Source organism: Amblyomma americanum, chromosome 1, assembly GCF_052857255.1.
Source record: "Amblyomma americanum isolate KBUSLIRL-KWMA chromosome 1, ASM5285725v1, whole genome shotgun sequence".
Taxonomy (NCBI): domain Eukaryota; kingdom Metazoa; phylum Arthropoda; class Arachnida; order Ixodida; family Ixodidae; genus Amblyomma; species Amblyomma americanum.
Window position 1 is genome coordinate 156,216,432 of NC_135497.1, and position 256,275 is coordinate 156,472,706.

Sequence of the window (256,275 nt, forward strand, 5' to 3'; positions counted from 1 at the left end):
ACCCCCTCCCAATCTGATATTGTAGCCCTGAAAAACTTTCTGGCAGTGTTCTTAAAGACACACATTCCATAACATGCTCCAAACTATCCCACTTCAAGAAATGAATGCGAAAACAAGTGAGTATATATTTACAGTTTCTGAAAACATCAAATGCCTTGCACACAATTCTTTCAGTTTATATTTGTATTCCTCCCACCGATAGCATGCTCACTTAGTTCTTCTGCATCCTCCTTCTGTTTCATGCGCCCAGGATTTCTCTAACATACAGAAAAATCTTTCAGATCAAACCAGGCATACAGAACAAGCCGTGTTAAAAAAAGGGGCTTGCATTGTACGTCAACATCCATTTCAGGGATGGAAAATGGGCTACTATTATTGGTGGTTAAATTTATAAATATTCATCGCAAAATTCAATTAGGTCATTATTCAAATTTCTTTGGAATTCACTTTTTTGCTCTGCTGTTTAATATACATCTTTCACTTGAATAGCTCTTTCCTATTCACGGCGAGGTGTATCTACAACTTGTAAGCACATGCACATGGGAAAGTTTTTTTTTTGTATAATGGTCACCAGTGGTCTTGCCAATTTGACCACAACAGTGGCTTTAGTGGCTAAGGTGTTTGGCTAGTGAGCTCAAGGTCGTGAGGTCAAATCCTGGGTGCAATGGCCGCATTTGGATGGAAGCAAAATGCTAAAGTGCCTGAGTGCAGTGCAACGTCGGTGCACACTAAAGAATGCCATGTTGTCGAAATTAATCCAGAGTCCTCCACTACTGTGTCTCTCGTAGCCCATGTGCAGCTTTGGACATTAAACATCAAATGGCTTGCCGTGCCGTGCCGTACCATACCATACTATACCAATTAAACGTTCCCGTTTGCAACTATGAAGGCTCACTCAGTGCGGAAGCAACAAAATGAAAGCAATGTCTGTACCAAAGAGGCACATCTTACTAATACTAAGGTAGGACCAAGAAAAAGAACAAAGAAAAAAGTGTCCCGACCCATGCCATTACGTATAATGAGCTGGTACATTCTGCTGATAGAAACTATACTCCATTTCACACATAGGAGTAAACGCTGTGAAGGCTGTGGAAGTAGTTCGCCTGCAAAACCATATACTAGTTTTGGATCACACATTTTTCCGGAAAATAAGTCTTCCCGTTGCATTTAAAAAAAGACTTACCAACAAGGTTCTACTGAACCACATGGTAATCCATGTTTTAAAGTAAAGTCTCACATCATTAAAACGAGAAGAAAACATGATACTAAAAATTTGGTGTCTGCAGTCCTCTCATTTCACACTGACATACCCAGATCTTGAGGATCCTGCAGATGGCAGTCACATTGGGGCAGTAGGTACGGACTGCAGCATAGCAGAAAACGGTGCCGTAGGTACAGCGCTGCGAGAGCCGCCCAACCACCCACCACGCCAGGGAGTGGTTCCGGATGACCAGCTTGAGGATGAGGCCGCCATAGAGCGAGGAACCATGAACGCAGCCAGCGGAGTGGGGCAGCTGCCGCAGCACTACCGTGCTTCGCGTGATAGTCGTTCATCACCTCGTCCATTAGAATGGCAGGTATCTTCTTCACGTTGATCCGCACCTGGTGGGTTGGTTCAAACTAACAAGATTCCACTGCATTTACCAACAGGAATTTAGATAGATTTTTTAAGCATCGAGAGTATTAAAGCACTTCCTGTTGCTTATTCGGCAAGAATTTTCATCGCGAATAATGCAGAGTGGTTGTCTTGTATGTAGTGCTGCTAGGCACTGTTAAATGTCCGTGGTTCCAATGGTGTTTCCATGACATGATCCAACTGCTTGCTCAGGACATCGCCAATGGAGTTCCCACTCCTATCTTTTTTCGATCCATGACTGGCAGCTTAGCAGTTAACTTGCTCTCTTCCTACGTTTTCAGTCTTCCAACTAAATTCCATCACACACAGCATAAAATTCTTAGCACTTACAGGGCTAACCCTTAATACTTTACTAAAGAAAGCATCTACCCCCTCCCCCCACCACACACACACACACACTATAAGAGGTCCTAATATTGTTCACTGACCATCCTGCTGCTTTTTTATACACCCTTCCCATCATAAGTTTGTCTTCCAGTGTAATGTGCAGTGAATGAGTTTTCTGGTGGTACACATTCTATTATTTTATCGTTACTGATTACTACTGCTGCATCATTCACTCAAGTCCACGTAGTATATATTACTCCGCCACGTAACATTCATTCTTCTCAAAGCCTCGGTGAGCGTTTGGATGAAACCAAAGAGTTGTATAAAGCGAAATGTTAGCATTGGGAATCGCGGTCGAAGCTGTGAGTTGCTTGGTGTTTGGGCCCTCTCGCTATAATTTTCACCGAGTGTGAACTACTTTTTACACACGGATGGAGCCGGAGGAATTCGCCATACCAGCCACATATCTTACTGTCACGTGTCATTCTTGCTTCTTGAAGTCTCAATGAGTCGCAGGATGAAAGTTTGGCAAGAGGTAAAACAAAGTGCAGAAGGTTGCCAGTCACAGTACACGGTACAGCAGCATGGGAAAGCATTGCATATAAAAAACACGAACAGTTTCAGAAAACTTTGTGGTTTGACATCACTCAGTACACGGGCCTCTAGAATTTCGTGTCCATCGAAATTCGACCACCGTGGCCGGGATCGAACCCGCGTCTTTAGGATCAGCAGCCGAACACCATAACCACTGAGCCATTGTGGCGGCTGTTTCAGGAAGGAACCGAGCGCACAAATAATGAGCTTGGAATATTCACAAGCTCATTGCGCCCGTCCTTGTGCCCTTCTCGCCCATGTTTGTATTATTTTGCGCAGTACCTTTACTCAACGATTCACAGGTTGCTTTCCCCCAAAAAATAGCAGACACAGTGAAAAGACACTCAAAGCAGACAAATTGATTGAAATTTTACGAAATAATGCTGAAGTATAGGACCATAAAAAAGACTAATTCATATTGTGGAATGTCTATATTATTTAGAGAACTTAATAATCCTGCTAAATTATTTTGAAGCTTTTAATTACTATAATTATTCCTATGTCTGATGATGTTCCACATTTCTGTGGGGTGTACTGTAGGTGGGTATACTTTGACAAAAATTAGCAATTTTTGCGAGTGTAAAATTGTTTCTTTATACCAAAGTAGAACTCCTATAGGTATGCATGTGTAAAGTTCTTGAATTTTTCTTATGTCATATTTTTCAAATAAAGGGTCTGTGTGTTCAGTGTAAGATAAATTGGCAATAATACGTAGTGCCTTTTTCTGCATCGCTAATATATTGTTAAGATTCTACTGCATTGTTGTACCTTATGCTAAATGAGCATAATTAATTTGAGAAGGAAATAATGCTTTAAACATCAATATTTTAACTGAAGTTGGAAAGGTGTGTGTGTTCCGACTGAGTGTGCCAACTGTAATGCTGAGCTTCTTAAGGACTGAATCTTGAGTGGTCATTGCACTGGAAATTACTGGAAGGTTACACCAAGAATTTTGGTTCTGTTGATCTTCAGTATCCAAAAATTCAAACATTAATTTATGATTAGGTGGGATTTCTGTACCTTTGGTTTGAAAATTACAGCTTGGTTTGATTGGAACTGACCTTTTGATATTTTGCCTAAACGAATGGACAGCTTAACAAGAAGTTCACTTGCCATTCTCATGAATTTTTTGGAATTGGAGAATGATAAGAAAATTGCTTGTGTCGTCCACATACATTACATAATTTGCTGGTTGATAGATAGACACCACATCATTAACATACTAGTTAAAAACTTGATGGCATGTTCCTCACTAGTCACTGTGTATATACTCTGTTCAACAGCTAGCTGACTAAGCATGAACACAACTTCTACCTAAACCATTCAGTGTTCACTATAATATCATTTATCACCTAGGTCATATAGTTAGTGATCTACTGACTAGAGAGATATGAGATTAGAAATTTTTCTTTACCATTTACTCATTGACAACTGCCACTTCTTTTTGCTGTCTTCTTCGCGTGGGTCACTGTATTGAAGAGCTCTGCTAACATTATACACTGCCCTATTAGGTCAATTTTTGCTGTCTTGCGGATGAGAATGCATGAGCCTATGGCTACATCCAACACAACGTCCCACTTTTGGCAGTTATTATTTGCTATAAAAATGGTTAAATTCAGTTACTTTAACGAATGTTGGGAGACAGGTACTTCCCTGTTTCGTGGCAGTATGTAAAAATCATCTTCATTCCAAAACCCCACAAGCCTATCACTCTAGAAAACATCCGCCCCATTTCTCTTACATCCTGTCTAGGCAAGGTCGTCGAGCACATAATTCTTGCTCGCCTAACAACGTACATAGAAGACAACCACCTTCCCCCCACAGTATGCTTGGCTTTCGTGCGCATCTATCTGTGCAGGATGCCCTACTTCAGATTACCCAGCAAGCAACGTACCTCCCCATGTGCGTCCAAAAAGGATGGAATGTCCCAGTCCCAGTACAACATTTATCAAACGTTTCCAGGCCGTAGAGGCAGGACATAGAAACACAAGCAAAGGGGCAGTGCTCCCATAAGGGTCTAGGAACGAAAAAGAATCGTAGCATTTTGGTCCCAGAAAGGTAACTGGGGAGAATGTTTCGGGACCAATGCTTTTCAGGAAGAAATAAAAATCGATTCCTCGATCTCTTCTCTCTCTCCGTCGTGCCACAAGCTGCGGGGAGAGAACGTTTTGCTCTTGCACGCGCCGTTATGGGAGATCAAACAGTTTCGCTCGAACAGCCGAAGGAAGCAGTTAACCCCGCGTCTCTCTCGGCGCATGTGTTTCTCGTGCACGTGGGCCGTCGGCTCCATGCTGCAGGCAGGCGACGGCGGTCTGCCTTTTCATCGCTCCGCCGGAAGTGGCGGTCACCAACGTGCTCGTCTTGACGTGCTTGATGATACCATCCCCTACCACACTAAAGCTATCCTGGCAGTTGACCTCACCAAGGCATTTGACAGGATTCGACACGGTGCCATCTTACGGAAACTGCAAGCTCTACAGGTAGGCCCTAAAACCTACAACTATGTTCGCGACTTTCTCTCGGGACGCACTGCCTCCCTGCACATAGATCAGATTACCACATCCCCTTATACACTCGGAGAGCTCGGAACCCCTCAAGGGGCGGTTCTTTCTCCCCTTTCTTTAACGTTGCTCTCATCCCCTAGCTCACAAACTGGCCCTAATCCCACACCTAAAGCATACCCTGTACGCTGATGATATTACCACATGGACCACTCATGGCTCTGACGGGGAAATTGAGGAAACTCTTCAGTTAGCAGCAGACACCATCTCCTCTCACGCGTCATCCATCGACCGGGCTCAAACGTTCCCTTTCTAAGCCCGCGCTGTTCCTAATTAGACCAAAATCTGGCGCTAACTCGCCCATCCAAATCGCTTTAAAAGGATCCCATCTCCATCACACCCTCCCTCCGCATCTTTTGCCTCCAGGGGTTTAGACGAAGCGGACAACATGAAAGTAGTCCATGCATTTACGCTTAGCCGCATTCTATACGCAACCCCATATCTCAAATTGAACCGCACGGAAACCGAACGCGTGAACGCCATGACCCGCCTTGCGACTAAGGCAGCGCTAAACCTGCCTCGTAGCACTTGGCATATGCATAATACCATTCAGGAGCTATAGTTGACGCGCACCTTCAGGCACAGTACCCTACACTTGCCGCGAGCGCCACTGGCCGCCATATACTCTCCTCCCTTCGCATCAACATACCCGCAAACCAGTCAATTGATCCTTATAGCCATCCCTCGACACATCCATACACCTCTCGTTGCAAAACCCCCTTCCTCGAAACGTCCATCCCCATATCATACCCCTCGCCGCGTAGCTCGCGCTAATGCCCTCCATAAGTATTACGGGCAAGCCCACGATACCGTTTGGGCAGACGCCGCATGTACAGCACTTGAAGCGGTAGCAGTTGCCTACAATCAAACCCTACCCCACCCCCTAACTCACCGTCTTCCCTCGGGCTCTACGCCCGAGGAGGCAGAGGAGACCACCATCGCCGTAGCCCTTGCACATTCGGACGCCCAATACATCTTCAGCGACTCCAAAACGGCTTTGTCCAACTTTGCCAGGGGCAGGATTCACACCCCTGTCCATGGCAATTGTTGAACACCCCTACCCAAAATTTACCGCGCAGGCCTGGTAGAGATCCAGTGAGTGCCGGCTCACTCTGGGAACCCTGGTAACGAGACTGCCGATAAATTGGCCCGAAGTTTGATTTGCTGGGCTCAGGACAGTCTCGATCCGGGATTCTCGAGGGAGCGGGTGCACACCTTTGCAGAGCTCACGCAAATACTCCATTTGGACCGTAGAACTTGCCCCCCCCCCCCCCCCTCACCCCTCTCTTATGCACTCCTAACAGATCATCTTCGGACGCCTCCAGACCCGCTCCCTGTCATCCCCTCAGCTGTTATCCCACTACTGTGGCACATCCCCTGCATGCTCCCTATGCGGTGACCCTCACGCCACACTCTCCCACATCCTTTTCGGCTGCCATGCTGACCCTCCCCCGCAGGGACAGCACGCCATCTCGAGCTGGGAGGACTGGGAGGTCCTGCTCACATCTGCAGAGCCGACATCGCAGCTTGCTGCGGTACGTGACTCGGGCTGCCGACGTCATGTCCGCGCAGTGGCACAGGGACCCAGCAAAGTCTAGCTCACTTGCAACAATAAAGTTTTTCTCCGTCCGTCCGTTCGTCTGTCCGTCTGTCTGTCTGTCTGTCTGTCTGTCTGTCTGTCTGTCTGTCTGTCTGTCTGGCTGGCTGGCTGGCTGGCTGGCTGGCTGGCTGGCTGTCTGTCTGTCTGTCTGTCTGTCTGTCTGTCTGTCTGTCTGTCTGTCTGTCTGTCTGTCCAGCCCGTTGTGACGTAGGCGTTTCGGGCAGGGTAACGTTATATTTTTTATTTATAATTGTCAACCACCGAAACGAACTTCTATTTCTGAGAAAGCGACTACCGTGACATGCCGTGATTGCCGCGTTCGGACCCATTCTCTACGCCGCCATCGCGTTGAAGTTCGCAACGTACTATTTTATCAATACTAGCGCAAACAGTGCACGGGGATTACAGCCGTGATTAAAGTAGTATGTTACAATTCAAAATTATTAACTTATTTTTTGTGCCGCATGCAAGCAAAGTACTAAGCATAAAAAGGTGAGGATACAAAACAAGTGTGTTTCGCATACTCAGCATGAGCTAGGGTATCCATGGCGGCCATGGTCGCGTGGACGGCATGTGCGGTTTCTCATCGCGTTCCAAGGGAACGTTGTGTTTGAAGAACCTCTACATAGAATTAATTTTTCGCTTACTATTGTTGTCGAAATTTTTCAACAGTTCTTTCCGTGATGGGGCTGAAGGAAGACAGTTTGCTTGCTTTTACAGCAAGTGTACACGTCAGTACGAATTAGAACAAGTCTTTTTCACCGACTGGAATCGTGCCCGTTCTAGGTGCGTACTCAGTTCGCTCATTGAAGTGCTTTTATGCTATTTTTCGTTCGTAATGAAAAAAATTATAACGCATTTAGCAGCACGTTATATTCTACGCCAAACTCGCTGTGCATTGAAACAAAGGCTGGTGATGTATGCAACTGACCTCTACAACCGAAAAGTGGGCATGCGTTTGGATGGTGTGCCGAAGTGCACGTGGAAGTAAACTCCGCTCAGCACGACTGCTTTTTAGTGCCGCAAAAGCATCCGTTGACGCCTCATAGACTTGCGTGGGTAAAGTAAATTACTGGACTTGTTTGTAGTGGTTGCTGTGTGCTATTCTCTGGTTTGTCACCTATAAAAATGAACAATGATGTTCTGTTTTGCAGCAACCCTGACCTATTGGGCTCGGCAGAAGAGTATTGGTGCCCCCGCAGCTGTTTTACGAACATGACGAACGGGCTTAGCGAGAAGATTCAAGATTCAGTGAAGGCGCAAAGGGCAATAAACACTGACGCACTCGAAAGTCATCTGCAGTGTTTTGGGCTCCCGCGATGGCCATGTACTAGCTTACTTAAATGTATTTGAGCTAGCTAGAGTGCTTGAACGTCCCGACGCCTCCGCCAATTGGGACGTCTGTGACTGGGACGCAGAAGGTCCCTGTTGAATCCGGGATTGCAACGGGTCCCAGCTGAATCTGCAGGATTGCAACTGTTTCCAGTTGCAACTGGCATTGCAACTGGATCCAGTCGCAACTTGTCCCAGTTTCAAGTGGAAATGTTTCCTTAAATCAGTTGGAATGGAACCACTTGGAAACCAGTTAGAAATTTTCACCGCGCGCTGCGGTGCGGCTGTTATTTCTTTCCATTCAAATTATATATCATGGTTATCTCCATGGCTATTTAGCTGCATGGTGCTGACTCGTTTCCGCTCGTGTGTTGATGTGCCTCGGGGGCATGGATCCTCAGGAAGGAAAAATGATGTTCAGGTCTCATGCTCGGAGAAAGGTGTGTATGCGATGCTACCGCCAGAGCCAAGAAAGATTTTTTTTTTGCCTTTTGATTCGGCCCAATCAAGAACTGTTAAGAGGGTCATTGCGACCCTTTCTCTGGAATATGTGCTCGTCAAGTCGTGTCCTCACATGATGCAAGAGAGTTATCGGGGCAAGGTAGCCAAACTGCGGAAAGCGGGGTTCCCTGACCACGTGTGGACAGCCGTGACCGAGGCTCTACAGAAATTCAAGGGAAGGCCAAAGAAGACAAGGAGACCAGAAAGACTCGGAAACGCCAAACCAGGGATTATGCCGTACATCCACTCTAAAGTGTCCCGCAACCTGAGGCGGGCAACAAGTACGGCGTCCCGATGGTTGCGCCGTGTAAATTGGCCAAGATGTGCCCTAAGGTCAGCAGTATAGTGGCCCTTCAACTTCCGGCTGTGGGAAAAGCACGCTAAGCTCTTCGTACGGTGTGCCGCGGGTGTGGTCTACATGAGATCCCCTAGCTTCCTAGTTGAAAAGTGTATGTTGGCCAAAACAGGGAACATGAAAGAACGAAAACGCATCAGACTCGTGTATTAATCTACCCGCCCATTTCCATTCTTGCAAGGATGAAAACGATCAGAACTGTGAGCCACGGCTTCACAAAATCAAAATTATGACGAGGAGCAAAGATAGATTAGCTCGGGAAATTTCGGAAGCCTTCTTTATTATGGCGGGAGGCAACATGTATGTCAGCATCCACTTCGGTCTCCGTGCCTGCCAGCGAATTCACATTGCTTGAAACTAGACGACGAAATGCAGTCTGCTAGCCTTAATTTATAATGCTGTTTTTGCTGTCATCTCGAATAGAATTTTTTTGCGACCCCCCCCCCCCCCTCCCCCGTTTTCTTGACCTTCTACTTCTGTGGTCATAGATGCGCCCGTCCAGCCATGTCTTTCTGTGTATTCGTCAAAATATAGCGCTGTTTAATTTCAAGAAAAGACAATTCATCACCAACCTAGCCCCGCAACGTGTCAGCATACAAACACTTTGTACTGTAATTTTTCTGCTTTCACTTCCTTTTTCTTTAGGTGAGTTTCTGTGTGGCGATTACGTCTCTAAGGGCCGCACTTTTTTTTCGCAATATTGGTCGTTTTCAGAGCTTACCCGAAAGCGGAATTCTACACTCTGGTTTTTAAGCTAGTGTTTGAAGAAACTGCATTAATGACCCAGGCAGTCTGACGCTATATTTCGTGCCTACGCGAGTGCGGCCCTTACCGTCAGAAATACCGTATGTGTATTTATTGCGTGCTGATCTTATAAAGAACGTTTTTTTTAATAAACCCGGCTATAAATTAGAGGTGCGAAAATGACGCGTGTGCATACGATAATTAATGTACTGACATCGTCATTTAAATATTATTGAAAGATACAATGAGCATCAAAAATGGAATGCACATAGTCACATAGTTTTTTCACGTATGTATCGCTTAGTAAAATTAAAATTAAACGGTCAGTCAAAGGTATCCGAGTTCTTCACCAGAGCCCAAACAGTACACGTACCTATTTAAGATAGTGGAATATTTAATTTCAGCAGTCATCATCATCAGTAACTTTATTTCCACCCTGTGGGGCTAACACACCTGCTTTAGACGGCAGCCAGGATCTCGTAGGCGCTGGCAGAGTCTTCGGCCAGTTGGATGATCTTTGATTGATCATCAAAGCAAATAACCCCTGAAGGTGGCTCACTGTACAGTCAGATCAATTACCGAAGCCCTTTAATAGAAAGCAGTCGTCAAGTGCAAACATATCCTTTCTGAATTCGTGCAGTACACCATTTAGGCGCCATCTCCATTATTAATTTGTATTGTCATTAAAAACCTTGTTTCATGCAAAGAGGAGAGGTGAGTAAAGGATGGTGTGTATGCAGCCAATGAAGATTTGATAGGCGGATGCTACCTTCGTGCTCCATGTTCACGAAAGAGTTTCACATGTCACAGTCCACCGTTTTGAGCAGTAGTCCCAATGTACAAATAAAAACAAATTTCACTACAAGCAGTAAAACGTACTACTGTCATACTTCTGTTCATAGGCAAAAAGCTCCCTTCCTTTGCTCAGTGGTTAAGGCGCTGGGCTACTGGGCCGGAGTTCCCGGGTTCGAACCCGGCCGCAGCGGCCGCGTTTCGATGGAGACGAAACTCAAAAGGCGCCCGTGTGCTGTGCGATGTGAGTGCACGTTTAAGACCCCCATGCAGGTAGTCGAAATTATTGTGATGCACCCCACTACGGCACCTCTTTCTCTCTTTTTTGCTTTCACTCCCATCTTCTTCCCTTCCCTTACGGCGGGGTTCGGGCGTTCGTGTGTCCACCGATTGATATTGATTGTAAAACATTTATTGCGTCGAGAGCAGGTTGCAGGCGACATATACTTGATGGCCGCTAGCCCATGGATGGCGGCGACCTCATCGGCCCGCTCGATCGCCCGTACTTGAATGTTAGGGTCCGAGCTGACCAGCACTGCCTCCCACCGCTCGGGAGAAGGGAGCTCTATCAACTGCGCCGGAGGCGGATCATTTGCGCAGTTCCACAGAATGTGGTCGTATGTGGCCCTTTCACCACATTTATGGCAGTTTGGGTCGCACTGGCCAGGGTACATGAGGGCAAGCACTGCCGGATTCAGAAGGGAACGTGTTTGCAGTCGGCGCCAGGTAATTTCTTGCGCTTTTGTTAACGATTTGTGGGGAGGGGGATATGCGCGCCTCTCCAGCCTAAAGTGATGGGTGATGTCATGAAATGAGATCAACCCATCCCTCGTGAAATTCGGGTCAGAGGGCGCGCTCACTGCCCGGTCGACGAAACCTCGGGTTTGCGCGTGAGCCGCCTCGTTCCCCGGATTAGACGAGTGGGCCGGGACCCAAATCAATTCAACTTCTCTAATTGGAAGGGGGGGGGGGGGGGCGTTTCGAAGGATGCGGAGTGAGGTAGGTGTCATACGGCCCCTCACGAAATTGCGAATGGCTGTTTTGGAGTCGCTGAATATAATATCAGCACGCGTGTTCACTATAGCTAAGGCTATTGCAGCTTCCTCCGCCGTCTCGGAGGAGGTGGTTTCTATCGACGCGGCCGCACACGGAGCGCCGGGGGGCCGTTCCCGTTCACCGCAACCAATGCAAACGCTTTTCTCTGGGTTTGCCGGTATTCCGCTGCGTCCACGTACGCCACATTGTCGTTCCGGCCGTATTTGGTGTGTAGGGCACGAGCCCTCGCTGTGCGTCGGCCTTCGTGGTGCGCGGGGTGCATGTTCTTGGGTAGGGGTTTAATCAAAAGAGCTTTCCTAATGTGCGTGGGTAATTGCGTTTTCGAGTCCCTCTCTGGGAGCTGTTCGCACATTTTTAGTCTGTATAGGATGGCCCTTCCCGCGCTCGTACGAGTGAGTCGTCCGAGCTGGGAAACGAGATGCGCCTTGCACAGCTCCGAGAGTGTGTTGTGTACCCCAAGGGCCAGAAACCTTTCTGTGGACGTACTGTGCGGGAGCCCAACGGCCGCCTTGTAGGCCTGCCGGACTGCAGCGTCTACCTTGTTCCTTTCCGCGAGCTGCAGTTGCAGGTAAGGGAGGGAGTAGACGATCCTGCTCAGCACTAAAGCCTGCACAGGTCGACATAGATCTTTCTCTTTCATGCATCTTCTTTTGTTGGAAATCCGTCTGATTAGCCGCACAGTCTGATTGACCGTGGCCGTAAGGGTGTTGATTGTTTCGGTGTTTTTGCGATTGCTCTTTATGTACATGCCCAGTATGCGTATGGTTTGGACCTCCTTGACCGGAAGTCCTTGCACATATATATTCAGAGGGGTCGGCGGGGTCAGGTTTGCGTTTCTACCGCATGGCTTCGCCCTAAGAACCAGCAGTTCCGATTTCGAGTGCGAGCATTCAAGGCCCGCTCCCGACACGTAAGTTTCAATTATGTCAACCGCCTGCTGCAGTGTATCTTCTATTTGGACGTCATTCCAATGGTCATCCACAGGGTGATGTCGTCCGCGTATATGGTGTGCTTCAGCCCCGGAAAGGCGGCGAGTTTGGGGTGTAGTGTAATGAGTGCAAGGTTAAAGAGGAAAGGCGAGAGCACCGAGCCTTGTGGCGTGCCTCGGCTTCCCAGAGGAATGGGCTCCGATTTGAGGCCACCTAATGCAAGCTCTGCAGTCCGCTCGGATAGGAATGATCGGACGTAATTGAATATCCGTTCTCCCGGGTCTATTTTAGAGAGGTTCGTGAGGATGGCCTCATGCGAGACGTTGCCGAAGGCCTTGTTCAGGTCTAGCCTGAGTACTGCCTTCGCTCCGGTCCCGCGTGGAGGGTCCAGCACGTCCTTCTTAAGCTGGAGCATCACGTCTTGCGTAGACAAGCTAGCTCTAAAGCCAATCATTGTGGGGGGAAGTAGGTCGCGGTCTTCCGCGTAAATTTGCAATCGGTTAAGGATGGCATGCTCCATGAGTTTTCCGATGCAAGACGTGAGGGAGATGGGCCGCAGATTCACGATCGAGAGTTTCTTTCCCGGTTTGTGGATGAATTAAGGTCTCCCGTGCATGCCTCCATTCCTGGGGGATATCGCCTTCCCTCCAGTAGGTGTTCATTACGTCTGTCAGAGCCGCGACAGACTTGGGATCTAGGTTTCTGAGCGTCTTGTTCGACACTCCGTCCGGTCCCGCCGCGGAGGTGGTCCGGAGCTGACCCAGAGCAAACCAGACTTCGGCATCTACTATGTCCGCCTCCAGGGTCTCATTGGGGAGGCCCTCGTATGCGGGTAGGGGGTCTGTATGCGACGTGTTGATGTAGCGTTTTTGCAGTTCGGCGAGTAGCTCTGCGTCTGTACCCTGATACTGGTGCATTAGTCTCGTGAGTTGGTCGCGTTGTCTGGGTTTTGTGTGTGTTGGGTCGAGCAGGTGGCGGAGCAAGAGCCATATCTTTTTGCATCCCATTTTCCCATTCATATTATCACAAATCTGGCCCCATTGTTTTTCTTGCAGTTCTAGCGTGTATGTTTCGATTTGGCGCTCGAGTTGCGCCATACGCATGCGTAAGTTTCTGTTGTGTCTGTTTCTTCCAGCGATTTAGCAGGCCGGCGTGCGCTTCCCACATGTAGAGGAGTTTAGAGTCTGTCGTTTGATGCGGCTCCTCAGTAGGCGTCTCGACCGTGGTGGTCGTGACATCGTCTTTGATTGCAGCGATCCACTCCGTTAGGTTGTTGATCTGACCGGGAAAGTCTGCTCTCGTAAGCGTCTGAACCTATCCCAGTCGGTAATGCGAGTGCGCATGTGGTGCAGTTTGTGAAATTTCGTGTCAGATGTTGTGGCTAGTATGTAATGGTCGCTTCCCAGTGTGTGTTTCGTGTTGGATCAACGGGCGTCGCGAATGTTTTTTGAGAGTGAGATCTGGTGAGGTATCTATGCTAACGCTATTTCCGACCCGCGTGTTTTCTTGGGGATCGTTAAGAATTGTGAGGCCCAGGTTTTGGGTCGTTTGCCACAGCTTGGTGCCCTTGGGGCTGCTTCTGCGATAACCCCAAGCTGAAAGTTGGGCGTTAAGGTCGCCTACCACCAGGAGTTGGGCCCAGGTGGCCAGGTGCGTGGCTTTAAGCAGTGGGTCGGGAATGCCTGAACCTCTGTCTTTCGGGGAACAGTATAAGTTCAGAATAAAGAGATTTGCGTCTCCCTTTTTCCTCGGCACAATTTCTAGTAACGTGTATTGTTCGTTAGAACTGTCTATAGTGTGTTGTATCGCCGTAATGTTGCGTTGCACAAAGGTAGCGGTGAACGGGGTCGTCGCCGTCGTCACTGCGTTCGAGGGGGGAATGTATGCTTTATAGCCTGGTAGTTTCGCCGGGCCGCTAGCTTCTTGAAGGGCTATCACGTCCGGTTGTCTACCTAGGTTTTGGATGTGAAATTGCAGGCTTCCCCGTTTGTTGCGCAACCCCCTGCAGTTCCATTGCCATACCTCAATTTGTTGGTGAGGGACCGTGGTGGGATATGGCAGGGATGATCACGGGCAAGGTCGCGACTGGTGGCATTACGTTACGGCTTGCCTCCAAGGCCGCGAGGCGCTCCACTACTTGATTGAAATATGTAGCGATGTTTGTATCCAGCTGGGTTACTTCCTTCGTAAGAGTGTTAACTCTTTCCTCGAGACCGCTAAATTTGTTCTCTAGGGCGTTCATTTCAGTTCTAATCTTGTCTGTAGCCTTAGGTTTGATTGTCGGTTGCGGGGTGTCCTCTTGCGACGCTGCCGCAGCGCGTTTAGTTCTGGAGCTCTCGTCGGAAGGAGCCGGCCTTTGGAGGTTAATGCGGCTATCCGTTTCCATCGCATTACTGGTGGAGGGTATAGCGCTTAGCGCGGGAGAGGGGGGGCGTGCGAGATACGTGGGACATGGCTGTTGCGGGGGGTTGTTGCGATTTAAACAGCCTTTTCATTTCGGCCATCTCCCTCCGCATTTGCGCAATGGTTTCGTCTCTGGACTGTATTTTAGCTAGGAGGTCCTCCTCGCGAGCCGTATAGTTTTGGGAGGCCGCATCCGGCTAGTTCACCTGCTTCTTCGAGCAGCTTCCACTCCTGCTCCTGCTCGCACTCCTCCGTCTGTCCTTGCTTCCATGCCTCGAACTGGCACCGTGGCTCGACGACAGCGGTGGGAAGGAGGTGGGTGGCTCGACGATCGATTGCCGGCCTTGTCTCTGGAACGCGACTTGTGGCCGGACTGCTGGTCGCTTTCCTCATTTTGCCTCTGTTGTTGTCGGTTGTGTCTGGGGCGGTGGTCTACAAAGCGATGCTTGCAGTTCCTGCTGCTGGTGTTGTGGGTGCCTTTGCACACAATGCACTTTGGCGTGCACGTGTGCTCTTCCCCCTCGGCTGGGGGAGGGTGTTCTTCGCCGCATCTTCTGCACAGTGGCGTCCTGGGTTTGTAGCAGACGTCCTCCCGATGACCGACTCTTCTGCAGTTGAAACAGGTTTCGACCTGCTCCCTGTACGGATGCACGCGGAAAGGACTCTCCCAATAGTAGATGGTGTCTGGAGCCTTCTTGGCGGCGAAAGTCACCAGGATGGACATTGACTGTCCGAGGCGGCGAGCATCCACCACAGGAATCCCGTGGTTGCGCTTCAGAAATCCCTGTCGGACCTCATCGGCTGTCCCGCCATAGTATGCATAATAAATGACGCCTCTCGTGGAGTCGTCCGGCGCTGACACGTACGATGTCGCTTCGTACGTTTTGTCGCCCATCTTGAGCAGTGTCAGGTTGCTGTACACCGAAGCCCTGAGCTTATTCGGTGTACTAATGGTGAATGTATTGTTAACTGTGTTAACACGAAGACTGTCTTCATTCACCACTTCTTCAAGTGGTAGCTCGGGGAATGTTGCGCGGCGCGACGGTGCGCAAGTCCATGCCTCGCGGCCTGACGACGACTTTATAGTCGTTTGCTGGTAGACGTGGGAGAGGTGCCCGCCTACGTCGGGCAGGTGTATTTTTACGAAGAGCGCATTTGGACTTGCCTTAGTTGCGAGGAACGCCGCGGTAGCGGTGCCGTGCTCCTTCCCCGGCGTCGCCGGCGCGTTCGTTAGGTCTGCGTTCCCATGAATGGCGTTCTTCGCTCCGGGGCGCCGGTGGCGTTCTTGCAGTTTGAGAACGGTCTTCAATCCTCCTTCGGCAAGCTGCGCCGGAGTTATGTTTTGGCCCTCTACGGCGTATTCTATGATACGATCGTTCTGGGCGGTCCACGTGGTTAGCGGGTCCCAGCGGCGCGGCACCGGCGTTCGGTTTAGCGCAATTCACAGGAACAGTAGTCAACTAGAAGGGAGATAGAGAAAGCAATGACGCGTCCAGGACTGAACCTGTCCACCGAAGATGGGCCTCCGACTATCCCACTCTCCCCACACCACTCGTGGCGGTGGTGGTGGCGGCAGCTGCCGCGGTCGCGCAGTCAGGATCGCGAAACGCTTCTCCGCGTTTATGACTTCGAGTAACTGGGTTTTCTGTACACATTTTCAACGTGATTTCGCCTACATTTACCTATTTATTTTGTTTTCCGTTCTGCATTGTCTTTTCGAGTCTTCTCGCGAAAACTCCACGCAACGAAAACCTGGATGCAACGAAAAATCCTGGACTTTTTCAATTTTGTTATACCCAGGTTTAACTTACACAATTTCCCTTCTCGCTAACTCAATCGCATGTTGGTAGTCCGTAGGATGAAAAATTGCATTCACGGCTTTTAAATTTTAAAACATTTCTGTTAAAATATTCAAATAATGCGTGGGAAGTTAATGGTCACATGTAATTGCTATGTGGCAACACTATTTCATGCGGACAGCAAGATCACAAGGCGGCGGGGGCTATAGCAAGAGACACTATCAATGAGAAAGACGATATATAGCCTTGCTTTGATGAGGGTCCCTCCAGACCGTGGGCGTGGGCATTTTTTTCCTGGCGGCCCCTACCAGGCCCAAGGCGATGCTTTGCTGCGTGGGCCTCTTTCATGTTGCCGTCGTGTTCTGCAGCACTCATGGAGGGATCTTCCCTGTGCTGACGCGTGGAGTTTCTGTGCTGCGTTTGCCGATAATCGGGAGCAGTAGTACTTACCTCAATTCTTTTCCTTCAGTTGCCGTTGCTGTGGGTCTGCCATTACTATGGCACTCTTCCATGCATAAACTGCTGGCCAAGGCGACCGCAGCGCTGCGTTGGTAATCGCTTGGAACCCGCGCTTGTGTGTGAGCAGAGAAGCAGTGTGGCGGAAATGCGCTTGACTCCATCACGGCACGCGTTCCGTAATGAGTCTCTCTCGAATATGCGGTACCACAGGTGAAGGGCATCGAAGACAGTGAGTTGCACAGCAACCGTAAGACACTACAGCGCTAGGACAAAACAATGTCAAACCAAACAGGCAGGCAAAAATGTTCAATGGAACTACAGTTAACACTCTTTGCTTTCGCAACCCCTCGTACCTAACCTACTATACTTTATTGCTCAATTTTGCACATTTACTAAACGCATCCCAAATATAAGCACTACGTCGCTCGCTACATCATGCATAGGCGCTGCACTTTATAAAGTTCCTAAAACTGTTATGGAAGTTCACTACTCAATTCAGTAAATGAGCACACTACGAATAGTTCTTCTGTTTTTTTCGTTAAACCCGAGTGGGGAATCTGCAGCAACCTGAAAAAAAAAGGCACCGCCTGGCCTAGTTACGGGCAGTGTCAAGCGAGGGCACAGAGGGTTAAAACGGAGTAGTCACTCGATAAGCCAATGGAGTACTTTAAAACGGAGTAGAATCATTGCATAACGGAGGAGTAAATTCCTAATTGTGAGGCAAGCGGGTGAGATCAAATTACGATCGCTTTAATAAGTGTAACCCTGAGGACAAACTTGAGTTTGCTGGTATATTTAGACCGCCGCATTCGATTCCTCAAGAGGCTTGTTTCAAATAGAATGATCCTTTTGTTACTAATAAGGAAAAAAGTAAACTTGAGACATAGCCACTAAGGCTGTTTTCACAAACAAATAGTGGTGACGTCAACAAATTTGTTCGAACGCGAATCCTTGTGGATAGGGTACATCACCATTGCGTTCTAAATGGTGATATCGAACACACCATCGGTATTAATGTTACGAGTTTGAATCGAGTGGCGAAAAAGGCATCGCCACTCGTTTACACACCGCGTCCTTTGCCAAGGCACGACTAGAGTCACTAAATAAAGTGACTCTAGGCACGACGTTGGTCCTCTGTTCCTCGATGCGAACTTACCCGCGCATGGTTGCTCCGAGAATGGACGCGAAAGATAACAGCTTCCTGTAACGAGGTTTCCCAAGTTGACGGCAGCACCGCAACATAGTCTGGCGACCGAAAACAGCAACTGTGAGGCGACGCTTTAAAAAGAAGGCGTGAACTGTTGTGATATGAAGCCTGTCGAGGGATGTTTGCAGTTTCAGATTAGAAACAAGAGTTACAATTTTTTTCCTGGCTGAGATATTGAATTCGAGGTTTTCCTGATGATGATGAATTTTTATGGCACAAGGGCAGCTTTACCCAAAGAGTGCCATGGCACAAGGTGTTTCGCTGTACTCAAGATGGGGTCAAAGACTCATTTCTCAAGCGCTTCACCTCAAAAAAGCCGAACATCAGGCCAGGGGAAAGTTTGTGCCCATTGTATTACTGGTGGGTACCCGGTGGCATTGGAGATCGAGCCCCGCACCTGCCGCATGTGAGGCGGGTGAAAAACCACTAGGCTACCGCTGTGGTGTATTTGAGGTCTTTATTTGCATACACATGATCATTAATAGCAATAAACACAAGGATAAAAATTCGAGGATTACTCACCCTACCCGCAAATGAATGTACTGGCAGCGGGCATTAGATGTATGGTAGAATAATGTGCTTATCATGGGTTTCATGTATGAAGCACAGAGAAGGAACGCAATTGTCAGGACGCAATGTGAAGTTTATTTCCATTCTTCTTGCAAACTAAGTTGATCCGTGGTGGCACTCAAATATGCAAAGTAATCCATGGTGGTCAGAAGAGTATAATGCAAAGCCACCCTTGATGGTACTCCATATGGTTCATGCAGGACCTTTTTCTTGTCGTAGAAGAACGAGGACTGTAAAGTAGCTGAAGTTGAAATTACACGGCAACGAATTCCGAGGACCAAGTTTTACAAAGAACACTGATGAAGATGAGAGTAATATCAGAATGACTTGAGTGCAAAATGGTGGAGCACGAATTGCTACATATTCTTCTGAGATGCACTGTTGTGCTTTCTAGGATGCAAGACCAGAGGCCAAAGCCAACAGCTCTGTTAGCCTGTGGCTTGAGTCGTTTGTGCAGGTGGATACCGGACTCGTTCATGACGCGATTGTTGGCTGACATGGAACGCTTACACCACTTTTTGCATGCCCTGTTGACTTTTCTTCTCACTAATACTTGGTGATAGTATTGGAATGAAACAACCACACCGTCTATCTTTGCACACACCTCCATAAATAGGCGTTTACAATGGTGCCAACTTGAAGCAGTCTCAGTGCGGGTGCTCCATTAGAATCTGCATGTGTCATCTACGTCTCATATATATGGTCAATGGTCTCTATCATTAGCAAGAAGCGTCCGCCACCTGTGTGCTGATCTTGAGAACCACCTCCCCACCCTATCGCGAAGAAGAGATGCGACCGGCTCGGAGGACGTTTGGTGGACTGATTTATTCGGCTTGAGGTCCAACGTGAGGCTTGCGGCCCAAGCCCCACGTTGTCTTCCTCGTCGGAATCACGACGGCTGCAGGTAAAACACACGTCCAAGCCAACCTAACATGCAGCGCAAAACGCGCATACATATACAGCACCGGGGCATGCACCATAGCGGACGCAAAGCATACGAAGACAACTTTCAAAAGCTCATATGTTTGGTGCCATTTCCTTATGAACTTCGCAAAGCGTGTCAGAAGAGCTCGAAACGTGGTTTTGTTGGTAAGCTGCATCTCTGATCGATAGTAAAAAAACAAACTGCGGGACCTATGCGGCGAACCTTTGCAATTGCCAGGCGTGCAAATCGACACGCCACGCTTTCCGAAGAAGCAGCGTACCAACTAACGTAAGCACGCCAGGAGCGGCCGAAGGGAGTAATGCTGCGTCGACTGTCGAGTCGTTTTATCGTCTATGCGGACCATGTGCTGGAGACGAACGCCAAAGTTTCCGTGGACGGGTTAGCTTCAGCACCTTGTCGCCACTGTCAGTAGAGCCGTACCATACTGCTGTTCTTGCTTAGGCCACGGTTAAGATAGACAGGTGGTCTGGCGACGTCATCCAACGCGGCCAATTAATGTTTGTAACCATCGGGTGACCGCAGCAACAGGAGGCCTTTGTGTCATTGTCGAGTAGTTGTTCTAATTCGTAGAACGATCTCCGCGGTGTCTCTGTGGCATCATTCGTCATCAGGTAGCAGTTACAATGAGTAATAGCAGAAATAATTAAAAGTCATTTTTATTTATCATATACGTATCTCTGTGTTGATTGTAAAACATTCGTCGGAAAGCGCTCGGTGTTAAGAGATCGTGTTAAGTGGTCGAGAGTACATAGCCCTCGATGACTTTGTCAGCCGACTCCACCGTCACAACTTGGGTTCTGGGGTCAGAGATATAGCCAGCACGGTCTCCCACCGCTGAATAAATGCGGCCTGGCCATTCAAAGTTGGCGCGTGTGGGCACATGAATGAGTGCTGCCGCGTGGCGGCAGCGAACATTAGGTGGTCGCGACCTCCCTACTTCAAGGCATAGAATGGATATTTATTATATTCATAGGAAAATGCCTGTCGAATGAATGAGGTACAGAAAAAAACTGATGATTTGGTCCGTGTTGCTGATTTGGTCCGTGGTCCGTGCTGTCAGCTACCAGATTCAGGAGTGCAGACGTGCAGACTTGGTGCGGCAGGCCTGGTCGGGCCTGATGGTGGATGCATGTGGAGTCTGCTTCGATGTTGTGGTAAATGGCATACAGGGCATCAAAAGCGGGTAAATGAGCCGCAGAAGTGGGACTTGTTCTAGTTAGCTCTCTGGCGCACATGAATATTTTACTTCTTATCAACATGAAAGGGGCGCCGCCGGGCACAGAGAAATAAAAGTAATGTAAAGCGCGCCGTACGTCATCCGAACTGAAAAGACAACGAAGACGTCGTCCATATTCACCGTCTGTCAGTCTAAAAACGTTTGTGCCATCGTTTTTGAGGCAACAACAACAAAAACGTTACTGTCTGTTCTCGTTGTGTTAACGACGTCTGTGAAAACAAAAACTGGTCGTTCTATTCTATGAGAGAACACGTACTCTTCATGTACTGATCCTGTCTGGTTAGCAGCGCTCTGTGCATGAATCTGCCCTGTGTTGCGTCGTCTCTTCGTGTGTCCCGCGTCAACTCCATGTTTTCTCATGTTCTGAAATCTGCAATAAAATTCACTTTATCTGCACGAACTCGCTGTCAGGAGCTGTACCGCTGTAGCAGAGTTAAATGAACAGAAGAGATCGTTGTATGAGAGCTTTCATTTGCAAACCTAAAATGAATACACTAATATATATTAGTGCTTTATCCCAGGTAATGATATAAAGATTAAACCGGTTTAGAGCTTTAGAGCACGGTCGACGGAAACCGTTGTTTAGAGAAACAGTTTAGAGCATGGTTTCAGAACTGAAAACACTAATACATCACAGAGCTGAAAAAGATTATTAATTCATTCAGTTCGCTTTAAAAATGAGTATATTTTTGTGTAAAGGAGATAATGCAGTTTTTCATCAATATAAGTATGTACCGTGCGGCATGGCTTCACTTTTTAATGCGTCCCTGCGGCTGGTCGGAACTGGCTGGTTGGTTCCGCTAATGTTTGTTGCGTTCGGGTTTCTTATCTGGGCTGCCAATTCCCGCAAGGTTGATGGAGTTCTGACAAGCGCGGCTTGGTCGGCCGCGCGTCACAAAGGTGCAGAAGGGAAATCAGTAGTATGAAAGCGAGTACAACCATACTGCAGGTGCCTTGGCAGCAGTTCTTCGACAGCAGGTCATTCCTCTCTCGCCGTTCCGCCATGTCTCCAACTGACGTATTGCTTTTCATGCTGTGACCGGCTTTAGTGCAACTCTCATTTGGATGTTTGCTTTTTGAACGATCGCAAGCTAATTAGCCAACAAATCAACGCTTTCAGCATTCCCACTTCACGAACCAGCCTTATGAGCAAGCCATTTCGGCATGAACCGAACCACTCAGAGTCACAAACCGAAAGTCCTCTTGGATCGGGATATCCAGAACCCGCGGTTTGACGCCGGGACATTGTTTGAGGTATTGGCGGACGATCCTTACGAGTCGAAGGTGAAGGTGCAGTCTCTTGACCCCGGCGACTCAGGAGTGATATTGTGCAACAGGGAAATTTTGCGCGAAGTGACGTCCCTCGAAGCTCTTGTGCTGCTGCCAGTCAAACCAGTGCGCAACCGCCTCAAGATCTATCGCGACCAAGAATGGCTGAAGGAGATACCCATAATAAGCGAGAATAAACGCGTCGTGGTCAAGGACAAGTTCGAAGGGATCGTCAAGTTTAAAGGAGTCGTTCGTGAATACGGACCTGGAATTCGATTCATCGTGGAAATTCAGGTAGTATATTATGCGTTATCTTAACGGTGTGGCGCACGAGTGTTCTTAGATCTATTAACAAAATATAAATTACCATCAATAATTCCTCTCTGTAATAATAGGTCAGACCACTGTGGTGCGCAAATTTATACCGTGTCTACAATTGCCCAACAGTGTTGCCTTTACCAGCTAAAAGAGTTTTAGTGTAATGCACAGTGAGTGGTGTGTATTTGAGCCCAAGTTCATTTTGTATTGCCTGTTTTTTTTGTTTTTGTCTTTGTCTGGCAGGATGGTACCAATGACCCCATCAAGAGGAAGCAGTGTTTCTCAATTCAAGACCTTCGGCTGCTTGACGGCCGGGAAATATATCATGGTCAGTTTTGTTCTAAATCTTCATGTGCTGCTCTTTATCGTTATTCAGTGGACTGCCTGGGCATGCTGTGTGAAATTTTTTTCTTATACAGTGAATCGTGTTTTCTTTGCTTTTTCTTGGTTTTATGAGCAGCTGATTGTTTCACTGTGAACTGCAACCACACCAAAGTAAACATGCGCACATCTTGTAACAGTTATTTTTACTCCCCAAATTTTTTGTTCTCTTATTCTTCTGGTGGCAGTCTGCACCTGTCCTGTTACTTTTCTTGTCCATGCTTGTTATTCACAGTTCCTTTATAAACTATTTTTACACAGCTGTGTCGTGACAAGGGCGCTAAGATGTGCCTGTCATTGTGAAGTTTTTGTTGTTTTCCAGTGGCACCTATCAGTGAGATGTAATCCTGGCATGGGATCATAGCTGCTTGTGTACAAAAGCTTAGTGTAGGCCCTTATGTGCTTTAGTAGTGAAAAAAATAAGAATCAGCACTGATGTTCTAACATTTTTATCAGCATTAGATCATTGTACAGGCATTCGTGAAAACAAGAACATGTTGTAGATTGAGGCAGTAGCACATTTTTTAGTGCTAGGTGACTCATGTTACATGAGCCAAGGCCTTTGCAGGAATGAAATCGAACTACCATTATTGATGGTTGCCAAAAGCCAGTGTAGTATTTTTTACATCATTGTTAACTGCAAAATTGTCAACTTGTGAACCAATGGAGGTGCATGTAAAGTGTAAAAAGACAACATAAATCATATAATTTTTGTAGTTGTAGTATCACTGTGTACATGTTTTTCACACTCTGAACAAAGCGCATGAAATCTATAATTATTGTGTGTTTTGAACATCCTGTGCCTAGTACCACTGGCCAATTAATTGGCTGTTGCTGTGGTGAACCTAAGTTGGCCCAGTTGCAGGTGCTATCAGCGCACATGAGTGCTTGCAATCTTGTACTCATGCAAGGTTTCATGCACTTTAGAGCATGGGAAAAAGGCTCCAGATGAACTCATACTTATAGCAGCTGCAATACGTGGGGCTCCTTTCAGTATTCAAAAACTTTGTAAATAAAACTTTTTGTTTATCTTTGCTGGTTTGAAAGTAGTCACTTAGTGTTAGCAAATTATTTCTTGGTGATGGCAAGCTCAGGCAGAAGTAAAATGTACTCCTGTTTGGGTTTGGATCAGCAAGAACACAGGTTTGTTTTAACTGCTGAGACATCTACCATTCATTTTAGAGACCTTTTCTCACATTATGTGGCCCACCTTTATTTAGACAGCAGCAACATTCTCCTTGATAGCAAGAGTTTTACTTTGTGAACTTTTATTTATGCCTTAAACTGTGTTGGATATATTTGTCAGATATTGTATAATTTTTTCTAGGTGTCATTTTTGTCAGCTTCATCTGCTGAAAAAAAGACAGTTAAACTGAACAAAATCATTATTATCTTTCTTTGCCATGTTGTGTGGCCTAGCTGAGAAATCATATATGGCCCTGGGTACTGAAAATTCATAAAAAAACCAGGACTACAAAACTTCTTTATTACTTTCAATATTAGCACTCTAAACGACTGCACTGAAGAAAGGTTTAAGGACAGGCATGCAGCTGTAACATGGCTGACCTCCATGGTGCAATTGCTAGCCTGCTGGGTTGTATGTTGAATACCTTAAGCAAATCCTCCTCTTGCTTCTGTAGTTCAGGGGGTTAGGTGGATGTTGTATGAAGGCTCCTGTCACTACTTCAAGCATTCTTTGAGGGAACTGCCTTCCCTTCTTTTTTATTTCACACTAAGCAAAATTTCTTTAGTTCACATCACTTTAAAGGCAACAACAGTGGATACTGCATTGTGGAGAATATAACCGTTCCTTGAAATCGCTGAGTGGGGACAAGGATGAAAAGAGACGACTTGCGTCACGTCCAGTCGTCTCGTTTCAACCTTGTCACCACTCAGCGCTTTCGAGCAGCGGATTACCAACCAGCCTCTTTTGTCGCCTTGCTAAAGAAAAATATAAATTGCCCAGTATATAATAAAAATTGATTGCACTATTTGTACTTAGCTGTACATCATTGCACTCTCCTTGATGGCCACAAAAATCATTTAGGTGCAAATGATCTGTTGTTTGGGAACTTTCTAATACCCCTGTCACACGGACACTGTAAAGGTACTTTGAACTAATGCTCCATTACTCTAAGGACGAACGCGCACTGCCACACGGACGTGCCAAAGGAAATCTAGCTCAAAGGAGCTTCGAAACAAGGCAGCTTGAGTTCGTCCGTTGAGGCTTCAAGCGAGTACTCTCTCTCCCAGCGAGTTAACAGCATAAATAAATTGAGAAAAGAAACGTTTAATTTTCGTATTATAAATTCACTTCATAATATTAGTGGTGTTTTAAAATATAAGATCATTTGTTTTGTGGCAGTCTCACCACGCCATACTCTCGTTCCAGATATACGAGCGAGTTGGGCTCAGTGTGGCGAGCACTGTGATGTTATGCTCTGTACTTGAAAAATCATGTCATTATTGCAGTTAAAATTGCGTTGCTTTAACATAATACGGTTATAAAACTAATTTACTAAAATAAATGACATTTATGTATTTACATGTGCAGTGAGGTTTGCAATTTAAATAACGCTTTTCGCCGATGAGGGCGCTAAAAAGTTCTTGCGAAGGTCGTTCCGCGACCGTGTAGCACGGACAAACTCCCTTGAAGTAGTGCTCCTTTGGGAGCGTAAAGGAGCATTAGTTCAAAGTGCCTTTAGAGTGCCCGTGTGACAGGGGTATTAGTCTTGAACATCAGTTGTAACGTCTTGAAAGATGTCAATGTGATTTGTCCAACTTACACGTGACATTGGGCACTATTTTGACCTGGGCTCATACTAGTTACTGAGTGCTGGTGAATTTGCTGTGAACTAAATTGTTTTGAGATTTGCAACACCTTAGACAGTAGTAAGCAAAAATATGAGGCCCACTTTATTTATAGACTGAAGCTTAAAAGCAAAAAAGCCAACAGTGAAATTCTCTGACAGATTTTGTCCCATGCAACATATGGCATTTCTATGACTAGTACCATTAAACTACAACAGTTATACAATGCAGCCTTGCTGACAAAAACTTCATAGCAGTAAAAGTGGTGCTGAGCTGTGAAGAGGTTTCTTTGGTAAGGCTACATTATTGCTTCTGTAATGTGATGCTAAAATAAACATTCTTTTTTGTTTTTGCAGTGTACGTGAATTTGAAATGCATATTTTTATTCCCCTTTGTTCATCTGTTTTAGTGTAGAATATATCTGTTGAGCTTTTAATACTTTCTACAGCAAGTAAAATGCTTGTGTCACCTGTATGTTGTAAGCATAACTAGAGGACATGTGTACCTCTTGTTATTAACTTTGAAAAACAAAAAAGCTGTATTTGTTTACTCTGCTACTGCCCAAAAGTCTGTTGCCAAGACTATCTTGCGATAAATTTGTAAGTAAAAGGCTGTAGATTCTTAGTACTTAAAGGTGCTGTAAACAAAATTTTATGCATCAAGCATTCGCTTCATAAAGTTCAACATCTAGGCTCTTTTCAGGGATTTTTGTGAAAATGTTGATGCAATCTGCTTCTTTAGGAAAGCATTTTCAAATAGGCCATTTGTGTTTTCTCTGCCTCCTTATCTGTGATATCACTTTATCACTCTGCTACTGAAGCTGATACCGAACCTACTTGAGAAAGGCTTTTCAATTTGAAGCTGATACCAAACCAACTTGAGAACTGTGCTGCAATTTGTTTCTGAATGATAGCGACATTTTCAAGTATTGACACCTACTGTAGGGTACAACTTGTAACACTGGGCCACGGTCCGCGGCGTCCTGTATTACTCCGCTAGCAGCTCAGAACAGGAAACGAAATCAGCTTTTAAATGTTTGACTTTATTAAACAAGCCAGGAATCAAAATTCTAAGGCTTATAATTTTTTTCTTGTGATTAGCTTCTTGTTTAGGAAACAAGAAAAGTTTCAACAATGAGTGGACTAGTTTTTTTTTTCCTGGAGGAATTTTGTGCAGTGGTCCTGAATGTGAGTGGCGCTTCACTGCAGACTTAAGTTGTATCCGACTATAGTGGTTTTGTGATAATAGTTTTTTTTTATAATATACTACACTACTCAAGTAATAGTGATGTTGCGTTTATATTGCTAGGTCTACATTTAGACGTGCATTATATGTGATCGGTGTGCACTAATAGGTAATGTGTATGCATGGTTTTTATTTACCTGGCTTACACAAGGAAAGCACAAACATTTAAAGCTATCACCTCAAAGTGTGTCAAATACTTCCCAGCCATGATTTGCTGAAGAGAGCCATCTTCTGATATTAGTGAAAGAAGTTGCATGCTGGTGATGAAGCGCAAATGCACACCATTGGCAAGTGACTGCTACAGCTTATATCAGAGCCAGTCAGGCCTCTTTTAATCAGATCATTGTTGGGAGCACTGTAATCATGGCACAGTTGAGGGCAGTGACAGGTTGCATTTTTTAATTATGCATTCAACTATTTATCAATTCTTTGTAAAAAGTATTGCTATTGACAGGTAATGTTTTTCACTATCACTGCTTGATATTGCCTGTTCTCATGTTTTAAGAAACTTTCTGTGAAATCCATAAAAAATAATTATCAACATGTGCTAATGAGCTTTTGAAGAATTCATTGTGGGCCTGTAACATTATACTGCTTAGCTTTATTTAACATCTATTTTAGATTATAAGTCTTTAGTTATTTTAGTCATGTGCTAAAATAAACATATAGTGAAAGAAATGGTTACTTGTAACACAGGGGCTTTTCTGTGTGCAAAAAGTACTTTTTTGTTGATCTTTTGTTATGATATAGACAAGAGAAGTGCTATCAAAGTTTATTTGGCCGCAGCCAGAAAATGAATTCTCATTTCCACTTTTAGGTGGGGGCACCGCGCCAGTAGCGGTTGTCAGCCGTTTTTGAGTATGTTTGAGTGATCGCTGTGGCCCCTTCGCTTGCGCTAGAAAAAATTATGTTTGGCTTATTATAAAGACAATTTTATATACTTTTAAATGGTATGCATTGTTAATAACAATTAATGCTGGTACGAATGGAGAGAGTAATAAAAACAAAGGGCATAAAATGATATTTTTGTTCGACTTGCCTGTCTTCAGGAAATTTTTGGGGAAAACTTATGCAATGGAAAGAAAACTGCTTGTGGAGCTTTGAGATAAAATGTTAATCTAGGTACGCTGTGTGTGGTCTTTAGCTCCAGTGGGTAGTTATTTAAAACTAGTGCTCTAAAAGTTCAAAAATGACAAAAATTACCCATGTTCTGGGCCCCAGTAGCCGCTATCACATTGGTAAAACTGAAAGAAGTTTGGCAGGTTTGTAGATAGTGCATTAGTGCATATTTTGTCAAATATTGAAATTTTGTTGAGCTGCACATATTTTTTTTTGTGCAACAGCATATGCAGCTCGTACGGTTGAAAAGCCGTCCGTGTAAATCAGCACCGCATGTCGGAAATAATTGAGTGCTGCATAAAAAAAATCATATCATGGTAATTTGTGGTTCTAGTGACTGATGATTGATTGATGTGTTATAGGCTATGATGGGTTAATGAAATCATTGTAATTAACTCATTTATTAAAGAAATTAAAAAATGAAAAATTGGAAAAAGATGGGTTCAGTGGTATCAGAATGCTCAGAATGAAGAAGCCAATCCTTGATAATGGTAAATAAAAATTAGTGTCTAATTGATAAATTAATCAATTGAAACAATTGAAAAAAAAAAGAAAATGCATTCAATGGTGTTTCCAACGGCAAGGCGTCGCGCCGAACGGGTGGTGGCATTCCGTGGACTCCCTGGCAGTACTGCAACACGCTGTTGAGTTCCACTCCTAAAGGCAAAGCTTAAGCGTCCTCTAGCTTTTTACTTTTGATTGTTCATATTTGACTGTGGCGTAGAAAGAGTGCTTTCTGTCGGGAAGTAAACCTCGTATAGAAAAAAAATTCTGCACACACAATCCACAGAAAATGTTGTAGATTTCCACCGTACGGCATTTCGCTGTGACTAACAAAATCGTAGTATGGCACTATTCAAATCCGTGTTTGTTTTTTTTGTGCCATAGTATCCACACAATGAAAATAGCGCAAACTTCATGAAGGACGCAGAAAGGGAAGACGAGACACAGGCGCTGACATACAAACGAGACACAGGTACGTCCTTCGTGAAGTTTGCGCTGTTTTCATTGTGATGAACAACCAACTAGCCAATGATGTGTTCTTTGGGTCCATAATATCCGCAAAATACATTCAACGCGAAAGATTACTGTACACATTTCTGGCTACTCTCTCAAAGACTGAAGTCTCTGCTCCTAATGATATAAGTAATATTAGTTACTTACGGTAAACAAGTCATTTTAATTCAGTAATCGCTCTTTTGTTTTTTGGCGGATTTGTTGCATTTGAATCTCGCGGGCGGCTCAGCTCAACAATGGAGTTTCGACGGTCAACGACAGAGGTGCATCAAACATTTTGAAGCAAGATTCACGAGTTTGCCACGGTAACTATTGTTTATTAGAACATGTGCGTCACTTCCGCGTCTGGCCGTCTGGCACGACCACTGATCTCCACTTGGTGACTGGATGCCGAATTCTGGCTTTCCGAAGCTGGCCTAGTAGGGTAATTTTTTTTTACCTATAATGGGTCCATTTTTTTGTAACCAGTGTAGAAAAAGTGTAGCTCCGCCCACCTACACAAACGTATTTCTTTTACGCGTAGTGTAGCACAATAACTACACTTTCTACACCGCTTTCTTTGTAGGTGTAGGCTAGCAGACGAAAAAGAAGGCGCGCGTTTCAAATGCACAGCGCCATTTTGTGGCTGTAAATGTTGCGAGCGGTTGCAGCGCAGCCTCGCAAGTCTGTGAAGTTTCTCCGCCTGGACGATGGCAGCGTTATGGCGGTGCACCCACGAGACGGACAGCGGCAACCTTACCTTCTACGAAGATAAAAACTGCTTACACGTCTGAATGTACGTATTTTAGTCTGCCGAACGCTACTTCGCGTTTAGGTAAGCCGCGTTCGTTCCGTTGGTATCTGCGCTGAGCGACCCACATGAAAAAATGTATTCTGCGTACATGGTCATCTACGTATCTGGATGAGAGATGAGGAACAGCCATCGAAAGTCGCCCCCATATGCCGCGGAACGCCTGTTTCAACGCGGCGCAGAACACTGTTCCCTTAGTCACGACAGAAGCATGGATGCTTTGTATTTCGCACGAGGAACTCATTTCTGACCCTTCTTCCGACGATGAACTTGATGTGCAAGAAATTTAGCGGCAATTGCGTTCTGTGCTCCATGCGTCCGCTGAGCAGACGATACAACTTGGTGTGTTGCGCTCCATTTGAGGAGAAACAAAAATGCCCATTGCATTTATTTACTTAGTAAACGCCATGCAAAAACGTTTTGCAGTATATATTTCTTTATTTCATCTTGCAGTATATTACGACGACCCAAACATTCACAACTTGTCGTCTGCTGCCGAAGACGGCGACGCTCCGTATCACGCTATTGGCTGACGCTCGTGCAGACGAGTGCAGCGCCCTTACTTCGTAGCTTTAGCCCCGCCCTCCACTCGCCTACACGAGCTTGCACGAAGAGTAGCTCAGTGTAGGTTAACAAAATAGCCCTAGTGAAGCCACTGGATGTTGGATGGAATGTCTGAAACACTAGGGCCATTTTTTTAACCTACACAGGCTACACACTAGTGTGTAGCCAATGTCGGTAAAAAAAAAACAAGGCCTTACTATGGCCACATTACTAAATGACCACACTAGTGTAGCATGGCTCCATTTTTTTTTCCAGTGTAGAAAAAGCGCAACTCCGCCCGCCTGCACGAGGGTATTTCTTTTACGCGTAGTGTAGCACGAGAACTACACTTTTTACACCGCTTCGGAGGTGTAAGCTAGCAGACGAAAAAAGAAGGCGCGCGTTCCAAACGCACAACGCCATTTTCTGACGGTAAATGCGGTGTTGAGAGCCGACTGGGAGGCCCTATGACGGGAATAGAATTCATTCATTCATTCATTCATTCATTCATTCATTCATTCATTCATTCATTCATTCATTCATTCATTCATTGTAAATGCCGCGAACGGTTGCAGCGCAGCCTTGCAAGTCTGTGAAGTTCGTCCGCCTGGACGACGGCAGCATTACGGCGGTGCACCCACGCGTCGAAGACAGTGGCAACCTTACCTTCTACGAAGATGAAATCTCTTGCACCACTGAAAGTGCGTATTTTAGTCTGCTGAACGCTACTTGCGTTTAGGTAAGCCGCGTTCGTTTGGTTGGTATCGGTGCCGGGCGACTTACGTGAAAAATTATTACGTGAAAAGTATATTTGCATACATGATCATCTACGTATATATGTATGTTAGTGCGAAGCTCTCTACGCTTACAGTATCGTCCTTCACGTCTGTGTATTAATACGGCGGCGTCTCAAAGCGGTCGGTCAGGCCGCTGGCTGAAGGCCGAGGAACAGCCATTGAAAGTCGCACCCCATATGCCGCGGAACTCCGGTTTCAACGCGGCGCAGAACGCTGTTCCCTTAGTCACGACAGAAGCATGGATGCTTTGTATTTCGCACGAGGAACTCGTCGTCGACCCTTCATCCGACGATGAACTTGCTGTGCAAGAAATTTAGCGACAACTGCGTGATTTGCTCCATGCATATCCTCTGAGCAAACGGTACAAGTTGGTGTGTTGCGCTCCATTTGAGGGGAAACAAAAATGTCCTTTGAATTTCTCTACTGTAATAAACGCCACGCAAAAACCTTTTGCAGTATATAGTTAATTTCATCTGATAACACCATAGAGTTCCTTAGTGTACCCTAGGGGGAAAGCTGGCGGCTTTTCGCTTCTTCCACCATGGACGCCCGAGGCATGCCGGGAAGACAGCACATCGGATTGACGTCTAGTGGCTTGTTGACTGTGCTACGGATTGGATGTTTTTGGTTGTCCGGTTTCGTTTTTATCACTGTAGTTTTACTGATGTTTTGTGAGCTTTGTGGTTGTGTAGTCCAACTACGCACGAACTTCATTTGAGATCCGAAGCATCCGAAGGCGCTTGACTCGAAGTGAGCCGAGCACAGTGTCTGGTGCCTGCTAGGCCTAAGGTCTCTTTGTTGCCTCGCTGGGAGCCATTTACACAGCAAGCTGTTTTTTTTTTCTCTGCGGGAACCTGTGTATTGAAATGTGAAAGAAGGGAACAGAGTTTCTTGTGAACTGGGAACTAGGCAGTCTGCTGCCGTGACCACTCTGTATATTTCTCGTGGGAGTCTCGGAGACACACCTATCTTTTAAAAGTGCAAAGGACTTCGACAAGCGCAACTTATGTTAACCGTGCTCACCGAGGACTGCGTTTGGTTCAGTTCGAAGACTGGCGGTCGCCGCGCATTGCATGCAGGAACGACTTCTACTGCATGAATTAATTCATACAAATACCCGCATGTTGCACCTGTCAGCATGAACACTTACCTGTGGTGGGACAGGTTTGCGCTTCCTAATTCTTGTTTTTCTTGGCAAAATCTGTGAGCGCAGCGACAGGACATGCCTATAAGCCGGCACTTGCTGCGCACAAACTAGTTTCTCATAGCAAATCGGGGGATCGGGCAAGTTTCTCACGGCACAAACGTAGCTAGTATGCACGGACGTAGGGCGCGTCCAGCAATAGCAGACTGCACCAATGGAAGGTTTTTGTTTTTCACAGTGCGAAAACGGAAGCTTCCAAAGTGTATTTTAAGCGCTAACAATTTTTTGAAAGAATATTCGCTCTCGAAAGTGTCTCTGTTAAACGCAAAAAGTTATTATGAATTATTATTAAAATTATTACTATGCAGACGCCGACCCACCGTGATGGCGACTTAGGTATAGACCGCTTTGCTGGCTCAACATTATCCCCACGTTATCCCTCTAGTACCGCCTCCGTGAAACTGGAGCGAATACTCCAGCGCGTAACTTGAATTTGCAGCGCACGATAGCGAAAAATTAAAAAAGAAATGGCTTTGAGGAAAGTAAATGACGCAGTAACTGTCTCACATATTTCGGTAAACACTCGAACCGCGCCGTGAGCAAAGGAAAATAATAATTGGTTTTTGGGGAAAGGAAATAGCGCAGTATCTGCCTCATTTATCGTTGGACACCTGAACCGCGCCGTAAGGTAAGGGATAAAGGAGGGAGTGAAAGAAGAAAGGAAGAGAGAGGTGCCGTAGTGGAGGGCTCCGGAATAATTTCGACCACCTGGGGATCTTTAACGTGCACTGACATCGCACAGCACACGGGCGCCGTAGCGTTTTGCCCCCATAAAAACGCAGCCGCCGCGGTCGGGTTCGAACCCGGGAACTCTGGCTCAGTAGCCGAGCGCCCTAACCTCTGAGCCACCGCTGCAGGTCATGCAAGCTCATCCTATACAATATTCTTCACTTCCTTTTCCCTGTGTTTCTCAGTAAACCGTATTTACTCGCATAATGAACGCCCTCTTTTTATCCGAAAACCTTTAAAAATTTGAGTGGTGCGTTTATCGCGCGCGGTAAAATATTCAGGAAAATTTCAAGCAGTAAAAAAAAAAAGGTCAGCAAGCAGGCTGGTGGAATGTATCCTCCTTTCGATACGACTCACCTTCCAAATAAACAAATGCACTCTCCATCTTGGTTTCCGTCCTCTAAAGCGTAGTCAACATCTTTTGTCTTTATTTATCTTGAACCCGCACGTATGACTCGTGTACACGACCACACTGCTTGCTGTTCAGAGAGCGTTAGGGCGGCCGAATTCATCTTCAAACTTTACCCAGCCTTAGTTTCTTACTGTACACTATAGAGGGAAATATCGCGGCTTTTCACTTCATCCACCATGGATGCCCGAGGCATGCCGGGAAGACAGCACATCGGATTGACGTCTAGTGGCTTGTTGACTGTGCTACGGATTGGATGTTTTTGGTTGTCCGGTTTCGTTTTTATCACTGTAGTTTTACTGATGTTTTGTGAGCTTTGTGGTTGTGTAGTCCAACTACGCACGAACTTCATTTGAGATCCGAAGCATCCGAAGGCGCTTGACTCGAAGTGAGCCGAGCACAGTGTCTGGTGCCTGCTAGGCCTAAGGTCTCTTTGTTGCCTCGCTGGGAGCCATTTACACAGCAAGCTGTTTTTTTTTTCTCTGCGGGAACCTGTGTATTGAAATGTGAAAGAAGGGAACAGAGTTTCTTGTGAACTGGGAACTCGGCAGTCTGCTGCCGTGACCAATCTGTATATTTCTCGTGGGAGTCTCGGAGACACACCTATCTTTTAAAAGTGCAAAGGACTTCGACAAGCGCAACTTATGTTAACCGTGCTCACCGAGGATTGCGTTTGGTTCAGTTCGAAGACTGGCGGTCGCCGCACATTGCATGCAGGAACGACTTCTACTGCATGAATTAATTCATACAAATACCCGCATGTTGCACCTGTCAGCATGAACACGGCCTCCACTTACTTGTCGTGGGACAGGTTTGCGCTTCCTAATTCTTGTTTTTCTTGGCAAAATCTGTGAGCGCAGCGACAGGACATGCCTATAAGCCGGCACTTGCTGCGCACAAACTAGTTTCTCATAGCAAAGCGGGGGATCGGGCAAGTTTCTCATGGCACAAACATAGCTAGTATGCACGGACATAGGGCGCGTCCAGCAATAGCAGACTGCACCAATGGAAGGTTTTTGTTTTTCACAGTGCGAAAACGGAAGCTTCCAAAGTGTATTTTAAGCGCTAACAATTTTTTTTGAAAGATTATTGGCTGTGATAAGTGTGTCTCTTAAACGTAAAAATTATTTTCCACGGTTCGCTACATTTGGCGGCATGAAGAGAAAGCCTGCTCTAGCCATGATCAAAATCGGTTATCGTTTGCTTTTCTGCTCATTTATTGCAATGTACAGTAAGCATATTTTATTACACGACATACTGATTGCAAAACAACGCTTCCTTGCAACATGCAGTTTGCGAAAATTTGTATTTTTGCAGTCGTAGTCCCGTTTTAGGGCGAAGCCAAGTGCGCCTTGCTGTCTTCCCGGCATTCCCACTGTGGATGAAGTGCTCTTTCGTGGCTCCTTCAGAAACTCGCATGGACGGTGGCGCCAGCTTTCCCTCTACGTATAACATAGTACGACGACTCAAAAGTTTTGAGGTTGTCGTCTGCTCCCGAGGACGATGACGCTCGGTGTCAACGTATCACGCTATTGGCTGACGCTCGTGCAGACGAGTGCAGCGCCCTTACTTCGTAGCTTTAGCCCCGCCCTCCACTGGCCTACACGAGCTTTCACGAAGTGTAGCTCAGTGTAGGTTAAAAAATAGCCCTTCACTAGGGGGCTGGATGGCGCATCGGGCGCCCGAAAGTGAAGCCACCGGAATTAGGCGGCCTCGACCCAGAAGTCAGCCTTTGGGCTGCTTTGGCAGTGCACGAAATCGAACCTCGCACGGTTTTTCACTTTCAGTTTTCGTTTTCCCCTTGGCATTCGTCTTTTCGTTGTTCCTGTCCTTTTCCACGACAGTGCCTACCAATTGCGCCGTCAACTGCATGAGAAGACGAGCAAAGTCTTCGGAAAACACGTTACAAAAATAAGGGTCCATTGCATTGCAATGGGACGACACTAGCAGACGACAGGGCGTCGCTACACACAGCACGTACGGAGCCTTTTCTGCTCAGCTCTGTGTCGTCCCGTTGCGCCTAGCGTTGCAAACTCCGCTCTTTATTGTGAAGAACGTTGTCACGCTCTAAGCCCAAGTTATATCATCAATGTTGGGTAAATTTAAGAATAGGTGGAAACCTTCACCAGGCAGCCGACTTTGCAGCCACCACTTGACCGAATTGTTTCGATCGAAACGGAGCGAGGGCGCGGCTACTATCTGGTGAGGTGTCGACGGTGTTCTCCTGGTTCACATTAGTGCCTTCAAAAGGTATGGCACTGCTTTTCTGTCGGAGTGTATCAAGTGCTGTTTCGTACTGTGCCAAATTATGCCAGAATGGGCTTTTATTCGTGATGCTTTGGTGCAGTTGACTTCTAGCAGCGCTTGTACTCCGTTCCTCTTTCTCGTCCACAATTTCTGTCGCGTTGTGCGCATCGAAAAAGGCACGCGCTAGCTGCAGCATTCCCCCTTCTCGTCATTCGTTTCTCTCGTGCTGTCATACGTGGCTCTGCTATAATAATAATAATAATTGTTTTTTTGGGGAAAGGAAATGGCGCAGTATCTGTCTCATATATCGTTGAACACCTGAACCGCGCCGTAAGGGAAGGGATAAAGGAGGGAGTGAAAGAAGAAAGGAAGAAGGGGTGCCGTAGTGGAGGGCTCCGGAATAATTTTGACCATTTGGGGATCTTTAACGTGCACTGACATCGCACAGCACACGGGCGCCTTAGCGTTTTTCCTGCATAAAAACGCAGCCGCCGCGGTCGGGTTCGAGCCCGGGAACTCCGGATCAGTAGTCGAGCGCCCTAACCACTGAGCCACCGCGGCGTTAGGTTAAGGTGGCGGTCCCACTCTGACGGTGAACGGAAAACATTTTTGGTGATATTTGTACGCCGACTGTACCTCGCGCGTTAGCTTCATAAATATGGTTAAGATATTTCCAAAAAGCTCATTTCCTCTGCTTTGAAAAGATGCATGTTATTTAACGATAGCTGCAAATTTGTTTCAACTTTAAAAGAAAACGCAAAGATTAAAAGTGGCAGTTGAGCTCAGCTTGTCTCAGGAGATGCAAAGTTGTGAAAAACCTATTGCACCTAGAGAAAAATATTTCGAGATACTTTGAGATCTGATGCTAATGAGTATGGCTAATCATTGAGAAATAGATGCATAGGTTAGTTTATTAGCCACGCATGTTTGAAAAACGTAGAAAACAGAACAATGCAATCTGCAATAACTTTTGGGATATGCATTCTCTTGCGGCGACTTTTTGCACAGTTTGAGATCGTGTAATCGTCCCTCCTTTCTGAAAATATCATTCATCTGCCTCATTTAGTTTAAAAGTTATTCCTGATCAAAGTTAGCGTTTTTTCGAAATAGTTGAAAACAAAATGCAATACTGTTCAGGTAACAAGCGCTTGGCAATTCTGAGATTTTGCGTGAAGAAACTTGGTACTTCGCTCTATATGGCTAAGCATCGCCTTTACTCTACGACTTTTGGGGAATGTGTGCTGTCTAGTTGATTTTAGCTACCTTTATCGTTGTGCTTATGTAGGGCACAAGCTCTTGAAACGTTCCGCGGGTTCTTTCTTTCTGGTAAATATACTCTTAAAATATCGGACTCTCATTGTTTTATCAACTTGTTACAATTGCCATCTACAAGGTCACAAAATACAAACAATAATAGCAATAACGCAGCCACGTGCGATAAATGTAGTGAATAGCGCCATCTACATTAGTGCATGTGTACTAAATGGTCACAGTTCAGAAAAATGACGAGTGTGGCGCTGCCAAAGAGCTAAAGCAAATATCTGGACAGCAGTAAGGGGGCAAATCATCAATTATCGGTTAAGAAAAAGGTTAAAGAAACAGAGAGCTCTGTGGAAAACAGGGATGCTGACGAAATCGGCACTGGGAACATACCGGACCTTTAAACAGGAAATTGTCAAAGAAAATATCTATGATAATTGTAGGGGAAGCTGTTGTTTGAGGCCAGGACTGGAGTTTTGCGGACTAAGACGTATAGAGTCAGGTACCACGAGATAGACACTTTGTGCATTGCGTGCGGAGAGGAGGAGGAGGAAACGGCTGAACACTTGATACTTTTCTGTAAAGGGCTTCACCCTACGGTGGAAAGCAGCGGGGCTGACTTACCCAAGGCATTGGGGTTTAGGGATAGTGAAGGGAAAGTGGATTTTAAGAGGTTAGAAGTAACCAAGCGAAGGTTATCTGATTGGTGGCTAAAAGCAAGACAGGAGTAAAATTTCACAAGACATGGCTAGGTGGCATCCATCCATCCATCCATCCATTCATCCATCCATCCATCCGTCCATCCATCCATCCATCCATCCATCCATCCATCCATCCATCCATCCATCCATCCATCCATCCATCCATCCATCCATCCATCCATCCACCCACCCACCCATCCATCCATCCATCCATCCATCCATCCATCCATCCATCCATCCATCCATCCATCCATCTATTCCATCCATTCCATCCATCCATCCATCCATCCATCCATCCATCCATCCATCCATCCATCCATCCATCCATCCATCCATCCATTCCATCCATCCATCCATCCATCCATCCATCCAATTAGGGTGCCTCGATGTGCGCCCGCTCTCCACAGAGAGTGGTCCACTCTTGGAATGGGTCGTCGCCGCCAAAAACGGTCCTCGGGAGGTGCTGCCGCCATTCAAGGATGCTCTCATCGGAACAGCAAAGAAATGAATATACCTCTTTGACAGTTGTCAAGGAGTATATGAATGATGGACGGAACTTGATTTATCCGAGCAGTGAAGTGGTCCGCGCTCTCAAGAACTACGAGGAGTACTTCACGGGCGCTGTCGTGTGGTGTACAAACAATATACACACGATGAAGTCCCTGCTGAAATCGCTCACAGAATACTTTGCGAAGGTAGACCGGACAAGGAATCAATAGGCAAAATGCTGATAGCCTCCTACACAAGACTGCTGCTACGCATCCATCTACACCAGTAGCCAGCCACACGTGCTGGTGGTCGCGGAAGCAAAACTTGTGCTAGTGTTAGGCTCTTGTAATCGTTTTGTAGATATTGTATTTGTGCATCAAAGTATTAAGTCACTGTTCTTGCATGCGTCTTAGTCTTTATGTTTTGATTGCATTGTGTATCCATGACAGAGTTTACCCCATTTCATAATAGTGTAAGTGGACGTAAGCATGCCATGCGTTCGTATTTGAATATGCAGCTGTTCATTTGGCGTGCCTTACCTTCTTTCCGCTACATCACACGTAAGCACAATGATAGCAAGTTCACTGCGCCGGTGTGACAACGACGGCGAGCAGTTGCCCGCCGTGATCGTCTGTCGCAAAACAAAAAAAGATATCCGCCATACTTTCGCTAATCGTCTCGAAATATCTATTGCATCACCGAATCTTTACTCTTACTCTTCATCTAAACTAGAAAAGGAATGATTATCAAAAGGTAAAGTCGAATTCAAGCTCTCACTAAAAGCGGGGTCACCTCTATCTAGGCGCGTCACGCAGCAAACGCGCGCCTCGCGACCAGCGGATGCAAGAAAATGGCGGTCGCTCTAGCAGACGACGCGGTTGTCCTCACCCTAAGTGGAGAGCGGGCGCGCATCGAGGCACCCTAGCTAAAATTCGCTAAAATCAGGAGGTGTTCACGAGAGGGAACGGTGTCTCTACAATGTTTGCACGTTGCCCACTATTTTGCCCTCTGTCGTGTGTGTCGAACATGTGTTGGAACTTCCAAGCAGAATTCCGCCATATTGCTTTCCTGGAGTGCTTTTTCTCCTGACACTACGAAACGCATTCTGGGCGTGGTCTTATTTTTCGAGGACATCTTTGGCATTGCTAAAAAGACAGGAAAGGGAAGGAGACAGGCTTTTGCTTCGCGCCGTCGGTTGTTCGTTGTTCCGGCTAGCGGTGTGGAGGGGAAGTTGGCGTGTGCTCGATTCGCCTGTACTCGCTGCACCAGTTCGGCAACGTTCTGCGGTGGTGCCGCGAGTGCGTAGCGCCAGTAGCGCTAGTTCCGGCAGTTTGAGCGCAGTTGGCACTGTCTGCTTCCAAAACGGATGGTCGAGTGCAGGCCTGGTCGTCTGCAGCCTTGGCGACGCCAGTGAATTGCAGCCAGCTGTTTACAGCCCACTACAGCGGCTGTCAACGTCTCGTACCTCGTGAAGATGTTCAAACAGCACATCACAATAAAATGTTTCCATGAACCAGCCTTGATGCGTGCATGAGCACCTCGTGACGTCTTCGCTTCTTACAGTGGTGTCAATTACGCGTAGCCGTTTCTTCGGAGAACTCGAGCAGCGTTCTAGCTTGTCGACGAGTGGAATTAATTGAGTCTCCGCCGTTTATCACAACGAGCAAACCATCATCTGCCTCAATGGCGGCTGCAGCTGCACTATTTCAGCACTAATTTTCTGAACTAGACTCGCACTTCTTTCAAACGAATGCCGCGGTTCAGAGGGCGCCCTGTTCCACCGCTGAAATGAATCCATGTGAGGTGCAGCGCCGCGAGAACCAGTTCATGCGGCGCCGGTGAATCGAACGGACCTATAAGTCGGGTACGGCTCAAGAACGAAGCAGCACATGCCCAGCAAAGGAGGCTGCCCAGCCAAGTGCGTAGACCGAGCAGTTTTCTGTTCAGTCTCCACCGGTGCGCCGCGACAGCACCGGTGGAGACTGAAGCCGCCACGACAGACTGATGCCGAACACGACCCCACCGAGAACATTCAGCGCTTTTGTGCAAAAGACGCTCTCGCGCGGACATGCGCGAAAGGTGAGCGCCCCCCCCCCCCCCCCCCCCCCGCCCCCCCTCCTGCAGCGGCCAGTGCAGCTGAGACAATAGACGGGGGCGCCACACCTACTACTACCCTCTCCTTCCTCCCTGTCTTTTTCACATTTTTATTTCCCTCCTACCTGTTAGCTCGCTATCCCTTTCCTTTCTGCTGCCCCAGCTTAGGTGCTCCTAGAGACGATGGCAGATGCCGGAGCAGCAAAAATCTTTTCCTTTCTTTTTGTGTTATTATTCTTTCAGTAAACTACTACTGGCTGTGCAGCTAAGGCTACGCGCAGACTTATCCCGAACAAAGAACATTCTACTCTCGACGACTCGGGGCCAAAGCGCCGTCTCCTTCCCTCTCTTTCGCAGACTTGACTGCATGCATAGCCACAGAAATCAACGTGATTGGCTGGAGTATAAAGTATTCTAGTTCACTATAGGCTGGAGGGCTCCCTCCGAGCTGCATGCGCCGCTTCGTTCTTCAGTTGTAATCACGTGGTTGTAACCGACTACAGTGCTGAGAAGTCCCCTCCCCCGGAAGTGGCACAAAGGACCGCCTCCTTCCCTTTCCAGCTTAGCCAATAGCTGTGCGCCCCTCCGGCAGGCGGGGTAGACTGGTGACGCCAGGTACAAAAGGCACAGGTTGGAAACGTCTTGCTTCTTGACGCCTGTTTCATCTCTATCGTGTAGCGACCGAGGAGGTCGTCAGGCGGTGCGTTTCGAGAATGAATCGGGCTCGTGTCTCAACCAAGAACGGTTTCGTGCCATCCGGGTGCCAGACCCATCCGTCGTGTCAGCGCCAATTTTGTTCCGCTTTCATTTGAAGCTTGCTCTAGCGTGTCGTCTAACCATGCTAGCAAGGCTTGACATTAGAGAGCTTAGGTGGATGTTTGTTTGTCTGTTCGTCCGCATACGGCATGCATAGCCGCTGTACTGCATTTGTGTGGACAAATTCAGTGAAAAATTGGCACACTCCAGATCCAACAAAATGCGATCTGGTCGATGCGTCTAATCATTTAGTATTTACAGAAAAAAACTGCTTCGCAAGCCATGGACGGTGTTGTATGGAATAAAAATCAGAAGCCAATTATTTTGCTGCGAATGTGTGAATGCATGGCAACTGCCTCATCTCAAAATTATTTGCTACCAACCCATGAAACCAAAGGGCGGGCTGAACACGAAAGTACACACGTTTCTTGCGTGTTCCCTGAGCAATAAATACGACAATACACTCTGGTTACATTCAAATAATGAACAGTAGTCCAGCCAATATATCGGTTCGAAAACAACCAAGGCATGCACTCTGCTTCTAGCGCGTGCATTATCACGGGAAGCTGAACCAAGACAGGGGAGCAGCTGCCAAAGTTCTTCCATAGCGTGCCACTCTTGACATCGCGTTTCAGTGTCGAATAAAATACCGCGGGGAAAAAAAAATATCGGAACATGATTACAAGCATGTTATAGTTGCCTGACAACAGACGGTGTGAAAATAACAGCTGTTCCTTCAATTTCCAGGTACACGGGCCCGAACACGCACACACAAGCGCGCGCGCTTTTTCGATCTTTGGTCCAACCCAAATCGGGGCAAATAGACGCAAGGCGAGTAAGATATACATTTCAGCACGCGACGGAAAATTCTAGAGGCAATGAGCAACCTAATGGTGTAAACTGGATGCAAGAAAGACGTACGTCTAACATAAATAAGAGCACGCAGCTGAGGGTCCAAGCGGGAGAGGGGAGGGGGACGCCCTAAGTGCCTACAGAACTATCCCTTTGTAGCCGACCTCTTTAGTGGCAACGTTCCTGCACACTGCCACCCCCCCGCCCCCCCCCCCCCCCCCCACACACACACTTTCTCCGTATAATGTGTAGTCTGAGTCGGCCTCGTAAACGATATTCATCTATACTGCATTTTTGTGAACCTTGGCAAAATTCTGTCTAGATTGATCGGAATTGGTTGCAAATGCCGCCGCATGTACGACGATATTTTTTTCTGATGTGAACACATTTCGACACCCTGCGGTGCTAACCCTCTCGGCAGCACTTTCACGTCTCTTGCGCAATGTCGATTCATCTCAAGGGTAAACAGAAATTGACAATTGCCCACTGTACCTTGTTCTTTACCATCCCTAGTTTCTAAGGTTGGACAGGCATCCGTCGAGCGTTGACTGTAGTTTTCAAGCGGTATTTGTTGTAGTTGTATTATCATAGATGTGATATCACTTGATAAAAAAAATAATTTTTAACGCTAGAGTTGGCAGGTTACACTCTAGACCAGGATTGTTCCGACTACTGCTAATATTGCTATGCATCAACAGTGACGAAGTGATTGCACGCTCAAAAGACGAGGGCAGAAGGAAGGACACAAGAAAGGCACCAACTTCAACTATAAGGTTCATTGAAAGAAAAACCGCCAGAAATATACACATGGGACATAAACAAAACAAATAATTTTCATGGTCTCACACCTGTTCCTATTTTTTGTTGCCGTCCGCTTTCCCTTTGCACTTCGTAATTTGCGCTGTGCAATGATGTCGAGAATGTATCACTAACTCTCCCAAGTTTCCACTGTGTCGACGTTGTGCCTTAGGCGATGCGGGCTGGGCAGCATTATTTTTCTTTGTATCTTTGCCCACACTAATATATGTACAACTCAAGAACGAAGTGGCACATACCCTCATAGGAGGCCCTCCAGACAGTGACGTCGACCGTACAGCTTTCTGTGGCTATGCAGCCAAGGCTAAACAAGAGAGGGAAGGAAACGGTCCTTTGTTTCCATGCCGCGCATCCTTATCCCGAACAAAGATCACCCTAGAGTCACTAAATACTTATTTAGTGACTCTAGATCACCCCACTTGTGATGCCGTTTGGACAAAGACGGTATTCTCTTTGTCCCGGCTCTCTGACTTTTTCCCTTCACCCTTCCACAGCCATTGCCCGAATAAAGGAAGCCCCAGTCGCGACAAGGACAAAAGGGCCTTCTTCCCTCTATAGCTCATACCCCTGTCACACGGGCACCTGTAAGGCCTTAGGAATTAAGGCCCTTTGCCCCAAAGGCGCGTGACGCGCATCTACACGGCAAAGCGTCGAGACCTTTGCGAAAAAGGTCCGTAGCCGCAAAGGCGGCCGTCAGCGGCCTTAAAGTTGCTTAAAGGAGCAACCCAGACGGCAGCACCAGCTAGCGAGCTCAAAGAATAAAAAAATACGGTAGCATTTCGAGCCTTCAGGGTGGCGGCGCCGCCACCTTGTGGCTGCGCCGCCTCGTGGTCACGTTGTGCGGAGCAGCTGCCGGCGGCGCGGCGCCGTGGCTGGTCACGTGTTCGTCACGTGACCAGCCACGTGGTTTTTCACGTGGTGCGGAGCAGCTGCTGCTGCCGGCGACGCGTCGGCGAAACCGAGCGGCAACAGTTGTGCGCACGCGCCGTGTCAAGTGGGACGAAGATGAAGATGGAACGCCCAGCGAAACGGAGCGGCGAGAGGGGATTGACTTTGCAATTCAACTGAGCAAGTTCCACTCGGGCAGCTGTAGCTATCGCGCTATTTCAGGTTTAACAGAGCTAAATCACCTCAATTTTTTTTTTCGTGGGGTATTCGTGGGGTCAAACGGCCTGTCGAAATTGCCGCTACTGTGGTTATCCCGGTGGATCGAATCTTCGCCTTAATCATCTTCGGCTGGTGTTCATCCCGTTGATAACACGGTGTACTGCATAGCTTTAAATGGATATCGGAGCAGCCTTTCACTGCGGTCCCGGTAGGCAGTTCAAGGACGGACGGACGGACGGGAGCGTCCCCTTTGAAACGGGGTGATGTCATTTGCCACCATGCTCGGATTTTTTCTTCTTTACATTTCTTTAGCGGTGCTATCGGTGTGATAAATCGGTCTATAAGTTCGCCATTTTTTTTCAAATACAATTTTTAATCCAGCACTTACAACCTTACGTCACGTCCCCGATTTTGGGACATCAAGCTTCCAGTCGTTTTTGTAATACCGCAGATTTATTCGCATGACCATTGTTATCTCTAAACCCTAGGGCCTCAGAGAGAGTGACTGTGCCTGCATCTACATCTGTATAGATTCCGCCACATTCTAGTATAAGACGTTCAGTTGTTTCTTCGGGTTTACCACACATTGTACATGCGTCTCCTTCTTTGGTTAAACTTCTTTTTGTAGGTTCGCGTTTTAACTCCTTACCGCGAAAAGCTGACCGATTTTGAGCGTTTTACAAATCCAAATGGTTTCTTCAAGATGTGCTAAATGCACTGCGCATTGTAATGCATCAAACGGTAGCTTATTGATTATACTTCCGAAGTTGTGTGTTGAAAACTTTTTGAAAATTTATTGCTTAATAATGGTTGTAACAAAAAAATTGGCGGTGGTTTAGCTCTGGAATGACACGATAGCTACAGCTGCCCGAGTGGAATTTGCTCAGTTGAGTTGCAAAGTCAATCTTTCGCCGCTCCGATTCTCTGGGCGTCCCTTCAACTTCGTCCCACTTGACACGGCGCATGCGCACAGCTGTGGCAGCTCGGTTTCGCCGGCGCGCCGCGCCGCTGGCAGCAGCAGCTGCTCCGCACCACGTGACCAACCACGTGGCGGCACAGCCACAGGCAGGGTGGCGGCGCCGCCACGCTGAAGGCTTGAAATGCTACCGTAATGTAGCTATCGCTACAAAATACAAGCAAAAGAAAAATAAGCCGCTGCACTGAGCAAGAACTTGATTGCCAAAAAATTGAAAATATACACAACGTTGCACATCTTCTGGCTACGATCCTTGTCATTTTTAGCTGCTTAGATAATACACTGCGCTTTCCGTGGCCTTTCTTCCTGGCTGTCAGCTAATAGTACAATATCGTCCGCCTACATTAAACCAGGGAGCTGCTGCCCTACGACCTTTCTGTCTAATCTGTGCGATTTATTTATAACCTAGATTGCTTTCTCGTCGCCTTCTTTGCATGTTTACCTTATTAGCCCCCTATCTTTTGCGAGCCCTTACTTCACCTTGTAGGCCGGCGTCGATCAACTGCTGCTGGGCCCGGTTTTTGCTTTGGCGAGTCCTCCGTGTTTTCGCCGATTCGCCGCAATTGTTACAGGAAGAAGCTGTTGTTCGGCCGCTGGTGTTTGCAGGAAGTATACGCGGTCGTGAAAGCGGTTGCGAAAAACGAAGGAAGACCGGCTAAGGGTGCTGCGCAATTTATTTTGTGCGCCCACAGGCTGCTCTCGGTGGCGGCGTCACCGCACGGTGTGGGCGAAATTCGCCCCTTGGTCGCGTCTTGCGTCAGCGTGCGGCTTATAAATAACGCCGTCGGCCCCCAGCGACTTCGCCCTCGGGGCGTGACGCGATGGCAACCCGATGCATGGGATGCTTCTGCGAAGTCGCATCACGTCGTCGCGGCCGCTTGGCTGGGGCCGTCAGCGTCCGCGCCACAAACCGTTCTCGCGCGCGCATTGATGGATTACTCGTTAGGCGCACAGTGGGCCCCGAGTCTTGCATTCACGTAGCGTTGAATAATAATAATAATTGGTTTTTGGGGAAAGGAAATGGCGCAGTATCTGTCTCATATATCGTTGGACACCTGAACCGCGCCGTAAGGAAAGGGATAAAGGAGGGAGTGAAAGAAGAAAGGAAGAATAGGTACCGTAGTGGAGGGCTCCGGAATAATTTCGACCACCTGGGGATCTTTAACGTGCACTGACATCGCACAGCACACGGGCGCCTTAGCGTTTTTCCTCCATAAAAACGCAGCCGCCGCGTTCGGGTTGCTCAGAATGCAGTTTCGGGGTAAATTTTTTCCTTGTTTTTTTTTACTGCCGGCAGTGTTTATTTAAAAAATGAACAAAAATGGTGCTGATGACTTATGGTGGATTTGGGGGGGGGGGGGGGGCGGGGCGCAGTGGCATCTGCGGCCGAAGAGCGACCGTCCTTATGACCCATTCCTCACTCGAAAGACAACTATATAGGCACATGTATGTACACGTAGCTCCAACATAAAAGGGAACAACCAGTTTGCACAAAAGGGATTCTATGATTGTCACTGTACTAAAGTTCAAAATGGCTTTTGGATATTATACGCCGACAGGTAAACTGCAACGAAACCAGGCAACAGCGTGCTTGTCGCTCATACCCAAGGAATAATCTTTGGCTGAATGCTCGTAATGTGTTCCCGTTCATATTGGAGCTGCCGGCTTGGGCACGGCCACACTATATATACTGCCGTGACTCAACTCTCCGGCGAAAGCTAAAGCAACTGCGTTCGAACCGGAAGGCCTAACCCGTCTCCTAACCGTTCTTGCTATCACTCCCCTCTCTCTTACCCCTTTACTGTCTTCTCCCTGTCCTTTTACTCACGCTAGCCGCAGATCAGGTGCTTCAGGTTATGATGGCAGATTCCGCGGCTAGCAACATCTTTTCCTTCCATTGTTATTTTATTAGTAGGTGACCACTAATGATAATAACCCATAGCGAGTGTTGTTGACACGTGCTTCGAGAAAGGGGAAGATGGGGGAGTAGGGGCCGGCCTTCGCGTGCTATCGGCTTTTGTTATTAAATATGCCCCCCCCCCCCCCCCCCCCCCCCCCCGTAATGGAAGCTAGTTGTAAGTTCAGCGCAGTGTTTACTACCGCTTCCTATGTAGCTCGTCTGTTGCGCGCTAGTAGAAATAATAGAACAGTACCAGCTCGGCCAGGAGTCGGTCGTTTCACTTCAATTCATGTTAGCAACTGCTGCTTGGTTGTGCACCGACCCGGGGACCATGCCGTGGCGATTTGGTGTGTTCGCTGAATCGAAGAGCGCGAGGCTATCCTGTAGGGTTGAAAAATGCATGAGGGCGAACTGATTCGATAATAATAATAATAATAATAATAATAATAATAATAATAATAATAATAATAATAATAATAATAATAATAATAATAATAATAATAATAATAATAATAGTTCAGGGGGCTGTCTTTCGCCCCGTTCATCCTTTGCCTTCATTTCCTCACGACGTCTTCTCTCTCTCTCTCTCCTTCCTCAGCTTCCCATACGGGCACAGCGCGTGGGGGCCCAATAAGCGCTAAGCGTTCACTCTAGAATGCCTTTGGGAGGGAGCAAAGAAACGGACGTCTTTACTCAAGAAAGAGCTTGGCTCCTCGGGTGCCGTTCAGCGCATCTTCCACGGTAGCTGATCGCGAGGCCGCTAAAAAGACCCCCGAGGGATTTTTCGCAGCCGATGAGAGACTTGCTAGTCCTTTGTGCCCGAGCTTGGATTCCTGTCAACGGGCTGTGCCTGCCGACGTAGCAACACTGGGCCACGAGGCACGCCGTAGTCGAGGGCTCCGTACCAATTTCGATCACGTGGGGTTCTTTTAGATACGCCACTGAGATCTAGGTGAAAAGCCCCGCCGCGGTGGCTCAGTGGTTAGGGCGCTCGGCTACTGATCCGGAGTACCCGGGCTCGAACCCGACCGCGGCGGCTGCGTTTTTGTGGAGGAAAAACGCTAAGGCGCCCGTGTGCTGTGCGATGTCAGTGCACGTTAAAGATCCCCAGGTGGTCGAAATTATTCCGGAGCCCTCCACTACGGCACCTCTTCTTCCTTTCTTTCACTCCCTCCCTTATCCCTTCCCTTACGGCGCGGTTCAGGTGTCCAACGATATACGAGAGTGATACTGCGCCATTTCCTTTCCCCAAAAATCAATTATCATCTAGGTGAAAATCTACTGCTTCACTGTCGAGCCCCCGTTTTCGGTCGGGGGGGCCGTCTCTGCTCGGGCGCGTGCTGACCAGCGTCGGCCGACCGCGCGAGCGGCTGTCGACAGCTGCTGCAGTGGGAGCGTTGCGGCGCGAGGTCGCCAGTCGCGTCGTTTCTTGAGCGTGGCTATTTTTAAAAGGGTGGACCGCGGCTGGCGCCGCCATCGGACCCGGGGCGGTGGCCGCGCAGCGACTGATCAAATCAGGCGCAGCTTTCGAGTGTGACACAATGGGGTGGCGTACAATCGCCGTCGTCGGAAGCGGCGAGGAACACGCGCCCGTGCGGCGGCGGCGGCGAGCGTTTTGTTTTTCGGGCGCTCGTGTCGAGGGAAGTCCGAGCGACGCGCACACCTCGCGAAGGGGGCGACTCTTGGCAGCGCGCTCGTCGCGGCGAGCGGGGGCGCGCAGTTGCGGCCGCCGCGGCCACCCATGAGCGGCCCACTTTCATGAACTGCATGTGCTCTAAGAAGAGGAGACCGCGCGGGGATGGCGACATGTACCTGCCCCGCGACCCGCACGGTAGGTGCCGCCTTCTCCGGCGCCGACTCGGTGGCCGCTTTTTGCTGCCTCGCTGCGGAGCTGCCGATTGTTGGGGCCGGCGCGGCTATTTATTCGCCTCCGGCCTGGATTAGCGCTGACCGAATTCCGAAAGGAGGCGTCGGAAACGTTACCGTTCTTCAGTGTGTTGCGGAGCCCCTGCCGGCGAAGCAGTTCTTTTTTTGTTGTTCTTTACATTCTTGAACCGAAAGCTCTGCGCAGCATTCCCGTGGAACGATCTTGCAGTCGCTTAGCCAGCGATATGTGCCGTCCAGCGTACGACGCGTGCAAGCTGTAGGAGTTGAACGTTACAGACTAATTAGCGACGCCGTTCTTTGGTTGCCCGTAACTGGACGAGAGGAAGATAAGATACGAAACGTTAACGGTTACGGATTGGATCTTCAGTACCGCTGTCAGTTGACCATTTGTGAGAGTGACTCGTTGTTTTGCGAGTAATGAGTTGCAGAACTAGTTGCGAAATGGGCCGAAATCTTGCAACGCATGTTCATACTAACACGCAAAACCCGCTCGTTTTCGGAACCTGCTACTATAACGACCCACCGCGATTGAAAATTGCGCCGGAAGCCATGTCGTACGCAACGCATTGAACATCCCGGCCTGGGCGTCCTCTTCTGTCGCGGGCTGCTTAAAACGGAACGGGTCGCAGTCGCAACCGACTGGCCACTCGCGAAGTGACTTTCGTGTTTTCGCTGGACGTCAGTTGACGCCCAGCGCGTCTGCGTAGCGGCTTTGGGTGCTGCGCTGGCCTCGTTTGGCGCGGCGTCGCGAGTTGTTGCCGGGGGTCGCTGGCGCCAGGCCTTCAAATGAATCATTGTTCCGATGCGACGTTCCGTTTCTGATCGGCCACGCTACGCTGGCGTGGGAAAACGCGCGTGCGCCGCGCTGCCATGGCGACCTGTGGCTGCCGGCCGGCTCAGTTGCGCTCTCTGCAGCACGTGCTTTTTTTTCCCCGCATTGCCGATTAGACTCATCTAGAACGTAACTGTTGGCTGCAGTGAGGCATACCACACAGCGCTGTGTGGCCCGGGACGGAGCCGAATAGAGACGTGTTTCCATTACATTTGCTACACCAGGATCTCTATATATAGGCGATGGCGATTTGAAGTGAGAGAGCTGAGCGTCTGTAGGAGCTCGTCGCCGGACGTTTATAAGCTGGCGAAGACATATTGTGAAATTAACATGAAATTTACGGATGCGCACGGCCTCTACTTCCTCGTTTCATCCTGGCTGCCGCCATCTTAACCAAGGGGCTTTAATCTTATCTAGTAACTATAGCGCCGCCTCCCGCCGTCATGCAAGCCTGCGCGGCCGGTACCGCTCAGGATGCTAGCGCTCGCGAGTGGAACTTGTGTCAGCAACATTTTATTGAAGTCTTCGCATCGGACATACGCACAAGCTTACAGATAAATTCGTACCCATTAAGTGAGGAAAGCCTCTTTGCTGTAACTGTGAACCATAAACGACATTTAAATTTATTTTAAGGCAGAAGACTCGAGATAGTAAAGATACTAAAGAAAAAAGCATTTCATAGTATTTCACAGCAAACACATTTGTTTCCACTCCAACTTAGTCGTAGGAGAGAATTCAATAGTAGACATCGCGAGTTGTCAGGTTCCTGAAAGGAGGAAATATTATAAACAAACTCTAACACTTAAAAGAAATAGTTCATCAGCAAAAAAGTAATTTTGTCAACCCAGTGTTTGGTGCATGATATGCTTTGTTTCTTATGTGCCATAAAACCGAAAACACACATTTTCTGTCGAATTTCGTTGGTGCCGGAGAAATGTTGAGCCGCCGCTGCGCATATCGTTAGGAATTTTTCGACTAAGCACACGCGGGTCCCCGCAAAATGCTGTGGACTGTGTAATTAGCATCGTCGGTTGTTTATGGAGTACAAAAACTGCTGCTGCGGACACGGGTCTTTTTGTGTTGTGCTCTTTACAAGCTCTTTGCTCATGCGTTGAGGGAAAAACCGTGTTTGCTAAAATCCGTTGCACTCCTCACTGGTTTGCACCGTGTATTTTTGCTATGTAGTATTCAGAATGTAAGCTAGTCCGCACTTGAACTGTCAAAGAACGAAACAATGAATACGGTTTCAACTCGCTTCAGCTGGCAAAGTGGACCCCTGCCTCACTGAAGGTGATTTTCTGATTTGCATTGGAGCACTCTTACAGCGTTGAGTGACATTTTAGACCATTTAGCCGAATCCCTTTGTGTCATTATTTGTTCCCATATGTGACACTGCCTGCATACGATGGAGCTAGCTGCCGTGGCAAGAATGCGGGGCTCCCGAGAAGAGCTGTTATTGAGTCGAAGCATTGCAAACACTTTCGAGACCTTCGAGGAATGACGCGCATCAAAAGTGTACCAAGAATGATTTAAATGCTCGATTATCGAGCCGGGCGTAAACAATGATGCTGAGGGCTGTTGTGCGAGTTACCACCTTGCTTGTTAGAAAGGTGCAACCCTGCTTATAGCGAACTCGGCTATAGCGAATAATTCGGTGGAATTTTTTGGTGTTTACTTCACCATACAAATTTCGATTCCCCCTCCCCCGATAAAGATCGGGCGATATTTACTAAGCTCAGATTTGCGTAAAAATTGGGTTATTCGGTAAAAGGTTCTTCAATTCGAGTTTTAAATTGGCCGATATTTTTTAGCTCAAATTCGGGCACAAATTGTGTTTCAGCAAAAATTTCCATAATTGGGTTCTTTGAGGTCCCCCCCCCCCCCCCCTCTTTTAGTGCAGCAAAAGACAATTTACTATAAGCGCTCGTTTTTGTGCGGGACACAGAATGCCCTATTTTTTTGCTGGGTATTTCACAAGCAACGTGAAAATTATAGGTTGCGCAGAAAAAAAAAAACGGGTCACCAAATTAAATTTTTCTTCTCGATCATCTATTACAATTGTTTTGTTGCATTATCTGTCATCTTCTAAGCAGCACTTCGTGTGAAAGCGAGACCTGCCTACCTTGCATGTTGCGGAAACAGTCATTGAACATCGGAGGCTATTTTAAACGGGTACGGGCCCTGGAGCAGGACGTCATTAGCGTAGATAACGCTTGATACATGATACCGAATAAATGCCTTGACAGTAGCCATGTTTTGGCGTCTCGCTTTAAAAGTTACTTTTCAAGCATATCTTCAAATTAAGTCACGTCATGAATGACGCATTAAGAGAGATCACTAGTTGAACGAACACTAACCTGGAATAAGATCTGCCGGGCTAGTTGGTTCATACTGATTGGTTTATGGTCTATGAATGTTTCACGTCCCTTAGCGACTCAGGCTACGAGGGACGCCGCAGTGGAGGGCTCTGGAAATTTTGACCACCTGAGGCTCTTAAAGACCATGCACTGACATCGCACAGCACATGGGCCTCTGGAATTTCCCCTCCATCGAAATTCCCGGGGTCGAACCCACGTCTTTCAGGTCAGCAGCCGAGCGCCATATATCCACTGAGTCGCCGCGGTGGCCAGTTCATACTGATGAAGGGTGTAACAGCGCAAAAGGGTTCGGACAACTTGAAGGAACACACACGGCACTTAGAAGCGCGGACTTAACTGGGGCAACTTCAAGTACTTCAGTAACTTAACCACTGTTCACTTTTGTTTCTTGGGATCGTAATTGATGGGCTTGAAGTTCTTCGCCACTGCTTCAAATGCTTTTTCTTTCAAACATTCCTTTTGGCATGATGACGCAGCCGCCTTCTTTGTCTGATTAAAGTATGGTGAGGTTGTTATTTTTCAAAAAAGGACGCAACGTAGCGGCATGTGGTTGTTTTTCTTTCTGCTTTCTAATCAGTTGTCATTAAAATAATTATTCTATTAATGGCCCATTGATGAACACCACAAATTTAAAAAAATCCCATATTCTCCTTGGTTTCGGTGACTGTTGGCTATGTCCTGTGGGTCCAATCCCTAATGTAGGATACAAGTCAAGAACACCCGCCGCGGTGGCTCAGTGGTTATGGCGCTTGGCTACTGACTCGAAAGACGCGGGTTCGATTCCGGCCGCGGCGGCTGAATTTCGATGGAGGCGAAATTATAGAGGCCCGTGTACTGTGGTAGAAATTTCCGGAGGCCTTCACTACGGTGTTCCTCATAGCCTGAGTCGCTTTGGGACGTTAAACCCTCATAAACCAAACAAGTCAAGAACAAAGCAGCAAACAACCGTCAAAGGAGCCTCTCCAGCCAATGGTGTCGACCGATTGTCATGAGCTTGCGATTTATCCCATTTCATGAAGACACCTGCTAACCACATGTGATGTCATGCTAGGGGATTAACCGTTACATCATGACTGTGGCCATGACAAACAGTGAACGCAGTGGCTTGAGGGTCTCCTTTGAGGTGTGGGCCGCCACGGTGGCTCAGTGATTTTGATGCTCGGCTGCTGACCTGAAAGACTCGGGTTCGATCCCAGCTGCGGCGGTCGAATTTCAATGAAGCCGAAATTCTAGAGGCCCGTGTACTGTGCAATGTCAGTGCACGTTAAAGAACCCCAGATGGTCGAAATTTCCGGAGCCCTCCACTACGGCATCCCTCATAGCCTGAGTCGCTTTGGGACATTAAACCGCCATAAACCAAACCAAAGCTTTGAGATGTGTTTGCCGCTTCCTGCAGCTTCAAAACCGCAACTTTTGTTCTGGTGCCTTGTTTCTTCACAATATTTGTTGAATGCGGCCTGAACGACGTCCACTGCTGTTTGGGCGAGGGTAAGCTCACGGCCTTTATCGTGGCCTCACTGCCATCGCAGCTGCAGCCGCGTGCTGTTTTTTTTGTAAGTGCAAGCCACTTAACTGTGCACGCAGGTGGGCTAAAGCAGCCTGCCTGCTTTCAAGTAATGCGCACAAATTATTTTGTTGCACTTCTGAACACATGGATGAAAGTATTTCCTCTTTATTTGTTATTAACTGAAAAGTAATCGCTTGCATAATTTTACGTGAAAAAGTCAACTGCACCTATTTTTAGTGCCATGTTTTTTTTCTATGTAAATGTGAAGCATGGGGGATGGGTGCTAGCCCGGAGACGAGAACGCACATCGGTTTTCCCATGTCTTGGTTTCATGTACTTCTGCTCTGCCGCCTGGTTTTATTCGTGGTCAAGGTTACAAGAAACTCGCGTATAAAAGCTATGAATGAGAATTCGCTATGCGTGGCATCGTCTACTGTGAGTGAGTGACTTAATTCTTGTGAAGACCTGTTTATCGTAATTTTTGCAATTAGCCCATAATTCAGGACAAATGGTGCTGCAACAGTCAGTTCACTTTACCTCCCAAATGACGTTTGATTATCCAAAGGTTGTGCTTTCCTTGACGTAGTCTTAAAAGCAGCTCAAACAAACGGCACTGAAGCTGAGACAGACAAAGACAACACTGAACTGGAAATTCAGATGCTTAGTTGAAGAAAACGGGGATATATAGAGGGAAACAGCACATGTCAAGTTAGGTTTATCAAAGTATGAACACGTAATCTGTAGTTATATATAAAAGCAAACTCTTCTCATGTAGACAGAGAACATATGTTGGCTCACGCACTGTGGGCACATTTGCCCATCTAAAAGGCCTCATCTAGCTCACGTGCCACTTGATCATGGTGTCTGAACAACACTGTCGCACTGTTTACGTTATTTATTTATTTATTTATTTCATAATACTGCAGGCCACTGCTTGGCCCAAGCAGGAGTGAACATATAATGTTACATAACCAAAAGAATAAAGTTAATCAATATTAGCAGCACACGGAAACCAAAAGAATAAAACCAAAAATAAACTTATACAATGTTAGCAGCGCACGGATACCAAAAGAATAAACCAAATGAATAAACTTATACAATATCAGCAGCACAAGTATACAAAACATACATATAATCAATATTAGTAGGTAAATAGACGATTTAACGCATCAGAAAAATTTTGCGAGGAAAAAACAGATTCCGGTAACGAATTCCAATCTTGCACTGTTCTAGGGAAAAAACTGTATTTAAAACTGTTAGTTTTGGCGAAAAGGGGAGTAAGTGAATGTTCAAGAACGTTCAGAGTCCTTCTCACTAGAGGACGCTTCTCACTAGAGGACGCTCACTAGAGGACGTGCAAGTACAATTGCTGCAGGAAGCTCAGTGGGCAGCTAAGTGAAGTGAGTTCATGGGTGTTTTGAGAGTGACAAAAAATGCCCCGGCAGCGTCGCCCCCTCTGCCCAATGTACATGGTCTTTCATTTCGAGCTTTAACACAGTTTCATGCGGCCGAACGATAAACAGCTAGCACCCGTGGTGCATGGAATATAGGTTGACAATGAATTGCACATTTTGCATTGGGGGCATTGGGCTTTTTTTTCTGCTTTTTAATCAACCCAGAATCAGATCTGGCTCAGCGATCTGGGGGAACTACGCACGCACGCATGCACAAAACCAACCTAATATTAATCAACTCGTGCGCCATTTCGTGGACATACGATACCACTGCATAGTCGCGTTTCTGCTTGGGCCATGAGAGAGCGAAACCTTTATTTCATGATTAATAATGGGTGGTGCCCCGGGGCCCCTTAAGTGGTGGCCACCACCTCCACCCTCTCCACCAACCATTGCTGGCTGGCGCCGGTTAAGTCGATCAGCCGCTCATCCCAGGAGATCAGAGTCCAGTTCATGATAAGAGGGATAGTTTTGGGTTTTCACTACATTGCCACACCATGTGGAAGATGCCGGTGTGTACCCCGCAGTGGGGGCATGAGGGTGGTTCAGGGCTATTTCGGAAGCGGTCAAGAGGAAAGAGCCTGACTGAAGCTGGCGAAAGATGCTAGCCTCATGGTGAGAGAGTGAGGTGGGGGATAGTGTTGGCATCCAAGGTGTAGAGATGCGACATAGGCAAAGGAGGGGAACGGTGGCTTATACAGCAGTGGCAGCTGTTCCCTGGTGGTCTATAGCTCTGCGGCAAGCATATTAGCACGATTATTACTGGTTATACCCGCCTTACCAGGTAGGGGGAAAAAAACTAGCTCGAAAGCTGAGGTGTCCGAGGACTGAAAACGGTTGAGCAAAAAATTTCGGCATGCAGACTGGGAGTCAGTGCAGATGGTAACTGGTGTGTGACAGAAATTATAGTCAGTGAGTGCGCGCGCTTCAAGTTCCGTTGATGTTTGGGGCATAAGCTGAGTGGCCGCGTGACAGAGTTGAAGCTCTAGTGTCTACCGAGGCCCCTTGTCCCAGCTGAAAGCTTGCATCAGTATAGTGTGCAGGTTCAGGCGTTGAAGAGATGTTTAAAGGGCGGCGACAGTGTAGCTGCATGGCATCCAGTAGCAGGTGTTGCATGGCTGAGTGTTTGCAGGATGTAGATGCCCTGGGGTATGGAGCGCAAGCGTTCAATCTGGGCCATTCCGTGAGCTGAGATCAATTCGTCATGAGCGGCGGCGACGACTGCCTGACGTGCTTGAGCGCGGTTCACTCACCGAGACCAGAACGGAGAGCGGGGATCCAGCACTCTTGAACTTCGCAGGCTGGTTTAGGAAACTGTGCTCTACGCAGTGAAAGCAAGACTTTGAAAGCGCCGCCCCGAAACACGTTACGATGATGCCTCTTTTTTACAAGTTTCAAATAACCTGACCTGTGGTCGACTACTTCGGGTTTAGCGGATGTTGGACTGTACCTTGGATTCCTTGTCACACTCAAAACGCCCGTACAAGTATTTGGCTGCACATTACGCTTCGTGCATCGACTGTACTACTCTGGACCTAAACAGAACGACGATGTTATTCAGGCACCGCGATCAGGTGACGTGTGAGCTAGCTGAGGCCTTTTACATCGGAAAATGTGCGGACACGTGTGTGAGCCAACCTATACTCTCTGGCTGCATGAGAGAGGAGTTTGCTTATCATTTATTTATCCATTGGGTACTAGGGGCCAAGGGCCCAAGCGGGAGGGGCATACGAAACATACATGACAATAAAAATGCAGAAAAGGATAGGAAACGAAGGGAGGTGAATATGCACTTATGAAATTCTAAAATGAAAAAATGTGAACATGCTCATGATGCAATTCAAGCGGTGATACAAAAAACAACTTCCACAATAACTCATAGAGATCTCAACATCCATGAAGCAATTACAGAGGACTTTCTGAGGAGTCGAGCGATTCAAAACACCTAAAGTAATTTATTCCATTCTGCTCTAGTCCAGAGAAAGAGAGAAAATTTGAATAAGTTCGCCTCAGCAAAATGTAACGTTAGCAAGAGGTAATGGGCATGGCAGATCTGGCACGTTGTTAGAGGAGCTAGGTGCGGGTTAACGAAGTTTGCGGTTGAGTAATGAATATAAAATTTCAGATGCAGAACTTAGGTATGGACTGCCAGGGTTTGGCACCATTTGCTTGCATCAATTCTGGGAGAATCAGTGCGACCATACTTAGAATAGATGAAGCGAACTCCCCTTCATTTAAAATTTTTTTTCAAGAGCATCTATATCAGTCTTAGTATACGGGTCCCAAATGTCGCATGGATATTATAGTTTAGATCTAATTAAGAATGTACAGGGTGCGTCCTGAAAATAAAAAGGCTGAGTGTGAAAAAACACTTCATTTGACAAAATCTGTCGGTGCACCTAGTGTGTTTCAAAACAAAAACCTTGGTCACAGCGAGCCCGGCGAGTTTCCTACTGTTTGTAGGCTTCTTGAAAGTTCTTTTATGGAATCTCATTGAGCACCTTCGTTGCGACGCCTTTCACCGTGTCATATCGGTGCCCTTTCAACGCACGTTTCATGCTCGGAAACAGGGAGACGTCACAAGGGGAGAGGTCGGGGCTGTAGGGTGGATGGGGGAGCCTCGTTGTGCCTTGTACATTCTACTCTTCAACATTGAACGGCCTATGCGACGGAGTGTTGTCGTGGTGCAAAACTCATGAGGTCGCAATCTCTCAATGCACGCGCAGTCTGTGTCTCTAGAGGACGTCCACGTCGAAACTTGAATTCACCGTCATCCCGGAGAGGGAAAAAATTCATATGGGCGATTCCCATGCAGTCATTGAACACGATTTATACATCCATTCCTTCCTCGGACGGTAGATTCACTGGCCTGCCACTCTAAGCTTTGTCTTTTTGCTTCTGGGTCATATTGAAACATCCAAGCTTCATCTCCAGTTATAAATTGCATTAAACTGCTTTGATCATTGTTGAATTGTTGCAGCAATTCCGCAGAAACAGTCATTCAGGCCTCCATTTGCACACCTAGCGCATTTGCAAACTTTCAGTGACAGTCTCATGAACTTTCATTTTTAGAATAGTGTACCTAAATCTTCTGCAATCAAACTGACATTCAAATGTCGATCAATGCCCACTAAATCACGCACACAATCAATATTAGCGTCCTTAAGCGTCGTCTACATGCGCCCGGACTGCTGCTTGTCGTGGATGTCTTCTGGGCCGTCTGTAAAGGTTTTGTGTCATCTGGACACTCGCGGACTGCACATTGAATCATTTCCGTTTACTGTCTTGATGATGTCGAACTTCTCGGTAGGAGACTTTGCCAGTTTAATGCAAACCTTCACTGCCGTAGCGCTGTTCCAATGTTCGCTTCATTGTTCTTGAACGCAGCGACGAAATCTCTCAAGCACGTTCACTCCCTTCGCCAGTTCGAAGCCATCTGAGCTCGTCGCATTGTGAAGCTGAAGGTTCCCCCACTTTCACCCGAAACCGGTTTCTCAATAAAGCGCACATGTGCTCAACACCACGACTCGTCTACTTACTCTCAGGGTGGTGGTATAAATGAACAGGCGGGATTAGCCTTACAGTGGCCTGTCGGCAATTGCTCCGCTTGAGTCACTGATTTAAGTGATTGCGTCTCTGCCACTGTTCCATAAGGGCAGTGTCCTCTAAACACTTCAATGGGGATTGTTACAATAATCGCCGCTCAGTTCGGGACCCTTCTGGGCACACAATGCGCGAGGCGTCGTCCAAGGGAACGTTCAGTCTCTTCAGATTTTTCAGGAGTGTCTCATGCTTGGCACAAAAATGCAGGCACACTAAAACGAATGGTTCGCATCACCCACATCACAGTGTATGTACGCATAGGTTGGCTGGCGCGGTGAATCTTGCGATACAAGAGAGTAGCTCTGTCGCGTGACAAGCGTTGCATAACACAAGGGAGGTGCGTAGGTCGCCGAAGCGCAGAAAAGTGTTGCACCACTAGCTGCCTAGCGAAGTTCTCATCCCTTGGGACAGATGGATAAGACTGGGCTTCTTGAGCAAGAAGGTCTGCCGCCGTGTTACCAGCGACTCCAGTGTTTGATGGTAGCCACTGGAAGAAAACTGTAAATCCTTTCATCTGTAGCATCCTCAGCCAGGTGAGCGCTTAGAGGCAAAATTTATCATCGGGAGTCCCTCATCACAGGCGCTGTAGTGCAGACTTGGAGTCAGAGAGAATGTCGGCTCTCTGAGGTCTGCAGAAAGACAGACATATAAGTGACCTTGCAGTGGCCAATGATTCATCGGAAGTGGATGACACTACTCTTTGCAGCTCCCAGGTCAGGCACTACAAGTGCGGCTGCGCAATTCTCTTCATGCCTGCCCACAGAGCCATCAGTGTAAACTTATAGGTGGCCATCGTAGACGCTGTGCAGCTGTTCAAGAGCCAAGGATCTTACTTCCGCCAGAAGTAGCGATTGTTTTGTGCATAAGCTTGGGATGTTGAGGCGGTGATGAGTGTCAACATAGAACCATGGCGGGTTTGCTGACACCTTTGTCCTGTGGGTGACCAATCCATTGCGCTTAGGGTGTGAAAGGCTGCAGAAAAGTGATTTTGGGGCCTAGATTGTAGTCGACGAAACAAGACCTGACCTGTCCTGGTCTCCCCAAGACGAACGAATTGTAGAAGCAGTTTTTTGGAGGCTTGCAGGCGTAATAGAAGGCAACGAGCTTCATCTAAGACCTTGCTAGAAGAAGCCTGGCTTGGAACTACCAGCTCATTCTTTAGGCCTTTCCTGTTGGTGATCTCGAGGCGCTTATACTGGCTGTGTGATGGCGACAGAAAAGGCAGAGTGTAAAGAATTGTGCTCTTGCCAATAGCTGAGTGAAGCTATTGTTGAAGGACCACTGCCCCGCATCGCTCCTGCCAAACTTTTCTGTATGTTTAGGCTTGGCAGCGAGGAGGAAACAGTGCTGTCCACCGCTCTATTCCACGCCAGACTTAAGTCAGGGATGACGCCCAGGAACCTCGCGTGGCATGCCTGACGAATCTGGGTTCCTTGCATTCGTAGGCCTAAGCGCGTGTAGTGACGTCTTTCGCTAGGTAACAGCACAAATCAGGACTTCTCTGCTGATAGGGAGAGACCTAACGAGGCCAAATGGGTCTGTATTGCAAAAAGAGCCCGCTGCACTATCACCGCTAGGCACTTATTCTGGTAACCGGATACACACATGCAGATGTCGTCAGTGTAAATCGACATTCGCAGCGATGTTCGGTCACATGGTAAGGCGTCCGGCAGAGCTGCTATAGCAATGTTAAACGACAGCAATGAGAGCACATTTCCTCGCCCGAAAGACACGGGTTCGATCCCGGCCGCGGCGGTCGAATTTCGATGGAGGCGAAATTCTAGAGGCCCGTGTACTGTGCGATGTCGGTGCACGTGAAAGAACCCCAGGTGGTCGAAATTTCCGGAGCCCTTCACTATGGCGTCCCTCATAGCCTGAGTCGCTTTGGGACGTTAAACCCTCATAAACTAAACCAAACCAAACATTTCCTTGCAACATTCCTCAGGACAGTGTCCTTATGCTGCTAATTGTCTTTCCAAGATGGACTTGCATCCCACGGTCGCAGAGAAATTTTTGAACTAAGCGTAAAATGCGCCCTGCCGCCTTGATGCGATGTAGCTGAGTGAGAATGGCTTCTGGTAAGACAGTCATAAGCCTTTGACACGTACAGGGATAAGGTAAGAATTGAGAGGCCGTTGCCCTTGTGCTCAGTGTGGCTTACTAAATCCAAAATGCTGTCCTGCGCATTGAGACGGGAACGGAACCCAGTCGTACATGTTGGTAAGAAATGTCTGGTTTTAGCCCACCAGGACAGCTGGTTGTAAATTACTCTCGCCATTAACGTTGAGACGCACAAGTTGAGCGACATCGATCTGTACGAAGAGAGATCCGCTGGGCCTTTCTGGGGTTTCAAAACAGGCACCATACAAGCTGTCAACCAGGCTGTTGGAATGTCTGCTGTTTCCTAAATTTCTCTAAATCTTAGCAGATCATGCAGTCTTTCCTTCGGAAGATTTCAAAGCATTTGATTGGACACGCCACCAGGACCCATTGCGCATCGTCTCCGCAATCCCACAAGGGCAGTCCGTAACTCTTTCATTGTGGTGACAGTCGGGGTCAAGTCCACACAAACAGAACATGATCGTCCTTGAGTGTAAGCATCGGAAAATTCTTCGGCAGTACACGTAAGCCTTCGTTTTAAATGTAACTCCAGGGTATGAAAAGCGTTAGCCTAACGAGATTTTCCCAAGAAGTGGTTCACAGCTGACCAGATTCATGAAATTGGAGTGAATACGCTTAGTTTAGCGCAAAAAAATCCATTGTTCTCTTCTAAGATAGTCGAATTTACCCGATTTAACGTTGTTTTACAAGCCGAATTGCCCTTGCGCTGCATGAGTCGCACTTTGCCCTCCATATCGCAGTGCAGAGGTTTTTCAACTTGAGGGGTGGCACTGGGAAAGATGCAGGCAGGTTAAGCGACACAGTGTCAGCGTCGTGACTCCTTTTCATGTCAGCGAAGATGTCCTCAGCGATTTAAGCTCATGGCTGTATTGATCCCAGTCAGTCATTTGGCCTTCTGTGACCCCTAATGTCCAGCAAACTGCTTAACCCGCACAGTCAAGTCACAAAGTAAGCTTGTGTCGCAGTAAACGGAGTCTGCACAATGTGGAGGAATAGATGTCATTAATATACGAATTCCTCTTTAAGTTGCTTCTTAGCGTCACTCGCAGATCTTTATATTTATTAAAATTAACAAGGAAGTCATGTGCCGGTTTGATTTGAATCCTGCAAATGGCCACTATCCGCCAGCAGATGATTTGTTCGTCGTTTTACCATATATGTATCAGCGGAAAAAGCATTAGGTAACAGCTGCCGCTGTAGTTCAGTGGTTGTGGTGCTCGGCTGCTGACGCGAAAGACGCGAGTTTGATCCCGACTGCAGTGGTCGCGTTTCGAAATGCTAGAGGCCTGTGTACTGTGCGATGTCAGGGCACGTTAAAAGCCCCCAGGTAGTCGAAATTATGGGGAGCCCTCCACTACGGCGTCCCTCATAACCTGAGTCGCCTTGGGGCATTAAACCTCATAAATAATAAACCATAAGGTAACAAAAATGCAATCTATGTACAGAACCGTGAGACTAACGACTAAGTGTTTAACTTAAAAATATGAGGTGCAAGAACAGAGAAATCATCTTCTTCACATGTATTATTATTGCTGATTTGTATCCAGTGCGCTGCACACAATGCTGCCAAAGTACGACCGTGCTGACATCTTATGACGCAATTTCTTTTTCATCACTTCGCGAACATGTTGCTTTCTCCCCGTGCCGTTTATTTACAGTAAGCGCTTGTTTCTTTACTGATGCAAGGTTAGCGTGTATACAGGCACGCCGTGCCGCGACTGTAGTGCCATACAAAAGGGTCCCAGTAACGGCGAAAACCACATGAAATCAACATTCTTCTGAACACAAGCAGCCCACGCAATAAAGCTCATAACAATGCGATTACACAGCGCATCCTACGGCTGCTCTCCCTCAGCCAAACCAGACTGACCAAACGCAGCTGCGGCTGCGCCCGGCCGCTTGAATCTGCGTGGTGTTCGTGGTGGTTGCATTTAGGATGCATATAGTGAAAACGACGCTGCGTTGCTTCACATATATGCACTTATATTATTCAGTGACTAAATCTACCGCCAAGACAAACAGCGGGATAAAAAGTTTATAAGTACTTGGTAATCTGCATCTGGCTGTATTTGGTGCAAATTGGCATTTTTATAATGGTGTGCGTAAGATTTTGGCGAATATGGAAAGCGGTTGGAAGATATATTGTTAGTTGCAAACTCCCCACAATTTTCGCGGACTGCGAGATTGTTGACCGCAAGATACACTTCTCGAACATCAGTATGCTTATTATAGTAAACCTCTTCAAATTGACGGTGCATTTCCATAAAACAATCTTTCTTCACTAATGCCCTTACTTTCTAAAGCCTAAAAAAAAATGTTTTCACGTACACCATGCGTACAGTTCAGATGATGACGCAGCTCATGTCGAGACAAGGAAAAAAAAATTCAGGGGGCACTTTGTTGACCTAAAGTGCGGTGAGGCAAAAGCCTTTAGCGCGGTGTTGCTGCTTGTATCACTGATGTTTTGTTAAGATGGTAATTAAGTACACAGTTGTTTGTGAATCTTAAATGCTGGAGACACTGGAGGGCATTTGGGAGGCATCCGTCTGATTCGACGCCTTTCTGCAAACACTCTCCAGCGTCCTAGACAAGGGGAACTACATATGCGTTGGCAGGAAGCAACGTAGTCGTTAGCACGCTGAGCTGTGGGACAGAAGGATGGTGGTTCGAATCCCATCGTGCACAAAGATTTTTTTTCTTATCGAGTTGAGTGTCACGGACGGATGGACACCGCGAGTATGAGCCATTAAAGGCTATCGCCTTAGGATGCCACATGCCGGGGCAATCTTGGGAAGGATCATGCTTCCACGTGGCTTGAGTTACCTCTATAGTGTAGCACATGGGACAGCACAAGAAGGCAGGTGGGACGAGCGTTATATACCTTTGCTCCTTAGCACGCGTTGCGTGTACCTTTTTGTACTCTCGCGTATGTTGTGCTAAGATTTACGTAATCAGTCTTTAACTATGAGCCAAATAGCTCCAAAGGAAACGGTTCTAAAATACTGTCTCGTGATGTCCAAAACTTTATTGCTCTTGGTGGCTTCTTTTTATTCCTCCTGCACATTGGCAGTATATTCAGAAGACACTCCAGCACTCTGCGTTGTATCAAGTGCACGCATACATTCTTGCTTTGTTGTTTTATTTAATATAATTTTTCTTAGGATTTCATATCTTCCCACATTCTCGAAAGTTTTCTTTGTGGCCGTGTCCAGCGTACTAAACATGTAGCAGGAGCAAGTAAAGCTCAAAAATGCATGCAGCGCTGTTTAGATGCATGTGTGTACGGAGATCGGTGACACAGACGAACTTCGTCTGCTTCCTGTGACTTTAGCGAAAGCTTCGCATCAGCATCTGTAGCATTGGCGTCTGTTCGAATAGCGTGATTTGTGTGGCAAGCATCTGTGTTCTACATCTGTGTTCTTGCTCAAATAGGCGGAAAGTTAGGTAGAAGTATTGGAAACGTGCCTGTGTGAAGCATTTGTGAGGTGCGCATATAATCCTTTAAGAATCATACGTGCATCAAAGTGCAGAAATGCACACGCAGCACAGGCGGAGCCTAGGACAAGTGAAATCTATGAAACGTTATTTGCCAAACAAGCCGTCACTCTTTGCTTTTCGGGCCTTGAAGAGAGATAATTTGCACCTTTGGCCTGTTTTTGCATACCCACTTGTCCATCCTAGTGCATAGGAATGGTATTAACGCCACTTGGTAAACATCAGAAACGGAGAAGCAGGGAAAGACACAAAAGAAGGAGCATTTCGCGGCGAGAAGCAGTACGAATTAAGAAGCGGAGGGCAGGCTGCCTTGCTTCAGACTTCAGGCAGGAGGAGGAAAGCGCGAGCTACTTTCACCCCGACTAATTGAAAAGCCTCCGCTGAACCATCCGTTGTGAACGTAACTGAAGGAGGCATTGGCGCTAGTGTTTGCAGTAAAGAACAATAGTCTAACCGCAAGAAGGTTCTGAAACGGGAAACGGTCTCTCACTCTCTTTTTCACTCTCTATCCCTTTTGAATTTCTGACCCATGTGGCCGTTGAAACCGTTACGGATTCTTTGCGTGTGTTTCGCGAACTCCGTCAGCCGCGTGTTATCTTGGGGGCTGTCGCCTGCTTTGCGGCGCCGGTCACACTTTGGCATCGAGTTTCTTCATGTGGTAGTGATGTTGGTGCTGCGACAACTACGGTGGTTTTTTGTTTTGTGCTCGTGACCTTCGAAATTGCGAACAGTGCAGCGAGACCCGCACGGATACGATGGGAACCGCTACCTGCGTTCGCTTTCTCGGGAGCCACCGCTCATTTCGGTGCTGTAGATCATGAACAGTGATTTAGTAACTGCTGTCAACGAATCAGTCATTGGGCTCGATTTGCGGTGGTCTGCACATCATGGCAACCGATTATGTAACTGTATTCGTTTTATTGGTGTCGCATATATCAACATGGAGAGTGAAGGCCATTGCGTGACGGTGGTTTGCTTTCACACGTTTACGTAATTACTAAACAGTCTTTTTTTAATTGTCTATTATTGTAAGGTACATATCATGCATGCATTAAATTGTGCACACTCACTGTGCACAGACTGATCCTTTTATATTGCGTGAAAGTTATGCAGGAATGATCTCATATGTATTGCGTGAGTGATGCACGAAATGATTTACTGAAAATCTCAGTTGCGCTGTTTGAGATAAACTTAACACCTCTGGTGCGTCGACACACATTATCTGTATTGTACAGAATGCTGTAACGTAGACATATAGTGTATTTTGAGAAATATCTCCTTTTGACTGAAAGTAACGGGAAGGATATGTGTCAATAAAGGCATGAAAAATGTTCTCTGTTCTCCATACATTGGCCCATCGCTGTGGTTACCATTTTTGACCAGCAGCGCAATCAATTTCAACCTGCCACAACAGCAAAGAGAGGGTGTAGAAAACACAAGTAAAGTGCGGTGCGCCGCCGCATGCGGCAGGCGGACAATGATAACATCCACCAATCTGCCCTAGCGGTGCCGTGTGAACACCCCCCGCGCCCCGCTTGTTTCAGTTGTCCGTTGTCATGGAGATAACTCATATACCAAATGCAATGAACGTAACTGAAGGACGAGTTGGCGCTACCGTCAACACGGGAGCATGGGCGCCGCCATATTTGGTCACGTGACCATTCCGCCATCACCGGCCTTCGGGCCTTCTCGTTTCGACGGCTGCCGACGCGCTGGTGCCCGGCTATAAGGCACTTTTCTGGCTCTTGCTATGGATAACGAGCTGTCGGATGGCGCGAGAACTTCGTGTGAGTGCGCATAGAACGTGTTGGTACCGGAAAATGTTTGGCTCAACCAGCTCATTTACTCCTCCCCTTCAGACTGCCCGCATTGGCTCAAATTTGTGAACAAACCGCGGTTAGCTACCCGCGCATTCATATTCATTCAGTCAATTAATCGTCTAACGCTATTTGTGGATTGCATAACTTGTTTAACTGCAGATTAAAAGCAGGACAAAATCTAAAAGCTTGCTTTTTAGAGCTCCATATTTTTGCCGAATGGGGTAATGTGTGTTCACAGCTATTAAGAACGTTCATTGCTCAGCATTGTACACGCGACTTACAACCAAACATACGTGTGTATCTGATCGCCGGCTGATTACCCAGATATTTACTTTATCATCTGTTAGTATTCCAGCTTCCAAAGGAAGAATGTGGATACTTTTCAAGGGCCTCTTCAGAAGCTCGGCGACATTCGGCTGTGCTCTTTCTAAGTAAAACAAAACTCCTCGGAGTTCAGCACCGGCAGATGTAACCAGCCGGAATAGCTGAAATGTACGAAGTCCTGTCGTGATAAATTTCACCGCTGTCCCGTGCATTAGCTTACTTCTGCAGACCTTTGCATCAGGTGAGAGAATTGTAGACGACGCGTGTCCTGCAAGTTTGATAACGCATCCCAGCAAGCAAAGCATTCCGCGGAGTGTTTAATAAGGTGCCATTGCAGGTGACGCGCCATCTTTCTATGCTTCTCTTTTCCCCCGGTGTTGCTGCTTGTGCGGAAAATGCACCCGTCCAAATGCTTCAAACAAGAAGTGTTCTGGGGCTAAATCGCAGTGTTGCCAGAACAAAAAAAAAGTTAGCCGAAACCGTTTATAGCAGTGACAAAGCTTCCACGCCCATGCGACCTATAACCTTTCCTTAACGTCACAGTCGCCGTTCAGCTGTTGAAACCGAAACAGCGTGAGAAAGAAATTCGATTATAAATTATTTAGCGGTCGTAGGAGAATACCCTATGGTAATACTTGTATAATAATACCTTACGCTTCATTACAAAGAAGAAGAGACGCACCCAAAAGTTAGGTGTCTATACTCCTTTAATTGTAAAATATTACATCCAGTTTATATCAACTAGGTTCCTATTAATCTACGACTGTTAGCAGTTTTTAAAAATTGCCTTTTTGAGTTAGAAGAGCGCTAGAGCGAAGACGTGTGTAACTAGCAGGCTGGTTAACTAATATTAAACAGTAAAATTTTTAACTTGTGGTTAGCTACCTCATATATTGAGAGATTTGTAGCCCACCACAAGTAATACCCGTATCAGTTTTTATATTTTTGAAATTATCGTCCTCGTTGCCACTGCAGCGCAAGGAATTTTCTCTTCGATGAAATCGAAACCACGGAGCTGGAGAGAGCGCTAGCTGTGCCCTACGAATGCCTGTCACGCAACGGCGTGCCTGTCACGTGATCTCTGCCCGCTCGCCATGGAGGAAGGTTTGGCTTGATTTATGGGGGTTTAACGTCCCAAAGCCGTGGAGGAAGGAAAGAACTCGGGAGAGGCGGTTACGTCACATTTTTTGAAGCCGCTCACCCCTGCCCCCCCTACTTGGCCACCATCTCAGTGCACTTGCGCATGCACAGCAGACAATGTAGCAGACGCCGCCGCTACGCCTAGCGTTGCCATTGGTTGCACCATCGGCCAAAGACTCTTAGTAGTCCTTGCGAAGGTTCGTGACTTCCAGCATACTTTTTGGCGTCCAGCTCGGATAGCGAGGGCACCATGAGAAGGGGCCTCTCCTGAGGTTTCCTTCCTCCATGCCGCTCGCCATTCTGCCCTGGCCGTTGCGAAAAGAGCACGTGACATCTGCGCCGCTGTCTGATGCACCGCCGCCCAGCTTAGGGTAGTGTCAGCCTTTGTTGCACCATTTTCCACTGCACTCTGCAAAGTACATTGTGCCAGTGCAGAATTGCCATGGTAACCGCGCCAGGTGGTTTCTAAACCTCAGTTGCACACTCAGGCTGAGTCGCGTTTAGTGGAAGAGATCAAATGTTATGGAAAAAGGAGAGGCACAGTAAATGTCATGCGAAGCGCAAACTGAGCTCTCGGGCACTCAAGCTCGGCCGCGCTTAGGGAGCACTCCTTGTTTCCACAGTGGTTCGCGAAGCAATTGCTAAGGGCATGCCACTGAAAATCTAGTATGGCTGCCCAAGAAATTATCAAGCATCCGCGCTAGCCATGTGTCGTGCTGCGCTTGCTATTCACTTGCTCTCTACTTAGCACTGGGATACTACATTATGTCCCACATTTGTGAAACTGAGATGTGAGAGTGCCGCCTTGCTAAAGGGATGAAACTCTCAGTACGGGCCAGTTTGTGTATTGTGGCATGACAACATGCATGAAATTGTCTCTCACTGTGTGAGCTTTCTGTGTGCAGACATTGCAGATGCAATATAAAATACACAACTTGGGTATATATGACTGCTCTCATAGGTAAAGCATGCGTCTGCCGACAGCATGAAGCAGCAAGTGCAACTCATATAAAGGTGGCTCTAATTGTGCTCTAATCTCAGTCTCTTTAATCACATCATGAAAGATGGCAGGGATATGCTCGACACATGCGCAGAGAGCAAATAGGGGTTGAGAGAAAATATGCAACTCTTGAAAAAATTCTCTGCTATTCGCAGACTTTGGCATTGCTAAATGTTGTAAATTGCGCCTTCATGCATGTAGTGTATATATATACGCTGTGCTCGCAGCCAGTGGCCCTGTTTTCCACCTGTGTTGTGCCTGGACAAGCACAACACATATCATGGTCTGGGCACAACAACAATGCACAAGTAACAAGTAGAAGTGGAGGTTTGCAATGTGAATTTCAGCCCCTCAGATTTCTTTTGGAGCACTACCAGTACGCAGTGATTCTGATTGACTTAAATTGTGAAAAAGCCATGCATAAATATTTTTCAGCTGTGATCTCTTGACAAGCAAAGTAGCTACAGCTTGAAAGAAAAAGTGTAACTACCTTCGTAAATCTCTAATTTGTGTGCATCTGGAAACTACTGGTTACAAGCATTGCATACATAGAATTTTGCAGGAAAGAGATATTTTTCATTTCTTACAATTTACCTGTACAGTCAAGTGGTTGTTGCTGAAAAAACGTTTCCTTCAAGACTAGGTGGTTCACAATTTACATCAGTCAAAATCATTACTTGCCGTTTGTGCGCCAGAAGAGATAGCTGAAATGCGCTCAGCAAACCATCATAGCTTTGTTCACAGGCTTTTCATTTGGAGCAGCATGCAAAAAATGAGGATGACGAATCAACACTGAAATGATAGGGCACCTACAGCGCTAGCCCTGTCACGTGTGTGTTTCTGCATTACACTTGTTTTTTCGCGTTGCTTTCAATTTTTATGATTAGGAAGTGACTAGCCCATACCAAGGTTTTAATTAAATTGATTATACATTCCTCTCTGAGATTAGAATCTAGAGGGATTGTCTGCACATGGGGTTTATATTAACCTGTTGCTGTTGCTATGCGCAAAAACCAACTCGAAACACAATAATACGCTGAACACGCTGCATCACTGGATTGACAGAACAGAAATTGGGCGGGAGACACCGAATGCCATTCGCCGGTACAATCTCTCGGGTGGTACCGGAGGTGGTCGCGTGGCACACCAGCCGTGAAAGTTGTGAATAGCTATGATATATTGATTTTGGTCACCTTATGTAGCGTTCCACTGTGTTTCCTCCTTATCCCTGTATAAGCAACCCTGGTATGTGTCGCACCTTCTGTACCACACTGTTAAGAGCCAAATGAATGTTTTATCTACCACAGGCTATCAGGTCTGTCACACCTGCACCGATTATGTAGGCCAGGGAAGGACTACTGGTTTTACATTGAGTGGACGACTTGGAGCCATCCACAAACAGTTTATATACAATGTTGCGGCTTTTGAATCTATCAGCCATGACCGAACCTATATATGTGCGCTCTGTCAGTGAAAGCACAAGAGCTTAGAAATTGGCTGCAGTTGGTTTTATGCTGATTGGATGAAATATGGACATACGTGAACAGTAGTGCACAGTACATGTGGCAGAGGAAGTTATGAACAAAGAAGGGTGCAGCAGCTACAGTTGCTGTGGCAGTGATGGCAGCTGGCAGGAGGCCAGCTTTGACCTTGGCGTAATAAAATGGCGTCAAAGGATGGCTTTGCCTTGCCAGCTGCGGGACGTGGCACCGTGTATATATATACTGGGTGTTTCAGTGAGCACTTTCAAAATTTCTAAAAGTAGGTTGGTCGAAACAGAAAGTAAACCTTGTTAGGAATAAACTGTCAGCTGCGACGGATGTCAGTGATATTGAAAACCATGCTAATTAGTTTGCTACTTAACCAAAACTTACTAATTAACATTTCATATCTGCAGTCTGGTGGCTAGTGCCAGTGGTGAGTTTGTATTCATGAACAAAACAATGCCATATCAGTTTAAAAGCATTAGCATTAGAAGACCGAGCATAAAGAAAAAGTGCCTGGCATTGTCCGTCTTTGTGTTGTGCACACTTGTCATCTGCTACCTGCCCCAGTTGGTACACAGAAGAGCCACCTGCCACCTGCCATGGTTGGCAGAAACCTGTAAAGTGTCTGGTGTCCGTCAGGATAGTGTTTTGTACACTTTCCACCTGCCACTTGTCATGGTTGGTACGCAGAAGAGCCATCTGCCATGGTTGGCAGGCGGTAAAGGGGAGAGAGGGAAATTCCCCAACATGACTGAAAAATTGATAATGATAATAACAAAATATGAAAAGAAGATAAGGAGCAGAACGGAATCAATATCACGGAGAAGACCTTATGCAAAGGCATTGGCGTTGCATAATAATAAGCACCCCTGTAATTTGTTTTAAATAAATAAAAATCCATTCTCCAAATCGGTGAAACGCAAGGAAATGTTTTTTTTTTTTTCACAATATTGAAAGTGAGTGGACGTGGCTCGTGGCAATTTCAATGCAAATGCAATGTCCGCTGGTGACGGGCCAGTTTCTGCCGCACCTAACTCAAACTGCCTGCATTATTGCACAGCGGTGTGCACTTTTCTTTGCTTCATAGCACCAAAAAATGGCGGCAGAGTAGTTGGTGATGACTATTTTCATTCTTGCACCATGTGACATAGCAAAAGGAAGTGCATGGGATGGTAAAATAATGCAGGCAATTCGAATTGGGTGCAGTATACCCTACCATATGTCACCAGCGGACAATGCGTTTACATTGAAATTCCTGTGCGCATCATACACTCAGTTTCGGTTTTGCGCAGAAAAAAACAAAAACAAAAAACTGCATGTCCCTGCGCTGCAGGGCTTTAGAGAATTACTTTTTCACCTCAAAAACTGATATGGCGTCATCTTGTCCACAGCTACAAACTCACCACTAGAGCTAACCACCAGAACCTACTAATTAAATGGTAATTAGGAATTTCTGTTGATTAGCTACCTAATTAGCATGACCTTTAAAATGACTGACATCCGTCGCAGCTGGAAGTTTGTTCCTGAAAAGATTTTTTTTCTATTTCAACCACCCTATCACTAGGAATTTTAGAAAGTGGTTGCTGAGACACCCGATATGTTGTTTCATGGCATCCGATTCACTGAAAGTGGCATGATCATAGAAGATAAAGGCTGATGGAGCTAACCCTGGAAGGGTAGTGACCAAAGAGGCCAAGCAGATAAGGGTGTGGCTTGGTTGGCTTAGTGGGCAGGTTGCAGTAACGTGCATTGTAAAGGCTGTTGAACAGTCATGTCATTTTGGAGGCATCTGGCTATATTTTCATTTTATTCATTTTATACATTTTCATTTTCAAACATGAGCCGCCACGGTGGCTCAGTGGTTATGGCGCTCGGCTGCTGACCCGAAAGACACGGGTTCGATCCCGGCTGCGGCGGTTGAATTTCGATGGAGGTGAAATTCTAAAGGCCCATGTACTGTGCGATGTCATTGCACATTAAAGAACCCCAGGTGGTCGAAATTTCTGAAGCCCTTCAGTACGGCGTCCCTCATAGCCTGAGTCGCTTTGGGACGTTAAACCCCCATAAACCAAACCAATCATTTTCAAACAAGCTTCAAGTGTGTGGTTTTCTGTGCATAAATAACAAAATGTTAGGTGTGTTTGTTATTCCTGATTTGCTGAGGTAATTTTTTATATTCCTTTTACCACTCTGTTTTTTATGCAAGGAGTGTACACATGTGCTCATTTTTGCTTTAACCAGCATGCGGAAACACCCACATGATGTGTTCTTATTGGCAATTGGCCTTGCAGGACAAGCTTTCTTTTTGTCTGTGAGGTGTAGAAATCACCCTTGTCAGTTCGCGTGACAGCATCAAAATATATACACTAGTTCTTGTATTCCCTCCACTCGATTAAAAAAATTTTTGTGATTGTGCGAGGAAGTGAGCAGAAGTAAAAGTTATGGTGGCACATACTGCACGTGCATTAAAACTTTGTAATCACAGTTGTTGAGTATCTGGCAGTAATTACTACCTTGAAGAAAAGCATTGCAGTATTTTCTCAATTTTGCATGCATTCAGAATCAAAAAGTGACGTCTACTGGGCGTGGTGAAAATTTTTAAAATCCCTTGCTGTGTTTTTTTTTTTTTTAAGATGTGAAAGAGACCTTGTACTCACGGATCGGGGTTGTTCAAAGCAATCACATCGTATGCTGCATCCTGGACATGCCATCCGAAGGTTGAATGGCGCACTGGCTCGTAAAAGAGAAGCAATAAACTGATCAAGAAAAGCACATGTACATGTATTTATGGGATGGAATTTTCACTTGCATTGAGGGAAAGGGAAGACGCATACAAGTCAGCTCAACATGCTTGCATTATGTAGCTGTTGCCAGTTGTTCAGACAAAGGAAGCATTAATGGGAAATTGAAGACAACTCCTTCCAACTTCCGTTCTTTGTAAAAATTGATTCTATGATTCTTTCTGGCTGTGTCGGCGTTTATCCGACAGCAAAAGACGCGTTTATTGCTGAGAAAATTGCATTTAAAAAGTTTTTCTCGCCACTCAATTCTAACTTTTGACATTTATACCGAAAAGGACTCTGTGTTTACCATTTGGAATTTACGTTGATGTGGCGTAGCCTTGGGAATCTACACGAAAAATTCTGTCTTTACACACCACAGTTTGTTTTCAAAAACGGGTGGTGTTGGTGACATGTATATTTAATTTTTTTACCTTTTTAAGCTTTAAAAGTTATGTTTTCCATAAAAGTAGTGTCTTTGTCGTTAGAATGCAGTAATCTATCAATATAGGTCAACTTCAATTACTCCTCTGTTTCCCTTTAAAAAGATGGCGACCTGCTACCTGGACATTGTAATATGATGTAAAAAAGACTGCATTGTCTGGCCAAGCGGTGGCCATGTCGCAGAGCATCCGCCTCGCATTCAGGAGGTGCTGGGTTCGATCCCCAGTGCCGACGGGTACGCACCAGTTTTATAATGGGTACAAGATTTCCCCCGGCCAGGTGCGCGGCTGTTTTGGGTGAGATGCTTGGGAAAAGGGTCTTGCACCAAAACGTTGCATTGATGGGTCAGTGATCCGTTCCACGGTCAAGCAACCCTAAATCCGCCTCGTGCGATAGAAGCCCACTGGTGGCCCTTTTTTCCTGCAGTAAAATTTACAGTGGAAGAAAAAGAAATGAACAGAAATTACAAGCATGTAACCTGAATTCAGGTAATAATGATCACAGCAAGGGGGCTATGATGGCTGGTTACTTTGCCACAATTTTATGCTGCTTGTAGGCATTATATTGCAAGTGACAATTTTATCTGTGTAAATTAACAGTTCTGCTTTTGTACTGTATTAAGCCATTTAGTTGTTGAAATAAGGTATTTATTTTTAACAAAATCAGTTCATTGATTGTCTGGGTATTATGTTACCTTCAAGAAAAAATAACTCTTAAGAAGAGCAATTACTGCAGTACACACTTCAGAGGCACATGTGAAGGTTAATTTTAGCATGTTGTAATAGATGCAAAGGACTTTAATCATTGTTGCATAGCTTAGAAACACTGATGTGAGCTTCTCTATCAATGTTTGGGTCTTCTTACTAGTAGCATGGTGTGGCAGGGAAGATATAGAACTGTGACAAAGAACTGTGACAAAGAACAGTGAAAAGAGAATGTACATTTTCAGTCAGAAATGTATGGAACATAGCCATTGTAAGTGAAAAAAACTCAATTTCAGTGCCATCTTGGTATGCAGGCTTGAATATTTTCGGCCTAATTGTGAGCATGCAAATTACTTAGTGCATCATTAAATCTCAAGCACTGCACCGTGAATGCAAAGAAATTAGATTTTGTTCACTGAAGTTAAATTCCATAAACTTTTTATGGTGGGTGTACAATGTTGTTGCCTTTATTCATCATTTGTTATTAGTGCTATGAGCCTGCCATGCCACACTAAAGTGTCCGAGCTTCCATGTTTATGGCCCCGGTAGTTCGCTAGGAATGGCATAGGAGAGTTTCTGCCATTGCTTTAGTGCTACAGCAGGTGTTGAAATGGCAGTATGCTCTTTTTTACACCTGCAGGACACAACTCCGTGGTGCCGCGTCTTCCTTCCAAGAAAAAATCACTGTCATCGGGTATAACCCGATGTGACCCCGCCCCTTGGCATCAAGAGAGGCTCAGAGACTTTTGTGATTCTGAATCCTCCCCATTGCGAATCAACGACCGTGTGGTGTGGGTGAGCGACCATGGCCCAGAGTATGGCACAGTGCGGTGGCTGGGCCACCTTCATGATACCAGTGAAGACCTGATGGTTGGCGTGGAGTTTGTGAGTGCCTGCATTTCTGCCTCCTGTGTAGTTTGGCGCTTGGAGCTTGTTTTTCACTGTGTGTTATTTTGAAGCGTTTGGCTTATTTTGGTTTGTTTGCTTGCAGGACAACCAGGTCGGCACAGGTACAGGCAAGTACCGTGACCGGCAGCTCTTTGAAGCACAACTTGGCCATGCTTCACTCATCCCTCTACTGGGCCTTTTAAGGGCAGATGACTATCTTGGAGAACAGGCACCAGGTAATATGCTACAATGGTGGCCTAGTGATGAGTATATCTGATTAAAGTACCATAGACACCAAATTTTTGCTTGCATGTTTTCTTCTTTCAAGTGATATGATAAACATTAAAATACATGGTGCACTATGCGGAATTTGCCTTTGACTGCTAAGTAATTTATAACTGACTTTCTTTTTGCTGTTCTGGTTTTGGTTTCATCAACTGAATGATGGCTGTGAGGCGTTTGTAGTGTTTAGGTCACATGAGGCATGAAAAAAAATCTACAAAAGAACTGCTGATACATCATTTGTTGTCATTCCAACTCTTGAGTAGGATGGCCTAAACATTGTAGTGAATTAAAACTACGCATCAGCAATTATAGTGCAGTTTTTTTTGTGCGTGCATTGTATACTGCAGTAGTCTGGGGAGAAACTTAGTGTGTACTATAGCATCCAGTAAGTTTTTAGTCACATACAGGTGTATATGGATGAGACGGATAACTGACGTGACTTTTAATGCAGAGCACTTTGATATTACCTATTGCAAGACTTCCCATAGGTGCATGTATCAAAAAGTGGTGATCTGAGATGGCCAAAACTTAAGGTGTTTACTGATTGCCACGATGCTCGTGATCAATATCGTAAACAGTGATCACGTTGCAAACTTTAAGATTATCAATAAGCGCATACCACCTGGTAACATATCAATGAAACAGATCTATTAACAAAAATCTATAGATATAACAGTCCGAGAAATAAATTAGGGGGTAAAAAAAAAAGGAGGCATTTCAGAAGATAATGGAGACATATGGCAACAGCTTTTATTGGCCACTTCCAGTTGGCGCTGCCATTAGTAGGCACCCAAAAAGTGGCCCCAGAAACTAGTCACTTTTTGAAGCAGAGTTTCCCAACTGGTACGATCTGCGAGCTCTGATTTAAAAAGACTCCTTTATCACCATTTTGAAGTTAGCAGCACAGTAAAGCCGCTGAGATCATACACAAAAAAAAAAACCACTGATGCATACAGTTCACTTGCAAAATCAGCCGGTGATGGCTGATTTCTTCTTTTTGCCATTTCTGGCTTATAAAAGCTTTATTCTCAGTGATAGTAGTGTTTTTCCCTTTAGAATGTGGTAATCTATTGATACAGTCCAGCTTAGATTCCATGACACTAATGTATTGCGAAGAATTGGACTGAAACCATCGTGAGCTATAGCTAAATTCTATACATGTTTGGCTAGCTAGTACTATCTGTTGCCACATATAAATCGTCGACCCCCCCCACCCCATGTTGCCATGTACACGATCACAGCCTTCACTGGCCAAAAAAGAAAATGAATAAGTCGCCTTGGCTAGCCAAAGGAGAAAGATATGTTTCTTCAGTGCAGTCTTTGTTATGTAGTTTCCTTTGAGATGGTATCACAGCACACGTCCAGCTCAAAACAACAGATGTGTAACGAGGAAGTTGCAAGGCCAGCATTCAGAAAGAAATGGAGATTAAAGGCGAAAAAAATGGCACAAATTCCTGCCATACACACACCTGTGCTACCTAGCTGACTAGCTTGCTGAGCACTGAACCGAAACTGCCAATGGCACAGAGCAAAAGCTGCAGCCACACTCCCATGCACACCCTTTCCACATTATTACTATCTGCGGTAGCAGCCATTTTGGTAATGCCTTCTGATAGCTAACTAATATTCTCCGGACAAATTGCATACCATGGTGTATATGGGGCATACTAATCTGACGACACCAATTTCTTCGAACACAATTTTACTGGCATCATGATGGCCACTATAAACATCATTTCTGCAGTGTCTTTAAGGTCAGCATGCTCAAAAGTATGAAAATATTCTCTTGAAACAAATTTCAGTGCACATTGAAGCAGTGCGTCGTTGAATTTCTATGCAAGCATTCTTGGCAGTATCATGATGGCGCTTAGGTTACCCCTAACTATTATTTATTTGTTCCATACAAATTTGGTACTATCGATATTATAAGGGATGAGTTTTTTTACCTTATGCAGTGAGCTCAGTAAAAAATATTTCTCAAAAGTGTCAACTTGGCAGCGTGAGCTTCCAAATAGCCGAGAAGGGTATTCACACACACGCTATGCTTCATCCCCTAGCTGTTCGTGCGTCCTGCTGGGAACAGGCATCGGAACAGGGTGTGTACTGCTCACAGCTTGTCCGAAACTACCTTAGACCCCGCAAATAGGTCAGCTCTGTGTATAGACCCTGTTCGTGTGAAGTCAGTTGTGCGGCATGCCTATGCAGGCAACCTTGGCAGGGCAACAACATGGCAGTTCGGAACAATGCATTTAAGAGGCCCGGCACCTGGGTGTACAGGAAAGGGTTAGGTTTATGCTAGTTACTCCCTTGTTCATTTTTTCTACTAACCAGAATAGTGCATTGAACAAAACTTGCACCCCCTCGCCAATGCCTATTAGAGAGGCGATGTGCACTGTATCCCTCCCCCAACCTCCTTTGTACAGCGCCTCTTGGGCTGCGAGCAGCTCGTGACACGACTTGTAATGGAAAGAAGGATCTTAAAAACCTGCCCCTCAATTTGGTGTTTTTGTTGTGACCCTCCCAAAAATATCGAGCCTGCAGGGATACAGGGGTGTCACGAAGGGGCCATGTGCCATCCGCCAAATCTGAGAATGAATAAGGTTGACTCCCGAAATTTCGGACGGTCATTTTTGTAACAAAATGTCACGAAGGGGCCATGTGCCATCCGCCAAATCTGAGAATGAATAAGGTTGACTCCCGAAATTTCGGACGGTCATTTTTGTAACAAAAAAAAAGCTAAACCATTCATATATGAGTAAATTATTAGCCCTGTCAGATGCTATGCACAGAATTGTGTACTTGGTGAAGTTGCATGCTTTTTATGAGAGCAGGTTACCCCTAACTATTATTTATCTGTTCCATACAAATTTGGTACTATCGTTATTATAAGGGATGAATTTTTTATCTTATGCAGTGAGCTCAGTAAAAAATATTCCTCAAAAGTGTCAACTTGGCAGCGTGAGCTTCCAAATAGCCGAGAAGTCTGATCTTGTCTGGCATTAGATGCAGCTTCGGAAAAATGATTTTATTGTTATTTGAAGTTATTTTACTAAGTGTTTTGATCTCTATTTGAAGTTTGTGGCATATCTGTGGACCTATTTCAAGGCTTTTGACACTGTCACACATCCCAATCTTCCCAACAAGCTTAACTATTCTAAACAGTCCTTCTCTCATTATGTCTGACCTAGCATTCTGCATTTTTATATATTTTTCATCTGTTATTTCTAGTTGGAGTTTCATCTGGCATTCCAGAAAGCTCAGTTTTTGACACATTTCGTTTCTTGTTGTTCATAAATTATTTGCTGCGTTGTGTTTTCCACTGAAATTTGCCTTTACGCTGATGATTGCACCTAATACCACTCTATCAACACACTGCATGATCATGATCTCTACAATGACTCTTTTGAAAAATTTTGCAGTTGGTGCAAGGAATGGGAAATGACTGTTAACTTCTGTAAAACTATTTCTATGTCCTTATCTAGACGCTTGTCCACCCGTGTCTTCACATGCTCATTTCACTGTCGCAGCCGCCGCGGTGGCTGAGTGGTCATGGAGCTCGGCTACTGGCCCGAAAGATGCGGGTTTGATCCCGGCCGCGGCGGTCGGTCGAATTTCGATGGAGGAGAAATTCTAGAGGCCCGTGTACTGTGCGATGTCAGTGCACGTTAAAGAACCCCAGGTGGCCGAAATTTCCGGAGCCCTTCACTACGACGTCTCTCATAGCCTGAGTCGCTTTGGGACGTTAAACCCCCCTAGACCTAAACCATCATTTCACTGTCAAAGCTTACAAAGAGTGTCAAAATATAAATATCCCAGTTTTCATCGTATGCGTAATATGTCATGGTCAAAACATCAGTATCATGTGTAACAAAGCTTTTAAGCTTCTCAGATACTTGCACTGCACATTACGTAAGACACCAAACAAAGCCATGTTATTAACAAGATAGCTCTTGTTTGTCTTATTCTTGATTTTGGCTGCATTTTCTGGAAACCCCATAGAAACCTGATATTATAAAATATAATCATTTCAGAAAAAAGCAGGGCACTTCGTTTTCCACAACTATGGCAAGGATTTTTCTCGTTCCCGTTATCTGTCAGCATTTTCATCACATTTCCGCATAGAGTGCCGATGTACAGTTGAACTTTAGAAGCCTTCTTTTACCAGCCTCAACCTTTCTCCTTTTTGCTGCTGCATTGATATTTACAAATGTAGGTTATTTCCCTTCACTATTGAGCTTTGGAATTTGCTGCCTGGAAACATTCTTTCCTTACCCTTCCATAAATTTTTGGCATCCACTGTCTCATGTTAACGGTATATGATTTCTATTAGTTCTTTATTTTTTTACATGAAATCCATACTGTTTCCTCCTCTGCCCCACTCCTGCAATAGTCTCACTGAGGTTTCAGTGTGTAAAAACCTAACTAACCAACAAGCAAATAAATTGCACAACCCTTAGAATGTCTATTCAACAAATCTTGGTGAGTAAAAGCAAGCACTAGTTACCCATGACCAAAAGTTGTCATAGTCACAATTGTATACAAACCATCACGGCAAAAGTGTTAGTTTCCTTCCAGTGGCGCATTGAGCTGCGCTGAGAAATGCGTAGGTGTATTTGCTAAATAGTTACTAGTATTTCTCTCTAATTTTTTCACTGCTGCCGTGGCAGTTATTTATTTTACATAGAAAAACTGCATGGTTGAATGGAAAAGCAAGCCCACAAGCTATTTTAGATCAGATGTAGACTCTGGAGAAAAAGACAATTTAGCAGAAAGTGACTGTTACACCTTTGCCAGCTTCTAATATGGAGTGAAGTGAACGAGGCAACATCTTCAGAAAACGACTTGGTCGTGGGGAAATTTTTGAACAGTTTAAATGGAAAAAGAGATCGGTACTGTTCTTGAGCTGACACTGCATTAAAGAAAAAAAATCTGGCATCCTATTGGATCAGATTACTATTTCTGACCGCATATTTGGCTTTCAAATTGCCTCTTGCACTTCCTTCGTTCCTGTTTTCATGTCTAGAGTAGCTGGACGAACATTACGGCTAATTAACATCCCCACCTTTCCTTTCATCTCTTCCTCATCAAGAGGGGAAGGACGTGTGTTACGGCCAACTGTATAGCTACTGAATGTATCTATTAAATTCTACTAAAGCCAGTTTGATGGTTTTTGGACTTTCCCAGAAATCACTTCGGAGTATTCTGCAGGATTACCCTGCCTCAAAAGAGTTGTTAACTGTTTCTGGGTCTTTCACTCGTCAAAACCATAATATAACAATTCTATTCTAATGCTGTTATTTTTTACCCTTTGTTGCTGGCTGAAGGGCTGGCATGCGCACATTATCTCCTGGATGATCAATTTGACACTTGGAGTCACAAGAATAAAGTAGATTTGAATGAAAGGAATTGCTGTGCTATACCAGCCAATGTCGCAATTCTGTGACCACGTAGACACTTTTTATACAGTTATATGTATATTGCTCAGAAAATTAAGTTTGATGAGAAAAAATAAAGTGTGAATGAAAATATATATCAAATGGAATATTATAAGAAAGTAATGTTAACAGGCTTGCCGTAGACCTGCAGATACTATTTCAAAGAAAAAAACAGCAATGGCGAGTGGTGTCTGAAAGGATTAGGTGAATTTGATGAGGTTTTAGCCTGAATGTCTAAATTTTTGCATGTTTTAAGAAAATTAACTGTTTCTTGTCAAGTGTTATGAGAAGTATTTCTGAGGACTTTTTGTTCTGATTTTGTGGAAATTCAGCGTCCTTTAACTGGCTTGTTTACCATACATTACAGTTGACTATGGAAATTCATGTTTCTACACTTCACATCTTGATCGAAGACCCAAGGTTACTTCATCCAGTCATTTTCAAGGTGAGTCATGAGAACTCTTAAGTAAATACTGATAAAACAAGTCATGTGGCCCATTGAACCAGTTGCAGGGTTTATTGTATTGTTTTACACTTGTGTAGCATAATCATAATTTTGTTGTACTTTCAGTACTCTTAGCAGTAGATCTGCACGCTCCTGCTTAGCTGCCATTGTTGCATTTGGGAGGCATGATTTCTTAAGACACGCAGTTGCAGAATGGTCATGCTTTTTAAAGGGTTTTCTGTTATTTTGCTGAAGGACTGAAGGACTTAGGGCTGTTAATGTATGCACAAGGAAGCACTTTGTTTTCACACAAGCCTATAACTTGATAGCCTTTGCACTTGCCTCAATGGCTCAGTGGTCATGGTGTTTGGCTGTTGAGCCCCAGGTCATAGGATTGAATCCCAGCTCTTGCAGCTGCATTTTGATGGAGGCGAAAAGCAAAATGTCCATGTGCTGTGTGCATGTGGTCACCAGGTGGTCAAAATTAATCTGGAGCCTTAACATCTCTCATACATGCCAAGTGTAGCTTTAGGACATTAAAGCCCACACAAATTTTTAAAAACTTGCACTTGGAACACAACATGTCCAGGCTATGCACACAAGTCCAAGCCCTCACTTGGGAATTCGGCATGAACCCTCACATCTTGTATATGGACGTGGCCATATAGCCAACACAAACAGATGAAATGAGCGTAGCGGCCATGGATGAAACAGGCAGAATTGTATCACCAGCTCCATCAGGGGTGCCAAATCGAGCAAGACGGTGGAAGAGGTTATCATTGCACTCGTGATACAGCATCTACACCATGAGTATGTGACTGAAGGGGAGAAAGAAATACATAAATGCACCCGCCACGGTGGCTCAGTGGTTAAAGCGCTCGGCTACTGATCCGGAGTTCCCGGGTGTTTGAACCTGACCGCGGCGGCTGCGTTTTGATGGAGGCGAAACGCAGCCATTTCCTTAGCCATTTCGTTTCCCCAAAAACCAATTTTCAATTTTCAATTTAATTAAACCTAGACCACAGAAACTGTCATCACCAACACGCAGGCAGCATGCCGAGCATACGCATCGAGCATCCTATCCGCGCAGGCAAGACACATTCTACAGCACTGCCATGCCAGTAACCTTATTATAATGTAATATTTGCTCCTCAGGCCATGCCTCGCTCCATGGCAGTGAGCGCGCACGTGTGCTCGCCCAAGATCTGATGCGCTGGGCACCAGTGGAGGAAGAGGCTAGAACACCAGGTCTAGCCCGGACTACTGACAAACAAAATAATGAGGAGGCACAAGGCCCCCTGCGGGGCCGCTAAGCTCGGAACCGCTAGCCTACATGAACATAATCGAGATTTCTTGTTTTGTGAGCATGAAAGTGTCCCCTCTGCTGTAAGGCCTACAGGCGATGCAGGTACCAAATAAATAAATAAATAGAATACAAAACACACAGAGAAACCCTCACTAGGGGGGCCAATGCCATTACCTGGCACTGTAGCTCCAAACTCTCACATACCATAACATTTTTCACAAGCACCTTATCTTCTCCAAGCAATACCCTCAATGCTGTCCGTAGTGCAACAATCCAAACCCAACACTCTGTCACTCTGTATGGGAGTGCACGAACTCACCAGGATACCAAGCACCCATCTCCCACCCTTCATTCGCTTTCTGGGAGGCTGCCCTGCATGGCTCAGACCTGAGTGACCAGCAATCGCTAATCGAGTAGGCGTGCCGGATCGCGTCAGCCATTGGGGTCCTGGACTGAGGCCTAAACAGTGTATGATTAAGTGTATTTACCTTCCATTCAGTGTATGTAGTCACATATATAGCTATTTATATAATGTGCATGGGTGTTGTGTGTATTGGGCAAGGATTTGCTGAGGGGGCTGACACTTTGTCAGGCATTTGTGCTCTTTTGTCAGTCAGCCCCTGAACAGCTTTCTTTGTAATTTCTTTCTGATTAAGCATTCATTCATTCCTTCTGTAACAAAATTCATCTAGTGCTGCAAAGATGAACAACCATGAAACAGTCGTGTTATCTTCTGGCCCCAAAAATGAAAAGATAAATGAAGTAATAAAAAGTTGCTTCTTTTACTGCACAAGGCTGTGCATCACAGACTTCAAGCACAAATAGTTTAATTTTGATTTTATCGATCAAAGATGTGCAGTGATTTGCACTTTCATAATTCTAATGCTTATACTGGCTGCACATGGTAGCAGCATATGTTTAATATGTGGCTACCGGTCCTCTCTGATTGATTGGTGAGCATATTTATTTGGGATTTTGAGTTAGAGGCTAATGATTGATAGCAAAAGAGCCTGCTATCATGATGTGTATATCTGATGAAACATAGCATGGGAGGCAAACTTCTACTGTGAGTGTAAGTGTGTTCCAGTGTGTCTGCCGCTTTCATTATCAACAACAGCGAAAACACACTGAAAAGTCATGTAGTGCTCAGGATTGTTTGCTTTTTCTTTGTCTTCATTTTTTTGCTTTGTTCGTTGTACTATGAAAGAATTTCGCATGGCTGTGGTACTATTGTGTGGCCTTTGTGTCATGATTGAAAGCTTGATTCTATATTAGTGAATATTAATGATTAATGGCTACACTGGTGTTGCTATGCATGAATGAGTTTTTGATGTGACAGTACTTTTAAGACTATATCTGGTGTTGAGATTTATAGCTGTTTTTGTGCAAATTACCTTTTTTTACTGTGATCATTAAGAAAAAGCAATGATAGGTCATGGTGATTGCCATGCTCATGCTGTTCTGAATAGACCTTTCTGCTCCTCAACTTATCTCTTTTTCATCTGTGTAGTTGCTTCTCTTGAAATGTTTAAGAATAGGTCTCCTTGATTCTTTTCATTCACCCTTTGCCTTTAGTATTATGCCCAGCCGCTGTTTGTCTTTTACTTTGAACTCTATTTTGTTGCAAGTTTCTTTCATTCCTTTGCGTGCTCTTGGCACAGCTCCCAGAGCGACCGCCTTCAGTCTGTTTTTAGCTCTCATCCCGTCTTCTGCGTAGTGGCCTTCTTTTAAGCCTTGTTGTTGTTGCTGAGCACCATGGCCCTACCCTCAGTGTCTTTGCAGCTGCGCTGCAGTTTGAAGCAGGGGCTGAGGAAGCAGCTCAGGCTGCAGCATTTGCACAACTGCTGAGGTCAAGTGCGACGCTTCTGTGAAGATGCGTTAAATTCTCCGTTGCCATTCCTGTTTGTTGCTCTCTGTGGAGGAAACAAGCATTCTAGTGTGATGGTGATTTGTGCTTCGGCATTGCAATTCAACAAGTTTGTGCAGCAGCATCTTTAAAGGTCAACAACAACACTATGTGGTTGGGAATGCAAGAGTGTGTGGTGATCATTCAAGGAGCTGTGAGTGGTGCAATGAATCTGATTGCACATTAGTTTTGACAGCATCCATATGACCTGCTGAAGATGGATACATCTATAAAGGTCAGAAGAATTTAGCACAGATCTAACAATGCTTCCTGGCACAACATTGTCTGCAATGCTGGTTTGACTCGCAGCTTCTGAGGAAAATCGGGCATGTGCGACAAGTTGAGACAGAGTCTAGTTTTCAGTAAATAATTGGCTCCTTGTCAAGAGGACGTTTTCTGAGCAAGCTGTGAGGAATAACCACTTATTAGTAGCTAGAAGCATGTTTTGGCTGCGCCAGCACGTTCTACCGCTTATTGAAGGTTTTTCTGAAGAAAGGGAAAGAAGTCCTGGAGCAGAGTCGTTTCGATCGGCACTTTCAGATGGGGCTGAGTCATTTTACTCTGCTCTTTCTGACCACAGAAGCAGTGTATACTACGATGCAGAGTCTTCAGATCTTGATTCGTCTGATTCTGACTCTAGATACGCTGATGTGGATGAAGAACTCTTCTCGGAGCAGATGCCAGAAGTTGGGACGGACTATAAAGAGGCTGTTGCTAAAGAGAGGACAGTTGATGATGCTTACGAAAGCTTTAGCTATGGAAAGCTATTTGAAGATGTGTATGGGTCTGTTGTGCATAGACCACCTCTCCTGAGGCGTCAGCAGACACATCAAGGTAGCCAAAATGAAATGCAGCCACCACCTCGAAAATGGCGTCCACCTCCTCGGATTCCTGTAAAAGTAGATTTGTTTCAAGAGTGTGCAGTACCAGCTGTCAACCATGAACCGCCGGCTCACTGTAGGTCACAGCCTGTGGAATTTACCGGTCATGTGGAGCATGAGGATGATTGGCAAGAAATGGAAAGTGCCGAACTTGAAGGTGAAATGCAGGAAGGAGAGGTTTCTGCACCTCTCTTATCTTACCTTGAACAGGCAGCTGAAGAATTTGCGGAGTTCATTCTAGATGAGGCTCGGGAAGAAGCATGCAGATTTGTAAATGCTGTCTCAGTCATTGGAGACAGAGGAAAAATTGCAAGGCCGTCCCTGAAGAGTTTACCAAGTGATAATGGGGGTCAGACTGAGTTGCTGGAGTGTGCAGTGACAGTTGCAAATGGAACTGCACAACATACAGCGACTTCACAAGACCAGGACATTCTCGATGCCTTCAACAGGCAGTTTGAACCCTGCTTTGATTCAGAAGAAGAGCTGGACCCTCAAGCATTTGAGAATGCCTCGGAGGATGATATTGACAATACTGGACAGTCAGACATCGAAGAGAAAGGACTTTTGAACAGGAATGCACTACTTGGAACATTTAAAAGATTTCCAAAGTCATTGTTAAAAAGCCTGCCTCATGTGCACTCCTTTTCAGATGGTTCACGCAATGGTGGAAGTCCGAGACGTTGTCCTTCACCATTGTTTCCTGTGACTAGCTCAGCGAGTGACCTAACCGAAAAATACTGGAGACGGCACAGTTCAGATATTGCCGATACTGGTGTGCAGCCCAAGGGACTTAACTCAACAAACAAAAATTTTTTGAGTAGTGACCCAGATATCAGCACTTACCCTTGCACTAGTCTTTCTAATGGCCATGGAGATGGGGCCATGGTTGATGTACTAAATATGACTATGGGTGCATCCTTCCCTCTTGAGCCACAAAAAAAAATAAATTCTGTAAAAGCTATAGATATTGCTCAGTGCCTGCCTGTGACACATCCTGAAAAGCTTCTTGAAGAAAGCCAGTCTGAGTTTTCTTCTGCTCTGCCTTCAGCTGTTCTGCTGCATGAAAACAAAGGTAATGGGTTTGCTCCAATGCAGGAAAAGTGCGGTGCTTTACTGAGTGAGCCACCAAAACCACCTCCTCGTTCTCCGCGCCACAGTAATGTAATGCAACCTTTCCAGTGCCAGCAGATTTCACAAGAATATACTAGTAAGGTTGATTGCTTTTCTGAAATAGGGATGGCTCAAGTTGAAAACCAGGCCATCCCTGAAGGCGGCCCATGCCTTGAAAGTCATCTGAAAGTACCTGCAAGGCGCAAGAAGACCATGCCAGGGTTTCAGTCTTTTAGAGGCATCTCAGTTGAAGACAGCCCTTCATCAGAAAAAGTTTCTGCCTCTGCAGCTGATCCCCTGCTCTTGAAAGACCGCTCTACTGTTGAAGATAGTACTAAGGAAGAGCAGTTGGTGCAAGATAAGGTTCCATTATTTGAACAGGGATTTCTGCACAGAGTAACATGTGATGAAAGTGAAGAGGACAGCAGTTTTTCATCTTCTGAGGACCCACAGACTGATGTAGAAATGCCTTCCAATGGAAACCTGGGGCTGTTATCATATGAGGATCCAGAGCCTGATGGAGAACCTCCTACCAGTGGGATTTTGAGGCTACCTTTTTCATTATCACAACTGACTGGACATCTTTTTGAGGACGACTCTCTATTGGATGTTGTTTCATTTCATGTTGTTGACAACTGTGACTTTCTGAAGGATACTTGTGATGACAGTCCACCATACGTGGTGAAACTTGGACCCAGTGATGACTTCTCAGCATTTTTAGTTGACCCAGACACAAGTGAGCATTCAGAGCTGGATGGAAGTGGTACTGACAGTGTATTTGAAGATGCTGCATCTCAATCATTCAACGAAAGTAACTTGGATAGTTTCCAGTCTGGTTGTGTTACTCCAGATGAAAATAATGAAAAAGGTGATGAAGATTTTGAAAATCAGCAGTCAGGAAAACAACGGGATCAGTCAAAATCATTTCCTAATATTCCTGCACGCCCAAGGAGAAAGTGTGCTCAAACTTCACTCATAGAAAAACAGCACTCAACAATCAGCACAGGTCAGTGTGTGGATTTAAAGATGCATGATAAGATAAGTGCAGAGCTTGGCTCACCTGAAACAAATGCATCACGAAATATGTCCTGCATAGTGACAAGTATCCCTGATGAGCCACAAAGCACACACATGCCATACGTACAGTGCCAGGGAGGCAACCTGGTCTGCAATAATATTAGAGCTGAGACATTGCAAGAACATAGCATGTTAGAAGCTGATGTTCACAGAAAAGAGGACGTGTTAGAAATGAGTGGCAGCAAGGAGGCAGCTGGTGCCTTATCAGGCATCACTCCACGCCCAACTTCCTCTTCTTATCAGGAAGTTCCTGGGGCGGGCCTTGAGTGTGATAAGCCAATCCTGGAAAAAACAAGTGGAGGCAGTCTAGTTGGGGCTGCTCTGGTGGGTGCAGACAGCTCAGAAGGCAGCCGATCTCAGAATTCTGTCATGACGAATAGTGGGGAAATGAACAGTACGAGTGGAAAAGCTGATTATGATGTTCTACAAGAGGCCAAGCGTGTGATCGAAACTGCTTGTGATCGTGATCTAGTACAGGCCACCTTGAAGCATTTTAAGGGTAAGCTGACACATCTATCTTACAAGTTAAATGAAAATTCCTGCTTTTGTGGGGCTTGCCTTCCTTCTTTAGTGGTTTCTGGGGTGCTTTTAGTAATACTTTTTATTTCCCGAGATTGTTTGCGATGTTTTAATGTATTTGAATATTCATATTTTCATAATTGCAAAAATGTAGTACTGAGTTTGTTTTCCCGTGTTAGCCACTTAGACTACATTGCAAGCACTTTTCTTATTTTTGTAATTTGGTCTATTGTTTTATTACATTTGTGCTTCTTTTCCTACTGCCAGGGTATGCTTGCTTAATCAGCTGCCTATTCGATCCATTTTCTTTGCATGCAGGCTTAATACTAGGTGTGATATGGAATTTCAGCAGATTTGCAGCATTTAGCTAACCCTCAGTAGCTTATGAGAGAAAAAAAACAATGCACATTCCATTTTTATTAATGAAAGGATAACCAGATTTACAATTATTTAGGGGCTTACAACATGTATCATTGGACTGTGATGCAAAGTGTAGGAATGATGCCTACCTGTTTCTAGCAAAACTGTATGATTGCATATTCTGGGCAGTGATTTCATTCCAGGTAACAAAGTGAAGACAGGTACCCTTGTAGTGGTAGCTAGTGTTATTTTCACTTATTAATGTTCCTTTCATGGCACTTTCTACCTGATTTAAAATGTTAGTTTTGATCAGTTTCTGATACTTGGAACTTGCTTTCCTGATGCTTTGAATTCATAGGTCATTTTGTGGAGATTTGAATAGTAATTGTTATTAAAAAATAACCTCCTAAACTTTCTGGAGCTGCTGCATTTCGTTGTGTTCAAAGTTTATCACATGGCTAAGGTTTTTTTTTTTTAAATGTTTGTATTGTGGTCTGCAGTCTTGCTTATAGCAACATTGAATATCCTAGCAGAACAATGAAATAACTTCCAGGTGGAGTAATAACAAACATATTCTGATGTATATCTTTTTTGTGGGTTATTGATAGTTATATAAAAACCCCTTCAAAGATATGATGCATAGCAATAGTTGTTTTGTGGGCAAATGTACTTAGCTTCTAAACTGAATTCAATGAACAGCATTGCAATTCAAGTGCAGCAAAAGTAAACACCATGATGTTGTGATTCAGCTATGCTGGCATGTGGCTTAGTGAAAATTTGGACACGTTGCTTCTCTTGCCCTACTTTAGCATACACTCATACATAAGTACAACAAGCTTTCTAAATTCTGAAGAGAAATACATCATAGACCTCAGAAGCTTGCTCAGTCTAATTTTGATTGCACCTACACCTGTAGTGAGCTGTTCGCACATACTTAATTAACTCTTGTTTTTGTAAAGTGGAGTAATAGCTGGTCTTCTTTTTTTTCAAAGCTGTCTCGCAGCAGCCTTAGCTGTTTTTTTTTTTTTTGCTGGATGGTGCATTTCAAATTTTTGCTCTGTCTGTTTGAGTTGCTGTCTTGCCTTTAGAGCAAACTGTTTGCATTGCTATATTGGATGGCTTGTGCTGTATTAAAATGGAAAAAAAAAAGCATGCATGAGGGTTTTTACACAAGAGCATGCTTTTAGCATGAAGGGACAGAGGATGATGGAGGAAGCGGACACAATTGGATTTATAAGCATAGCACAGGAGTGCTTGTAACCATAGTGTATGCTTGTTTCATTATGCCATCTTGTGACCATTTATTTGAGATTTTTCGCATCTGCGTAGCTGACTTCTAGGTACTCTTACTAAATTTATCTAGTTTATCTTTCTTTAATTGTTTTGAATTTAGTTTTTCTGCATTCAGTGCTTGCTTTGTGATGCGTTTGTAGTACCCAGTTAATTATTTATGCCATCAGAGGTAGAAAAGCTTCCGATGTAAGAATATTATAATATAAATAAATTGTCCTAATGTAATTGACTTATTGCACCATTCCATTGTAAGGGTTTCATTTGAGTTGGTCCCAGTCAGAATGGGTTTCAATAGCAGCTTGTTCCACTTACATAAACTTTCGTCTGCATCATGAAGGGACATTACACATGTTGTTCATAATATTCTGATGTGATCGATACCTGTCTATATTACTGAACACTAACAGGTGAAATTCGAATCCAACCATCGCTAACCCACTCACAATACGTTAGTCACCCCTCTAAGCCTGAAAGTGGGACTGCAAATTGATGCCAGCGCTTAAAAAGCAACGTGTTGTTAACTAATGTCACCATTTTTGAAGCAGTGTACATCAAAGAGACAGAAACCTTTTGTTTGAGAAACTGAATTTTATTTTGCATGGATTTTTTATTAACTAGGGCAAAGTGGTTAAACTGTGCACTAAGTTGTCATAGTTAAATTGGTTTATTGCACTGTTCACATTTAGTATTATTGCACAGAATGGGTCCTGAGACAGTTGGGAAGCTCATAGTTGAGCTGATTTAATTTAGAATGCATACCAGCTAGACTGCCTGCATTCCAGCTGGACTATCAAGCTGGACTAGCCAGTCTTACGTAGTCCTACTTGGAGCACAACTGATTCTCGCTGGGATCACGCAGTGTCCATTTAACCCTTGCTTGGTCCTCGCCGGAAACACACACACTGCATCATGACCCCTAACTAGTTCTATTAGGAATCGTGCAGTGCCCAGTAGGTAAGGGGCTCATTATGACACACATATATGAAGGAAGTCAGCGGTCAACGATACCAAGGAGCATAGGGGAATGTTTCTTTTTTTAATTTGTGGTGTTGATGAGTGGGAGATTAATAGGGTAATTATTTTATAGCTGAAAGATAATTGATTAGAAATTAGAAGAAAACACTACCACATTCCACTCGTGTGATCCAAACCCACAACCTTTGAATTGACCTCTGAGCCAGTAACATGCAGTCTTTGCCAAAAGTTAGCAGGTAGTGTAGTTTGTTTTTTAGGCATGTAGCAGATCACTTATGGCACTTCCTTAATCTCTAAGTCTATGTAAAGTAAGGAGAACCGTTGTCCTCACCTTTTGTGCTTTAGGGGTGCCATAATAGCTCCACTGTATGGCTCAGAAGCAAACATTGTTGCCTGGTTACTTTTGGCAAAAAAGGTAAAATACCACATTGACCTTCAACTGGTTCGAGATGGAATTGTGTTATTCCAAATTTACCTCCACTTAGAAATGCTATTTCTAGTTGTTTTATCATGATTATGTTTCAAGTTGCATCACCTGTTTGTTGATACTGCTTACTGCTTATCATTCCTTGGGCATGAAATTTTGATGGAGCATAGTTAGTTTATTGACTCAGCTATTAGCTTTAATAACATTAAGTTTTTGTTGTGCTAATTTTGCTTGTTATTTATTTATTGTATTGTGTTACAGCATCTTGACTATTTAGCCGCTTCTCTTACAAGAATTTTAGGGCAATTGTGGCAATGATTTTCTTGGACATTCTTCTCATTATGGTGCAAATTGTGTCACCATTGCAAGAAAACAAAAATTGAATTCAAAAACCAGCTGCCACTTAAATCATTTTTGTCAAATGTGTTGATAGCTGTTGTATTGTTTATGGTAGGAGATTGTTGCCATAGTACAGATCATGAAGATTTGTTGTTACCAGGCTTATTCTGCAGTAAGGTGCTGCAGTATGCTTCTGATTTTCACGAGGCATGTATGATTTGTTAGCGCATATTTTAGCACTTGTGCTTGATTTTAGCTATTAGTGGGACTTGACTATGATATGAATGTAATGATTTTTTTTCTTCTACAACTTTGGTCTTGATTTTTTTTTGGACGGGGATATTCAGAAAGCATTTCTGGATAAGTGGCTTTATGTAGCCATAATAAACATCAGTTATTTTGTTTTGATATCATTGCTTATTGCAAGAAAATATTTTTTTAGATGTGTTGTAGCATGATGTTGTGCAAAAGATCATTTTTATAATTGAGAATGATATGTGCTGCTTAGATTTTTAACGCAGTAGCATTAGTGGTCTCGTGTCACAGAAAAGCTGGCGTCATCGTTGGCCTTGTTGGCCACGAGCGAAAAAATCCACGAAAAATGCTCAGAGAAACAACCTAGGTGGCAGATGGGCCACCTAGCTCCTGTGACCTTGTGACGTCATCACAACCTGCCCACCGGATTGTGAGCAAACTGCTCGCTGTGGCAGGTGACAGTTAAATTAATGATTGGTTGCGAGAGGTTGCTCGGGAAGAGCAACCTGGGTCTCAGAAGTCACAACGGTGACAGCATCTGCCGTCGTAGGGCAGTGGCGCATTGGTTAACCACTGCACCACTGTGCCAGGAGTGGTATGAGAACTCTCAGGGATCTGTGAGTGTAAAGTAGAGAATGACCTAGCCTGTATATATGAGCATTAACCCATTAACGCTGTCACGTCTTACCGTTAAGGCGGAGCTTAAGTGTCCCCTCCAGTTTTATTGTTATTCATGTTGTCATTTAAGCTCGCAGGTTTAAGATGTGCCACCTTTTGTGGAGAATGCACAATTTCTTCAAGAAAATGCTAATTGTTGCTGCCTGTTTTAAATAAATTCACTGAAATGAGCTCTGTGGCTCACTGGCAGTGGTTTTTAAATTCAAGTGTCTTATGCTCATAAATATTGTTATGGCTTGGTTATTTTAGACTTTGCGAAAGATGAACAAGGACCTGGTGGGAGCCCAAGACCACCACCAAGTAAGTTGCTGATGATTTTGCCCCATCGTTTCACTTTTATATAGTACTATCAATACACATAGAATACTAGAATACTATGGCTGTTCTGCACTTTTTTTGTTCCTTGCTTTTTTCATTTAAGCCTGTTGCAATATTTTGTAACTTGCACACCCACTCGTGTTTTGGGCTGTTTTGTGATGACAGCAACTGTGCACACATTAGGATTTTATTGGTAAATGTGGTGGTTGTTTTTGACCAGTCTGTTCCATGTATCACTGGGCTTTTATTTCTCAAGCTTCGTTGTGATATTTTTGCTTCATTCATGATTTTGCGAAGGAAATTTCTTGCACAAGTGATATTTATAAATTATATTGGTCAGTGATGACTGAAGTTTAGCTTGACATATTCCTATCACCACTGCCACATTTCAGTCCTGCTCAAGGCATTATCTGGCAGCCACAGTGATACATGGTGGCCATATCTTGTGAACCTGTCTTTGAAAGAAGGTGCATCAAAGCTGCTATTGTGGAATTTGTCTATGCACTGCGTGCCTCATGGTGTGAAAGTTTCACTACTGATCTTGGGTGAAATCTCTCGGTTAACCATGGAAAACATCTTAAATCTGAAAAAGCACTTGGGTTTTTTAACCCAAATCTCTGCATGTTAAAAAAAAGTACTCTGTGCTAGATAATACTGAAAGTTATGCATAAAAGTTTTTGACTTCATAAGGTGACACCCGATGGTTTTGGTATTTGATCCATGATTATAAACGTAAAGGGTTTTCTAGAGATGATGGCAGTTTTGTGCCACCTCTTACTGCCAGAAGATGGAAGGGACCTAACTTTTCAAAGTGTAGCTATTCTCCAAAAAGCACAATGTTATGTACAGCATTAAAACCAGGAAAATTATAATTTCCACATCTTGCAGCAGTGATGCATTACTCCCCTCTACTTTTGATTGAATAAGGGCTTTCATGCTTATGGGGATGTGCCTTTCTTTTGCCTTTTAAGGTTTGTCTTTTCTGCATGATGATATTATGTACTGCAGTTTTTGCATAGTAATGACAGTTATGACCAGAAGGCACGAGTACCACATGCTAACAAGCGGTGCAGGTGCACGAGCGTAGCTTCCTATATGCCTACCTGGCCAAATCTTTAACTGGCTCGAGTGTTGCATTGCTAAATGCACCTTGTAAAAGGCTTCTTTTGGGTGAACAGCTGCCATAATCATGCTGTAATTTGACTTATGAGCTGGCATTTGGCAGGTCCTTTTTGTTCATTTAATGTTGATATGGAGTACTTGCCTGATTAGGTCAAAATTGTTAGAAATCTTCATCTACAGCTACGAAGAGACAAAACAAGCAGGATGCGCAACAATGGTTCTGATGGCGCAATTGCACTTACTCTGGACAGAAACTTGTTTACCATGGAAGGGGTGGTAGTTTTGTTTGCCCAGAGGAGGAAGCGAGCATTATCGGAACTATTGCTACTTATGCTGCTTGTTTTGGCTCTTTGTAGCTGCAGACAATGTGGATTTCTAATAAATTTGATCCAATCAAGCGACTGCTCTATTCAAGCATTATATAAATAAAAGGAACCGTTAAGTACCACCTCACGCGCCAAATTACAGCATGAATATGCTGGCAGTTTAGCCGAGAGAAGCCTTTTAAAAGGTGCATTTAGTGATGTAACACTTGTGCCAGTTAAAGATTTGGCCGGGTATACACTTTCACACCTGCTGGATCATTCGGAAAGCAATGGGAAGTGGTTGTCTACTGGACTGCTCCATACTGTCGGTCAAAGCGCTACTTACTAAATAAAGATTCATTCATGAATTCCATAAAGCGGAATGTAAAATAGATGTTTTTCTTTTTCTTGATAAATCACAGAAGGTAATCTGTTTCCCACTCAACTGTATGAAATGAGCACAGTTTTCAGTGGCTGTTTTGGAGCAACTCGCGCTTTGGGCTATTGCTTTTTCTTTCTCCAATGTGTTTTTGATGACAAATCTTGTGTCGAGTGACCAGGTAATAATCAGATATCTCCTAGTCTTTAATGATCCAAAATCTTGTTTTATATTATGTATAAGGTAAGGTTATACAAAGGGAATATGCATTTGTGTAGAGCGTGTGTTCTCTAGAGTTGTAACAGATTTGTTGTTAATGAACAGAGATGTGTAAGTACATAAAAATACACAGATCAACCTTAGGCACTTGAACCTCATCACACATGAAAATCACAAATTATTCTAACATTCTGTAAGCCGTACATGCCATCATTTTTGCTCCTCATGCTGGCCAGCCACACGAGTATGTCCTGAATGTTGGTTTATGCATATTCACCTCTTACTTCTCTTGCCAGCACTTCCTTGTAAGTGCTTCCTTGGTAATGTTAACAGCTGCTTGGCACTGAGAAGAGCACATAAATTATTCCTGGTTGGTAAGACTTTTTCCACTTAAAATGTGCTTATGCACCTCTAGGTGATGGATGTGAATACACTTGATTAAATTATTGTTGTCATCTCTATAAGGAACTTGTTCTTGCTGGTTGCTAGCTGGTATTATTGTTTGAAAATGAAATAAATAATTTCACTGTCAACATGTCATATATCTGGGTTGCCAAGAGCCTAGCTTGCTCTGGTTGGCTTTCGCTTTGGTGTGTGGCCGTGTGCATTGGCCACTAAGACTATTTCTCATTTGAAAATGTCACCTTGTGGCAGAAGAAAGACCTATATCCCAGAGCATGAATTTCTCCAAAACAGCCATTAGAAAGTGTGTGACCATTTTGTATTGACCAGTGGGAACAAATTACCTTCTGTGATTTCTGTGAAAAAAAAAAAATCCCTATATTTATAGAATTCACGAATGGTCTTGATGTAGTCACTTTTATATATGTTTTGCCAAGAAAAGTCAGTTAAGAACAATAACAGTTGTAACATGTTTTGGTTAAATGCAGCTTCCCCTGTAGCCACCACAACTTTTTAACTTCTCTCCAACACATGCACTAGAAACCACTAAAGCTTTCTTGAAAATGTGACAGCATTATCTTTTAAATCTGACCGTGAATGGCTATAGCTCTCAAGCACTTAACGTTGCAGTTTTTGCTGACTAGCTTGGATTGAAAAAAATTGTACCTGAACATTTCTGTCAAGAGTTATGGATATGGTCATAATGTTGACTTTTTATCCCTTGTTTTTTTTTTTTTTGCTGCATAGAGCTAGCAACTAGTGATGCTGTTAATCATGTCAACCCACTATATGTAAAGTATCAAGGTAACATTTTCTTGCATGTTCTAGCATGCATAGTGTTTTTTCATTGTGCATGAGGCATTTTTGTATTTTTTAATGCCAATGCTAGCTTAAGGAATTAGCATAATATCATTCATATAATGAAATGCAAACTCAACCACTAGAGTCATTGTACCGTTGTTGTCGATAGGTTATTTATTGCAAGTGCATTATATTATATTTAGGCCCTTTACGCCATTATGCAACCTTCAGATGTAGTTTACTTGCCCATGCCCTGTGCATGCATCTGCATCTGTGTGTGATCCCTGAAAGGCTTTATAAGAACACACTGATTTAGTTACAACAGAGTTACCAGTGATTTTGCCTAATGGTAAAAGTTCTGTCTTAAGAAGAAAAACAGCACTGGTAAGAAGGCCATCAAAGGAACCATAGAGACAGACTGCTGTCATTTTGGTTTAAAAATTTGAAAGTGATGTTTTAGCTGCACTTTCTCTTTGGTGCTTTTGAATTATGTTAGACTTTTTGCTGAGAAAGCAATTTGAAATTTTGAAACAAACCAGCTTTGAAAGTGAGAAACAAATTAGAACCTTTCTGTACCATGATTAATCAGCTGGAACCTGCCACTTACTTGAAATAACTTCGAATTTAAGATATTTATACTCTTCCGTTTGTTTCTTTTGTTGGAGCATTTCATGATATTGGGACAGATAGCTTCAAGTTTCTTCTTGGTTTCTTCTTGTTATAGAATATTTGAAAAAATTTGTTTCTCCCAGTCTCAGTAAAGTTTATTAGACTCAATTCAGATCCATCTGTTGTTCAAGCTTGGAAGTTGGCTGATGTTTCAATCAAGCCTTATGCTTGGTTTATGCTTTGTTTTAGAACAATTTATATTTCATTTTGAAAAATATTTGGCCCAGTGTCATGTGAAATATTGCAGAAAGTGTTTTTATTTAGTTGTAGGTTTTTTGCACTTCTTACCAGATGTGTTCCAAGTTTTTTGCCAGCACCAGTGAAGTTGTAATGCTAGTCAGTTTATCTGATCTGTCACTGCAGCAACATTATGGTTAAATTGACAAGTGGTTGGAAGGAGCAGAATTTCATATGTGCAGTAAATAAAGCCGAGCAGAATTTCATATGTGCAGTAAATAAAGCCTCTTGACCAATAATTCATTGCTGAACATAGCAGTTTTGCAGCTATGATACTAGCTCCTAAATTTTATTATTTTACGTGCTAGAATTTAAGTTCATGTATGATTTTTTAAGATACAACTGTTTATAACTTTATTTTCCTGCCAGATGAAAGGTTTCTTTTTATTGCCTGCTCTTGACATACTTTTTTATTGTCTGTTCTTGACATAGTTTGCTGTTGTGCCATGCCCAGCTGAAAAAGTCCATTGGTTTCAATTGGAATTTTTCCAGTTGGGACAAGTTAGGTTTTCGGCAGTGTTGGTGGTAATGCCATGGTAACGTGTTATAAGTAACGGCGTTGCCGGTAATGCGTTATTTTTTTCGGTAACTTTGTAACGTATTCGTTATCATTTCAGAATTGTAACGGGTAACATAGTTACATTAACATTTTTCGGTAACGTGAGCTGTCACGTTACTCGTTACTTTTTCTTCCATTTGTCCCCCACCCCACCCCCTTTTTTAGAAAAAAAAAAGCGCAGAGCACCTAAAGTGATGTTGCAAATAAACAAAATGTACAGGTGCTCTTGATGACCCTTGTTGCACGCCAGAAAACACCTGCCCTTGATGACGCACCCAACTGAAAAAAAAAAAAGTCAGAATAGCCATAAAGCACGAACACGAGCACGCATTCACACACTTGGCTTCACCTACCTCCCTTTCCCAAACTACTCACACACACAACTCTCTGAATTAGAAAGTGGAAGCATGCCGGGCATTTTGGAGCATCACATTTTTCAGAATTACTGTAAATGTGTTGAGAGTTCAGCAATGTTTTCTTTGTGCAGTTAGAATTGATGATGAAATGTCATTTTGTGTTTAATGTCACATTCAGAAAATGGCTTCACGATGCGCCACAGAGTTAGAAGCCATAACATGTAACTCTACAGCCACTATAACATTGCTATAAGCTCATTGCACGTTTAAGTATTCTCATTAAATCAAGATTTTGCGTAAAATCGTTGTTTGGGCTAGAATTTTAATATGAAATATGAGCTTTACAAAATTGTTATCAGGAGTTTTTAAGGTAAAGACGCACTAAATAAAATGAATGGGCATAAAGTAATGGCAAAGTTACGTGCGATACTTTTTTGCACTAATGGTAACGTGTTACCTTTTTTTTTAGGTAATGTATGGTGATAACGTGTTCTTTTTTTTCGCTAGTAATGTATTTAGTTGATTTTTTTTCGGTAGCGCCTACAACACTGGTTTTTCAGACACCAATTGGACGCGCTTCCAATTGGTTTCAGTGGTGCCAAAAATCAATTGGTTCCAACTGGAACCAATTAAATTTTCTCCCTGGACCATTGGGGAACATTCTGCCTTGTGCCAACATTTTACAAGGAAGTTGGAATTATGAGAATTGCACACCGTTAGGGAAGTGAAGCCAAACAAACCATCACAAAAGCATCACACACACAAGGAACATAAACTCAATAGATATGCACAGAACACAGTTTTGCTTCCACTTGTATACTCCATTAATGGAACCCTCCTGCTGGAGCCAGTGAACCTTGTCCGTTGATCGAAATTATTTCATTTACTCATGCCCACAGTGGTGATGGAAATGATGAAAACAATTCAGCAGGTAAAGCTTCTAATATCTTTTTGACGGAAACCTCTTTAGTTCACTGTTGTGTGTCAATAATGAGCAATATGTAGCTGTGAATTTGGACCCAATTGGAGTTGCTGGGTTCCAATTGGCACCAGCTTGTCCAACTGGATAAATCCAATTGGTTCTTGAGGTTCCTGTTGGACATTCCAATGGGTTACAGAGGTTACAGGTGGTTGGTGTTCTAGTAAAAAAATTGTCTGCCAATTAGACTTGCCTTAGCAATTAGAATGCTATGAGCATTATAGGACACCAATAACCTGTAACCCCTATAATCATTTGCAATGCCCAGTTGGAATCTCAAGAAACAATTGGATTTATCCAGTCGGACAAGCTGCAGTCGATCAATTGGAACCCAGTGACTCCAAATGGTTCCAGTTAACATCAGTTGGCAAAACCAGCAGGACAAGCTGCTACCAATTAGAACCCAGTAACTCCAATTGGTTCCAGTTAATACCATTTGGCAAGACCAGTTGGACAGCTGCTGCCAATTGGAAACCAGTAATTCTAATTGGTTCCACTTAAGACCAGTTGGAATTCCAATTGGAACCAATGGACTTTTTCAGCTGGGTGTGGCTACCATTCTGACGGATTTCCTTTTTCTTGTGCATGTTGCATTGCTCATGCAAGCCAGTGTGACAACTTAAGGCTGAAGTCCCGTGATTGGGCTGCCATCAGCTATTTTTCACACTGTTTTCACGTCCGCTGTAGCCCTCCTGCTTATGGCAGAAAATCAAGTTTTAGCTAATCAGAAAGAGAAACCTAATTACTTTTCAATGGTATGCATTATTATTAACAATTAATGTTGCTACAAGTGGAGTGATCAAAAAATAGTGTATATAAAAGAATACTTTTGTTTGATTTGCCAACATGCGTGAATATTTTTGGTAATCTTTTGGTAATTTTTGGTAAATTAGGGCTGTTTCTGCAGCATTTAGATGAAATGTTAATCTTGGTAAATGCTGCGCAGTTTTTGGCTCCAAGGTATAGTTATTTAGAACCGGCATTCTAAAAAAGGCCGGAAATAAAAAAATGACATATATATTAAAGGCTCAATAGCTTTTGGTCCAATTGACAGGATACAAGCATATTTGGCACATTTGTGAATTGTGCATATTTGTTAATTGTGTAAAACTCCTTTGAGCTGCACTCAGTATTTCTGTACTTTTGCTGTTCAAATTTAACTGTCAACATGAAAACATTATGCACAGAGGTACGCAGACCTCTGTGGATCACGTTTTCTTGGTGAGGGCTAGCTGTAAACAACAAAAAGTGAAGAAATGCTAAGGACCAGAAGCTATTGAGCCTTTAATATATGTGTCATTTTTTGTATTTCCGGTCCGGCCTTTTTTAGAGCGCCAGTTCAAAATAACTATACCCTGGTGCCAAAAACTGCATAGCATTTACCAAGATTAACATATTCTAAATGGTGCAGAAGCAGCTCTCTTTTAGTGCAGTAGTTTTTCCAAAAATATTCACATAAGCAGGCAGCTCGAACAAAAGAATTGTTTATACAAAGTTTTTGGCTCGCTCGTCTTGCACCAACATTAATTGTTAATAATCACGCAAAGCACTGGAAAGTAATTATGTTTGTTTTTCTGCTGAGCTAAAGCTTTTTTCCAAACATAAGTGAAAGGGCCACAGCGATTGCACAAATTTGCTCAAAAACAGTGGGTGGCAGCTGCTGGTGAAGGACACCCACCTTAAGGCATCATACTCATTTAGTGTGTTTTGTGCATTCAAAAGATTACTTCATGTTAAATTTTGCCTTCTAGCCTCGAAAGCAAAAGCGGAAGCAACGCCATGCTCAACGTCTTCCACGGTGAGAGCCAGTTATTGCATGCCGAGCATTTTTTCGCATTAATAGTTTCTTTTTTTTGGACTGCAGTAATTGCTGTGAAGCACATCAAACTGTTAGTCATGACTGGTGCTGCTGTGAATTAGCTCATGTGGGTGCGTATGAGAGAGAGAACGGATTTTAAAGCGACCAAACCATGACAGGCATGCTGGAAAAGAGGCAGCATCCCTCTGTCAACAGTTATCAGTGAGTGCAGTAAAGCTGGATGCCTCGTGTAATACATAGACAGTGAAGCACATAATAGGAGAGCTACTAGATTGGTAAGTAATAACTTCAAGAGGTGAAAAGTAGACTACGATGCAAGAAAAGAACCAGTGGAACACTTTCTAGGACTTAGCTGATGTGTTTTTAAAATGACGTTCTTTCAGAAAACCACTGCATGGTTTTGTTTCTACATCACAACCACCTCATGATATGCAGTATGCAAATGTTGTAAAAATGAAAACAGAATGTCTTAATCTGTTAGTATCTGCGAACCTAAGTTGTTTATTGGTTAGGCAGGTAGATTGCATGCTGAGGTACTGGTCCTTGTTTTTCTTGCTTATGTAAAAAGCTTCAAGAAGTTAGTGATCATATCTAATTCTACTGCATACCAAAATGGTCGTTGCAGTGAAAACGAGTCTACATTTGCACCGATGACAGTGAAATGGCTAGTGACTTCCTGCTTCCAACTTAAATTATTTATTGTGCTAGTGAAATGTGATTTGTACACTTCCCTGTTTGCCTAATGTAACCTTTTTCACTTATCATGGTGATCTTACTGGTGTCCTTACTATAGTGCATTTGACGAGTTTGTTCAGATGCTTTGTTTTTCAAGACTTCTTCATATAAACCTCTGGATTTCCATGGACTCAAACTGTCTAGTCTGCAAGCATGCAGCTCACTGGTATACTCTGCGAAAACTTTTTCTAGCAGTGAAGGGAAAGCTATGGAGCTGAAACATGCCCGCTCTTCCTATGCAGCTAAACATAACCTCCGCTTTCAATTATTAGCTCTCGCTTAGAACGTAGTACCTGCATTGTCAATATTTGTTTTTAAGGCATATTTCAAACACAACTGCCAACTTTCAACGTTAGAAAGTTAAGAAAAAAGAGTTTTCTTGGTTACAGCGGAGTCGCAAGGCACATCTTTTCACAAAAAGATTCCATAGATGGTGCCAGCTACACCAGCAAAGGAGTGAAGCTGCCGCAGAGAAAGCAACGTGGCAGGTGGTCTGGCGCACTATCATGCGGATGGGCTGTATGATGGAATGACGCAGTTACGGATGCTCCACCCCTTTAGCCTTCCCTTCATTGCTAAGAAAAGCTGTCGCTGAGTATAGTGTGTTGCAATACAGCAAATTGTTCGCAGCAGAATGGAAGCTATGAGCACGCAATGAAGATTTCCACAAGCGTCTGAAACCATGCCTGGAAACTGTGGCCTTGTGCTTGCAGCTTTGATTGTGCTATGAACAAGTTGTCAGACTTGGGTGCTGGTGCTGCATGCGAGGTCCCAGAATCTCTAGAGTAGAGGAATAGACGGCATATCTAACCCAGTAGGAAAGGTTTACAGTACACTCTGCATTTACCCAGTCATCGCATGCCCACAAATTAATGTCATGTGTATCACACCTGTTGGCGAAAACCTTTGATATGGAGTGATACTGTCAGTGCCAGGAGCTTGGTTTCTCGAGCAAACTAACCCCTTAAGGGTTCATGATGACCTCAGCTCATCACGAGCAATAGCCACATTTTCGCTTATGACGAGCTCACCTCGTCATGGCTGTTTCGCTGCTGTATAAATGGCTTTTGACGAACTGTGCTCGTCATATGGTGCTTTTACATTTAAAACATAGATGGCAGCACCCATTCTTTCATCTGTGCTTGTATTGAATGAGAGTTTCCACACTAGATGGCAGAAGGCGTTCCTTGTGTGTTGAGCCTCATCTTGTTAGCATCAGATTTTCCTGCGCTTTCAGACAAACATGTCATCATCCATGCATCATTATTCTGAGAAAGGATGTTATCCATCAGATGATTATAGTGCAAGCAATAAGGATGTCTATTTCAAGTTTTATTCTTCAAGTGAAGAAGATAGTGCTGAGATAGTGACGAAACATCCACGAGGAAACGAGGATCTGGTGTAGGTAGGGCAAAAAGGTCCTGTGCGGAGTGCCGTCTTTTGAGCACTACCATCCCGTTGATAGTCTCCGGTAGTTTGGAGGGAATCAATAGATGAATAGTGCATTTTGTTTACCACTATTCAAAACCAACCTTTTCTCTCTGAAGTTCAAAGAGCGTAAAATACATAATGGTTAATAAAACATTATTTTCTGTTGTAAAATGTTCTCACAGATATTTTTGTTTCAAACATGTTAGTAAAGCATTTCGCATCATTAAAAAATGGACCTATCTTGCTACTTTTTTTTAATGAGTCCTTAAGAGGTTAGTGCATTCAATACATTGATGTAGACATAACAACTGATGCTGAAAGCATCACCATATCTCTCTCTATGTAACCTGCAAGCAAAATAAATGTGCTAAAATTTTGTTTCTGACCCCTTTAACACCTTGGCTTTTTGTGATTTTCATTTTTTAAATTCAGATTTTATTGCCATTTGTGCACAATCTGCTACCTTACTGAAGCTAACTAGATTCATAGCCAGAGGCTAGTCATGGATACATACACATAAATATGAATGACAAAAGGTGGAAGACTGCATGTACAAACAAAAAATGGTTCATGCATCATTACGAGGGAATAAACCTACATGCTATTCCTGTATTTTTAACACTTCGGTAATAAAATCACAACATTAACACAATTGTGAAGAGAGAAGTATTAGTTTCTTATTGTCTGTATAGCAGTTATACACTTGACTATGAGTACAATACGTACTGTAGCAACTGCTGCATACAGATGCGACCAGTGGAGCAGTGTTTTATTATTTGAATAGAAAGCTTGGGATGAAAATACGTTACACCTGTACTAAACTTGTTCGCATCTAATCAGTGTATGTCTACCTACAGAGTTTGGATTGTTTGATTTGAATTGAAAAAATATATACTGTTGTACCTCATTATAACAAAGTTGAAGAGGCCCAATGATTACTTCGTTATAGCTGTAGCCTCGTTATAGTTTGTGTTGACCAAGCTTCCAAGGTGAATCGTCATTCCTCTTCATTATATCCATCATTTCATTATAGACCATTTTGTTGTAACGAGGTTCGACTGTATAATAAACACATTAATGTGTTTAGCATAAAACAATTAAGAATTAGAATGGGAACCTCTTGAAGTGAGAAGGAGAAAGCTAAGGCTTAAATTTTTTCATAATATATATCACAATAGAATTGCTATTCCTAGAGAAAAGCACATTTTCCATCCACACTACAGATCCGAGCGGGTTGATCATAACAATGAAGTGCGCGAATTCAGATCAAGAACCGATTTGTTCAAGATGTCGTTCTTTCCACACACTGTTCAAGAATGGAATGCTTTATCTTCATTTCTTGTTAATATTTCTGACAGTGAAGTGTTTGCATCGTCATTGTGGCTGCCCTTACAATTTTTCCTTGTTTTGTACAACCTACCCCCCACTGTAATGCCACATGCGGCGCTGTGGGTTAATAAATAAATAAATAAATAAATAAATAAATAAATAAATAAATAAATAAATAAATAATAAAATAAATAATAAAAATAAATAAATAATAAATAAATAAATAAATAAATAAATAAATAAATAAATAAATAAATAAATAAATAAATAAATAAATACCGGGTGTTTTCTTCAATGTTTACAGATTGTTTTTTGAAACCCTGTGAGAGATATGTCGGTGTTGTCTGTGCAGGTGGATTGTACAACAAGGCAGACATTATGTACATGATAGAGCTCAGTGATTAAATGATTACTTAACTAAAATTAACTAATCAACTTTTTTACTTTTGAATTCAAGGGCCGATATTATATTAAGAAATTGTAGGCTGTCAACATAGAAGCTGAGTCCAGTTGTTAAATTTTTAAAAATCGAAAATGCATTTAGAAATATTTAATGTCAAAAATACATATAATTTAGCTCGTAAATTTGGTTTCCCGCAATCCACATTTTTAAAATGGCGTTGCTGGACATAGTATTTTTGCTGAAATCCAGTTAACTGCTTCTATGGCATAAAACAGACAAACAGCTTCCGTATTCATTGTATTAAAAATGTGAGCGACGCTATTTTAAAAATGCGGAAAGGCAACTTTACGAGCTAAGAAATGTGTAGTATTTTGACGTTAAATATTTCGAACTGCATTGCAGATAAAGAAAATTCAAAAACTTGACTCAGCATTTCAGTTGACGGCCTTCAATTTCTTAATATAATGTGGGCCCCTAAAATGAGATGTAAAGAAATTGATTAGTTAATTTTAGTTAATAAATCGTTGAATCACTGAGCTGTATCATGTACATAATGTCCACCTTGTTGTACAATACGCCTCCTACACAGACAGCACAGACCTTTCGCAGGGATTAAGGTAACGATCTGTAAATATTAAAAAACACCCGGTGTGTGTGTGCGTGTGTGCGCGTACGTGCGTGTGTGTAATGATGTAGAATTCATGTTTTGAAATTAATTTTTAATCAAAAAAAAGTTCAGTAGTCTTCACATACTGAATCTCAGCTAGCTGACTGTGGGTGCAGCTATGGGTGCAGTGTGAAAGTGGGATAGTTGGATTAAGTAACATGGTTGTGCATTTTGATGCAGAGATGGTGAGACGGCTGAGGTGCCCAAATTGGAATTCTGAGATTACAAAAAGTACACAGCCTTCGAGAATGTGGAGCGAATTGCTTTCTGGCACTCGTACTTGGTTAAGTGCTGAGGCTTAGCTGCTCTGTTGAGCCTCTCAGTCTGTTGCGTGAATGTTGAAAGGAAGTGCTTTTTTATAGCTAAGAATCTTCAGCTAAAACCACTGAGTGAAACTTTATTAAAAAAAACTTGGAGAAATATATTTCATTTATTACAACCAGATAAAGTGATTGCAATATCAAGGCCACTAATTAGAAAAGCATCATTCCACTTGTCTAAATATGGCGGATGTAAAAGTGTAGCTTGCCTGTTGCTTTCACATGTTTGTTTTTCATGTATTTGCTTTTCGTGCAACCCAGTTTTCAGAAATCAACTTCCACTTAAGACATTTTATCACGGCATGATCACATTATTTCCAGTTTTTATTCTAACAGTAGCACTTCCTTCTGAAAGTACAGCTCTAACTGTGACCATTTCTGCATTAAAGGGCAACTGCGTAGGTTTTAGAAATTGACGAGCTTAAGAGAGTCGAATGTGTGAAACTTGCAGGCAAAGCATGTGAAGTCCTTTTGGGCTAACATTTGAAATGGTGACCTAATCGCCAATTAAAATCACGACGGCCTTCAAGCTTCTCCGCAGTGCATAACGCCAAGTTTGGGGACGCATGATGACGTCATCGAAGGTATCGGTACATTTCCAATGCATAAATACCTGCTTTGAAGGAAATAAACCTACACCACAGACGTCAAAGCCCGCCGAGCGTTGTTCGGCAGCATCCAATGAGACATGGCAGGGTGTGGCTGACGGCAGCGGTCATTTGAAATCATGCCTTCTGTGACGTCACACTGAACTTCCCCGCACTCCTCCGGCACTTTGTGGAGAAGAGCAAAATTCAATTTACGAGTATGTGACTATTTTAAATGCTAGTGCAAAAACACTTGGCATACTTTACCTACAGCCTGTATAGATTTGAATCCTTGAATATTGCGAAATTCTCAAAAAGTGGTGCAGTTGCTCTTTAATTATTGGTACAGTAACTGCTCGTGCTAACCAAAAAGCCAACAACCTTTATGTGACTTTTGACCTCAGAAGGGTACATCTCACCAAATACAACCAGTAATTTTTCTTCAGGAAAAGTATATTTTCCGAAAAAAAATTGCTTTCTGCAGTAAACTCCAAAAGTACTCCGCTGAATTAAAAAAAATAATGTATGCTTATGTTTTGTGCATATATTGAAACTGCACTGCAAAGCTGAAAAAATAAAAGGAGAGAGGGGGTGGTGCAGGATATTGCCTTCAATGAAGTGCTTAGCAGTTGTCAAGGTGTTTCTGCATACATTGAAGTAAAGGGAGCAGAAGTAAACAGTAAACGTTGTGCACTTCATACCCGTGCCACATACACACAAGAAATGGCAGTAAATGCTTGAGTTCTTAAGTTTATTAATGCATTATTTTCGGAGTTCATGACTAGATTTCATGTCAGTATATGAAAGCCATGGTCACAATAATGCCTACAAGCCAGTCAGAAATTTTGCCTTATTAAACAGCACTAATGAGCACAAAATCTCAGTAATGCTGTCTGAGTGTAATATAAAAGTCATTTTGCAGAAAATGTTGCTGTTCTTGGTTGAGAAGTCGAAAAAGTAGCCATAAATTGATATGTGTCAGCACACAAGCTGAGTAAAAATGGCGCTATTTGCATTTAAAATGCAGGAGGTTTGCCTCATCTGACTGAAAGTTATGAATAAATTATTTGCTACTTGATAGGGCAGGTAGTGACTGCTGTCCAGATCATGAGAGGGAAATAACTAGAAGAATAAGAATAGGGTGGAGCACATATGGCAGGTTCTCTCAGATCATGAATGGCAGTTTACCAATATCCCTCAAGAGAAGAGAATACAGTAGCTGTATCTTACCAGTATTCACCTATGGGGCAGAAATGTGGAGGCTAGCGCAAAGTGTTCACCTCAAGTTAAGGACAACGCAGTGAGGTATGGAAAGAAAATTGATAGCAGTAATGAGAGAACAGAAGCGGGCGGAGCGGGCGAGGGAACAAACGCGGGTTAATGACATCCTTGTTGAAATCAAGAGGAAGAAATAGGCTTGGGCTGGGCACGTGTTGCAAAGGCAAAATAACCGCTGGTCCTTAAGGCCGGGTAACGGAGTGGATTCGAAGAGAAGGCAAGCATAGTAGGGGATCGCAGAAAGTTAGATGGGCAAATGAGATTAAGAAGTTTGTGGGGATACGGTGGCCACAGCTGGCTAAGGACAGGGTTAATTGGAGTGGCATAGGAGAGGCCTTTGCCCTGCAGAGGTCATAGTCAGGCTGCTGCTGATGATGATGAAGAAGTTGTTCCTAGCAAACTCGCATGCTTTTCTGTGTGTGGATTGGGGATGAGTGTTTGCATTGCTCGGGCGAATGAGTTGTTGCGAACTCATTTGGTTGCAAATGGCAGTAAGACTAATGCCATTAAATTTGAGTGTGTGGCACCGTGTGAATGGCATTAAACTTAGGGCAGGAGTGGTAAGAGCATAAATTAACTAGCCCTGTTCTCTATAGCCTTAAAGCACGATTTCGATATTTATTTGCATGGTCTAGCTTTACTAAAGGTAAAAAATAAATGGAAAAAACTAAATAGTCCATGCAAGTTATAGTCAGCAGAAAGTGGCTAGTTGAAATACGTGTGCTGCATAACGTCATCGAGAATGTCGCGCATACGCCTCTGTCGCATGTCTGTCACAGCGAGATACCAGTTCGTCTGACCTCTTCACGCCTGGCAGCTTACCCTGAGTGGAGAGCAAGTATTACTTGAACGTTACTGAATTTGCAGTTGAATAGCACCGAATGGCACGCATGTATTCATGAAAGCACACGAAGCCGCACTGAAGCAGTAATCGCTACGCCTAAAGAAATATGTGTCCGAATATAGCAGCGTTTGTTAAAGGGGCTGTGAGACACCTTCTGAGGAGAGTACATAAACTCGCTCAATCACTACATTCTCTTGTCATGAACACCTGGGCCAAATAACTCACTCTACACACAGCAGAGAACCCACAATCGCGCAAAAGTGTTGTCTTGTCCTTTCGGGCGACTTTTTCTTGCTTGCACCCTTCTCTGTCGCACGCTTATGCGTAATTCTGTTCAGAGATGGCTATTGGTTAGATTCTTTTTAGGTGTCACACAGTGACCATGGCCGCGTCCAGTCAGCATTGTAGCTCAGGCGGGTCAGGAAGCTCGATCAGCCCGCTGGGGCTGGCGGATTGAGCGCCAACCTTTGAACGTGCTAGAAGTGACAAGGGGAGAGGGAAAGGTGTGAAGGTGCCGAAATTTAAATTTTGATTACAGATAACTCAGCTTTTACAAAATGCAGAAAAAAAAATCTCTGCAGGAGGATATTCGTGAAGCGGTGTCCTTTAACATCCTGGGAATACAGCACCCTTATTGAGAGTCCCGTTCAGAGCCCCTTTAAAGGACTATAGACACCAAATTTTTCCTTGTGTGTTTACTTTTTTCAAACGATGCTTTTGACATTGGTATTCTTGGAGCACACCGTGGTATTCGTCTACGACCGCTAAATAATTTATAATTGAATTTATTCTGGACGCTGTTTCGATTTCAACTGCTGAACGATGGCTATGACGTGTAGTGGATGTTTGGGTCACGTGAGGACTGAAAAATGTGCTGTATACCTATAATAGTTGATCATCGATCGTTTTTTGTCATTCCAGATAATGAAAGAGGCTGGCTTAAGCGTTGTAGTGAATAAAAACTATGTTTCAGCGGTTATATTACAATTTTTAGAGCATCAGCTGACCTAAACATCAACTACACGTCACAGCCATCGATCGGTCGATGGAACCGAAACCGAAACAGCACCTGAGGGAGAAATGCAATTATAAATTATTTAGCAGTCGTAGGCGAACATCACGCGGTAATCTATCTATTTTAATGTCTAACGCATCATTTGAAAAAGAGAACAGGCATTAAAATTACGTGTCTATAGTTCTTTAAGATATGCTGCATATTTTACGAGTAAGATAGCGTGCAGTGCAGCTCCACTGACTGAACCGACGTATCGTTGCCATGGCATCGAGCAAAAAAAGAAAACATCTTCCAGAGACGGATTTGAGTTACCGACGGCGAATACAAAGCAGCTTCAGCTTCTGGTGTCTCAGACAATCCGGCCATCGCCGTAGCCTCTCGCGTTGTGCACATATGTGCGCCAAGTAGTTGAAACCGAAACTAACGGGAGTTACCTACCCTTGGTAGCGCCAGGGGGCCCTGTAATTTTAAATGGAAGTACGCACGTGAGCGCCACCGCGAGCGCCGCGTTCGAAATTCACCAGCTGATCTTGGTTACCGTGTTGCATTACTGTGTGTTACTGTGTGGCTTGGTTACTGTGTGGCATTGTTTTCTACTGCGGTTCCACCGCTCATAGTAGAACCTCGTAGAACTATGCTTTCCGGAATCGCGGCCTACGTGTTGTTGCAGGTGCGAACCGTTGTCAAATATATCGAGCTGCGAGTTTTCCAATTTTGCGCTGTAACTTTAATTTTGATACAGCGCAGTGAAAGGGGTAGGACGGAACGCGCGATTCCCGTCTTCTTCGCGTCCCGTCTGCCCCCCGAAATGACGCTGTTTCAAAATGAACGTGTGCAGGCCTGCCCGCTTCTCAGCATTCATTCCCGTTAAAGCCACAAGTCTTGGGACACATGCAGATAAACTTTGTGCAAGCACTGGTGCATGTGTTGTGCGTGACGACTGTTTTTCAGCTGATGGGCTTCTAATGTTCTCTTACTCCACCATTATGTTGTGTTAACAAGTGGCATTAGTTTAGTTTGGTGGTAGTCATGAATTTGCACTAAGAAGACGTCAGCTTCCTCTGTTTTGCACTTGGAATGATTTAAGCATGCATGCATTACAAAAATTGGTTTTTGGCGGCGGCTGCGTATACTGGAAGCCCTCCACTACTGGTGCTGTAGTGGAGGGCTCCGGAATAATTTCGACCACCTGAAGATCTTTAACGTGCGCTGACATCGCACAGCACACGGGCGCCTTTGCGTTTCGCCTCCATCGAAACGCTGCCACCGCGGTCGGCCGAGCGCCCTAACCGCTGAGCCCCCGTGGCGGGTATTACACACTGAATTCGTTTTGTCTCTCTCTTTTCGACCATCACCCATTTGCAGCTTATTATTGGCTGTCACTTAGCGCAGTGCACGTCATGTATTAGAACTCGTTGTTGCTGTCTCACTGCTGGTCATGAAAATGCACTTGTGAAATTTTCACTGCAGGAAGAAGACGGAAGTAATTCATCACCAGAGACAAATGGTGAGTCAATATCACTGCTTTAATGTGCGTTTCAAGCGGCAGGCTTATGTTTTTGTTCTTGTATTGATATGCCGGGAATGCCACTTTGTGCATTCTTTCAATGACAGTGCAGAAGCAATATTTTATTAAAGCACAGCAATGCCTAGCTGTTCTGGCTGTACCTTGGCATTTTTCAGTACTTGTAAGCGGCTGTGATAATTTGTTGGCAGTTAGGAACCCGCAGCCTTAAGCAAAGAGTATCGCACATACCCACTAGATGATCTGCAAAATTTTATGTTGGCGTTTCTGCAAAGCCGCACCCAGCCCAAAAACTCACTCGTACTGGATTTGTAGTCCATGCTCGGAACACTGAAGGAGGGGGGGGGGGGGGGGGGAAGAAGGACTGGGAACATATTGGTCAGCTTTCGCTTACAATCTTTTTCAGACCTGTGTAATGAAAAAACCTCTGGTGCTCTGAATCCTTTTTTTTTTCCTTCATTGAAGGTAAGCTAAAGACAGACAGATGCTGGTGACTTGAGAGGGGAATGGAAAAGGATTATTTTTCTGCAACAGTTCCCATCCTCTCCAAGTTTCGAAAGCAGATGTTAGTCACCTGGCATATGCGAAGGACACGCATGCAGGCATCTATTAATGAGCATATTGGGTCGGCCTAAATGTATACTTGCTTTTCATTTTTGAAAATAAATCCTAGAGTGTTGCCTGTGATTGAGAGTTTGTGATTCAGTTAGTTTTTAGTCATGCCTGTTAAAGGGACTATGCAACGAATAAAAGGTCACTTGTAAATGTTTTCAATGCTTAGAAATGATGCTAAGAAGCATTCACACCAAGTATAAGTCTTCAGAACTGAGCCGGCAATTTATTATGAACTTTTAAAAACCGCGTTTTTCAAAATTCGCGGGCCGATTAGTCTGCTCGTAGTGACCGATTTTGGAACTAAGATCGTGAAACAAAGACGTCACACTACCCATGACGTCGCCAGGCCACCACATGCTCTCATTCGCCGGAGCCACGGCAGCCACGACGTCACGGGCACACTTCCGGTAGCCGTGAAAATCGTCTGCTCGTGCCGCCGCGCAACCCTCTTGGGCAAGCGCGAGCCAGGGCATTGCCTTCGTGCATATGGTTTTAATTTTTCCTCTGCCGCCTCATTCTGTCGGGAATTCTGGAGCCACTTGCATGGCTCTTCGTGCGCACGCATAGGGCTCGATGCCAATCGCGGCCGTAAAAGCGAGCAGTCGCACCTCGAGGTCCGGGTTTATTGCCGCTAATTACCACAGATCACAAGCAAAGAAACCCGACGCGCGCCGCAATCCAGGAAGGCGAAGAGACCGGAGAGGTGCCGCCACACCGCCGACGCTGCTGCTGGGGGGGCTAGGAGCGACAACCGGAAGTTGCAAAATAAACATCAGCGGATGACGTATTCATGGGCGGGGCCCAATCCCAGAGCTGTTTTCTTTATTTTTTTCTGGTGCTCCTCGTGTACGAGTTGAGGGGGGAGAGAAGGAGCGTAATTTTTAATCGTTTATATCTTCGCTGTTATTGATGCTAGCTCAAAAATTCTTGCACTGTGGTGACGAGGGATCGAATACCTATCTCTCGTCTGTTTTACGTAATCTCAATTAATTTATTGCATAGTCCCTTTAATGCTTCTGGCTTTTCTAATCTCGTGTACAAGTTACCCTGCCTAACTGTTAGATACAGTCCCTACCAACCTTATTGGCTTGGGCTGACCGGTCATAATCCTTTGCAATTTTACTTTGGTGATTGAAAGCATCGGTCAAATGTTTAGGGGAATTACCATAAACATTTGACCAACACCTTTCCTACTTTGAGTTATTGATCAATTCGCTCTCGCCCTACCATAAGCTTGCCGTCCCGGTTAGCTCAATTGGTAGAGCGACTGCTCCAGTGTAGTGGTGGTCCCTGGTTCGAACCCTGGACCAGGACGAATTTTTCTTTAACTGCGAAGTTTCAAAGAAAGCTATATAGCTTTCCCTTGTAGCCGTATGGCTGCGCTTGGGTCGATGCCAGTGAGCAATTACTTTCTTATTATTGAAAGCATTATTGTTATTACTACTGAACAAAATGCTGCTATCACTTACAGCTGCTCTGCCGCATCATCAGATGACATCTAGAAGTTCAAGCTTCCTTCTTTCGATTGACGATTTTTCCAGGCAGTTGTCTTAAGACACTTCTGGAGTTTTAAGATTAACAGTGCTGCTCCCTGCATTTTGCGTAACCAGTGCAGGTTTGCGGTCCCCAAATTTAGATTTGGATGAGCAAGGCACTGCACTTATGTTCCTTAATTTTTTAATAGACTTCCAGACGAAGTGTTCGCAGCTGCCTCATTGAGTGCATTAAAGCGTCTTATAAGAACTTCCTGTTAAGAACTTAGTTTCTTCCTATTTCCCTGGTAAGTTGTAAGAGAATGACATGTTCATTCGTTTGGTCACGTTTTGAAAGTGTAATATACAGTTGTGACTTGGCAAGAAATTTTGTAGGTGCTATATGAACCGCATGCCAATGTACCAGCAAGTTTCTTGTCTTAATGGGCCTTGTCGCTTTGACTGGCCCGCATTGTTTTGCAATTTCTATTTTCTGTAGGCAAGAAATATTATTGTTATTATTATTATCATTGTTCTTGTTGATTGTTGTTGCAGAGAATCCGATTCAGCAGAATTCGGCCTTTTTTTTTTTCATTTTAACGTGTACCTTGTTTCCAGGGTAAAAAAAGTTAGCTTCGGTTCAACTACTGCTAAACCTGGTGCCGAATCCACGAAACAGTTCGCTTTGGAACGCGTTCGCCTTCTCGCCACCTCGCTCCATTGGCCGTGTGTTGTCACCGCTGGCGGTGACATTGCTTCACGGAGGCGGGACCACGGATTTTGTTTAAATCACGAGACATGTCAGTCAAGTGAAAGCAAACGCGTTCGGTCGCTGTGTGTGGAACTCTGAAAGTAGCGTTCGCTTCGGCGCGAGAAGAAACATGCCGGTACCTCCCGTCGCCCCACTGTTGTTAGCGGTGCTCAGCGAATGTTATCAGCGGTCGCGTGTGCATGACAACCCTTTCGACATGCATGACAATGCCTTCCAAAGGCATTTCAGGCTGTCAAAGGGACTTGTACACCGGCTATGCGAAGAGCTGAAACCCCCACCTTGGACTAACAAGGAAAAGTGCACTCACAACAGAGCGCAAAATACTCTGCGCGCTACGGTTGTTCGCTACTGGGGGCTTCCAGGCAGCAGTCGGCAGCGAGGCGACTATATGGCTCCCGCAGTCGTCTGTGAGCCGGACGATTTTGGCCGTCGCTCAGGCAATTGTGCGTGTCAGCACGAGAGGTTAAAAACGCGCCGAAGTTAGCATACGGCCCCTTAAAAATACAAGCAACCGAGATGGGACTGCCCAACAAAGCCGATTGGCTGTTGCCTAGCCCCTCGTCCTCCTGCAGTGTTCTTCCCATCCTTCTCCCCCCCGATGCCTACATCAAATTGACGTCACGGCAAAGCAAAAGTGTTCCAAAGCGAACTCTTTCGTGGATTCGGCCGAAAGCTGTGGTGTATTGGGCAACTAGACATGGCTTGGCACGTGTAACATTCAGTGGGATCCGCACACTGCATAGGCAGTACGCCCACCCTGGCAGGTGGCAGTAAAATTAATGGTAGATCACGAGAGGGTGGTCACACAATGCATGGAGCCCACATCTCTCTCACCACCGCCAGGTACCTCAAAGCAGGATTGAGGCGTCCACTGTCCAAAGGAGCCAGTTATCTGCCTTCCTTTCATCAAAATCATCTGAGTCTAAAAAGTTGTCAACGCCAAGGGCAGGCATTGTAATGAACGCCGAAGGTCTATAGCTTCAGTGCCGTGTTTCTGCTACAATGTTGTGAATGCCAAGGCATGCAGTGCACATCTGCCACTACTGCCATGCAGGTTAAATGGCGACTGAGGTGTCCACTGTCCAAGCGGGCCAGTTATGCACCTTGCCTTTGTTTTGGAAGAAAATTGAAGATTGGTTTTGAAAATTGGTTTTGAGGAAAGGAATGGTGCAGTAACTGTCTGGTATATATAAGGAAGGGGTGAACATGGTTGGACTGAAGGTTTCAAGGTCATTCTCCGGCCTATGGGACGACTGCTTTACCTAGCATAGTGAAGCTTTCGCTTCTAAAGGAAAAATGCACGAGGAAGCAAGTATGTTTTGGCATGAGCGTCACCTTTCTGGGACTACTCATTGCCTCTCTATTGCCATTCATTATGGTTGGAATGTTGGATCTTATTGAATGGTTATTAATGAAAGGTGGCAGTTTTTACATATGCTAAAGCCATTGTTTGAACTCCATGTATAGTGAACTGCTTTCAGCCAGAGGCCAGAGAATGGCGGTAATTTGGAGCAGAGCATGAACCCTTTCCGGTCATCTGTCTGGTTGCCCGACATATATCTTGCTGCCATCTGTAGTCAAAATGGCACACCAACTGATAGGAATGGTTGTAACCTGTAGATTGCATGTTTCTTTTTTCTCTGGAGGGATGGCAGCATTGTACTGGTGCAGAAATATATTTTGGTCATATGATTGATGGTGCAAAAGCATTGCGTCATGGAAACATTGCGTCATGGCTTCCATTCTGCCAGACTTGTTCTGTGGAAATATTCCAAATCATTTTGTAGAAAGTGAAGACTGTTTCAGTCATGAAGATGAATATGTGCCTCCTTCGGTGCAACATTTGACGTCAGCAGCAAGTTTTGACTTGGAATCTGAGGAGTATGGTAGTGCAACACAGCGATGCATACCATAGAGTACTTCGAGAAATACCACACTGTGAAGAAGTTCTGCAGAAGACATGGCGAAGCAGAAAAAAATGCTGTAAATGAATGTTTATAACCAAATCATGACGCTTCATTCCCTTTCCTTATGAGGGGCTAGAAGGCCCAAAAAAAGCTTATTGGAGCAGTAGTCAATGGGAAACTACTACACCTGACTGGAGAGGTTAATGTGCTAAATGAGATTGCTATGTCATTGCCACTCTGCATTTATTGTAGTGAAATAAGATGTGCAGTGTTGGTGAGTGGCAACAAAGCAGAAGAGGAAGCTGACATTGCAAGCTGCTCAGAAGGTGGCCAGCCTTGTCTTTTCTGTGTTCTATCTGTACAGTCTGCATTAGCCTTATGTAGAGTGCTGGAGTGGTGCACCTCCCAGCATAAAAATCGGCACCTTGATGCCGCTTCTAGATTAAAAAGGCAATGCTTGTGCTGAGGTAGTGTCACATAGACCTGCAAGCATCATGAGTATGCGCACTGCTCCCGGAAGCCATGGGCTGCTTTCTATTTGTTTTTAATGCATGGTGTACACTGCTCGAGTGCTGTAGACAAGGGTTGACATAGTCCGTACTGTTTGTCATGCTATTGCAGCAGTGCACTGCATCAAAACTAAGCAGCCACCTTGTGTCAGCAACAAAGGTATTGCCAGCACAGTTTTTGTTCAATATCTGGATTTGAGGCACTTGTCTTCTGATAGAGGAATCTGTGTTTGGACAAATGTTGCATGTTTAAAAATAACTTTGCAGAATTATGTTATCACCTAGATTGTGTTGTGACCTATTTTATAATATTTATTATAGCAGCTTAATCCTGGTGTACATTTTATCAAAAAGAGGCTTTGTAAAAGGAATATTTTTCATCCTCACAAGATAAAAAATTGCTGAGAACTTTTTCCTAACAGAGTTTATTTTGGCTCTACTTTGTTTTTGCAGACCTTGCTCCAGTAATGGGACAAACTTTGAGTCAAGTATCAGAGATGTGTAGAACTAATGCAGGGATACAAGGACACCATAATTCGTGCTATCTGGATGCTACACTTTTTGCCATGTTTTCCTGCACATACGTCTTTGACGATATTCTGACTCGGAAACGTGACCCTAGTGAGGACATAAAGGAGTATGATCAAATTCAGAAAGTTCTTCGGGACGACATTGTCTGCACCCTTCGAAGGTATGTATTTTGTAATTTTTATCTTTTGTTCTTTTTTTTGTTCGTTGGTGCAGTGTTGCAGGAATCTTACGTGCATAACTTCTTGCGAAATTAACGGTGACTTCCCTATTTGAGGTTGTAGTTTTGAAGATATACTGCATTAATACTAGTCCTGGACTCTGCTAGCCTAAGCACCCCTTCACCTTTTGGTGGCTGCATTTCAGAATTTGAACTTTTTTTTTATTTTAAGCACTTCCTCCTTCTAGGGTCATTTATTTAAGATAGAGAAGCTCCCAGGCTTTTTGCCCCCTAGCAAGGCAAAGAAGCGACCAGAAATAGCTGTACAACACTGCACCCTCACCCTATAAGAACACTCAGTTCATGGCCCACGTGGGATTTTTGCAATTTAAGATGGTGGGTGTTGGGCTGAGCACTTAAAATGACATAGTGCATTTCGTCAATTAGGTGTTTTAAAGGGGCAAAAATTTTCAGAGGATTATCGTATTTATTTGAATCTAGTCCGATAGCTTTCTTTAAAAACAGGAGATATGAAACTCCTTGGTCAGCTTAGATTCGAGAATTTTGTCGTAATCGTGATGAACTTATTGCTTGCGCCGCAACGAGGAGGCCTTTCGTGGGCCCGAAGAAAAGCCACCATCCCGAAGTGGAATCGGCACTTGCAGAGGTCATGAAATCGTGGAGGTCAGCAGCACTTCCAGTGACTACAGAAGTGGTACAGGCCAAAGTGAGAGAGCTGGCAAGAGAGCAAGGCATTCCATGGGACCATGAAATGCGCGAGCTAACTCTAACAAGCCACATAAAACGCTTATCGCTAGGAGTTGTAGCCAGCTGGATCGCTACAGTCTGGGATGACACCCCAGAAAGCTTGGTTGTGCGCTCGATGCAAAAGTGCAGCATTTCTAATGCACTTGATGGCACAGAAGTTTGTGCACTGTATGAAGAGGGCAGTGATAAGGGGGTCAGTGAAGAGAGGACAAGTGAGTAGGAGCAGGTTCGTGGAAGTAAATGCCATTTTTATGCTGCCTCTTCTGCCGTTCTCACTTCTTTTTTTTTCGATCAGCTTACATTGAAGAGAAGTTTTTTATTATTTGGTCTTCAACTTTTGGGTGTCGGCTTAGAATCAAGGCTGGCCTAGATTCGAGTAAATGCGATATAATCTAAGATAATTTCAGTGACATGCAGCTGAGAGTTTGACATATGGCGAATATTAATTTTTTCAAATATTCTTGATATGAATATAGAGGCGGGAGGAACGCCTTGGTCCACTGACAAACATTTTGACAAGAGGACTTGTCACAACATTAGTCAGCATCAGGCTCTCCTCCCTACCTGTGTTGAAGTTTTTGCTGTCAGACATTTCATTTTCGTGCTCATTGTCTGCCCTGGGCATTATACAGCTAGTTTGAATACAATATTGTGTTCTCTGTTAATTTTGCAATTACTTTTTTCTGTTTATGTGCTTCCGTGTTCTAGGATCGTTTAGTTCTTCATTTTCCTCTTTCACTTATGTCATTTCTGTGCTCACTAGAAAAAAGTATGTACCCCACGAAAATGTGATGAAGCTTCGAGAGCTCCTTGACTCCCTGGGAAATGTCTCGGGGCTCACCACTGAAGAGAAAGGTGCGTATGTTTGTTCCTTATTTGTAAGGTCACATAGCTATTGTATGTGATCGGAGTACCACACATAAAAGTCCTTTGTGTGACAAGTGGTAACCCCCAAGACAAGGTTACATGAGCTGCATTCTAGTGGCTTTCTAGTATTGCTGTAGGGGGAGTCCTAGATAGGTGCACCTGATCTGGAGTTGGAGACCCAAAATAACTGCATTTTTGCCCTATCTTTAGCAATGAAAATAGCAACTGTTTTTTACCCTCGAATTTTGAGAGCTGCAACCTGAAAACAAACGGCCGTAGTTGTAGTGTGGTGCTCATGCCACAGATGCTCCTTTCTTGATCTGAATACACTAAAAACTGGTTCATCTTCTTGACCAGGAACCTGGTGCAAAAAACAATCCAACATATTCTTAATCGTGCTTTTCAAATTACGAATTCAGTGATGTTGAGGCACTTCAGATAAATTGATGAGGCACTCGTGACCCATTTAGCCCAGTGAGGTCCGATTTCTTTCCGTGTCTGATGAGTCAGTTTTCCCACCCATCATAAAGACTGGCCAACCATAATGGAATCAGATACAAAAACTGTTGTCTTCTATGCTGTTCTAAACGAAAGTGAATATAATTTATCTTGCCTGTGCACTTGTGAGGCAGGAACCTGGAAGCTAACCAAAAGGCTTGAATGTAGGTTGCAGACAATGCACGAAGCTGTGGGACAGAAAATGATAGGGGTAACGTTAAGAGACAGGAAGACAGCAGAGTTGGTTAAAGAACAAGTGCAAGTTAATGATATCTTAGTTGAAATCACAGAGGAAATAGACATGGGTAGGGCATGTAATGCGAAAAACAGATAACCAGTAGCCTCTTTGGGTGACGAAGTACACCTTGCTGCATGGTGTATGTGTCATGTGACCTTCTCTCACTTCTGTATGGGCCGAAGCACCAAGTGCAGTGAGCAGTGGCGGGCATCACAGTTTGGGGGGTACACAGAAGGTCATGTGGCACATGTACCATTGAGTGACGCGCACTGGTGGGCAATGGTGTGTGCACGAGATGGTCGAAGTTTGTTGAGCCACAGCACAGAGGGTAATCATGCTTTTAAAATTTTAAAAATGATATTGCTATTACTAACAGCCAGCTACAATTCTCTAATTGTGACCAGGTGCTCAAATGTAATAGTTAAGAAGTTACCTGTGAGAAATTATTTAACCAGTTTACTAGTTAACATGATTCACCTGTTTTCTGATGTTGGCCAGTGCTGGTATTAATATGCAGCCTATGCCGCAAAAGCCTATTTTTTGGCAGTCTTCAATGTAACGCCTATATAGAGGTAGGACGTCTATTTTGCTTGGCCTACTTTCTAGCTCTAAACAGATAATGACTGACTAACCTCAAAAGTAGCTGAACCGCAGTGATGGTCTAGTCTGTTGAGTATCTGCCTCGTATGCGGAAGGTGCGGGGACCAATCCCTAGTGCTGCCGGATACCCACTGGTGATGCGTGGATACAAGCTTTCCCTTAGCCTGGTGCTTAGCTTCTTTGTGGTGAAATGTTTGGGATTCTGGCTTTGAACCCATCTTGAGTAGACAAAGTACCGTATTTGCACAATTGTAAGTTGACCTATTTTTCAAAATTTGAAAATTCAAAGTGGAGAGGTTGACTTACAATCGAAACGAAAGCATGGCACTATGAGTAAAGGTGAGACAGACGAGATATCGGGCATGCTACAGCGTGGTTGCATTTTTGCTGCGCAGCTCCGTCGCATCGCTCTTGGCGCTGGCCTCGAGCAGCTATGTCAATGCGCAGAACTGGCATCCCCTCCCCCCACGGGAGGCGGCCGATGGCGGCTATCGATAAGCAGCAAACTGGCACCCCACACGGGGCTGGAGACAGCAGCTGCTGATAAGCGGCGGCGGCCCGATAACGCATTCGCATTCTATGGGAAGCTCAAACGTCCAACACGTTTTCTTTTTACTTTCAAATGTGCGCTCGGCGCTCAAGGGAGCATTAATAGTTCCAATCGAGGCGGCACCCTCATTCGGAACGGCATCGGCACCGGGGAGCGTCTGTAGCCGATGGAAGAGCCGACGCCACTCATGCGTAGTTTCTCTTTGGCTCTGATGCATTTGACTACTGCTGGCCACGTTTCACAAGTTTGTTAATGTAGTGGTTCTGCTTCGTCATTCGTTATTTGTGCTCCGGGTCCGGTAAGCGACCGGCACTCATTCACAGCTACGTGCAAGATGGCTGTCATTCTTCACGCCAAAGAAGCAAACTGCACGCCAGGCCGCAAGTTCATTGTTTGCAACTGGTGATACAGGTGTGGCAGCTGCAGCGAGGCAAAATTTTCTGCTGTTCCACGTGATGTTGTGACGTGGCTGTTTGAAAAGTGTGGGATTTTGCTGCACGACAATGTTAGAACGACGAGCCGTGGGACCGCAGCAAGGATCACGACGGCAGCGCTAGTGAGGGCAATGGTGCAAGTGTGGACGAGTAGTCCACAGAAAAATATATTTTAATTTTGGAATGTGCCCACGGACACTCCCGTGCGCGGCAGCCGAAAGCGGCTGGCGATAAGCGCAGATAAGCACAGTGATTAGGTTCTACGGTGCATCAAACTTGAGATCTTACCTATGGCTTGAACGCAATGTTTTTGACCCTGCAAAGCTCAGCAGAAGGCTAAAATTGTGCAAAAACACAAACTTTTCTTGCCTGTATGTCACCCAAACTGTGTTACATGTGTCATGGCTATCTTCAGACACTCGTGCGCTACTCTCTGCGCTACTCTCCGGAACTCACTGCAAGTCTTGTAAGTCCAGATATAAACACTTGGGACCACATATTGCTCGTCTTACATTCGGGGCATTCCTGGAAAACCCAAATGCCCTCATTGCGATGACTACTTTTGAGACTTCAACACTGTGTCTATTTCAAGACCAAGCCTCTTAATGCATCCACTCTATCACAGTTCTTTCCCTCACTTCACCCCAGTAATTCCAATGAAATGAAGAAGCAGTCACTGACCATAGTCGAAAAACGAAAAGACGTTTTGAACCCCGTTTTTCCTTTTATGGTCTGTGACGGCTTCTTCATTTCATCAGACCGCCATACCTGACCAGACTGACTTCAGTCGAAATCTCTACTACCTTAGTAATTGGGAGAGAGTTTTGCTCTGCTCATGTTTATAAAACTCTTGGTCATGTGTGGGGGTTTTGTTGATTCTTAGCACCAGACATAATGTTTCAATAAATGTCCCTTTATCCTTTTCTCTGTATTTTCCCTATGGTTTGCACCTCAGTGACAGCTGACATAAGAATTTAGATTTTCATACATACTTTGCAGCTGCACTGTTAAGATCTATCAGTCATTTAGCTCAGGTACAAACTAACGAATCACACGATCAAATTTGTTGGATGAAGCTCATAAAGGTTTCTTCATAAATTATAAATGTCATTCCAGTAGTATGAGATATGATGCGTGTTATGCAGTCATGCTGAGAGAAAGCACTGTTGTTTCCTTTCTGTGACAAGGAAGGTGCAGTGTGTGGTGGGCTTTTTTAGAGCATATGAGTGGTGCTTGTGTCAGCAAAGAAACGAAACCTGACTGCGGCTGCTTGGCTCAAAGCATGATCCTCACATCTTTGGGGCTATACATCCATGCTGCTACCTGTGAGCAAGCACTTTGTTCGTGTAGCGAAGCACCCATATTCAGGTGCTCGTTTATTTGCTCTGCATCGACCTACTTGATCAAGCCTGGTGCGTGTCTTATGTTACATTTTCATCGAGCTGCCTTCTAATAAATGCTGCAAACAGCATAGTTATGTGCCTTTGGTGGAAAACACAAATTTAGAGGCGATCTTCTTTGTAGTACTAGATGGTGTCACAGCACTCCTTTCACCACATAACTAGGGAAGCTTGTCTTAGTTCTTTAGTTTTCAGTGCATAAACCAAAAAGTGAAATTCTTTGTCTTTTCTTGTTTTGCTTATTCATCTTTTGCAGATCCCGAAGAGTTCCTGAATTCTCTGATTCATGCATTACGTGTGCCACCTTTCCTTAAGTTGAGGTGAGTGATTTTAAGGACGAGTCATGCACCCCAAGTTTAATGCAAATAATGTCTTGTGTTCATGCTTTTGTGAAGGCCTTTATTTTAGTATTTTGTTTTTTGAGGAATGAAATTAACATTTTTCACTGTTTACACTGCAGTTATGGTTTCCACGAGAGGAAACTTGCCGCAATTTTTCTTGGCTTTTACCACCAACACTTGATACCTGTTAGATGCAGCCAATATACAGTAAAACGTCGATAATTCAAACTCGGTTAATTCGAAATCCCGGATAATTCAAAGGTTTTCTGCTGTCCCGTATTTTACAATGTAAATTTGGCCGGATAATTCGAACAGACGGCCTGTACAACGCAGTCGGCTTCGCCGAGTATCTGAACTTTGAGAGTGATGAGCAGACAGGCTACTCAGTCTTGGAGAGTGAGATTACTGCTGTTGCGGACATGCGCAATGACAGCGACGATAGCGACGACGACACCGACGAGCCTCCCCAAGCGTCTGCTCTCGGTGAAGTTATCGGATCGTTGAATGTTAGCCACAGTTTTGTTGAGTGCCGCGGTGGAAGTTCTAAAATGTTTCACCTAGTTGACCAACTCGAGAACACGACCTTCGGAGCCGCAAACTACTGGACGCGGCCAACCAGCATCTCTGATTACTTTCAGTAATTCAAAATATGCCGAATAAAGTTAGCGCGTTCCTGCAACGGATTTTTTTGCCTGAGTCTTATTTCTTGGTGTGTTCGGTTAATTCGAAAACCCACTTCATTCGAAGATTTCTCGTGGTCCCGATGACTTTGAATTAACAAGGTTGTACTGCATAGTCTCCTGAGAACTCAAGTAGGCTTAACATGTCTGAAAGGTTGGCGCCGTGGTGGCGCAATGGTTATAGCGCTCGGCTACTGACCTGAAAGATGCGGGTTCAATCCCGGCCGTGGCGGTCAAATTTCGATGGAGACAAAATTCTAGAGGCCCGTGTATTGTGCGATGCCTGTGCACGTTAAAGAACCCCAGGTGGTCGAAATTTCTGGAGCCCTTCACTACAGTGTCCCTCATAGCCCAAGTTGCTTTGGGATGTTAAACCCCCATAAACCATTTCTGAAAGGTCATCCTGTGTGCTGTTTTAATTTGGGTAGCTGTAATATGTAATTGCAAATTAGTCTTCACACATCGTTGCCTTTTTCCTTGGGTGTAACTGCCAGACAACAAAGGAGAGGTGGAGAGTTAAAGACAAGTGCATTATTGCGCATCGTATTCTGTAATATGTAGTTGCTGAAACTTTTCAGAGGTGAGAAGATGTATTAAAAATGAAAAATGCACTTATGAGCAATGCAGGCAACTGTGTAATATTTATAAAGTATAAAGCACTGCACACAATCTACTGTGCTGCAAGTGCCTGGAAAAACATCTACACTCTGTGCAAGCATGTTATGTTCTCTCCAATGTCCAATTCATTTGTGTCTGCCAAATGTCACCTAGCTTACTAATTCTTGGTTGTTTAGAAGCTGTCTGCAATGTGTGAAATTGTTAGACTTGCAAGAAATGAAAGAGCTGAATAGCTTTAGCAAAGTGCAAAGATCTTTTTCTCCTGGCTGCAATCCAGGCAGTACTTATCTCCGTAGCAGACAACTGGCCCATTTTACTCTTTGTACGCATGCAGTATATAGATAATGCTTTTACAAGTGCCTGCGCCTAGCTTTATGCAGTGTGCAAACCACATGCTTGTGTGTTCTGCTTTGGAGCAACGCACATGCTTACTGCGTTGCTCCTGTTATACATGTCTGCATTAGGCATGCCTACCACAACAGCGACAAACCAGGTTGCATGTGTTTTTATCAGTTGTAGTTATGTGCAACCAGTACTCATAGATGTAATTAGAGTAAATTACTTAATGTGGGTAATTTTATGATCACCATTAAAAATTTAGATGCAAGACGCATAGGGATCTGCTGGCATCTTTTTACTGCATAAGCAGCCAAAAGTAAATATTTTAACAATGTTCAGCACAACATTTAATGCATGGTATAAGGCTGCCCAAAGTCGCTGTGGCCAACCCCTGCTTGCATTGTACTGATGCACCATGCTAATGTGGCTTTACACAGTTCACAACTGCACATTAAGGCTGAAAAAAATTTGTTTTCAGGAAAGGAAAGGGCGCAGTAACTGTTTCCCTTGTCCATGGACACTTGAACCATGTAGTGAGGGAAGGGATGGAGTGAATGAAGGAAAAGAGAAAGGGGTGCTAAAATGGAGGGCTGCAGGATAATGTTGACCGCCTGGGGATCTTTAATGTGCACCAACATTGTACAGCATATGGGCACCTTTGCATTTCACCCCATTGAAACGCAGCCACCATAGCCTTGTGCTCCGCAGCTGAGCACCTCAATCATGAAACCAACGCCGCCGCGGTGGCTGAGTGGTTATGGCGCTCGGCTGCTGGCCCGAAAGACGCGGGTTCGATCCCGGCCGCGGCGGTCGAATTTCGATGGAGGCGAAATTCTAGAGGCCCATGTGCTGCGCGATGTCAGTGCACGTTAAAGATCCCCAGGTGGTCGAAATTTCCGGAGCCCTGCACTACGGCGTCCTTCATAGCCTGAGTCGCTTTGGGACGTTAAACCCCCATAAACCATAAACCACAAACCATAAACCAAGAAACTATCATAGTGGGGATCAAAGATTCATTATTTGTGTATTGATGTGAATGAACTTTTTGTGGCTTATTTTCTTGTACTGTGGAAGGGAAAACTGGAGAAGAAAAATTACAAGTAGAATTGCCTCTCACTGACCTGGGAAAAACTACGATGTGCCTACAGAGGTTGAAAAACAAAAAAATCACCACCCACACAAATGTACATAGCAATGCTGCATCAGAAACTGCCTGCATTATGGAAGTTTCATTCGGGTATCTTATTCTCTTGAGCATCTTATTCTCTTGGTAAAATTCTGTTTTTCTTTCCCCTTCCTCTCCTTAGCTCACAGCAAGAAACACACCTCTATCAATTGTTTGTCACTAAGCATGAGCTTCTGGAGCGTCCCACTGTGCAGCAGCTCTTCCACCAGTCCATTCATGAATCCAGGATCAAGCTCAAGGAGGTCAGCTATACCTCTCTTATCTACTACCATATTTACGTAAATTGCATAATTTGCGAACGTTTTATCTTCAGAAGAGGGGGTGCGCAAGTTATGTTGAGATTTCGCGAACGCGTCCTAAAACACCCCACTAAGGTCATAACGTTCAATATACAGCATGTTCAAAATTAGACTTTACTGATTTTTTTTAAATATGAAACGCACTCTTGCAAGACGGAGTGCCATAAACAACAGCTGCATCACACGCGGGAGGTGCTTCATGCCGAGAGCCGCTGTCTCGCATGGGTAATTAGGCGAACTGGGACGAAAATTGACGTGCGCATCTGAGGACACAGGCGCGTTACTAGAATTGTACAAAATGGAATAGCCCTCAAAAGCAACTGCCCCCAAGTTCTCAATATAAACATGCACACTAACTTCAGCCAATAAAAGTTAATTAATGAATTTCAGTTAGGGACGATTATTACTCTATTTTTGTGTCCGCCTGGCCGCATTACCAATGTGTGAAAGCAGCATTAGCGTACGAAGTTTCACATTTAAAAAAATCACTAAAGTCTAATTATTTTGAACACACTGTATACCGCATGTTGCCGCCTATACATCGACCTCCAAACTCTCACCCCCCACGTGCTGGCCAAAAAAAGTTTACTTTAAATAGAGGTGATGCAAACCGCACCCACCCCTTCTCTCCTGCCCCGCGTTACGTAGTCACCTGTGGGATGGCATGAAGCAGCTCAAAGCAATAAATGCGCAATGATACAGTCACAAAGCCAGTAGTCGGTGGGAAACAGAGTTAAAGGTAATAAAATGCCCGCTCGCATGTGGCCCAGCTAACCAGCGCAAACCGACCGGCAAACGGTTCAGTAGTTTTGGATTTTAGCGCACGCCGGCTGTTACTGGAAGTTTGCTCTCGCAACTGTTTTTCTGGGAAAGTAACCGCCAGTGCGTGCAAGCTGGCGAAACGGCGCACAGTTCAATTTTTTTTTAGTGCGATAGCAGTTATACCGGGCATTCCCCACATTTAGTTTGTTTGTTTGTCCGATACCTGCTTTGTGGCAGGCTGCCCACCAGGTTGTGGGCAAGCACTAAGGCACTAGTGAGCTAAGGGAAGGATGCACAGTGGTGTGGCCATTGTTGTTATATCGTTATCTCCTTCTTGGCTATTTAGCTGGTGCTGACTTGTTTCCACTTGAGTGGTGATGTGTTTTGGAAAGGGGGTGTTATCTAGGCTATCGAGGCATACTGTTTGTGGTGCCCTGGTTTCACACTCTTACCCAAAAAAGCCGGTTGTGCTTGCCCCTCGCACACATCAGGTATGACTTCGTTTTGGTTTGGCCTTAGCAATGACATCTGCCTTAGAGCAGCATTGCCGGCGTGGTAGCGTCCCCTCGCCACTTACACCTTTCACAGCCACGCACGCAGATCTTCCCAATCCTGCCTTGCATGCACCCCCGTGCATGCTGGTGGTCTGGCGCAGCAGGAAGTGTAAAATGCGCGAATGAAAGTGTTTTGTAACCCAGGTAATAAATTAGGAGTGCACAAATTACGCTAGTAAATATGGCAATTGTGATCATGGAGGTACATAAGAGTGTGGAAACAAACCGTTACAAAACGTTAGAGTAGGTTACATTATTTGTTTTAAACCAATTTCCGGCATAGTGTTTACATACGTAAACATGGTGACGCCACCCTTGCGCCAACTGCGCCATCCCAATAAAAATTGGGAAAATTGCACCAAACTGCTCCAAATCAATGCTTTTGAATAGGGCGGTGGTGTGCACCGGCTATCTAGGCAAACAAATAACCTTAGTTGTCACTGCCATTTCAAAATGTTCAGGTTCGTTGAAGCCCAATTGTAACAAACATAACGTCACGTGGCATTTATTGTACCCATGTTTGAAGTAAATGGACTAATAAGCAATAAGTCCAGCAAAGTTTTGGCACACGTTTTCGGGCCACTGCCTGTTTCTCTCTCACTTGGTAAACACGAGTGGTACATGTACCGAGGTGAAGGCCTATTCACGTGCTCAGGCTTCATATCTTTAGAACCTGTATTTTGTCAGCATGATTCTGACTGACCTGCCAACTAGGCCTAGCGCAAGACAAAAGATTGAAGGCAGTGTTTAAATATGATGCAGGTATCATTTGGCAGTATAATTCACACTTGCAACTGCAAGAATGTAGACTTTGCAGAGCGCTGAAAAGTGACAAATTGTGGGGAGAGCCCACACTGACGCTTCACGCGGCTATGGCAGCGACACGTGGAGAGTATTTCATGTAATACAGTCAAATTTTTGGACCAAACAAATGAGTTTGTAAAGCCCGTTTGTGAAAATCTCACAGGCAGTGTGGCAGACGGCAAAAATGGCTGGGAGGCGTGATCCGCCCGTCCACTTCAAGCTGAGCATCATGCAGTTGTACAGGCTTGACAGTATAAGCTTTCTCAGCTGTGTAACACTTCATCTCAATTTGAAGAAATTTGTTATCTGTGTATCCAGCTCTGGTGATAACAGGGTGTACTGAGGAATGCACTCCTATGCAGAATAATATTGCATCACTTACCGCGTCTCCGTTGAGGTGCGATTAGATTTTTTGTTACCTGCTGTGGTATAGAATGCATATTTGTCTGTTCTAAGGAGGGGTGGAGGTGGGAGGGAGAGAGAATAGGAAGGAAGAAGCGTTGGCAACGCATTAGTGCCTTGCTTCACTCCGCATCCTTCCTCCATGATTCGAACCTAACTCAGGTAGACTCGCACTGAGTTCAAAGTGTCTGCGAGACAGGCAATGGTGGGCTTGCATGGAGGATTTTTTCCTACTTTCTGTTGCATACGTGGAATGCCCATTATTTTCGCACTGTGTGTGGAAAATTTGATGCTCATGTGTGTTTGCATCCTTCTCATTCGTACCAGGCCAGTGTTTGCTAAAATTGGGCGCAACTGCATGGAGTTGCAATGGTTGCACTTTACCGTTCGTTTCTGTTGTGCACCATGGAATTCGTTTAAAAGAAATGAAGAGCTATGCATTGTGCAGGTTTAGAGCAGACTTTGTATGCACTCCAGGCAGAATTGTTGAAGAAAATGCTTCAGTCAGCACAGAGACTGACTGACCTAGTCTGGCCTGGCCCACAAGAATGTGGTGACTAAGACTGATTATTGGCTTTTTATAGTTAAATACAACTTAAGTCTGCAGTGACCGCAACACACGATATCTCTGTGACAAAAAGTAGTCCTCATTTTCAACTTTTCTTATCATCTAAACAAAAAGCTAACCACCAGATGAAACTGTAATCTCAAGAATTTTGATGCCTGTGGCTTGTTTGATATAGTCAAACCTCCAAAAGTTGATTTCATTTACTGTTGTGATTGGTAAGCAGAGTAATAAAAGACGCTGCCGACCATGGACTCACTGCTGTTTTTTTAAGTTGTATCCTACTGTAGTGAGGCAGGCACAAGTGTGCCTGGCCAGACAAGACAGACAAGACAGCCAGAAGCATAGGGAGCTATGAGCAATGGCTTCTGAGAATAATCGTTATTTGACTGCGTGGTGCTATTGTTTCAGTCCATTACTTTGACTTGAATTCATGATTTAGCACTGTTTATAGCTGCAGTTGCAGCTTCATTATATCAAGGTTACAGTATTTTGTTGAAATTTGATATGAGAAATGAGCCATTTGATTCATGATCAGATAGTTATCAATAAACTGAAAATAACTGCTGTTGCACTACTTATAGATTGTATTTCAGCCTGCACCATTTAACTTGTAGAGCGTAGGTGGAGAAGGACCCGTACTAGGCCACCTTCCAACACCTGAGAGCAGGTTTATTATTATCCGCTTGGGAATCCCGCAGCCCGAGCTCCCTGTCTCACATTTCTTGTCTCCATTCTCTTTGGCCGCTGATGCCAAGTCTGTGGCAGAAGGGTAGTGTTGTGACAAACTAAGCGCCAACAAACTGCTATCCTGTTGACATGTGATTTTCACCTTTTCCCATTCTTGTGTTTTAGATTGTTGCGTGTTGCATACATGTGTTTGTGTATGTCCCTTGAAACCAGGTTGGACAAAAATGGTGGATAATTGGTTGAGAACTGTTCATTAGCAAGTTCTGCAAATCATTTTGCAATTGGGAGAGTAGTGAAGCCTTTTTGAGTCTTAGAAACCACTACATGGCATTTGTGCATGACAAAGGTGCACCTTATGTGAAACAGTGCATCGGTTTTGTTTTCTTTGCGAATTGCTGCCTTTTTTATTGCTTTATTGTTTTATATAGTTTGTTTATATCTAGGATACAGAATTGGTTTTCTTCCAAGTAAAGGTTGCAGGAACATGAAATAGTTGGGGAACTTTTTCATTCCTCTAAGTGACAAGTTGTCTAGTGCATTTTGAATTCATGCCTAGGACAGATGCAGTCTGTGATTTGCAGACTACACAAACAAACTGAATTTCAATATGTTTGCAGATTCCAAAAGCATTGATCATACAGATGCCTCGTTGTGGAAAGCAGTTTAAGCTGTATGACCTCATTGTGCCCAGCCTCGAGTTGGACATTACGGATGCCTTGGAAAACTGTGAGTACAGAGAGGAGTAGATGCAATGTGTGCTGTTTAAAAAGTTATAATGGTGTATGGTTATGTTGTGATGTTTTCATAACATTTGAAGGCTGATGCCGGTGCAAACACAGATTCTTTCTGACTCTGTCCTCTGATCTCTGATCTGACTTCGTCCTCAGGCCCTTTCTGTCTCCTCGGGCCTAGTTTACTATACTCTTCTCAGGGCCACTGCAAAGCCACCGTGGTGGCTGAGTGGTTATGGCGCTCAGCTGCTGACCCAAAAGACACGGGTTCGATCCAGGCCGTGACGGTCGACTAGAGGCCCGTGTACTGTGCGATGTCAGTGCACGTTAAAGCACCCCAAGTGGTTGAAATTTCCAGAGCCCTTCACTACAGCGTCCCTCATAGCCTGAGTCGCTTTGGGACATTTAACCCCTGTAAACCATAAACCATCTGGACCACTGCAGTCTTCCTGGTTGTGTTTTCATTTTTCCAGCCGACATATACAGTTGACGACTGAAAATTCGGACCCCTGATTTTTTCGGACATGGTTGATTGTTCGGACTTTTTCGCGGGACAGTGATATGGGCTATAGATTCAATGTATAGGCAACGGGCATTCCCTAGAAGCCGCCGCGATCACTGAGCAGCCAGTGCCGCCCAGCGAGCAGTGATGAGAGTACTGCAGGATTGCTCCGGTGCAGCCGGTGTAGCAGACTGAGTAGCATAGCGTGAAACCGAAGGCACCACAAGAGAAAGAAAACATGCACAAAAGTTTCGACAGCACTGCATGGCCTTGAGGGTTGAACTCGGGAGAAGGGGAAGGGGGGGGGGGGGGGGGGGGGGGTCATTTTCGTGAAAGCACTGCTTTACTTCCTTATAATAAATATTTGTATTTTGCATGCCTACAGATTTCAATGCTTTTAGACTGCTCTAGCACAGCCACGCCAGTGGCCAATATGGCAACGCGTGTCCCTTTATTGTTGCTACTGTTGCACCGTGCTTGTCTGCATTTGCCATGCAGTAAGCGTAGTTAGCGTACAGTATAACCCAGGTATAGCAAACTCGGATATAGTAAAAACTTGGATATAGCATAATGAACCCACTCCCATAATGAACCCGCCTGCCACTTTTGTTGGCCAGAATTTTTTTTTTCCACACCAGCGAGTCCAGTTCCTGTTTTTGCTGCCGTCCCCAGTGCAGACCTTGGCAGTGCACCAAGATGCTGCTCCCCCCTCCCCCCCACTTGTTTGTTTCTTTTGAGGAGAGCTCCAGGCAGACGGGAGGGGTGAAGCGAAAGAGGGGGAGGGGTCCAGCGCACGCAGCAGTGCGGACCTTGGCAGCGCGCCAAGCTGCTGCCTGCCGCTGATAACATCACTTGTTTTTTTATGTTTTGAGGAGAGCTCCTGCCAGAGGGGTGGGGGGAGAGGGGGGCGTGGGGCGCTTGGGGGAACTTAGCAGAGCACCAAGAGGTTTTGCCCTAGCTCTAAGCTAAAGCTTAAACATTCCCATTAGACACTGGTCACTGTCCTGTTTTTTTGCCTGGCAGTAAAAAATGCACGCCTGGCCTTCCTGGCTGGTATTCAGCACATTCGCGTTATCTCACTGATATTGGCCCGCGCCCCCAGTTAGCACAAAATTGGGGGATCGTGTCAAACTGAAGGATGCTTAACACTAGTGGCAGGAACGGGTCTGACTGCATGCGTTTGTTGATGAGCGGCATGGGTTTGTTGATGTTGGAAGGACGGACAGAGATATATGAAATCTTGACCTTTCCAAAAAAACCTGTTGGAAACTTTTTTTTCCAGCGTAATGAACCCTCCCCCCAAACTGGTGTCAACTTTCCTGGAAAAAAAAGTGGATTCATTACGCGAGTAAATATGGTAATTGTAGGCCTAACGTCTCAGGAGCGACAGAACAAGACCGTTGCTGCGAACTGACGGCAGAACAGAACTGCGAGCCGTGGCTGCACGAGTCACGGCCAGGTGCCGTCTTTATTTTCTTCGCCGGGTGGCGCGCGCTATCCGGGTTCCCGGTGTCACCCAAGAGAGAGCCGGCGATGGCACTGGAGCACTAGGTCAGGCAGCGATGCGAGACTTTCCGGTGCGGTCTCCACGTTAGCCGGCTTAAGGCGGTCTAGGCTGACGGTCTCTTCATGGCCGTTCTGTAGGAGGGTGGCGGTTTTCGGGGTGCGGTGGAGAACGAGGAAAGGTCCGTCATAGGCCGGTGTAAGTGGTGCTCGGACAGCATCGCGGCGCACAAAAACGCGGGTCGAAGTGCCCAGGTCAGGGTGCATGAAAATGGGATGGTGGAGTAGGCCGGAGGTCTTTAACGCAGTCCAGCAGGCATTGAAGGAATTCTTGGGGCTGGGCTGGGAGCTGCTGGGATGTAAAGTCTCCTGGAAGACGCAGAGCACTACCATACACCAGCTCTGCAGCTGAGCACTGTAAGTCTTCCCGGATGACGGCCCGTAGACCAAGGAGCACAAAGGGCAAGGAGTCAACCCAGGTGGCACAATTGAGGCGGGCAGCTAGGGCGGCCTTCAGTTGGCGGTGAAGGCGTTCCACCATGCTGTTGGCACACGTGTGATATGCAGTGGTACGGCAATGCCTGGCGCCGAGAATGTGATTAAGGGAAACAAACAGGGAGGACTCAAACTGGCGTCCACGATCGGTTGTCACGGTGCCAGGACAACCAGATCGGGATACCCACGCAGAAATGAAGGCATGGAAAACAGTCTCTGCGGTGATGTCAGGAATGGGGAATGCCTCTGGCCAGCGAGTGAATCGGTCGAATATGGTCAGGATATAACGGTAGCCTCGAGACACGGGTAGAAGGCCCACGATGTCGAGATGTACATGATCGAAACGACGGCCAGGTGGTAGGAAAGCTTGGGAAGGCGTCTTGGTATGACGGCAGACCTTGGCAGTCTGGCAGGGCAGACACAGGCGTATCCAAGCGCACACATCAGCGCTGATTCTGGGCCAAACATAGCGCTGGGTGAGAAGTTGCTAAGTAGCTCGAATGCCTGGGTGGCATATGTCATGTAGAGAATGGAAGATGGAGCGATGTAGTGAATCCGGAACAAAAGGGCGGGGAAGGTCTGTTGACACATCGCACCACAAGGGCTTAGGCGAGCAAGGATGTGGCACAAGCTGTAGTCGGAGAGAACGGGGGTTCTCTCAAAAAGCGGCGAGCTCACGGTCATTCTGCTGTGCGAAAGAGAATACGGCCCAGTCGAGGGTGGGAGATGGAGTGTCTTCCGCGGCTATACGAGCGAGGGCATCAGTGGCGGTGTTGGCGGCACCTTTCACATGGCGGATGTCAGTAGTAAACTCCGAGATATAAGCGAGCTGACGGAGTTCGCATGACACATACTTCGATGAGTTGGTGCAAAACACATACACCAGTGGCTTATGATCGGTCAGTGCGTGAAACTGACATCCTTCTACAAAATGCCGAAAGTGCTGTATCGCAGAGTAGATGGCTAGTAGCTCTTGTCTGAAGACGCCGTAGCGGTTCTCAGCAGGAAGTAGCTTCCGAGAGTAAAAAGACAATGGTCTCCACTCGGAGTTAATGTACTGCCGTAAGACGGCTCCGATGGCCACGCTGGAGGCATCCACCATCAATCTCGTAGGGGCTTTGCCACACAGATGGACAAAAAGCACAGCGTTCGCGACTGCTTGCTTTGCGGCAGCAAAGGTGGCCCGGGCTTCTGATGACCAATAAATAGTGGAGAACGGGCCAGCGGTTGACCGGAGGAGGTCGGTGAGCGGGCGAAGCAGCTCTGCACATTGCAGGATAAAGCGCCTGGAAAAATTCACCAGCCCCAGGAGTTTTCGTAAGTGGCGCAGTGTTGTAGGCTGGAGATAATTCTCGATGGTCTGGACGTGGGACGCGAGAGGGCGGATACCCTCTTAGGATATGTGATGACCCAAAAACTCGAGCTCAGATGCACCAAAAACACACTTGAAGGTGTTCACAGCCAGGCCGTACTGCTGTAGACGCTTGAACAAAGCACGTAGGTGTTGCTCATCAGTTATAGAGCTGGCGATGAGGACATCATCAAGGTACGCGAATACAGTTGGTAGGCCCCGCGTGACCTCGCTCATGAACCATGAGCCAAATTGTGTAGTCCAAAAGGCATCCGCATGTACTCAAACAAACCAAAGGGTGTGGGGATGGCGGTCTTAGGTATGTCGGTGGGTTCGGTGGGAATTTGGTGATACGCCTTAACCAGGTCAACTTTGCTAAACATGGTGCAGCCGGCGAGGCGCGACGTAAAGTCCTGTATGTGGGGCAGCGGATAGCTGTCGTGGGCAGTCTTGGCACTCAACACGCGATAGTCGCCACAGGGACGCCAGTCACCGGGATCACGCTCGGGCACTAGATGCAGCGGAGACGCCCATGCGCTGGACGACGGGTGTATAATGCCGAGCTGCAACATATGGTCGAACTCATGTTTGGCGATACCTAGACGGTCTCCAAACAAGTGGCATGGTCGAGCAGCTGCGGGTGGACCCCGGGTGACGATGCGGTGTGCCACCATATGCTTAGGCGCCTGAGTGAGGTTGCATGGCTTGGTGAGCTCCTGGAAAGCCACCAACACTTTTTCGAACTTTTTCGAAGGAAGGTATCAGTGTGCAGATGCCCATGGGAGCAAGGTCGGGCAAGACTCTCGAGATGGAGAGATGAGTCAGACCGTCGGTAAGGCGACGACTCTGCACGCTCACGTCCAAGTTGAAGTATGAGAGGATGTCTGAGCCGATGATTGGGTGAACCACGTCGGAGATGACAAAGACCCATCGAAAACTGCGGCGAAGCCCGAAGTCGAGGGTGAGAGATCATAGTCCGTACGTGGCTATAGACGAGGCGTTGGCAGCACGGAGCGACTGCCCTGATGACTTGGAATGATCAGCCTTAATTGGTGGAACCACGCTGATTTCCGCACCCGTGTCTATAAGGAACCGAGTGCCGGAGAACTTGTCAGTTGCCATAAACAGGCGGCTCGGACGACTGGCAGGACCACACACCGCCATTAGTGATGCCGGCGAGCGTTTCCCGGCCACAAACAGGGCGGTGTACGCTTCGTGGCCCGATGTCAAAAACGCCGTTTGTACCAGCAGAGAGACGGAGGGCCGGTACTCTGAGCTTGACGTGCACGCGAAAGAGCGCAATGATCGAAACGAGGCGGCCGGGTCTCCTGGGTGAGCTGCGGAGTGCGGTGACTGAGGCGGCAAGCTCATCGAGACGGGCCTCTAGGCGCGAAATCGCCGGGTCTGTAGGCGGCAAAACAGCAGTGACGGATGGGGAGGTTGCCTAATGAATGTTATCGGCAAGCTCAGCCAGGTGGTCGAGGGTAACGTCACCGGCCGCCGCAAGGACGAGGCGGATGGGCTGGCGAAGGTGTTGGAGGAAAAGCTCTCGAAGCAACGCTGAGTTGTTGGGGACATCGTGCTCCCCGAGAAGCTGTCGCATCCGGCGCAGAAGCTGGGAAGGGCGCCGGTCGCCAAGGTCTGCCTCGGTAAGGAGCTGCTGGAGGCGGTTGCATTCCGACGGCATAAATCTCTGCAGCACCTTGGTTTTCAGGTGCTGATGTGGTGTAGCGCCCATGGGGGCAGAGAGAATGTCGGAGAGCTCCCTGGCAATGTCAGGAGGAAGGCTCGAGGCGACATGGTACTAGTGCGTCGTCTTCGAGCTGATGCAGGAAAGGCAAAATCGTGCCTCGATCTGGTGGAACCAAACTTGTGGGTTCTGGGGCCAGAAAGGTGGGAGACGAACCTGCAGTGACGAGACGTCCTGCAGACGTGAGTCCCGTTCCATGGATGCTACGGGATCGGTCATTGCTCGTCCCAGATCACCAGTTGTAGGCTTAACGCCTCAGGAGCGAAGGGACAAGACCGCTGCTGCGAACCGGCACCAGAACAGAACTGCGAGCCGTGGCTGCATGAGCCACGGCCAGGTGCCATCTCTAGTTTCTTAGCCAAGTGGCGCGCGCTATCTGGGTTCCTGGTGCCACCCAAGAGAGGGCACTACATAATAAATTGAAGCTGCGGTCCCATTTCACCTCCCGTAGATGACTGTACATTTTTTTTTTCGGTTATACTAAACATTAAAGAAAGAACAGGTATAGTAAAGACCATCTGGCCGTGGCGACGTACCTCCCGTGGAATGATGACAACGATGACGCGAGGCCGACATTCGGAGGTAAATGCATACCAAAAACGATAAAACTGTGCTCTGAGATAGCTTCATTACAAAGCTCGAAAACTGTGAGAAGCCAACTTAAAGTCCTTGGGGCCATGAGGCAAAGCGCGCACGAAAAAAAAAAAAAACTGGCTATGAATACAGAAAGATAGAGGCGCGGGTCGCTGAGAAAGGAAAGACTTAAAAATGCAACGAGGAGTAGGGAAGGGAAGAAAAGGGCAAACATTCGCAGCACGGCAGCACGAAGCACAGTGAAGCGGCCGCAAGGAAGAGGAGGAGGAGGAAAAACTTTATTAAAGTGAAGGGGAGTTGGGCAAGCTTATGGGTGGGGCCCTCACTCCAGGGCTCCACTGGCTTGAGCTGCCCTGCAGACCTGTTGTATGAGGGCCCGTTGGTCCTCCAGGTTATTGCTGGTCAGCAGCGCCTCCCACCGCTCAAAAGAAGTGTTTTCCGTCTGTAGAGTGTTTGGTTTGGCCCCACATCCCCACGAAATGTGGAAGAGTGTAGGGCGGACCTGGCACCAGGGACAGGTGTCGGAGTATAATGTTGGGTGTATGGAGGTTTGGAAATGTGTTCGTCTGTATTTGCCGCCAAGAGACTGCATCTTGGGTGTTTAATTTCCTATGAGGTGGAAGGAAGTGTCTCCTTTGAAGACTCTGAAACTGAGGCATTCGTTATACCTAGAAGTTAGAGGGGGAAAAATGGGCATGGTTTGTGGCCCTGCTCGGGTGATGATGCCTGGAGCTAGAGCATGTGCCCTCTCATATCCCTCCAGTCCCTCGTGGCCTGGGGCCCAGGTGATATGGTGGTGCTTGGTGAGGGGTTTAGTGCACATGAGCCGAGTGACGCGCTTGGGAACTCGGCCTCTCGGGAAGTTTCGACGCGCGTTGCGAGTCTGTGATCACATGAGCGCCTTGGCCTTGGGGCTCGTAATGCCTAATAGCAATGGCCACAGCGGTGGTCTCCACAGCCGCTGGTGTTTCGGCTCTTACAGAAGCAGTGAATAGAGTGGAGAAGCTGTGGTCCACTGCCGCCACTGCGTACTTGTCATGGTCTGGGTATGCTGCAGTGTCAACATAAGCCACGTTTGGGGAATTGGCTAGGCGTCGGCGTAGGTATGATACTCATGCTTGTCGTCTGCCTGTGTGAGCGCCTTTAAGCATATGTTTCGGTATCGGGGCCACGCTGATGTATTTCCTGTGCTGTTTTGAGCATCTTGCTGGCTTGAGCATCTAGTGCGTGGATGTCCGCAACTGCCTATTCGGCGTAGGATAGCTCATCCAGCTTGGGTGGTCTGAAGTCTTAGTATTTGAGATGCACGGATGGCGTCTGTTAGTTCCGCAAAGGTGTTGAAGATTCCTAGTGCGGTCAGACGCTCCGTTGAGGTTTTTTAGGACGGTTAAGGGCCGGTGGCAAGAAACGGAGGCGCGGTGGCACTGTGTGAGCGGTACCGCCGTGCCTCGACTGTGTCGCGCGTTAAACTCTTGCCTTTTAAACGACACTGAGGCTGCGGAAAATGATGCAGTGTTCACACAAAACTTTTGTTCTCACATGAAATCAAACTCGTGTTATATTCGTAGCCGCATTGTATTTGTGCGTAGCTGCATTGTATTTGTGCAAATGCAGTACTTCCTGAAGACGTAAACAAAATTGAAAACGTGATAACTTGAAATGCAATAACTGAAAACAAATTTAATCACATAAAGGGGCAATAAGAGTGGGATGGAAAATATTTGTGAGCATATCTTTTATACACGAACACTGTGTTTAGTAAGTAGCCAATTAATTACCAGAGAGCATCCTCAGACCCATGCCATCACCAACAACTGATATAATAAAGATCCTGATATATAAAAATTTTTGCTTCTCCGAGTCACTGTACTATAGAGGGGTTCTACTGTATTTACCTTATGAGTGCTAAAACTCTACTGCGGACACCTAAATACTCCCGGCGTCCTGCGGCTGTAGTGCAGCAAACAAATACAATGCGAGCATCATGCAGCTGTCTCTCTATATGCTCAAGACATGAAGCTTAGGTCACTAATCAGCCGAGCATGAGCTTGGGGCGTTTCTCCTGGTAGCAAACGGTACTGGAGGCAGTTGGCGGTTGATGGACATAAGGAGGGTACCGGTGAATGAAGGGAGTAATTAATAGTTAATATCCGGCTCAGGTGAAAAGATCCCAAGGGATCAAGCTGTTCATTCCAGCTGAAATTAGTTGACACGAGCTGGAAAAAAACTTCCCTAAATCAATTTGACCACTTAAGGTATTTTCACCTGGAACAAGAAGGATGACATACCTTTGCTGTGAGCTGCAGTAGTAAAAAAAGATCATGCTATTCCAAGCAAGGCGAAAGATTTTGTGCCCAAACAAATGAGTCACTGAAGGTTTTTTTTTTTCTTCCAGAAAAGTTTGCGCTAATTAGCAATCCCCTAGCCAGAAGTCAGTGTCGCTTTTATAAAGGTGCTGAGCAGTAGTAAGCTGGGTGGGTCTCATTGGGTTTCACATTGCCAATTTGAAAGCTTGTCACATATTCTCGAGTGACACGTGGGGAGCCAATCTCAATTATTGTTGCTTGTAGTTTGCATTCATAGCTTCACCATCTGGTAACCTACAAACTCTAGTGTGTGTGATGCCACGTTTGCCGTGGGACAAGCACGATCAAGTGACTGGAGCTCTCAAACTAATTCCTGGTGAAATATTGCATCTGCAAGCCTATGCAATAGGCAACGATGCGACAACTCAGTGGTTTGTGTTCAGAATTGGCAGTCTTAGCAAACTGAGAACACAGCAGGACCCGCCGCCACGATCAGATTGCAGCCGTTGGAGCTTGCGCAGCAGGGAGCTTATCCTGCAGTTACGTTTGTACCTATAAGAGCGCCTGAAATTTTGGACGCACCGCAACTGACTGCTCGATTTTTCGGACCTCTTTCGCACTCGCTACCAATACCAAAGCCGCCATATAATGTGTGCAGTGGAACTTCTTTAATGCAAACTCCAAGGGAGATTGAAAACCTGATCAAACGAAACGAAGTTCAAGCTGAAATGGATTTCAATGGGCACATTCTAGTGCAGCAGATCTATAGAGATGGTTTTTGCGAGTATTCGAGTCAAATTTGAAAGCTCTGCGTGGGCCCTATGGTTTAGAAATCGATTTAAATAGGCACTGACATCATCGGTGTGGCAGTGAGGTGTCGCCCTAATCGGTCACAAGCTATGGCGAGCAGCGGTTTTTGAAAAATTATTTCTAATTTATAGGATCCATGTAGAGCTTTCAAATTTGACTCTAATACCCTCAATGATGACCTCTACAGATCTCTACAGGGAGCCTCTTAAATTCCAGGCTGGAATTCTCCGTGAGTCGGCACACTGTTGCCCATGTGGTTTCGAATTCGTACCGTTCTTGGACATTGTCCACTGCACAAAAACTAGTCTCATCTGTGCCAAGTCTTTTGTCCTGAATGGGGAAAAAGGTAGCTGCGAAGTGCGTGGGAGGTGTACGGCTTTACAGAGACGGCGAGCGCGGAAGAAAAGGGGGGTGTATTTCAAACTGAGGTCAGCCTACCCGTGGCAAAATGCAATGCAACCCTTACTTTTTCTATCGTAAAACCTTTAACAACTGGCACTTGGATGACAGGCAAGACGCCTCTCATTATACGCAAGGCACTGCAGAGTTCATGTCGCCGATTATGATGTCGATTTTGGCTCTAGTTGCTAGGACTGATTACAAAGGCCAGCGCTGCCAAAGTGCTTGTTTTGGCCGTTTGCCAGTTCTTAATGTTTCGCCGTTATCACCTCCTCATTCTGGGCCCTTCGTACTGCGGGCACAGCATAGTTGCCAGAGCGGGCTTGCTTTCGCATCTAGACTTTGGCCCAATCCGTGCGTTTGTCACCGATATGCCGAAGGCAGCAATTGTATGCTGAGCTCGCGAAAGCGGTGGCCGCCAGTCGTCTGTATACATGGCGCGCGGTGAGATTTAGTCATGAGGAGCTTCAGAATATGCACAAAGCTACTGACCCCTTCCTCCAACATATTGGCATTAAGTTAAATGATTTTTTCAGTGAAATTTGATTTTTCAGACGTTTTTGCGGTCCCTTGAGAGTCCGAAACATCAGTTCTCACCTGTAAACCGCATTCACAATGCTGATGGCTGTTAAGTAGACAGATTTTAGGATCCCACTTGTAGTGTTCATTTTAGCACTGAATGGAGCCCTGGAGTGTTTAGCTCCAGGGTTGTTATAACTTCCTCGTGCTAATTAAGTCTCCTGATATAACAGTGTGATTTTTGTTTTTTTAAACTTGTTATAAGCTTCTTGCATGCATGCCTTCCTGTGCCTTTTTTGCTGCTCTACAGTTGTGACTAGTTTTCTCACTAAGACTAGGCTGGCTGTCTGCTGGTTAATACAACTAGTTATCAAATGCTGTGATTAAGGACTGCTTCTTTAGCATGCAATGCAACCTGTAGAGGTGCGTCACTCCTGCTTCAGGTCAACTCTTACTGTCTCCCAGATGTCTTGGGTACAATCAGGCCAGAATGAAACACGAACAGCGCCTAAATATTTTACTTGTGTACTGTCAGCTGCAGTGTACAACTAGCCTTATTCGTGTTTTGTTTATCCATAGAATAGTTGTAAAGGAATACTTCAGTGCAAAGTAGAAAAGTAAGGCAAACTTGTGTTTGTGTTTCGTTCCGGCCTGACCATACATGCTTGCAGAAATAAAATGTTTAGTATCTCATGTAATGCACCCTGCAGGCCCATTGACAGCATCTTGATATGGGGCTATGAGCTTCGCGGTCATGCTTCGTTCTTTTGCCTAGTTGGCAAGTGTCTGGCTCTTGAGTGCTGACGCCTTGTCAGAAGACACTCTTTTCAATCCCTTCGACATGTTTCTGTTCAGAAGGGCCATAACAGTAACATATTTCCATCTGATTAATATGAAAAAAGTGCTGAAAGGAGGCTTTTTCAGCCTGACTGTTCGCCATAGTATAAGTTATGAAATGGCAGTAAAATGTCTCGTGTCTGTTGCTTTCTGCCTTTAGGCAAAAGAAACCTTGATTACTGTCTCATTCGGTCAATGTGATGTGCAACTTAACTATTTCCTGGCTTGTCAGCTGTAAATATCAGTAGTGCCATGTTCGCACTCTGCGGATGTTACTGTAGTATTGTTGAAGATTCATGTGATAAAATAAAAGACTGATCTTCTACTATAAGCAGTGTCATTCTATTGAATTCTGTTTAACAACCTGTTTACACTTGCTGTTATGGTGTTTCAAGAAGTTTTTGTTCTGTGCCTCACATTTTGGTTTCATATGCAGCACCCCGGTTTTGCTACGTCTGTGGAAAACAGGCTACACACGAGTGTTGGGACTGCTTCCGGCCAGATGTGGGTCTTGAAGTCATTAGTTACTGTCGTAGTTGCAGTGATACTGTAAGTACCTGATGCAATTAACTGCAGTTAATAGCTGCAGTTCACTCTATATAAATCACTTTCCCTGTCAGACATGTGCATGGCAAGTCTGTTGCTGCTCTAAAATATTGATTTTGTCAGTGTTCTACTCATTTCATGTTTGTTTTAACTGCAATGCAAGCTGTGTAAAAATCATGTGGCAAAGTTTACATTTATGACCCAGCTTTAATGTATTGCTTCTTCTTTGAAAGTTTTTTTTTATCAATAAGTGCTGTTTTTCTGCAGCCTTATTTATTTAGTTGGGTATAAACCAACACCGCGTTATCAAACATAGGGAGGGCTAGCAGACTCCGTATCCGACATGAATACATGGAAGCAAAAGCCTTCGAAGCAGTTTTCTGATTTCACAGTGCAACTGTGATGCCGTCTCTTAATGAAGAATAACCCAGGTCATCCATGAGACTTGAACAGATTATGAAGGTATAGAACGTCACCTCAAAGGTGACATATTTTTAAATAATCTCATTACATGCACGTGGAGATGATTCCCGCCTGGGCGTATGGGGGTAGGTGCGCAGCCCATAGAAACAGATGGAAGAAAAAAAAAATCGGCGAGTGCTTTGAAGAAGAGTGTGAGAAAGTATGCTACATCATTCAAAAGCTATCTTTTTAATATATTGAGATAAATGTGTGTTGTGAAGCTGGATACACCCCCAAAAAGCTCTCTGTCCACTGGTGTTCCCCGAATTGTGCAAGCTTCTCGTGTAGTCCAACATGTTGTCACGTGCAGTACATTTGCTTACTAAACTAGACAGCCTATACAGCATTGCCTGCAGTTCTCAAACACCATGGCAAGCACACGAAAAAGAACCGTGCACTATAGCATGGCACCACAGGTGATACCCTCGGCCACCTCTGGCTCCAGGGCTCTGGCATGCACCAGGATCACCTGTATGTGTCGTCACGGAGTTAGTCCTCTGCTACAGTGCACAGTTTGTTTATCATGCTGTTTGAGGACTCTTCAATGTAAACCTGGCTGTCGTTTGAATGGCAGTATTTGCTAGGAAATGTAGTGTGTGCGCCAGAGAACTTGGACTACACGAGAAGCTTGAGCGATTTGGGGAAACACCTAGCGGATAGAGCGCCTTTCATCTCTATGTCCGGCTTCACACATTTATTGTGGAGTTTTAAAAAGATAGCTTCGAAATAATGCAGCATACTTTCTCACACTGTTCTTCAAAGCACTTGCCAACTTTTAACAAACAGCAGCCTCCATGGGTACTCTGTGAAATGAGAAGAATATTTCTGAAAGTCTTGCTTTCATGTGTTTCCATGGATCACACTCCTTCCCCATATTCCCAGCCGGAAATGACCACCACACACATGTAACGCGATGTTTTAAAAATACTTCGCTTCAAAATGATGTTACATACTTTAACAATCTGTTCTAGGATGAATTTGGTTGTTCTTCATAAAGGGACATCATAGACGCACTGTGAAACCAGATAACTACTTTGAAAACTTTTGTTGGCATGTATTCCTGTGGGTGCTAACACTACTTTTCACCCCTAGTCATCCCAGCCGGCGACAGCAGTGTCACCGCATCTTGCTTATGTCAGAGATCGGTGTTGGTTTATAAAAGTACAGCAGCGCATGGCCAGCCGTACCTGCGGCACCATCTCGTCACGGTCACCTCATTGGCACTGAGATTATGTGCACCTGCATCACAGGCTGGGCAGCAATGGTGTGCCATGAGTATATTGATCTTTTGCGAGAGAGGCTCGAGAACAAAGGGATGGAAGTTGCCCTTTCGAAATTGACATTTCTGCTGAATAGTATAGAGGAGTGACTAAAAGTGGAGTGGAATTTAGATAGGAAATAACTAGAGGTGTGCGGACATCAAATTTTTGGTTGTGAATTGAAGGTAATAGTTCGAATAATTTCAAATATCAGTACAGGTAATTCAAAATAAAGATAAATTTGTTTCCCACAAAACACAGGTATTAAACAAAACAGACATATTGCACACAAATTTTCTCTCTGCCAGTAATTATAATTTGGCCTACCTGGCAATAATTGAGATGAGGGGGAATCGTGCAGTAGTAATAGTAATACAACCTTTGTCCGTAAAGTTCGAAGACTGAGTCCATTAAAAGAAATGCGTTTAACATTGAAATCATTTGTGCAGCACCCCTTCGAAATAGTCTCTCTTGAAGTTAATACACAGCTTCCAACACTTCTTGAGGTCTTGGAAACAGTTCGAAAACACTTCTTTGGCAGGGCTGTCAGCTCCTTTGTCGTGGCGTCTTGAATGGCCTCCACGCTTCCCATCCAACGACCTTTTAGCGCTCTCTTCACACGAGGAAAAAGGAAAGAATCGCATGGGGAGAGGTCAGGCTGGTATGGCAGATGGGGAAGTACAGTAATGCTTGGCGAGAAATTTTGTCATGCTGAGAGCAGTGTGCGACCTTGTGTTATTGTGGTGAAGGCTCCATTGTCCACATGCCCATAAGTCGGGGTGACAGCATCGCAGTGCATCACGCACGTGTTGGAGCACGCGGATATAAAACTCCTGATTCACCATCTGCCCTTGTGGGACGAACTCGTGGTGTGCGACACCTCTGACATCGAAAAAGCTACCAGCATCGTCTTTGTTTTGGTCTTCTGCCCCCGCACCTTTCTCGATGCCGGAGAGCATGTGGACCGCCATTCAGTGCTCTGCCTCTTTGAGGATCGTATTGAACACACCATGTTTCGTCTTCAGCAATGATGCTCTTGACGAATGCAGCATCCTTCTTTGCCTCGGAGAGCAAATCGGCGCTCATTGATGCCCACGTGTCCTTCTGGTCCTGTGTGAGGGAGTGCGGCACAAGTCTGGCATTCAACTTTCGTTTCCCCAAAATCTCGTGCAAAATTTGGTTTGGCAAAAAAGAATTTTCTGCTTTCCTCTCTTCTGTGCGCAGTCCTTTGTCTATATTCCCAATCGTGTTTCATTGCGTGTGAAACAAAAATGGTGCACATTTCAGTAGCTTGTACAACACGAACAAAAATTTACCTACTCGCACCACAAAGGGAAGAGAACATGGAGAAATATCCGTCAATGACGGCCCTAGCCTTGTACATGTTTGATGATGCCCTTTGCTCTTTGCCCGAAAGCGGTGGTGTCCTGCTGGAGGAGAAACTCCTTGTGTTTTTGGAGAATTCCTCGCTGCCTAAGTGATAGTGAAGTTCACGAAAACGAGCAAGGTGTAGCAATCTGCGGCTGAGCGGAGAAGCCAGCGTGGCAAGAATCGGGGAGGATGGGAAAGGAAAGGCGAGGCTGTGTTGTCAGTGGCAGTGCACATAGGAAAAATGAGAGAATAGAAAAAGAAAGTGGTATTTAAAATACTCTCCACACTGCCTTAAGAGAAGAGGGAAGCAAATGTCTCTTCCTGCCTCTTTTCAACTGCTTCATTCCTTCTCTTGAGGTAACACTACTAGATGGTGCTGTATGTTTAACATCAGCTTTACCACCAGTAGGAACTGTACTTCTAAAACTGCCAGGTTGCTGATTTTCAAAATTCGCTAGATTAAAGCTGGAATTTGCAAAAAGAGCTAAATTCAGAACAGTTAACTGCTGGGCTAGTTGATTTTCAGCCATTATATTCATCTCAGCGCAAAACACACACCAGTCAAAAGAAAGGAACACACTGGATGTGTGTTTTGTCCTGTGTTTCTTTCTTTTGCCTGGTGTGTGTTTTGTGCTAAATGAGATGAATATAATGGCTAAATTGGGAGCTAGATTTTGGAAAAAGAGTTAAATTAGCTATTCGTAGCTGAATCATATTTTTGGTAGCTAGTTACTTTCAAAAGTATCTAAATCTAGCTATAAAATAGCTAAATTGGCAACCCTGCTGTAGAGGTCGCAATGTTTTTTCATAAACTGGACCTTTACAATGTAATCTTTAAGCTCCAGGGCACCCTAACATAATTTTGTCTAATATTGATGCCAAATCTGTGCTCATTAGTTGTATGTACTGTGCCTAAGAGTACAAGGGCTACATTTTTTTACTGTTGAGAGGGGACATGGCAGTTAAAATGGCTTTTGTTATTTCTGCATAAAATCTAACCTGATTTGGCACATATATATAACTTTTTATGCTGACTTCAGAACTTAATTTTATCCCCGCAGGGGGGCGTCTGCAGCTTGCAGGCGTTAGTGAGTGGCGACACCACGGGTTCCCAAGCATCCGCAGGGACATCCCCGCAGGGGGATGATGGTGAACAATGCATCACCACGGACCCGAGCACCCGCGCCTAGCCGTGCATGGCATCGCAGTGTTCGGGGAAAAGGGGATCCTGGTGGTTGAGCCGATGCCGAGCGTCTGGACCTTTAAGGCCCCTCAGCGGAGGCAACACACCACTTTGGCCCCAGCTTCCTGTAGACGGCACCTCCGGCCTGACCCGCCCAGGGGGAATTGGCAGTCGCCTTTTCCTATCATCCTCTCCATCTTTCACTTTCCTATCTCTTTCTCACAACTCTCCCGTATCCTACTCACTTCTTGGTTTTTCCTTTTTTTTTCCTGGCGGCGAGGTTTAACTTTGTGTGACCAACCACCCTGAGTTGCGTCATAGTTGGTTATAGTTAGGGTGTACAGCTGGCGTGAGCAGGACTTGCTTTCAAGTTCCTGTCCCATCCCCAAGTTGGGCTCCACGGTGGGTGGCTGGCACCGTAGCCAAAAAACACACTTATTCTATGGCTACCCTTCTCTCAGCAACTGACCGCCCTCACAAGAGAGGGTGGACCGAGGTAACCGAGAATTTCATGAAAAAAAAAAGAGAAGAAGTTTCCCTAAGTTTCAGGTAATTCATAGCGAGCAAACTGATAAACCTGCTCAAATAATCTCCCCATTCATTATAGAAAAATGTTTGACAGGTGCCTTGGGCTTTGGCTACAAGGTTACAAAAATGGCCAGTGGAGACCTCTTACTGGAACTCCGAGATGGGTGACATTCCTGTATCCATATCTGCCCACCGATCCCTCAATACAGTCCGTGGTGTAATTTCAGAGAATGATTTTCTCCACCTTACTGAACAAGAAATCAAAGAAGGGCTTGCTGAACAAAATGTCGTTGATGTCCACAGGATAAAAATAAGAAAAGAGGGCAAAGAAATCCCAACAAAGCACATAGTCTTGACATTTGCACATAGTAGTCTCCCAGACTCAATTGAAGTGGGTTATCTAAAAATAAATGTGAGACCCTACATTCCTAACCCTCGACGATGCTTTAACTGCCAAAGGTTCGGCCACGGTTAAGTAAGTTGCCGCGGTCGTAAAACTTGCACAAAATGTGCTTCAAAAGATCACTCTTCGGAGAACTGCGACAGCGCCCCGCGCTGCGCAAACTGTGAGGGAGACCATGCTGCATACTCCAGGGCGTGTCCGTCCTGGAAGAAAGAAAAAGCAATAATCACACTCAAAACTACTGAAAACATTTCTTTCAAAGAAGCAAGAAGGCGATGCACACAAACAAGCACTTTCTCCTTCACAGCAAAAACAAACTTCGCCGATGTGGTGCGTGGCACCACAACAGGCTTCGGCACCTGCCCAGGCCACTCGCAGTGAGCCTGTGGCGGGGCCATCCACGCCCCCAGTTGGAGCAGGTAACACTACCCCGCCAACCCAAAAAGAGGCCTCACAGACCCCCGTGTCTGTGGCCCCCAAGACCTCCTCCCACAGGTCGAGGTCCAGCTCTAACGTCCACGTGCCCTCTGCACGGTCGTCCAGCGCCTCTGCAGAGGCGCTCCTCTGCGCCTCTGCACGCGCTCCTGTTGCGTTATGTCTACAAGAGACAAATTTAGGGCCTCAAAACAATAATTTTCTTAGGAATTATACTGTTTTCCACCGCGACCGAGAACAGGCGAGCAGGCTCTCAGGAGGTGTGGCAATTATAGCGAAAAACGGTGTCCCAGCTAGTGAGCTTAAACTAAAAACGACCTGAGGCTGTAGCAGCCACTCTACTTGCACATAAAACCATTACAGTGTGCTCTGTATATATTGAGCTACAGCTGAAAATAACACTCTTTGACTTAGAGGGTCTTTTAAAGCAGCTACCAGAGCCATACCTGGTAGTTGGCGACGTTAATGCACATTCTAGTTTTTGGGGAAGCGAAAAAACTGACGCTAGAGGGTAGCTCATCGAGGATTTTATTCTATTCACTAATGTCTGTTTGCTGAACTCGGGTAAACCCACATACTGTTCCCCATCCTTGGGAAAAATGAGTGTTTTAGATTTGTGTTTTAGTTCACCGTCTGTTTTTAGCGATTTTAACCGGAGTGTTTTAGACAATCTATATGGAAGCGATCATCTCCCTGTTATAATAGGTCTGTCATCCTCGCCAACAGTTATTCCAACAAAACCGCAACGTTGGAAACTACATTTAGCTGATTGGGTATTGTTTAAAGAAAAAGCCAGTTTACAGGATATCATTTTAGAAAACCACAGCATAGATGAGGTAAATGAAATGTTCACAACATGCATTCTTTCTGCTGCACATGTATCAATTCCAAAAGCCACAGGAGTGGTGCGCCAGAACCACAACGTTTGGTACACACGAGAGTGTAAGGAGGCAAAAAAAACTGCAGAATAAAGCTTGGGGAGTCTTTTGCAGATACCCAACTCATGAGAACCTTATTTTTTTCAAAAAGGCGAGAGCACATGCGAGGGGTATCCGGCACAAGGCCGAGAAAACATAATGGCAAACTTATGTCTCTCCTATAAACAGCTCAACCACGTCAAAAAAAATGTGGGAGCAATTTTGAAAATTAAGTGGCCGCTACTTCCACAATTCCTCTTTTCACAACACCCGGTACACAAACGAGCTTAAGGGAACAGGCAGACATATTGGGGGAGCACTTCGCTGTAGTTTCCAGTTCATCACACTATACGCAGTCATTTCTAAAACACAGAAATATAGCCGAAAAACAAAGGCTCCCAACAAGTGGAGGTGCTAATGAAAAATACAATGGTCTTATTACACTCCAAGAAATCAACACTGTACTGTCTGCCGGTAAGAAAACTGCTCCAGGACCCGACAAAATACACTATAAAGTGCTTGCCCATCTTTTTAAGCCTGCTGTAGAGGCACTTTTAAGATTCTTTAACCAAGTATGTGTTTCGGGGAAAATACCTGAAGCCTGGAAAAAAGATATTATTGTACCGTTCCTTAAACCTGAAAAAACCCCAACCTCTCCTAGCAGTTATAGACCCATAGCGCCGACTAGTTGCCTCGCAAAATCCTTTGAAAGTGTCCTTAATATAAGATTAACGTTTGTCCTTCAATCCTGTGAACTTATTGATGCCCATCAGTGTGGTTTTAAAAAGGGATGCTGCACGACAGGTCACCTAGTCTGTCTTGAAAATACTGTTCGAGAAGCTTTCGTTTATAAGCAACACTGTATGGCTGTATTTTTTGATTTAGAAAGGGCATACGATACGGCCTGGCGGTTCGGGATTCTTCAAGACCTTGCCGAGCTTGGCATCCGAGGAAGAATGTTGAACTGCCTAAATGACTTCTTATCTAACCGTTCATTTCATGTCTGCCTGGGTACAACCCTTTCGAGGAATTTCATTGAGGAAAACGGAGTACCTCAAGGGTGTATTTTAAGCACAACTCTCTTTGTTGTGAAAATGAACTCCCTTATGAAAATAATCCCAAGCTCCGTTATGTACTCAGTCTATGTGGATGACGTTCAAATAGCTTGTACATCCTCCAATGTATCAACATGTGAAAGACAAATACAAATAACAGTAAATAAACTGGCAACATGGGCGGACAGAAATGGTGTTTCTGGTTTTGCCCAAAGAAATTGGTGGCAATTCTGTTCTCACTCAGACGAGGCATACATACAGATCCCACGCTACACCTGAACGAAATACAGTTACCAGTAAAAAATGAGCATAAATTTCTTGGTATAACATTTGACAGAAAGCTCACTTTCCTCCCTCACATAAATCTAGCTTCTAGATCTCTAAACATACTCAAAGTGCTGTCGAGAAAACACTGGGGAGCCGATAGGACATCTCTCTTAAAAATTTACCGCTCTGTGCTCCACCCTGGATTACGGATGTATAGTGTATGGGTCAGCGAGGCCATCATACCTTAAACGGCTAGATCCGGTACATAATTTAGGCTTGCGTCTTTCCACTGGTGCACACAGGACGTCTCCCGTGAACAGTCTGCATGTAGAAACGAACGAACCATCACTTACAGACAGAAGAACGATGCTCACGTGTTCCTACATTCTAAAAATCCGTTCACTACCTAAACACATCTGTCACCAAATAGTCACAAAGTGCCCAACGAGAATACTGCTTAACAACAAACCGCAAAGTACCAGGCCACTGCTCTTGCGTTTTGAAGAGATGCGCCAAAATCTCGGTGTACTGGACACATTGCCTGGCATTGCTGGAAGACGAGATCCACTGCCGCCATGGTACAATTTCCCGGAAATCTGTGATCTCTCTTACACATTTCGGCACATTTCAGCACCACAGCATATAATACAAGAATTTTTTGCACTCCAGCAAAAATACAGTAATTGTACAGCTTTTTACGCAGATGGCTCAAAAGCAGATTCTTACGTTGGAAGTGCAGTCGTACAAGGGAATTGCAATCATATAGTGAGGCTACCACAGTGTGCATCAATCTTCACTGCCGAATGTTACGCCGTGTCTGTAGCCATTGAACAAATAGTAAAAGAGAACCTCACAAACAGTATTATTTACACAGACTCCCTAAGTTTACTTACAGCTCTCCAGACTAGAAATGCAGTAGTTCCTGTACTTGGTGATATCATACACAACATAGTAATAGCCACAGATAAAGGACAAAACCTAAATCTCTGCTGGGTACCGAGTCATATCGGAATTAGAGGCAACGAGAGAGCAGACTTCTGCCCTTCTCAAGCACGTGACAAGCAAATCAAGAAAGTAAATATTCCATTAAAAGATTGCATTAACTTAATACATCGTAGCATAAGACAGAAATGGCAGTCCGCATGGGACGTAAGTAAAAAACAAGCTATACAATGTCAAACCAGTTATAAGTGAATGGAAGTCCTGCACCCACCAGGAACGCTTTAAGGAAGTGATTATCTGCCGTCTTCGTATAGGACACACGCACCTCACACATAATTTTCTGCTGAAAAAACAGGATCAACCTGTTTGCGAAGAATGCGGAGACAAAGTTACGATTAACCACATTTTAATTCCTTGCGCGAAACTGGAAAAACTAAGGAAAAATTAATTTACCGAGTTTTATAACGAATACATTCCTTTTCATCCCGCACTGCTTTTAGGAGGTGATGTAATTGTTGATTTATCATGTGTTTTTAGCTTTCTTAACGAAACGGGATTTCTCAAGAGACTAAATTTTTTACCTACTGGTTTGAGTTTTAGTACACCTCAGCCACTTTCTCATGCCTGAGAAGAAGGCTGAGGCTTTTATTTTGATTGGTTGGGAGCCTCGATATCGTTGCGCAGCCAAGGAAAGCTACTGAGGTCACCTAGCCCTTTTTAAAGCTTTTACTAGTAGCCATTTCTAAAAATTTGTGTATGTGTTCACTGGGTAGTATTGACGTTTGAGGGCCTCTACAACAGGGATAATTTTTACATTTCTATAATATTCAACAAAAGACTTTTCCTATACCTTATTCTTGGCGCATGATGGCCTCAGTTGCCTATGTGCCGTAAATCCCAACACAACACGGAACTTAATTTTATTTTAAGCTAGTTGGTGTATTTGCTGAGTAATTACTTTTACTTTTATTATTATTTCTTTTATTATTTTTATTATTTTTGAGTAATTGCTTTCTATGCTGATTTCAGAATGTAATTTTATTCAAGCTAGTTGGTGTATTTGCTGAATAATTACAATTAACACCCTCGTAAAGTCATCCCCGGGACATTAAATGATTAAGAAGAATGTGCACAAGATTTTAATGCCAGCAGCCCTATTAAATGCAATAATGGTATTAGTTCTTTTTTTAGATGCCCAGTACTCATAGAAATAAAAGTTAAACTCCAGCATACATATATACTTGAAAACATTTCTTAGAACAGTAACTTTAAAAAATACTGCACGTGTGTACTAGAAAATCAAAGGCTTTATTGCACTCCTCAGCGTCTTGAGATGCATGCGCAAGAAACAATCATTCTGCTGTCATTCGTAACGAAATGCCAAAGGGATGAGTGATAGCAAACTCAGAAAAAGTGACAGCTAAGAACACTAAGCTTTCAGTTTATTCCATTTGCCTCGTTTATCGCTTTGTATGCTTCTGCTTTTGCTTACAGGAATGCAGCGTTGCAACTAACAGAAGCGCTGATCTTCTGATTTGTCCTCTTCATTGTGATACCAACGTAGTGGTGCTCTGTTGTAGGAAGTCCATACAATTCACGCTGCTCTGGGACTCAGGAGTGCTATTCGCTCAGTTTTTGATGGCCTCACATGAAAAAAAAGTGGCATTTACTGATTTTGTACTGCATTTTTCACAAATTTTTTTCTCATCTGACAGGTGAAAACCTGAGGGTTACAAAAAAAATTAGACCAAATTTACCATTTCATTTGCCACGTGCCCCCTTAAACATTTCTTAAAAACTGCTTGTTCAAGGGCACATACTGCATGACTTATGAAAACAGCAGTGCTTTTGGCATGCTGTTGGAAAAAGCGTGATCGAGTCAGAAGTGTGTATAGGTCATCACAAGCTTATTATGAAGCAGCAATAGCGTGTAGCAGTTAGGACCTGTTTTTCAAATTTTTGTACTGAAGTGTAAACACATTTGGTCACACGCAAGAATGGTGCTATTTTTCTGCGCCAGATATTAGAAAATTTACGTGTAAATTCACTTTTATTTCCTTGTCTTGTACATCTACAGGTTCATAAGCACCACAGCCGAGAAACGCACAAAACGGCTACGTTTGAGAATGATTTTGGAGAAGGTGCAACACCTCGCAAGATATCCATGAGACTGTTTGCAATTGTTTGCATTGAAACAAGTCACTATGTCTGCTTTGTTAAATGTCCTGTCAAGGACAGCACCAAACCAGAATGGTGTTTTTTTGACAGCATGGCTGACCGTGAAGGTTAGTATGTTTACAATTTTTTGTACTCTATTTTTTTTACTTCTGGTCACATCCCTCCTTTGAAGCTCTGGCACAAGAATTTAGTCTGTGCTGCCATGCAATGTGAAATTTAGGTTGACATTTATAATGCGTCCATGCGCATTAAATGTGCCTTATCTGTTTTAATGCGTGGAATTTTGAGTCGAGTTCAACCACTTCGTGGAGAAGCAAGTATATGTTTGGTTCGAGGGTGGAATGGCCGTAATTTTGTTCTATTTCCTCTGTCTAGCAAATCGCGATGATTGTGTACATGATACAACACTGGCCATGAATTACACCATGACTTGAAGTTTCCTTTTGTTCTGGTTTTCTGTTAAAAAATCTTGTTCCTGACTCCTCTTTCAGTTCAGCAGTCGTGTTAATCTGTCGTTTAAGTGAAATACAAGTTAAGCATGTTCAATTTCTAAAGTAAAAGACATGTTTGCTTGACGGAAGCTGCACTCTTTCTTTACTACCCGTGCAGTGGACTCATTTTCAGTCTCCTTCAGTGGGCTTTTCACTGCATTACTTTTCTTGTCAACTGATCTTGGCACACTGTACAATATACGCCTACATTTTATCAGCATCGCATCGTCAGCCATGTTAAATCCATCTGAGAATCAAGACCTCTCTGTGTCTGCAAGTGCACGAGATGGTCAAATTATTTGCAAAGGGAAGGGGGCAATTATCAGTAATCATGTGTGCGCTTCTGTTTTCTGGATCAGTAATACACACATACAAATAAGTTAATTAATACTAGGCAGTTGACAATAAAATAGCTTCACAATTGTGCACCAAGGTAAATGGTACAATTGTATTTGCATGCATTTTTTGTAACCATGACCTCATTCTTGCCTCTGCTGCTTATTTTCAATTTTCAGTAATCGTGGAGTGGCCTTTCTATTGGCATTGAGGCTTTTTTTTTTATGCAAAACATGCAGAGATGCTAAAATAAGTCCAGAAATGTTCAGCATAGTGCACAGTTCAGTGTTTTGTTGGTGTTCTTGTAGAAAAAGTGCAACCATTCCATTACTGAAACTGAGTGAAATTAATAGGAAATGGAAGCTGGTAGGAGTGCCTGTGGCTGGTCTTCATGATTTGTGGGTTAGTCACTAATAATTCTATACGTCTTACATTTGTTTTACTGTTTATTCAGGCATTATTTTTTTATTTTACTGTTTGTCTAGATAATTTGGTTTTGAGTGTAAAACTAAATTAAATGTTAAGTAGCATGACAAAAAGGGAGCTTCAGTTTGCTACAGTTTTTCTCTGTGGAAGGAGGCTACAAGAATGTCATAAATGTGGCTAGCCAGAACTTTGCTGTATTCCTGGCACATTATTCTGGGTTTCCATGACACTGTGATGTTACAAGTGGAAAGAATGGTGCAAGCTTTCTGGTCTGCTTTGTAGAGCAGCCATCAGTAACAAAGTTCTCTCTCTGCTTGGTAAAACCATGTGTGCACACAATGTTCATGATGCAGTATACTGTGAATGACGTCATGAGCTAGCACAAATTCGACTAAAGTTGCAGATTAAGGATTAAGAATCCATGCAGGTGCTAAATTGTACTTAGCAGTGGTAGACCCCTTTATGCTCACAGAATTGAGTCTCTCTTCAAACTGGCCAAGCTGTAGCAGACTGCTGCAGCCAGTGACATCAACATTTCGCATCATGATCACAAACATTTCAGGACCGGCACATGGAGTCGTTTCATGCATTGGTGTGCTACACACATACAAGAGGCATTGGAGCAAGGACATAGTGCAATGGATATAAAAGTGTATTTGAGAGCATTGTATTGTAGTGTATTGTTAACTTGAAGGGAGTCTTATTCTACTGAGTGGTATCGATGTGACTGGGCATGTATTGTATTCAATACAGCAAATGATATGGCAAATATAAAAAAAAACTTTAAGCCACCTGCATACCGTACATACGCAGTGAACAAGACAAAAGATTGTGGCCAGAGTCTGCAGTTTTTGCTTCCCAGGTAGTTTGAAGCAAAATGGAAAGTGTAGCCCCTAGCATCTTATTAGTTTTTGTTTCCTTTCACTGCTTGTTTTCAGTTTCCACCCCCCATGCAAAAAGCTGACATCATTCAGCAGCATCATATTTTGGACCCATTTCCCGAATATAAAGGAACTAAATTCAAACCGGATGCCCAACCAATCAATAAGGCAGTGACACCTCATTTCTGCATTTCTGCTGTTGAAAATCGCTATTTTTCAACCCAGTCAGTCCAAAACAAGCATGTCTGAAGCAGATTAAAATATTATTACAATTTCAGTGGTCGCCTTGGGTGTTCAGGAATCACAATGTCCTATGCTATGCGTACAAAGAATAAAAACTACTTGCTTGATTTGAGTCACAGGAGTCTTGCAGCTAAAATTAGGTGTGGGCAGTGTAGGCAGTAACGCGTTACTTTTTCCGGTAACTTAGTAACGTACTCGTTACCATTTGGGACCTGTAACGGGTAACGTACCTACGTTAACATTTTTCGGTAACGTGAGGTGTCACGTTACTAGTTACTTTTTGTTCCAGTTGTCACCCACTCCGTTCCCTTTTTCTAAAAAAAAAAAAAAAAGCGCTGAAAACTTGGGTGATTTTGAAATAAACAAACAGGTGCTGCCGACGACCTTTGTTGCGGCTCGCATGCATGCCACAAAACACCTGCCCTTCACGACGCACCAAACTTTAAAAAAATATATACAATAGCCATAAAGCACAAAACACGTGCACGAACACGCATTCACACACTCACCTTCGCCTACCTCCCCTTCCCAAAAAACTCACACACACAATTCTCTAAAGAGTGGAAGCATGCCGAGCATTTTGAAACATCACATTTTCAGAATTAGTTCAGCAATGTTTTCTTTGTGAAGTTAGAATTGATGATGAAATACCATTTTGTGTTTAATGTCAAATTCAGAAGATGACTTCACCATGTGCCACAGAGTTAGAATCCAACACATGTAACTCTACAGGCAATTTTAGGCCACTATAACATTGCTAAGCTCCTGCACATTTGTGCAAAATATCGCGTAAAATGGTTGTTTGGGCTAGAAGTTTTATGTGAAATATGGGCTTTATAAAATTGTTGTATTGAGTTCTTGCAGCGAAGACGCATAATTAAAATTTCTAGCCATGAAGTAACGGTAAAGTAACGTGCGGTACTTTTTTTCGGTAACGGTAACTTTTCTTTATAGGTAACATAGGGCAGTAACGCGCTTTTTTTCTTAGCGTAATGAGTAACGTATTTAGTTTACTTTTTTTTTTCGGTAACGTCTACAACACTGGGTGTGGGTAGTACAAGGCTTGTTTGAAAGGCTGATGACAAGTCTGCATTTAAAGGCATTCTGGTCATCACATGTTGGAGTGGAAGGACCGAATGTAGCGCCATATTGCCAGTTTTATGAATGTATGAATGTGGCTGATACCAAACTGCAAAGAACTAGTCTTCGTAACTGCATCACGCCAATCAAATTTGACAGAGTAAAGTTGTTTTATGTTATTGCGATATTTTGGGGTACGAGGCACTAATGAGTTTGGTGGATGTCAACATTGTGTTTTGTGCTTTGAAATTTTTCCTTGCTTCTGATGCACTTGTTTACACCATGCAGGAGGAGAGGATGGCCATAACATCCCTAAAGTGGAAAAATATGCGGATGCTGAAGTGTGGCTTGGGCCAAAAGGCTTGGAAAAACTCCGAGGTATCAGCGAAAACAGTATACAAATGCTTCCTGGCAAGACACGCAGGGTGTTTCGTGATGCCTACATGTGCATGTACGAGAACCCACTTGTTATGAAGTACAAATGATGCGCATCAGTTAGGCTAAGTGACAGCATTCGTGTGACAAGCACAGTGGTGCATTGCAAGAGTTGATTCAATATTGTCGGTATTAAATGATTTTAAAAATGCTTTGTGTATTTATTTTTAGCTGGCGTCTATCTCTTCACATTGCTTTGTTGAGCCGTCATGTTTTTTTATGAAATGCATATTATGCTGCGTACAGCATCTCATTTACGGAGCTGGGCCTGTATTCAGACTTTGATCACCACGCGGACTAAAGTCTGGCAGTGTGCATTAGCAATGGGACCAGAGGCTTCAACTGCAACGGAAAGTGCAGTGATGAAATCTGCTTTTATTTCCTTTTGTGATGAAAACGTGAAGATCACCGCAGTAGCATTACAGTAAAATGTTCATTTGGCCTTCAGGGAAATAGAAAAAATGTTCAAATTATCTGAAAGATTCAACGGCCGTCACGAAAACTGTTGAAAACCGTTTGCGTCACTAATTTTATCTAACGAACGCCTGGACAATGGTTGCTTACATTTGAGATGAGCGTTCAAGTGCTTTGCTTTGTGCACATTGTTGGGAATGTCGAATGCTCCAAAATCCTAACTGCCTCTATGGCCCTTTTCAAAGGGCAACGCAGTAGCAGTGCTCCATCTTCACAAACAGCACCGTCCGAGCGTACTGGAACACGTGCTGAAAGAGCGAAAGATGCAAGTGGATGCAAGGCAGGGAAATATGTGTGAGCGTTGGGGTGGCGCGATGCCATCCCATATGAAAAATAACAGCAGGGTCATTCTATGCCAAATGAACCAGAGTTTGCGTTCAACCCCTCTGATGTTCTATATAAAATTTGTGGCTCTTCATTGAACGCGGTGACCCTCAATAACTTTGGGGGAACAAATTTCTCAGACAAGTGCAAAAGTTCTGCTTCTGCTTGTCACTATTTCCGTTATCTCACCGTCGAATGCACTGCTGTGCGAGATCTCCGTTACCTACCTCCTCGAGATTCGCCTCGCACTCTGGTCTGGACCCCGGGTCACATGACTCTCGAGGGAAATCAATGGGTGCATGACTGGGCCCGGGCTGACTCTCCTTCTTCGGCAGCCTCCTTTGACCCGGCACTATTTTGACCCCAGAATCAGAACATTTATTCACATAGCAACTATTACAAAAAATGCTGCATAGTTGTCTGGATCCTTAGTCGCTATGGCTAGTGGTGGATCCATTACAAACATTATACAAATCAACAGTATGGAGCAATGCTACAAACAACATATGTTAAGTTTGGTGGGTTGAGTTTACGTGAGCAATGATATGCGAGAGCAGCATCAAATGATTCGAGGGGCATCAGGAAGGGCAAATGTGATTACCTCAGGAAGCAGGCATATTGCCACCTCTGTGCTCTACTGCTCCCACCCAACTTTCCGCCGGAGCTGACGCAATTTGCTTTGCTCCCAAATTTTGTAACGGCAGTTGTTCACCTAATGAAGACTCAATACGGTCTTTATTCCAAATACAGACTACAATTGTGCCCCGGTAATACATCATCATCAGCGTCATCAGCCTGATTACGCCCTCTGCAAGGCAAAGGCCTCTCCCATGTCTTTCCAATCAACCCTGTCCTGTATAAGCTGCGGCCGCCATATACGCACAAACTTAAGTCTCATCTGCCCACCTAATTTTCTGCCGACCCCTGCTACGCTTGCCTTTTCTTGGCATCCACTCCGTTACCCTTCTTAAGGACCAGCGGTTATCTTGCTTTCACATTACATGCCCTGCCCAAGCCCATTTCTTCCTCTTGAGTTTGACTAGAATGTCATCAACCCGCATTTGTTCCCTCACCCACTCTGCCCGCTTCCGGTCTCTCAACGTTGCACCTATCATTTTTCGTTCCATGGCTCACTGCGTTGTCTTTAACTTAAGCTGAACCCTTTCCGTTAGCCTCCATGTTTCTGCCCCGTAGGTGAGTACCGGTAGGATACAGCTGTTGTACACTTTTCTCTTGAGGTTATATTGGTAAACTGCTATTCATGATCTGAGAGAACCTGCCAAATGCGTTCCACCCCATTCGGCTAATTTAACTATCTCATCCATATTGCTGATGACATTGCCCTCCTTGTCTCTTAACGCGTACATCTGGTTTTTCCCTATGCCTAGTTTCCTCTTCAGTGCTTTTAGGCTACCTCCGTTCTTTAGAGCATGCTCAATTCTCTCCATATTTGATTTGCATTAACCAGCAGTGTGAATTACCCAAGTTGAATTTTACGCAAACCCTCGGTATCCATTGCCAGCATTCCAAATTTCTAGGAAGATGAGAGGAAATGTCGTCTTCACCCCTCCAAAACTTCGGACTTCCACAGATGTTACAAGAGCCCTGCTACACAGCTTACAACTACACCCATCAGGCTCGGCACTTTTGGCTAAGGCAGTGCCTGAAAATATTAAAAAATGTCAGACGAGGTTCCGAGGAATGAAACTGCTATAATCACTCAAGTCTGGCAGGAAATAAAACTTTGCTAGTGCCCAGGAATTTTTCAACATTCATTTTAATCCCACAAATGTACACCAATGTATGAGTACCAAGGCAGTGCTAACAATGAAGTGATTGTTTTTGTTTTTTTAATGGACATTCATGAGACGAAGGAAAACTTAGTTCCTTGTGCTGAATTCACAATCCATTTATGCTCAGATTTCAGTGAAATGCTCCATAAACTGGCATTTCTAGATGAGCTTTGCAGTCTTCTTCCTGTGAGAACAATCAGAGTGCCATGTTTAGTGCACACCAAGGTACTACTGCAATACAAAAAAACATTTTTTTTTTTGCAGAACAGTAGATACACAAAACATATGATGAAACTCAATTTTTCATCCCCGCCATTATCCTGTGGGATGTACTACCTTCACTGTGCAAGGTTTACTTGCATATGATGACAGATATCGCCAGAGCACACAACGGTAATAAAATTTCTAGAATATATACCTGTCTACTTCACAAGTTATTAGTTTTGTGTTTGAGGTATGCAGGTCCTACATGGGGATGCCTTATGCCTTAAAATGTATTAATGTAAGCAGCAACACTGCCAAGTGTAGAGGTGCCCGCAAATGTTTCAGAACATGGAAATCACAAAAAAGCTTAATCGCTTGGCATTCCAGGCATGCAGCTATGAACTGAAGGGTGTGCTCCACTTCCCTGCGCGACCTCCACAGTGAACATCTCCACATCGGGCCATGCCTCTAGGCAGTGAGGAAATTCTGCTTTTCTTTAACAAAGCGTTACTACTCCCCTCCGCAGCTTCTTCACCGTGTGCACGAGTTCGAACTGAACAAAGGAGAAACCAGGTGACAGCTACGACGTCACTCAGCCGCCGCCGAAACCAAGCACATGACACGTTACCACTAACTAATGATGGAAACAGACATGCGGCGCAAAGCCGCGTCTGCCGAAGCAACAACGCTGGTTTGAGCAACAGATATTGCAGGAGCAGAGTAAATCGCAGCAATCTCTTCACTGGTTGACCTCAATGTGATGGCAGTATTCCCAAATATATACCAAAATTTTGAGCAACCGTTCATCGTACAGCATTCTGATCGGTGTCATAGCGTTTCTGTTTGCATACAGCTTACATGTTTTGGTTAAGCTGGAGGCTAGCTTGCAACAGGGGTTCGAACCAATGACATATGCACCTTCAACTGCATGCTTTCTGAGACTTGCATTGGCCCGATGACACATGCACCTTCAGTTGCATGCTTTAAGGCGCGGCTGAGGTGTCCACCGAGATGTCGATATCTGAGAGCTACTGTGTCCTTTCCGTTCCTCGAAAAACCTTTCCTTTCCTCAAAACACACTTTTGCATTCCTCCACGCAAGCAGACTTAAGTGCCCTCAGAATTTTTGTGGCTTGCAGGTTTCAGAAACTTCTGTGGGCACCTGCAGCAGACAGTTGAACCATTCTGCTAACCATTCACAGCATTAATCCTCGGTTTTTCATGAAATTGCAAATGTTACATTTTGCAGATTTCTCCACACTGTTGCTTTTCAACGTGGCACCACAACCTAATCTAACTGAACTGCAAGCAAACAGACGTAGGTTTAGGTTGAGAAAGTGAGCTCAATATATTAAAAGCCTATTTACCCATTATACTTATACTGCTGGTGGTTGGCACTCACTGCCATTTCTGCATGTCACGCCAGTTCACTTTCAAGCCAGACACGGTCCCTGGTAAGGGCATATAAATATCACTCAGTGAAGTGCTTTTTCCACCTCTGCTGAGTGTATCAATGGTAAAAATCATTTATGCTAAATATGCAAGATATTTTGACACCTTCTGCAATGACAATTTTTATTTTTCTTAACATTGAAGTCATTTTAATGAACCACTTGCGCATCACAGAATAACTGCGGATGATAGCACTGAGAATGTAGATGGAGCTCACATATATAGAATATAGATGGAGCCCCCCCCCCCCCCCCCCCCCAATTTCATGAGTGCCAAAGGTAACGCATTCTCTAGAGCAACCACTCCACAGTCTAAGTTGGCACCTCAGATCACTTCACTGGCTAGCAGCAAATGTAGAGTTTTTATTATGACATACTATACCAGTGACAGCGCTTACACAATAAAAAATCCCGCATAAAAAAGAAAGGTTGGGCCACTGTTTTAAATTTATAACTAATAACCAAACAGAGAACAATGAAAGCACTTTTTCCTGCAAGTCCACTGACACTAAATCTGTTTTTTCAACAGCAAATAAAAGGGAAGAAAAGTTATCTCGTAAATACCTACATAAATAAGCTGTGGATATGACACATACAGCATGCAAGTGCACACATCATCCTTTTCTGTACACAGTTAACACTACACACTCTTTATTTACAACACCATGCATAGCCCATGGTGGAACAATTTCTGAACTCTGAACAAGAGAAATGAAATTAGAACTATTTGCGGTAATTGAAAACCCATTACAAAAGCCACTAGCTTTACTTCCAAACAGTAAAATTTTGTGTTCTCTGCTTTTCCAAGCCTTCTGATCACTGAAATTTTTACTTCCATTAACAACTTACTCAGGCTGTCCTTTGAGTTTGTGGAGCTATCTCAGTTACTAACCAAACGCGCTTATTTTCTCCGTCATCTTATTAGTGGGCACAAATCAGAATGCAGCAGATTAGTGTTGTCGCCCAAGGCTCTTGCTAACATCAACTTTTTAAGTCCAAATTCATTGTGCTTTGATTTCCTGCAGCTATTAGCCAACAGCATTTATCGTTGCCTTGACCATTAGAAAAGCCGGAGTTCATAAATGAACTAAAAGCTGACCCACACCCACGCCAAATGTTGGTGCCTGTAGCACGAAAAGCACTGTGCACAATTACAAAGACCAAGAGGAATCTAGAAAAGAACTTTACCCGGTATTGTTATAGTATTTTTACCTTAGAGAGATGCTAAACAAAGCCAAAGGGATAACAAGCCTGTTGATTTCTCTGCCCCTTTCATACCAAGCTATGGGGGAGACAAAGCACGACACAGGAAATAAGAAAACGTGTATGACATGCATGCAATTTTATAGACAAAAAATGAGGGGTGGCATACAAAACAGTGCAACCACGATGCGAATATCATAGCAATTCAAGCCTACGAAGCAGAATTGGTGTGCCAAGTCTTGCCGTGTGCTGTTAATAATTCACCTGAAGATTTGGCCTTTAAACAATTATCATTGAACTGTTGTTGCACAATATTCATAGGACAGGGAAATAAGCCATCCAGGGACATCTGAAGCTACTATGAATCAAAGAGAAACGTCACTAATACTGGTTTTACTGTGCTTCCAAGTACCACCTAGTGCCCATAGAAACAGTACAAAGAAAGCTTTGTTCAGTGCACAGAGAAAACATATTTCAAAATTTGAAATGCATTCTACAGGTACTTGTAGGTGAAGTGTGTCCCGCCGCCTTTTAAGTTAACCCCTCCATCAATAGGATGAGACAGTAACCACATGATATTCTATGCTCTCTCAAGACCGCTCTACTTGTAGTCAGGCGGCCTTGATAGTTATAGCAACGAACATAACCATATAGCAAGTAGTGTGTGCCGCCACTTGCTGGCTCTTACATGCCACTAGCAATAATGCTTACATTTCTTCTGAGAGGTCTCCCACTCCTGTTCGCTTCAGGTTTCGATGCTGCGGGAATGAAGGCATCAGCTCTGCTTCACAGGCTAAACAGTGAAAGCAAAAAGCATTATTGCTCCAACTCAATGCAGCAACACTACAAAATTAAACATGGGGAGAATTAAGGAATGACGCCAGAATTTTTTTTTCAATGCAGCATACCAGCGATGGCCTGAACTTCAGTAAATCACAAAACCTGTTTGGCATTAAACTGTTTAGTTATCTGAATATCAGCTAGGTGCACCAACAGAAGCATAATGATTGACTTGATTCGGTTGGGAACACCGAAAGGAAAGACTAAGCCAGGCTAGATTGATCAATTAGTGTCTCGACATAGCAAATAAGTCACTTTTACCAAGAACAGAGCTGCCAAAAATAATGCAAAAGTAAAAGATACACAGCAACGCCCCATGTGAATGCAGGCTAACTGCACCTGGTCACATGCAATCGTCACTGGCCATGACTGGTTCATCACTTTCCTGTCCAGCCCCACTACGATGCTGAAAGCGGGATGAAAGCAGCACACAGAGTGCTGATGGACAAATGCAGTGCAGCGAGTGCTGCCCACTACAAGAATACAAAGTGCCACTCGCTACACATGCTGCCCGCTTGGCTTACATAAAACCTACTGTGAGCAGTTGATAAACACAAGCCAAGTACAAACTCTCGGGGTATCCGTGCTCTTGCCTGACAGTGCTGCTGCCATATCTTGATCACCACTTCTCACCCAGCACATCATGTAATGTACTGTCCGAAGCGATTCGAAGGTGACCACTGCAGGTTTAAGCAACTTGCATTAAATTCCTCTTAAGCAGTTTATTTTAGCAAAAAGGCCAAAAGGAATACTATATGTATTTAGCTAGCCAAATGATTAGTCTATCCTGGACCAACAGTTTTATTGCAGACTATGCGACTGTTACACCAGAAAAAATTTATTAGTCCATTTTGTTTGCAAAACGCGGTAACCTTCAAATCACGCAAGACTGAACTATGCCAGGAGTCGTACTGTGCCAGGAAGGGCCATATAACATTTGGCAGGAAGGACATAAAAAGTGGGATGCGGAGTCAACAGTATGATGATGCCATCTATAGTAGAATTTCGATGATATTCATATCACAGTGATATGAAAGATGTTTGTCTCATCCAAAAACAAGCATCTTCATGCAGTAAGCACAGGAAACGAATTCACAGATTTGTTTTTTGCTAACAGGGTTTATTTAAGCCACACGCCACTGCTCACTGCTCGCAGTGCCTACCAGGCAAATGGCGACCACGATGTCAGCAATGTATGGGCTGTGTGCCACCTTTTGTTGAGCCCGGAGGGCGCCATGCAACTGGCGATCGATGCGTTGCCGATGTGCAGGCCACACACTGCCACTCAGTACTCAAGATATGTACGGTGCGACTGATGATTACTGCGTTTGCACGCGAGGGCAGAGTGCTCACAGGCGCAGACGTGGCTCTTGCGTTCATATCATCCGAAATTCTGCCAATTGTACACAATGCACTCTGGCCAGGGAATTTTACAAATTCATATCAGCCGTAATAATATCATCGAGATTCTACTGTAATGGCATATATTGTACCATAGGGCTTGTCTGGTTGGTAGATGAAGTGGTTTTATCTTTACTCAAACTAATGAATCATTCACTGATTCACTGGCAGCTTTGGAGATTCTACACTGTAAAAATGATGTAGCTGCTCCACTGTTTAGGGATGTAAATGGGAGAAGAAATCAGTGACTTCATTCCCAGTTTTCTCAGGTAGAGGGTCATCTCTTCAGACAGAAAAAATGCTAGTAGAGCCGCCGCAATATAGTCTACTAGTCAGAGTAACATATTATTTCTCTTATTCATTCCCTTCATGTCACTTTTACCTGCACTTTAAAATTAGCTTGGTGCACCACACACAGGAATTAAATCTGATTTAACCTGCAGTGCACACTGTTTGAATTACAGCTGTTTTGTCAGCGGGCTGTACCACTTTTTAAAATGTGCTGTGCACACTCACACTCAATACGACCTGCAGCATGCCTTTGTGGCCATACTGTGGCTTGTGCTTAATTAAGTAATTTACATACTAATTTAATACGCCATAATACACTGTGTCAAACATGCAGGGACACTGCAGAAATCGTTACTTTTCAACTGACAGTAAAGTGCATAACTTTCCAGCACCGCCAGTCTCACTCAGTTTCATGCAGCAAACTTTGGCCAATTTCAGTGTGCTGCAGGTTACACTCAGCACCGGAAAATTCTAAGACTGAAACTACTTTTCTTACTAAAAAACCATAAACTGTCTATGAATGCAGACCCCTTCCTTAAACCTAACACTACGCGCCAAACACGAAATCATCATACACAATCATTAACCCCTTACAGTGCTAGGATTAACGCCTTTAAATACTCATTTTTTCCACGCACCATTGAGGAGTGGAACAGGTGTTCGCCAGATCTCTTAACTAGAGCTGATTCTTTGGACTCAATGTTTTCTTCACAGCATTTAATTTGAGAGCCGTTTTTTTTTTCGTTCACTTTTTGTATTTTGCATCTGAGCCTTGTATTTATTGCTGTATTTTGTGTTACAACTTGTATTTAACATTTTTTCAATTTTGCTAAACCTGTTCTTTTTGCATATATTATGTACTCGCCCCTCCTGCTTGGGCCTACTGTAGGCCTGCAGTATGTTCTAAATAAATAAATAAATAAATGAGGCATGGTCACCAAGCACAAGTCCCATCTTAGTAAACAGCTGCATGCTGTGGTACAATACTTTGCACAAATATTTCTTCCATCAGTGTTGAACATAACTAGACTTTAGTTACATCACTTCTACTGCATTATGCATGCACAGATGAGACATCCCCTATGGGATTAGGAAAATGCAAACCCAACTGGCTACTATGGATGGTAGAGTGGACTTCTGCAATTTGTATGCTGCAACGCAGGTGCCGCTTGCAATGAAACACCCCAGATCATGTGATACAAGTATGGCATGCAAGATGTACAAGTTTGTATCTATTTAAAGTTTCCCCTGATCACTCAAATTAAAGCAACTGCTTCTGAACTGGTGTGAGTGGCCAGCAAGCGTGTGAACATCACACTTATGGAAGCTGTCCCTTTACACCTGGTCAAAAATTTGTGATACTCTGGTGGTTTTCAGGCACTGTCTCTGGAACCTGTGGCTGCAAATTTTTTCCAAAACACTCAGCAAAAGCACAGTTACAGCCACTGTAATCAAATTATTTTGCCACGCTTCTCACTCCTGTGCGCTCTCTGTTTTCGTCTCTCTTACCTGCCTCAGAGGCAAGGCTTCACAAGAAAAATCTCCCCTTCTCCTCTGCTTTTATGGGAGGTGCCAGATGCCTATGTCATAGCTCAATTTTTGCCAGGTACTTTTTCCTTGCCTTTGGCTTCCCTTCCCAACATATTTACGGCAGCACTTCTGTGCGCTTACTGGTATGCACCTGTTCTCTCGAGACAGAACTTTGTGGTGCACCGTATTAAGCATGAAACACGATTATGCATCAATATTAGATGGCAAGTGCACGGAACCATGTAAGCAGCATTCTGTGCAGACTGGTGTGCCTGTGAGCATGGTAAAATGAAAATAAATGAACAAGATGAACGTTGAACGGACAACACAGTACCAACACCTCTACAAGACACAAATGGACCAAGGCAAAGAAACTAAAATGAAACTATTTTTTTCTTTACCAAAACAATCAGAACAATAAAATAGAGCAAGAGTAACTAGGAGACGAGAGATCATCCTCCATTCACCCGTAAGCGAACGAAAGACCAATGAAATGTTCTGTGGCTGTGTCATCACAGCTGCGCCCTTGGATGCCAGAGGAGAAGGCGAGACTGGATTAAATGTTCAGTGAGTGAGTACAGGCTTTGATTTGAATTTCTGCACCCTTTCAGGGAATGCATGACTAATATTTTGCAGAGGAAATCATAATGGCCCGACCTGGTCAGGTCAGGGGGCTATTTAATAGAACTACCTTTGCCATATGCAGAACATCCTCACAGATTCGATTTACTAAATATATAAGGCAGAGTTCAACACACTAGTGAACTCAAATGGCAGGGTACAAGTATGGCAAAGCACAACACTAAATATCAAGTTTAACTACCAAGGTGTCTTTATATGTACTCGTATTGAAAGAAAGAGCCTAGTTTTATTTTGACATTTATAGTATGTTCGCAGTTAATGAATTTTCAAGAATATGTTACTAAGGTAAGTAGGCAATAATAGAAAAAGCAAGTTCTGAGGCCAAGTGAGAGACTGTATCACAAGGTAAAGCTTAGAGGCAGCAAGAGGTACCCATTGCACATGCGTCTGTGGTCTTCCCTAACTAGTGCAACAAACTGAAGTACTCTTCTGCAGAGTTTCATCCTCTTGCACTGGCCAAAATTACAATATGGAAAGTCAAAACCTATAACTACATTGCCCTGGAGAGCAATGAGCTCAGGGCACAACTATTAAAGTGTCCTTGATTTGGTTTCGACATTTTGAACAAATAAGTGCAGTGCTTAGGTCAGGCAGTCGTGAATGTTTTTGCAAACAATAGAGCCATGCACACCGCAATCAAATATGAAGATTCAAACCAAACCTGCTTGCCCTCCCTCTTGACACGGCCAATCTCCTCATCCATGCAGATATCTTCAAGTCTGTGTGATGTATGTGCCCCAGACAATATCATTTGTTGACCACCCTGATTGATATGTGATGTGCCTGCCTGCCTTCGCTACGCTCTTCCTCTGCGCTGTCTGCTTTTTTAGTGCGAAGAAACAAGCACATTAGCTTCCAACTGTCTCACAGCTTGCCAGCACTAGCGTGGAAGCTACCTCAAAAATGCCAAGCAACTCCAGCGACACCAGAACGGGCCAATCAGCATTCGAAATGGTGCTCAGCTGGGTTGGGCTGGCTGGCTGATCCTGGCTGGTAGTGCTGACCTCGCTGCAGGCTGGCGCAAAGCTCAGAAAAGCAAAACCTATACTAAGCGATCGGAGTTCTCGGATTCAGGGCTATCCATCCGTTCGCCGTCACGCCTGCTGTGGCACGCACGAAAGAGGTGTGCGGGCTGCTAGGCAGCATAGGACTTAGGTTTAGAGTAGGGCTATTTTGATGATCTCTTGTTGCGCCAGATATACCGGGACACGGCACCCTTCAGGAGCCCGTTCAAATTAACCGGTGCAAGACCCGCAGCGTCCCAATCAGTTTGGTTTATGGGGTCTTAACATCCCAAAGCAACTCCGGCTATGAAAGATGCCGTAGTGAAGGGCTCTGGAAATTTTAAGCGCCTGGGGTTCTTTAACGTGCACAGACATCGCACAACACAGGCCTCTAGAATTTTGTCTCCATCGAAATTTGGCCGCCATGGACGGGATTGAGCCCCCATCTTTCGGGTCAGCAGCCGAGCGTAATAACCACTGAGCCACCGCAGCGGCCTGTAGTGTCCCAATTATTGAGCGTCCGATGCAATAGACTTACATGGGCGCAGGCCGAACAAAGCCGGGAGTTCGAATTATCCGGATTTCCGAATTAACAGCAGTTGAATTAACTAGCATTTACTGTATAAACCTCTATCTGGGCAACTCAGCTCTAACACAAGTAATGTTATGGGTACAATTACAGCTTAGCATGCAGGCAGTTGCAGTTACAACAAAGATTTGAATTTATGGGGTTTAACGTCCCAAAGCGACTCAGGTTGTGAGGGACGCCATAGTAGAGGGCTCCGGATAATATCGACCACCTGGGGTGCGCCGACATCGCAAAGTACACAGGCTTCTAGCATTTCACTACATCAAAAATACGACCACCATGGCCTGGATTGAACTCGCATCTCTCGGGTCAGCTTCTGAGCACCACAACCACTGAGCCACCGTGGTGGCTACAGTTATAATTTATTTTATTTATAGGTGTTTAATCTCCCAAAGCGTCTCAGGCTATGAGGGACGCCGTAGTGAAGGGCTCCGGAAATTTCAACCACCTATACTCTGTTTCACACATAGCAAGCAATGCCGCGGAGGCTGCAGAAATAGCACGTCTGCTAAACCATATTACTCTGCCACGTATCATTCGCTCTTTTTGAAACTCCGGTGAGTGTTTGGATGAAAACAAAGAGTGGTATAAAACGATGTGGTAGCTTTGAATATCACGGCAGAAGCTGTTAAGCGCTCAGTGTTCGGGCCCTCTTGCTGTAATTTTCACTGAATGTGCACTACCTTTTGGGCGCGGATTGAGTAAGAGTGATTTTCCCTGCCAACCGCGTACCATACTGCCGGATGTAATTCTTACTTCTCGAAGTCTCGATGAGTTTGAGAACAAAAATGTGGCAAGAGGTAAACCAAAGTCGGAAATTTGCATTCACGGCATTTAAGATCCTTTGCAACGAAATATGCTTGCATTGACTTTGGCTGTAGAGCAAACTACTTTTTGGGCGCGGACTTCACCTGCGCAAACAGGCGCGATATCTATGGCAGCGTCACCTGCTATGTATGAAACGGGGTATAGGGTTCTTTAACGTGCACTGATATCCCACAGCACATAAGCCTCCAGAATTTAGCCTCCATCAAAATACGACCGCCACAGCTGGGATAGAACCAGCGTGTTTTGGGTCGGCAGCCGAGCACCATAACCACTGACCCACCGCGGTGGCCCGGCTACAGTTATAAGGTAGCCTATCCAAATATTATTGCACAATATGTTTCCAGCAGGTGTGAACATTGCACAAAGCTTACTCAATGCAATATTCACATCTGTGCATTGTACTCGAACATGCATAATCATGGGAACCACGTCTAGTAATAAATTGATGCTTACGCAATGGAGGTTCGGAGAAGTAGGAGCTCTGAAGCGATTCTTCTGCAGTGGCCCTATAAATCCCAAAGAGGCCAATGTAGACATTGCAGCAAAGTTCACCCTCCTAATTATGGAACTTTTAAACAAGCTGCTGCCCTATAATAAACATATACCTACATCCACATACAAGCGCAGATATAGTGACCACTAGATCATGCAAAAATGTGGTACACGTGACAGTTGTGATCCTTAAGATTTGTGAGCCGTGTGCAAAAAGTAATTTCATAACTAAAGTAACAAAATTTACACTAAACAATAAATAACAAACAAAGCATCTACGATATACACCAAATCACAAGCTCAGTGAAAATGGACCTCTAAACTGCAGTTTCAAAAACAATTCTTCCAAACATTGCAGAACGTAGATGATGCAGAAAAAAAAAACTTAAAAAGCTGCAACTGGAATTATGACATATGCCAACCAGGTTCTGATGGCATCAGCATGATGCCATAAAAGCAATAGCTAACATATGACACACTCTTCTTGAAAGAAAAAAAAAAGGAGCATAGAGGACTCCTGGCTCAAAGGCAATGAACTGTTTCTTAAAACAGAACTGAACCAGCATTAACCTTGTAAAGTTATCACATTCATCGAGTACACTGTGTACGCCTCAGCCAAGTTGCATGGTTTAATACGGTACGTAGCAGTCACTAACGGAGTGCAAGTGGCAAAACTGTAGCGAAAGGGCCACTACCAACACTACCACTCAAGATGTAGGTGGGAGCTGGTTTGCCATGGTCCGGCATCGGTTGTGGCCTTGGCTGCAGGACAGTGCTCCGGGAGGAACACGACGAAGGAAAACAGGGGAAAGAATTCGAGTTGAGTGAGGAGCAAAAACTAAATATTGCACATTTAATTTCTTTGCTCCCCTAGAAAATTTGGGGAACATCTTTTCAGGTCACTGTTCTTAAGGTGCCCATAGTCTCCAAGGCATTTCTTGTATTCAACAAATGAAAAGGGTATTTAAAGGGAAAGTGAGGATACCACCATCCAATAGACTGATTTCACAAAGCGCACTGCGCATGTGCGCGCTTACCAGAAGTGACCAAACTGCCACCCTGGCTGTAGTCCGCAACGCTGCCTGTGCGGCAGCCCGCTTGCCTTCGCGCTCTGAATGGCATTAGATTCGCTCGCAGTAGCTTTCATTAGCAGGATTTATTGCATTCTGTTAAAGGAACCAGACGCAGGCGCAGCTCTGAGAGGGGTAGCAGCTGCTGCGACAAGGGAAGTGGTGACTGCAGCGGGTCGCCACACTTGTCACTCGAATCTTTGGGTTTTAAATGGTGCAGGTGGCGATCAAAATGCACTTGTCCCTCACTTTCATGTCACTGACCAGAAACACATTCTTACGCATGGCGATACAAGCGTTTTAATCTGTTCAGATGATGTTAGTGTTTCTGGCCGCTTGATTTTCTAGACAATTTCCCAAGTCTCATTCCAGCCAGTAGGCCATGTCACAAAACGTTTTTATTTATTCGCTTGTGCTCCTTGCGTAAAAAAAAAAAAGACATGGCACATGCTTGTTTCTTTTTTTCCCCTTTTATTATAGAAGCAACCATAAATATACCGAATAAGCAGTTTTAACATCATGTTTTACTGAATTATCTGTTATATCTTAAAGAACAGGGCCTAAATTGAAGCAGGACAATGGGTATAATTATGCACGATTACCGCAAGTCTAGACGAGAGGATGTAGTATTTATACTTTTGGTTTGTATTACTCTGCATTATTCACACAATACTGCAATAAGCAGTCTACATTTTCTTTTTTTTTTTTTGCGACAAGGAGCTCTTGCACTGCTTTAATATATTGCCGCAAGCATTTCAGCTGCGTTTGGTAATGCGGCGACAAAGGTTGATGTTCTGTTTCCTAGGCTACTTAAAACTTCCCCGGCATCTGTCTAATTTAGGCGAGTTTTTATGATACGCATAGCGCACATGAACAAAAATGTGAAAAGAAGTCAGCTTCTCTATTTTAACAGTCTATACCCTGTCATACTGCTCAGTCTAGACCCGAATGGCATGAACAAGTTATGCAGTCTTCTTTCAAGAAATTTCTGAAAAGCGAGTGTGCTTTAAATCAGAAAGGCACGGCTGCGTTTTGTCTGAATAGTGATTAGTAATGTAGCTGTCAAGCTCATTTCAAAGCTGCCCAATGCAGCACTGTTTTCCTTTTTAATTTTCGGTTTTTATATTAGCTGTCGGAGCAGTGCCATGCGACCAGTTAGTACCTCAGTGCCAGCCTGACCATGCTTGACTGTGCCACAATGGTGCCACAACGGGAAGTACTGAGTAAGATGCCGCTGACAATGTGACAGAATAGCGCACCGCGAAAAGGCCAGTATATATTTGTGCATGCTCAAAAGTGAATGTGCAAGGAAATATCAGGAATATCTCACATTAACGCACCCTTTTCTATATCTCCAATACGACATTTGTCTCCCAGCTGCTGTTTTGATTTCATAAAAAGAAAGCGTTTTTGCGTCTGTTGCAAAATGAGTAATGAGCATGGAATATCCGCAACGAGTGCTGACGTCTCGTGGAAGCCTGAAAATGGCACTAAAACTTCACCTAATCTTTCTCCTGCAGCCTTACGCAAGGCAGAATGCAGGTAGGACAGCTTCAGAAAGCAGCACAAGGGCGGAACCGACCACGACCTTTCCTGCAACTCCTTCAACAGAACCTGACGCCAACTAAAATGCACTTCACATGTAGCACTACGCTTAGACCATAAAAATTCACACTTATGCCAACTTACACTGATGTACAGCGACAAGAAGGTAAACGTGAGAACAGAGCCTTGCCAGCTGCCTCTCTGAGCAGCTTCTACACGCTCCTTATGATAGCTATTCTTCTAATCCTAGCTACGTGAAATCCGCTGCCAGCTGCTCGATGAACCTGCCACAGCATAATTCCATGATGAAAGGAAGCCGCCTGTCCTATAAAACCTGAAGATGTGCATCGAAGAGCCGTGTGGTGATGCAAACAGCACTGGTAGCCGTGCAGACAACGTGCTGCGCTGCCATAGACGGCGCGCTCACCGGCTGGAGTACAACTCCCAGGGTGCATCGCAGCAGCGATGGCGTAGCACAACTGCTTGTCAAATCGCTCTATTATTGTTCTCAGTAAATATTGATTCCCTGGCCCTTTCTGGCTATGCTGACGTTTGTCCAGCAGCAAAAGAGTGAATTTAAACTACAAAGGTTTACTACAAAAAATACTACAAAAGACGCAATGGCGCAATTGATGCAGCTGTCCCACCCCTACAATTATAAATCAGGTAAAGAGATTTTTTTTCAGCCAAATCTGACTACTATTTGGATGCTTTCATGGTCCCGAGAGAGCCTAAATAATGAGTCTAACTATAAGACAAGTAAGAGTTCTAAGACATGCATTCCCTCCTCCTTGGAACACATCAAGATGAGGAACATAATGTGAGGAACATAATGGCTTTAACCTAATCCATTGTAAAAGGCCCTCTAACACGAAACAGGCTCTCTAACAAAATGCAGGATATCAGGGTTCCCTGTCTACCTGCACACTGAATAAATTTTTTAGCCTTTTGTTGCAATTAGGCATATAATTATCTATCCATAAACATCAAAGTAAGAGGGCCTCAATTAATAAAAGAACAAAAGGCAAGCAACATACATCCACTCTCACTCATGGACATGCTGCCTGCCTTGCGGATGTACTATCGCGTTCAATATGACTTGCAAATGTGTCCGGAGTGAACCAGCTAGGGATTGCACTTTATAGTCAAATCATCAGCCGTTATCCAGAGCATCCAAATTGCACAAACATTAAGTCTACATATTTCTTTTCATCAATGGCTAAGTAAACATATTTCCAGTAGTGCTGGACTGGCACTGCATCAAAATCTCGCCTCCTGCCACAGCTCCTGTTGCAGCTCATATTGAGCATGATAGTACATAACTTTGCTGTACATAGAAATAGCCCTAGTAGCAGCAGCAGCCATTTCAAATTTTTTTTAAAACTGTAAACCAAGCTACAGCCTCACCTTTTTTTGGGATCATACATGAAGAGGAAATTCAGAAGGCGGATGCCAGCCGGCGAAAGCCAGGAAAAAAAGTGTTTCAGGTTGTTGTACCTGTAATAAGGACACATTTCACAAGTGCTTTGTAAATTTTCAATGCTCTTCACCAAAAAAACTGTGCAAGCGTATCTCATACCTGAATAATTCAATATCAGCTCATTAGAAATCTCAGATATAATCTGTAGAATGTCTGCATTCCCGTATATTTTAACAGATAATTCGAGCAAGCTGCTAGTACGAGCTCAATTATTTCAAGGACCAAGTGTGATATGCGGGAACACTGAGTTTGACTAATAACATAGACTGATAACATAGCCCGACACTCAATCGGACTCAATGTGTCCCACACTGTTGCGCAGAAAGCAGCAACGCTCCAACTTGGCATGTGGCACAGCGACGCCACAGCAGTTCAACAGTGCCTGATTAACATTTTCAGAGGCATCTGGTGGGCCCGGACCTGTGCCAGCTTTAACATGGAGCATACGTAGGGTCCTCCGTTTTTGGACTATTTTTTCCAGAATTCCGGGGGCAAAAATTTTGCAATATTTTTTAAGTAAAAAATTCAGGCGAAAATCGGGTTATTCGGAACAAATTTCCACAGCTGTGGTTTTTTTAGTCGTTTTTTTGCAGCAGAAGACAGTTTACAATAACTTTGTTTTTCTGCTAAACATATAATGTTCTGCTGTCGGTTCATTATTTCATAAAAAACATACAAATCATGGGTTGCACAAAAAACAAGTTTACCACTGGAGATTTTTTTTCCTAATATATTACAAATATATCGTTGTGCACGTTACAAATCTCCTACAGAGCACTCCCACGACCGGCCTGCCTTTATTTGTACAGTGCGAAAACTTTCAACATCACAGCGACGATTTTAAACCCACAAGGTCATTGGATCAGGGTGCTGCTAGCGTGGGTAGAGCTTCATACAGTGACTTAATAAAATGTCGTGTCGGTAGCTATGTTTTGGCCTCTCACTTCAAAATTGCCTTTTTCGAACTTATCCTCAAATTTATTCATCTCATGAAAGTGAGCTTCAAAAGAGGTTTAAGGTACCCAGTTGACCAAAGACAATAGCAATAGATATCTCAAGCAATAGATATCCACAAATTGCCTTGCGGCATTTTTAGCTCTGTGACTTAGAAAACCGACATCATGCAGAAGGCTCATTCTCTGGGAGAAATCATGTTTAACCTTACTTTTAAGACAACAATCGCATAAAATCAGGTTTCGCCCGAAAGCTAAGGGTCCTAAGTACATGCAACCTGTAACAAAGTTTGCTGTGTTGAATGCAGAACTTTGGAGACGGAAATAAAGGGAACATGGAACAGCAAGACCTTTTGGTGATAAAATAAAAGACCAACATTGTGTCAATCAGCATCTGAAATCAGTGGATCACAGCGCGCGGTGCGTACCGCGCGATTAGCGATCACTAATTATGCCGGTGTGCGGGCCAGGCCGCGCATCGCCGCTCACTGCACGTGGTGCGTACCATGCGATTAGCGATCGCAACTTTGGCGATGTGCGGGCAACGCTTAGTGCTCGAGGGTGCGGCGCGGCTCGCACGTTCATATCATCCGTAGAGGCGAGGGAGAGAGTTCAGAACATCCGAAATTCCGCACATCGTACACAATGCACTCTGGCCGGGGAATTTCGCGAATTCGTATCACCGCGAAATTCGTATCAACGGGGTTCGTATCACCAAGTCAATATAGACATGCACAGATCTTGGCATATTAAACAGAAAATTCTCATCTATCAAGCTGCAATTGCTTTCCTGATTCTAAATTGTGAAGCTCGAGGCCCAATCACAGGATTGCTTTAGTATAATCAGATTCAAACAAGAGAGGACAGCAATACTGGAAAATAAACGCAGATACTGAGCCTCTTTTCCAGTGAGCAAACATTTAAGAGTTAAAATTTACCAACCCTTCTGAAAGCCAAAAGTGTGTATAATCCAACCACACAAAAAAAGTAAATGGACACAATAGGTTCCCTTTAAGATAAACATGATTCAGCCTTGAACATCACTTGGCTCATTAGTGCCGAAAATATACAACTTACTTAGACCTATATTTTCTGCTTAATATGACTAAGTAAGAAAATATTAGCACCATTAGTAAACCAGGCACAAAAACAAATCGAAAGCAGTTTGGAAAAAATATCTACAAAGCAGTTTAAAAATTATATCCTGAAATCCAACATGACACCAGCCTTCAACCATTCAGCTGCGACTTTTGGCTTTTCATGCGAAAAGTGCTTTGCTTTTTTTTCGCACAGAAGAATGCAGAACCACCTCGCTGATATGCTAAAAAAAAAAAAACGCAGGAAATATTACGTGCTAAAACACATGATTCAAGCCTCCAAATTAAAAAAAAATGTAACTTGAATGAAGGACACAGGCATTTCCCAACAACTTCCTAAACTGTTGATTAGCATTTCTTGCCACAAGGTCTGAACAGCTCCTTTTTCGAGTACTCACAGAAATCTCAACGAATTTGCGTTTTTGCGTTGGCCTTAGTGCAAAAGGAACATTGCAACACATCCGGTCTGTTGATGGTAATTGTGAAAGTGCCAAGACCTCTTCATAGTTGTTTTTGGATGATTTGCCCCTTTGCACCAATGCACTGCACTCCCCTGACATTCCTCGGCCCACTTGTATATAAGTACAACATTGTAGTTCTCGGATGCTTCACCCCACCACCCATAGCCACTCAAGAGCTGCTGAGTTTTTCCTCTTCATGTTGCAGCTCTGCAAGAACACGCTTCATGCGTCATGCTTCACCTGTTTGCACCTAGGCAATGCAGAAAAGCCACCACAGCCATTGACTGCCACTGCATTCCAGCTTGTGTCGCATGCTCCCAAGTTCGGCCTACTCGCATGTTTTGCTTCGGTTCGCTGCTAAACGTATTATATAACCAGAATTTGTCCCAATTTTCAATACAGAAGGCAAGAAATTGTTTTGCTGCCACATCCTCGTGCAAAAGGTGGATTCTAAAGCTCCTAGCAGGCTGTAGGCATGTCTGCTCATACAATGCCAATTAACTGTGCTCTTGTGGCACTCCAAGAGTTCACATTAAAGGGACTGACCAACTGAATCGTATCAGGAGTTTATGATGGAAATGAAAAGATTGTGCCTCATGCTGTAAGAATTGACACTGCAATATCAAAGAAATGAGGATTTATTATTTTAATTTGCCACTGAAAATTGCATAAAACAAACTGAAGTTGCATCTTGCGGTGAAACCCTGCCATCATCGGTGGAGCGCATGGCGTGACCACATCTCAGTAAAATATCACTGATTTGTTTTAACTGCACGTTGTTTTTTTCTTTCAGCAGTGTTCCCATGTTTTATTAATGTTTACGCTCTCTCTAGCACAGCCTTCGATAGAAAGCAACACACCCCTCACATTGCTGAAGATGTGGTTTTAGCTTCTGTCACAAGACGGCACCACTGTGTTTTGCATTCCGTGAACAAAGCGGCAACCGTGGTCCACTAAAACTTTCCCCGACGAGGCGTAAATCACTGTGCCATAATAGCTTTAGGTGTGAAAACAGAAATGGATGCTACTTTATGTTAGAAATGTACAATTACTGTTTGGTGGAGGGTGAGATTTATATTAGTCTTTGGTACTTCACTTCTTCGAACGTGCAATTACAATCACTTTCGCTGATCATAATTTCCAGCATCAGGATACACAAAAACGGGTGCATGTACCTATCGAAGAACTCTCAGTAAAAATCGCCTACAGCATTTCGAACAAAACCGTTGTGGAATTGAGCACCTTAGACAGCAAGCTTTCCGCTGCGGCGAAAAAAAAATTTGGTGCTTAAAATTCAGTGCTCTGCCCCTATAAGCAATGTGTGCAAGTTAAATTGCTTGTGCCAACCATATTTGTTTTGAAAGGTGTCTACATGGGTGACTAAACAAGTTCTTAGGCTGTTTAGCTTATGCAAGGATTAACCCCCAAAAAATCTGCCTCAGAGCAAGTCTACCGTATTATTACAGTAGACCTACTTTGGGGTGCATTAGAAACTATTTATAAAGAAAACTCTCCTTTTAGAAGCTAAAGGTCAAGTGAAAGTCTTTCACGCACTCATTCATGCAATGAATTCTTTCCTACATATGTGCCGCTTTCAACATAACTGAAACACTACGTTTAGCAGCTTTAAGTTAATTTTCAAAACAAATGAAAGCCAGTATGTTGCGTGAAAATGAGCACTAAATTTGTATGCTAAGATCTGTCAAGAAGCTTTAATGAAACAACAGCTATGAAACATTCCAGTAATGGCATACCATTAAGCATGTTACTCAAGATACTTACGGTTGCTGCTTCAGAGTAAAGTTCTCCAATGCTGGTAGCTTCGAGTACCCCTAGATGCAAGGAAAAATGAAATCAGAAATATACGACAAGAAAACTGCTAGTTTCGTGGCGCAGAGCAGCTTTTACACCAAAGAGCGCATCTAAAGATGCTTTTTTTTTAACCAAGGCTGCACCATAATAATAATCATCATAATTTATTCACCATTAAAGGCCCTTCAGTTCGGGCATTACATCAGGGCAGAGCGAAGGGGGGGGGAGATCGGTAACATATTACAACATTCAATAGCATGAGTTGAATTACAGAGTAAACAAGCACAAAGAGAAGAAAAGATTGGTTCATGACATAACTATTCAAGATATTAAAAAAATGTCAACATAATGTGCACTAGTATTGAAAGAAATGACGACAAAAACAAGAAAAATAAAAAGATGCAGTAAGTCAAAAACAATGTAGAGCACACATGCAAAAAAGAAAGAATGCACAAAAACGTGGAACAATCATTTGATGCAGAGAAGGAAACGAAGTTTTTAGTTTTTGAAATGCACTGTCAGCAACTGCCTGAACTTAAGTGGGCCTCTTTCAATGACTATGGAATTAAGTAACTCATTCCATAACGCAATGGTACCGGATAGAAAGGATTTATTATAGGTGTTTGCGGAACCATGAAGGTGCTGTACACTCAAAGAGTAAAAAGCTGGCGTGAAGCGCGAAGCGGCAGATGCAAGGAAGAGTCTCTTAGCTGTGGAAAGTTATAATACAATTTATGAAACAAAGCTTTGAAATTTTGTGCCAAAAGGCCAGCTGCTAAGGTCGAGGGATGCCTTGATATTAGTTATATACACAGGCGTCTATCATACTGCGATGTGATGAAATGGGCCATATGCTTTTCAATGGCTTCAAGCTAATTATTAGACAAGTCCGATATGAATTCCTGATCGCTGAGGTGTATTTGAGAACATATAGAACATAGCATGAAAAAGGGATGCCTAATTATACCAATAGTAAATTTTAACTCTTTGTTACACCTAGCACATTTTGGCAATACTACTAGTGATTAAATAGAAGATTATTTAAAACTAAAAAAGATCAAAACTTGAGCACACGTCCGTGGGTGCAAGACACAGGGTTCAGTTCTCAGTGTTGCCGGGTGCCCACTAGTTTTCATATGAGCACAAACTTGTCATGCTCGAGCTGATATGGATTGAAAAATGCTGCTGAAGAAACCCGACCTTGTGCTGACCAAACATGTTAGCCATGGTACTTTTCAGTCAAGTTGCCCTTGTGCCATAATGATCTTATCATTATCATCATAAAAGCCAAAACCTCTAGCAGGTTTGAGATTTTGGAACTGGTCAACCTATAAATGATATGAAGTATGATAACACACTTTATCAATGGCAACAGTTTTACACCAGCTGCATGCAGAAATAAATTGCATATATAATAATGACAAAAACAAGATAAGAAAAGTGCTAGGCTTTCTGCTTTACTCTGGAGCAAAGATGTAACTGCGAAATGAGATAACTGCACAGTATCCCCATCATTTCTGAACCAAGGGTGGCATGGGAGAGGGCCTTTTCAGGTACCATGGAATATTGTTCCAACTGGAACATTGTTCACCCCAGATAAAGCCTTCAATCAGCTATCACTGTAAAATACAATTTAAATACTAGGCAGCACTTCTGTGTACTCTGCTACTGATTTACGATAACATGTGACAGCATTTGTAGGCTTATTACAGGGTTCATGACTGTGCCACATCAGCGCAAGAAAGTACTTAATGCCTTAAGCTAGCTGATGCCATTGTTTTCATAGCCAGTGCCACACATCCCATCCAGACTTAAGTCATTATGTGTAATGATGATGATATGTCTGGAAGCTACTTAAATTTTCTGTGCATAAGAACTCTTCATAAGCTTATAATGCCTGAGAATAGAGTTAAATGGAACATTAGTACTTTAAAGAGACTTATACCTCTGCCACAAGGCAAATTTAATGTCATTCTAACCGAATTTCATTCGATGCATCGAATGTCATTTGGTCTCCTTACGTGCTACATGGTAAAAAATAATTTCATTCAAAAATGATGGCACTGACGATCAGTGAAAAAAAAAATAGTACAATTGAAAGACATCAGCGTGCATAAAAGATGTTTGAAATTGTTATGTGGGGTTTCTAAAGCGGGTGAGAACATTTCTGTACAATAATATAAGCTTAAAATATTATTTCCGGCAATTCTCCAGCACTTTAGCCATAAAAAGCCAATCCAAGTACAAAGTCAACCACAAATCCAATAAATGTAAAACAAAATGGTTGACGCGGCAGCGCGCGGAGCATGGAAACGACTTTGAAAAGGTGAAGTGCTGAGTTACATCTTTAAATACCTGCGAGCTAAACGAACATGGAACGCCAACCAGCAAGAAACACGCAACCCAAAATGATCGACGGTCGCGGCAAAGGCCCTACTTCACGGTCGACCGTTGCCGTCGGCTGCTGCTGGGACCGAGAGTAACAGCTATCCACGACTGCTTCTAGTGTCAAGAGGTTCGCACCAAAATCAATATTTCTTTAGCAGAACTAAATAAATACAATTTCTAACTTTGGCAGTGCACATGCTATTTTTTTGCGTCGCTTGTTTCTGTTGCGTATCTGGTGTCCAGAGTACACATTCGGTTCGAGATCGAATGCAAATGAGTTCCCCAAACTCATTCGATGGCGAATGTCATTCGATGGGAATGACATTAAATGTTCCCGTGTAGCAGCAGATTACTGGCATTAGTTGCGAATGTCATTCGATGGGAATGACATTAAATTTGCCATGTGGCAGCGGTATAACACTGTTTTTACCAGGCAAGTCAGAAAAGTAGCCATAAGCCAGCAAATCAGCCAACCATTGCCAATCTAAACTGTCATTACAATTTCTAAAATGCTGCCTGTTGCATTGAAAATGTATGTATGCCTCATTAAAAAAAATGTTTCTTGGCACAATGTTGTTTCAATCAAAGTAAATGTTCTGCTATACTCAGTCCATTGAAACGAAAACAAACATCTCAAGAGCAGATGAGTTGTATCGAACTCATTAAACTGCAAATAACATTAGGATAAATACCATTAGGTCAGGTCAGAAAGTGACATGCAAAGGCTAAGTTTCCTATGGCTCCTTGAGAATGCAAGTGGCATATGTCAGCCAGTGCTTTTACATTCAGGCCTATAAAGAGAACGCAAAAAAATAAGAGCCGTGTTCCATTCATACTGTAGAAAAAGTTGCTGCTTTGCATTTGTTTGGTGAACTGTCTTCTGCTCAGCACCCTCCTAGCAAAGCCAGGCAGACATTGCGTGTAGCAGGAACAATAATAACACCTCACTCTGGAGCCCTCGTATTGGGACTCGTAGCTGCATACGGCCAGCGCTCCTAATTATGGCTGACCATGCAATGGCAGCATGTTTACGTGCCTCATATATGCAGGAACGATGACCTTTTATCACTTGCCAGACTCTCACCAGGTTCTGAGCCGAGCAAAGCATATGGGTAGACGCTAGTTGGCATTCCACACTATGGGAACTCGTCCTCTTTGTTTTGCTTCCCACATTCAATCCTCCCTAGTTTCTCATCATCATCAGCAGCAACAGCAGCAGCCTTACTACATCCACTGCAGGGCAAAGGCCTCTACCATGTCTCTCCAATTAACCCTGTCCTTTGCCAGCTGCATCCACCCTTTGCCTGCAAACTTCTTAATCTCATCCACCCGCCTAACCTTCTGCCGCCCCCTGCTACGCTTACCTTCTCTTGGAATCCACTCCATTACCCTTAAGGACCAGCGGTTATCTTGCCTTTGCATTACGTGCCCTGCCCAAGCCCATTTCTTCTTGATTTCAATTAGGATGTTATTAACCTGCATTTGTTCCCTCACCCACTCTGCCCGCTTCCGGTCTCTTAACGTTACACCTATCATTTTTCTTTCCATGGCTCGCTGCGTTGTTCTTAACTTAAGCTGAACTCTTTTCGTTAGCCTCCACGTTTTTTTCCCCATAGGTGAGTACCGGTAAGATACAGCTGTTGTGCACTTTTCTCTTGAGGGAAATTGGTAAACTGCCATTCATGATCTGAGAGAACCTGCCATATGCTCTCCACCCGATTCTTATCCTTCTAGTTATTTCCCCCTCATGATCCGGATCAGCTGTCACTACTTGCCCTAAGGACGTATTCCTTTACCACTTCCAGGCTCTCGCTGCCTACAGTGAACTACTGTTCCCTTGCTAGACTTGAACATTACCTAGGTTTTCTGCATGTTAATTCTGCATGCTGGCTCCTTCGCATCGAAGCCACAGCTGATAGTGCCACCGCCTATCATAACATGTGCAATCCTGTTACCAGTACACTACAAATACAATAACTTTTAACCAAAATCAAGGTACAGTTTGCTTCTGCAACACCTTCAGCAGTAAAGCGAGCGAAGCATGCCACTCGAGAGCCGTGGCTAGGCTTTAGATACGTTGGCTTGACCACATGACAGAATATGGCGTGGAAATAGACCTCTTACAGCCTATGTCATAGAGCATGTATTTTTGGTCCAACGGGCAAAAGATGCTGCATACTGAGGGGGCTATAATCGGGAAAAGAAAGGCTGCAACATGTAGCGAAGTGTCTAATTGGGAGAATAAAGGCAGCGGGGAAGCGGTCGTCACATGCAAAACCGGTTCAGAAGCAAAAGTGGACGGTTTTGCCCATTGGGAACGCCTCTTTGATGTCACATTGTTTACACCAGGGAGAGGTCTACTGAGTACAAAAGACCATAGGCCACCCTCAAGCCCACTACACGTAAACATCCGCACGAGTTTGTACTGCCAGCAGGTGCCCAAGGCCGCGCAGATTATCCGTCTCCAAAGACAAACAGTGACTGGAGAGTGTTGTTAGGAAAAGTGCCACCTGAAGGGGCACAGCGTGCCGTTTGATATATCGAATAATCAGTGAAACTGGAGTCAGATATTCTACGCGACTTTCCTATTCTTTTACACAGGATTCTAAAGGGGATAATCTGTGAGTTCGATATATCCAATCACTTGAAATATCCGGGTTTTATATATCAGGGCTCAACTGTAGTGTTCATATCATCACCCTATGTGCTGTAACAAATTTGCATGTTTAAAATTAGGTACGCGAATTTGCTAAGGCAGTGAGAGCTTCTCTCTCTTAACTTGATGGCATCAATGTTGCTCATTTTTTATTTTTCCGATGCTTAAGTTCTTGCAGCACAATATGAAGCACTAACCACTATAGTATCAAGGAGTTCTCCACAGAACCCTTGGGTTCCATACAGAATTTTTCCAGTTCCCTGGGCCCCTAAATCATGCATGCTTCAACCACATCCTCTCTTTTATCAACTTTATTTTCATACTAATTATACTGTAACTGCTTATAGCAGACTGTTCCATTATTACAGTCAGTCATTATTGCTTGCATTTAGACATTTTTTCAAGGGCCGTGCATCTGCAAGCTTTTTGTGCATACATCAGGAACGAAAAGACAGAAGCCAAGACATGCAGGAGAACTTAGCGCCTACTGAAAGTGTTGGGGTTCACCTAAAACACTGAGGACCTCTCATTACCGTCCCAGCAACGTTGCCTCTTGCTGCTATCGTTAATCACAGCATAGCATGATGCACACTTTCGTTCCCAAGGGGCTCACATACTTCTCAAATGCCATCTATCCTAAGCATGTCAAAACCTTATGCTGGAACATTTAAACAGTGTGAAGCTGTGTCCTAGCACCTGCCGGTGTCTGCTTGTAAAATGCCTGCTTGCGAAATTTTACTACCTACAGCAAATGCAGCAATAGCATGGAATCTAGCCAAAAGGCAGAGAGCAGAAAAACGATTACTCACAGGCCATATCATGTCATTGGGAGTACCCAGCAGATCAATGATCAGTTCCAGTTGGTGAATCTCGGAACGCCCTGGCAGCAGTGGCTTGTGCAACAACAGCTCTCCTAGCACACAGCCAGCAGCCCTGGTTACGTGCAAGCACATGAGGAAGTGGGAGTGTTTTGTTTTGTACTTTGGCCGCATAATTAAAACTGTTATGCCCTACCATATATCGATGGCTGTAGTTTGGGTCTTGGCCTGAAGCAGCAGTTCTGGAGCACGATACCTGAGAAAAAAAAAAAGTATTCTTTTCAGTGCACAAAGTGTAGTGCAAGTACTAAAGTGACATCAATACTATTATTAATGTGTTTGCATTAGACAGATCTGTGCAAGAGGAAATGGCGACCGCAGTCTAGCGTGACGCAGTGCAAACCGTGTGACGTCATCACCACCTGCCCACCGTGACAAGTGGCAGTTAAATTAATGATTGGGCGTGAGAGGTTGCTCGGGAAGAGCATTATCTCATAAGCCTCGCCAGTGACGCATCACTTAACCGCTGCACCACTGTGCCAGGAGTGGTACAAGGACTCTGTGATCTACACATGTAGAAAATGACCAACATTGCATATATGGCCATTAACCCATCAACGCGATTGCATCACACGTTAAGGCACAGCTACTGATCTCCCAAGGATCGCCTACGAGTTTTTTCATCTGCACTATCAGAACTACATGCTATAATATGTAAAACTGCCAAATCACCTTCCAAACATTGAGTTAAATCATCCTGAAATATTATGTCTCTATGAAGCTGCCCACATGTTTCACTGAACAAGTAGCTTTTTAGTTTAAACACTGCATTTCTCAAATGCAAATCACATCACTAAGTAATACTGACAGCACCCTTGGCAGTGGCAGCCATAGAAGGGAGTAAAAATATTCTAAGCCCTAAGCTAGCTGCTAATGGCCAAGCATGGGATCAAATGTGTGAATAGAAGACTTCGCAGGTTTGGAGCATTAAGTAAACCTTTAATGATTTCCTCAAGAGCCTTGAATCACTCTATTTTTCTAATTTATGCATTTATTTCCATCTGTCGGTATACTTTGTGTCTCTGAGGCATGAATGCAAATATTGTCACCACTGGCCAGTTGACTCATGCAAAAAAATACAAAACAAAAACAAGTTCACACGCATGTCATAGCAAAAAAGCAAAACCATGCACAATGATGAGTATATGGCCAAGGATTCATACTGCACATGCCATGCTCAATCTGTCCCTGGCCTTTCAGGCACGTGTTTGAACAAATATTTTACGGACAGCAATAGCAACAACACATTTTTCTTTCAATGTTTACGGAAACACTCTATCGCTCTGATGCGTTTGAACAATATTTCAGTATTTTTCAAGAAAACAGCCTCACGAGACTGCACAATACATTCTAATGCTTCCGTCCTTTTATTTGTTCCTGAATAGCAGAAATGATTCTGGTTTCATTTGATTGAGGTGATGAAAAATACAGCTTCAGTTTTTCAACTTCTGCCAGGATGATAGCTATACCAAGAATATGACTGGCCAAAGACCACGTGCTCCAATGATTCACCAGGGTCCTTCACTTTAGTGCAATGCCTTTTACCATGCCAGTAACACCATACAAGGAAATGGCTTCAAGACAAAGGAAAAAAGAGACACTGCAATGAAGGGCGCCGTTAAAAAACCAAGTTATCTTCCAGGGCTCCCTTGGTGGCCTGATCAAAGCAATGTTATGTGACTGATGACCGTGTAAACATTCAAGACTCTACCTACTCCTCGTTAGCCTCTCCCATGACCATGCGCCTTCCTTACCTAATGAAGGACTTTTAACTGAACTCATTCTTATAAAACCTATACGCTGTTTCAAATTAATTGCTATACAATAAAAACGCTGGGCTTTTTACCGTTTCTTGATAAGTGGAACCAGATAAGAAAATATAATAAAACAACCTTAAAGGGCCACAGAAAGGGGTGTTTGAGCTTGGCTTTAAAATGCTTGCACTATGTAGAGTACACGCCACCGAGCGTTCATGCAGCGTACGAGGCCTCAGAAGCGAGCGGGAAATTTACAATACATTTTTAAAAATGCCCGCATTCGCACCTCGCGGTGACGAGCGGTGCCAGGCTTTCATGCGAAAACCTGGCAGGCGACGTCAGTAGCTGGGGGTTATCATTGGTTCACAGCGCCAAATTCCTTCAGACATCACGCATTACTGCGGCCACGCCCACTCCGCGCGCGCCGCAGCCAGCGGAGGTAGGGGAGCTGCCTAGTGAGTGGGGCCGACGAAGGAGGGCCGCCGTTTTGGGGTGCGAGAGGAGAGGGAAAGGCACGAAGATGCGGAAGTTCAAATTTCATCTGCAAATAACTCAGCTTCCACAAAACGCATTAAAATAATTCTTGCTGGGGGATAATTATGAGCCGTCGTTCTTTAACATCCCAGACACATCGCACCTTTATTGAGACCCCTTTCTGGGCCCCTTTAAGGAATACTTACTTAAGCGGTAGTTCCACATAGGATGTAGTCGCATGAAATCCCCAACTCAGCTCCATAAACATCATCGTAGTGGCTTATACCATATCAGCGCATACCTATCAAAGCATACGTGGCTAAAGGGCCTCTCTAAAGCTGCCATGAGCTATGTGATGCATTGCAAGAAAACTTCACCAGAGCTCCCATCACCTAGATTGGAGTGACGCGTGGAGAGAGACATGCGGTGACATGGTGTAGCATGTGATGAGAATGTCTGCAGCTACTGACACTCCTGGAGAGAGAGCACTTTCCTTCCTGTCGCTAGGGGTGCCAGTGCACCTCTGCCACAACCGATCATGGCCCCGCCACCACCCCATTTGCAGGCGCAGGTGTTTGAGTGACCACGGTCTAAGCCACGTGCATGTACCGGCGCCACAGCTATCACTTATCGCTTATGACTCGGCTTCTCTGCAGCAGTGTAGCTTCGCAGTTCAGGCTAGCCTAAGGCTGGCCACAACAAACTTCCATTTTCCTCCATGTGCAGTAGCCCACATTGCCGTGCTCCTAGTTGACTGGCGTCATTGCACAGCTGTGCTTTGGCCCATGTCATTGTGCTGTCATGGGGCCATTGGCGTTGTCATGGGTCACACGTGCTTCCGACGTATAGTGCAGGGTCTGTCCAAAAACTTCCCGGAATGATTTTTTGTAGTCAGCTATGCCGCCTGGTGGGGCAATGCTTGGGGCGGAGAAGTTGGTGGGGGATCTAAGCTTCGAAACAAGACCACGTCTCTGTTGCCTGCAGGCAGTTGTTGAAGCAGGTTGCGCTCCGCACAGAGGTATCTACTGCACCCTCGCTGAGAAAGAAATGGACGAGTTTTTTGCAGCAGCATTATGCAATCAAATTTTGTGTGAAACTGGGTAAAAATGGGGCGGAGACTCTCGAAGTGCTCTGGAAAGCCTATGGTGACGACGCGAAACCAAACTTTCATGTGGCACAAGAGTTTCTGGGAAGGTCAGGAGTCCGTCAACGATGACAACTGCTTGGTACGCCCGTGGACATTATAAATGGACGAGTCTGTGCAAAAAGTGCGTCAAGTTTTGGACAAGGACCGGCGATTAAGTGTTCGGATTATTGCAGAGTGTAGAATGTCTAAAACAATTGTTTATCCGATTTTAATGAAGGATCTTCAAATGAGGAAAGTCTGTGCGAAAATGGTGCCAAAAGTCCTGACGAGGGATGAAGGAAGAGTGTTTGTTGAAGTGCAAAGAAATTGCACGAACGCGACGAAACGAAACCAGAATTTTTGGAAAGAGTGGGCATAGGGGACGAGACGTGGATTTTAGAGAACGATCCCGAATCAAAGCCTCAGACCAATGAGTGGCACAACACGAAGCCTCCTCGCCCAAAAAATGCAGGGATGAGCAAATCGCGAATCAAGGCAATGCTCATTGTTTTTTTTTTACAGAAAAGGTGTGGTTCATTGTGAATTCATGCCACAGGGACAAACAGTCAACAGGGGGTTTTACTGTGAAGTGCTCAAACAATTGCGCAACAGGGTTCGACGCGTCCGAAATGAAAATCGCAACAATTGGATCTTGCACCATGACAATGTGTCAAGCCACACCGCGTTCGTTGTCTCAGGGTTACTGGCCAAAATGGGTGTGGCAAAGCTACCCTAGTTGCCGTACAGCCCCGATCTGGCACCACCAAACTTCTTTTTGTTCCCAAGGATCAAAAGAACCCTGAAAGGAACTCGGCATGGGACACTGACGGCGGTAAAAGCAGCTGCGACAACCTCACTGAAGAAGGTTCCCGTTGACGGCTTTCAGGGCGCCTTTCAATGATTAGGTGAAGCGTTGGCAACGGTGCATCGAAGCAGGAGGAGAATACTTTGAAAATTTCTGAACAGATGTAAACTGATATTGAACAAATGATTTATTTAAAAAATTCTGAGAAGTTTTGGGACAGACCCTGTACTTCACAACTGATATCACTTGCCACCACGCCTTGTGTCGAAGCGAAGCTCCGAGTGTTGACCGTCGCTGGCAACGACACCCATTTTGCAGAGAGAAGGTGCTGTGGAAACTGGCACCATTTGCACATTTAGAAACACATACAGTGGAACTGAGACTTCTCCAGCGCAGTCTGATGTTGTCATTGTTGTCAGGCAACGCTGACGAGGAAGCTAACGGAAGCATGTGTAAAATCTAAGGTTCGACGAAATCTCGTCTGGTCGGGTGAATACATTGGCGAAAATAATGAAGTGCCGACCAAAAGGTGTTGTCAAGATGGAAGGACGTTTCGACTTCCACACGGTAGTCTTGTTCACTGATGGAAAAATTTCCCACACAAAGCTTAAGAACGTTGTGCTAATCGTCGCAGGCATCTAGCGTACGAGGGCGGTAGATTGCCGATGTTATGGTTGAGCGTCTGATCGGTTGTCTGGATAAACAGAGACTCCAGATATTGGCGTGACATCCAGTTTTTCTCACGGCCGATAATTGCCGCTTCTTCCCAAGCGATATCATGCTTCGTGTTTTCAACGTGTTCAGCCAGTGCGTTGGAACAAGCCTTCTTTTTCTTGACATCATTCTTGTGCTCATTCAGCCGTCTTTCAAAGTTTCCGCTTTCACCTATGTAGGAGTGATCGCAGTCTGAGCAGGGGATTTTATAAATTACTCCAGGAAACTTTTCCTTTTTTAGCTTGTCCTTTACGGACACCAACTCGTGACGAAGCTTGCACGCAGGCACGTGAGCTATATGCACATCGTAGGTGCGAAAAATGCGGGCCAATGACTCGCTCACGCCTGGCACATAGGGTACGGCAAGGTAGGCGAACGGGCTGAGCTGGTCTCGTTGTCTGCTGTATTACAGCGTTCACGAAGTGCTGTGGGTAGCCACAATTGTTGAGCTCGCATCGCACTTGGCGTATGTCAGAGGCTTTTTCTTCGGGTTTCGAGCATATTCTTTCCGCACGACGGACGAGGGTAGAAACGACGGAGCGCTTATGGCACGTAGGATGGACTGAATTAAAGTGAAGGTATTGGCCTGTGTGCGTGTCCTTTCTGTACACCTTGAATGATAGGCGGTCATCACGTCGCTCCACCATGATGTCCAGAAAAGGAAGACGGCCAGAAATCTCCTCCTCGACGGTAAACTGGATGGAATCTTCCATGCTGTTCAAATGGTTCGTGAAAGCAGCCAAGGCATTCTTTTTGATTATGCAAAAGCAGTCATCAATGTACCGCAGGAAGACCTTCGGGCGCGGCTCGAACGAAGCCAAAGCGCGGCTTTCCAGTGCTTCCATTGTGAGGTTTGCGGTTGTGACCGAGATAGATGCTCCCATGGCAGTGCCATGAACCTGCTTGTAGACAGTGCCCCGAAAGATGAAGTACGTGTTCTTCAAGCAATCTTGAAGTACGTGTTCTTCAAGCAAATCTTTCGGGGCACTGTCTACAAGCAGGTTCATGGCACTGCCATGGAAGCATCTATCTCGGTCACAACCGCAAACCTCACAATGGAAGCACTGGAAAGCCGCGCTTTGGCTTCGTTCGAGCCGCGCCCGAAGGTCTTCCTGCGGTACATTGATGACTGCTTTTGCATAATCAAAAAGAATGCCTTGGCTGCTTTCACGAACCATTTGAACAGCATGGAAGATTCCATCCAGTTTACCGTCGAGGAGGAGATTTCTGGCCGTCTTCCTTTTCTGGACGTCATGGTGGAGCGACGTGATGACCGCCTATCATTCAAGGTGTACAGAAAGGACACGCACACAGGCCAATACCTTCACTTTAATTCAGTCCATCCTACGTGCCATAAGCGCTCCGTCGTTTCTACCCTCGTCCGTCGTGCGGAAAGAATATGCTCGAAACCCGAAGAAAAAGCCTCTGACATACGCCAAGTGCGACGTGAGCTCAACAATTGTGGCTACCCACAGCACTTCGTGAACGCTGTAATACAGCAGACAACGAGACCAGCTCAGCCCGTTCGCCTACCTTGCCGTGCCCGAGCTGCAATACCGTATGTGCCAGGCGTGAGCGAGTCATTGGCCCGCATTTTTCGCATCTACGATGTGCATATAGCTCACGTGCCTGCGTGCAAGCTTCGTCACGAGTTGGTGTCCGTAAAGGACAAGCTAAAAAAGGAAAAGTTTCCCGGAGTAATTTATAAAATCCCCTGCTCAGACTGCGATCACTCCTACATAGGTGAAAGCGGAAACTTTGAAAGACGGCTGAATGAGCACAAGAATGATGTCAAGAAAAAGAAGGCTTGTTCCAACACACTGGCTGAACACGTTGAAAACACGAAGCATGATATCGCTTGGGAAGAAGCGGCAATTATCGGCCGTGAGAAAAACTGGATGTCACGCCAATATCTGGAGTCTCTGTTTATCCAGACAACCGATCAGACGCTCAACCGTAACATCGGCAATCTACCGCCCTCATACGCTAGATGCCTGCGACGATTAGCACAATGTACTTAAGCTTTGTGTGCGAAATTTTTCCATCAGTGAACAAGACTTCCGTGTGGAAGTCGAAACGTCCTTCCATCTTGACAACACCTTTTGGTCGGCGCTTCATTATTTTCGCCAACGGAAGCATGTGTACTACCGCTGGAGAAACTGCACATACATTAAGGGCAACTTTGGTGTTTTTTTTGTATCTCCACGGATTTTACCGAACATTCAGGGTAAGTTCTCCGCAAAGATCTGGTCATTTGTAACGAATCTTGCAGCTTGGCAACGTCTTGTTGCAGCACAAATTATTTTTTAAAATTTTCATTTCGTGGCCTCAATCGGGCAACTTCTATGGGCAATCTTGCATGTATGACACCAGTTTGGCACACTCTTTGATATCCTCCCTGTGTTTGCTGAAGGACAAAATTTCACACTTGTTTTTGGTCACTTCATACAAATAATGACCCAAGCTGTCACTTGCAGCTGCCAGTTTAGCTAAACAATGTGCACACAATAACTTTTGGGACAGTAACCGCGACACCACAGTTTGGCTGAAACCCACTTTGGGTTTCAAACTGGATTTCAGTCTCCCAGTTTCTGCTGTTTTAAAATACTTCTACTTGGTATTTTGAAAAACGGTTTTTCGTAATGGAAATAGGGGACTCTAAAGAATACGATGTGGTTATCAACTCAAAATGTTAAAAAACCCCTGGAGTCACCCTATGTGGCACGATGAATCATTAGCCCGCGGACCAGGCGTCACGTAACATCGCACTTCTACTCCATGAGGTTCACGCCTGGCCCGTGGATGTTGAACATAGCATGACAAAACACCGTACGCATGCCTAATCCGGTTATTACTACCTGCAAAGGTGAATGACGGTCAGAGGAGTGGCAATAAGCTGATTAGCCATGTACGCAGCCTTTCTCCATTCGCAGGCCAGGCATGGACCTCACGGAGCGAAAGCTGGAGGTCACGTAACGGCTGGTCTGCGGTCCAATGGTCTGTCGCGTGAATTCATCTTTAGACATGCTCCGTCTATTCAACCAATAAGAGGCCTAATAGAGCAGTTGGGACCCAGTAATAAGTGCTTGCAACGCTTGACTAGCAGCTGCAATGCCACCTCGGTGGCAGGCATAATGAATTTCTGTGGTCCTACGTCATTAAACGCTTTTGCGTGTGCCTTCCTTCATAGAATACTTCGGGTATCAGCCTTCATTAGGTCAGTGGATATATTTAAGCTGTTTTCAGTATGACATACCACTGCTTCACACATAGTTTTTCTGCAGTTCAGGATAAGTACGTCTTAACTTTTTCCTTACTGTGAAAAAAATGACCGATTTTGAGTGTTTTAAATTAAAAATTATTTCTTAAAAATTATTTCTTCATGAAGTGCCAAATGCACTCTGCAATGTGAGGCACCAAACTGTAGCTTACTGGTTATACTTAAAAAAAAAAAAAAATGCCACAGTTATGTGTGCAAAACTTTTTTTAAAATTATTTGTTCAATATGCTGATAACACAAAAACAATACAAGCAAAACAAAAATAAGCCGCTGCACTGAGCCAGAAGTTGATTACAAAAAATTGAAATACTGAAATATACAAAACATTGCACATGTTCTTAGCTACCATTCTTGTCATTTTCAGCAGCATACATAATACACCATGCTCTCTGTGGCCACTAGAAAAAGCAGGCGCGTGATGAGTTGAAGTCGAGATAGATCTGGAATGTGCAGCACATTACACTTGTTATTCTGAGTTCTGTTCTTGTTTTTTACAGCAGAGCTTGCAATTCCTCCTTTTCTCCATTTCAGTTTTTCAGCTGGTAGCGAATGGGCTCTATGGGTGAAAAGGGGGCGTGGACTTCCTTGACATCATCATAATCAAAATTCTGCTGGTGCATTTTGGTAAAATGTCTTGGTAGTATATTGAGAAGAGTCTAAAGTACCATATAAAACTACTCTCATCATTTACAAATCGAGTGCACTACACAAAATGCAACGTGAACGGCACAACGAAACACGTGCAAGCACATGCTGATGTCCCGAGCCTCTGAGACGAAGTGTCACTATCGGAACTGAAATCCAATCACTCCACATCGTTGTCTAACTAACCACTGCTGCTCTAAAAAGAAAACAAGACTGCATCAGAACCAACTAAAGTGCTCCGTGTAGCCTTTCGCCTTTCAGGAGTGCACGGCGAAACAGATGCCATGATTGCCGACTGGCGGACTACGTCTGGTCAAATTTTCACTTTTCGCATTTCCTCCTCACATAAAAAGAAACTCAAACCAAAGAGTTGGCGTTATACAAGCAAACTAAACGGCACAGCTTGTCAAGGAGCACTGACTTGAATTTTTGGCAGCAGGCTTAAAATGTCGGTCAGATATGACCGATAGCCTATGTACGGTAGCAAAAGCGGTAATGAGGTTTCACTGTACATGGTAAATAAAACCACAATCAAAGACTTAAAACCGATAACTAAGTTGCTTAATGCAAACAGAGCACCTGATGACCGTGATTTCAAGGAGGCCAACAGTCACCGAAGCCAAGGAAAGCATAGGGGAAAGATTTTTTTTTTTAAGTGGTTATGTTGATCAATGGGAAATCAGTAGTGTAACATACCATTGTAACACGGGCAATCTCAGTGACCACTGAGTCAATGGGCATCTAAATTTTCGAAGGTCATCCAGATGCTCCGCTGCTGCACAGCGAATTTCAATGATCACTGAGTAATGAGCATGCAATCCGACAGATGGAGCCAGGGGCAGAAACAATGAGTAAAAATCCGAAGTGAACAAGCCAAATAAAATATGCCAAATGTTAGAATAAGTGTAATTTTTAACTTAAACTTTGTTAAAAAAGGCTATTCAAATACTTTACAGTTCGGCACAATCTAGAGAAAGCGATGGCAGGACAACAACGGGCAACAACCCGCACTTCATTTCAGACGCATTCACCTGTGAAACTGCCACAGATCAGCGAATGTTTGTCGTGTTCTTAGCAAATGTCGTTGCAACATTTATGGGCACTAGAAGAAACGCAGAACACCGCAACGCCGCACATCAAGAACAGCATCACTTAGTTTACACCTGACCACCGGACGTTCTGCAGAGCTACCATATGTGACTACTGAATAAAAATTTGTTTATGAACTGGCTAATGTAGTCTGAAATTTTGTCATTACATCAAAATGATACTTTGTTTATTCTGAGTTTTTATATCTTAATTTTTCAACATATGGTGAGTGTGAAGCCGTTCTCAATGACCCTTGAGATTCCAATGGTCATTCGTGAACCTCCATTGAGCTGATGTCCATCGAGTTCAACGATCATTGAAAACCACCGTGTGGCACTGGCTGATTCCTATTGGGTTCTATGTCCACTGCCTCTCCTCATTGGGCATTTTTAAACTGCTCGTGTGACAGGGGTATACATAAAAGGTAAATGATTAGAAAGCAGAAGAAAAAACAACCACATGGCATCAGTAGGATCTAAACTCATGACCTCTGTATATTGCACGACCCCTGGTGTTCTACTAATTGAGCTATGGTAGCAGCTATCTAACCTTCTACTTTCGAGTGCATTCATGTTGCCTGTGACTCAATCTTGGGAGCGTTCACCAGCACTACCCTCGTCCATGGCGGTGGACGTGAAATGTCCTTTTTAATACCGCAAGTAACACATGGAACGTGATTGAACACCAAGGGCAGCAGATGTGCAAGAACCCTCTTATGCTACCCATGACATCAAGACTGCCAGAACTGAGACTCTCATTAAGCTTGAGCGGACGAAGGTAAAGACATGGTGACAGAAAAAGCATTCCGCGACAGAAGAACAAGGAATGCACTGTCCCTTTAAAATTACAGTAATGGTGGTGACAATCGTTGCAATGATGGCATTTACCAGTAGCACAAGTCACAAGTTACCAACCAAGCAAGTAGAGATACATTAACACATGACCATAAGTTTTCAAGCTACATAAGGTATCCTAAGAAACTAAACCAAATAAAAGGGCACCTTCACAGAGCAACTGGCTTTAAATGTATGTGGTGTTTAAGCAACAGCACAGTCAACAATTAAAAAAAAAACAATTTGGAAAATTTTTTACACAGGTTAGTCAAATGTCACAAACAAGAGTTTTAAATGATAGCTTAACACCAGTCACGGCACTAGTCTGCAATGCGCCGTTAAGGTCTACGAAGCTTCCACGGTCAGTTGAGTTTTAACTCTGAAGCTTGGTAAATATTACAGCCCAGCCCATTACTAAAACTAAGACAGAAAAATGGGTTTAAACTTCAATGCAACAAATTAAGAAACGTGCTCTTTTAGGGCAGCTATTCATTAAGTCCAGCTGCTATTCACAGCAAGAACATAATTTTAAGGTAATTAGTCATAAAACATTTACAAATGTTTGACTATTAAAAATCTCACCAAAGAGTGACAACACGTGGTGTCATAGGCTTCACAGGCACACCATACTTTCTTGCGAGTCCAAAGTCGGCTTGAAGAAAAGGTAGGAGTGAGAGAAAAGGATTAAAAATTTGAAAGAACTTGCTGCTAAGAATTGTATCCCCCCCCAACACACACACACACACGCACCAGGTGTTCCAGCTAAATGTAAACAAGCTTTTAAAAAACACATAATGTCCTAGCTGCGTGAAACCAACGGAGGGTTTGGTTAGAGAGGCGTGACCTATACTCAGCTTCATACATAGCAGGCAACAGTGCAGAGGCAATGGAAATAGCGCATCTGCGAAACTATATAACTCCGCCACGCATCATTCATTCTTCTTGCAACTTCGGTGAGTATTTAGGCGAGAACAAAGAGCGGTATAAAACGAAGTGGTAGCATTTAAAATCACGGTCGAAGCTGTGAGACACTCAGTGTTCTGGCCCTCTGGCTACAATTTTCACTGAGGGTGAACTACTTTTTGGACGCGGATTGAGTAAGAGCGATTTGCCCTATCAACCACGTATCATATTGCCACATGTAGTTCTTGCTTCTCGAAGTCTTAATGAGTCAAAGGACAAAATTGTGGCAAATAAAACAAATTCCAGAAGGTGCCAGCCAAGGCATTTTAGATTTGTTGCAACAAAATATGTTTGTGTTCACTTGGGTTGTATGGAGAAGTACTTTTTGGGCTTGGACTTAGCCTGTGCGAGCAGGTGCGTTAGCTTTGGCAGCGTTGCCTGCTATTTATGAGACGGAGTATAGTCTGCAGCACTTTTTTGTCCTTCAAAGTTAATTAGTTAAGCCTCATTAGCTAACTTTTTAGTTATTGGCTTCAGGAACAAAGTTTCTATGCAGAAGGTGTAGATTGCTTAGAAAAACAGCTGACTGAAATGCTTACACCAAGGTACTGTTTATGTAAAATAGTTTTTTTGCCAGCCTTAAACCATATCTCGCACAACAAAAAAAAGCTTCCACATGACAAAGGTGCCACTTCAACGTCTCAAGATGCATCTTAGAGAACAAAATCCAGTTTTTTCTGAAGTGCTCTCCCCAGTGAGCCTTTGCGAGTACTTTGGGGCAGAGATTGAAGCCAGCAGCTGGTTATGTGATAGTTTTTTTTTAAGGCCAATAAATAAGGCTACGTAAATCCTATCTTGATGAAAACAGCGCTGCTAGCAGTTTTTCGAGACGGCCTGCAACTTTCACACTCACACTAAGTTCCACAAGTAAATAACTTAAAGTAATCTAATTAATTTTGAAGAACAAAAAAAATACTGCACACTAGGCCACGCAACTCTGAACAACCCTTAGTTGGTTTCACCGGGGCTAGGACACTTCCTTTTTGAAAGCATGGTTACACTTAGCTGCGACACCTGGTATATATAAAGCATGCAAGCTGCAATCAGACACAGGAATGAAACAGCATGGGTATCGGCCCCAAAAGAAGGTGGGCTTGAACAGTGGGTAGATGACGGGAAAGTAGCACCTTACATAAAAAGAGTCCAGTAAAACATTAAGAGGGAAGATTAATAAAGACCTTAAAAAAGTTTAACTAGAACATTATCACATTTTCAATCGTAACATTAGCCAGATAAACAACCGACAAACAATGCAGAAAGAGCACCTCAGCCTCAAATAAAAAATTTACCGCATACCAGAGTGTCCAGCTTTAAGCCGTCAAAACTACAACAGCAAAGTCTTCTACCACTCAAGAAAAAGATTGCCAACAGTGCGAACAAAAAATCTATAGCATATCCGACTAACAAGTTTTAAGCTTTCAAAAACAACAGCAAAGTGTGGCATCATTCAAGAAAAAAGGAGGGCTAATAGCAAGGTCAAGTGGTGTAATAATATAAACTAACCAATCTTCAGACAGCCCTTGTCAGTCAGGAGGAGATTTGACACTTTTAAATCCCTGAAACATGGTAAGAATAAGAAACAAAAAAAGCATATTCAGCGCATAAGAATAAGAAACAAAAAAAATGCATGTCCAGTGCATTCTTTTAGCCATGCAATAGGCCTGCTACAGCGAACATTTTCAAAACTTCTTGACTATCAGTGTGCACCGACCAACAACCCATAGCAAATAACTATCCAATGCTGAAAAGAAGCAGCACATCAGTCTTGTCATATATTATTAGTTATTGTTAATTAATTAATACTGAAAAGGCAACAACACAGTTAGCATTGAATAATGAAAAGAAGCTTACTTTATGAAAAACAAAAGAAACAAAACAGGCAGTTGAACACACTAAGTTCAGTTCTACACATAGTTTACGAATTTCCTTTCATTGTTTATATCATAACATGTTGTATTCGTTCCATGATATGCAGATTGCTTTCTTTCTACATGGACCTATTTGGAATTAACAGGAAATTTCAGGTCCCATATACTTTCATGGCAGTGCTACAAAGAAGCTGCCAACACCTATCCACTAGCAACCTGAGCCCACTTCCATGCCTTGCAGTTCACATACAAGCCAACCACAAAATGAAACCTATGGAAATCCAGGACAAAAAAGGCACTTGACGATAAATGTATCATTACCAGCTTTGCCACAATATGTGTGCAAGACACTTTAGAATGGAATATATGTATAAACTGCAGTCACTAGACGACCCACATAGCAGTTTTTACAATCAGTAATGCACATCAACAACCTCATTCCAAATCAAGCTTTTGCCCAAAAAAGCTGGACTAGACTAGATTTTCCTAATGCGTCCTATCAGCAAGATTTGTTTTACACAAAATTTCTGCCTCTATCAACAAGAAAAAAAGCTGCTGCAGCTGTGACAACTGCAGGTATCAGGACATGACACCAGCTATCAAAACACTTAAGGGACCAAACGCAATCCTGCAATGCAATTTGGAAAACCAGCATTTCTCTCTTCCTCATTTTCTTACTGACAAGTACTACAGAGTTCACATTTTTATGCACTTGCAAGGCAAGGAGGAGGGCTGCAAGTTATTAACTTGAAAAAAAAAAAATTCATGCAAGCAGATGCAAGAAAATCAGCAGAGAAAAGTTCAGAAGCTGTTTTGTGCTGCTGCTGCCACTGTTTCATGCTGAAGAAAGAGCAAGGTGTACAAACCTGTGCACAATAAAGTTTTTGTGCAGGTACTGAAGGCCTTTGAACAACTGCATCATGATGCACTTCACCTAATAAAAAACAAAAAGTGATGCAGTGCTGAACGCCATCATTTCGACAAATTTTAGCTCTGCAAGCTCTCACTAACAACAAGGGGCATGTAAAGTAACTGCAAGGCTTACATAACATATTACGGTAAAAGTAGAGGTAAAGTCAGAATTATCCAGAATGCACATCCCAACAGACAATAGCACTGAGGATACCAGTTTTATGTCTCTGGAGTGCTGCATTGTGAACATGTTGGCTTGAAGCACAGCGTCCAAAATATCACTCCCAGTCAGTCATCCCTGTGTCTGTGCTAACTTGCACAGGTACAATCATTATCAAATGGATCACTTTGCACTCATGAACTAACTCTATTTATGCTTCTGCATGGCGGCACTTAAAAAGCAATGACAGGGATCGTTCATTGAGAGGGAAATAACTATATATGCCACCAGGTAGCACCAAAAGAAAGAGGTTGAGGTTTGTCACCCAGTAACGGAGGTCTGATCACTTCCTGCACCTCCTTGCGGATAACGCTAGCAAGAGAGCTGACCGTTGGCTGCGACGCACCATAAAACTTTTGGAGCTCTCCACACACAATGGAGCGGATCATGTCCTGGAGGTGGTCAGTGTTGCTTCCGAATGCCGAGAAGGATTCAGTAGCTGAAGCAGCAAGTACTGGCCCGTCGTACACGATGGAACACTGCTGAAGGATCTGCTCCATCATAACCGCCTCCGTCAAAAACACAGCGACAGTATTCGTGCGGTTGCACATGAGACCCGCAAAAAGCTGTTCTTTAACTCCACATATTAAGTGGTGCAGCTTTTTGGCTTGCGACATGGCTGGGTCAGCTCGCAGGAGGAGCCGAGTGATGTTTTCGACATACACGGTGACTGTCTCGTTGGACATCTGTATCCGGGACTGCAGAGCCCGCTCAGCTCGTTCCTGATGATCTGTACTGGTGTATGTCTCAAGCAGTTGACGACAGAATTCATGCCATGATGTCAAAACGTCTTCACGGTTCTTGTACCACATACGAACGCCGTCTTCCAGGCTGAAGAAGACGTTCCGCAACTTCGCGGTGTCATCCCACTGATTGAACGAGGCGACACGTTCAAACTGATCGAGACAGTCTTCCACGTTCTCAAGCTGAGTGCCGTGGAAGGACTTTGGTACCCGTGGGTTCTGAAGGGTGTAATAACTAGCACCCTGTATGGTTCGTCGAGGGGCAGGTGGCGAGGTAGACTCCAATAGCCCGTGCTCAGGGGACAATCCTAGTTTCGGCAGCTGACTCTGTGAACTGGTGTGTCGACAGGCAGAGGCCTGAGGTCTGCGGTGCAAGGAGGGGTGTGTGACATAGGCTAGGACAGGTACCCAGCGCTTCAACCAAAAATATGTCATGGAACTAGGGACCAAGGCACCGTTCATTGGTAGCATTCCCAGAAAAGCTCCCAGGGCGCATACGCAAACCTCAACCTCTTTGTTGTCTTTTGGTGCTACCTGGGGCCACCTGGCGGCAGTATATATATAGGAAAGAGACACACACACACACACACACGAGGTTTGTTCAATATATTTTGCCTCCTCGCCTGGAGCATGTGTATTAAGTCATGAAAATGAAAGACGTGCTGATGCACTTCCGCCATCAATGCACTATTGTTTGCTTGCCGTCAGAGAAGAATGAGGCCGACTGCTGACGACAGCAACTAGGTACTGCATTGGTGACCTCTTCATCGGATGCAAAGTGCGTGCCCTTCAGATGTTCTTTCAGCTTTCAGGCCAGGACTATCGGGTGGGTTAAGCAGAACATCCAGAAACTGCAGCTTCTTCAACACAGCGGTGGTCTCCTGACTTGTGTGTGTTGCCAAGCGCTGTCACATTGAATGATCCAATTTTTTTTAGGACTAACTGTATGCAAAAGTGCACACAAGTCCTTCAGTGTCTTCAAGTTCTTCAAGAATGCCCGCAATAGCCATCTACTTAATGCGACGATCAGCACGAATCAATTCACACACATGCGCCAAGAGCTCAGGCATATGATGCAGACAGCAAGCGTCCACTGTGTTCCTCGTCTTTCACACTTGACGTGGCTGGGCCTTCCATGCGTACAGTCCGTACCCAACTCCTGATTGGAAACATAACACACGCCTTGCCAGCACTCATAGGGGGAACACTTTCTGCCATCAAAAATTCAGTTACAGCACGCTGTTCTGACCATACATTCATGTAGGCAGACGTTTCGCTTGTGACCACTTCAATATCAGTGGTGCCCTGTGCAAAATGAAAACATCCAACAAAAAAGTGGGAACATCAAACTTTCTTTTCACTGTAACATCTTTCATTTTCATTAGTTATTAAATATGTCACACACCAGGAGGCAAAATATATTTAACACACCTTGCGCACGCGCGCATGACCCACACACACGCGTGCACACACACACTCTTCCCAATCATGTAATCACTGGTCACATGAAAACCAAGTGTTCCCTTTCATACTGCTTCCACATGCACACACCTCAGTTAAACATCTCTAACTGTGCACTTGTGTAACTGTGTGGTATTTTCATACCTTTGCCCCTTCTCCTTCTTAAAGCCTAACCTCAGCCCAGAACCAAAGGATACCTCAGTTATTTCTTTCTTTGTTTCTGCTCCTCAAAAGCTGCTTCTAACAAAACATTACTCCAAAGTAAACTGAACTATCTTGCATGTACTCTGAGGCCTTAATTTTGCATGTACCTAGGGCCCTAGCAACAGTAAGATCCTCAATAATGCAAAGTTACCTTCGCTTCATTATACTACAACTGCATCGGTAGTGTAACAATAATAAAATATGTTTCAGCGAATTTACCTCACTTCTCGCAACTATTTTTCTAGCCTTTGCTTACTTCACCAAACCTAGTACATGCCCATTTAACACAATGACACTGTGTACGTTTCACTTCAGCTAAAGCAAAAACAGTAACGACAACAGTACTGTATCATGCCTTTCATTCCCTGAATCTCACAGAAAAAATACTTTGCTGGAGAAACCATAGCCTTTGCTTATTGCTCACATTTTTGTAATGCTTCATCTAATACTGAAATCCTGCAACATGGTCCCGTACCAAGGGTAACACAAGCAAATGCATAAATAAACAAAAAAGAACCATGCTATAATACCACTCTGCTTAGCATGCCTTGTACCAACTAAAAGTGGTAGCCAACAGTCACATGCGCACTGGCACCCCGTTATTCCCCTACCCCTGTCCTATGCAAAAACCGAAGCGTGTACGCATATTGCAAATGCCAAAAGTACACATAACTTCCAATCCATCATACAATGGAATGCACATCAGCAAAGCATAACACAATGCTCAACAAACTGTAGATCGACAGCTACAGTTCCTGCACAGTTTACAGCTTAGCACTTCCATTACGGAAGTGCTGTAGCAATGATTCACTTCTAGCAGTTTCATTGTTTGAAAAGTTTAAAGCCAATAAAACATTCCTCCCTGCAACTGACAAAATGGGAGCAGTTCCAGTTAGCAAGTCTGAGAATAAAGCAGGGAATCACCATATCTACAACTTGGCTTGGTTTATGGGGTTTAACGTCCCAAAACAACTCAGGCTATGAGGGAGACGCTGTAGTAAAGGGCTCCGAAAATTTCGACCACCTGGGGTTCTTTACGTGTACTGACATCGCACAATACACGCGCCTCTAGAATTTCACCTCCATCGAAATTTGGCCGCCGCAGCCGGAATCGAACCAGTGTCTTTCGGGTCAGCAGCCGAGTGCCATAACCACTGAGCCACCGCAGCAGCTTATATCTACACTTCCTCCACATGACTCCCTTCAAAGATGCCACCTCCTCCTACTCTACAAAGCAAAAAAACTGTCAAAACTGACCACCACAACCTAACAGCTGCTTATCTCAGTAGGAAAGTATGGTATGTTATAATATGTGGGGTTTCATTTCCCACAGCTGCATATGAACTATGAGAGATGCACCGAAAAAGGGCTTCTGAATAATTCTGACCCCTTAGAGATTCTTTAACATGCACCGGCATTGCTGCTCATTACAGCTCAGCTCCATCAAAATGCAGTCACTGCAGCGAAGATTCGATCCCATGACACTGAGCTCAGCAAAAAAATGTCGTAGCCACTAAGCTATCACAGCAGATCCAGTCGGTAAGTGTCACACCACGATAAACAATATACATTTACTAAAAAAGGTTGCAGTTTTGGTGCGATATGACCACATAATTTCTCTCACATGTTTTGGTCCTGATTATGAGCATACAATGAGCATAAATACAGAGAAATAAATTCAACTATTCTGCAATAGTAATGCAAAACTTGCATGCCTTTCAGCTCCACAAAATGAGCTGTGACCAGCACACAATAAGTTTTGTGTTCTTGCCACAGCACTCCTGAAACTAATTTTGCAACTATGCAAGACATAGAAATGAGAAGTGATGTACGGACATGGAGTTGCAACAGTCAAACCTCCTTCAGGTAGATTATAGTGCAGAGGTTCAGCCTCATGAAATGAGAAGTCTTGAGTAAAACAGGACCTCCCTTCAGACTACTCAAGAAGATGCAACAAGAATAGCAGCCACCATTTCATGCTCTTCTGAGAGCGAGAGCCAGAAACAGTGGCTTTGGTTGTTATTAAAACAAATAAACATACTGGTGCACTGTTTTTAGGGGAACACGCCAAGGTGGAGTATATTTGTAATAAGAGAGTAACTACTCATTAGCATCCATCCAAGCGCAGCCATACAGCTACAAAGGAAAGCTATACAGCTTCCACAGAAAATTCGTAGTTAAATAAAAATCTATCAAAGGTGTGCATCAATGTCGCATATAGCAGTGCAATCATATAATCCGTTAGCAGAAATTACAAGATACAGGCTCTTGTTGGAGGAAGAAGATTTCAAGCTCAAGTAAGTATGCAAAACAGAATGACAACAATGTTCCTGTAAGACTACACATCATCAATTGTGCTTGCATAAAATTCCACGTACGAAACACAAAATGGGTTCGATCAAAAACATCAACTACACCTGCAGCATAAGAGCGATGCTCCTCACATTTTTTCTGTACTTTCTCACAATCGAGCATGTACTTTACTCCCATATAGCAAATCACCTTAGCAACTCATTTTTACTCGCTAACCAAACAAAAATTCTGGCAATTCATGTGAATTGCTCCAAGTGCATGACTGGCCTCCACTCTGATTTCTCGAAGCCTTTTAATCACATCCCTCATCGGTGCCTCGTGACTAAACTTCCTTGCCTTTCACTGGACCTGCTGATCTTGTCATGGATTCACTGTTTTTTAACTAATCAAGCACAATACACTGTCATCAACAGTTACCTTTCAGGTGTTGCTAACATTATCTCTGGCATCCCCAAGAGCTCAGTTCTATTGGCCTGCTTCCATTCCTAATCTTTATCAAAAACCTACCTGCTGGAATTTCAACGTTCGTCAGCTCGCAGGTGACTGCATTCTCTTATTACCGTATGTTTTAAAAATGATCAGTCAATACTTTAAGACGACTTAAACCTTACTCAAATTATCGCTCTAACTGAATGCATCAAAACGCCAGTTTATGCATGCATCCTGCAAATGGTCTAACGCACATTATCTATACTCGCTAAATGCAGTTGCACTATCTCAAGTAGAATTGTGCAATTCATATATCTATATATATAGGCACTGAAATCCCATTTAACCTAACCTGATCAAAGCAAATCACATCACCTCTCGCAAGCGCCTCTAAATCACTTGTCTTCATTAGGCGATCAATGTCCTCCACATGCAGTTAGAAAAATCGCACATGAAACTCATGCACACTAAACTAGAGTATGCCTCGGCTATCTGGAATCTTCACCAAGACTATCCAATTCACGAAATACAAAACTGAGCTGCTCGTTTCATCCCATACAAATATGACCCTCAGCTGAGCATTACTAACATCAGATCATCCATTGGTCTAGCACCCCTGGCATCCAAATGTAAGGTAGCAAGACTACCTGTTCCACAAACTATACTATAATTTTTATCAATTAGGCAATTTATATTAGGCAGTGCTATTTATATTTATGCATTTATTTTCTGAGACCTGCATTCAACCTCTGCCCCCTACCCCACTGTGTAATGCCCCTTCGGGGGCCCTTAAAGGCAACTGCAGCTTTTTTTTTACATTCACACAACTTGCTCAAACTTTCATGGTAGGTTCCCTGCAGTCATCTCATCCTTTCTGTAGGTGTTTTGTTTCTGTGCAAATGATTTTAGAATTTTCCTGTTTCATGGACTTACTTGCGGCAATTTTTACAGGCAACCTTGCATGTGCGATGTCACGAGTTACAAGCCCGTCGGTGTTTGCACTGCATTCGCTAAAGGAAAAAATTTGAGCTTGTTGTGGTCACTTGAGACAAACTAAAGAAATTGCAAATTGTGGGGTTTAACATCCTGAAGCGACACATGTGCTGTGAGGGACACTGTAATGGAGGGCTAAGGTTTAATTTAGGCAACCTGGGGGTGCTCTTAACGTGCGCTGGCATCACATAGTACACAAGCGCCTTTTGCATTTCACCTCCATCGAAATAATAATAGAAACTGCCTTACAGTTGCCAGTTTAGCCAATCAACGCATTCACGAGAGGTTCTGTCACAGTGTCCGTAACGTCATACTTTGGTCAAAACCCGCAAACAGCCAGACCCATGAATCACCCCTTTTAACCTACTAGGCATCACGCTCACTCCTGCTGCTGATAGAGAAGAACTGCCCATACCTGCGACTCTGAAAATGGGCTCTGCATGTTGTCCAGCAGGCTCGCCAGGTCTTGCTCACAGTATTCCATCACAAGAAAGATACTGGAATGGTGAAGCAGAAAGAAGAACCACAATACTATACCACAAATGCAAATAGATAAAAATGACAAGGGTGGCTCTATATGTAACACTGCAAAGAAGCTGACGTTCAAATTTTCAATATAACAATAATTACTTACATTTAATAAATCATGTCACAGCAGCATGTAAACATTTGGCACCCGCAAGTGCTATCACCATCTGCTATGCTGCTGAAGCAGGGCACAGCAGGCACAGCCTCTACTGCTTGCTCTCACTGTAATGCACTCCCCATTAACACAACTAATCTTTTGGACCCCTAAAATACACCTTACAAAGATGAGCAAGACATCTTAGTTACGTTGACATGCAATTTAAATGTACACAAGATTTCCTAACAAAAAGCTTTCACATATCTATTGCCCTTCTCGTCAAGACATCTTCTGTAACCAACTGAGGCCATCAAATAGCTCAGTTTACAGACCACAAGACTGGGGACATAACATCTAGAAGGATGTTCTCAAGATGTTGCATAAATGTTGAACTGTAGTTCCAAGCATGTCTTAAAGAGATGCACAAATACTTTAAAATCAACCTGTGATGCTATTATACTGCTCACTTTAATCCAGAAACAATCCTTTCACAATCGCATGCAGCCCCCTAGAAAGGCGGGGTAACAGTCTCACTCTTAGTGGACAGGCAAAAGCACTGTAAGGGAAGCACAATGAAAGGAGTGGAAACGAAGAAAGAGAAGAGCATGCACCTGGGTGACTTGAACCCATTTATTCTAAGGACCATAGCTTGCAGTCTACATGTGCACTTGCAGGTGAGATTTCACATGAGTGTTTCAAACAGGTAACTCCATGCAAATATACCTTCACGTGTACTAGTGGCATACCACTAATCATCAAAGTTACTAACAGATTTCTAAAACTAACATGACTGCTTCATGTCAGAAAAACATGCCGCACTGAAGGCTGAAGTAAGCATCACTTAAAAGGTGCAGGCAAGTAGATAAACGGGCATCTTGTTTAGGTTTCTGGTATGAGAGGTATTCACGTGACGTCACCAGCAGTGCATCTGTGCTACAGAGCAGCACAGAGGGTGGCACAGACTGCACCACTGCCAAAGCAACCATTCATACACCATTCACACAGCAACCCACATGCCCAAGCATTATGTTATCGTCACTTTAACTAGGCCTGGCGCCGTGGCTGTTTCCATGGCTTTTAAAGGAGAAAAAAACTACGCAGAAAACCAACGACTTCTATGTGTATGCATGTGTGTGTTTCTGTGTGTGCATGTATGAATGCTTAAGTGTGTGCGAGATTACGTGCATGTGCGCAGTCGCAAGCGCAGCTGACCCAGCTGCCGCCAGCCAACCCTTCTTGCGCGCACCTTTCCATGCACACGCCTCTTTCCATTTTCCCGCCCGATCTGGTTTAAGCCAGTTGTCGATCTTTCTGCCATTTCCGCGGCTCACATAATTACAAAAATAACACAATGAAAAAAAAATGTTAACAAACATGAGCAGCACTTCCACACTGCTATGAACAGATATAAAAAATAAAAGCTCGTTTCAGTGCACACGCGCATCCACTGCTTTCTAATGCCTTTCCAACAGGCGCTACCACCCATTTTCGGCGCAACAAAGAAGCGAACCCCAACGTGGATAGAGAATTTCATGGTAGCGAGCTTTCTTTCACTTAGGCCAAACAAAAGCACAAAACCCAACATCGATGCCGTTTGCAGATATCCATGCTATGCGAGTTTCCGGTTTGCCCTTCACACCTTGGGACAAGCACAGCAAGATGATGGCATGCTGTAGACTTGTTTCACTTATCTCTGAGAACTGACAAGGGACGTGGTCCCAACATGGTGTCCAACTACTGGACGAATGATTCCAGGCAAGATTAGGTTTGCCGGTAGCGCTGCCCAAGACTCCAGAGACGTGGCCACAGTACTAGGTATGACATTATTGTTTATTTGTACTCCGCGCGCTGTTTTGGCACACACTGCTCATATTTTGTTATAATGTAGCAGCATGTAGCAGGGTCAGCCTTTTGGTGAAGTTAGGAGCTTTTGACACAGCCATCGCATCCCTGTGCAGTATGCCTCACAAATGCACTGAAAAACCTACAATGATTTATTATATCTTGGCTGCCCTAAAGAGATTGACAGGATGTGCAATGGAAGTTTAGCAGCACAGTCTACAACTGTTTAACAGATGACCTTTAAGCCCAGCTAGCTGTCAAATCAATGTTTTGCAGGTCTTAACAAGATATCTTAGACACATAACAGTCCTAGCTGTGTTAAATGGGCAGATGGGCACCCTCAAAGATCGCTAAATGCTACATTCGTTTACCTGGTGGAGGTCTGTCTATACAAACCATCACTGTTGCAATGCATCAAAAAATTACTTCAGAAAGCACTCGATAACCATAAATTGATGCTGGGCTGCAGACACAGGTCATAAGCCCAGAATAAATTCGATGCATTGAACAGCGATGCTGTAACAATGACTTTCGACTACAGCACTGCATGGGCTCGGGCTAGGCCCAGGCTTGAAGTCACAGGCCTGGGTCGGGCCTAGGCTCAGGCCCGCACATATGGCTGTGTATGGCTTTTGATTTATTATTATAGGGTGAAGTACACACGGCGTGTTCTAGCAATGACAGAGACCCGCCGTGGTGGCTCAGTGGTTAAGGTGTCCATCTACTGAGCCGGAGTATCCCGGTTCAAACCCAACCGAGGTGGCCGGATGAAGGCGAAACACAAAAGACGCCCATGTGCTGTGCATTGTCAGTGCACGTTAAAGATCCCCAGGTGGTCAAAATTATTCTGGAGACCTCCACTATGGCACCTCTTTCTTCCTTCACTCCCTCCTTTATCCCTTCCCTTATGGTGCAGTTCGGGTGTCCACCGATATATGTGAGACAATTTCTGGTCATTTCCTTTCCTCAAAACCAATTTTAAAAAAAAGCAATGGCACAGATGAAATAGAGCTGCAGTGTTCATTGCAAAAAAATTACTCAGTCTCATTTACTTATTTTTGGCATCTACTGTAGAGGCATGTTCCTCACGCAAGAATACAAGTAATGCTGATTTTTGTTTTCGACTCTTCCCCGGAACACCTCGCAAATGAAAGAATCCTGGAGCTAATTATTTCCAGTGGTTTATTAATAATCCATAGCTATTACTTTTTTTTGCTGACACAGAATGAGACAAAGCTCATTTGTAGACAGACTTTAATCAGCGTCACTCACTGTGCTATGTCCAAATAATTTCGGAAGTGCACGTCTTGCCGCGTTGAATGATACAAGATAAGTTAAAAATAAATTGTGCAAAATCCAGCAGTGGGCTGCACTACGGCAGCGTTCTTAATGGAGCTTTGTAACATCTGAATCATGGCTCGTTTGCATGAGTGTGTTCGCCTACTGAAGTACACGGCACCTCTGACTTAGCTGGTTCAGCTGCCAGCAGCATACGCTGCCAGATCTGCCAGAAGGTGCTCCCCATTTGCTCATTTTTGTGCTACCACTCACGAATGAACCATGAAGTCTGATAGGAAGTGCTGGAGAAGGACCTTCATTCAATTATTGATGGGTAGCTATCTGTTCCAAAAGAGTCTGGCTGTCTGTCTTCGCCTCCCAAAACTGCATATCAACGCTACGAGAAATGCCATTAGAGAAAAGCATATTGGTTTAGGGCACATTGGGTCTTCATACACACACTACGCATTAAACAGGCACTTTTATTGCTTCTCGTCACCATATAAACTCGTCCAGTGAGGCCTTAATTCAACCTGCAAAATCGTGCTCATTAAAAAAAGGAAACGTCATTGCTAGTGCTTTGAGGATGATTTAATATTTAGACATTGCAGGCAGTTAAAAATGATTTATCAGAAACCTACACCTAATGCAAAGTTTATTGCACATTTATGTAACCCTTTTAATTTGGCTCTCGGACGCTTGGGGCTATTCACAGACAAGATCACTGTTCAAAAATCCAAGCGAGCGAGCCAATTTTATGTTCTCTTCTATTTGTATTTGCCAAGCCAAATTTTCCAGTGTTATTGTGATTAGAGCGCTTTTTCTGGCCACTTCTTTACTTGCATAGCATGAGACTATTTGCACTCTGTGAACAATTCGGTAAAGCTGCATTGTACAGGATAACTAACAGATGACCACAATGTGCAGTGGGCAAATTGTGACAGCAAGGTCTTCATCAGGTTGGCCAGTGCTTTTTTTTTAATTAGACACAAAAGATTTAGGTACATGAGCTTGAAGCAAGCAAGGTCTTGGTGCTTTATTCTAACTAGGTACAAATGAATTAGGTACATGAGCTTGACGTAAGCAAGGTCGCCCTAAGACCTACTTGCTTCAAGCTCATGTACCCGATTCATTCGTAACCAATTAGAATAAAGCACTGGCCTACTGCATGACCAGGGCTTGCACAGAGTATCAAGAATCTGGGCGACAGTACACACCGCAACTCACCTTTCTAAGCTTTTTCCTACTGCAACTTCTTTAAGATTGACGATGTTTTGGTGTTGAATGTTGAGAAGAAGGTTGATTTCTCTCAGTCCACTGACAGGAATGCCTGAGAATGGCCATCAACAAGAAATGCGATATTTAGCTACAACGTTACCAACAGAGTACAATAATCAGCACGACAAAGCCTGCAAGGTATATACCGTCTTTCTCCTGTTCCATACGCACTTTCTTCATCGCAACAACTTCACCAGAGCTTAAGTCTTGAGCCCTGTCTGTAAAGACGTGGCACTGTGAATGCTGGAATCTTCAGACTCCAATAACTAGCAACGCGAGATGAAGCACTATAGCCAAACACTCACAGACAATCCCATACGTGCCTTCTCCGATCCGATTCAGTTTTTCGAAGTCCGTAACCAATCGGCATCTCCCTGCCTGTTAAAAAGATCAAACTCAAAATAGATATCGCAGCGCGCGCTTCCCCAAAGATGAGCTTTGGGGTAGCAGAATTATGGAATACAATCTCAAGCAGCAGCCTATCATGACGACGGCACGAGATACTTACGATATCCTTGTCTGGGATTTCAAAAAATTTTCCAGTAGACAACGACGCTAATACAACACGCTTTTCAGGTGCTGCTTGATTCAAGCCGGCTTCCATAATTCGCTCTGAAAAGGAATGTGGTGTGCCGTTTGCCTTTCACCGACAAAAATGACGAGCGATGATGACGATGACGCTTGGAGGGCTTGGAGAGCGGAAAGCAGGCGTAGCGCATGTAATGTCTGCAGCGCCATTTGCATCTATGGCGGTGGCAAGTGATAGTTTTTTTTCCTCCATAAATCGAGGGGGGGGGGGGGGGGGGAATAGTGGAGATTCGTCGCGGGACTATACGTAGTCCATTACTCGGTCAGCATGGAACGATACGAACAGCACACCCAACACAGGGAAGCCGTTGGAGCGAGGAGGCTTCTTCCCTTCGGCAGAATGACTCAGCACAATCAGATGTTCACAAAACAGTGCCGCCATAATTACAATCTGTGATTAAGACAGAGACGTTAAAGGGCAGTCTTGCGCGTTCGAGGCTCGGTATCACGCAAACTCTCGAAGCTTTTCGAGGTACGAACGTTTTACAGTGCGCGAGACATGCGCTGACAGGTGAAACTCTCGCACCTACTGCATTTCAGCTGGCCATCTATATTTTAAAGAAAATCAGATAACTAAAACACTTTGGCCTATGTCCACTGCCGTCGCTATCAGTTTCTTAAAACTGCCAGTCCTAATAGAAAAGCTGGACTTCAGCTGACCGGGGGCGATACAGAGGAGCCGAAACGTCTTCGTTTTAAACAACAACCTTTTGGTCGGCGTTCCTTTTACTTCATACATGAATCTTTTTCCCGACCAGACGAGTTTTCGTCAGACTTTATATTCCAGAGGAGCAAATTGCTGTGCTGTGCTGGGCTGCGCTTGTGTGCTGCGGGATATGTTAGTGCACGGTAAAGATCCCCAGGTGGTCGAGCTCTCCACTACGGTACATTTTTCTTCCACTCCAACCACCTTCCTTCCCTCACGTGGTGGTTGAGACGTCAGCCAAGAGGTGAGACAGTTACTGCGCCATTTCGTTTCCTCAAAACCCAGATGAAAAAGTCCATTAGTTCCAACTGGAATGTTTCCAATTGGGACCAGTTAGGTTTTCGGACACCAATTAGACGCTCTTCCAATCGGTTTCAGTGGCGCCAAAAATCAATTGGTTCCAACTGGAACCAATTAGATTTTCTCCCAGGACTTTTGGGGAACAATCTGCCCTGTGCTAATATTTTACAGGGAAATTGAAATTATGAGAATTGTACACTGTTAGGGAAGTGAAACCAAAGAAACCACCCCAAAAGCATCACGCACAAGAAATATAAGCTCAACACAGAACACACTTTTGTGTCGTTGTTGCGACTGAAAGAAGAATGGAAAGGAAAGTGCACGGGGCCTGCCCACTGGCTCAAGCTGATCGAGCTTCAATCGCTGCCACGTGCAGACAGTAGGAGAGTTAAAAAAGATGAGAGAGAAAAGATTGAAAGAAAGGACGCGCGTCCAAACAACCGCGTCATCTGAAGCGACGACGACGGTTTAGCAACAGATACCTCCGGTGACAAGGAGCTCTCGCCATATGTGCGAGAGCCCCTATCCCGTAAGGCCAGGAAGCCCCCCTTCAGAACACACTTTTGTTGTTATTGCGACTGCAAGAAGAATGAAAAAGAAGAGAGAGAGGGTTTATTGACGGGAAAGGCAGGGAGGTTGGCCGGAAAAATAAATATCTGGCCTGCCCACTGGTTCAAGATGAGCTACAATCGCTCAATCGTTGCATCGTAGGGGATTTGAGAGAGATGGGAGAGAACGCGCGTCGCATTAACCGCGTCATCTAAAGCGACGACGGCATCCCCGGTGAATTAAGGGAGCCCCCCGCCACATGTGCAAGAGCCCCCCACATCACAGCCCCGCGTAGGGCCAGGAAGCCATTGCCCCCTCATTTTTGTGTGCTTCCACTTATATACTCCATTAATGGGACCCTCCTGCTGGAGCCAGTGACGCTTAATTAATTGTCTGTTGAGCGAACTTAATTCACTTACGCCCGCGGTGGTGGTGGAAATGATGAAAATAATTCAGTGGCTAGGTGAAGCTGGTAACATCTTTTTAACAGAAATCTCTTTAGTTCACTGTTGTATGTCAATATATAAGGGGCAATATGTAGCTGTGGCACCGGTCACCTGAAACCTCTGTAACCCATTGTAAATGGAATCTCAAGAACCGCATGCAGTTGGATTTATCCAGTTGGACAAGCTGCAGCCAAATGGAGCCCAGTTACTCCAACTGGTTCCAGTTAACATCAGTGGGCAAAACCAGCAGGACAAGCTGCTAGAACCCGTTAACTCCAATTGGTTCCAGTTAATTCCACTTGGCAATACCAGTTGGACAAGCTGCTGCTAATTGGAGCCTAGTAACTCCAACAGGCTTCACTTAATACCAGTTGGAATTTTAATTGGAAGCAATGGAATTTTTCAGCCGGGAAACCTCTAATTTAGCGTCAGCATTTCGTTTTCCCGCTCCATTTCGCAACCTCCACGCTCCTTTATTTTTCGCACATAGGACGCATATGCCCGCGATGGTTGAAATGACATTCGCAAATTGCTGTGCTGTCGGCGGCGGCTTTGTCGGTACTTCGGGCTATGGACCTCCGTCACCCCGCGATGTCACGAAGATGCGGTGAAGCTGATGTTAGCAGCGACTTTCGCATGGTAGGCAAAACAGGTTCCGCTTGCCCGTGCCTACCGCAGCTGCCGCAGGTACCGGCGGCTGCTTCAAGCCTGTGCACTGCAGAAGCAGCATGTATTGACCAGCTGCGTCACTACTGGATCCGCGTAGTAGCATAAAAAATATTAAATTAGCCTCGATAGGTTTCTCGCGCATAAATGCCGCATTCGGAAACTGGCTAACAGGCGTTGGGCCACGGTAGTAAAGCACGAAGTCTGGGAGTCGATAGGCACTGCCACTCAATGCACTTAATAGCATGCAAGTTACTGCGTTCATTCACCTGAACTTCAGGATAGTAGGCTGATATTTGCTCAAGGAAAAAAAGAAGACATATGCAGCTGCACACGTACTTATCACCTTGAGCCGGAGTGCACGGGGCGCCGACAGGTTCACTCGCCCCCAAGGAATGCGTTTTTTTGTTAATAGCACACCATGTTTTAATGGCGCGTTTTATGACATTTAATATTTACTTGAAACTGTTTCTTGATATGATGACGCAATTATTTCATTCGAGTAGAAAGAAGTCTGGTAAGTTGTGTCAATCTTGCGCAGTCGCGTTCGTGTGCTTAGAATAGCGCACCTTAAGTGTGCTAAACGCCATATGCTATTTCATTGCATCATGCATGTGTCATGTTTTATGAGGTAGTACATGATCGCGAAGCTTGTTTGGAAAGAAGAAGCCGCAGGCGTGCTACTAACAGACACGTGGCGAGATTGAGAGGGGACGCGGCAATGGAAAGTGTTTTCGCTATTCATGCATGCGATATGTAACTAAACTTGGTGCAAATATGAAATTCCTACGCTAGTTTCAGTAATTCCTTTTATTTATAGCTATACTGGTGCAGTTCTGGGTAATTATAATTAACACCGTCGTCAAGTCCCCCCAAGGTCTCAAATAATTGAGTAGATATGCGCAGTTTTTTATGCCAGCATGTACATAAAGCCCTGTTCTGTACGATGACGCGATTAGTTCTTTTTCTATATGATCAGTACTTATGCATGCATAGTTACATGAAAACGTTTCTTACAAGAAATAACTAACACAGTACTGCACGTCTAGGGAAAAAAAATCGAGAGATTTATTACGCTCCTCAACGTCTCAGGAATAGTTTGCGACAAATGGAATCATTTGATTTTCATGCGAATTACGAAGGTGAGAGATCCAGTCGCAGAAAATGTGAGAGGTCACAAAACGAACCTTAAAGTTTATTCCCTCGTTTATGGCATCTTCACTTTCGCTTTGGTCAAAGAAATGCGGCACTGAAATCAAAGAAATTACCTCACAATTTTTGACGACCACACTTCTAAAAAGCGTAATTTATAAATTTGTACTCAATATTTTGCTATAATTTTTCGTCACGAAACTAGACTTCAGGGCTAGGAAAGAAAATAATTCTAGAAATAAATTTTCACCAAATCGACCAGCTTAACAAGAGGACAAGTCGGCCTGGCTGGTGCGTGGTCATACGGCTAACAACAGCGCTAAGCGAGACAGGAGATCAGGGACACGACGTTGTCCCCACTTTTCGCACAGCGCGACACGTACGTATGTCAGCAGACGATGAGCGCATGTCTGCTCCGACGAAACAAGGCCAGCACTTCCCCTCACTATTGCCCCGAAGTAAAATCATTCCGGCTAGTGCAGAGTGTCAAAACTTGTTTTATTCAATGCCTAGCGCATAAATAAACGGCAGGAACGCTTTCTACATGTTTACTACTAGCCATATATACAATACAGTGGCAAACTATTTCTCTTTATAGGCCGCACGTGGCCAACGCGAGCTCGTGTACTTCAACAAATCACTAAGTTGGAAGCATCGACCATTGCTATGATTCGCAGAAACTGGAAACGCGCCTACAAGCCTTGAAAACTCGCGCTCAACGCCTATCCGCGACGCCACTCCAAGGCGGATTTGGCCACTCCCCGACCTTTTGCCTACCACGAGCTCGCTAGCGACTGCAGCGCCACCTCGTTTGTTTACAAACACGCATCTGGGACTTCTTATATATATATACGCAGTAATTTCGGCCGCTTGGCGTTCTTTAAGAGCACGCATGTTGCACAGCACGCGGGCGTTTTCGCAATATAAAGGTCCCCTGAGGTGTCTGAAATAGAGCTGCTCGATTGAGCGGCGTAACAGTCTAAGGGCCGCCTATACAATAGATAGCAACTCTGCACTGCAGTGTTCCAAATGTCCTACGCTAGAGCTGCAATTGGGCATGGATAGAGCAGGGGTGGAAAAGAGCATCTTTTGCTGAGACAGCCGTCGTCGCTTCTGCGGACGCAGTTGATGCAACGCACCATTCTCCTTTCAGTAGTTCCCCTCAAAGCTCCTTGAACTGTGCTTTGTTTGCAACGCGGCAGTGGTTGGGCATAGCTGGAGCCCGTCGGCAGGCCCGTGCACTTTCCTCTATCGTCCTGTAATCGCAGCAACATGGATGGCTTAGGGAATGTATAACTTAGGACATCGATGTCTGCGATAATCTTACAATGCCATCGAACGCCAGCGTCGCAGATTGCCAGCGAGACGCGTATCAGATATTCCGACTGAGATAAGCCTAGGCTAAAGTCGCCGACTCGTTTTTTTTTTTTGTCGCCTCGCACATAAGGAGACGTCAAAGTTTGGCGGCTCCTCTTTACCGAGGGAGTGCCACGGTTGTGACCAGCGAACCGTGCTTCGAGACCTCCATCGAGAGCAATGCCACCGCAACGACAGGACATAAACTGAGATTTGCGCCCGTGTGATGTTCGATGTCAGTGCAAGTTAAGATCCCCAGGTCGTCCAAGTTATTCCGGAGCCCTCCAATACGGCACCTCTTTCTTCCTTCATTCTCTTAGTACCTGCTTTATCCCTTCTCTTACGGCGCGGTTCAGGGGTCGCGGGTATGGGAGACATACTGCGCCATTTCGACTCCCCAAAAACCAATTTTTCGGACTGTCACCTCACATGTGGGCAGTAAAACACAGTCCTTACTCCGAGACTTAACCACGTTAGTACGTGGCAATGAAATGAATTAAACGGGTGCATTAACAATACATAGAGACATAAATAAAACCTGAAATGTTGAGAAATCGCTGCAGTTCTTTATTTGCCGCTATCTGGTGGCTCAGTCATATGGAAACGCACGGACTTGGACAAAATGGGAAATGAATGCTAGCAGCACTCGTCCCATTTTCTCACTTTGTACATCCGTGACGTTGGTATACGCCTCTGTATTTTCCGAACTAGTCCCTCTCAGCAAAGTAGCCTCTAGGACTAGCTGGGTTTCGAAGCGCAGTTACCCTCCACTTGTAGTCTTCGAGTTCCACAGCGCGCGGGCTCGAGACGTGTCGGGCCTTTGCGTTCCCATAAGGAGCAGTGGTAGCGCGACATCATATGACAATTCCATTTGGTTCTATACATTTTTTTATGCGTTCTTGGATGCACTTTGAATCGCCGGCACGCGCATGACGTCTCCAACCGCAGCCAATGACGACGGAACACGGAGCGTGGCGTCGCATGAGCCAATCGCAGAGCGGAGAAGGCCACTATAAAGGAGCAACATTGCAGCCGTTCTACCCTTTCTACCATTCTCCAAAGCCTCGGCAGGCAGTGATTACCAGGCGATTACCAGCTGTACTTGTGGCCCCGGGGAAAGGAATGCACAGGCCATGTCAAAGTGCGCGCTGTTCTTCTTTAAAATTACTATGCACAACGGCAAGAAGAAAAGCGACTCAGCTGATGGGTGTCCAGGTGCGTAGCGTATTTCCTTTCGGTTCTGTGACCTTCGCCGCGGCAGCCTGGTTTGGGTGCTCCCTTTGTTCATCTGCCGTCACTTGGTGGCTGCTTTAGGCCTAACCTAGTAGACTATGATGATTGTGTTCTAAAGCATTATATTTTTGCGAGACGGCTGAACGAAATACATGAGCGTGGCTAGCCGGTTTGTTTCTCTATTATGCACCGTCGTTTTTATGTTAGCGTGAGTGACCGTGACTTGAGAGAGAAAAAAAAAACTTGTCTGGTTGAGTCGAAGCGACCTCGACAGCCTTTAAATCGCGTTAAGGTTGGTTCACGTGTAAGCGACTGAGCGGCGCGTTGCAGCAAAAAATTTGCAAAATTTTGGAACCTCTTCACTCTGGCCGCTTGACCCGCCGCGACGGCTCGAAACGGCTTCGTGCGCCGCGGCGGTAGAAGTCGCTAGCGTTTTCGCTTGCATGTGAAGTGGCCTTTGGGCTGCGTACGTCGGTCGAGCTCCGGGCTCGCGCCACTCTGCGCGTCTCTTGTCCTCGTGCTTCCTAGTGTCGCCATATGCAACGCCGGTAATTGGCGCGCTGCCCCAGGGCTGTGAAGAGCCTTGCTTGGTTCGAACAAAGCGCGCACGCTTAATGAAATGGCAAAGCCTTCAGCTTGCTCAGTCTCGAACCCGCGTTGTGGACAATGCACTCTTTCGATGTCATTAATATTCGTCTCTTGTTTGGGCCCCGAACGTTTTGCATTGATGCTGCAGTCTCGGGAATATATGATCTAGCGGTAGCATTGCTATACGACAGAATGTATGCGGAATGGACAAAATTTCTAAATTCCAGGGATGCTACGAACGTCAGTGCTAACAGGTTATGTGAAATACCTAACCGAAAGGCAAAACCCAATACAAAGGATCGCGTCGCTTCGCTTCACATCATGTTTTTTTATTCTTTTTTTGCTGAGAGTGCCAATAAAAGGGGGTCAATCCCAGCCGCGCATTTGTGACCGGCGGCGCGTTCCTGCCGTGAATGCGTTTTCGAACTTTCGCCTTGCGCATGCGCACTGTGCGTCTCGCCGCTCCTCGAGCACGCGCTTCTGCACGCGTAGCACGTGCGCCTGTGTGGTCCGGCCATGCTGCTGACTTGACACGGGGCGGGTGCTGTGGAACGCTCTTCCGCTTGGTCAGTGCCTTCATCCACGGCACGTTTCCGAGCGCTGTTGTTCTTGATGCATAGCAACCCCTCCGCAGCTCCGCGCCCCAATCCCCTAAGCGCATTTACGATTTCTTTGTGGTTTATTTGGGTTTAACGTCCCAAAGCGACTTAGGCTATTAGGGACGCCGTAGAGATGGGCTCCGGAAATATCGGCCACATGGGGGTTCTTTAACGTGCGCTGACATCGCACAGAACACGGGCTTCTAGAATATCGCCTCCATCGAAATTCGACCGCCGCGGCCGGGATCGAACCTGCGTCTTTCGGGTATCGTGTTTCAGCGTCTTTACTCTGTTTCCGCTGCATTTTTTGCTTGGGCTATCCGTATTACCCGCCGCGCTGGCTCAGTGATTAGGGCGCTCGGCTACTGATCCGGAGCTCCCGGGTTCGAACACGACTGCGGCGGCCGCCTTTCGATGGAAGCGAAACGCAAAGGTGCCCGTGTGCTGTGCGATATCGGTGCACGTTAAAGACGCCCTGGTGGTCGAAATTATTCCGGACCACTGCACTATGGCACCTCTTTTTTCCTTTCTGCTCTCAGTCCTTCTAACTCTTCCCTTACGGCGTGCGTGCAGGTGTTCACCGAGATATGCGGGACGGTTACTGTGTCATTTTCTTTCCTAAAAAACAATTTTCAGCCCCGACCCCGGCGGATGCGTTTTCATGGAGGAAAAACGCTAAGGCGCCCGTATGTTGTGCGATGTCAGTGCACGTTTAAGATCCCCAGGTGGTCGAAATTATTCCGGAGCCCTCCACTACGGCACCTCTTTCTTCCTTTCTTAATTCACTCCCTCCTTTATGCTTTCCCTTACGGCGCGGTTCAGGTGTCCAATGATATGAGAGATACTGCGGTAATTCCTTTCCCCAAGAACCAATTATTATTATTATTTCAGCGAAACCGACCGCGGCGGCTGCGTTTTCATGGGAGCAAAACGCTAAGGCGCCCGTGTGCTGTGCGATGTCAGTGCACGTAAAAGATCCCCAGTTGGTCCACATTATTCCGGAGCCTCTCAGTACGGCATCTCTCTCTTCCTTTCTTCTATCACTCCTTCCTTTATCCTTTACCTTACGGCGCGGTCACTTGTCCAACGATATATGACAGATACTGCGCCATTTCCATTCCCTAAAAAACCTATTATTATTATTATTACTTCAGCAGATGTCTATCTTTCCCCGAATTGTGGTCACTATTTATCGCGACTGAGTGTGTTTTGCTTCTAGGTAAGAGTGTGCACTCTATGGGGCTGCCGGGCAAAATCAAGCCGGCTTAACTTGGCGTCCCGCTGTGGGGCACGATGAGTGGCAGGGTTTTGTTGTTGGGAATGAGGGAAGAATGAAAAGTTCAGGGGCCCGGCCACTGGCTCAAGCTGATCCGCAATCGCTGCCACTTGCAGATAATCGCTGCCACGGGCAGATAGAGGAGAGTTAAAAGAGATATGAGAAGAAATAATGAAAGAAAGGACGCGCGTCGCAACGACCGCGTCATCTGAAGTGACGACGACGGTTTAGCAACTGGTACCTCCGGTGACAAGGAGCCCTTGCGACATGTGCGAGAGCCCCTGCATCGCAGCTCAGCAGGGCCAGGCAGCCACCTCATCGTCCCCTTCCCGTGAAGTGACAGCTTTACTGCTACCCTTCGTAGCTGCTTTGCCGTGTACGCGAGTTTGACCTTGAACCGAGGAGAAACCACGTGACAGCTATGACGTCACTCAGCCACCACCGTCGCGTTCATTGTGATCATTGGCATTGGCGTTGACGGTGTTCTGCAACACGTCACTTTTGAGGAAAGAAGGGAATTGGGCAAACGGGGCAAACGTTTCCCACAACAAGCATGTGCTGACATTCTCCGTGACAGCAAGCATTGTCCGCGGTAAGAAAGGTGCATTCTTTACGCCCGATATATAAATGTAAATAAAAATGTGGACTCGCTCAGCTAATCCAGGATATACAAAGCGATAGATGTCGGCGTTTACTGTGTTCATTGGCGTTGGCGTTGGCAATGTTCTATACGGCGATGGCTTTGAGCAAAGGAATAATAATAACTGGTTTTTGGGGAAAGGAAATAGCGCAGTATCTGTCTCATATATTGTTGGACACCTGAACCGTGCCGTAAGGGAAGAGAAAAAGGAGGGAGTGAAAGAAGAAAGGAAGAGAGAGATGCCGTAGTGGAGGGCTCCGGAATAATTTCGACCACCTGGGGCTCTTTAACGTGCACTGGCATCGCACAGCACACCGGCGCCTTAGCGTTTTACCTCCATAACAACGTAGCCGCCGCGGTCGGCTTCGAACTCGGGAACTTCGGATCAGTAGCCGAGCGCTCTAACCACTGAGTCACCGCGGCGGGTAACTCCACTGACCCACGGAGCCGGTTGTGCGCCTTCCCTTTCGTGAAAATGAACGGCCTTTGCAAAGTTGTCAACGCCAAAGAACTCTATGAGCGCCATCTGCTCACTTGTTTTGTTTGGTTTTTGAGGAAAGGAAATGGCACAGTAACCGTCTCACATATCTCGGTGTACACCCGAACCGCGCCGTAAAGGAATCGGTAAAGGAGGGAGGGAGAGAGAGAACTGAAATTGAAACTTGGATTTTGAGGAAAAACGCGGCACTGCGCTGCGGCGGAACACATGTGGCTCGGTTAGAGTGAACAGCTCGGTGCTACTAGTGGCGCATGCGCAGTAGTGACTAGGGAGCGAGCGAGAGAGAAATATCCGTGGCGAGACGCCCGTTGTGACGTCATGTGCCTCCTCGGAGTACCGCCACGGCGAAATCGCAAGTTCGCGGCCAGTAAAGCTTTCGCTTTAAAAAATCGAAGGCCGATTACGGCAGACGGTAATTCGGAATTTGAGCGCAGCTCTTCGCAAGCTGCCTGCTACGGCTTGGCAGGTGTCGTGCTACGTTGCTAGCCACACTCCGGAATCGTCCGGTAGCAGCCGCCTTCCGGCTGTCCATTCCTCTCGCCGTGTCAGGTGGCGCTCCGCTCTGCTACTGCCTGCCAACACGTCAGCTGTCAGGTAGCACGTTACACTGACTACGACGCGGAACGCAGGAACGGGCGAGCTGCGCTCTAGAATAAAATAAACTAAAGAAGTCACTGCAGTTGAACACGAAGCGAAAAGCTTCACCACGTTTGGTAAAGCAGTCGTCGCATAGGCCGGAGAAGAACATTGAATGACCTTCAGGCCAACCACGTTAGCCGTGTATGACCATACGGGGTACAGTTATGGCGTCGAACTCTTGGCTCCTGACCTCGACTCATGACCTTTAAGTTGACCTCTGATGTTTGACCTTAGACATTGGGTGACATTTGGGTTCACCTTTGACCTTCAACACATTCAATGGAGGTGTAAGACCATGTGATACTACGTCTAAGCCACGTGGTCGTGTGGGTATATACTCTAGAACGGCTGTCCATCCAGGCGCTCCCATGGACGAGCCTGAGACGCTTAGCAAGAGTCTCAGGCTCAAGACGCTTAGCAAGGCAAGGAACAAGAGGTGCTCGTTATGACATGCATGACTCAAGCCAACAGTGACCGAACCAAAAAGCATAGGGGATGTTTTTTTATAAAATAATTTGTGGTCTTCATCAGTGGGGCTTAATAGGGCAATAACTTCTTAAAGAATCTCTTTGCGACGCTAAACCCCCATAAAGAGACGAAACTTTTTAAAGATAATTGATTAGAAAGCAGAAGAAAAACAACCATTTGCCGCCGGTGCGGTCCGAAACCCATGACCTCTGAATTTCGCGTCCGGTGCTCTACCGAGCTAGGGCGACGGCTGTCCAGTCTTCTGCTTTCGGCGGTGTATATATGCGTGTCGTAACGATCGCTATGATCGAAAACGCAGCAGATATATCAAGCCGACGTCAAATGGGCATTTTCGGCTCGCAGCGGTGCCTTCTGCCAGCGGTGGCAACCAAGCCACCGCTTCGCCCCCCGGTCCGTCGAGGGTTTCGTTCGAGCAAGCACTGCAGCAGGGCGTTGCGGCCAGCCCGCAGCCGCGCGCCGTCAGCGGCAGCCAGACCCCCGCCGCCGAGCGCAGCGCTCAGCCCAGCGTGGAGCCCAGCGGCTACCGACCCAGCTACGGGGCCGCCGCTGGTGCCGCCAACGTAGCTGCCAGCAGCCCCTGGCCTGCATCCGCGGCAGCCGCCGTGAGTGGCTGTCAGCCGGCAGCAGCTGCCCCACCATTGTCGCCGCCGTGCACGTCGCCCGGCGACGATGTCAAGATCGAGGTGCGTACTGCTTGCCGAAAAGGGCTTCAACTTGAGCCATATGCTGTGTATCTCGTTTAACCTCGTTATAACAAAGTAGAAGTTCGTTCCCGACTGTTACTTCGTTATATGCAGTGTTGACCGAGTTTCTGAGGAGAATCGTAATTACTTCGTTACATCCATTATTTCGTTATAACTCATGCTGTACAGTTCGTTATGCCAGCGGTCCATATACAGTAGCACCTCTTTACAACGAAGTTGAAGGTTTCCGGCGATTACTTCGTTATAGCTGTAGCTTCGTTATATCCGCTCTTGGCCGAGCTTCCACGTGCGAACATAATTTCTTCGTTATATCTGTCGTTTCGTTATAAACCGCTTCGTTACAAAGAGGTTCAACTGTTAGCTTGAAGGCTAGAGGAAAGCTCACCTCTCCAAGACATCGACTTACACGCAAGGTACGAGAACCGAACCCGGGTATAATACAACTCAAGAACGAAGCGGCATGTACCTCTTGAAAGAGGCCCTTCAGCCAATGGCGATGACTGGTTTTCATGACGCCATGGTTAGTCAATCGTCTTGGACCTGTGTGGCTTCACAGGGAGTGGCAGATGAAATGAGATGAACCACCGTTTAAACAGATTGACAGCGGCGTCCGCAGAATCGGCCGACGCCGTTGGCTACAAGGCGTCTTTTGTAGGGCATCCGTCGCTTCTTTCTGGAGCTGCAGCCGACTGTGCAGGGCTTAGTTTTTACAGCTGAAAAGTGGTGTGGGTAGCAAGAATCGTGGTAGTGCATGACGTATAGGGTGCTCTGGAAGTGAAACAAGATTTACTCCGCTGACAAAGTCAAGATTACGAACAACGTTTCGGAACCGCTACGCTTCCTTGGTCAACAATGAGGAGGACAAGGCGAGTGGGTGAAATTTAAAAGCGAAGTTTGTGTTGTAACGACCGTATTTAGATGAGTGGTTCGAACCCGACCGCTGCGGTTGCGTTTCGATGCAGGCGAAGCGCTAAGGCGCCCGTGTGCTGTGCAAGGTCAGTGTAGGTTGAAGATTCCCAGGTGGTCGAAATTATTCCGGAGCCCTCCACTACTGCACCTCTTTCTTCCTGTCCTCTTTCACTCACTCCTTTTTCCCTTCCCTTACGGCGCGTTCCAGGTGTCCACCGATATGTGAGAAAGATACAGCGCCATTTCCTTTCCTCAAATACCAATTTTCAAATTTCACAGATTCTTCTGTGAGGTTCAGGGCCTCAGTCGTCGCCTGGATAAAGGGTGGCTCAAGCAATAGATGCGTCGTCAGGTTTAGCCTTTGGGTTCAGTACTTACACACCGGCGGCCGAGTGTTGTGTTGCCACCGTGAGAAATTGTTTTTAAAGCGAAAGCTTTACTGGGCCATTTCCTTTCCCCCAAAAACCAATTATTATTATTATTACTGGGCGCAGGTTGAGCTGTTTCGCGTGATACCTGGACAGCCGTGCTGCGCATGAACAAGGAGCAGTGACGACACAGAGCGCATTTCTCTCCCTAATCGCTACTGCGCATTAGCCGCTAGTAGCACCGAGCCAAAGGTGTTCCGCCGCTGCGCACCGCCGAGCCTTTCCTCAAAATCCAACTTTCAATTTTGTTCTCTCTTTCCTCTTTCCCTGCCTCCTTTATCCCTACCTTCACGGCGCGGTTCGGGTGTCCACCGGGATGGGAGACATTTACTGTGCCATTTCTTTTCCTCAAAAACCAAACAAAACAAGTGAGCCGACGGCGTTCATAGAATTCATTGGCGTTGACAACTTTGCAAAGACCGTTCATTTTCATGAAAGGAAAGACGCACAACCGGCTCCGTGGGTCAGTGGAGACCTCAATCTCGCTTTCGCTTTGTATATCCTGGATTAGCGGGGCTAATCCAACCCGCCGCGGTGGCTCAGTGGTTAGAGCGCTCGGCTACTGATCCGGAGTTCCCCGTTTCGAACCCGATCGCGGCGGCTGTGTTTTTATGGAGGCGAAACGCTAAGGCGCCCGTGTGCTGTGCGATGTCAGTGCACGTTAAAGATCCCCAGGTGGTCGAAATTATTCCGGAACCCTCCACTACGGCACCTCTTTCTAGCTTTCTTCTTTCACTCCCTCCTTTATCCCTTCCCTTAAGGGGCGGTTCAGGTGTACACGATGTGTGAGAAAGATACTGTGCCATTTACTTTCCCTAAAAACCAGTTATAATTATTATTATTGAGCTAATGCACATTAATTTTTTTGGCGGGGGGGGGGCAGTACCTGTCTCAGTACCTGTCGCAGTACATGGCGCAGTACCTGTCTCACATATAGGCGGACGCCCGTAAAGCGCCGCAAGGGAAGGGACAAAAGGGGGGGGGGGGTGAAAGTGGAAAGGAAGAAGTGCCGTAGTGGAGGGCTCCGGAATAATTGCGACTACCTGGGGATCTTTAACGTGCTCTGACATCGAACAGCACACGGGCGCCTTAGCGTTTCGCGTCCATCGAAACGCAGCCGCCGCGGTCGGGTTCGAACCTGGGAACACCGGACAGCAGCCGAGCGCCCTAACCACTGAGCCACCGCTATCAGTGTATTGTCTTTTTTATCCACGCGTTAAATGGGCTTTTAATCCGAGCGAAATTATGCACTGTCGGGCCCAAATATCCACTCTGGCAAAGTGATGTTTCCTTGGCCTGTAGCTGCAGTTGATTCTTTTAAATTACCCGCCTGCACATTCTCATTTCGCAGAAAAATTCCTGTTATTCATCTTTCGCTGTTAATGGGCGGCTGCGGAGTCTTTCCGACCTCCACGAATGCCGAAATTTGCATGGTAGTTCCTTGTGCCGAGCTTCGCCGCCGAGCGCCGGTTTGTTTCATCACGAATAATTTTTCAAATTTTGTCGCCCCAATCGGGACGATTTATGTGGGCGACCTTGGACGTGTGACGTCACCAGCTGCATGCCCCTCGATATTTGCTCGGAGTTTGCTCAAGAAGAAGAAAATTAAGCCCTTTGTTTTTGGTCATTTCACACAAACAGTGGTCTGTCGCTTACAGTCTCCAGTTTAGTCAGTCAACGCGCCGAGAGGTTCTGTGACAATATGCATGACAAGCTTCAATCTTGACGCCATACCTTGGGATAAACCCAGTTTTGGTTTCCGCGTTCCTTGTTTTTGCTGTCTTAAAGGGCTTGTACTCAGTATTTTGAAAAACGCTTTTTAGGGCACAGAGAAGGGACCCTTAAGAAATGTGATGCGAATGGGAACACAATACCACGTCTAAACATATTCAAAATCGCCCGCAATTACTATTTGAGTGGTTCAGAAACTTTGCAAGAAATGCTTCTACAGCTGTGGCGCCATCATGGCCTTGGTTCCCTGAATAAAGAAATTAAGGGAGAGAAAGAACTTGTAATTACTCTCTCGCTTTTTGTTGGACATCTCGACCACGCAGTGCGGTTCTCTTATTTTGCAATCGTCCCGATCGTCCCTGTCATAGGTGCTCAAGATGGCACAAGGCTCTGAAATACCTTCCGAGGAAAGTACAGGGTCGGTCAGAAGTTCTCAGGCCATGGGGTCTGTTTTTGAGCTGCATAATCAGGCAGACATGACACCCCCAAAGACTCAAAATATCCGTAGAGGGCGGAAGAGGTATCGCTCTATACTCTGCGAACCCTGATAGCTTTTTTGGCATCTTAAATGCAACGATATGCCGATGAAAAAAGGAAACCCTGTGGCCCCTGAACTTTTGACCAACCGTGTACATAACCTCGCTCAACCACTACGTTCTCTCGTCACAAACACCTGAACCAAATATTTCTACATTGAGCACAGTACCCACAATACCGAGCGAAGGTTGGCGAGCTCTTTCCAGCGACTTTTTCACGCCCGCGCATTTCTCCGCCTCGCTCTCGTGCGTATTTCTGTTCAGATCTGTCTGTCGGTTAGATTCAGAAGTAAAGCAGCTACTATGGCCGGTGCCAGTAATAAGCGTCGGTTCAGCGGGTCAGAAAGGCCCCGCCCCCCCCCCCCCCCCTACACACACACACGCCGGGGGAATCCCCGAACGGGTCGGCAGCCGGCGGTGGGGCCGAGCGGGTAGGGCTGGCTGAAGAGCGCCGACCTGTGAGCAAGAAACGAGTGGCGAAAGGAGATGGAAAGGCTCGAAGACGCTGAAATTTAAATTTTGACTACAGATAAATTCGCTTGCGCAAAACGTTTATAACATTCTCACTTTAAGGTATTCATGAAGTGCCGTCCTTTAACGGGCTCGCTACAACACACAGGGTGCAGGAGGCTTTTCCCATTAATACTCACCGGAAACGGCCCTGCACTGTAGTGTAGACCGAAGACCATTCGGCCTAACTTATGTGACGCTCAACACACGAAACAGTGCATGCCTACTTATTTCTTCATGCCCTGCTCTAATTACCACCAATCACGGCGCAGGAGCTCGAGCGAACCCTGCCCTCTCACTTCCCGCGGCGGCCCGCCCACGGCCAGCTGGGCCGGACCATACAACTTCTGGCCAACCACTTCAGCATTGAGATACCGACTGGCAGCGTCTACCACTACGACGTCGACATCTCCTCGGAGACTGTCCAGGAGACCAAGGTTCCTGAGCAGAAAAAGTACCGATGTCTCAGCACGAAGATCAACAGGATTGTCATCGAGCTCCTAGTAAAGAAGTACCGGCAAGACCTGGCCAACTGCATCCCGGCTTTTGATGGCCACAAGAACCTGTACACGCGCCGCCAGCTCAACTTTCGCGAGCGGACATTCACTGTCGACCTCGAGGAAGACCAAAGATCCCAGAAGTTTATAATCAAGATCCAGTACGCGGCCACAGTGAACCTGGAGGCCCTGCATGGCGTCTTCGAAAAGCGCGTACAAACTGTACCCCAGGAAGTCCTCCAGGCCATAGACATCGTCTTGAGGCACAGCCCCTCGATCAACCTTGCACCGGTTGGACGCTCGTTCTTCAGACCGCCGGGACCCAACGAGCACAATGACCTCGGAGGAGGCCGGGAGGTGTGGTTTGGCTACTACACGAGTGTTCGACCCGCCCAATGGAAGCCCATGCTTAACGTCGACATGTCAGCAACAGCATTCTACGAGTCGCTTCCACTGGTCGACTTCATGTGCAGGTTCTTAAGCGACAGCCGTCGTGTGTTGACGCCCGCGGACTTCCGGTCATTGCGGGACAACCAGTACGTGCGCCTGAATAGGGAGCTCCGTGTCAAAGTGACGCACCTTCCGTACCCGCGCAAGTACAAAGTGGTCAAGATCACGAGGGAACCTGCGAAGGACATCTATTTTGAATCAGAAGGTAGTCAGATCTCCGTCGCCGACTACTTCCAGAGCCGCTACAGGCGCTTGTCGTACCCGAACTTCCCTTGCGTGCAGAGTGGCAGCCCGACGCATCCGGTCTACATTCCTCTGGAGGTGTGCGAGCTGGCCGAAGGCGAGCACTGTCGGAAGAAGCTCGACGAGAGTCAGACCGCCGAGATGATCAAGCGCACGGCCAAGCCGCCAGCCAAGCGCTTCCACGAGATTCGTCAGTCTGTGCGCGACATGGTCAGCAGCTCGGACAAGTACCTACGAGAGTTCGGCGTCAAGATCAACACTGAACCCTCTCAGGTTGTGGGCAGAGTGCTCGACCCGCCATCTCTGGTTTTTGAGAACAACACCATGTGCAAGCCGCGCGACGGTACGTGGGATCTCCAAGGGCAGCGCTTCTACAAGGCGATGTCCATGACACAGTGGATTGTTCTCAACGTGAGCTGCTTCGCGCACAAGGACTGCCTGGAAAACTTCATCAAGATGCTGATCCGCATCGGCCAAGAACTGGGCATGCACATTGCGCAGCCGCTTGCGGTCATCACATTCGACCCAAACCGCAAGGCCATGCGGACCGTTCTCACGGAGCAGCGCAAGCAGCACCCGCAGTTGGAGATGGTTGTGGCTGTGATCACAAAAGCCACTAACTGCGCTGAGATCAAGCAGGTGGCAGAGACTGAGCTGTCCCTGCGCACACAATGCATCTTGGACAACAACGCGGTCCAAAAGTGCAACGCAGCGCTCATCCAAAACCTGTGCCAGAAGATCAACGCCAAGATGGGCGGTATCAACAATAGTCTCCTGATGCCGGAGAAGCCGAAGCTCTTGCATAGGCCCGTGATCGTCATCGGAGCAGACGTGTCGCACCCATCGCCTGGAGACAAGGTCAGGCCATCTATCGCGGTGTGCGTCGGAAGCCTAGACTCTGTACCGTCCAAGTTTCACGCCACCATTCGGGTACAGATTGAAGACTCCGAGGCTAAGACGCGTGTGGAAATCATCAAGGATCTCAAAGATATGATGAAAGAATTGCTGCTGGTTTTCTACCGCACCACCGGGCACAAGCCCGAGCGGATCGTCTTCTACAGGGACGGAGTGAGCGAGGGGCAGTTCTTGGAAGTCCGTAACCGTGAGGTAAGCAACTGCGCCTACTACAATACTGCGCCCACTAAACGCTCATCTTGTTAAGACAGCTTTTCTCGCATTCAATGTCACTAGTGTCATTGGATAACCTTCTTTTGAGAAGCGGACTGGCTGTGCATACACGTAACGACTCCGAATTGATCTCCACAGCGATATAATTTCAGGACATCCAGGACATTCATTTCTGGAGACATCTTCTCGGCGTTAGTTGACCTCAGCTTGATCGTTTCTCTTCAAACGGTGGTAAACATCCAAGACTGAGGCCTCTGGTGCGGTTTTGTACGTGTCCGCTCCGCGTCTCACCCTTCTTACACACGGGCGATTATAACTGCTGTGCAGTTGACCGTCCGTTGAACTGAACGACAGTTCGAGGTGTTATACCCGTGCCACACGGTCAAGTTTTACGTTATTAATTACTTAGTACATCAAGTTTTAACGCCATTGGCGCGGTGCGACGCACTCGTATTTAATGGCATTAGACAAAGTGCCGTTTGCGACCTACTGAGTTCGCCACAACTGATTTGCCCGAGCACTGCATACTATTTTCCCCATTCCGCATACAGAGAGACATGCAATTTTTTTTGTGTGAAGTTACTATTCAGAGGATAATGGTTTATTCATAAAGAACACTATTTTTACGAGCAATTCATATGTAGTGTTATCCTGTGAGCTGACAAACGAGTTCTAGTTTTACACACTTGTCAAGCAAGAACCGTGACATTTTCTACAAATTATAATTTATATTATATCTGAGTGGCATTTCTGGGATAGTGGCTGATTAACACTGCTTATATAGCGGTTTTATTTACTGCTTTGAAGGCGGTATCGTCACCGTGACTAATTAAATTATTTATTTACTTATATGCAGACACCTTATAGGCCTCCGGAGAGGCATTGTGTAAGGGGGGGGGGATACAGAAGTTAGTGAAAAATAGGTTAGAAATCCAAAAATCATAGTAAAAGTACTGCAAAACACACACAAAAAAGGTGAGTTCAGATAAGATATCGCAATTCATAAAAAGGGATAAAAGTAAAAAAAACCACTCTGCGTCCTGGAACAAAAACAGGGGAAATGCACAAAGAGTTATACAAAAGCCAACGAAAACATATCAGGCATAAATGAGCAAAGCTGCCCATCCACGGAACCAAAGAGGCAATAGTCTCAAGCTGCTGAAAACGAAGTTGTACGAATCCTGGGTATATAAATGACGTGCTAACTGTTATCAACGAAGTGTTTGGGTAGATGTTCGCAAAAGGTGCCATGATTAGCCTGCAGGGCGATGCAGTCCGGAAGATCGTTCCAGAGACGAATGACACGCGGGAGTGACGAGAAGTTGAAAGCATGTGTGTTGCCATAAATGCGGCATAGCTGTAGTTATTATGTAATCTATGTTATAAGTAGAAGGGACGTTGTAGATGTGCTGGCGCGCTGAATCAGTGGCATTGACGTATTTGTGAAAGATAGATAAAAGAGCAGTCTCGCGACGAATTTGCTACGGATGCATGGAGCGAAAGTTTGATCTTTAGTTGGGTTACACTGGACCGATAACTGTAATTTTGCGAAATGAGACGACAAGCCAGATTCTGGACAGCTTCCAACTTCTCTATTAGATATTTCTGATGAGGTGACCAGATGGATGAAGCGTACTCTAGCTGACGTGTTACAAAAGTAATATAGGCTTGTTTACGCACGTGAGGGGTAGTGCATTGCAGGTTACGGCGAAAGAAAACTAGTGACCGGGAAGCATTAGCCAAAGTGGTGGTTTTGTGTTCAGCCCGAGAAAAGTTTGGTGAAATATGGACGCCTAGACGCTTATACTGCGTAGTCCGGGTCAACGTATCGTTATTATTGTGGCATGGAAAATTCGAAGTGACTGATTTTCGGCTAAAAGTAATTATCTTACACTTAGAAATGCTTAAAGTCATTAGACACGCTTTACACCAGTCGTTTATGCAATCGAGGTCACTTTGAAGTTCAAGGTGGCCATTAGTAAATTTTATTGGCCAATAAATAATACAGTCGTCAGCAAATATGTGTATCTAAGATTAGATTGTTGCTGGCAGGTCATTAATGTAAATTAAGAATAGTAATTGACCGAGGAGGCTTCCTTGCGCCGCGCCCGATGTAATATCGCAAACAGGAAATTAATAATTGTTAACAACGGTGTACTGCTGGCGATTAGAAAGAAAACTACGGACCCATGACAGAGTAAAAGAATGTAATTTAAGCGCACACAGCTTAGATATTTGTCGGCAATATCCTACCCGATAAAGTGCTTTGGCAAAGTCCAAAAAGGTGCAAGTCGGCAGTTTTCGTGCGAGTGTTTGTTGCCATTCTTGAAAACCGGTACAGCCTTTCCTATTTTCCCACCGGTGGAAACCTCACCTGTAGATATTGACTGCTTAAAGATATGAAGGAAGATGATGCTGGAGACAGAAATGGCATTTTTTTTAGTATTTTGAATTGATTTTATCAACACCAGAAGAATAGGGTACTAGGTTATTTATCAGGTGTACTAAGCCATCAAGTGTAATGTCAACTAGTGCCATGTACGGGTAACCAAAATCTGCTACATATGCGATGTTAGGATTATCTTCTTGGGTGAAAATATATGCGAAAAACGAGTTAATGCTTTAGGACATTCAGCATCGAAGTAGGGGGTGCTGTGAACGTCATGTATTGATATATCATTACTGACACTGCTCGGACGTATTGTTTTGAAGGACTTGCTTTTATTGTTCTTAAGTAGCGCAGCAAGGGCTTTTTTTCGTCACAAAGGCCAGAACAAAACAGCTTAAGGCAGGTTTTATATTTACACCGCGCGCAGGGCGAACATTCGTGCTTTGTATTTTTCTACAAGCGGTTTTTCTATTTCTCGTGCGGTGATGCTTTCTTGTAAAGCAAGGGTTAGGTTTATGATTTGATAGCGTGATAAGCGGGACATGTTTGGCTACAAATTCGGCTAGCTTGTCTCTAAATTGAACCCGCGGTTATCTTTTACTGACCTATATTGAAAAGAGGGCATCAGGATATTCTCAGAAAACACTTGAAGTTCGTCATTTATTCGATTGTAATCTCCTGTGTGATGTCAATGAATCTGTCAATAAACATCATTAAATCTGGACGTGTAGCGCCAGCTCCGAAAATAATGGCATAGGGGAACTTAAGGCTACAAACAACTACGGTTATTTCTAGTGCGCATGTGGCACGGGTAATAAAAGGCAGCGCCACCTGCTGTTGAGATCTCTGCTCAGTAGAGATACGCAGTTGGATTAGTCTACTGACCCGCTGCATCGGCCGAGTCGGCGGCATTTCCGGCTGCCACATCTTGCTATCCCGGCGAATATAAGTACGACTAAAACTTCCATTATAGTCGGATACAACTCAAGAACCGAGCGGCTTTTCCCCCTGAATGGACTGTCTTGCAGCCAATGGCGTAGACAAATTCTCATGAGCCTGCTCGGGTAAGAATGTAGGGAGCGGCAGATGAAAGGGGGTAGTCTCCCCCCTCAAAGGGGAGACTAATGTCACTGTTACGGCGCTCGCCGCATTGTCAACCTTGCAGGTTCGTGATAATAAGCAGAAGCCATTGGCTGCAAGGGGGTCCTTTTACGGAGAAAAGCGGCTTCATTCTTGAGTGTATCCGACTATATGCAAATTAGTGTAGCCAGAAAAAAAAATTCCGCCAAGTGGCACCAGGAAAGTAACCGCTGAGCGGTGAAGCCGGACGTTCCTCTACTGAATTTTCTTAGCTCTGTGTGGTTGTTGACTAGCGGCATACTCAAAGGGCCAAGCTTGCACAGAAATTTTAGTTCAGTAAAGTCAAGTAGGGAGTCAATGCCCAGAGTTATGTACAAACCGATCACGTGATCCAGAATGTGAACCGCCTGATCTCAGTTTAGCGGAGTGTGCCATGTAACTGCAGCGACTGCTATTCATTTTAGCGTCAGTTGAAAAAGCTTCACTTCCGTTGAACTGAACGGTAGCTCGATTAACCGTCCAGAGTATTACTCATAGCAGCATTGCTAACAGAAAACGCTGCTCTTCGCCGTATAGTTGTTCTCAAACGACAATTGTATAAGATAGAACGGCACAGTTCGTGAAGGTCCAAAGTGTTTGGTTTACATTCTGAAACAAGTATATATCGTAATTATTCGAATGGCCTTTCAGCCCTGACCAAGTTTTTTGTTTCCGCTCTCGAATCTCTCAGGTGAGCGTCACCCGGCTGGCGTGTGCTGAAATGTCTCCCACCGAGACCTACGAGCCATCGCTGACGTTCACCGTGGTCCAGAAGCGACGTCACCCGCGGTTTATGCCCGCCAACGACAGCGACGGCGTGGGCAAGTTCCGCAACGCTCCTCCCAGCACGACCGTCGTTTTTGTTGTTGTTTCGTCTAATACGAATTATTCGATTGTAATCTCGTCTGTTATAGTCGCGAATCTGTAATGTTAATAAATCTGTCAATAAGTAATAATGTCATTAAATCTGGTGGACGTGTAGCGCCAGCTCCGAAAATAATGGGATAGCAAACCTAAGGCTACAAACATCTGCGGTTACTTCTAGTGCGCATGTGGCACGGCTAATAAAAGGCCACACACACCACTACCGTCGACTCGGTGGTCGCGCACCCGCTGGACTTCGACTTCTTCCTCTGCAGCCACTTCGGCATCCAGGTACGCGACCTCTTCTCCGCTCTTGTTGCGACTGTCAGCGGGAACAAATGGTCTGCAGTGTTTCATGCATATCGCTCGAAGTTCCGTTGCCCATGGTTCCATATCCTATAAGCAGATTAGAATAAAGGGCCCCCTTCTACTGTCCGAGGTGAGGCCCTGGGCTGCACCCCCCCCCCCCCCCCCCCTAATCAATCGCTGCTCAGGAAGTTTATTGACGCACCAAGCCTACATGTTCGAACTGCTTAAGTACCCTGCGCCCCGGCGCCAGTGGTTATTCCCGACTTCCCGACGCAGGCCTACAGCGCCACTTACCAACGACGCAGCTCGACTACCGCCTTCAGCGTTCAACACACCGCGTCAAGATGTCGCTCCTTTCTGCTCCCCTAGCGGTTGCGTGGAGGTGTGTTCTTAATCCCTCTGGTGGAAGCTTTTCCCTGTCTACGATGCGTTCATTTCGTGCATCGATGATTGCACAGCCGCAAACAAAAATTATTGCACGTTTATATCTTTCAAAACCGTAGGCTGGCAGGCTAACCTTCCGGTTAAACGATTACTGCATTGGCCCACAGTCAGCTTAGTTATCGAGTGAATGATAGAAATTGGGCTTTGGAAGAGGCTGACTTCGTGTTTCATTACTGCTCTGCAATGTGGTGCATGTACTGCAGGCAATAGTCGACAAGACGCAGCTGCGACTTCAAGAAGTAGAAGAGCCGGTTTCATTGTGTGACGTCACACATGAACGCGAGCTTTGCGAAAAGGGAGGAAGGAGCAAGAGGCCAGTGTGACTGTCAGATGTACGCCAAAGGTTAATTTTGAGCTTTACTGTATTTGCACACGACTGATGCTTGTTAGTACGCAGTGAAGCAGTGCTTTTTTTTTTCGGTGCAGTTTATATATGTTCGATGTAAACTTTACGATGAAGACGTTTCTGATACCCGGACTGGCTGTTTCACGGTCACATTCTGCCAATACGTTCAGCGCGCCCTTCACGCGTAGTACATGTGGAGCGCATGCACTCGCAGGCACGGTCGTGCAAATAACGCATCAGTTCAAGAAATATGGCTGAAACAAGTAAAAAAAATCAAGCTAATGTGACCCTGAGAAAAAAAATAAAGTTGGTCTGCACCGGTAGAAGTGGCTTCTCTCGCTGAACAAGGAGCTTTTATAATCTGGAAGAGGTAAAAAAATTTGGCGGTGGTTTAGCTCTGGTTAAACCTGGAGTGACATGATAGCTACATCTGGCCGAGTGGAACTCGCTGAGTTGAATTGCAAAGGCAGTCTTTCGCCGCTCCGTTTGGCTGGGCGTTCCTTCTACACCTTCGTCCCACTTGACACAGCGCATGTGCACACCTGTGGCAGCTCGGTTTCGCCCAACGTTACTAGACTAGGTTCCTAGTCTATTAACGTTGGGTAGCTGCTCCGCACCACGTGACCAACCACATGACAGCGTGGGGGCGCCGCCACGCTGAAGGCTCGAAATGCTAGCGTAATGTAGCTATCGCTACAAAAGAATACAAGGGGAGGGGGAGGGGGGCACCAACGGCCCTTTTCGCATGAAAGCTGCGGTGACGTCAAGACAGGAAGACAGTTTGAAACGCGGATCCCTGAGGCTAGGTTACACCGTCATTTACTTCCAGCGCTCATCACAGAGTCCTTTTCGACCTTCAACTCACGAGTCCGAATCGAGTGGCGGGAATAAAGGTTCTATTTTTAAATACAACTTTCTCACAATAAACGCGCATTTTGCTGTCAACAAACATCAACATAACCAGAAAGCGCCGCACAATCGATTTTTACCCAGGAAAAAATTGGATGGAGTTCTCAATCTTCCAGTATTTGCGTTACAGTGAACTCTTGTTATTGCAACTCTCTTGATTAGAGGAGCCGCTTAATTTGAACTGACGCCTTGGTGCCGTCACCATCCAGAGCATTAGAAAGCCTCCCGCTAATTCGAACAGATTTTCAGTTTCCTCTGAGTTCAAGCTCGGCGCCTGGCTTTAAAAGGGCGCCCGCGAAACGAACTTTTGTAGCCAAAGTTCTGCAAAACAAACCCTACGGCACGTGGTTGTCGCAACAGAGTTACGTGGCGTCATGGGGCGCTATCAGTTCGTTTCCTTCGAAGCATGCGCTTAACAAGGGGCATGTTCAGGTGCCTGCACTAGCGCTGCTCCCGCTGCTGTTAAGCGGGCTCTGCTTCACCGTGAAACTTTCCTTCAACGCAGATTTTCATGCGCACGCTGGCTACAGAAATACAAGTGAGCATTTGAAAAGAATACAGCACTATAATGGTGTTCATGGGGGGAAGATTTTTTTTTTTCTACCGGAGTCTTGGAGCCCTTTTGTCTGCAAGCCCTTGATTGCTGTCTCATTCTATTAATTCTCTTACGCTGTATTCCAAACAAGCTGACTCTAAATCAAAGGTGACTATCGGTACAGTGTTCTACGTTCTTATCTTACCGTACAGGGATTGTAAAAACCCGTCGCCCATGGCCATCCAATTCCTGTGTATGGGCTTCATACATCTGCAATATGACGCGGTGCAGGGGTGACCCTTGTTCTGTCGATTGCTGACCCTTCACGCACCGAACAAATAAAACTTCTATCTGTATAACAGACGCGTAAAGAAACCTTATATACCACGTTCGCACAATTCCCTGAGCGTTTCAAGGCACTGCTTGTGAGCGAGGCGAGCGTCGCTTCACAGCTCTGAAGAACGGCTCCTCTCTCTCTCTGTCTTTCTCCCTCTTTTGCACAATTCCAACCCGGAATGGTCACAGCTGTTTACTCACTGGCGAAGAAAAATCACGCCTAAAAAACCGCTCCTCGAGGCTTGAACCAAGCTACAACCAAACTTCCCGCGAATTTTATCCTGTACAGCGTGTCAGCCATGGTGCCAGCCATCGTCTGTTACGGCGGCACGGGATGGGCGTGGCTGCCGTCAAGGCGCGTCTCTTGCGCATTCAAACAGCGCGGTTGTTCACTCCGAACTGATTCCAACTAGGCCGAAATCTTACGTTGCCCGTGAGGGCTTTGCCGTTGACGTTGGGACACGCCAGTCTCGCCTGCAAGGATGGAAATCGCTTTTTGAGGAGAGGAAATGGTGTCCGCCGATATATGAGACAGATACAGCGTCATTTCCTTTCCCCCAGAACCAATTATTATTATTAAGGAGAGGAAATGGCGCAGTAACGTCACACACCGCTTGGTGGAAACCTTAACCGCGCCTTAAGGGAAGATATAAAGGAGGAAACGAAACAAGAAATAGAGGAAAAGGTGTCATGGTGGAGGGCTACGGAATAATTTCGAACACCTGGGGATCTTTAACGCCCACTTTCATCGGTACAGCACATCGGTTTGCGTTTCGCCTCCATCGAGACGCGGCCATCGGGGAAAATAGGCTCAAAGGCGCGTCGGCAAGCGCATGGAAGAGGAGTGGGAGAGCAGTGCAACCCTGGGGTTGCATTAATTCACCTTAATAGGGTGGCACCGCACAGCGCATCACGTTGGCGTGGCGACCTGAGTCGGCGCTCCTATCTACGTTACTCCGTGAGTCAGGCTTCGAACCAGTTTCCCACTCTGTAGGATCGAAGAACACTGATTTTACCAGAGTGTGGTAACATGATGGGCACACGCACAGCTTAGTTTGGCTCCATCGAAGGGGGTCTAGAGATTCGAGCGCAGGTGGAGAGGGAAATAGAGAGGGAAAGAGGCTGGCAGCCTGTGTTACACAAATCATTTTAGACAAAGGGGTGCAGTTATAGTCAAGAAAGAACTTCGTACATACAGAATGAAAATAAGAAAAAATATTGCAAACTAGAGACATCAACTAATCTCTTCCCCAGGAGGTGGGAAAGAGCAAGAAAGAAAAAAAAAAGGGTTCTGAACGGCTTAGAGCCGTTTTGGATTTGGGGAAGCTGATAACTTTCTTTAATCGTAAAGGCTGCCGGGGGGGGGGGGGGGGCAGCCTTGGAACTGCCTGCCCTGCCCTGCCCTGCCTTGTCAAATCGAAATTGCAAATCCTTATTCCATCGGTACTAGTATGCCCGAGTCTGTCAATTTACCGTCAGCAACAAACAAAACGCGAACAAGAAAATTTAACCACGAAGAGCAAAATGACAAGCTCCTAAGATCACCTCAATACTTACAGTGGAGAATTTCAGTTAGAAGGCGTGAAGACGGTCCATTAGAACTGTTACTCAACCTCACTTGTGTTCCCCCTCCAGGAGCTAATACGTTAGTGCTTTTGTTCGGAACTTCAGTTTTCTTGTTCGCGTTTCGTTCGTTGCTGATAGTACGTCAAGCAAGACCTTTTTATTTTCACCGTAATCCCATGGTCCGTTTTGGTCAGTTGTCGATACCGTTAAAATCCGCCAGGATGGCTCAGAGGTTAGAGCAGGGTGGTAAAGGTGAGCCCGAAAAGTGGTCCAGGGCAAGGCGCTAACGTCTTCCAACTCTCATCTAAGGTATGGATTTCTAATTGCACTAAGTGCATATATCACCGCGACGTTTGAGCAGAATGTTTCGGTATCATATTTTGTAGTTCGGAGTGCAGCGTTTTTCATGGATTACGTTCGCTCATGGGCGCGAACGTGCGCAATATTCATCTTTATTCTTAAAATATTGCAGCAGACGGCCCCTTCTGGGCGTCAATATATCAAGAATAATGTTACTAAAGGGAAAGGTGCTCTGGGCTGGTTTACGCGAGTAGGCAATAAAAATTTTGGCATGTCTCGCGACATGTTACTGTTTCTCTATAAGGCTTATATGAGACCGATTCTGGAAGCTGGTTGCGTCCTGTTCTCTGGTAGGGCAAGTTGCAAACTGCAGCCCCTTAGCCTTACTAGAAAGGTGTGCCCTACGGCTCTGCTTCGGGCTCCAAAAATCAGCTTCAAACGCTGACCTTTATCTAGAAGCCCGTATCCCAGATCTCTATTCCAGCTTCCAACTTCTCACGGTGCGTACTTTCCTTAGGTCCTTTGACCCGGCTCCCGGCGTTAATACTCCCTTTTTTCTATACCATTTACACCTGTTTCGCTAATCATTGGCCACGTTATCCGCTTCCGCAAGTTATGTTCACGAGAACCTGTTAGCTCGCTTCAGGTCGATCTGATCTCCTTGCAACGAGTCGCTGATACGCAGGCTGACCCCGTCTTCTATTACGACCATATATTTCCGTTCCATGCTAAACATGCGCCCGCAAGTATCTTAAATGGCCTTGTTGCTGAATACCTACAGAATTTTGCTCGTCATACTGTTATCTCCACCGATGCCTCCGGGAGCTGTAAGAAGGCGGCGATTAAGATATATTCGCAGGATCTGGCTTGGAGCCATTCCGTTCGTATCCCTGATTATACTCCTACATTCTTTACAGAGGTTTTGGCTATTGGTAGTGGCTCTTCTCAATATCCTGAGCCATGTAGCATGGGCTCTTATCCTTGCCACACTGCCTTTCATTTTAGTCTCTCTCCAAACTTCCGATAAGTCTCTATTGAATCGTTCCCTTGAGTTTTTTCTTCCGCGCACAGTGAGCGAGGTCCGTTCTGTCTGGGTACCTAGTCGTTCTGGTGTCTATTTTGGCAAGGTCAGCTCTCAGCGCCCCTGTAATCCATCCCGTCGCTCATCTAATTGCTTTGGAGACTTCTCGTTTCCAGCGGTTCCAACATATATCAGCCAGCTTGAGTGATCAGTTGCTCAATAGCCATGATTTTCAACACTTAAAGCACCTATGAAATGCCCGGTCGTATAAATCAAGGCTGTTTTAGGCGCCACTGACTCTTCTGAAATGCATAATCCCTCGCATAAATTTGTACTTATGCAGATGCGGGCTCGCCACGACAAACCCTTATGACTCATGTGGGGAAGTTGAAACAATAGAACATTTTCTCCTCTCTTGCCGGCGGTTTGCATTTCAGAGAAAGCAGTATTTATAGGTCGCTCTTTCGACGTTAGGAATCCCTATTCCAGCTCTTTTCTCGTTCGGTGCGAGCGCCAAGTGATTCTCGTTAAGTAGTGTTCGGGGCTGCCTTCGTGATTACATTATTGCAACTGGTCGGTTACCATGTTAACTGCGCATAAAATGCTGCCGCATGTCCAAAAACTGTATTTTATTCCATTCTTGGTGCTTCAAATTTGTTGAATTTATATGACTTTTTCAACAAGTAAGTATTTTCAGTTTCAAACATTCCATTATTATATTTCGTCCCCTAACGCCTTTTTTTTTTCCCTGTGCATATACTTCCTTGGCATTCACCACCGTACCTTGGCCAGTCCCCCCGCGTGGGTACATGCCATGTTTACTGAGCAAAGCAACGACCACATCGTGCTGCTCGAGGTGCGTCTTGGGTCTTGGTACGCGACCCGCCTAAATCGAGACGACCGGATCAAGCCTCCGAGTGTGCCGTATACCTTCTTCGCCGCGACCCGTCGACCCCTCCCGCGTCCTGCTTCTCCTAGAACTTTGCTGCAGCGTCCTCTCGACTCTCATCGGCTCCTGGTGAGGCCGCTCCAGGTGGGGTGGGGGTGGAGGGGGAGGAGGGGGGCACGAAATATACCATTATAACTTTCATCTCAGAGACTCGCTACTTCTGCCGCCTTCCTGGTGAGGCCGCTCCAGGTGGGGGGGGGGGGGCACGAAATGTACCATTATAACTTTCATTTCAGAGACTCGCTACTTCTGCCGCCTTCCTGGTGAGGCCGCTCCAGGTGAGGGGGGGGGGTGAGGAGGGGGCACGAAATATACCATTATAACTTTCATCTCAGAGACTCGCTACTTCTGCCGCCTTCATATATTCCTTCCCGCCGCGGCCATCAGTTCAAGGTTGAAGTGCCAAGCAGTCGCACCATCATCCATTTCGCCTTTTCATCCCCAAGACAGCTAAGGAATGGAACCACCTTCCCGCTTCCATTGCATCCATTACAATGTCCGAGTTAATTAAGAATGTTGTTAGTGATTGTATAACCCAATTCTGCTGTACCAATATTGTTCTTGTATGTTTTTTACTACCCACTCCTCTCCGTAATTATTCGACCAGAATAAATAAATAAATGAACAAACCGTCGTCAAATGGAATTGTCGCTCAATCGCATATTATTAATAATTGGTTTTTTGGGGAAAGGAAATGGCGCAGTATCTGTCTCATATATCTTTGGACACCTGAACCGCGCCGTAAGGGAAGGGATAAAGGAGGGAGTGAAAGAAGAAATCAATCGCATATTAGTTCCATGCGCGATTTACAGCGGCTCTTACTTATGCATAGCCGATACATTATTTTACCGCAAGAAACCCGGTTCTCTCCTAATCGGTCCTAATCACTTAAGAATTTCTGTGTGTTTAGAGCTGATCGCACGAACGGGGGGGGGGGAGGGGGGGAGGAGGGGGGGGGGTTGATATTGATTTCATCAAAATTATTTCACCGCGCGAATGTGTCACAAAATATAATGCGCTCGGATTGTAGATATTTGCAGTTGATATCCTTGTACCGCAGTGTGTCGCTCTAGCAGTTGGGAATATTTACCTCCCTGCTGGCATTCCTAGAACGGATTGCTTGGGTGCTTTATTGCGCAATAAGTATACAACGTGGTTTTTGCGGGAGGCTTCAATTCACACCATGTTATATGGGATTTCCGCACAGATTTCAGTGGGCAAGTACTTCGGTCATAGATGTCTGCAAATGATGCTCGTTGTCACAACAGCGGTGCTATAGCTTTTATTCGCGCTCATTCGCGTTCAGCGATTGATTTGACTTTCGCTGTTAATGGGGTTGGGATATCTTCATGGTCGCGAGTTGACTGTGGCACGTCGAGTGACCACTACCCGATAACTTTCACTATAGTGTGCAGTCCCCTAAGGGCGACCGGTTCCACTCAAAAATTCGCAGAAGACTATAAGGTCACTGGTGGCTCAGTGCTACACTTGGTCCCGGCTTTACGTGGCGGGGAATACAGTGCATTCAGCCAGTAGGGTGCCCAAGTTCCCAACATTCTGTACTGCACACTTGTGTGCTACAAAAACAGCCGGGTTCAATGCTTGTATAGTGACATGCGTCATTTCACTGTAATTGTCCGCATTAAAAAGTTGGTTTGTGAATGAAATGCTTTCTTGGCATTTCCCCTGTAGTGATTGAATATCGAGAACATCACTCTTGCTACACCATGCAAGTTGCGCACGTTTGAAAATAATTATAGATGCACGGAGTCTAGGTGGATAGCTTAGAGTGTACTGGTGTAATCAGTGGTGCAAGAATGTGCTTGCTACACATGTATTGCTTGTGATATGCAGCAGATATGTCGTTCAAAGTAGTAGTTTTGATTCAGAAGGAATCTAGTTTAGCTTTACTCGACTCTCGTTATTCGACTGGATAGGAAATATGCCTCCCTGCGGTACCTTTGGTAGGTGGGTGATGCCCCTTTTCAGAGTCTAAGGAAGATGGGAGTGCGGCACGGAGGAGTAATGACAATAGTGTATGTGCATAACACTCATTTATGTGGAGGAGCTTGCCGAAGCTGTAGAATGCTTCGGCAAGCATTTTTTTTCTTGTGCTATAATCTTTAGTCACGAGACCCTCCCCCCTTCCTCTTAATGACCGAGGGTGGCGATGCATTTTCCTTGGATGCAAAGATTGCAAAGGTCTCGGTAGAGAACACATTTTGCACCAGGTATGGGTTTGCAATTGCCAAGGAATGGCCCAAGTGAGCCCAGGGCCCACCCTTCGAAGAAATGAAGGAGTGCACGTGTTTTATGCGCGTATGAGCGGCAAAGAAAAGCCGAGGACACCCATAAAGTACAAACCAACAGGCAGGAACTAGAGGGCAGCTTTGTGAGAAATACTGTGCAGATGTGCAACTTGATGCTTAGATTGCGAAGTTTTTGTAAATGTGTTATACTGAAAAGTGTAAGGCCACAAAGTAAAAAACTGCATTCTGGAAAGTGCGCAAGATGTAAACCAAGCATAGCCTTGAAAGAAAAACCCAACTATAGGTGCTGTTTCTGAAAGGCAGGAGGCAAATTTCAATGCCCATTAAAGTGATTACTAAACAGTAAAGTGATTTTACTGAGGTGCATGGCTTGTTTCTATTGACGTGCACATGTATTGTACCTAAATTTTTATTCTCAGAAAAATGATATGGGTAACACACACAAAAGCACTTCTCGTTAAATGCTTTAGTTCAAGAGCAAGGAAGGATTGCGAAATGAGGGGCTCATTACAATGTACATGGAGGCAGGCAATAGTCAATGACAATTACTGAGAGTTGGATTTGAATGTTATACATCTTTATAGTGCCACTTTGTACTGGCCTCCTACAGGTCGCCTTCCCACCCGTATCCCACATCTTTGCCCAACACTTTCCTTCGAACGGGTGTCGGCTGGGACACCCTGGTCACGTCGTGGCCATCATCTGCCCATGCCATTTTTGAAGGCGGTGAGTGCTCATGTTCAGAACTTGCAACAATCTGTCTGTAAGCCCACCCTTCACGCATTAGCCGAAAAAGGGTCTTCAGTAAATAAAATGAAACTTGGGGCATGAAGAAACCTTTGCCTCTGCCAACAGCTTGTCAACACCACCATGGCCTGCATTTCTAACTTTGCAGGCATGTGCAAGCAGGACGAAAGAGAACACTCAGTAATTGAGAAATTAAGTTTTAAACTTGAGAAGGCATCAAAGGACACGTACATCTAACGCAAAACTTCGAAGAATTAAATATGCTGCTCACTAGCATATGGGGAGTAATCCCTGCATGCATGCCCAGATGACTTGCCTTTCATATTGCTTTGAGCGGTTCATGCATGCTTTTGCATGGAATGTGGCCATCTCTGGGTTTCCCATAATAACCTTCTGTAACTAAGACCCTTGCTTATTGGCACTTTTGCATTGAGCAAACTATTTTGTCCGAAACTTCAACTTGACCTGCTTCTTGTCAAAAAGTTTGTTACACTCCGGTGGCTATAAGATGTTCATCAATGCAACTCGGAAAAAATTTTTTAAGGACTTGTTAATAGCAGAATTCGGTCTATCTCAACCAACAACTCACTGTGCTTCTCTCTGCTACGCCGTCTCTGAGACAGTTTCTCTCACATGCAGAGTAACCGGCCTTGGCAAACGCCATCTTTCCTCCTCCTCGTTGACAGGTGCAATTAAAATATCAAGTATGTGTCTTGTGACCCATCTGTGCCATGGCAGGTTTGCACCAACGCCCATCACCTGGACATGGCTGATCACAACAGCACGCTACACATCGCACTGTGCTAAAGCTTGAAAATACCTAGTGCACTGGCTAAGTGGCTGCGGCATTAGATTAATGAACCAAAAGTTGTGGGATGGAATCCCAGCCATAGTGACTGTCCATTAAGACATTGCAAGCCACTACTGCCGCTGATAGAGTGGTGAAAGAATGAATCTGAAAAAGAACTGTTACAAATTGCTGCCCCTGGATTCCAAACTGAATTAGTATTTTTCGAAACTGGAAACATGGGGCAACGCTGTTTTTCAGTTACTCTGAATTGATTCTGGATTCTGTCAAATTATGCTTCTCAAGTGCCACCAGTTTAATTGTGTTTACTGCAGTGTTCATACTCCTGTATGCGTTATGCATAATTACATGCTTTATCGCCAAGTTTTCAGTTCTGTTTTCACTTTTCTGTTTAGTATTATGAGCACTGCTTGTTTTTGTGTTCATCCCTAGTGTGTGTTTCTAGTGCGTTATGTGCGCAGCATTGGACGTTAGAGAATTCCCCTGTGTAATTCTCTGTCGGGTCCTTATGATGTCCCAAATAAATATGGCCGTGAATGTACCCTTGGCTGCCAGAGTGTTACTCTGAATTGATAGGAGGATTGTGGAGAATTCTTGTGCGTTTCCAGCAACATGCACATGCTGCTGCAAAGAAAGAGAGAATTTATCTGCTTTTCCTGCTACACAATGTTTGTACCATTGGGAGGAAAAGTAAATGAACCAAGAAAACGAATTTTAAATCTTATTTCTTGGAACCTGGCATACTCCATCGGTCCTGGCATACATACCTCAGTGTTTACTCCATTAGTAGATGCCAAGCATAGTAGATCGCACTTGTCATGCTCGTCATTTTCTGACTTCATGTGCTAAGCTGTCGTGGAGTAAATATTCAGTCACTTCTGTGGTCCATTTACTTTTCCAGATATTCCTTACATAGATGGCTTGCCCTGGCGTCATTCCAACTGTCATGTTTAATGACCACAACCATGGCATGAAACTTAGCGTTTTTGTAACCAGCTTCTGATTGCCACTATTATGAATGCCGAGTGTTACATCATCACCTGCAGGCGGCCACCTACTGATTGCCCAGAGATAAATGTATAAGCTTTCAGAGGCCTACAATTAGGATTAAGCTTTGTTGTACTAGCTTGTAAAGATGACGAGATCAAAAGTTGCTACAGTATTAATAGTACAGAAGTATGACACTGCAGTCTTTTATCGTTGGTTTGTTTGGTTTGCGGGGTTTAATGACCCACAGCTGTACATGGGCTACGGAGGACGCCATAGTAGAGGGCTCTGGAATAATTTAGACTACAAGGGGTTCTTCAGCACACTGACATCGCATATCACATGAGTGTTTTTCATTTCACTTCCATCGAAATGCGGCCACCGCAGCCGGGATTCAACCTCAAGTCCTTGAGCTCAGCAGTCGAATGTCATAGCCACCAAGGCACCATGGCTGGTCTACACTCCGTCATGTTGTATCCCGTGAGATGGTATGCAAGAAAGTTATTTCAACTCTTTTCAGCAAAGTGAGCAGCGGCAGCTGGATTATCCCCACATTAAGGTGTTTAGCATAATGCATTCCACATTGTGCTACTACAGTTCACTGCCACATGGTGCGAACCAAGCATGTGGCATGGCACGCACACATGCACACCTGACACAACACACATGTAGCGGGCTCCAAACAAAAGCAAGTCGCAGAAGCACACATCTTTAAATGTGCTGCGTTTAACGCAATTTTCTTCAGTGCTCACAATGTGACTCTTCGAACACATGAAATTCACTGATAAGAGTATGCTGTAATAGTACGATTTATTGCAACAAATGTATACTAAAATACACACTATCTTCATAGAAAATAAAACACATATTGAAAACGAACTGATTACCAGCCACAAATATACCCTGCTTGCCTCGTGTTTAAGTCTTTTCGAAGTGTGAATGGGGCATCAATAAACAGTGAGGAGGGGAACAAACGTCATTACTGTTGGTTTTCGGCATTCAAGCTCTTGGAATATTTTTCTCGCAGAATTCACAACCCCTGCATATTTCCACAACCAAGCAGAACTCGGAGGTCACTTGAAAGGCACCTTTATGTTTCGTTTTATTGCTCTACTGCATTCATGCACTGAAAATGTTCTTTCAACCATGATAGGTGGCATCAAGTTTACTCCTCATGTTCAAGGGTGTGATGTAGAATTATGAAGATAAGCAAACTCTCCACACATACTCAAAAATTTGGTCTAAAGCTGAAACTTGCAACAAACATCACTTCTTTTCACAACTCACACAAGCTCACAACACCTACAGGAATGTTTGTCCATTAGCAACTACTTCAAGTTAGAAACTGGATCACAGATGTCCTCATTTCAGGTTAGAAGGCAACAGCTGTAGTCTTAAAATGTTCATCGAACAGCCTCTGAATATAAGCTTGCATAGGTTGCTTCTTCAAACAAGTAGCACGGTAAAAATTTCTCCCCTATAAGTGCAGTTAAGCTCACCATAAAATTACATTAACATAACTGCTAACATTTTGATTAAGAGAAACTGAGCAGAGATGATAATGATGTAATTTCCTTGCAATGCAGTCGCTGGAAGGAGTGGCATGACCGTATTGTTCTCGATGTATGAAACTCCGTTTACCCAGTACGCGCACTTCCTCTACGCTGTCCCTATTACCAACCATGCACTGCCAATATATCAGCAGGAGCCGCCGCCGTGGCTCAGTGGTTATGGCGCTCGGCTGCTGACCCGAAAGACGCGTGCTCGATTCCGGCCGCGGCGGTCGAATTTAAATGGAGGCGAAATTCTAGAGGCCCGTGTACTGTGCGATGTCAGTGCACGTTAAATAACCCCAGGTGGTCGAAATTCCCGGAGCCCTTCACTACGGCGTCCCTCATAGCCTGAGTCGATATATATTAGCAGACAAGTTAAAGGAAATGAGGGGCCCGTTTGACAAATTTATGAAGGGAGCCAACAGTCACCGAAACCAAGGTGCATAGGGGAACGTTAATTTTTTTTAATGTGTTATGCTTATCAGTGGGATATAACACTTAGATTAATAAATCGCTTAAAGAAAATTACTTATAAAGCAGCAGAAAAAACAACTATGCCGTAGCCGTAGCTCAGTTGGTAAGAGCACCGGACGCGATATTCGGAGGTCGTGGGTTCGGATCCCACCGGCGGCATGGTTGTTTTTCTGCTGCTTTATAAGTAATTTTCTTTAAGCGATTTATTAATCTAAGTATTATATCCCACTGATAAGCATAACACATTAAAAAAAAATTAACGTTCCCCTATGCACCTTGGTTTCGGTGACTGTTGGCTCCCTTCATATATATATATATATATATATATATATATATATATATATATATATAAGCAGACAAGGTAAAGTAAGTGAGGGGCGCGTTTAACAAACTTATGAAAGGAGCCAAAAGTCATCGAAACTAAGGTGCATAGGGGAACGTTATTATTATTTTATGTGTTGTGCTTATCAGTGGGATAATATTACTTAGATTAATAAATTGCTTAAAGAAAATTACTTATAAAGCAGCAGAAAAAACAACTATGCCGCCGGTGGGATCCGAACCCACGGCATCCGAATATCGCGTCCGGTGCTCTTACCAACTGAGCTACGGCGACGGCTGCCCAATCTGCTGCTATCGTGGGTATTTATGTTTATTTGGTGTACGGGAACCTTGAGGGTGTTCACCAACGCCACCCTCGACCATAGCGGCGGACCTAGCACGTCCTATACCGCGAGCGTGACGTGGAACGTCATCTAACGGCGAGGGCGGAAACGGCGCGCACACATTAGCGGGAAAACGCGCAACGCAGGACGTTTTCCGCGTGCCGCTTCCCGCACAAGCCGGTTTTTTTCCCGCGGACAGCCTGCTGTGCCGTCCCGCAGAGCGATGGATTCGGTACCTATTTTTCCCGTGCCGCTGACGAGAACAGCCAATGGGCGCCGACCGTGAACCGTGACGTCGGTCCCAGTTCAGTGACGCCGTCGGCGGAGGCGGAGGCTGCGCGCGTCCGGCCGGCCGGCCGGCCGGCCGGGCACTCGGCGGCTTCTTTGCCAGCATGAACATGCGACTTGAGACGGTGCACAAGCGACGGTGCAAAAGCAGCGAACAAACAAGTACGTTTACCGTAGCCAACAGCTTATCGCTCGAACCAGCCATCCTCGAGACAAAAAGGGCGAAGGGAGGGGAGCTAGCAGACGATCAAGACGACGACGCGAGAAAAGGCTGCGCTTTCCAGTCTTCTCTGGTGTCACGTGACTATCCCCTTCTCTTTCTGCTCGTTCGGGTCCTCCCTCAGCGCCTCCTATCTCCACATTCCAAGACAACCGCAGCGAGAAAACGCGCGCAGTGTGAGCGTCATTCTGAGGAGCTGCGAGGCAGCGTCGACATTGACGCTGTGCCGGTGCGGGAAGCTTCCCGCTAGTGTCTCTAAAATGAAAAGAGAACGTTGCCTCGCACCCCTTGGGCTTGTCGTTTAACCCCTCGTTGACCCCACGAAAAAAAAGGACGTCTCTAGGAAACTATTTGCGGGATCTATCTTTCCCCCGCTTCAGGAGGAGAGGTGGAGGGGGGGGGGGGGGTTGATGGCCCCCCCTTTGTTGGGTTCGTCCGCGAGAGGCGATGCACGATGGACAAGACGACGAAAGGAAGCGGGCAAAGCTGCCTTTCCGAAATTAACCGTGTTTGGATTCCAGGGAAGTGGCAGCTGACCTCCTAATCCTCCTCGCCCATTCCCACGGGGCTCCGCGTGCCATGTCGCCATGTGCGGTGAAAAGAGCAGTGTGCAGAGTTTAAATGAAACAAGTATGAAGCTATACAATGAAGCCAATTACAGACAACTAGAGGAATTTCAAGAGCATGCAGTGTGATGCTAGTTATCCCAGTCAAAAACTAATGCAGTCAACTATTATTTCGTATTTTTTTTTACCCAACAGACATGAAATGTCTGAAGATGAATCTGTACCAAACACATCGGTGCATCAGTTGTGATGCCTGAAAAAAGTTGTACCAACATATAAATGCCCATGCCATGATAATCAGGAATACCAAAGAATTAAGGAAAATAAAACCATTTTTTTTGTTCGGGCTCACACACCTGCTACAAAACATATTTATGCTTGTTGTAAACTAGGAAGCGCAAAATACCGGACGAGGGACATAGTAAGGGACACAAAAACAGGTTCACAAGCGCGTAGCGATTTAAATAACTCTGTAGGAAGCTTTTTGGGTAAAAAGTACAGTATGGCAGAAGGGAGTCTTTGGGAAATGCACTGTGCAGAAATAGCCATACCAATTCCATGTCATCGTTCGATAAATGTAACAAATACCGTGCAAAGAAGCTTGTTGCATAGTATAGTTGCAAGTTACTGGTTGCAGACCGCTCTGCAGTCACTGGACTGTGATTGTGTATGTACTGACTGCATGACAGTGCGTGGATTGCAGAGCAGTTAGTCAACACAGAGATGCTTGTTCCTATCGTTTACCACACATATAAACATCATCAACGAAACAGGATGCTATGTGTAAGGTTTTGACATGTTCCTTTTTGGCAGCCTCTAAAAATGTTTCCACATAAACGAGCTAGCTTGGTTGCAGCAATATAACCACGGGAATGCTGTAACTTGCCACATTTTCAAATTGTGTGAAAACCATTGCATGTGAGGGGTCACAACCATATCCTGCTTCTGGAAGGTCCCCTGCTTTTTTGGCAATGCTTTGACAGCCATGACCAGCCTTCCGCATTCATGTGCACAGGGTATGCCCATTACGTGCATGCCTTTCTACCTATTAATGGCTTACAATGCAAACAGACAAAAAAAAAACACAGAGCACAAGTACAGATAGTGTTTGTAGTCCACACTCTTCTTCACCTCAGTAAATATGGCACATACCCACTCGGGGGGATTGGCCAAGGTACAGTGAGATTGCCAATGAAGTATTTGCACGGGAAAAAAAAAAGACGTGAGGCGGCAGCGTAGAAGACGGAATCATGATAAATATAGAGAAATTCAATTAAATTAAGAAATATGAATTACCAGGAATAGAATCAAGCATTTTGGACATGAGACAGAATTTTGTATACAGCTGACAAGGTAACCGATCAGTTGCACTTATGTAATCTTGAAGGTAGCCACAAACACTGCTTTACGGAATTCCTTGGCGCTGTCGTGGATCGGGTAGCATGCCGTCGCTCAGCAGGTGTTGTCGGGCAGAACAGGAACGAAGCGGTCCGGAGACGGATTTAAGGTGACCAAAAAGTGAGAACTTTATGTACACTATTTACATTGTCATGGTAGCGTGAAAACTTGGTCGGAGACCGACCGGCGGAGCGGCCACTCTACTCGAGAGTCAGAACACACACACTCCACTCCCTTCTGCTCGGAGTTTCTGTCGGCGAGCCGGGTATTCTCCTCGCAGCCGGGACACCCAGGTCCTCCTCTCCCAGTCCGCTGCTCGGTAGCAGCCTGTGCCAGCGCGCCCAGCTAGCAGCCATTCTGGGAAGGCGGGTTCTTCTTCTTGTGGCTACGTGGGGGGAATATGCTCGTTTTCTGCCACCCATATCGCGGGGGCACAGCTTGGAGCGGGGATGGGGAGAGGGGATGTGGGGGAGGGGGATGTCCGCTTGCATCGCGCGCTGGTGGTCCGTGGTGTCCAGGAAGGCAGGTCCCCGCAGCAGCAGCAGCCGCAACTGGGGAGGGGAGGGTGAACGGCACGCGCTGGGAGTGGCGCGCGCGCGTCGGGGGCTTGCAGGAGGCAAGCAGCCCATGATCCCGGACCGGCCGAAAGGCTGGGCGGAGGTGGGCGAGGACTGCAGCTCAGCCGGGGTTGGCTGCAGGAGGCCACCACGTGGCGGCCGGTGAGGACCGCGGGGTAAACTGCTATAGAATAGCAGCGCGGCGGGGTGCGCTGAAGAAAACCGCCGTTTCCGGCGGCGCGCAGGAGCTGTGGTTACACCTGGGGCGTCAGCGGGCTGGCGCACAAGGACCGGCGGCCGTGTCCAGGATCACGAGATGCGGGCCTGGCCGTACCACCGGGGGCTGCGTCAGGACAGCAGCAGGGGGAAAACGCTGGATACCGCCATGGAAGACGGCGCGTCGGGGCCCCGCACGCAGCAGTGCGCGCGGGGAGGGCATCAGGGAAGCCGCACTCACGTCCAGGGCAGCACAGCAGGCGTCGAGGTGGTCAACAAGCTGCCGCCAACGTCATCAGCTGCGCCGGCTGCTGGGGGGTTTCCAGGAAATATGGGCCGTGTTCAGGATCACGGGATGCGAGCCAGGCTTATAGCCGAGTGGCTAATCCCGTAGATTGCAGGAATTCCAGCAGCAGCCGGAAGGCCTGAGTCTGGCTGCGCCCTGGGTGCAGCAGGTCCTGGTCCGAGTAGGAAGGTAGCCCTAGGTTGCGGTAGCCTGCAGTCATGTCACGCCGGGCTGCCTCTAGGTTCGGGCAGGCACAGAGGAGGTGGCCCAGAGTCCGTAGAAGGAGCAGGCCGGGGACGGGGCTCTGCCGTATCGGTGTAGCCGGGCCGGTGTCCATGAGCAGCCCGTTCGTAGTCGCAGGAGGAGGGTCCGTTCCCTCCGTGGCAGGCAGTCGGGTACCCGCATGAAGCGGACTCCTGAGGCCACGCGAGGATCGGGGTGGAGGGCCCGCACAGCCTGCCGAAGAGCAGGACGGGCGAAGTCCAGCTGCGTTACTGTTGAGGACACCGGAGAGCCATTGGTGTGGGCGGCCCCGGCCAGCTGATCCGCAGCCTCGTTCCCAGTGACGCCAACGTGTGAAGGCAGCCACTGGAGGGAGACCGGACGGCCAGCATCCTGGATGGCCATAAGTCGGGCCGTAAGGTTGGCCACCGTGTGCTGCCTGGGCTGGTGCTGGCGCAGCAGCTGGAAGGCTGCTCTCGAGTCGGTTAGGATGACTGCGGGCTGCAGTCCAGGCAGCAGGAGGAGCAGGTCCACTGCCAGGTGGAGGCCCGCCAGTTCAGCCGCCGTTGATTTGGCCGGGAACCGCAGGCGGCACGTCAGTGCTGCACCTAAGGCCGGTGCTACGCAGGCCTCAGCGGCTTGGCCTGTTGCTGGAAGTACCGAGCCGTCGGTGTATACTTGGAGATGTCCTCCTAGGGACTCCTGCAGCAGGGTGGCAACAGTCTGCTGCAGGGCAGCAACAGGTGTACGACGCCTACTGCAGCTTCGGATGTCCACCCAGATGGGGAGCGGCGGCCTTGTTGGTGGGGGCGAGAATGGTGCCTGGTTGACAGGGGGGGGGCGAAGAGCCTGTGGAATGTGCTCCACAGGAGCCCCATGCGGGAGTCCGGTGCTCGGCGGAGCCGAGACAGGAGGGCCCTTCCGTCTGGAGCATGATATAGGCGGTTGACATGGCGGAGACCCGTCTGGAGGGGCAGCGGCCAGGACCCTGCTTCCGCGTGAGTGGCAGCGATGGGGAGATGCGGGGGAGGCCCAGGCATTGCCGCAGGACGGAGCGCTGGCCAAGCTCTAGAGTCCGAAGGCGGGCGGGTGGCAGGGTCACCAGCGGGAGGGCATATGTCACTAGAGATGTGGCCGCTGCGTGGTAGAGGCGGAGGGCCCAGGAAGGAGAGCAGCCCTTATCCCTGGCCTGGAGGCGCTGGACCGCCTAGCCGATTCGTCGTAGACGAGGCAGGAGGGCCCTCACCGCAGGAAGCCAGGTGAGACGTCGGTCGATCAGCAGGCCGAGGTACTTCACCTGGTCCCGCCACGTGAGCCCATCCGCACCGAGCCGCAGGGTGGTGATGTGCACCCGACGCCCTCTGGGGTGGTACAGCAGGGCCTCCGTCTTTGCCGGTGACACTGTGAGGCCGATGGACGATAGGTAGGCCTGTGCAGCATCCAGGGCCCTCTGGAGAGATGTTCGCATAGAACGGATCCTCCTGGGTGTGCCCCTCACCCACAGGGCCACGTCGTCTGCATACACAGAGCACCTCACCAGGTGGGAGGACCTGGATTTGAGGGAGGCTGACAGTCCTGCCATGTCCAGGTTGAATAGGAATGGGCTTAGCACTGAGCCCTGTGGTACCCCTGCTGCGACGGGCCGTGGGGAGCTTAGTTGTCCGCCGACTCGAACCCGGAAGGTGCGGCCCTGGAGGAAGGCTTGGATAAACGCCAGCAGAGGGCCAGTGACTCCCAGGCGGCTCAGGGCCTCATGGATAACACTGTGTGGGAGGGTGTCAAAGGCAGCCTTGACATCCAGCATGACGGTGTCCCCATCGCGCCGGGCATCCTCCAGGGTGGAAACCAGGTCGGCAATTGAGTCCGCAGTGCACCTGCCCCGCCTGAAGCCCGTTAGCTGCTCTGGCAGGAAGTTGGTTACCCGGGCAATCCAGGTGAGGCGGGACAGGGCGATGGCCTCCATGGTCTGGTTTGGCCCGGAAGCGTCCCCAAAGTGTTCCCGCACCACAGGCCCGCAGGAAGGCCGAACGAGGCAATCAGGGCAACAAAGAGAGGGTCCGGCATACGGACGTCCGCGAACGGCGGCGCCTCCCAGTCTCCGCCTGTGGGTCCGTCACGGCCACATCTGCCGTTGATTAGGTCGTCCCAGCCCAAGGATCACAACAGCGCTCGCATCGAACGAGAGAAGAACTGGAAGAGACAGAGGGAGTCCTAACCTCGAAAGTGGGACCTCCAAATACTGCTTTCCTTGAACTGCGAAGGCCGGCAAGAGAGGAGAAAATGATCTAATGTTTCAACTTGCCCACATGAGACACAAAGGTTTGTCGCAGTGAACCCGCATTTGCGTAAGTACAAATTTAAGTGAGGGATTCCGCATAGCAGAAGTGTCATGAACACTTCACAACGCCTTGATTTACACCACCGGACATTCCATGGGTACTTTAAGTGGTGAAAATTCACGGTGTTGAGCAACGGATCACTCAAGCTGGCTGAAATATTTTGGAAAAGCTGGAAACGTGAAGTTTCCAACAGAATGAGGTGAGGGACGGGATAGATTACAGGAGCGCTGAGAGCTGACCTTGCCAATAAATCAGCCGCCTCGTTAAAATAGACACCCGAATGCCTGCAGGTACCCGCACAAAGCGAATCTCACGCACTGTGCACGGAAGAAAAAAACCTAAGCGACCGATTCAAGATTTTCCGGAATATTGGAGAGAGACTAGAACTGAAAGAAAGTCTGCAAGACTAAGAACCCGTGCTGCATGCCTGGGAAGTTGAGAAAAGCCAAACTAATGGCCAAAAACTCTACGAAGAATATAGGAGTAAAAAAAATGTTCACTCACACACCACACACACACACTCACACACACACACACTCACACACACACTCACACACACACACACACACACACACTCACACACACACACACTCACACACACACACACTCACACACACACTCTCACACACACACACACACTCCAGACACACACGCTCACACACACACACACACTCACACACACACACACACACACACACACACACACACACACACACACACCACACAACACACACACACCACACACTCACCACACACTCACACACACACACACTCACACTCACACACACTCACCACACACTCACACTCACTCTCACACTCACACTCAACACTCTCACACACACCCCCACACTCTCACTCTCACACTCTCACACTCACACTCACACTCTCACACTCTCACACTCACACTCACTCTCACACTCTCACTCTCACACTCACACTCACTCTCACACTCACACTCTCACACTCTCACACTCACACACACACTCACACTCTCACACTCTCACACTAACACTCTCACACTCTAACTCTCACACTCACACTCTCACACTCACACTCTCACACTCTCACACTCACACTCACACTCACACTCTCACACTCACACTCACACACTCACACTCACACACTCACCTCACACACTCACACTCACACACTCACACACTCACACACTCACACTCTCACACTCTCACACTCACACTCTCACACTCTCACACTCACACTCTCACACTCTCACTCTCACACTCTCACACTCACACACTAACACACTCACACTCTCACACACACACACACACACACACTCACACTCTCACACACACACTCTCACACTCTCACACACACACTCACACTCTCATACTCTCACACACACACTCACACTCTCACACTCTCACACTCACACTCACACACTCACACTCTCACACTCACACTCTCACACTCTCACACTCACACTCACACACTCACACTCACACTCTCACACTCACTCACACTCTCACACTCTCACACTCTCACATTCTCACACTCTCACACTCTCACACTCACACTCTCACACTCTCACACTCTCACACTCACACACTCACACACTCACACTCACACTCACACACTCACACTCACACTCACACTCTCACACTCTCACACTCTCACACTCACACACTCACACTCACACTCACACACTCACTCACACTCACACACTCACACTCACACACTCACACTCACACTCACACACACTCACACACACTCACACACACACACACTCTCACACACACACACACTCACATACACACACTCACACACACAGACACTCACACACACACTCACACACACACACACTCACACACACACACACTCACACACACACACACTCACACACACTCTCACACACACACTCACACACACACACTCACACACACTCACACACACACACACACACACACACACACACACACACACACATATATATATATATATATATATATATATATATATATATATATATATATATATATATATATATATATATATATATATATATATATATATATATATATATTAGCAGACAAACGTAAGGTAATGAGGGGCTCGTTTGATAAACTTATGAAGGGAGCCAACAGTCACCGAAACCAAGGTGCATAGGGGAATGTTTAATTTTTTTTCAATGGGTAATGCTGATTAGTTGGATAATAATACCTCAATTAATCTATCGCTTAAAGAAAATTACTTATAAAGCAGCAGAAAAAACAACCATGCCGCCAGTATATATATATATATATATATATATATATATATATATATATATATATATATATATATATATTACGAACGTAGGTTGCGTTGGCCAGTGGAGGGCCAGTGACTCCCAGGCGGCTCAGGGCCTCATGGATAACACTGTGTGGGAGGGTGTCAAAGGCAGCCTTGACATCCAGCATGACGGCGTCCCCATCGCGCCGGGCATCCTCCAGGGTGGAAACCAGGTCGGCAATTGAGTCCGCAGTGCACCTGCCCCGCCTGAAGCCCGTTAGCTGTTCTGGCAGGAAGTTGGTTACCCGGGCAATCCAGGTGAGGCGGGACAGGGCGATGGCCTCCATGGTCTGGTTTGGCCCGGAAGCGTCCCCAAAGTGTTCCCGCACCACAGGCCCGCAGGAGGGCCGAACGAGGCAATCAGGGCAACAAAGAGAGGGTCCGGCATACGGACGTCCGCGAACGACGGCGCCTCCCAGTCTCCGCCTGTGGGTCCGTCACGGCCACATCTGCCGTTGATTAGGTCGTCCCAGCCCAAGGATCACAACAGCGCTCGCATCGAACGAGAGAAGAACTGGAAGAGACAGAGGGAGTCCTAACCTCGAAAGTGGGACCTCCAAATACTGCTTTCCTTGAACTGCGAACGCCGGCAAGAGAGGAGAAAATGATCTAATGTTTCAACTTGCCCACATGAGACACAAAGGTTTGTCGCAGTGAACCCGCATTTGCGTAAGTACAAATTTAAGTGAGGGATTCCGCATAGCAGAAGTGTCATGAACACTTCACAACGCCTTGATTTACACCACCGGACATTCCATGGGTACTTTAAGTGGTGAAAATTCACGGTGTTGAGCAACGGATCACTCAAGCTGGCTGAAATATTTTGGAAAAGCTGGAAACGTGAAGTTTCCAACAGAATGAGGTGAGGGACGGGATAGATTACAGGAGCGCTGAGAGCTGACCTTGCCAATAAATCAGCACCCTCGTTAAAATAGACACCCGAATGCCTGCAGGTACCCGGACAAAGCGAATCTCACGCACTGTGCACGGAAGAAAAAAACCTAAGCGACCGATTCAAGAAAGATTTTCCGGAATATTGGAGAGAGACTAGAACTGAAA

At 45.3% G+C, this 256,275-nt stretch overlaps 3 protein-coding genes, 2 long non-coding RNA genes and 1 pseudogene across 20 annotated transcripts; 2 read left to right on the plus strand and 4 right to left on the minus strand.

The window, feature by feature from the left end:
- Positions 1–10,108: 10,108 nt before the first annotated feature.
- Positions 10,109–12,842, minus strand: LOC144114379 (uncharacterized; annotated as a pseudogene).
- A 6,134-nt stretch (positions 12,843–18,976) lies between these two features.
- Positions 18,977–73,532, minus strand: LOC144114010 (uncharacterized). 4 transcript variants are annotated; one of them, XR_013310935.1, is made up of 3 exons: positions 73,394–73,532; positions 72,584–72,656; positions 18,977–19,095 (listed from the first exon to the last, which is right to left on the minus strand). It is a non-coding gene; the product is annotated as an uncharacterized LOC144114010 (long non-coding RNA). The 4 variants fall into 4 exon arrangements; XR_013310936.1 differs by lacking the exon at positions 18,977–19,095 and adding an exon at positions 50,229–50,363; XR_013310934.1 differs by lacking the exon at positions 18,977–19,095 and adding an exon at positions 67,733–67,848.
- Positions 21,834–156,276, plus strand: CYLD (ubiquitin carboxyl-terminal hydrolase CYLD). Of its 11 annotated transcripts, XM_077647439.1 has the most exons (18): positions 21,834–22,611; positions 22,879–22,963; positions 74,495–74,739; positions 74,846–74,978; positions 77,085–77,123; positions 80,830–80,907; positions 92,283–92,333; positions 95,526–95,582; positions 100,131–100,177; positions 110,278–110,314; positions 116,061–116,298; positions 117,827–117,918; positions 121,907–121,970; positions 124,936–125,056; positions 129,508–129,616; positions 141,124–141,236; positions 152,133–152,340; positions 155,979–156,276. In XM_077647439.1, exons 1-18 carry the CDS (start codon positions 22,213–22,215, stop codon positions 156,173–156,175), a joined length of 2,313 nt encoding a protein of 770 aa, XP_077503565.1. In that variant the 5' UTR covers positions 21,834–22,212; the 3' UTR covers positions 156,176–156,276. The 11 variants fall into 11 exon arrangements, with proteins under 11 accessions (XP_077503565.1, XP_077503567.1, XP_077503566.1 ...); XM_077647441.1 differs by lacking the exon at positions 95,526–95,582; XM_077647440.1 differs by lacking the exon at positions 77,085–77,123.
- A 400-nt stretch (positions 156,277–156,676) lies between these two features.
- LOC144114386 (uncharacterized) lies at positions 156,677–158,439 on the minus strand. Its single transcript, XR_013311025.1, has 3 exons — positions 158,427–158,439; positions 157,151–157,275; positions 156,677–156,847 (listed from the first exon to the last, which is right to left on the minus strand). It is a non-coding gene; the product is annotated as an uncharacterized LOC144114386 (long non-coding RNA).
- A 237-nt stretch (positions 158,440–158,676) lies between these two features.
- Cdc2rk (cyclin-dependent kinase 10) lies at positions 158,677–210,056 on the minus strand. 3 transcript variants are annotated; one of them, XR_013310932.1, is made up of 16 exons: positions 209,891–210,056; positions 209,688–209,760; positions 209,529–209,600; positions 209,332–209,434; positions 204,775–204,856; positions 197,951–198,018; positions 196,720–196,772; positions 194,836–194,905; positions 183,667–183,726; positions 183,462–183,585; positions 177,579–177,628; positions 173,213–173,302; positions 169,152–169,204; positions 162,285–162,366; positions 160,287–160,370; positions 158,677–158,900 (listed from the first exon to the last, which is right to left on the minus strand). XR_013310932.1 is itself a non-coding variant. In XM_077647446.1 (15 exons), the coding sequence occupies exons 1-15, from the start codon at positions 209,984–209,986 to the stop codon at positions 158,876–158,878; spliced, it is 1,101 nt and encodes a 366-aa protein (XP_077503572.1). In that variant the 5' UTR covers positions 209,987–210,056; the 3' UTR covers positions 158,677–158,875. The 3 variants fall into 3 exon arrangements, 1 of the variants encoding a protein (XP_077503572.1); XM_077647446.1 differs by lacking the exon at positions 160,287–160,370; XR_013310933.1 differs by lacking the exon at positions 158,677–158,900 and having other exon boundaries at positions 160,311–160,370; positions 169,152–169,206; positions 173,214–173,302; positions 209,891–210,052.
- A 9,052-nt stretch (positions 210,057–219,108) lies between these two features.
- Positions 219,109–232,680, plus strand: LOC144114390 (protein argonaute-2-like). The gene is made up of 4 exons (XM_077648101.1): positions 219,109–219,172; positions 221,451–221,791; positions 226,199–228,223; positions 232,444–232,680. Exons 1-4 carry the CDS (start codon positions 219,109–219,111, stop codon positions 232,678–232,680), a joined length of 2,667 nt encoding a protein of 888 aa, XP_077504227.1.
- Positions 232,681–256,275: the final 23,595 nt, after the last annotated feature.

Excerpts from the sequence above, each read along its gene's own strand:
- CYLD (XM_077647435.1), top strand. The coding sequence starts at position 84,560 with ATGTTTTGGCTGCGCCAGCACGTTCTACCGCTTATTGAAGGTTTTTCT. Across the intron at positions 129,617-141,123 it reads TACGGATGCCTTGGAAAACT|CACCCCGGTTTTGCTACGTC; the intron begins GTGAGTACAGAG and ends TTTCATATGCAG. Across the intron at positions 141,237-152,132 it reads GTCGTAGTTGCAGTGATACT|GTTCATAAGCACCACAGCCG; the intron begins GTAAGTACCTGA and ends GTACATCTACAG.
- Cdc2rk (XM_077647446.1), bottom strand. The coding sequence starts at position 209,986 with ATGGAAGCCGGCTTGAATCAAGCAGCACCTGAAAAGCGTGTTGTATTA. Across the intron at positions 209,761-209,890 it reads AAATCCCAGACAAGGATATC|GCAGGGAGATGCCGATTGGT; the intron begins GTAAGTATCTCG and ends TCTTTTTAACAG. Across the intron at positions 183,727-194,835 it reads CCACGTGTTGTCACTCTTTG|GTATCGTGCTCCAGAACTGC; the intron begins GTGAGATTTTTA and ends TTTTTTTCTCAG.
- LOC144114390 (XM_077648101.1), top strand. The coding sequence starts at position 219,109 with ATGTGCGAGAGCCCCTGCATCGCAGCTCAGCAGGGCCAGGCAGCCACC. Across the intron at positions 219,173-221,450 it reads CACCTCATCGTCCCCTTCCC|CGGTGCCTTCTGCCAGCGGT; the intron begins GTGAAGTGACAG and ends TTCGGCTCGCAG. Across the intron at positions 228,224-232,443 it reads TGGAAGTCCGTAACCGTGAG|GTGAGCGTCACCCGGCTGGC; the intron begins GTAAGCAACTGC and ends CGAATCTCTCAG.